Source organism: Nothoprocta perdicaria, unplaced genomic scaffold, assembly GCF_003342845.1.
Source record: "Nothoprocta perdicaria isolate Ctin4 unplaced genomic scaffold, notPer1 scaffold_89, whole genome shotgun sequence".
NCBI lineage: Eukaryota > Metazoa > Chordata > Aves > Tinamiformes > Tinamidae > Nothoprocta > Nothoprocta perdicaria.
In genome coordinates this window covers 2,885,045-3,135,508 of record NW_020456187.1, presented here as the reverse complement: position 1 = coordinate 3,135,508, position 250,464 = coordinate 2,885,045, and the positions used below count along the sequence as shown (strand labels likewise).

The window sequence follows — 250,464 nt, the reverse complement described above, 5'->3', positions numbered from 1 at the left end:
GGGGAAGGATTTATTTAGCCAAAATGAAAAAGAAATCGAATTGGAGACAGATACTCCGGCGATCGCCTGGGAATTCCTACTGTCTGAATGATATGTAAATGATATTCGGTTTTCTTTAAGTGTGGGCCTGCTTGGAAGAGGGCCTAGTCTAGACCAGCCCCCTTCTTCTGCGATGCATCTGCTGTGTGTGGAGTCAGCTCTGTTTCATGACTAGGACCGGTCACCAATTATCTTTCAAGTTGCTTTTTTTTTCGCGGGGATTAATTTTATTCTGCACGTTTCTGTTTGCATGCCTTTTCTCCCTGAAAAAGCTGATATTTTGCTGAAAACAAGCAAATGCCCACACCTGAAAACAGAAACATTGCTGCCAAGGGGAAATTTGCCCAATATGCCTCATTTTTCACTATAAGCCACGATTTTTCACTGTATTTTTCACTATTTTTCACTATATGCCACTATTTTTCACTAATACTCTGCGCTGAGCAGGGTACTCTAGATGCAGGACATGTCCCAGGACACGTGGGTCAGATCCTTCAAGGATGCTCCACAGTGGCCTGGCCAGGGGACAAATCGCAGCCTCAGAGGGGACCCAACTGCACCAGGGGCCCTCCTTGGCACAACGCACCACACCACCTCCATAACAGAATGGGAAAATGCTTGGAACAACTGCTTGTAGCTATTTGTAAAACTTCTTATATCTCTTTTTATTCCCCCCACCAAAAAGTCAATGTGTCCCCAAAAGTTTTAGCATCTCATCAACTCCACTGCTGAATGCAGAGAGGCTTTATCGTGTCCTCCAAGCCCTGAGGAATCAAAACRGGGGGCAGACAAAGCTGGGCTCTATTTTCTCTGATGCTCTGGCATGGGATTATTTTCCTTGGCCGAATGTACCCACCAAATCCAACCTGACTCAAAGGCAGTGCCAAGGAAACAATGCAGTGGTTTGTGAAACAGTGAAAACTTGGGTCAGGCTCCTCTGTTACTGGTCAAGATGGAAAACAGCAAAAGGATTCTGGAATTAACGTGCAAAGACCTGTGATTACAAAATACATATACATATGTATATACACACACACATACTGTTTTAAAATATGGGTTGTGCTGGATTATTAACTGTTTAGAAAGTACATTAAAAGGGAAAGTACAAATTACTCCATTATCATTTTACTCTACATTTTATCTTTGCACTTCTCAGTTGTTTGATCAAGAACAGTTTCCAGACTGGTCATTATTACTTTCAGGCAAAAAGCGTAACTACACCAGGAGTATCAGGAGTGCAATTTTTCTAAAAATTATTCATTATTCTTATTCACCAAGTCTACTATTCATGTTTTCTTCTTTAAATCTCCCTGTGCCTACAAGCCAAACAGAGAGCGCAAAATTCTTGGATATTTCCCTTTGAGTAGAAAGCTATGCTGAAAAGCAAGGCTAGTGCAAGCAGCAGTGGGACTGCTGTCTATGTCCATGGTCCCTCCAAGCACACTATGAACAACACTCCCAACTTCAGGGAATGTTTCTAGATATGTCATCTTTTGATGCCCTAAAAATCCAACTGTGTTTCAGGACCGGCAGGGATAGCATCTACCAACCTCTACCAAGAAAACACCTCTTGCCAACTTTGCGTGAAACTGTCTTAGCTTTGACATTTAAGTCTTGAATGACCACAAGCCTCCTCATGCTGTGATACTGCTACATACAAGGACAAAAAATCCSAACATATTTTAGCCCTCGTTTTTGGAGCTTCAAAATCACAATCCCAARCCAACCTTCAGCAGAAGACTTCAGCTATCCAGGGGAATGCAACCCAAYGMAAGTCATCCRTGGCAGGGTCAGGACATGGCTTGTGGCTCTCACCAKCTGGACCTCCAATTTCCCCATTTAACTAATTTCCCTATTTAACTAATACAGCCAAATCCATTCCTTGCTCCCGGGCTCATTACGWTCAGAGCCCAGCACTGCTAAGCATTGTCATTCTTCCTTTATTATATTCAGGTATATAAATGGCATCCCAGGGAGTGCTGCGATATTTTGATCATGAATCCTGTGCTCGAGCTGTGCTCGTCTGCCTGCCGAGAGGATGATCACCAACGCACCCTGTGCTCCTGCGGGACCCGTTATTTATCTTACTACGTTTTAGCGCGGGGAGTAAATAAATAGCATTAAAGTGCTAAATGTATTCATCAAAATGGCTTGCGTTCACATACCAGAGTCATTTCTTAAATCACAGAAAGGCTGCTAATAGGCACTCTATAAAGACACGGGAAACATTCCTTGTAATAGGGCTGTAATAAAGCCAGGCTGCTCTGTCACCAACGGAGATATTTCACATGTGCAGAAAAGGACAAGGACACTTTAAAAACACCCCCTCCTTGTCTCACTTCTGGCACCCGCAGCCCAATCATTATTTTGGTAGCGTTCCTGGAAAACTAATTTCAGTCATTATTTGAGGGCAGGTATGAAACAGTGATGAAAATGTCCTGGGATGTCTGGAATGTCCTAGGTCCTGGGATGCCTATTTACTCCCCAACAGTATTTGAGGGAATAAACCATATTTAGACCATAAATGCAGGATTTATCTGTTTTCTTTCCAACATCTCAAAGTTGAGGGTCTAAGCTTAAGTTGTCTCTCTGGAGCCAAAGGATGGGAACAGGTTGTTCCACAGCCATCCCATGGCCAATAGTAAAAGAGGCTGCCCTTCACAGAGAGATGTAGGATGCGCATTAGATGATTCCCACAGAAGGCAGATTTATATACACACACACACACACACACACATATATATTATATATATATATAAATAGTTTATAGAACTAACTTGTAATGCAAAGATGGGCAAATATAGATAGGATGAACGGGAAAGGGCTGGATGAGATGAGGACAGGAGGATTTGCAGCATGTCGGCAAGCAAAAGAGGATGGCATCACTCATGGGGTAGCGCTCCCATCCAGCTGAAACCACCTCTCCCCTGTGACACAGTGAAACCRAATTCATAAATGTTAATAAAATTTTTCAAAGGTCGGGTCAGTATTTCCTGTAACAGATGGCGGGGGGAACCCAATCCATCTCAGCACAAGGTCCCGGCGGGACAGCCCTGGCATTAAAGAGAGGAGGATCTGCAACTCTTCCAATGGCAAATTAGCTGAAAWGGGGGTTGTTTCTCCTCTCTTTTATCCTGGTCTCGCTGATGGGGCAGCAAATGAATTCTGAGCTTGGTGATGGACCATCAGTAGAGCTGGGTCATCACATTATACCTGCAAGGCCAGACAGGTAGGGAAAGAAGCAYAAGCAATGCCCTAAGTCTTGTGAAATGGTAGGGATTTACACAGGATGCACAAGGGCAGAGAAGCCAGTGGAAGAGAAGACTTATTATCCAAGCGTGTTTTAAGCCAGGGCTCAAACTGCCCTCTTCTTTGAAGCTCAGCTTTACAAAGGGACGAGTGGGAGGATTTCACCCGCACGTTGCCGAGTGACAGGCTCTGATTGCTGCCATCGCTGTCCTGAACCAGGGAGGGAGTTTTGTTGATCACTTAGCGATTGTTGCCGGGCCAAGATGATATATACTGTCAACAGAGGGTGTCCAAAATTGGTTAAACCTGCTAATCAGAGCTTGTAAAGCGGAAAATAGACGGAGCGGAGATCTCACGGGCGCCTCAAAGGCTTGAGGAGCTCAGTTCTTTGGGGGAGAGGACAGACGTAGGGTGATGCCATCATTTCAGCCCATTCTGACAATAGGTTAATCCTTTCAAAGCCTATGTCCTACCAGCCCGTTAATGGCTACGCACAATTTGATCTCAAACCTAAAATCCTTGTGCCCCAGCCCCTATTATCTCCTCTTGGAAGACTTCCAAGGGGTGGAACAACACAAAGACATGGCTCATCCAGACTGATTAATGCAAGAGAGTTGCTGGTGTCTCAGGTCTACAGGCTCCTCTTCCTACAGGAGCACCCTCTTCCACAGATCAGACAGATTTTTCTAAATTGTTGTGAAATGTGGCCAATGGAAATGAAAATTATCCACCCAACCTTAATATGCCACTTAAAATACATTTATTCAGGCATAAAAAATAATCAGAATTTGAAATCATTTAGTATTTCTGAATGCTCTAAACTTTGACTAGAGAAGTTGTAGAGACAGCTGAAAAGCAGCAATGCTATCGGTTCTATTGCCTTAAAGGAGAGAGATAAAAAAGCTTAAAAAGCTTAATTGAGATTTTTACCTTTTCTTCTTCTGCGCGTCTCAGTTCCCCTTGCTTCACAATCACATTTCTGTATAATTAAATGCTTTTTAAAAAACACAGTTGGTGACCTTGAAAACAGATCATGAGTTCCATTACAACTAGATATACAATGGCTAAATAAATAAATAAAAAGGAAGATAATAAATATAAAGTAAGCTCTTATTTTAAAGGGTACTGAATGCTGAAAGCACTATGATATAGTAAAACTAAGCTGAATGTCCATTTGCTTTCATGAGGTCTCCTGCACTAATCTTTTGAAGGGCTTATAAATATGCAATTCATTGCCCAAGAGCCAGATCTGGATAACCATTCCTCGTGCTCTATTCTGTACAGAATATACTGCACACACTGYAAGAAAATTCWCAATATCTCCAGATGATCCAAACGTTATTAGATTCATTAAAAGATTTTAGGTCCGCCACAAATTCTCAGACATTTCCAAAGCTCCTTTGCATACAATTAACATTTCAGTCTGCAGTACCMGGCCCTTTGCAGACAGGCCCATCAAAATGCTTTATTTTTTGCCCTTGAACTACAAGCTTCAACTTGGTGTKGAGGCAACAAAAGCAGCGCTGGGATGAGAAATKGAATTAGSAACTYGGAGGCAAAAGCTAAATAGCTGCTAATGTTTCAGAAGTTATGATTAGTCAACCCTGGGACTGACATAGTCTGAGGTTAACCRAAGTTTCCTTAGGGTTTATTGGTATCAGTGGAGCCCTGAGAATGGATCTTTGATTCTTTACCTAGGGGACATTATTTGCATGTCATTGTATAATTATGAGACACATACCTACTCCTTTGTCCTCTCCCGCCAAGACGGAAATTATGGAAATTCTAAGATGACTGACAAAATCATTAAAAAAGAAACAAAAACCCCACAAACCYGAAAGGCTTCATGTAGAGGGAGAAATGGAAATCAGATAATTAGGTCATGTCCTTTCTGACRTTAGTTTTAATAAGCAGAGAATCAGACGGTGCTCTCAGCTTTCTATGCAGTCGAGAAGCGAAGAAGCAGATTYGTGCTGTACTTACCAGCATATGGAATTGAACAGTTGGGAACTGATATTCCCAACTTTTGATATACAACGTAAGAGCAAATTTCTCACTGGAGTTATAAGTATGCTGAAGGAAAATGTACAAATTTCATTATCAATTGAGCTTTGAGCATCAAGGTTATTTATTAAGAACATGTTSGCTATAAAAGCTAATTAAAGCCAAGTTACAATAAGCTGTTTTCTTAGGCTGAACAAGGTTGTTCCGAGAATATTAAATAAAATTGTCCTTTCTGGTCACCTAAACTGTCCATTTGTCCAAGGGACACCGTGTGTCAACATTTTTGAAATTTTGCTGACTTGCCACAATATCTACAAGCAAAGCTCAACAGACTTGAAAGCTGATGAGAGACTGGGCAAGAAAACCCCAAAGCATCAATGATCAGACTGGTAACTAAAAAGAGGGGTGGTAACTAAAAAGAGGAAGACTCAGGAGTAGCTCAGGAAGAGAACCAGTAAAATCAAGAACAGGAATAGGGAAAACCAGCCCTTAGATCTATCTTTTCCATATAAATGTGAAATTTAGGCAAATTTAACCACAGACTTGTTCCAGATCTGCTACAGCAGGAAGAGACCAGATGAGGACCTCAGATCTCTCCATCTCCTGGGCAATGTTTTCTCTGAAACGATCCCTCTACTCTGCAGAGACTCGAACACTCCTTGAGGGTTGACGACACAGTCCAAAGGATCTTCTGCAATGCACATGTCATGGGATTGCTCCTTGAAGATTTTCGGATAAAGCTGGTTCGATTCTTGAACTTAGATAAGCTCAGTAGCTTCTAGTAGCCCATCAATGAAAAAAAATCCTCAACCATGAGAAGAATTCAAGATATGTGAAATTCATCCTGCTACAGATTCAGAAAAACAGAGCAAAAGGGCTATACCAGGACCTACTTACCACAACTACTAATAGAATAAAATGAATCATGAAACTGAAAGACCCTAGGTTTTGTTTCATGGATTTTCATGGATTCCAGTGGACAAGTGAGAAAACTCAGCAAGATATTACAAAAAAAAAAAAAAAAAAAAAAAGTGGCAGGGTTTTGAAAAAATATGGTCCCACGCAGCAAGTAGCTGACCTGGATAAACAAAAAATTACATATACAAGCCTGCCTTGAGATGGAAGCAGAGAGAATTGGGAATGGCAGGAGTTGTCCAGCTGCAGAACGCTGCCCAGCTCTGCTGTCCCCCAGGGAAGCGGTGGTAGGACGAAAGCCTGAGGTTGCCACCTGAGCACATCCCTGCCCTTGTGCACTGTTGAATCCAAGCACCAGCCAACACTACCTCCTGCCCCATCAGGCTGCCTTAAAGCATGTGGACTTTATCTATTTCCAAAAAACAGGCCTTTTCCACTCAAAGCAGAGTGACACCGAGGTCATGTCTCGCAAGCTGCTYCTGGGCCACRAGATGCGGCAGAGGTGACCCCTGAGCTTGAATCTTCATGTCTTTGCCCCTTGGCCTCCTGCGATCCCTCCTAGATGGATCTCTCCAGAGCTCCCCGCAGAGAAGAGACAGCCGTGCTACGCTTCGCCATGATGAACACTAATGGCCTGTGACAAAACTGCTCTCTCTGGGGTCGCTTGTCACACAAGGTGGGAATTTCCCCACAAATTGTAATGACATGGCTATCAAAGCTGTCAAAAGATGGACTGCAAAAGCAAGCACCTCCAGGCCAAGTCCAAGGCGATTTTTATGTTGTTTTCCCTTTTTTTCCCTCTCTTTTTTCTTCCTGTCCCTCAGTGAATCTGGACTCTACAGGACGATACTGTCCCTACTATTATAAAATCCAGTGTTTTTACAACAACAACAGTCTACATGGACCCAACTACCTGGGACACCTGCAACTGTATCACCTGTCTCCACTTCATTTGTTCAAGGGGATTCTTGGTTTTGTGTCTTTCAAAAAACTGGCATTGTATTGCTTGCTTAATTATTTTTAGTGTAAACTATATGTCAGTCTTCAAAATAAATAAATTAATTAATTAATAGGGCAGAAAGCCCCCCAAGTCACAGGAAGAAGAAGAAGAAATTAGACATGCTTTAAATATTGTGGACAGCAAAGATATGTACAGTAAAAGCCAGCAGAAACTGGCAACAAATGTACTATTACATAACCTAATTAGGCATTTAATTAGGATACCAAATTATTACTAAAATATTCTTTGGAGTTCGAGGACTCCATGTATATGAACTAAGCAGAAATCTTTCTATATCTGTATGACTACTTGCAAAAAAAATCATCTATAAAAATAACTTTATAATTTATAAAAATAATATGAACCATGGTTTCAACACCCTCAAGTAGTGGCAGCACCCTGAATCTGTTAATCCTGAAGCAACAGTTTAAATGAGGCTCCCAACATTCATCTCGGAGCAAGAGAAACAGAATATTTGTTTTATAGAGATATAAAAGAGCCTTTCAGGATTTGCTTCACTGGAAAGGTTGAGTATGTTGGAGAAGCAAATGTACCAACAAGGATAGAATTAGTTTTCCAGTGGAGCTTTAACGTGTTCCTTGAGCAGAAGACATGACAGAAGAAGGAGATCCATGGTGTTTGCCATGGATCTAATGGYGTTTTGCTAGAACAACTTTGTCACCTGGGGAAAGGGAGAAGCAAAAAGGGAGAAGGAAAATCCACTCGCTGAAATACACGTGCAGGAGATGCCTGTAAGGACAGGCCAAATCTTCACGCTGTAAAAGACAACGTGGAATTCAAGATTCCTGGAAAGCGCCAATTCGGTTAACTTTCAGCTTTTTCTGTACACCATCTGATTGTCCTGCTTCATTAAAGACGAAGAAAAACATCATTCCAAAGGGGAGACGCCAGTGTGAACGTCTATGAAGCGACAGGCACTAATGGCTTTTGACAATTTGACTTTTTTGTCCATGTTGARCTGCTGGGACTTGCCACCAGACGCAGGGAAATCTTTGCAGACGCCCGTTGGCAACGCTGACATCCTCCTCTCCCCGAGCCAGGCTCTTCGTGCCTGATGCTAATCTCATCCAGAGAGGGATTTACGCCTGTTAGGCTCTGTAAAAATCTACCGTTGGCCCTGGTTATCCCAGTTTGATTTTGTATGAAAAGGAGAGGAAAACAACATATTTAAAACTGCTTTTCGAATTCAGATGGCCAACTGAACAACACAAGATGTGTCTTAGACAAGACCTACATGAGCTTCAGGAATTTAAAGGAATCATTAAGAAAGATTTAATTTCAGCTTCCTTTCATATGAAGAAAGATCTCATCATCATCATACAACTGATATTCTTTTCTTATTTTTGGCAATTAAAAGAACGATCAACTCTTAAATGCCACGGAGGAGTGGAAAATCTGGGTCATAAKTTCACAGGTTTGCAATGGCATGAACCCTGTCGTAAGACTGCACATTAACACACAATTCCCTATGGAAAAAAAAAAGATGCTCACAGTTTTAATTAACTTCAATCCCTTAATCAAGAAGTATACTAAAATTATAGAATATACACATGTATGGTTGAATTCATCTTCCATTTAGTGCTTTGTTACYCRAATAGTAGATTTTATATCTGAATAAATGTGGAGTGTGACTAASCTAGAGGGACACTTCTATTTTATATTGAGAAAGAATCTGAAWAGGTGACATTTCACTCATGTTAATCCTTACAAATTTKCAGTGTGGCAATGAATTATAAACTGACTTCTGCAGAGSTTATGGGACCAYARAACACGATTTCATCAAAATTCARTTCTGTGGATCACACATTGTCTGGAATTTGGGTGTTCAACATCCAAATTGCAACAGGAGGTGAAGGTCACAAGAAASCATATGTCCTTCTGCTAGACTCCAGATTTCTTTTGCTCTCCTTTCTTTGTCAGACAAGGCTTAGAATCCAAGCAACAAYGTACATGAACTTGGTAGTTYAACCSCACGTGGYTGGTTTCCATCTGYTGGATGCAAGGATATGGTCAAGGCCAACKGGGACCTCTTCAAAAGCTTCACCCCAGTTACCAACTGCAGTGGGGCCATTTCTCAAGGCAAATTAGAGACAGTGCTCCCCAAAAGAGCTTTYGTCTCCTGGTTGATAGGACTGMACAGCTCAAATGAASAGCTGTCCCACTGGAATTAAACACAAAGAGGCTTTCTGGATGGCAAAGCRCTTTTCAGATTGGAGGYGTGCATGCAAAACTTCAAAACAGCTTTTATTTATCAGCCTTTCAGGCATTCTGCTTACTCTGCCAAGAGCTTGGGAAGGTTTAGGGGCAGAGAAAAAAAATTATGAAAGAAGGAAAAAAAAAAAAGGGAAAAAATCCCTTCATCTTGTTTACCTAACTGACTTGATTGATGTTTTTAAATGATATTGTACTCTCAATAGCTATTGCCTTCAATTCAAAGAACTTAGCTACGTTACTTCAAAGATCATGTTTTTACCATTGTAAAACGCTTGATGGTAGGTAATTACAACACGTTATCAGAATAACTCAAATACTGCATATACTGCATTGCACATGACAACCAGCAATTAAATCCATTACCGCCTTTCATCAAACTAACCAGAGAAAAACACTTAACTATTGGCCTGGGCGTATCTAAAACCGATAATAAGCACCCATTTTACTTCCTCCAACAATAGTCCTCAGCCCTTGACAACTTCTATTTATTTTTCAATAGGGAGAGGTGCCAAACATTTTCTTTGGGAGGCTCTTGAGAGATGCATGGGACAGATCTCTACCTGTCACATCCCCAAAACTGAGCATTTCACACARCATCTCCTGGGACCAGCCACAACTCTTCCTGTGGCAACAAGTCAGTTAAATCATGCRCTRAACAAATAGTTAAAGAAAAAAAGCTAYAGGACAGAGAAAGGATTGTCTGGCACTGCAGGAAAAGGSCAACTGAGTCTTTAAAGTTGGAATAATTATTTTATCAGCATGAACAGAGCACATGGGTGATGGGTTTGGCATCAAGAAWGATTGAGCACTAYGAAGGAAAAACAGAAAATAATCCCAAATACTCAAAGTATCTTGAGGATTTGGGCAGAATCTCTCTGGGAAGAAGATGAAGCAATAATTTAAGAGAGGCAGAAGAGTATTGCAGAAATGGGACATGTGTGAGTAAGAGAAAGAAACTATAGTAACTTACCATCTAGTTATTTGCCGCAATTAATTAATTCTTATCAAGGYATTACTTCTTAACAACAACTGCCTTTTGACCAAGATTAATGATTTCCACCCAGGCTGATGCTCGGAGCAAACTCCTTTCGTTAAAATCAGTCACGTGCTCCGCACTAAGAAGGATGACTTCTGCAACGAGGAATGAATCAAAGTGATAAACAGCATGTTCCCCAACAACAAAATGAGGAACAAAATGAAGAACCGAAGCCTTGAGTCCACCTTTAGAAAGTATGAACTGAAAGAGGATGGTTTTATCCCTCCCTTTTTTAATAGTAATGGGCAGAGAACTGAAACTTTCCTGCTCCACGTGGCAGGTTTGATTTTCTGTGCTGCGATCTATCTGCTGCCGGGGCATGGAGCAGGTCCTGGCTCTCCTCGACCACTATCATTTGTCTTCATCAGGAAGCAGGAAGGTGACTTTTCCTCCCGGGCTCTGCAGACCTACTAGAAAGAGCCACATTGGACACCTGGCTTAATCTTGCTCTGCTCTTGTCACATCTAGCGTTATTTCTAGACGGTCCCAACTTTCCATTCAGAACATGTAAGGAGGTGCTACAGGAGTAGTCATCCCCAAACCAAGTAACAGGCCATTTCTGGGGGAATTCTGTGCGTTTTAGCAATGTCACGAAGCCCTGTGGAGTATAGGAGTTTCCTTTTTTATATATTTTATAGATACACCTTGGAAACACTCTCCTCTTACTGCAGAGCTAAAGAGATTACTGGAAAAAGTCACCCAAAATGATCAGAGCCACTGAGAACCTCAGTCCATACCTGACCATCGTTGTGTTTCTCAGGGTAAGCAGCACTTCAAGGCCTGGTTTTCCTTGTCTTTTCACTCTGTCCAGAAGCCCTTGGAGGCAGCTGATATAAAAGCTTCATATAAAGATGTGCTTTCCCCTTCCCAGGCATCATGGCCCTGTTTAGGGGCCCTGGTGGCACCATTCCATTAGTTCTAAGTGTTATTATAGGCACTGGTTCTTAGGTCACTACGAATAGTGAAAAGCAAAGCTTTCAGTTTCCTCTGTTTTGTCACATTTGTTTCAGTGTTTCTGCAGGGATAAGAAAATATAAAAATAAAAAAAAATAGAAACCTGCTAAGCTGAAGCTACAAACAGAACCAAAACACTGACCTTAAGTGGTCCTATTTGGCTCCTGAAACCTCGTGTTGCTGCTGTTATGAGCAAAAAATGAATTTAAAGGTCCATTTCTCCCACAAATTAAATTCCAGGGATATTTTGCTGTGCAGATCTTTGCTGGGAACAGGACCGTTGAACAGTGCCCATATACTTAAATGGCGCTCAAAATACTTAAAGAATTAGGAGCAAGACTCAGAGACAGAGGGATGAAAATCATGAACTCACAAAGATCGAGACTTTGTTCAGGTTTACATTTTTAAGTCAGTAATAACAAGCAAAAAGGCAAGGAGAAAAACATAGAAAGTAAATGGCCAAACAAACGATGGTTACTCCAAACTGCAAATAAAACTGCTAGTTGTTGAGGAATAGTCAGAATTAAGTCATTATTACTATGTAAGTTTTAGTTCAGTGAACTACTGCTTTCCTCTTCGGTCCTTCCTAACATGCCGTTTCCTAGTTTAGGCTCTGTTTTAAATGCTAAAAATACAGAGGCAGAAAGTAGGAGCAGTAATTTCCTTTTAGGCTTGTTTGCTTAAATAATAAAATGGGAGAGGAGAAGGGACTCTGCTTTTCCCAGCTGCTGTTTAAAATTTGACATGACTTAATTTTGTGGGGTCACACTCCAAACAAACTACCTCAACCAGCTTCTTAAAGACAATAATATTGATAAATAATGATGAAATTATTATAATAATAGTAATAAAAATTCTAAAAATAGTAATCTTTAAATAATTCATTTAAACAAGACTGTGTTACCGCATCTGAAGCAAATGTGTTTTGCTGTGTTTTGCACAGTGCTATGTGAGCTGCTCAGAGTTTCCATGTTCAACCAGGGCCAGATGGTGACATTTATCTGTCCTTCGTGCCAACATTTGTCCAGTGTCCTTGAGATCATTCCCTGAGTGCCACAGTGCTCCAGGACCTCAGTCAAAAGGAGCTACAGAGGTTGTATTGCACACCATGTAATCTATGTAATTTCTGATAATCAAGATGATATTCTCAAAGTCTGGGATCCAAAATAACAAAAATAAATAAATAAATAAATAAATAAAGAGAAAGAATTTAAAGAGAATTAAAAAGCAACAGGGACAAAAGAGGGTTCACGTTGTGATCCTCATGGCAAAAGTCAGCAAAATGAAAAAATGCTGTTTAATGGTGAGGTTACTTCAAAAGCAGTATTTTTAGCTCTGTTCATCAAACTGAAAAGGCAGCAATGACTGAAATACCCACTTGAGCTTTTTTTACATCTCGCTCTTGAAAATCAAAGACGGAAATGGCACTTTGGAAATTCCACTTTTTCCTCTTACAGTCTCTTGGGGGGATCAAAACCCGCCTTGATGCTCTGTTGGGAGGACAGCTGCTAAACGCTGGACTTTCCCCTATATTGCCACATTTTAAATAGCCTATCAGAGGTTTCAAATAGCTCTGCAAAAATTAGACAAGAACCATCAAGCTACAACACAAAGCAGGGAGCTCCAGCTTGAGTGATCGAGGTTGCACGTGCTCTGGTTCCTTCCCAAAGGGAACCACTCATTAGATTCCTCTTTGAGGTTCCCTTGTTATATTTGGGATCTTAATACAGCCCTCACTACACTATTTTCTGGACAGGTTTCCATAAATCCATGAAGAACCCAATGCCATGACTCCCACATGGGAGAATCCTACCTTGTGCTTGGATAGTTTCATAGTGTCTCACTAGCAGAAGCAGCAAGAGCAGATCTTGGTGTTCACTCTCCAAAAAGCAGTCAGAGCTTTAGTCATTTTTGTACTTAAATTAAACAAACAGATCCACTATCCTCTTCTACTTTTGTTAAATACTTTCCCCCCGTCCAGTTTTCAAGTGGCAGAAGGATGGAAAAAAGGAAAGAATAAAGAAAATCTGAAAACCTGTATGCATACAACATGCATTTCGACCTTATTTAACTGCTAATTTCATGAATATAACACCTAGAAATTTCTGTAGAACGGTCTATAAAAAAGATAGAAACAAAACTGTGGGGGGGAAAGTGATGATTGTTGGTTCCTGCTTCTCCTTTACCACCTCTTTCACTTCCATCTCAGCCGCAATCTGCTAAAATGACCTTCCAATAACGAAGGAAGGTTACTCACCATCTCTAATCAAATTCTTGCACCTGTCCTGCTAACAAGGCACCACTGGGCGATTTATAATTTACAGCTGATCTGAGATAGGGAGCACATCCTAGCAAAATCCTACAATTAGCTAGACACCAGCTAATCCATGCAGTTTTACCTGAAAACAGCATTCAAAAAGTCAAGTTTCTGAAACAGTAAAATTCTCTTATGAAAAAAAACATATATTATATACCATTTTTATGAAAAAATATGTATTTTTAATGCACCATTTTAGGCTTGAAGTTGAGCTGTCTTTAGAGGTTTCAGTTGGCTGAATGGTTACAAGCTGGCTGATGGTTAAGAAAGCACTCTTAGTAAGAACATCTGGTCTAACAAATATCCAAGGCATTGAACAAATCCCTGTAATTCAAGGATTTCCCTCAGATTTCTCCTTTTCCTTCTCAAGACTGCTCCAAAGATTTGCTGGCACCTGTAAAACCCACACAAGGACAGATTCTACATCTCAGTCATCACCACCATCACCCACCAGCTACAAAAAACTGTAATCCTCATAAAACCAATTCTGTGTTTCCATCAGGTACTTGGGACAGACAGGTTTATAACTAGGAATATGGGACTTTGAACCTCAACTGTTAGCAAGAACTCATACTGAAAGATATGAATTTTGTGGCTAAGCATGGGAACCAAACAGGAGGAATTCCAGGGAGCTAACCTAGTATGGCGTCCAAGGACAGCCTATAGAGAGAAGAAGAACATGAAAGCTATATATCAGAAAAACTAAATTAGACCTAATTAAGTATCTATGAGGACTTAAAAGCCTCTAAAATCAACGTAGAAAAAAAATGGTAAAAAGAACTGCTTTCTGGGTACTACTGTAACTTAGCATGGAGTCATCATATCTCCTCCACTGAAGTTATATGGCATATCCTGTGGCATATGACATCTCAGATATTTTCTCAAAGCTTCTCAATTTTTTGGACGCTTGGGTAGCACAGGAAACATGGCATCATCATTGCTATTGCCAGCTCTCATATGAGCTTTAAAACAGCAGACTTTGTCATGCCTTGTCTTGGCCTGAGCTAACTTGAACAAAGTTGTCCAAGCACCAGATGAAAAACATCCAATCTGTTTTGAGCTGAAGCTTGGCTTTATGCAGTTGTGTTTTTTACAAAATTTATATGACAAATGGCACAGACCTAACAAAATTAAGTGACCTTTGCATAAAGAAACATCTGTGGACTGACACCAAGGAAGTGCTGGAAACAGTGTTTGACAGTGCATAAAAGTGACAAGCTGACTCAAGAACAAGGAACATCTACCATCAAAGTCCAACTCAGGCTCTGTTAAAACTGCGTCTAACACCTGGAATGATTCATTTTCTGCCATGGTAGCACGTCTCTTAGATCCCAGGTTTGTTGGTCTGATTAGATCTCCTACAGAGAGACAGATTGCAAGAGGGTACATTGCTGAAAACGCTCAACAAGACAGAGAAATCAAATGCAGCCCTCTTCTTCAACATAAGCTTCTCCAGGAAGAGGAAACCCTGCCACTACTCACTCCACAGCCTGATATCAGCAGGTTCTGCACATTTCTGAATTCAGATCTGCTGCTCCTCCTTGGGTTTGGGAAAGCAGAGTAGATTTGCACCGGGATGGCTGGTACCTCTTGAGACCTGTCAGTAGGTGACTCTTGAGTACAGCCATTCAAGTATGGCCTCTCCAAAGGCATAAACAAGTCCCCAAAAACCCACGCTAAACTGTCATAAATCTCTACGTACAATATAATAAACATAATAGTGTCCTGCAATGCATGGGACTTCAACTAAACTCCATGAGAACATGAGTGATGTCCTAGGACTTCCGTGATGCTCCTGTTAAGAAACTAACTAAAAGACCTTTCATTTTCTCTTCCTCAACAACCATAACACTGACCAGAAGCTATTACTATGGAACTGAACTAACCTCGTTCCCAGCCTTTTGGCACAAGCCCCTGCGAAGGTCCAAATAGATACGTCCCTTCCACTGACATCTTCTCTGATGGAAAGATGGAGCTGGAGAGATGTGAAATTTGGTACAGGCTCTTGATAACCCAAATGGATGAAGCACATTTCAAAATTCACGCTGTCACTGACTGGCTGCAGCGTTTGCTGCACACATGTTATATCTGCAATATAAAATCAGTGCACCCACGTTTGGAGGGGATGGTGGAAGAGGGGTTTGGCTTGCACGGGAGATGGGACAGACAGGGCTCTTGATTTTCCATCGTAGAAAATGAACAGCTTTACCTTCGGGTTCTTCTAACCTGTCATCTTTAATCAGGCACACGCGGGGACACTTGTCAGCTCTGATAAAACCCTTGAAAATAATAAAAACAGGCACAAAAGGCGAAGCTGTTCCCCATCGCCTCCCCGCCATGTCCTTCGTGGACAACAAGGGGCTCTTATTTATTTTTGAAACGTGTCTGGATGATTCAGCTAGCCAGACTTGTCAAAGCTTGTCAAAGGCAAGGAAAAAAGGAGGTATGGATTTACCCAGAAGAAACACTCCTTCCTGTTATTGACAGCTACAAAACACTCGTCAGCACCCGCAAGGGTCCTGTCAGCCAAGACTGTAAGACTCAAGAAACAGTATTGAAATACAGGTGGTTACTTATTTAAGGGGTTTGATTAATTTAAGGGTTTCTAATAATTTCTCTAAAATCAAACATTTCATTTCAAAGAGCTAAGAATCAACGTGTCTCATTTCCTAGAATTATTTGGGCCACGAGACGGTCTGACTTTTGTCTCTTCAATACTAATGTCTTGCCTTTTCACAGCTAAATTTGCACATGCTTTCCTTAGCACACTGGGTATCATTTAACACAACTTAACTACACTAAAGCATAAGTAACAAACTAATTGAATTTGCACATTCCTCCTGCTTCTAAAGCGGTATATTCTGTATATCATCTAACAATAATTTTATAGTACCCAACTACAAGATATTGCAGTGTCATTTAAGAACACACTAGTTATTAGAGCTGCCCAAATACTAATAAAAAGGTATATCAGGGATGCCCGAATACTAATAAAAAGGTGTATCAGGGATGCCCAAATACTAATAAAAAGGTGTATCAGGGAGGTACAGTTTCTTAGTTATCGTCCTCCCTCCCAGGATAGGTGGAAATTTGAGCTCTAGCAGCCTGGAAGGAATTGGGGAAGAGCCTGTAGGTATCAACAGACAGTCATGGAAAACTCCGAGACTATTCCCATAGGGGAGGATGCTGCCTTTATTTTATTAAATAACAGAGCAATCACTCTTTTATCCCCATTAATATAGGTGAAAGGAAAAGCAAAAATGATGATATCAGTAAAGAAAAGGAACTACTTTGGGATAGTGGTGAGCATCCAAAAGAGCAGAATTCAATTGTTCAACCCAACTATTAACCCAGCCAAACATTTAACTGATCTTTTCTGCTCCCTCCCACAGCCCTTTTAATTGCAGCTTGATCCTAACGAAGTGTGACCGGGGGAGCAAATGTGACCGCGGGTATCGCTCTGGACTTGGCACCAGCTGCAGATTCTTTCAGTAATTTCTATATCCAATGCTGCCCGTGATTTGGAATTCAGAGAAATCCTGTGTATTCCTCATGGGTTTGTAACCGCAGTTAGTTTTTGTAGCGATTCTCTCAGGAATATACCCCTTCTCTTTCTAAAATACCACTATCCACTTCCCACCTCTGCTGTGGCTGGGTGAATCCAGCCATGGAGCATCTCAATTATCCCTGTGGGAATTACGGAGCTGCATCCCAAAGGGTGCAACCCGCCACGCTGCTCTGCGTGAATCCCAGGAAAAGAAAGCTTAGAAAACCGCCTGTAGGAGATTATCCTGTGCTTTCCTATGGGTGTTGCTTTTGGAAAGAGAGCAGCAAAATACGCAGCAGCAAAATATTTTTTTTTTTAAAAAAAAAAGACGTATTAATTGCAGATTTAAATGCAGTTTTACTCTGAGAACTAACCAAGGAAAAATTACACTTTCCTGTTAAGCGGGTTACCCTTTGACAGCAGCACATTCACAACCGCAAATAAGGGGATACATTTTATAGATTTAATAATTAAATAAATGTATAAATAGATAAATTGGGACTGATATGTGCCAGTCTGACTCCGCATAGTGTCACTGTGCTGAATTAAATTGTGTGTATTCCCCCAAACCAGCCCTGCTCTAAGGCAGCACCGATTTGCAGCAGACACAGAAATGTTCAGGACTGTGCATTAAAACTATGACAGCCTGGACTCCTGCAGAACATTATACTGTTTATCATTAGGTAACATCATGTTTTTTGGCTTGTTTTCTTTTTTTATAATTAAAGTTTTCACTTGCATCCAAACCCACCTCACTCTACACAGAAAGAAGCATCACAAAGTAGCTTCTTTCTCTTCAAGCTGATATTGATGTACCGAAGTATTGACTAAGATGTTGCAGATAGTTGGTGGGAAAATTATATTGTACTCCGATACCTTCATCTTGATGCAATGATTTTTTTTTATGAAACACCTTATTTGCACTGTCTACCTTTCAAGTCGGTAATGAAACTCAAGTTGGTGAAAATCTTTATTTAAAACACAGTACCTGTGTTTGATGGCAACAGGAGAAGAGAAAAAAAAACACAGCAGGAAAGTGAACAGGGAGCGAGAAAAGAAGTATTTTCACCCATTCTTAAATGAATATAAAGCATCTTATCAATAAAAGTAACAGTATCCCAACAGCCCTATCCGTTTACACCTGCCTGAAAAGTCCTTAAAGGTGATCACAGTGGTGACCCTATCATAGTGATCCTCTTCTACAACATATAGCATCCTAACCACTGCCTCCCTTCTGATAATAAATCAGCAGAAATTTATCATTTATGCTCTAGCAAGTTATTTTTTTACAATTTTACTTGCAAAGTAATTATCATCACTAATTCACTAAATGAGCAGCATAGCTTCCTTCCAAAAAAAAACCCTGCAGCTTATACGTTTGTTGTCAACATTGCTCTCGTTTTAAGACAGATTGGGGGGAAAACAAAATGTGCTCAGAAAATTCTCCAATGTATTGCAGGCATCACGCAATAAATGGAGGGCGTATGGTGCACGTAGCCTTTTTGCAAGGAAGGAGCTCAAAGAACATAACAAGTCTTAATATGCCCCCACAACACATGCTCTTGTGAAGACTCCTCCGAAGTCTGGCGTCACCACATCAGAAAGTCAACCTGGGTTTCGCAGATGAACTAAGGTGCTTTTTGACCATGTCTTTTAATCCCGAGGAGTCACAAACAACCACAAGGAACAAGGGGTGACAGGTAGCAAAGAATTTTTGGGTCAATAATAAATTGCATTGTTTGTTGGTCAGGTAGGCAAGAGATCATACCTGGGCCGACGGTGAGTTCTGAAGGAGACATCAGCAACAACCTCATCTAACGATGGCTTTTTACACGTGAAGACCAGTTTTAGGTCAACCTCCCCAAAATACAGGTGTGCACACATGAACCTATTTCATATGCTATGAAATAGGTTGCTTCCAATTATTTACATTTATAGAAATAAGGAGGAAGCCTTACCTGAGCAGAGGATGAAAGATGATCGTAATGTTCCTGGCTCCCGGTTTGCAAACGAACTTGGATCCGCCACCTTCAATTAAATTATCATCTGGTCCTCCTTGAAAAGAATATAAAACAAATCGTGTCATAAAACCTGAACGTGCATTGATTTTTACATAATAAGCGATAATTAAACATTATGGTCTGTCTGTAAATGCTTCATTCCTGGTGAAAGACCAGTAATTAACCTGAAGATAAAAACGTTTCTCCTCTTGTATTCAGAAGAAGCTTTTCTAATGTAGTAGGAATAATATAGTTAATATTTATATGATGCATTAGGTTCTTCTTTCCAGTTAGCAACAGAAAGACTAACAGAAAGACTAAGCAGATTAAGTGAAGACTCCCTAGGGCACAGAACCCAGTTTGGGTTGGGGAAGAGTTTTCTAGCTGCATTAAACACTATTCTGGTTGGTCCGAGGTTCAATTTACTATCTACAAGGTGTCAACAAAACACCCACCTCACCAACGTGAGATGTTCAGATATCACTGTAAGATTTGAACTTCATACTTCTTCTGAGCATCACCCCATCAACAGATGGGAACATCCAGCATGACGCTAAAATGACTTTAACAGCCCTCAATGAGCCCAAATCTGAGCTGCATAGCTCTCAACTTTCACAGGCACATGCTTAAATCAAGCTCAAAAGCCCAAGAATACAACCCAAGCTGAAGGACAAGGTCCTGTCGATGTGGACAATACTTATTTTTAAGTACACGATGCTTGGGAAGAGTTTTAAGAGTATTCATGGAAGTTTGCTTGGCAGAAGATACTTGCACCTCTAATGGACAATGCTACCCTTTGCTTCCTTGGAAGTCAGGTTCTTTTTAATTGTCATTAAGCCCACGTGTTATCCTTCCACAAGAAAGTGTCCTTGCAAAGACAGTCTGCTCACTTCAGCAAGTATCAGAAAAAAACAATCTGATTTAGAAATCAGGAGCAATTTGGCCAGTAACACGCCTGTGTATTTGGCCATGCCCCTAGACACAAAGTGCAGAGCATCTTCCCGACAGTACCTGCCAAATTAACCTGGCAATTAACCATATCAATGGCTTTTGAGGGGGTTAAAAATAAATACATGAACTTGGGCAAGAGCAGTGTCTAAGTCATTTTTGTTTGGCACGTGAACTCTCCACTAATGATTGATTAATAATAAATACAGGACCTAATCACATTATTACAATAGCTTTATAGTCAGGGGAGAGGCAAAGAACTTGCAAGCAAAACACTACCAAGAGATCAATTTTTTGACCCTGACAACTAAGTACTTTAAAATAAGGAGAACGCCTTGAGTTGGAAAAAGTGAAGAGATGATCAGAAGCAACGAGCGACTCCAATCTTTTTTCCAAAGTGAAGTATATGGCCTTTGGCAATGACCAATAAATAAAAAAAAGCTCTTGCATGACTTCATCTCCTTGATCCTTCTGTTTGCAAGCCCAGAACAAAGCCTAAGGATTGACATAGAACAAAGCCTAAGGACACTGAATCTTGCACATCTGATGCTGTCCCTCCAGATATTTCCATACAGACACATTGGAAATATATTTCAGATGCAGTTCCCCCCTATCACAAGACCTTTCTGCATGTCTGGATTCAGAAGATGGTTAGAGAGGAACGACCCATATGAGCCACGGATGCTTGTACCTACACTATCCACCACATGTACAATCAGGACATGGAACTATTTCACACTTTTTATAGCAATAAAAGGATTGTCTAAGTGCCAAGAAACATCTGGGAATGAGTTTCTAAATCTTTGTCAAATGTAATGAGAAAGAGGTCACCCTTAAAAAATAATAGAAATTTGGGGTTCAGTTCAAGTTTAAAATGTCACAGTGTGACAAAATTCAAAGGTGGGGGAAAAAAATTAAAGACAACTAGTAGGAAAAGAAAATTATTCATTTCCCCTATTAATGTCAGTCCAATTTCCAGTGAGGTCTGTCGCTGACTGACTTATTGAAGAATTCATCCAAGCATGAACCACTGAGCACGAACTGGGAAATACAGGCTCAAATTAAGGACAGGGTGTTATTCTTGTTATACCAAGTCACCCTGCACTAATCAATATTATTGACTGGGATGAACTCCGGAGCAAGGAATGAAACAATCTGTCTTGCCTTCTCGACCACATTATGCAAGATTTGGGAAGAGGACGACACCAGCGCTATGAGAAAAACATGCTTTTTGCATCTTTTCTGTGCTTCGCTTTCAATTAATAATAATAAATGCTCTGCACAAGGCTAGAAACTACAAGGAAAAGTAATTTTGTTTGCAGCAAAATATCTTACTTTGAAAAATAAACTTCTTTCCCAGTGATCCTCTGTGTATAGCAACACAACATGATAACAGTTGTTTCTAATATCAGCCGCTGTGATCTATTGTCTTTAGGTCTCTCGGGTCCTCAGCTAAGCTGCTCTTGCCTGACATTAAGAATAACGCGGTCAAGCATTGCTGTCATTGACCAAAACACTCAGAGCAGAAGTTTGCAATGATACCGAGAGGAGAAAAGCTCAGGCTGGAGCAAGAGAGACCTACAATGGCTTTGCTTGTATAGAAACTTGACAACCTTGAGTGAAGACCTTGCTTGACCTTGCAAAGGTCTCAAATGTGTATCTCTGTTGGCCAACCTCATATGCAGGTGATACCTGAGATCAAGTTCTGTGCTTGGAGACCCAACAGGCATCTCCAAAATCAACAAAAAAAGGATGAGCATCCTTATTGATTCTTATCAAGAGCTCTTCTGGTAAGGTGACATGATTATTCATCCAGTCTGCAAAGAAGGAACCCAATGACTCCCTCCCAGCTCCAGAGAAGCAGAGGTAGGAGATGAAGGAAGAGGGAAAACCCTCTCTCTTCCCTTTCCCCTCAGTTTGCAGAGTCTCTGGACCAAACAAGCAGACATCAAATTGCTGCAAGTGTTGTGTCAGCACCACGCCATGAAAGCCTCAAAAAGTGGACAGAAAACTATCTCCACCATGAGAAATGGGAGCTGTAGGGCCTAATTCTCAGTGAGTCCTGAGGACTTTAACTCAACTTCACTGCCATGACAGCTAACTATAAGCACTGGATCTATGACCATCCTTACATCCTCTCCCATCTCATGTACACCCATACCAATGTCCAACACTGCCACATACACAGCCCTCCTCCAAGGACCACTTGGATCGAGTGGACACTGTTGCTTCAGCACCACCACACAACACAACTGTCTTGTTCAGCTTGATTTTTTTTTTAATTAAAGGCAAAACTTGCAATAGCCACATTTCATACCACTAGAAAGGGGGGAAAAAAAAACCCCAGCCTACGTGTTTCATGGCTCTCACAAAGGACTATTGTTGTAGCAGCTCCTTCTCAGCAGCTCCAGCTTGCTGATTTAATCGGACTAGTCATAAATTATGAGACAAAAAAAAAAAAAAAAAGAAAAACTTGAGGTGAAGAGACATTTGTCATTGCTAATGATATCCTCGTGCTGTGCTAGCAGAGAAGGGCGCCCGCCTCGATGCCACTGTGAGTGGGAGTCAATGATGGGTCCATTAGCAACGTTTAGCACATTTCTGAAATAGAGCCTGAAATGTCACACTGTGGTATGAAAAAAACATAAGACTACCAAGAAAGTGAGAATCCATGCACGAATTTCAAACCTAAACTAACAGCAACAGTGCTTCTATGTTTCCATTCTGTCTACTCCTATCTAGGGAGAAACTTTCACCACCGTCTCCCACGTTCACTGCTACCACCCTGGTCTCTACACACGGAGAAGTGGATGGGTCAAGGTGGTTGGGTTCACCTAGGACTGGCAAGTTGTCCTGTGCCAGAGAAACACAAGGGACCTTCTGAACCCTGCAGGGAAGGGAAAGACAACAAACAGTGTCTTGTTCCATGCAGCAAAAGTCATAAAGAAGGAAGAAATATATTTCTATTAAACAAAGAGCAAAGGAAGAAGATGGTAAATCATATTACAAACTCTTTGACAACACTCTGAAATTTCCTCTTGATCAAGTCATTCCATTCCATGGGCAGATTATGTTGTGCTGACCCACTAAGCAAACACAAATATTAAAAGCCAATCTGAATCGAAAAGATTTTGTTATTCTTACATTTTTATTATTTTTTTTTCAAGTGTTCAGAAACTCTTTCTGCAATGATAGAACTCAAGTTCGAAGTTGTCCACGCTTATTTCCAGCGTATCTGTACTCAGATAATGGAAAACATACTGAAACACATTACAGAAATGCTAAAGATAAGCAGAGTCTGTGTGTTTTGCAAATACATATTTTGTATACAGACACAGTAACAAAGACAGGCTTTAAGTTATTTACCTCTCATCACACAAGTCTTCTCTTCTCATTTAAGGACAAATCCTTGGGCAACACTGCAAGCTGAAGGACAGCCCCCCTAGCCCGTAGCTCTGTAATTAAGCTTATATTAGTTGTCTCTCCTTATCAGGGCTGCCAAGCCCATAGAAAAAAGTATGATCCTCATTTGTAACAAAGACCATCATACTGAGACATATGCCCCAATTTCCTCATTTGTAGAGACAGCTTCTCTACCACTAAAATAAGAAAAACCCATTGGGTGGGAAAAGCATCCAAAGAAGTTAACACTATTCTTCTCTAGTTAGTTTTTTGTTGAAATAACTTTCCCTATAAACGCCTGAGATTGATATGGAAGTTCTTCTCTTCAATATCATATTTGAAGAGGAACTGCACGCTCCTCACTCCCATCCATTCCTTGAAGGATGTGAAGAAGTCAGCAAGGAGGCAGTTCAGCATCCTGTAGGAGGCTCTTTTAAAATCAGTCCATTTTAAACTCAATCTTCTCATAGTAAGCAGTAAAGTGTTTTTTTTTAATACAAGAACAAAGCAGCGAAAGCTCTCAGGCTAATAAGAGTACTTTAAAAACATGACATTTCTTATACTCATTTTGTTTTCTACAGTGTCACTGCAGAGCACAGTACCACGCTACCTACTTAACTGCTTCAGTGCTGTACCTGTCTTAAAGCATTTGAGCTTCAACCCTGACACACCTAAAATCCCAGCGGAAACAAAGATTTTTCCCTGTGCTTGGTAGCAAATAAATCCATTTTGCAACCATGTAGGGAGTCATCATCACGTCTTGACAGAAACCACAACCACCCAAATAGACCAAGCACCATTAGCTACTGGAGGGGAACCCTCCTGATTTGCTCTGCTCCCCCATGTTAGCAAAGGACAAGTTCAGTTTTCCTTCTGTGACCCCAAACCCTTTACATTTCCAAGTTCCTTCCACTTTTTTTTTTCCTCAAACAAGCACCATCTTTGAAGCCTTCAGGTTTTATTAATGGCGATCAGTGGGAAGACAACATTGGCACTAGAAGAGATGAGAAATCAATGGGAATTAGGGGCTAACTACTTGTAAAATACTGGCTGATGGTCCTTGGGGCAAGTCCTTTGTGACACCAGGAAAAGAGCCCCGAGATGATTAATGTCACGAGGGCAGCTGAGTTCTTCTGCCTTCCAGTGTGTCCATCACTTGTCACAGGCACTAAGCTCTGCAGAAGAGACACCAACACTGTTGTGACCAAGCAGAATTGCTCTCTTAGTGTGTAAATACTTTTCTTCTTTAACAGAGGGGTGGAAATAAAGCGGAAAAATGAGGAGATGTCAGCAAAAGGCCGGCCGTCCTTCAGCGTTATGGAATCCATTTCCTTTCTGACATAGCTTCTTACCTGTGAAAAACCTTAGCAGCTCTCCCAGAAGCTACAAGTTGGGAGCTACAACGTGGCTTTGCAGGGCAGCTTTCCAACATAACAAGCTTTCACTGGACAACAACAAATATTTTGCAGAAAGTCAAGGTTCCTCGACATCAAGCTGAGTTTGTCTCATGGAACAAGGCTCGTCTGCCTGGGGGATTATGACAGAGCCAGAGACCAGAGCTCCCCAAACACACATCAACCTTCTGCTTCGTAGTTGGGAACAAGACAGTCAGGACCTGATAAGCTCCAGACAGCTTCAGTCAAAGACCTTAGCAAATTTTCAGAGCAGACAAGTCCCAGGGCATCACCATATTCTTCTCTGGCCCTCTTCTAAACCTGTCTTCTATAACCCTAAAACTAGGAAGGAAGGGATGAGTGCTGTAGCTCACGTTAATATTCAGAGAGCAAACCTGGCTTCACACCACAGTGAAGGAGAAGTGATTTCCAAAGGCAAGGGAGACGATGCTGTTGCATAAGGCCTCTCTCCACTCAAAGGGAGTTCACTCTCACAGACTATGATGACAACAGGAGAGTGACTTATTTGGTACAGGTGTAGAGTTGCCATCCATGAGGATATAGATGGCTATCAACACCTCCAAAACCAAGCCAGAAACCAATGGGCAGCTTATGAGCCTCATGCAATCGACACCTCATCCTGAGTTTAACAGCAGTGCTTAGCTGCAGACCTGGATTCCAGTCTTGACTCTATTATGGTCCTCACAGAGGTCTCCACAGTTCATTTGCTCAAGCTGAGGAGCGAAATAGAAATTTTAGCCTTCCCTTTTAAAGCAATTTGAGAAACCCTATGGGTGGAGCAAAAGGAACAGCAAAAGTCTTCTTCTTGCTTGGAAGCTCACTGCTTAGACTCATCTTCTGCATTACATGGAAAGTTGATGGGACTGACCTAAAACCCTGAGCACTAGCTCAAATTTTACTACAAGAAACGGGTTCTTGCAGTCACGTAGCTGCTGCACAGACATTGTTCTGCTGATGTTCCCATGCCCAATCCTTTTACTTTCTCCTATGCTCTCGTGTCTGAGATCCAACACCATATGCATTTAAATAAGTTGCTCTTTAATGTTTCAAAACCTGATTTATTAGTTGCTCACACTCCATCTGCCTTGAAAAACTGCAGCGTGCCTTCACTCTCACAGGCTGTACAAAAGGTTGAGGTTCAATTTAACTCTACTTTATCATTCGATCAGCGTGTCAGCCACATATGCAAAGCCTCCTTTCAGCTGCAAAATTCCCTTAAAACTCCAACTTTTCTTCCTCCTCCTTTTCTTACGCCAAGGCTCAGCAGCAGGCATTTTGATTAATGCATTTGTCAGCTTGCATATTTACAAATTTTGCCCGTTTCCCCAGAACTACGGCGTGCAGATGTAAGCTCTTCCAAAGCAGGGCTGCAGCATAAATCCTCAGCCCAAGCCGGTAAACATGCTCAAGCTAATGAACTGTGATTACTTACACACTGCCTTCAGTCTGCAGCTATTTCCTTCTCAGAGCTTTCATTCTTTATCTTATCTCCTGCAGCAGCAAACAGCCCCCGTCTGAATTTTTTATATTCCTGACATGTTTTCTATTCAGTTTTAGCGTCGGGAGGAAAAAAGAGAGCAAACAGAGAGAGCAAGTGAAATAAGACAAAGATCCGTGGCGACACATAGTCAGTTATTGTTTGATATTCTCACAAACTGCTTAAATCTCGTCTCGAAAGCCTCCCAAATTTCATTTTCCTTTTTAATACTTGAAACCTCATGGCCATTTTAGATGTAGGAACTAGGAGTTACAGTTACAGATCCCTGCCCAGGCCTTCAATGAACAGGATGACTTGGGACAAGGCTGCACCTTTGCTCACCCGCTTCTAAAGCAGGACCAAACTGTGGCTGTTACTAGATATAATGAGACTAAAAACAACATGAAGTGTTGCACAGTCTTCTGCAAGAAGATATTATACAAACAAACAAATGCAGAATACTTTAAAAATATATATGCATGTGCAACGAGGCCCAGCTATTCTTTACAGAAGAAAAAAAGGAAATTTGGAGGATGTGGAATCCATCCGTGACTGGAACTGATGCTTTAATGCTGGTAGCGCCGTACAAGAAAGCTGCCCTATCCTTTCTCCGCACTAACGATGTCTCAGCCCTAATGAAGATACATTTGCCAATCTTTTGACAAGTCTTGACAACGCTGCAAAGCCGTCAAGCGGAGACGCGGCCGAACAGACCCGACTCGGGTCTCCGCCACCGCGCCGTCCTCCTCCGTCGCGAATTAATTCGTTTTCCAGCAATATGCAGAAGGAGCCCCGCTAATGACGGGGGGGTTCCCCGGGGGAGCTCGAGCAGCTCGTCCACACCAGTGCACAAACCGCGCCGAGGACGCCCTGTCAGGCAGCATTTCTCAACCTGCTCATCCGTAATCTCCTTGCGACGGGGTCCGCTGCCTCCTCATCCTCCTCGCTTTGTTTCGCCTGAAATCCAATCAAAGATGAATTAGACTTTCAAAAGCATCCGATTCAGTGGGACTGGAATCCTGGGTTAGTTTTGCTCCTTTTCTTTTACTTCTTGCATTTTCATGGCACATGGTTTGGCTCTGGAGGCCGTCCCTGACATCAACAGGGCCCCGTGAGGAGCCGTCACCCAACTCAAGTGCCAGTGAAATGGAGGGCAACTCTAGACATCAGCAATGGCAGGAAAACAGCCAGCTCTTTAATCCAAACTCTTTCAAACGCAGCCAGGGGGTTGAAACTGCTGTTATTTGAGGATGTTACCCTAAAACTGTGCTTAATCAAGGCCAGTGCTAGCACTAAGATAACTGGGAAACTTTAATAATTTCATGAGAGTGAGGATGTCGGAATCATGCTGAATCTAATGCAAGTCCAAGGAGGAAGAATGACCAGTCCTGTCCATGGATGTTTCCATATGTTTTTGTAGACATGAAACTTAAGACTCTTTTCCTAGACACGCAACTTAAGACATGAAACTTAAGGCTCCATGTAGCAGTGAAGTGTGGAAGATCCACTGTCCGCTCTTTAAAAATAGATGTAAGTTGTTCTGCATCTGAAAGGAGCGCGAGAGTCTGGAGTTCAGAGGTGCCCCTCTGCTGTGGTCCTCACCTCTCCGCTTCAAAAAGCCAGACAAGTTACTTTGAAAGCTCCTCCTCGTCAAGAGGAATCCGCATCCGACGGCGGCAGTGTCTGGAGGGAGCCCAGGTTTTTCCACTGCAAGAGCTGCCAAGTTCCAGACTGCTGCATGGCTGAGGATCGGTTTTCCAGTGATTTTTTTTTATCCATGCAATGAAAATTGAAGATTTGGAATTGGAAGATCATGCCTCTCGCTGCAGGTGGCCCTGGATGCATTTGAAAACTATGTAGGAGTCCTGGAGTAGATGAAGTATTAGGAGCAACCAGATCATGTCTGGGAACCACTCGGTTTCAGCCTCTATCACCAAGGCTATGGATAGCCCTGGATTTACTCTCCCACCTCCACCAAAGGACTAYGAAGAACTAACTCCCCAGAAAAGGGGAAAATAGGTTTCCTGGCAAAACCAGGCTTCATAAAGCTGCATGCTATGGGCAAAACAGGTAAGGCTGAGCTTTACCTGCAGATCTGGGATTACTGGTACCTAATGACTTGAAACAAATGCAGCGCTGCAAATGCTGCCTGCTACTGGTCTCCAGCCAGAGGGGTCTTTTGCAGGAGCACCGTGGATGAAGGGGGAAATATCCAGCCTGCTCCTCACAAAGATACCTCGCAGGGCATGGGAAAGGGTGACTTGCCAAGGCACCTCTTGCCTCGAAGGCTGCAGAAAAAAGCAGGAGGGAAATGGCTGAAATCAGGGGGAAAAAAAATCATACAAACATCCATTATTCTTAAAATAATGGGCTACAGGAATAAAACGTGCTCAGCTCCTGCGTTTGACACGCTTAACACACCCTAAGCCAGAGTACTGAGAAACCTGTTCTTATTTCTTCATCTTTTTTTTGCTGTATAACTTGCTTTCCTAATGGCACTTTTAAAAGGCTCCATGTTTAAGGGACGTTTTTGTTATTATTACTTTTGCAATGGATCACGTCTCAGTGCTACACATTTAAGCGCTGCCGCGTTGCTGCCTTCACAGCCATCTGCTTGTTGAACTAACATTACCAGCTTTACCCTCCAGAAAAGGCATCCCGGGCTTCAAGGAGACAGTTACAATTTCACCAGGGAGCAAAAAAAGGAGGAAAAAAAAAAGCACAAAGAAACGAGTCTCACAATGAGAGAAATGTCAAGAAACAGAAATGTCAAATCCCTTAGRGTGGAGGGAGAAAAGAAGAAAAAAAAATAGACTAACTTCAGTTCATCTCCAAGCACTATATTTTGTAATGGAAYTAYACTCCATGGTCTTCCCCCAGGGAAAACCTGCTCCAACTAATCAGACTGWTGTTTTTTTAAAGTTCAAAACAAAAGCAGGACTGTCTGGGCAGCCTCATGCCTTTGCTGTCAGGGATTTCATTTAACTCTTTACGTGCTAATATCATCTTTTCTCTCCTGAATTTCATCAGAGAGATGCTTCAAGATATCTCAGCGCCTTCCACTGCTACCCACTTGTGCCACCTTTCCTGCCTCTTCTGTGGTAGGACCAGGTCGTTTCCCTGTGGTGTCACTGTCAGGTTCTCACTGATGAAACTCAGAGGTTGCTCGTGGATACCGAGTTCTCCTCCACAACTCCACCCTAAGCCACAACGCTATAAAAACAAGATATGAGAACTAGAAGCACGTGCAACTAGCCAGCACATTTGTATGAAACACTATGYTTTTCAGTCTGCTTGTGTAATAAAGCCCTTAAAAAAGGGCAAGCTCTTGCTGAAGCACTGGTTGAGGGGCTGAACATTATTTCTTCTGGACGGACAAGTTCATGCAGATGTCACCGGAGGCAGTGGGATATCAGCTCGGGTGCCAAGCTCTGCTGAGGTCTCCAGGCAGCTCAGAGCAGGGCAGACCATCAAAACCACCTGTTTCTACCCATGAAAACACAGCTTTTTCTCATGTAAACCCTTAGGAAAAGAAGCTTCAGAAACAAACGTTAGAATATATCTTTTTTTATCAGAGAAGTCTAGAGCTTGTATATTAAATTGGGCCCAACCTGAATGGTGACCTTAGAGTTTCTCAAGTTCAGCATTGTTCTTCCACGTCCAGTTGAGAAGAAGGATCTCATCCGTTGGACCTCTCCTGCCACCTGGCACCACTAGCAATGCCTCCATCAAAGGGAATTCAGGGAGGAGAACAATGTCGGCCTTCTGTGAGCACCATACATGCACATAACACAAAATGTGAATGGCAGGAGGGAAGCAAGGTCTTTCTTCCACCAAAAATAAAAAAAAAAATCAAGAACTAAAAATAAATCAAAAACCCTCCTGCTCTGGTTATTCTGCTTTCAAGGAATTGGTCTTCATTAGAGAGTCATTACAAATTGGAATTATTAGACAAGATAGCTGGAGGGGTTAGCTGGATAATTTRGAGCAACTGYWGTGTTTTACCATGTTGAKAYTTTTATTTCTTTCTTTAGAACTATTAACTAGCTGGAAATATTTATTCGTTGCCTATGATCTCGTACATTTATATATCACTTAAAACTTCAGTTTCCTTAATCTCAAGTCAAGAAGAAGGCTGTGGGTTAAGTTCTTTGAGGACACCAAAGCACACACATTGTCACAGCACAGAAGAACACATGACATGAGGACAACTGAAGCTGCTGAATGTCATCAGAAGAGGCCAAGAGTTGCAAGAAGCTGCAGCTGAACAGACTGGACCTGGTCACTGGAAGAGGTCACCTGCCACCAGGATCTGCCATGAGAGCCCATGGTCATGAAAGGACCATGCAGCTCTGGTTGGAGGTAGGAACCCACCTGGGATTTGAGCAGAAGTATCTGCAAGACTCCACTCACACCCTACCAGAGATCACACCCTACCAGAGATCACACCCTACAGGAGATCCCATCCAAAACCTTCAAGAAGTTCAACGTGTGACATCCCGAAAGCAAAAAGGCAGAGACTTTCCAACCTCCACTCTCTTTATTCTCTGTAAATAAAATTATTTACGGAAGTTCAGAGACTGAAAACCAGATTCTCAGTCTGCCATTAATATTTTAATTGATCACATGAATATTCATGATCGCGTAACTTCTTTAGAGGGCAAGATATGGTGATTAAATAACTTTAATATGTAAATGTGTTCCTGTCATGACACCTTGCCTTCATCTACATTACAAAACCAAGGCATTTTTAGCTCTTTCATTATTTATATAATCTTGGTTCTTTGGGTTTTTTTCTTCCTCCTTCCTTCCAGACTCACACTCTTGAATGTGAACAGCATTTTCCAAGTTACAGGCACAGCAATTACAGACTAGTTCAAAAAAATCTCCCTCTCTTGATTTTGGTGGTTTTGGAGAATGTTTTATTTGCTTTGGGTTTTGTTTTTGTTTTTGTTTTTGTTTTTTTTTTTTGGTATGATACATCTTCTGTTTCCAAGTTCACTTCAACAGCATCTCAAACACCTGCTACTTAGCACAAGCCCAGGAGAACTCAAGCAGGCACAAAGTTATTAAAGATTTCATCATTTCTCAGACTTTACAAATGTTCCAGTAACAACAAAAACATATTGGTTTCTGTGACAGACCACAGCATGAGCTGCTTGCGAAAGTTATGACCAACAAGTGARAACTTTGGGTTGTTCTTCCCAGGAACTGCTTTGAAGTGTCATTATTTAAATACAAACCACACTAAAAAACCTGACACATGCCAAATGAGGACAAAAAAAGCCTGAAAGGGACTTCCAAGATCATCAGRTTCACCCTTCAGCTGATAAATCTGAAAATCTCCTTCATAACTAGCTCAAGCTCAAATACTTCCTATCTCGAGTTCATATATGCAAATAGTTTCAGGTCTTCTCTATTGAAGACCTCATTTCTCTACTTGTTAAAACCCTCTTTCCAACTTCCAGATTAAATTTATTTTTAGCCAGCCTATTCCTATCTGTCCATATGGCAACACCGGACTTCAGCCAATTGCTCCCTCGGGTGCCTGATGCCTTTTGAAGCAGTTGGATCTCCTTGCAGGCAACTTCTGCTCAAGGGGAAATAGTCTTTTTCACTCCCCTCCTCAATATGGGTGGCCAGAAACCGCATCCAGGATTTCAGAGGACACCTAATCAGAGCTTGTACACTGCCATTAACACTTCCCAATCTCTGCTGGGTTGCATTTGCCTTTCTCGGAGCTGCAACACCTTGGCAGCTCGCAGTCGTTCTGTAATCAACCCATAGGAGCTCTTCTCTGTCATTTCCAATTGATTAGCTCGTTGTTGAAAGCTGAAATTTCTCTTATTAATCCCCAGGCACATGACCTTGCATTTAACGCTACTGAATTTCATCCTTTTTCTATTATGGTGGTGCCAAAGGTTACCCAGCTTCGTTATTTCCTCACCACCACCACGGTGGCCATCGCTATCACCCTAAAGAAAACCAATCATGAGAATATTTCTGAAGAACAACGTAACAAGAAAGTCTTGGAGGTCAGTGAAGGACATCACGATGCAGATGCCCAATTAAACATAAGCAATGTTTGACAAAAGTGGCAACCACAACTTCTCCTTTTGCTTAATATAATCCTGTACAGAATTGGAGATTCCAAGTGATGGGGAAGGACAATTTGTGATGGTAGATAGGAGCAGACAACTGCTGACAGAAGGCAACCTTTCCCCCTGACAAAAATCTATCAGCATTGCCAAAAAACTCAAGCAATGGTCGAAAACCACTTCTGCACTCAAAATCAAGCAAGTTCACTTATTAACAGATCATCTAGTGAAATTCAGGACTGCTGTGGAAAGGGAGCATCTGCTCCACACCAGTGGAGAGCTTGGAGGAAGGTTGACTTTAAAAGTACTTACACGCATGTTACCCCTTGACTCACCTGAATGTGACCTTCCAATGTAGAGTATTTTCTACAGAAAACCATTTTGCCACTAGATGCAAGTTTTAAAGCTGATGCAAATTGTTAAAAATCTGAAGCATTCTGTTTTTCAACCTCAGTTGGGTGTCACTTGACTTGTCAGAGGTGGGTTGAGCATGAGAGCCATTGGTGATGATGCCAGGGAAGCCAGATGAATATCTCCCTCTAAATTTCAAAAATTAATCAATGTCTCCAACTATCTTAAAGACAAAATGAGCAGAATATTGAAATGAAACAGCTATTGCTAGAAGCTTTGCTTTATGGCAGAGCCCATTAAGTCCCTAATCGATGATCCCAAGGAGCAGATCAAGTCATTTAGAGAAATAACAGTCACTTTGCAGAGCGGGATTGCAGTGGCCTTAACAGAGCTCTCAGATATACTCCAATCCAAAGATGCCTAAAAACGACACCGTGGAAAGAGGCCAACAGCCGTTGCGTTTCTGAGCGTTTCTTGCCAACGTCTGCACGAGCTACTGAAGTTGGCAGGCTCCAACATTTCCTGGGGAGCATCAGAAAGGCTGGTTTCGCTGTCCTAATTAGAGCTGCAATAGCAGCTCTCCCCCACAATGTCACTTCGACACCTGTAATGAGGTTTTTTTTTTCAAAATGGGTATTTTTATACACATCAGTTCCTCCCTTGAAGGCTAGTATTATCTTTGATAATCCTATCACATATGTGAGTCTTGCAGAAAGCAATGAAACTACTCAGCTGATTTACTCAGCATTTTATCTACAGAATCTGAGCAGAAGTGGCTTGGAGCACATCTACACTACCGTGCAGATGCACCAAAAGAAAGGTATCCCAAAAGGTACCGAGGAAGCTGCAGAAGAGGAGCACACAAATCCTCAGCTTTCCCACCTGCAGACTTACTTTAGCAAGTTCCAGGCTGGAACTAGACATGCTAAAGTAAGTCTGCAGGATCTGCAGTAGTTGCTGATTTAAGTATCCCATTTTGGATCCAAACGCTCATTTAAAAGCCATTTTGAAACCTAAGTCCTTCATTCACAAATATTAGCATCAAGCAAATAAAAAATAAAAACAAAAATATAGGGGAGAGATGGAGAAAAATGACTTCCACTTGACACAACAGTTTCTTACCAAATGAAAAAAAAAATTAAAAAAACTGCATCCTGGAAATCCCAAGCAAAGAATGTCCAGAAGCAACATTATTCATCTATAAAATCAGGTGGAGAGAGAGCTAAATGACTCTTAAAAAGACCCAAACTCCAAACACACACTCACAAACACGGATGATGAGTCAGAGAACAGCGAGAGCTGCCAGGGTGCCCTGGCCAGAGCTGTCTTCAGCTTTGAGGCCACCTCCATCTCTCACCTCACGATGGTCCCGACAGCGATAAACTCACCCATCCTCTGGCCTGCTCCCTGATGCACGACATAGTCCATCCATATCGAGTTATTCCTCCAAATTCCTACATCTGTTACAATTTTTTCCCCCCAATTAAGTCTAACGTACGACGCAACCGTAACAAGATGCTGATTAATTTTCTGATTTGATTTAAATGCATCCTAGCTGCGTCAATCCCCTCCCTCTAGATCTTCCAAACAACCTGCGCTCCTTTAAACGTGCCTGGTGGATGCAATCATCTCCCTCGCCTTCCCGCATCCGCAGACATGACAATTATGCAGACAGCCATCGGAATTGCTTGCAACAGCAAGACACTCATTTTAAGCCACTTTGCTGCATGCGTTAACTGAACGAACTCACCAATCTGATCCACGGTGAGGAAGTCGCTGGAGATTATTATAGCAACGCTTTGCAGAACAGAAATATCAGCAGTGGGAAAGATCTGCCCATCCTGCTCCCTGCTAGCTGGCTGGTGCTGCCACTGCCACCGCAGGGACTCTTTGCTAGAACCTGGATGTGTTTCTAAGATGCTCAGGGCCTCCTGACAAGCAGAAGGTACCTTATTTTATGGACATGCAGGAATGGTAGATGAATCTGGTTGTACATTGTGGGGAAACTTGACAACAAGGTCACCTCATTGATCTCACTGAAAGAAGAGGTGCGTGATGAAATCCTTACAAAACCATCAGAGCTCAAGAAGATGGTATTTTGCTTTCTGATTTTGTGGGATCGAGATGAGACCTGACAGAAATGTTGGATATTTCAAAGCACCTGTAAGAAAAAAAGATAGAAATAAGTGTCTAAGAGCGGGTATATCTCCGTTTAAGGTTGGTTTTATGAGTCTTGTAAAACATGATGCACTGCTCTGTAGCAGGAGACTGCCAAGTTTTCACTTTGAGTCAGCCAACCCACGTAAAACCAAGGTTTGTAGGCAGTTAGTGGTCCACAAAATTCAGAGTGGTCACATAAGCTGGCTTACCCTCTTCACAGCTACTAAACTGCATTAAAAGGATGTCATAAATAAATGGCTATTTTCCTGATGCCTCCTTTTTACAGCTCTAGAGTTGTCACAGGGCAGTGAGGGCTGAAGATCGTCACTTTGGAGGGGAAAAAAAATAAAAGAATTCTTCCCAGCAATAAAAATAAAGATGAAATTTATGACTAACTCAAATACTATTTCTTCTACGGCATTATCTGCCAGCCCTCACAATGTCTACAGACCCTAATATTTCCATTCTGGGCCATATGTGCCATTCCCAGGCAAAAATAAATTTGCTAGCAAGTCTGCAGGAGCAGTTGGCACTTACTTATGCCAGTCTGTACTAACATCTTGAGACTTTCTTTAAAAAGAAGAGAAAAAGAAAACCAAAAGAGAATGTTTCAGGAAAAGTACAAACTCAGAGACGCAGGCCTTAAGTGTCTGGGAAAAAATAGTATTCACAGAAATATTTTAAATTCTTCTCCTAATAGATGACAGGAATGTTGGCAAAGTTTGGTGCTCAGCAATCGAAGGATCATCCAGAGGTCCCGAACGCTTTAAACATTCAGCGTGACCATCTGTCATTGACATAGTCAATAGCTTGAGCAGAACGAGCAATTACTGAAGCCCTTCTCAGACATAATCTGTCAACTGCATCCAGGCTGGCTGCCAAGAGAAATCAAGCTGAGGAGGAGGAAAGCAGATTGTTTTTGGGAGCAATGGGACGGGTCCACTTGAGCAGGTGAGTGGTGGAGAGGTAGCAACTACCTGCTAAAATCTACTGGCCATCTCCCAGTGCTCCTCAAGGTGGGTGTCACATTTTATAGATGATCACAGATATGTTATTGTCCCATCCCCAGTTCTCTGCAGATTTTGAAGGTGGTGGCAATGAGAACTTGGGCTGAGCTGACAGCGCTTTTGGGAAGCCACTTGAGGAGCAGCAAAGCTGCTAAGTACTATGAGCCATTTCCATTAGAAATTCAGCGTGGACCTGCTGCAAGGACTTTGGAAACGCCGAGGGGTCTCACTGATGAGCTCCAAAAAGGGCATCAGTGATGGAGAACTGTCACATCTTCCCATGGGAAGAATGAAGAGTGCAGATATTCCCCGCTGCTTTTAAGTATCATCTCACTGCTCTGAGCTACTGTGTAGTGGAAGAAAAGAAAAATCACAGCACATGACAGAACGACTCTTAAATCAGTTACAAACCCCAACATCACAAACATCTCTGGCCCTTCCTAATGGAAATTCAGGAGGCTGAATGGATTCAGAGAGCTTAGGGCTGCAAGGGATCACTAGACCACTTAGTCTGGCCCCGTATTTACAAGAGATTGTTCAGTTTTACTCAATACCCTGTTTTTAGCTAAATATCTAGCTAGCCTCCAGGCACGATCCAAAAAAGCCTGCCTTTCCCTTAAAGCTTTGCTGTAGCTCTAACTCCGCTTACTGTTAAAGACACCATCTAGCTTGAATCTATCTCACTTTAGCTTCAAGCTACTGTTTTTTCGTACATCTTTGACACACACACACAAAAAGTCTTTCATATCCAGTATTTTTTCTATTTGAATGTCCTTCATCTTCTCCTTATTTCTTTTTCTGAAGACAGTAGAGAGATGGTGGTTTTAAAGCCTCTGTAAAGAGTATTTTCTGTCCTCTTCAACCATAACTACCTCTATGTTGATCCATCTTTTCATCATAATTTCAAGAGTGAAGGCAACAGACTAGGCATACAATCAGTATGACCAATTAGCCTTTAATATTAGATTTGATTTTGTCTTACACGTAACAAACCTGTAATAAAAAATCTCACCCAAAGTTGGAGTTCTCATTGATTATTTGGCAAAGGAACATATCCTGCTCTGGAGAAGGTATCAGCTCTGCTGAGAAGGGCAAAAACAACGGCTGAGGTTATGGTGATGGAGGGTCTGAGAAGGGGATCTGGGTAGAACAAAGGATCCAAACGTGAAGGAAGTCGAGCTTCATTATTCCTGTTCCTCAAATAATCATTTTTCTTAAAATATACTTTCAATGGAGTTGATGGATATAATAAAGCATGATAATAACACAGTCATCAGAGAAACTACCAAGGTGGAAAAGATGAACAGTGATAACAAGATTGCGGGGTGGATAATGAACTGAAGGGGAAACAATGGTCATTTATGCTAAAAGAAGAACTACTGGATTGGATAGAGGCTGTAAAGAACATTTCTTAAGGATCAGTTTAGCAACTCTTCTTACCTATTCGTTAAGCACAGCTACACAAAAGGTAACGTGCAAGAGCAGATGCTGATGAAGACCAGTTGCTGATGAAAGCAGAGGTGGAAGGTATTATGCTAACACACAGGAGAACTGGACAAAGCTCCCCTTGAAAACCAGAGGAGCAGAGTATAAGCTGATATTGGATACTGAAAATGCACTTAGGTACCAGCAGTTCTGGTCACCAGGTGGGGACTGAACAGCTTGAAATATCTAAGGACAAATGCAGGCCTATTGGTCCATCACAGAAGAACAAGGAGACACCCGGAGGACGCAGCCATAGAAGCAAATGTGAATAAAGAGGCAACAGAGGAACTAGCACCAGTAAGGATAGGAGGGGAACATGGAGATAATTTAAGTAACTTGTGAGACATCATCTGGAATAGTAATTCAAAGAGGAGGAGGAGGAACCAAACCCACACAGAAAGGCTGTCAGGATGCCAGGAGAAGGAACAGCACATCTTGCTTGAGAAAATGAGTAGTCTGCATAATTAAAGAAAAAAAAAACAGGGAAGCAAACACCAAGGAAGAGAAGAAATTACTTAATATTTAAAACATGAAATGTAACTTGACCACGATAAAAGCCAGATAGGAGATCACAGTAATGTCTGCAAATGTCAAAGCAGTGATGTTCTGGACCACTTCTCGTTGAAGGACAAATGCAAACCAACTGGATGAATATGTTCCTCCACTTGTGTGCTTCATCAACTGTAGTAACAGAGCACAAAACTGGGTAACATGAGCATCCCCTCCAGTCCCGTGTTTGTGTGTTTAGTATATTTTAATGGCAATTAATTGCAGTACTAAATCCTGTTCCTGCAGAACTTCATTACAACATCTTTCCAAGCCAGCAGGGATTTTTGATAACATGACTGGGTTTTCTTTGACAACTATTGTGACACGCCAGCTATGAACATCTGCTATCAAAATATTGTCAAATACTAAGGCAAATACTAAATGAGAAATAGAATGCTTTCTCATTAAGTAATTAAAAATGATAGTTGAGTAGCAGCAGAGCCTAGATGTTGACGGCAATGCCAGCGTGCTAGGCGCTGCATGACAAAAACACAGATGATTCCCACCAAGGCAAGTGTAATTTAAGACAAGAACAGATGGATCCAGACTAGAAAGGACAAACATGATAACTCTCCACTGGTTAGTAGGATTGCAGGGGGTGGATCTTGGAATAATGCAAGCCCAACCATTCCCAATGATTTTTTTGGTAGCAACTTCACAGGTTCATTTAGTAGGGGATTGACTTTTGAAACAAATTCCAAGCTCTAATTTCCAAAGAGCTTTGCCTTTTTCCAGTCTTCACCTGCCTTATGGAAGTTGGATTCTAAGGTGGAAGAACATCAGGAAACCAGAGGCCACCACAGAGAGCAGTCAAGAGCTTCACTCACTGCAAAACATGGCTCAAACAGCAATCAGTATTTGTGAAAACACTTCTGAAAATCCCTTAGTAGACTTTTTTGGGGCCAAAATACCCATTTAAACACCCTTTCATCGTGTTCATGCAACGGTTGACAGTCAGACTAGGAGTTTATTGGAGTCTGCACCACACAGCTGCACAAATAATTTCTTTTCATTAGTACACAACTATCCTGGTCTTCGTTACGCTGCTCTTGGCCATGAGGCTCCTTCTGCAGAGCTGCTTCCTGCAGCTCATGGCTCTCCCACCGCAGGCTCCCACGCTACATTCCTCCTATGAAAGAGTTAACAAATCTTCACCAAATAATATCTCTGCAGGTGCCGGTTCCTTGGAAGCAGACAGGTCCAAAGGGCAGGCACATCGTTATAATGAGAGAAAGATTAAGAGTGGGAAAGAAAAGGAGCCAGCAGGAGGCATAAGGAGTGCTTTGATGAATGATGGGGCCCGGCATTAATGAGATCTGGTAATTTTACATTTCCAGAAAGCGGTGGTCGTTAGGACTCCGAGGATCATCTTTTCATTCAAATGGAACAGAGAGACGGTGAGGACAAAGCGGGGCTCATCGAGGAACCGGCCTCCTCCTTTGAGTTAACGCTGCTGTGCCGGGCTACGCTTCCCAGCCCCTCCAGTACTCAGCAGAGTTGTTTGCTTCGCCCATAGAAATATTCACTCCAAACAATCCACTTTTTTGATGAATTTCAGCAATCTTGAACTTTTTTTTTCTTCCTTTTTTTTTTTTCCTAGCTGATAATCTGCTGATATTCCTCTTTCACTAGCGCCATTCCTACTGACACACATTTATACCCCAAATAATGGGATATTCACCATGCAGCACAGTATCCTCCCCACTTCAAGGCATCTGGAAGCTCCGCCAGGGATCCCGTCATCTCCCAGACCCTCAACCCCATGCTGTCCGGCCAGAAAGCAAACGCTACACTAAAAATAATTAAAAGAAATGCCACAAAAGCAGATACTTGTAGGAAATAAATCAGAGTTAAAACTTTTTTTTTCTTTTTCTGCAGCACGAAAACATTCAAAAATGACGTTTTCCATTTTGTCATGACAAGAAATTTAAAACCAAACCCAAGAAAATCTACTTATTGCTCAAGGATAACCTCAGTTTCTCTCTCTCTCACCAGCTGGCACACCTTCTTTCCCTCATTTCAGACTTTTGAATCAGGAGTTTCATTGGATTTCAGAAATCTGCAACATCTGATCACCAATGCTGGGCTCTCTCTCCTTTCTACATTTCCTTTTGCTAAGATTTCTTTCTCTCTCTTGACATCTGTTACACCACTCTCCTTTACTAAGGTAAAACCAAATCAAGCTCATGACCAAGATATGCACAAGAAGAGACCAAGACATAAACAGGAATTTCGCTCTTATTGATACAGCAGTTATTGCTGTCTCGATCAAAAGGCTGCATCTCCTTCACTGATACCACAGCATTCATGATTTATTCTCAAAACATATCTACAGACATCATCCACAACTTCTTTCATCTTTTTCTCTGCATCATTTTTATTCTCTTGACACCATCCCATAATCTCTTCCCATTTCCCTTTCAACCTTATTTCCTAAGCCCGGGGCTCACCACCGCCTCCTTTTACAAAAGACATTTCACCCCGACTTTTCTATGGTTTATGTTCCCATTAAAAGAAATGCATGGCCCATAAAGCAGTCAAACATCATTTCAGCCTTGGTATCCATCATCTTCCTCCTGTTTTCCAGCTCAAATTAAGGGTGGGCTTCCAGCATGGGCTGGGGAGGAATTTTTAAGAGATGAGAATCAACAGTAAATGTAGTGTTGCAGCTCTTTGGTGTGTCACTTCTATCCCACCTCATCAATAGTGACTGTTCAGGTCCATGGACTTTCAGGATGGTAGAGTCACCCAACCCAACCCAATTTATCGAGAGTTCAATAAATGGCAATAAATAAACAGTTAATCACAAACACGAATCAAGAATGGCTTTTGTGGGAGAAATAATAAAAAGAACAAGTTAGGTTGTTCAGGTGGGTTTTGTATCTCATCTGAACTCATAAATCTTCTGCAGTTAGTCACAGTTAGCTTTAGTCACACTTTGTGCCCTCTTACTGTCACCTAATGCTGCTACTCTTGCCAGTGGACAATCTTGAGGCCATTAAAAAGAAAAAAAAAAAAAACCCTACAAACAACTCATTCTTTTGCCTACATTTATTCTATGGGACTGGATGGTGTTAAAAAATACCACATACGGGCCATCACAGTCAGATCTCAGCCAGGCAAAAAGAAAGATTAGCTCCAAGTGGTTGGTTTTCTCCCTCTTGCTCTTCAAAGCCTTCTTCTCTCACCCAACCTTGCCTACCATCAACCCCTCTGAACAACCATCTCCCCTCTGAAACAACCCAAACCCTTCCCAACACCGTACAACACAAGAATCCAAAACAGGATAAACCAGTGTAAAACAAACAAATCCTAAAGGTTAAGACCACAGAAAATCCTCCACGCTCATCCTCCCCCTCGCAGCCAGCTGGAGCCCATCGACGCTCAACCATTAAGATGTTGCCAGCAGGAAGAAAGCGTCACCATCTAAGGCCACTTCAGGGCTTTTTGAAAGGGCTGTGTGTGCACGTGTGTTCTTATTTACTTTCTAACATGCCAAGAAACCGAGCGACACCGGGAAACCAGAGGGGAAAAAAGAAACGAGCTACTGAAGTGAAGGAAACAAAAAATCCCCCCTCCACCCTACAAGGAGAGCCAGCTGCAAGGCAATTAAGCTCAACAGTTTACAGATGTTTGCAGGAGAACACTCACTCATAATTTAACCAAATTGATGCGCTTTCTTGAAAACTCTTGGGACTTGGTGCACCAAGCTTGCGTTTCTTGCAGGCTCTCAAAATAAAGTTCAGAAGGCCCTTTCACTCCAATGAGTGCCAAGAAGAACTAATGTAATGTTTAACCCTTCCCTGTGGATGCTTCGGATCAATCTGGAAAATCTCCACCGAATTTGTACAGTATTTTCTTCCTTTGTTTTCCTGTCAGCCCCGACCATGCTCCCTCCCATCAGAACAACATACCTCATTAGCAATTCTTTCCATTATTAAATTTAATTAGGAAAGTATTTGCTTATGCCACGAGGGACCAGCAAGGGAAAAAGGGAGGAGTCGAGGAATGAAAGTTAGAAGTCCTTTTCAGAGCCAGAACAATTAATTCCAGCACACGACGCTTCCTACTGCTCAGGATTGCTTTAAGTTAGGCCAGTATGGGAACTGAGATGCATGATGATTTGCACTACCCTAAACACTATATATAAATATCGATCCCATGCCGAGGAGCATCCTCACGCCTCCAACGTGGGACTATTCCTGCTGTAACCTCAGAGGAAACAAGACAGTGATTAGGATTTAGCCACTGATGCATTTAAGGGTCATAGCAAGTAAAGATAATGGGGAGAAGAGAGGGAAATACAACAGACTAAAAGGAAATCATCATTTTGGCGTGGAAGAGAAAGAACATTTATGCTTCTGGTAACATATTTGAACATTGAATTCCTAACTGTAACTGTCCAGCTTTGGTTAAGCAGCACCTATAAACATTCCCCAAACTGTTTCATGTCATACATGGGCAAATTAATATGTTTTTATGTTTTACGTAAAAAAAACCCTTTGGGAAAGTGTGCGTGCGCGAATCAACTGGGATTTTAGGAAAATCACGTTAGATGGATTTCAGCCATACTGAACACTCCAAAACTACTTGATTGGAGTCTAGCAGAGCATGTTCAACACGTGAAAAAATCACCGAATCCCAGGATGGTTGAGGCTGGAAGGGACCCCCAGGGCTCCCCCAGTGCAGCCCCTGCTCCAGCAGGGACACCCAGAGCACGGGGCACCCGGGCGCATCCCGGCGCGCTGGCAGATCTGCAGAGCAGGAGCCTCCGCAGCCTCCCTGGGCAGCCTGGGCCAGGGCTTGGGCACCCTCCCACCAAACAAGCTCTTCCTCACGGCCACATGGAGCTGCCTGCGCTGCAGCTTGGCCCCAGGGCCCCTTGGCCTGCCACTGGCCACCACCCACAAGAGCTCGGCCCTTCCTCCCTCCATCCTCCCCTCGGCTGCTTGCACACACTGACCAGGTCCCCTCTCGGCCTCCTCTTCTCCAGCTCAACATGCCCCGCTCGCTCGGCCTTTCCTCACACCACAGCTGCTCCAGGCCCTTCCTCAGCCCTGTCGCTCTGCGCTGGCCCCTCTCCAGAAGCTCCACGTCCCTCTTGTCCTGAGGAGCCCAGAGCTGCCCCCAGTGCTCCAGGTGCTCCCCAGAAGCTCTGGGGAGTCACTGAAGCTCTGCATGCTCCACGGTGCAATACTTCAGGTCTCCCTCCATGCTCAGAATGGCCTGGCTCCATCCAGCCCCTTTCCCTGGCTTCCTCCTCCGTGCAGCTTCTGATTTTCATTGAATTTGTAGGACTTGCATCTCCTGCTTCTTTCTGATTTGGCTGATATCCATCACAACCACAGAGAGGGATGGACAGAACAATCATAAAGGACTCATTTCCTTTACGATAGGACTCATTTCCTAGAAAATCAAAGCTAACCCTGTAATATAGCTGCTATCAACTGAATTTCAGATCTACATTCCTCTCTTGGTATGATAACATTCATGGCGTTCCTTCTAAAAAGACAGGGTTATTTTTGCCCAAATCAAGAGGATATTGAAGAAGTTATCACAGATATGGTGGTGATCAAACACCCGGAAACAAAGCTATGATCAAGACAGCAGTTACTACCTTCTATTGGTCATCTTTTATGGAGCAGAAAAGCATCAGTCTAGCAGTGCTACAAGAGGGATGTGTATTTCTGAAAGTGCCTATGGGAAAACAGGTATTTAGGGAAAGAAAGCACTCGGGAATACAAAATTACAAAGAAGACGACTTGCATTTTTGGTCTCCCAAGTCTTAAAATAAGGGTGCTGTCCTTGGGTTTCTCACGTGATGGATGCATGTCCCACCACTTAGTGCTTTTTTGGATGTTCAGGCTCTACAGAGCCAAGCATTGTTTGAGGGTAAAAAATAATTAAAATATATATAGTCAAGCAGATCCAGAGGCAAACTACCCATGTGCTGATCTGCATTGCTCTGAGAAGAGTTTCCCTTTAATAATCCCCATTCCCTAATTTCATAAATATTGAAGACGTGCAAACTTCAGCACCGATATCACAGGGGCTGACAGCAGTAAAAATTTCTGTGTGCTCTGATTTACATGATGTAAAACTGCATTTAACTTTCATTGCTTTACTGTATATAGATACAGACCATCTTCACCCTTCCTTCCACGTCCCCCGCCGTGCACATATCCCTGCCTTACATAGAAACCATATAAATTAACCATGTGGCGAGTTCTCCTTACCTCCCCCGAAGCCTTAGACATTTGAAATTCATGCAAGATGAATGAATAAATTACCTGGAAAAAAAAAATCTTAACGAAGCTTCCTTTGCTCTTTTATGGCAAGCGAGGGGTGAGAGGGGCCTTTTATCATTTGACGTTTGTGTTGATGACCGAGGTCCATAAAGTGATGCAAATCCATTAGAAGCAGCTGAGCTGCCAGTAAGTTGGGTCTCTGAGCACATCCAAGTCTCTGCTTTAGTTTCCTGGACTTCTTCCTCCCTCCTCATTATTTATGTTAAACCAAAGCTTAAATTGCACACGCTGCAGAGCCAAGAGGTCTTGCAGGTGCAGGAAGCTCAAGAGAGTCTCCTGCTCTCCCTGTTTCATACCCTTCCTTTGGTGACATGGGGTCGAAACAGCAACATGAAGGAACAGCAAAAAAAAAAAGCAATTTTACACAGGACAAAAACAGTATGTGCCTTAATATATATATCATAAATATATGAATCTCTTAAAGGGGTCAGATTACAAGAGTTTCATTGGAATTAACAGGGAAAGAAGTATTGGTGCTCCAGAGCATGTTACTTTTTCTGTCAGATGTGAAGATTCACCAGGAGAAAAGAGATTTCTAAAGAATTTCCATGTTAATGCTCCCCGTTTTGTCAGACTATTGCATCTGACAAGAAACGTGGTGACGGCACCTGCAAAACACATAACCTGTCCTGAGAAACAAGGTGCCCTGAGAAGCCCAAGCGAGTGCCTCTTGGAACTGGGAAGAAACAGCTCCGGATCCGCCTGGAAATCCCATTTAGGATAAGCATGAGCGTCGGGAAGCAGCCGGGAGGGCCGATTTGCAGCGCGGCGCAGGCCATTAACTCGCGGCGAGCTCCCAGCGATCACCAATGCCGGCAACGGCCGCCTGCAGGTAATTAGTTTAGAGCCTATTTTAACATGAATATTTTATCGGGCAGCACAGAACTCGTTACGGCGAAGAACTAGAGAGCTGGGCTGTCTGTAAGTGCTGGAGAGCTGTTGTGTCAGGGCCCTGGATTTCATTAGAGCTACGTCGATCCATGAAGACCCTGTGTGGTGGGGAGCTCAGGAGCGCAGCTAATGGCCCAAATGGGTTTTAATGATTTAAGGATGGGCAATATTGCACACCCCAGTGCTTTCCACTGAGAAAAGGTGTTCATTTCCATCATGAGAGCTAAAACATCCTGCGGATTTAACCACTTGCTCCTTTGTTTTGCTGTGTGACCCGGCAGCACAAAGATCCGCTCTTGCATTAAAACGCGTTCTCTACATGCATGGGGAGGACATTGAACCACTTGTGAGCAGAGCACAGGAAAAGGGGGCCCAAAGGTTCATCTGGAAGACTGGTTGGAAAGAATGACAAGAAAATAAAGTGAGTTCTGTGAATTCACAATGTGAAAATAAAGTGAATCTCTTTACTGCTCAGTAGACTGCGTGTCCAGATAGCAAAGACTTAGGGAATGTCCAGCTGAAAAGAATGTCTTGATTAGCTGAAAACACCTTATCTGATCAGAAGGAAGAAGCACAGAAGATCACATCAAGCCAGGAGGCAACGTAAAGAAGTTCTACCAGGATCTACCTCCTGGGTTACTTACTAATGTGATTGCTCCTGTCTACAGCAGACCGAGCTGCTGACAGCACAGATTAAGGAAAACACCTATTTCCAGATTCCTTACATAAAAATGTCAAGCAAAACTTTACAGTTGTCATAGCTGCCCCGATGAGAACATTCAAGGTCCTAATCCCTCCTGTAGAGATCCTTGGAGCATCACTAGCATAACACACTCATCATCACTCAGAGACACCTGCTTTCATAAAATGCTCATCACCACCCAAAGACAATTTGGACGCTCTAAATACTAATGATTTCTTCTCTGTGTATAAGACGGGAAAGATACTTTTGGTAAGAGCACCAAAAGCCACTTAAAGCTCTCCCATTACGACAGCAAGTTGCTTGTCCTTAATACACGGGTCAAACTGAAACCAACTTTAAGACTGACACCCGAGGGGGCACTTATGGGCACGGGGGTGTTTTATCATTACTCTTTTCTCTCAGCATTCTTGCAGATACTCCACAATGTAAATACATGGCTTTACGCCATCCAAACACAACAGCTTCAAAGCACAGAAAGGATGAAGAATTCTGCAGAAGTATCTGTTTTTAAAGGCAGCTCCCTTGACAGAATAGTAATATTGCCAATCATCCATAGGATGCACTGCTGCTGCTTTCTTTGCTATTCAAAAATGTGTTGTTCCTTACTTCTCAACCATGAAGACACATCCAAGCCTGTTAGCATCACTGCTTTTAAAGCCATCCAAACCCACAGAAGCTCAGGCAAAACAGTCAGGATTTCATCTTTTCAGACACAAGCAGCCCACCTCACCCCTGCAAAGGTGCTGGAAACGCTCCTTCCCCAATCACTGACACTCACTAAACACCCTTGTTTATTCGTCCCTTCTTCTTGTAATTCCTGTGACAGCAGCAAGCCACATAAAACCTCGCTGCTTTTCCACTGCTATCCTATTTCCTTGCTTGGCTTTCACCTCTCGGGCGAACGCGGTGACAGAGAACCAGCCCGATACAGGTGGTGCAAAGGCAGAACGAGCCACCATATGGGGAGCCATATGGTCTGGCACCCTACGCGTGTGTGACAGAACACGGGCACGGGAGCTCCCAACAGCTCGGGGGCTCTGTATTTTCCTCCTCTCTCTGGCTGACCTCAAGCCTCTCAATTTTAAGCCCATGCCGTGTTTGTCATTGGAAATGCTGCGGAGACATGACGTGTGCAGGAGCCAATTTTGACTTTTCCGCTAACGTGAACGTTTTGGAGCTGGGCAGAGAGTGGGAGCAGCAAATTGCTGAGGATTTTAATACGTTGTTAACAGCAGGTACTCAGAGCCACCACGTGCCAAGAGACCTGGCGACCACAATGTCCCTCCACGTCCTGAAACGGGGTCAACACTGCAGGCTCTGCAGGCTCCCCCCGCGCTCCCTGGAGCAGGGAACTTTAGAGTTTAACTATGCATGAGGTTTGGCATCCTGCTTGCACAGAGATCCTGCACAAAGATTGGTACCTAAGCAGCATACAACACGTTGAAACTCAAAATAGGAGCTCAACTCACTTGTGTTTAGCACATCAATGGCTTTCATGCATCTCACTTTAATCTCAAATAGGCATTTGCACCGATAAAATAAAACACTTCCAGACAAAGCTCAGCCTCAGATCCCCTTGCTTTTATCACTGGTACAGGCAGAATAAGAAAGCCTGGAATGAAGGGCAAGATTTATCCTCCTAATAAGCCAAATCTGATCTCCATGTTCTTTCACAGCACTAAATGCAAAGATAACCAAGACACGCTCCTCCAGAAAAATAAACTGGGAAGATAACAGGACACTTTTCTAAAGACTTCAACCCAGCGGATCAATATCCTGTTGCTTAAGAAAAGGAAGGCAAAAGAAGATGGGGTTTTAATTTCCATTTCAAGAGCGGGGTTCAACTTCACCTACCATTCAGCAGCAACTAAAGTGCTTTTTAATTTAGTCCTAGCGCCAAAGCATTCAGCGAACAACAAGCGAAAGGACAAAGCCAAAGTTCAAAGATTAAAGACACAAAGCAGAGCTGAAGCTCTTGCACAGATGGGACACTGAGCTGTAACCTCATTTAATTTGTGGCAAGGAGATGTATTCAGAAATTCCTGCTAATGATGAAGAAAGAATGAAATGGGCACACACCAAAAATCAAGGTGTTGGAATGAGAGACTTTAGGGAAATGGCTCTTGCACAAAGTGGGTATTGAAGAAGCTGCCACAGGCCTCAAAATGAGTGGAACAGTTGGTAAATCCCATGTTGCTACCTGAGCAGTGTCATGGATTTCTCCTCAACTGTTCCTCCAGCCCCACATTCAGAGCAGTAGAGGAGAAATGAAGAAGAAAATGAAGAAGAAAACCCATCGTAACTTTTGACTTTTCCTACACAAGTATTTTAGTAACTCTATATAAGGTAGATCCTAGAAGAGCAATGGGTAGCAGTATTTGATTCCTTCCAGACAGCAATACCAAAAAATAGGCCATGCTGCTGCTGAATCCTTTGGGAAAGGATTCAAAGGGAATTCACAAAATGATGTGTTACACCAGGGCAGTCTGTTGTATTGCATCTGTTCATGGCCTGTTGCACCCAATACACCTGGGAAATGTCACCTGGTAGAGACGACAACGCTACAAGGTGGCTTGGACCACCCTACTCCTCTGCTGTTAAGCTGGGATGTGGGACCTGCAATTCCCACCCAGGAAACCTAGACCTGGAGCAGGGAATGCTCTAAGCTGTGGCTCGGTAAGAGGACGGAGACTCCTTTCCATTCCATCCTCTTCCAGCTGGGGCAAAAAGCCTACAAAGAAAACAGACCATATCCAACAAACCAGGGAAGCAGCTCAACCCACACAGGGACACTTGTGGATTTTGCCTGGTTCATCATGAACTCTCCAAAAGACCCTCAGGCAATGTGGATGGGTGAACACCCAAGAGAGAAAAATCCTTCCTCATCTCTTTCTTTTAATATTTTATAAAATGGACTTAATGCTAAGACACACTGCACATAGATTACAATAACTAATTAGTAATATTTATAAAATAGTTCAAGATATCCTACAGAAGGAAGCATTTTAAAGAAAAATGCTCTGTTAAGTTGTAGTTTTGTTAACTGATAAAGCTGGTGGAGGGAAAAAAGGGGGCAGTTAGCACAATATATTGGAACTCGGAGACCTAATGAGTTTAAGAGACATGAGAAAAATGGAGTATAACCAGGAGGATGAAAATACATTAACTAAATTGTGCCTTTGTTAAGGAGATTGAACTGCGTGCAAAAAGCCTTGGGAATTTTGGATAATAAACACAACTTCAACTCGGCAATTAAAAGAAGTATTTATAAAAATAAAACTGCTCTTAAACTTACGATGTTCCTTCAACACTTTCCTTAGGGAGTAGAGATGTAATTGTGTTTAAACAGCTGAAATTATTCTTGTTTGCAAACTGTGCCATTGCGCTCATCCCCATTGCGTGCTAAGAAATCTTCAGCAACAACTCAATGATTAATAATACCCCCAAAATCCATATTTTCCCCACCATATGAACATATAATAAGAAAAATGGAGCTTCAATTCTGACACAGCTTAATGAAAAGGAAACGTGTACCCAAACACTATTCTTTCATGAATGCAAAGACAGAAGATTATATGAGGAATCCAGTTCAACTGAAGTCTTATGCCAATTATTTCCCATCCAAAAGCAGTCACTCTTCGGTAGCAGCACCCTGCTATCAACTACAAGTCCCTAGCACCTCACAGCATGAAGAAGGCAGCAGATTCATCCTCATTTTTATGCTTTCCTGGCCATACAGAGCCTTAAAATTACTGGGGGTAACCAGTAAACTCAAAGCACAGCCAGTTTTAGAGTCAGACTCTACCTCTGCAGTTAAAAGCTGCCCTTGCATCCGCAGTGCTCCGGTGTGACGTCCTCATCTGCTCGAGTCTTTTGCAAGATGGGGCTGTGTGACAAAGTCCTTCTGGTTTCACCTGCAGCTTCTGCAGTTCATTTTTGTTGGGGATCTGGAGCCCAAATGCTTGTCAGACCGTGAGAAGTTTCAGAGTATAAACCATCCCTGTTCATGTCAGAGTCCAGGTCGCCTGTCCCTGCATTTAGCACTGCAGGTTCTCCAGTGACAGGTCTCTTCCCACCACCCTGCTCTTCGATTTCTTCCAAGGCCCTGCTGAGTTCATTAATACCCCAGTCTTTGCCATCTGCTTCCTCAGATACCTTCAGGAGAGCCTCAACTCTTCACAAGTAACTTGCTCTTGAATGGGATTTGGATACACTGCTACACATAAAGCAACATGAAGAAAAGCAATGGAAGAAAGGAAGGACTGAGCCAATTCCCAAGGAGATGTTGCTTTGAAAAAGAGACTTCACTAGCACTGGAAGCCCCCACAGCCATTCTGGTTTAAGGCTCCTTATTAAATACAGGACTATCTAACGAAGGCCACACACAGGAACCAGCCGTCACCAAAACACACGTGTGGTCCTGCTTTCTTGGTGGGACAGTGAGCGTGTACTTTCCTTCTGTATTTTCATACCATCTTTTGAGGGTGTAACCAAGAAATCAGGTGCTGGAGGTGACATTACCCTTAATCAGGTCCCAGGGCACCTGAAGGGGATGGAAGCACCTCGGAGCTGCCACTGGAGATGATTAAAGGTTAATACTAACTCTGATAGAGAAGATCTGCCCCAATGGTCTTCTTTCAGCCACTTTAGCAAGACTTGTACACTCAAATCATGAATTAAGTCTAATACAACAGAAGTCTACAGTGATGGTGACTGCTATAACATAGAGTTGGGCAAAACCCCTTCGGAAAGCACCACATGGTGACAGTGCAGGAGACATGGGGGAAAGAGCCAATTCTCCTTCAAAGGGAAGAGGGAAGCTGTAGGAGCAATGACCTAATGACACCTGGGCTGCTGATGGAGATGGACTCCAGGATAAACCAGGTGTTTGGGCTCTTGGCCCTGAGCACTAGTTCACAATCCCTACCTTGTTATTGATTGCCCACCTTCCCAATCTTCAAAAGGGATCTTTAAATATTTTGTCTCATTAACACTGAGGGCCTCAGCACTCAACGTGAGCACCGTGCTTTAGCCTAAACCCAGGTTTCTGATCAAGTTGTGATATCAATTATGTTAAAGAAAAATGGGCAATATGTGCACGTGTTCATGCAATTCAATGGTGCAAGGATAAAAACCAGTAGCAAAACCAGTAACAAGACCTTGATTAAGGCCTGCATTAAATGATCAGGCCCCATCAAAAGACCCAGTTGATGAGGAGCTATTTGGCCACACACAGAGCTCTGATTTCCATCCACTTTAATAATCAAGGAGTTCAGATTTGCTGTTAATGTGACATTGATGAGCAGGAATGACGCTAATGTGACATTGATGAACCGGAATGACAGTTCAGGCTTGATTAAAATTAGCCACGGCTCTTCGGCACAGGGCAAAACTGAGGAGCTCAAATCCTTCTGAAGCACAAAGAAACAAGAGGGTGAAGCGAAGGATAACATGGGGCGGGGGGAAAACAGTAAGGAAAGTTGAAACAGAGAGTTCTGAGACAAAATCCAGGGTATCCTTCAATGAGTCTCATTATCTCAAACCTTCTTCCCACTGCTCAATTCACCTACTTTTGTTTTGCTCCTTTGAAAATACAACCACTTATTTTCACTTTAAATCTGCTTTCTGGAAGTTCAAGGGAAATCTCTGAGGTTGGTCCCTACCTGCCAGATGCTCCTCTGTCCTCCTGTCCATGTTCCATTGACAGCCAGCAGGTCACCCATGTGCTGATGTCCAACAAGGTCATTAAATAGCAAGTTGCCTTCCACCCATCTGAAGGCCTGTCATCCTCTAAGTAAATCCATAAAACAGCAGATAAGAGACTGAGGCAAAACACATGCCCACAAGGCTGGACATGGGCACTGACACATATGACCCCATTCTCAGATTCACAGCTCCTAAGGACTTCATTGGATATCAGCATCTAGCTTGAGCACCTCAACTTTGAAACTACTGGGTAAAATGAGTCAAAAAAATAGAAAAGCTTCAGAGTAAGTCAATGCTGGATCTGGAAACCGAGCAGAGCAGTTCAGAGGCAAAGTTACCTCTTCAAATGTTGAAGTCTTCTGTTCAACCTTGTACTTCATGGGGAATACATTGTGGACCACCAAAAAGGCCTACAAGATATCACATGAATGCTTAGGAATAATTCAAGAAAAATAATTTCCAGAAACACAACCAGCTCAGAATTAGATCCTGGTCACAAAAACATCTCCATAGGTTCCCATTCAGCAAGGCTCTTCCTGAACTTTCCTCAAATACTTCAACTTTCTGCTCTCCTCAAACAATCTCATCCCTAGCAAAGTTTTGGGAACACCAAAGATACATATTCATAGGATAATAATCTTGTTAAAAGCCTAATGCTAACATCTCAGAACATATAGCGTGTATAGAGCAGTCCAAAGCAATCGCCAGATTTAGTTTCCAGCTGTGAATTAGTTGAAACGGCACTAACCTTCTGTAGTTACATTCCTTGTTCCCTTTATAAACAAAGTATTCCTTCATTCATGATATAATTTCCTAGATTATCCATTATTAAAATTCCCCTCTCAAAAATGAATTTACATCTGAATTATCTCATTACTTCTGAACAAGCCAATTATTGCCTCTAGTGAACAAAGTAATTAGACTTGTGCTCACCGCGTTCGAGATCTTCTCCAGCGGTCCCAGTGTAATCACAGCCACAGAACGACTTAATGCAAAAACCTACACACAGACATACGCTCACAGACCAAGCACAGCACTTTTTTTTCCTTCCTGAATATTGTTTTTCAAGTGAATAGGCTAATTTTTGGTGCCTATACGTCCTGAATGGCTCACGCAGCGAGAGCCCACGACGCGAAGCAAAAACGGGAGCTCTCCTCATCGCTCAGCATTGAGGCAGTGAAGAACCTGATCCAGTTTGTTCCTCCAAAACAGCAGCAGCCTCTACTGCTCTTCGGCACTTGGTCCATGCTCGGCTGTATTATTGCAAGCACTGCTAAAGGCTGCTAAAAGATGGGAGCTGTTTTCCAGAAGATGGTGAACAGATTCACTTTTAGCGCCTTTTATGGATTTTAAACTGTGTTTATTGCAGAGACCACAGAATTTGCAATATTTAAAGGTTCCCTCCACCAGCTCCATGCCATCCCTTTGTCGTGACGGGTGGCACTGCGAGCAAGGCTCTAAGCTTCTCTTTCCACCACGATATTAATAAATGTGCTTAAGCTCAGGATTAGTAATTTCAGGTTTTTCACCACAACGGAACCTAGCTGTAGCCTCCCCTGGCCCCAAACTCCTTTACGACTTCAGAACTTAATACTAAGCCAAGAGCAGCTGATCAAGGGAAGCTGCTCAAAGGGTGTTAATGGGGCTCCAAGTTCTAGAGTTCAACTCTTTTACACACTTTAGGGTTAATCAACAGGACAAGGGTGCAGGAGTTGGATGACAACTTGTCCTGAAGCCACACGTGAAGTCGGCACTGAGAGGAGCAAAGTCCGTCCTCAAGTCCCAAATCCAAAGCCTTCCCCAAGCACCCAACTTCTCCACCGCAGTAAAGGCCTTTGATTTATTTCTGTTTCAGGCTTTCAACCAAGCAAACACAAACTGGTTCAGCAGCTGAAGTATCTACCAGTTTTGTCAGATTCCAAAGATTTTTAAAGACCTGACAAACACGTCTTCCTTACAGCCTTGCATGGCTCTGATGACTTCTGCAGTCTCTTCGAACACAAGACAAGCCAAGCTACCGTGACTGTACAACCACCACACCAACACAAGTGTCTCTTACTCTTTCTCATTTTTTTGATTACTATTAGCTTTGAAAACTCATCAATAATCCCCCAAATTTCGCTGCTTGCAAATCAGTTGACACCCAAATGTGAAAACAGGATGGCTTTATCAGGCCAATTGCTTCTCACGTCCCTTCTCCTGCACGTGTCACTGCTGGCCTGCTTTTGGCAGCTAATATATCACGGATCTGGGGGTCAGAGGTTAACACCTTATAACAATCGAAAACAGGGTTTCCAGGCTGCTTTTGGGGGATATAAATCACCACGTCCAAGCTCTAGAGGTTCTTGCAGTAGTGGCTTCTAAAATCAGGCCAGAATGGATGTGGGGTGAACAGAGTCAAGATGGTAATTAGAGTGCTATGAATTGATGGAGCTGGTTCATCCGACCTACCTGGGACAGAAATCAATCTGCTTTAAAAACTGGGGCCACGTATAACACAAGAGTTTCCCTGCACTCAACACTGACAGTGGAAAAATAGAGCGTCCCAGCAAGGTCCCTCATGCATTCAGTGGAGAATATATTTCTAAACGTGTCCTTCAATAAGCTTGGACCTATGTAATTAATAAATCTTCTGATACCCATTTGATTCCAGCACTGGACTCCATGACTCCTACTTCACAAAGGAGCTGAAGTGGAACTAACATCTTTGCACTTGTCACAGTAAGTGGCATAAGAATAAAAGGGAAACATGTTTTGAAAGAGCAGAAGAGACGGCTAAAGTCATTACTGAGGGTTCAGCATCCCACCACCACGTGTTTTGGGAGTGCTGAAGCCATTCTTTCACCCCAAATAGGTCATGTTTTGCAACTCACATCAATATGTGCAGAGGTAAGCAAGGAAAACTAAAAGGCAGATACTCAGAGGTAGATGGCATGGGCCTTTGCCAATGGACAGCTCAGTATCCCTGTAAATTTACAGCAAAATAAGACACATCAGGTCAACATCACAGCAAGGCAGGGAGCAGGAGACTGGGAGTCACAACGGAGGTATTCAGTTGTTTTCTGCATGTGCATTATTTTATTTTGGTTTAAAAACAGTGTATGGCTACACTGCTGTGATCAGAGTGGTACTGAACTGGAGACCTATTCAAGCCTCTCTTCCAGCCAGCACTGATGGAGGAGGCTGCTGCAAGCTGAGAACTTCAGTGGGCTACAGAACTAATTTGGGAAGAGTCAAAGCAGTCTCTGCTTTACTCCTCTTTTTCAATACTCAAAGACTCTCAAGTGCCTACATTTAGGGGTGTTAACACCCCTAGAATGGTCAAGTGTGCTAGACTTACCTATTTTTGTCCATCTATCCAACAGGGATAATGTCACCTTCGCTTTGCAAATCTTCAGGATGCAATTTGTTGAAAACAATTATACGACCATTGTTTATAGGAGATAATTGACATATCAAGAGCAAAAGGAAGCAACAGTGTGGAAAGGGATGTGTTTGTGTGAACTGAGCTGTACTAGATCACTCAGAAGAGCAGCAGGGTCACCTACACAAGCAGGGAGGACACAGAAGATTAAGAAAGACATTACTTGGACCTTGCCATGAAAACCAAGGGTCCTCCATTGGGCTAAATTCTGGAAGCATGTAACACCTTTCTGTCTGCAAGAGAGTTGTTCTCCCAGAGGAGTGGAAGAGCCACCAAATTCCATGCTCTATTTCCTTGGAAGCAGTCTCGATGGTGTAAGAGGAGAGTCGCTGGCGCATCCCAGCTCCATTTCACTACCCATTGGCCAAGCCTCTCTCTGCCAGGTGTCTCAATGAATCCCCAGTTTTATCCTCCAAAATTTCTGAAGCAAAAAGATGCATTTTTACATTTCATACATAAGCGAACAAGCAGAGAAAATCAGATAGCTCACATCTGCTTCTAGGGGTCTCCTGGATACCTCAGTGGTTCCTGGCATTAGATTTGGATACCTCACTGATGCCCTGCATTAGATAGAGCAGAAATGTCTCCTGCCATGAAGCATTAACAGCACCATAGACAACACACTGGAGTATAACAAAAACAACACAACTCTCATTCATCTGCTGGATGAGAAGCTGTCAAGGCAATCAGGTGAGTTAGATGACCCATCAGGAAAGTCTGAGAAACAGAAGATGAAGAGGGCTGGGGATGTTTTTTCCTCCTCCAGTTTGAATTGATGCTATAGCAGAGATGGTTACAAGAGAAAGGAATAGGAAGGAAAGCTCCTCTTCCCTTTCCTTGCACCTCTCCTCAGCACTTTTTATGAAGAACATTTGACAAGACTTCTTAGTCTGGCTTTTCTGCTGTGAGAATTTTGAACTTCTTCCCTCACTCAGTTCTGCAGCGGCACTGTTCTCCTGTAAGGAATTCAGGATATACCGCAGATGCAGTCCAAAATCTTAGGTGTCTTTGTTTTATTAATTAATCAGCTATTTCAAATGGAAGATAAAAAAGCATGATACAATAATACTGACAGTACCAAATGGCGATCTCCTTAGAAAATGACCTGAAGTAAATGCAATCATAAGTGTCTGCAAAGTCAGATATAAACACCAAATAGAAGAAGTCCAAGCAAATCTGGTTATTGCCCCTTAGAAACTAGCCATGTTTGCTAGCATCATCAAAGAACAAAAATCCCCCCTTTTTTGATATACTGAAATTTCCAAGAAGTGATACAAACCTGAGGTGTCTTGGTCTCACCAGCGAAATAATTTTCTACAGCTGATCTGCTCTGTGAAAACATTAACCCAAGACCAGCAGCTGGCCTCCAAAAACCACAGACATCTCCGAAAGAGCCCAGCACTGACAATCCAGACAAGTTCTGCTGGAGAAGCCTATGAAACCAAAACTGCCATTTTGGTATGTGGAGAAAAGCAAAGCTCAAGGTCAACTCACGGATTCAAGGGTCCATTCTGAGGTACCTAATGGGAGCAGAAAACAGCACAGCCAAAGCACACACAGCTCCCCGGGGACTCGTTGAACAACCAGGCACTTGATGATCGAAGAAGTGAAAAAGGTAACAGAAAAAAAACCTTTGTCAGCCTAAACGCTTAAGGAAAGTTGCATTTTGTCATAATTCATGATGCTCTTGGAAGACGTGCTCCTTTTTCTCTGACTCTCAATATGTTGTGTGTCGCGTTGCTTAATATTTCTCCCCTGTCCATCTGCTCTGATGGATCTCAAGGGCCCCCTTTTCCGGGCTGGGATCCCAAAGCCGGCAAGGGCAGGAGCCAGGAGGTAACCGGGGCTAAGCGGCGATAACGGCAGCACCTGCACTGCTGCCAGCGGGGCAGCCTAAGCAGAAGGGACTGAATTAAAAGCTAGAAGCAAGTATTTATATTGGCATTATTGGAAGCATTGGTGCGTACTTTAAATTCTTGACAACCAGCAGTTTGCCTTATTTATTAAAAGCAGGGTTTTATTCTCTTTTCAAAGGAATGTCTTTGCAGCCAGTCATTAAAATGGCCCATTCTGTAATCGTGTTACAGGGGTTTACTCCCATCCGCTTATTTAACTTCCATTAAGTGACAAAAAATAAACCCGTTTTAAAATAATGCTTTCTGCCTGCATGGAGCACTAGTTGTGTTTTCATTTGTTCACACTGCAATTTGGGTATACAAAGATTATAGTTTCACCCAAGTCGTGGCCAACTGTGGCCAGCATCACGAGAAACAGTAAGTCTAAATCTATTTACCTTATTTTTGCTCCCAGCAACAGGAGTTGCATGGCAAAAGGAATAATACTGACAAATTACCAATAAAATATATCTGCATCAGTATTTAGAAAATTAAGATATTACGAACTGCATCTGTGATCGCTATTTATTTATGTCAGGGACAGGTATATTCACAAAGAAAATGCACTTAGGAACATTCACAATTGCATCTTGCTTGTTATACAAGCGAGGAAATAAAGCAAACCACAATCTATTGACATATGGCAATGGGAGATAATTAAAACTAGTAGGCAGGTTTATATAAGGTTAACTTTAAGGATACTTAAGGTTAGAAAAAACAGAAGCATCTTTTATAACAAAGAAATGGATTGGGATTCGACACTGTCAACCAGCCTAATAAGCGAAGGAAAACATGATGAGAAGATGACTTCTCATTAGCCCTGATCTCCAGGGAAAGTGGTTAGTGTCTGACACAGTGTTGCTCCATGTAGTATGACCGAAACTACCTGAAATGGGAAAAACATTTTCAATATTGAAGTACTCATGCAAAACCAGCAAAGGTTTAATAGTCCTGTTGCCCGTTGAACTCAGATTATTACTAATGTTGCCCAAGGAAATGATAGTCTTTGGTTTGGGCACTTAGCCATGCTGAATCAACAGAACTGAAGAGAAAATAAGATGATTTCTCTTCCTCTAAAAACCAAGAGAATCCCACCTTAATTCCCGATCTGTTTAACCTACAGTAGCAGAAGGCAACGGGCACCAACAGCTCGGCCAACAGGAAAGTTCCTGCTCGTCTCTGAAGCATCTCTGGGATAACAGATGTTCAAAAGTTCTGCGGGTGCAAACTCATAAAAACCATGTTAGAAAACTACAGGATAGTTTCAGCAGCAGAGCTCATTTCTGAGCAATTTATACCAGGAGCCAACTGAAGGTTCAAGGAAGGATCAACACAGCCTTGTTCTCCTGCTTTTAATCCTGGTGTGTGATACAGCAGACTGAGCATCATCCAGCTGGTTGTATCTGAGGATGCTGTGTGAGAAGGCCTAACATCTACCTAAAGCAAAACACAAGTCGCTCCACTGACTTTGTACTAGGCTTAAACATATTTCTGCAATACCCTGCTAGCTATAAATAAAAAGATAAGGATAGCATCCGTGTTTTGAGAAGAGGAAAAGAAACAGTGAAATTCAAATACTTCCATCTTTTTGCTTTCCGCATATGCAAAACCAGAAAGCATTAGGCGGGTTAAGCACATTAGCAAACTGTAATATTCTGCACTCGGGGCTCTGAGTAATGGAGTCTTGCAGCAAGGCCTGACATTAACCCGCTTAATTTCACCAGTTTCGAGCCCAGCGCATCCATCCCCTCTCACAGCTTCATATCCGCGTCATTAACTTCCTAGAGACAATCAAACCTATCACTCCTGCATGCCACATTTTCATCAAAATGTATTATAATTTGCTTATCCACTGCCATTTGCATCAACTGCACATTAAACTGGAGAGGAAGAGGTTTCAATCTTCCTTCCTTTAATTCAATTCTATGGCCTCACTTAGTTACGATGACTTTTCTTGGTGGGTAAGTCACGGCTCAGGCTCGTTTTGGACTGATTCAGAAGTTCCAACATTCAATAAAGAAATGGGACTGAAAAATAGACAGAATGGCATTAAAGAAAGCATTCTCCTCATGGAAAACCAAAATAAAACAAAAAAAAATCCCACCTGCTAAATCCATTGTGGATTTTGCTTAAAGATTGGTTCCATTTAGCCACCAGAGATGGGCTTTGCATTTCTTAATCAGACAGCAAAGAAAGCCTGGCATAGCTTATCAGAAATGAAAAGGAAATAAAACAAATGTCTCATGGTTACATCACACTAACGAAATATTCAGATTCCTTTTAAGTTAGTATGGCTTGTGGTACGATGGCAAATATCAGTTACTCCTCCCAAAAATTGCAATTAAAATCTCCAAGTTCTTTTTTTCCTGGGTCTTTTATTATAGGATTCATAGGGCTCTCAGAGTATCTCTAAAGGATCTAGATATTTAATAAGCAGTTCCTAAATTCAGGTTTTTCCAGCTTTGGATTCTGCTCTTCTACTTACACTAAGCCAGAGAACTCCACCCGTCCCAAGGTGACATAAAGCTTCTAAAGGTCCACTGAGATCATACCTAGGTTGTATATGCAACGTGTCACACACTTCTTCTGTGCAAGCTCCTAATTTAGGAACTGATCAGGTCTTCCACCTGCTCTTCTATAAGGAACCGTGAAAGGTAATTTTGCAATTAGTAGAGCAGAACCTCTGAATCTTGGCCATAAAGATACTTCTGGCTTTGGTGTGGTGATGCCCAAGGCCATCAGGAGCTTCACCTGATACCTCAGGTGAGTGTAACACCAGTGTACACCCAGGTGCTGTTAGCAAGAGAGTGCTGGCAAGGACTGAGTTAAAGCCTTAAATATATTATGGCAGATCACACTGGTGAGGTGACATGAGCACTCTGACCTTCTGCCTCTCCTTGAAGCCCAACATGTATCAGTATGGATGAGGTGAGCCCAACTCAAGAGCTATCACTTAGATGCAAGCCTGAGACTTTGCAATGTCAAAGCAGTCACCCAACAGCAACTCTTCCCCCCATGAAAAATCATTTCAGAATTTCTCAGTTATCCCATACTCCATGTGAAATATAAACTAAATGGCAGTTCTCTTACCTAGGCCTTTCAGGACCGTGTCCAAGTCGTGTTTTCCACGCTCTGCTAACCGTGAAAGTATCAGGCTTTGTCCCTAATGCAGGTAACCATTACCATACATCAAAAAGTGCCTGAAATGCACACATTCCTGTAAAAGCCAGCATATCACAAGAAGAGCACAGGTCTTAAAGGTATCGCACGGAGAGCATGCCTTAGTGGGAACATAAGAGAAACAGACTTGACTTACATAATAAACACCCAAATAACTCACTGTGTAACAGCCAGGCTCGAGCAGAACTTTATGTTGGCTTGGTCTGAAGAATGGAAACACAAAATGGAAACACCCAAAGGTGGGTGCCAATGTAAGTAACTCTACTGGGAGCTACATTATTAAAGCAGTAGAAGGCAATATTAAAGCTAACAGTTATTGCCTCATGTCTGTCTGACAGGAATAGTTGGGTGAAAAGTCAGAGAAGATGCATGAGAAAGGGTGGTTTGGGGAAGACCTTCAGAGCAGAACTTGTCTATCACGTTCTCCCACCACTCAGACCTACGTGAACAGACCAGGCAAAGGCACTGCTATAAATTCAAGGCCTTCACTTAATGTTCACCTTCTTCTTGCATCTAGAGCCAACATGACACCACAGCTCCTCCACAAGGACTCTAGGCTTCCAGAGTGGAGTAAAAGCATCAGCAGACGAGCTCAGGATTCAGACACGTGCCATTCTTGATCTTCTCCTTGAGCATCTTTTGGCTGAGCGCAGGATATCCACTCTTTCCGATGCTGCCTGATCTCCTACCTTAAACAGAGGCATTTGCTGTATTTCAAGTCTCTATTTCGCATTTTCTCCATGGGACAAAATAACATTTATTTTCTTTTTTCTCTGCAATCACAGCATCTGAAATTAGGCAGGTGTCTTTGTCATGTAAAGGTGAAGGCCAATTACAGAGGGCAATTGAAAGCTCTGCGAAAGGATCAAATTCGTGAAGATTATTAACCAGAAAGAATATAAAGCATTTAACTATAGTGCAAGCCAAGATAAAGCCCTAAAGCCATTATACGAACTTTTAAAAATGAGATAAGCCCCTAAAACATCAACACGAGAACATGCTGTAAATAATCTCAATACAAACCACCCTTGGCTTTTATCTTTAACACACTATTCTATATTCCAAACAGCCTCTGAGAGAATATAACAGTAATAAGACACTATATAATTGCCAGCACAATACAACAGGATAGATAAGTGCTCAATCCGGGATGGTTAATGTAATAACACTAAACTGGTCTATTGAAACTAAAAATTACAGCCAGGCATCTGTGTTTGCCAGAGCAATGCAGCAGGGTATTTGGATACAGCGCAGCACCTTATCACACCTCTGAATAAATATTTGACTTTCTTGGCTTATCTACGATGCCTGAAGAGTAAGGACTTTTGTGGAGGCTCTTTTTCCTCCCCCAGATGTGAGGAATACCCAGTGCAGCACTGAAGCCACCAGTTAGGGACAGTAGATGTGGGCTACCGTAACCAGAACCGGAGCAGATCCGTGACCAGAAGGGCATTGGGCAACGCGGCGCCCTTCTAATAGCACCAGTTATTAACACTAATAGAGTCCTAAGCACTTCTTCCCAGCACTAATTAGCAGCCAAGGGTTGCAGAATGCACGTTGGCATCTAGTTGCCAAGCTGCAGGCTGCACTTACAAGTATCTAATGGACAGAAATATCTAATGCCAGAGAGGGGAATAATATAACAAGCCACTGCTGGCGAATTGCTTCATTTATGCCCGCTGTAGCACAGTGCTCCACTTAGGAATTAATTTGGAAAATAAAAGAAATAAAGATGAAAACAACTAAGTGGATTCTGGCAACATAAGGCTGTTGCCCACACAATGTGTGAGGATTTATGATCGCAGGTTAATTTGCAATTTTGCAGATTTTTCTCCCCCAGCCCCCATATCTATAAATCTCACAAAAAAGATGTTTCTCTATTGCATATAAGCCCTGACCCTCCAAAAACCTTTAGGTATTTTAACATTACCAACACAGCCGTGAAAACCAAGCTCCAGGCACAATTACAAACTCAGTGCAGAGGCTCCTTATCAGACTTCCCATTCATACTCTATTATAAGCACAATTTTAGCACACCTCAAGCTTCTAGAAGACTCTTCAGAAAAGACGCATTGCCCAGACCCACCACAGACCCATCAAAGAGACACATGGATAATGCTAGGCCATTCAGAGGAGAATATTGAGCACTACATCCTTCCTAACTTAATCTTCCATAATAGTTTCTCCCCCTGTAAAGTTCCTCATCAAATTCTAAACAACATTTGCACAGCAAGGATGTTAAAAGTGATGGGTTTGCTCAAGTAAATCTCTATTTTAGGCTTCCGCAAGGTCACTGAGAAACTGCAGAGTCCCAGCAGGCTGAAATAACTATAAACACAGGAAAAAAATAGACATGTGTTGAAACAAAGCAGATTTTGCCTGTTTTGGGCATGTTACATTGGAAAAAGAAATCTTTATATTATAGTAACTGCCTCGTACACGAACGCACCACAGAATGATTCAACAGTGCAGCCCCTGAACTCCTATATGCTGCTGAGTTCACTTGCTTATGCTGCAGTCATTAGCTGAAAATAATTAACTTTTTTGCCAGTTAGGTTCTCACACTTTAGCAGGAATGAAAAAACCACTAATTCTTCTTTCACACGACTGGCAACTGACCCCTTCTTGCCGTGTTTTAAAACACACAGACCATGAGCTCCTTACTCAACCTTGGGTCAAGTTAAGCTGGCGCCTTACCTAGCAGAGGGACAAAGCACGAGTACATTATCAAGCAATTAATACTGGAATTAGGGCTTCTCCCCCATAATATCAACATATCTCCTGCTATCAAAGAAACAGTTACAGTTGAGGGAAGAGGCCGTTTGAAACCACTCGCATATTCATTAAGCGCACAAAGAAAGTGCCATTTGTTCCACTTGTTCACACATTTCTAGCAGCCATAGAGGTGCAATGAATAGGGCGCTTATGCGGGGCAGCCCCTCCGATTGCTGCTGCTAATAATTAAGGCCAATACAAGCACATGAGCTGCACAATTAAAATTCCCAAAGAGGAGAGCAGATGCGCTCCAAGGCCCCAATCACTTGGAGTATTTTTGATATCGCGCAAAAGAAACCAGCACCGGAGCATCAAGCCTTTGTTATTATACGATTAAGTAATTACAATGAAATCTGAAAACACTAATGAGTTCTTCAGAAAGCATTTGCCATACCCAATACTTAGAGGGAAAAAAAAAAGAAAAAAGAAAAAAAAATAGGCTGTATTTCTCCAGAAAATCTGAAACAAGAGTCTCTCAAGCAGCTGTAAATGTCTTATATGGAGACAACACACAGAAACATCTGCTTTCAACAGCTTCTCCAACAACAATTCTGCCCAAGGATCCCATTACAGACAACTCCAGTCATTTCATGGACTTGTGGACCCCTGACAAAAGGGGATACGATGTCATAAGCCAAAAAGGGTCTTGTCTTTGGAGGAGGAGGTTGAGTGAGGAACTTGGGAAAGTATCCACAGCCCAACAGAAAAGCCACATCAAGAGGGAGCAGCACAATGACTCTAAAATTTCAGTCAGAAATTTACAGAAAAACAGAAATTTACAGGCCAAAACGCTCCAGGGAAGTGAGGCAAAAAAATAACCTTCATTTTCTCTAAAAACACATATGGTTGGTGCTAGATAAAAACACAAAGACAAGAATTCTTTCAAAATATCTCTCTGCTTCACCATCTATCTTGCATGTTTAGATTATGCCGAGATTCCCAGAAATCCACAGGAAGCGAAGAAAAAGCTACCAGGAATTTTAAGGGGGTCAGCAATAACCTTTGCTATTGTGGACCTTGAATTGTAGACCTTGTAGTCAACTTATCCCTTTGTTTAAGATGGTGCCCTGGCCCAGGGCATGTCCAGAGGAAGAACCAGAGTGGTTGGCCACAACAGGCACTATCACGCAGCCCGTGAACATCAATCTTAGTGTCCACCTAAAGAGATCTTGATCCTGGCACAGTTTTGGAGGAACACACAATCTTCCCAGCATTAGACTGTTCATTCAATTGCTTCCCCATTAATGTGTCCCTTTAAAGATGTATCCAACATGCACATCATGTCCTCCTACTGTCTCCTCCCCTGATGGCCCTTGTAACGGAAGAAAAACAGGAATACTCCTCTATTAAACTGGAGAAATGCTACAACATCACGTCTTGCGACTTGAAAGAACACATAGGTCATGACAGAGAAGACGGAAAACAAGCCATTATCCCCTCTGATCAAAACCAACGTGGTGTTGGGGTAACGGTTCACCGGCCACGTTCTTATGGGTGATAATAGCTCTTGATCTGCTGAGCTGCTATGAAAAGGCAAGGAAAAAAAGGGAGGGAGAGCTGGGAAAGTGAAAAGGGAGCCGATTTTGAGTCAGCTAACAGCAGAACAAGCACAGCCTAAAGGCCAGGTCTGGGCTATCACGTGTCCAAAAGATGGTCACCCTGTTACCTCAAACCTTTTGCCGAGATGCACTCAAGCATCCTCACACAGCTTCATTCTTCTCAAGCTTCAAAAGAAGGGACAAATAAATAAAGTAATAAACAGATTTAAAAGCCTACAGATTTGAGACTTAAAAGTTCTGGGGTTTCTCACATGTATTTCTCTCTCTCCATCTCCAGCCTCCACAGAAACACTTTTGCCTAGCTGTATACTCACATTTATTACCGGATGCAAAACCTTCTGCTACGACACTCTCCATGCAGAAAAAATATCTTATTTCCAGGACTCTCAAATAATAAAATATTCTAATACCGTCCATGACACATTAAGTAAAAACCTCAACAATAATTTATGCACTTAGTCGTAACAGCACTTCAGAAACCGTTAGCCTCTGTGCCTTCGTAACTCTAAATCATGTTACTTTATTGATTAATGTTACATCTTAATTCTACAAAGGAAACTACCTTCTCAGCACACATTTACCCCTCTAGGAAAGGCAGGGTACAATGGATATATGATTGTTTTTGAAATAAATTCTGAAAACACCATACACAGATTTATGGGATTGTGACATTACACCTTAAATTCATATTTAAGGTGTAGATAGAATGGATAGCGGCTAGCATACAAATAAGTAATATTTTAATCCTTTAATTAAGTAAGAATGACTTTCTTCCCCCAACAGTTTGTCCTTATTAAGGAGAATTCAAGACATCTACAGATCCTCCAACTGTTATTCAAACTCTAAGCCATACGAGTCTTTCAAGCATCTGGTGTGTTTTATGCTCCGTGGCAGCTTCTCTAGCTTCGAATTGAATGATTTATTACCATATAACCTAAGCCTCTGATGAGATTATGCTGCCAATTTGTGCCTTCTCTGCAAAGAGAGGTCTCCTGGAACCCAGGTTTGGGGCTGAACGCGGTGAATCTCAATTAACGGGTGACCTTTGCGAGACAAGGGAAATGTTAATTCATGCTCACCTAAATGGCTTGAACCCTCCTTGAAAGCAGGGCTTTCCTGCCCACTCCTCTGGCACTGCAAAGTTTCATTTCGACATTATCAAGAGAAAAAACTCTTCGGTGTAAAAAACATATATGAAGTCAAAGCAAAAGGAAAAAAAAAAGAGAAAATCTAAATGCTAATAGAAGCTGTCTCAGGTATTTTATTACTATTATTATTATTATTATTATTATTATAAATAATGTTTTCACATTTTTAAGGGGCTTCAAATATTGAGCAGGGGCATGAGAATGATAGAGATGAAACCCATCTTGCCTCCAAGGCAGGGCAAGAGCAACAGCTTCTGCCTCTGCCCTCATCCTGGAGGCACTTGGTGCCATCCCTAAACCCCTGGGATATCTAATGAATTTCTTGAGGCATCTCAGCTTGGGAAACATAAAATTAGCAGAAACAGCAAGCTGTAGTAGTTCAGTCTCCACAGACAACTCTGACTTTTTTTTTTTTTAATTAGGATTAGCAAGTCTATCAAATAGGGGAAATAAAAGCAACGTTTCGGCAGAGTATTTACTGTTTTGCTAATTAACTTGGTGAAAATAAAGTTCCTGAAATCGCAGATGAGTAAATAAGAATTTGACTTGCATAAAGAATGAACCTGGGCAAATTTCAGGAGGATGCTGAAACTTGCCAAAAAAACACACGTAAGCAAAATTTCAACACAAAACGCCAGCACCTCGGAGCACCTCAGAACACAGGATTTAAGTAAAGGAGATATATAATGCAAAAATAACAACCTCAGAATGAATTGGATATTCAAATTAAAACAATCTCTCTAGAAGGAGATCTTATTACATAAATCTCTTTGAGGATATATACTGTAATTCTGGCCAATGTGGTCGCTAAGGGTCCCACAGGAATGGAATGACTGCTTAATATTCGCCGAGTCAAATTCCACAAGAGCTAATTATAAATTATTGCAGATCAGTGAGACAAATACCTAATGGACTGTATGGTAGATATTTTATTGCTGGGCATCCTGATGAAGAGTTTCAACCACCCTTTGGAAAACAAAAACATTATCTATAACATTTCAACCTAGGTTATACCTTCTAAGAAAAACATGTGCATTGGAGGATACAAAGAAAAAAGGAGGGAAGATATTCACCAAAGCAGATAAAGTCGATTCAGAGACAATCAGATAAAGGAAAACATATGGTATTTCTCTAACAGGTATTGGGAACTTAGGTAACTGCCTGAGTTAAATGGGGATGGTTCAGGACCTCAGCACGAGGAGCTGACGTGGGAGGAGTTGTGAAGACTGAAAATCAAAGCTGGGACAGGAACTGCTAGCTGATCCCATCAGCTTTGAGTTTCAGTCTTTGACAAGCTCATCTCCTGACGCAGGATCCTGACACCCTTGTATTTTTGTTTTTCATAGTAAAGAGCAAGGAAAGGAATAATGTGCTATCAAGGACACGTGCTATGTGACAGCCTGCACAGCCGAGTACTGGAAGTCGTTTGGTTCTGCTGTGAGCAGAGTTACTTACAAGGCCAAAGATTAAAGGAAGAAGAGCTTGAAGCCATGACTAAGGATGGCTTTAGAAGTCCTGAACGGGGATCCAAAACACAAAAGTGACGGAGCTGAAGATCAGATCGTACTGGGAAGGCCACATGAGGTGAGCACAGCACAACTTAGATCTGTATTGCTAGACCTGGATTTGGTCCAGCCTGGAAGGATAAATTGATGCTGCAAGCTCAGACTGAGCTTCCTTAACAATTTATCCCTTAATAATGCAGAAAAGGATGCGACAGCTTTGCCTGTTGCACAGGCCCCATCCTTGCTGTAAGGATGAGTAAACATCCTCATCTCCTTTGAGAGACAAAGCCGTGTGTCCATTAAGAGCATCACTCCTTCTCCTGCACGGTACAAATATGTAGAATACTTAACCCCCCCCCAAATGCAGCTATTTAAAGAGGCTAAGACCAACCACCCCATCGAAAGCTGCTGCTGCTGCTGCTGCAAACCCCAGGCCAGGCAGGTTTGTGTGGCCGCAGGCACGAGGGCAGCTCTTTGCACAGCAAGGAGGGCACCAGCGAAGCAGAGGGCTCCTCCTGCTTCCTCTTTTGGGCATCACCCTTGTCTTCCTCCTCCCGAATTCACCGCAGCTTTAATAACAATCTTGGAGGCAAAAGAAAAAAATAAAAATTAAGAAACAAATTATTTTCTTACACGTAATCCCCCTTTCGCTGTCAAGTGCCTGACCCCGGTTTGATAATCTCATTTCCTGAGAATCAAAACGCTGGAAATTTAAGCTTCCTAGAGTGTTAATTGCGGCCCTGCTCCATTGCTAATCAAAAAATTGGATGTTTTGCATGAAAATGCGGCTCTAATTAATTCTCAGTCATAAAGCACCCCAGTTTTAATAACCCCTTCTTGATTGGATAGCCTTTGAAGAGACAGTGCAGCTAATCCACTAAAGCAGAAAAAACACACGCGGGGGAAATAATAAGTGAGCTCACAGGGGCTGAACTAGGTGATCCCGTTAATACTGGCATAAAAAAGGGGAGCCCAAGTCTCCCCACTTGCCCCCGATGCCGCCGCGATCCTTTGCACGGCGGGGAGGAAGAGTAGCTGGGCAGCACACGGCTCCAGGCATCAAATGCTGTCCCCTCCTTCGCGTAAGTGACTCCCGGTGACTTCAAGGGCTTCTTCCCAAAGGGGTTTGGAAGCGGATCCGTCTCCGGGTCATGGTTGTCTCCTTCAATAAGGCGGGAATTGCCCCGCGGCTGCTGCTGCGCGGCGCCTTGGATGACAGCGCGTTACGGGCCGCATTTCCAGGAGGTGCTGAACTGAGCTGTGACTATCCAAAGCATCAAGGTTGGTTTCCGTCACGCGCCAGCCCAGCTGGATCCCTCCGAGAGCCCTTTGGTGAATCCAAATGGAACAAGGCACCGACAAAAAACCGCGTTTTCCCTGGATCTGCCCTTATACCTTGTCAGCTCGGGGACCATCTGCCACCACATTGTGCCTCAGCATCGGCAAATTCTCAATTAACAGAGCTCCTCTTGGATTGAAGTAATTACTTTAAGCCTTACGAGTGAGGAATTTCCAGCCTTGGACCAAGGATAGTCAAACAGCTCATGGACATGAAACCCAAAGCCCAAACTTTCCCCTGAACCACTCAGGCAAGGGCCAAACCTCCACCAAGATCCTCTGCAACTCAGAGATGGATGTGGTCAATGTTAAGAGACGCAGAGATAATAGAAGTGTTGCTACATGTCATAGCTGGCAAAAAAAAAATCTTACAGAAAACCAACATAGCTGAGCTGCTAGCCATTTTAAACATATTTGACTTTATATAATAGATGTAAGTTTATATAAATACTCAACTAAATACATCAAGGGGGAAGTTAAACTTTAGAAGTGTCTTCAAAATTTAAAAGCACCTCTGAGAAACTCAGACTTAAGGAAACTGAAGAAAAGGGAATTTACTCCCAATTTTCAGGAATTTAAACAGCAAGAAGCATACGCCTCCAGGAGCACGTTCTGGATGAAAACTGGATAAATAATAAAAGAAAGAAATGTGGAGGGCACAGTTTCTCAAACACTGAAGGCACGAGAAAGATAAGAGAAGGTTTCCAGGCCTTGGAAACACTATGGGAGTCTCCACAAGTGGTGATTTCTCACAGGGCATCGCGCTGTAGCCCACAGAGACCATGCGGCCAGTGGCAGGCCAAGGGGCCCTGGGGCCAAGCTGCAGCGCAGGCAGCTCCATGTGGCCGTGAGGAAGAGCTTGTTTGGTGGGAGGGTGCCCGAGTCCTGGCCCAGGCTGCCCAGGGAGGCTGCGGAGGCTCCTGCTCTGCAGATCTGCCAGCGCGCCGGGATGCGCCCGGGTGCCCCGTGCTCTGGGTGTCCCTGCTGGAGCAGGGGCTGCCCTGGGGGAGCCCTGGGGGTCCCTGCCAACCTCAACCATCCTGGGATTCTAGGATCTCACTCTTAGCCCTGTGCAGCGCGAGCAGTGCTGACCCCGATGTGAGCTCCAAGATCCTGCGCTCGTGCAGATAAGGCAGGTGCCGGATGCTATTTTCCATGCTGAGCGGCACCCCCAGGGCTCTCAGCACTTTCACGGTGTATAAAAAGCATCTTTTACCTTTGCTGCTGATAAGCCAGGCTGAGGCTATGGTTCCTGCTGGGATGTGAATTCCCTATGGCCGTGGGCCTCTTAAACACCACCAGATGAAGGAGGCCTCGCCTGGTGGCACCTCTGATGGAAGGAAAAGGAAGGACCACATGGAAAGATCAGATGAGCTTGGGTTTGGCTCCTTCTGCAACACAAGCTGTCACCCACAAAGACCGCATCTGGAGACTGTGTCCAGCTCTGGGCTCCCCAGGACAAGAGGGATGTGGAGCTGCTGGAGAGAGTCCAGCGCAGGGCTACGAGGATGATCAGAGGCCTGGAACATCTGCCCTAGGAGCAAAGGCTGAGAGAGCTGGGTCTGTTCAGCCTGGAGAAGAGGAGGCTGAGGGGGAACCTGATCAGCGTGTATAAATACCTCAAGGGAGGCAGTGAGGAGGAGGGGGCCGGCCTCTTTTCAGTGGTGGCCACGGACGGAACTAGAGGAAACAAACTGAAGCACCGAAAGTTCCACAGGAACTTAAGGAAAAATTTCTTACCAGTGAGAGTGACAGAGCCCTGGAACAGGCTGCCCAGAGAGGTTGTGGAGTCTCCTTCTCTGGAGATCTTCAAAATCCGCTTGGACGCAGCCTATGCCCTGTGCTCTAGGTGACCCTTCGTGTGCGGGGGTTGGACTAGGGGACCTCTAGGGGTCCCTTCCAAACTCAAGGATTCTATGATTCTATGAAAGCTTCCCATTTCCAAGTACTGTTTCATGGCTAATACAGGAGCAGCGTTAAGAGTCAACCAGGTTTCAGTCATTGCACTGTTGATGCGGAGAACTCGCTTCAAAAATATTACCCTATTGTTTAAGGCAATATCAAACTGCATTAATTAAGAGGTATTAAGAAAACCATATCAGAACAAATGGCAGGAGGGCTCTTAAGAAGGAAAATGTACATGTCCCAGGTAGAATATCACCAAGATGTGTCCTCTTGGAAAAAGAAAAAAAAAAAAGAGAAGTTCAACAGCAATTGCTTTGTTTTGCACAGAAGAAGCCGCCTCCGACACTGTCCTGCCGATCACAACCCGGGCATCGCACCGACGTTAGCCCAAAAGGAGACACAACTTGTGCGTCCAGCTTGGAGCGGAAAAACCACAAGCTATCAGTCATCCTCCACCAATTTCAGTAGAAAAGTCCCAAGAATTAATCCTTCCCCCTCTAAATGATCTGCAACAGGGCTCTTTTCCCCGTGGAGGGTAACGGGTGCCTTATGCACCACATTATTTCAGTCCAAAAGGAGGAGGTTAATGACAAAGCATCGCTTGATCTCCAGATGTTTTAAAGTTATTCAAATTAAATTCTGCTTTCAAGAAGCTGGCATGAGCCAAACTTTCAGGCTTTTTCTTTTAAAAAACACATATGTTTCTTTGAAGATCTTTTCAGGAAAAGATTCCCTAACAAGGCAGCCTCCCTCTGCTGCCACTGAAGAATCATCCCTGTGGACTGGGCTGTCGGGAAGCACAAGCGGACGAGCGCGCGGGTCTCGAGCTGCCTTCCGGGCGCCTCATGGAACAATTAAACTGCATTTTCCTTCAATAGGGGTTAAAAAAAGAAAAAAAAAAGCTCAAAATGCAGATCTTGCTGTGGCCTGGGATTCAGGAAGATTAATGAGCTACCTAAAAGGGAGCAGCCGCTCCTAACAGGAAGAGACTGCAGCCCATTTTTAACATAAAGTTCAAAGGGAAAATATTCTTGATAGCGAAACGGCAAAGATTTCTTTGCAAAGTCATCTCATCTATTGTCCCCATGGACTCCCTACATGGATTTTTTTTTTTTTGTTACTTATTGCATCACGTTTGAGCTCTTCCCATTCATCCCTAAAGGGTGATATTATCTTGTCCCTGTGCTCCCTAACTCCTCGTCTCGTCCTTCACTCCTTTGTGCCTCCTAGTCCTGGCTTTGGCACCGGCCTCCCATCTGTGAGGCCAAACTTGGCTCAGTAAGGAGCCAGTCTGGAGGGATATCCAGGTGTGCCCACTGGGAACAAGGTCTGGATCCAGAAAAGGGAGAGTTATTTTAAAATATACCCTCAATTCAGTGCAACAATAAGGGAAATGGCATCACTTTCCCCAGAAATGAGTGCAGTGAGTAGCACTGTTCTCTACCATGCACCTTCTAAAGCTACAAAGGCAACTGGGCAAATCCTGCTGTGGAGGCAGCTGCAAGCAACAGAAGCCAACTGGAGTAATCCCTTGCTAAGGCAGGTCTAGCAGGCTCCCCAACGGCCCCTTTGCTAGGCTGAACTTCTAAATGTCCTCAAGAGCTTCTCAGTTCTTGGCTTGGGATCCAGTCACCCTGTGTGGTTTGTGGAACAGAGCTACTGGTTGTGGGGAAGTGACTACTCAAGTCCTACAGCCTATTGGTATGAGAAAACGACTGTGGAAAATGTAAAAGATCCTCAATTAAAAGCTAGCACAAACTTATTATGAGAAAGATTTCGAAGAGAAGTTCTGCCCTTGCCCATCCCTCCAGTATTTGAAGAATCCTTATCTTTTTCCTTGTTTGACTGTTTGACTGACCCCAAAGGATTATATGGAAACAAAAGCATTACATAGGAAAGAATTATTCTTGCTAAACGTTACCATGAAACAACCACTATAAACCAGCAAGAGTCACCAACTTTTCAAATTCACCATTTTCAAACAATATATCCCTTCCTATTTCAGTTCTGCACAAAAATTTCATCATTCAATCCATGGAACAGACACTCAGATCTTCAAATGAGATGATTGAGCTGAGATGGCAAGACAATCCAGCAAAAGTACCACATGTGACATCCACACGTAAAAAGAAATTGCAAACAGATAGACAAGTGTCAGTTATAAGCACCCAAAAGCCATGCTGAAGGTGAGCTCGCTTTCATTTAACCCTTGCGAGTATCTTTTAAGATCTGGATCTTTATCTGGAAGTTCAGAGGGAATAGAAAGAAGTCAAGCTTCTCCACCATATAACAGGAATAAATGAACACAGGCTATATAATCTGTTGATATTTAGGCAGTCTGTGCAGCAATTTAGAAGGGTCTTTACACTTCAGCACAGCATGGACAGCATACGCAGCTTGTGCCCAACTAACCCACTGTCAGTTCCCCCACCTTGCAGCTCTCCGCTTCTGCTGTACAGCTCCCTTCTCTGCTCCCGCAAATAGGCGCTCATGCTAATAGCATGGGAGGAGGACTCAAACCTGTAAAGGAAAAAACACATTTTCAGTCAATTAGCTGTATGAGTGTCTTTCTTAGGAGCCCCAGCTACCTCTAAATGAGCAGAACTTCCCTGCATACTGGAGGCATTTCAGATTGTGGCTCATATTTCCTGTACAGCTCCATCATTGATGTGCCCTTTCTGTCACCTGGGACCAGGGCAGCCCTCCACACAGGCTCTTGAGCATCAGTGGCCCAAACCTGCTAAAATCCCACTCAAAAGCCATAAACTAAGGTTTTCTCAATGGTTAGCTGGCATATCAACGCAGCCACCGATGAAAAATTGATGTCTTCCTGGAGACTAAAGAGCGATAAAACATTGATTGCTTATTCTGTGGCTCCAGTCCTCCACGAGCAGTAACACAAGACAAATATTTTCCATCTACGTTAACGTAGTAAATATGATTTTGGGCATCGCTAGAAAAAGGTCCCAGGTTTTCAGTTCTACCAGGGTCTCTGGTTGCTCTGGGACAGCTGTGGCCAGAGCTGGTTGGAGCCATGACTGGGGAAAACCCATCATGGACATGACACCCATAGTGAGGACCTCAGGGTGCTGATGCTTTGCTAGACACCCTTTCCCCCCACCCTTCTGCTGAGGACTGACTCCTTTCAGCTTTGGCACCCACTCAGAGGGACACTGAGCATCAAAACAAAGAAAAGGATAGAGGCATTAGCAAGATTTCTTTTTTTTTTTTAAGGGTACTATTATTAATGAGGCTTTTCTGTATTAAGCTGGACTATGTGCATTAGTGTTATTGCAACTGGACTAATAACAATCTATCAAAACGCAACACACAGCTAACACTTTAATTAATCTAACAATAAATTCATGGCTCTGTGTTTATGAGGCGCTGCCTTTAGTCCACAGCAAGATGTTAAATGCAACGTTATCACCATGGCCCGAAGATCTCCAGGGATCTTCTCCATCTCTTCCCAGAGATCCAAAACAGAAATGTGAGGTCAAGGCAAAGCTCAACAATAACCCTAGGGCTCCTCCCACAGCCATCAATGTTATTTTAGTAGAGTGATTCCAACTATTCCTTGGATTCACTGTAGGGACGTTTTTCGCTGGATCTCCTCCCGTTCATCTCATTCCGCCAACCATCCACTTCACTCCTCCATCTTCCCCTCCTTTGCTCTTGCAGCAAGTTCCTATTTCCATTAATTCCTCTACTCATGTAATCCCTTCCTTTCCTTGTGCTGATCCCCTGACAAGAAGACCTATTTTTAACGTGTAACTACAATAATTAATGCCAAGAAGGAGACTAATGAGCTGAGTGTTCAGCATCTGCTCATACAATCCACTCCTTTTCCACTCAAGCCTGACTTCCACCTTGCAAACGCAACCTAAGCACACACGGCATGAACCAACTCAGTGCATCAGGTCTCTTTTCTTTTTTGAGAATTATACTCATTTTAAAGACAGAGAAATGACATTTCAACATCTCTTCCAAAATCCAGTCTCTTCCAAAGTCTTTCACTACTGATCTCTGGACAGACGGACACGATTAAGGGTCCTGACTCTTCCCGCTGCTCACACTCCTCCGTGCAAGCCCCAAACCAGCAGCAGTGCTTGGTATCTATAGAATTAGCTTCAAACAGGTTGCCCCAGGACAAGCACCTTCCATGAATCCAGGAGCAAAACAGCAGGTGCAGCCCTGCCCTAAGAGACCTCGGCAGCGAGGGGCCGAAATGCAGAGCGGCTGATGATAAGTGGATGGTGCCTCTGATCCGGGAGGCGCTAACGGAAAGGAAAGGAAAACCAGGCGAGAAAAACAGGGGAGATGGGAGAGGAGACAGGAATAACGCTCCATCAAACACGTACATCCCTCGGTGGACGGGAAAATTCCATTTCAACAGAGATTTGCCACGATATGGTGACAGCTGACAGAAGACAGATAACCGAGGGATCCCAATAAGTGCTGCTGTCACGGAGGTGGCGGCAACGAGTCGGTGACGAGGCCAGCAGTGGTTAAGGGACACGGTTTTCCCTACGAGGTGAGGCACCTTCGCTTTAAACAATTATACCTGTCTTGGCTGTCTGCTCACAAACTAATATACAGGCTGAAATTGCAGGGGGTGAAAGAGAACATCCCTGGGCCTCTGTTGGAAACAGCCCAAATACATGGGAAAAACAGACCCAGTGACAAAAGGTGAGCAGCCCTGCTTTGCTGCAGACATGTCGGAGCAAATTCATGGAGCGCAATTCCCAAGCCATGGGAGGGATAATAAAGGGGTGGGGGGAATAACCAGGGGAGCCAGGAGATACCTCGGGAATCCTCTCTATCACATTTAACCTTCTAATAACAGAGGGTGATAACAGGGAGTTAATCCATCGAGAGAGGGAAGCACAAGAGGTTTTGACAGCACTCAATGATGCTCCTCATCTTGCACGTTGGATTAGCTCCCCAAACCTCTGCCTTGCCCACCTGGCCTCATCCTTTCCCTTGCATCCCCCTCCCAACCACTTAATTCCTTCCACTTTGAACTCCGTTAGCACTCCAAATTAAAGGCACTGCTGATAGGATTAGCAGCTTAGTCTATCTGGCGATTATACAGTTATCTTAATTCTCTTTGTCCAGCCCTCTTTATCATCCTCTTTACTAGGACTTGATTTTAACTCGGACAAAGACAGGCATAAAGTATCACAGCATACATTATAGGAGCTGCTATAAGGGGATCCCAACCCTGAAAAGAGGCATGGAGAGAGCTACATGCTACAGAACATGGATAAATCCTTAATAGGGATCTTCCTGCGGCTTCAGCTTTGGGCATTACGTCTTCCTCTGAAAGTCTGTCCCATGCCCACACTGCAAAACTGCTGTTAGCAGCCAGTGTTGTCCAGTGCTCCAGGTTCCAGAGCCGACCTAAGCTTGGTTTTAGCACCATGTCAGCACTTACTTGAACAGGGAGTTCTTAGGCCTCTGTGGTTTCTTCTTTGCAAAGAAGGCTGCAAATTCCCTCCCGGAGCTGGCGTAGCTGAGCTGGGCGGACGGCTCCGAGGCCGCGCGCGTGTTCTTCATATCCAGGTATTCTGTCAGCAGCATCTGCAAACAGAAGGAGAGGAAGGCAAAGCTTGAAATAAAAGTGTCGTCACGCAGCGCAAACACCAAGATCTTCGTGTACTCCAGAGGGCTGAAGGCTGGTAAAGTAATAAAAGATCTTCCAGGTTTGTAATCAGCATCGAAGCCCAAGCTTCACTTTCAGAAATGAGATCCTAGTTGTCTGTATGTCACCAACGGGGTAAAAACACTTCTTATGTTAATAGACAGATTCAGGCTACCCCAAAACGCTGCTGGCCCCGAGAGCATCTTGCAAAGACTCCTCACTGCTCCCAAAGCTGCTCCTGCCCTCAACAGCAGCAGCAAGATAGCGGGTAGCTGGCCACCCTTTATAGCCTATAGATTACATACTGCAAGTCTTAAAAATCCAAAGGTTACCAAGCTTTCTAAGCTGAGGTGGCATAACTGATGCCTTTTAAACAACTCTGCAGTGCAGAAACAGACTCCAAGTCATTCATTTTTATCTTGAGAGACAATGAAATTAGAAAGAAACCCCTTAAAAATGACTTTTATTAATGCATTTAGAAATTCAACGTTTATTCTCATAAAATCTTACCCATGTGGAGGGTATTATTACTGTATTCAACTCTAACAACGAGTTAGAATTCATCAAGGCTGTGCCACAAACAAAGTACATGGGAATAAATATCCCAGTAAATGACCTAACGCCCCTAATCAGAAACAATTCAGGATGACTTGGAAAGAATACGAACAGAAAACAATGTGATTTCAACTCCTAAGAAGCCCTCAGTTAAAACTTTACCTGAGCCCAAGCTTCTTAAATGTGCCCTTATTGGCAAGGGCCAAAACAACCACCGTGCTGATTCTTAACAGTAATTTACCAATTATGTTCGTGTTCCCATATTGGCATTTTGTCTCACTTACTCGAATTAACAACCGTAAAATCAAAGATAGTGGAAACTGCACCAGCTCAGATCTTGCTCAGATCTGCTGTCCTACAGCACTTCTTCAGAACAAGGTCATTACCTACCTGAGCAGAAGTGACCCATGATGATGTATGACCAAGAGGGAGAAGTTAAGGGAGAGGTCCTCGATGTACAGCCCACTTGCCCTCCAACCACAGCAAAACCCTTAAGCTTCTTAAGGGACACTATTAAAATGTGAGACAGGCTTAAAATCTCACTAGCTACTTGCTTGAAAAAATACCTTGAAGTTTTAGTGTCTCTTTAGCTCCTGAGACTCCGTTTCTGGCAGCCAGTGTCACGGACTCCAAGCTATTTGGTCAAGATGCCCGTCTGCTCTGCTCTCAGTCCTTCCACTGGATTTTAATAAGCATCCTAATTCAGCAGTGGAAGCTGTGGCCTGGCCACATACTTATTAAAAGCCACAGCAACCTAGAACTTCAAAATCCACTTACAAGAAAAGACTAACCAGGCATTCTTCTGCCTACCGAGGCAAAAAGGACTTTTCCTTAACAGTAAACGTAGAGGATTTCATGATTTGGTCCCGTAACATTTTAGTGGGAGTTGCTCAGCCATCAATCAAACCTTGTTAGACATTAATCCCATGCACGAAGGGCAAGATTTATGAGTGACTGCAAAGTCTGCGCCATCCCATTCATCTCTAATGAGGCCTTTTGCCCTTCTGCTCAATGGTTGAATCCTGCCATCCATGTCGTACATTCACATCAACGTGAAGAGAAGCAAGCTGCACATCAAGCCCTCTTCACCTAATGGTTCTTTGGGAAGCAAAATTAAGATTAAATGTTTTATTAAAAAGGCAGTATTTATACATGTGGAGGCCTAACTAAATACTCAGGTTTTAAAAGGTCACATGAATATGTGCAGCGTGGCTCCCATGTTGACCAGCAAAGAGCTCTCCATACACTGTGGTAGCTCTGAACCACCATGAGTCAGGAGCAACTTGCACCCAACTTGCACGTCTCTCTGCTGCTCGCGCTTGATGCCACTCTCCAAACCACGGTTCTCATTTCTTGGCCGGGTTCCATGAGAAGTTGTGTGATTCACGTTGCCGTCTCCTGCTCAAGTCTGACCTATGATTGAAATGGGCACAATAAAACACGCCCGGCCACGGGGTGACAGCTCAATTCATTCTGCCTCTTCTGAGGTTTGGAGAGCGGAGGCCTGAGCTTGGAAAATGCTCCATGTCATCAGTTAAAAGATGTTTTGCATCTTCATGGATTCTCCGTTAAGATGGATGCTGTGGGGTGAATTACTTGCTGCACTAGAAAAATGAGACTGTTTCAAAATCTAGGATCTCTTTCTAAAATACTACCATTCTGCCATTAATTCTTTTTTGAGACAATTCTACCTCAAGGTGGCTGCCTTGAGCAACGATAGGACCTCAAGCAAAACAGATGTGTTAGCTAAGCAGGTCCCAAGACATTTATGGCAAAAACAACCATCTGAATTTTGATATGTTCTGGAAGATAATTCACAAAATTCTTCTTATATCCAACAACCGTGAAGTGACAACTGAATGCTTGAACACTGACGCATCCCAGTGAGAACTTGGGAAGCTACTGAGCAGCAGCTACAAACAACTCCAGAGCTACATGAAAAATATACATGCCTTTTTTTAAACCTGCCAAATAATTATCAATGTCATAATGTTGATTTTCAGTGAATGTTCAGAGTTTTGTGGGTTCCAAAACCTGGGAGAGGTTTTAAAGAGAGGTACTTGGGGAGGAACAACCCCAGGCATGAGTATGGGTTAGGGGATGACATGCAGCTCCATGAAGAGGGACCTGGGAGTCCTGGTTGACACCAAGTTGCCCATGAGGCAGCAGAGCCCTCGTGGCCAAGGAGGCCAATGGGCTCCTGGCTGCATCAGGAGGCCGTTGGCAGCAGGGCAGGGAGGGGATCCTGCCCCTCTGCTCAGCTCTGGGGAGGCCAAATCTGGAGCCTTGGGAGCAGCTCTGGGCTCCCCAGGACAAGAGGGACGTGGAGCTTCTGGAGAGGGGCCAGCGCAGAGCGACAGGGCTGAGGAAGGGCCTGGAGCAGCTGTGGTGTGAGGAGAGGCCGAGCGAGCGGGGCCTGTTGAGCTGGAGAAGAGGAGGCCGAGAGGGGACCTGGTCAGTGTGTGCAAGCAGCCGAGGGGAGGATGGAGGGAGGAAGGGCCAAGCTCTTGTGGGTGGTGGCCAGTGGCAGGCCAAGGGGCCCTGGGGCCAAGCTGCAGCGCAGGCAGCTCCACGTGCCCGTGAGGAAGAGCTTGTTTGGTGGGAGGGTGCCCGAGCCCTGGCCCAGGCTGCCCAGGGAGGCTGCGGAGGCTCCTGCTCTGCAGATCTGCCAGCGCGCCGGGATGCGCCCGGGTGCCCCGTGCTCTGGGTGTCCCTGCGGGAGCAGGGGCTGCCCTGGGGGGTCCCTGCCAACCTCAGCTACCCTGGGATTCTGTGAAGAGACGAAATGAAAAGTACCTCAGTACCCAGACTAGCACATGGGTAAATGGATGACCTAGGCAAATACTGGCCTCCCAACTTTGCATCGATCTGAGACAAGATAACAGATGATGGAAGAGTCTGTTACAAATGAATTAAAGAATAATAACACAATTTATGTCTATCAAGACGGATTTAGAGAAAACAGATCCTGGCTAACTGGCATTTTTATGAGATGACAAATTTAGTTTTAAATAAATTGAGAAAGACAGAGAGCTGTATTTCCACAAAGGATCTGAGAGTAAAACCAAAGCAAGAGTCACACAGCATCCACTGAAGCAAAATCAGGCTAGTGGAAAAATCTGTGATACCCAACTAGAAGGCAGGGAAGTCACCAATGCCATATTATGCAAAGTCCCAGATTTTTTTCTCCCTTTTGTCCTCTGTATTTCAAATGAAAGCCTAATCCAGAATTCTTCTCTTTTACTGGTTAGAGATCTTCTAATTTTCACCTTAACTTTGGTCCATCCTGTCTTTGAAACCATTAGTTACTAAAAACCGTTAATCAGAGAGAGCACATGCATGACTTGTTCCTGTCTCTATTTTGGGGGAGATAGGAGAAAAATGATAAATAATAAGAAAATAATAAAGAGAACAGACCATTAACATAGAAAAATATTAATTTGGGGGGTAAACTGTCATCGAGCACTTTCAGCATCACCAGAGGTAGATTTCTATGCTTAGAGGGAAAGAACAAAAGAGTCTTCAATATAAAACTATGGGTCTTAATTACAAATAAAGCAGCAGCTCCAAGAGATTGGGGCACATTCAAGGCAATTAATAGCAAAGAGTTTACCATTATGGCAAATAAAATGAATTAACTAATGAAATACTGGCTAAATCTGGCAGAAATGAAGTTTTCCGCCTTCCCACCCAGAAGGGTGGATGAAACCTGGCCCTCCTAAACCCAGAGAGAGGAGGCAAGAAGCAGCGTGGGAGTTATTAAAAGGCTGGAAGGCAGGACTTGGAGCACAACACCAAGAAGTCGGGAGCTTGGTCTTACTAGCTTAGCAAGGAGCAGGCTTGGAGGTTATCAGATCAGTCCGCAAGCCCATAACACAGCACAAGACTGATGAAAAAAGGCTTTGCTAATGAATTTATTAAAAAATCCCGAAGTCTGGGGAAAGCTGAAGCTGGGCAGGCTTTGACTAGCAGCTAGGCATGCATTTGGAGAGCGTAATTATCCTCTCAAATCAAAGGCTACGGTGATTTCCCCGTCACTGCCTTCCCCCGTCCCAGTCAAGGCTGGATGCCTGTCAGAAGGATGTGCTGTCATTCCAAGAGGAATTAATTCAAGAAATGACCACAGTTTGTTTCATGCAAGAGGTCAGTCAAGGAGATCACAACGGTTCCCCTTGGCCTTAGCATCCCTAAGCCCCTGGCACGCTGTGGTGGCTCTCAGGTTGCTGGGTGAAGGAACCTTGGATGTTCAAAGCGTTGTTGCTGGACATCTCCTTCCACTACCGCTTCCTCCAAAACATGGAGCTGAAATCAGTCATCATCGATGCTTGTGTTGGGTAGATGGCCTTGCACTGGAGGAGACCTCTTGTCCTGCCTTCCTGGAGCTCTTCCATAGCATATAAATTTTACTACAGCTTCCCTAATGCACAGGGAAGCACCTGGTGACAGCAAAGGGCAGTGCGGGCTTTGGGAAGGACACAACAGCTCCAAGAAAGGATGATATCCAACCACAGATGACTTTGGGACAATAAAGGCAACCGTAAATGAATCCTGAAAACACCTGGGATTCCAAGGAGGATGCACTACTGGGCCATGCACTTACTTCTTTATACACAAAATACAGAGAAAATGAGACATCCTTCTTCCGACTCTGGAGACTGGAGGTAACTACTATCAAAATCTCAAAACAAGGCAAGAAAAGCAGTGTAATTCAGTGGGAATCTAGTCTATAACCAACTACCCCGTAATTTTCAGTATCAAGTTTCTTATTAAGAGGCTGCAGTAAATGCAAAATTTAACAAAAAGTGGTTCAATTGCATTTTATGACCACCAAGCTTTCTGCAGGAGAGTGCTAATAAATGAACTTGAGAGAACAGGGCCCAAATGCACCTATAGCACACGTGACAAGGGACAAAGCAATACAAGGCTGAAAGAATAAAATATTTTTTTTTTAAATGCTGTACAAGCTGCTTTATCTAATCCTCATTGCCCATGAAATTAATTTAAGCAGAAGGCAATAATAAAATCCCTTTGAGAACTAATTCGCACAAGGCATTGCCCAATTTATTATTGTCAGAATATCATTATTGTTATTTTTGTTGCTTTTTTCATTTTGGGGGAAAAGTAAAAATACACAACAAAACCCCCAGCACTATTTAGCTAAAGCTGCCACTGCCACCACATTCATTACCAACGCTAATGAGCAATTAGTGCCACCAAGAGCGCAGCTCTGGGGCTGCTCTTCTACCTCCCGGGACGGAGGCGATGCAACAACCCCCCAAAGCGCTTTAGAAAACACAACTTCTTGAAAACTGCTTTAATTGACACTGCATTGGAGAGCTGCTCGGATCACTGGCCAGCCCTTGTTCTATTTTCCCTAGGCTTGATGCAACTTGCCTCCACAGTTTCTGTGTCCCATCAAGAGAGCTTCTCCAAACTTCTTCAATTGACTTGAACTCAAATTTCTTGTCTTCAATTTATTGACACAGAAAGTTTCATGATGCCTTTGCTGAAACTAAGTTATCTTCCCTTTGCAAAAGGGAGAAAATCTTTTTTTTTTTTTTTTCCCAGCCTTCCTCGTGGTCCAGCTGCTTTATTTATTTTAATGGAAAAGGGACAAACATAGATGGTAAATTTATTTAAGCTGTGAAGAGTCGACTCGAATAACTGGCTCATAAAACAAACAGGGGGCGTTTAATTTTCTCCTGATGTATCCCCGTTCTGCAAACAGATATTATGCTGAAAGCAGCGGCTGGAGCAAGAAGGCTGCTCCTGCTCTCGGCGTCAGCCCTCAGCACCAAAACAGAACCACGGGGGTTGTGGCACTGTTGGGGGGTCACTCAGGATTATTCACTTCCTTGGACAAAATGGAAAGTTCTTTGGTCTGTTTGCAGAGTGAAGCTGAGGTTGCCTCTGCAATAGGGCTACAGCACACGTTGAAATAGTTTAGGGCATCTGGGCTTAATATTACCCACGGCTTGGCCAAAAAAATGTATATTTTGGCAAGTGCATCCAATTGGATTCTGGACAATAACTTATATTTCCTAGGATCACTAACAAAGTATACCTAATACCTCTACCTAAACCAATATCTATAATATAAATATTTACATCCTTGGTACGTAGCTATACATCTAGCTGTATCTACACACCACATACAAACAAAACCCCATCATTTTGCAGCCTCAGGGTGCAAAGAGGCCGTTTTGGTGCAGGTGCCCAACACATTGAGCCAACCTCAACTCCCCCGAGCCGCTGCTCATCACGCATGGGCACCGACGCGGAGCAGCGTGACCAGAGGAGGAGGGAACACGTTGTTTAAATACCAGCCGTGTTAACTCCGGGATAGAACAGCACACTTCATGTATTTGGGGCCGTCAACTAATTGCTTAAGACATCCCGCCACGGCGCAGCCGGTAACAGGAGCATGCCCTCGGTCTTCATTAAATGCCAGCTCTTAATAACAGACTCCAAAAGGGCTTTAATTGCATTTACTCGCAGCTCCTGAACTTTAAAAAGTTGTTAATCAGATTTCTATGTAAATGGAACGACGATTAAAGGTTAAGTACAGGTTTCTGAAATTTCTGCAGTCGAAGACGGATTGCCCTTAACAGGAAAGAGAAACTACCAGACTTGACAGGAACTAAACATCTTAATTAAATACTCTAGAAGTACAGTACTTATTTTGGCGTGAAGTTCTATTTTCAAATGTCAAACTTAATCAGGCACTTGACAAAAAGGTGCAGTATCCCCACGGCGCCGGGCAGCGGAAAATACCTGAGGAAGAAATGCCCGGATGAACGAAACGGCTCCCAAAGCCTCTGCTAGCCCCAAACCTCCAAGTCCTCCAAGTCTAATGGTTCTAAAACTCACAGAATGGTTGAGGTTGGAAGGAACCTCTACAATTCATCTAGCCCAACCTCCTGCTCAGGCAGGGTTGGCCAAGCCCGGCTCAGGGGTAGGACATCTCAGTTGGTGACACGCTGACTTCCCACTTGCAGCGCTGCTCCAACCCAGCTCTGGGGCCTGCAGACCCATGGCAGCCTGTGCTGTGGTGAGGAACAGGCCTCAAGGGGCACCGAAAGACACTTGGTGATGCCAAAATTTCACAAAATAAGAAATATCTCCATGTAATTCTAAGTCTGGTGAGCAGCACCTGTGTGGGGATCATCTGAGAGGCTGAAGAAGGAGCTTCAGGACCTGAGGGCTTAAGCCCTACAGCGCTTAGTTGGACAGTGGGCGGTAAGGCCACCAGATGAGGTACCACAAGGAGGGATCTGTTTTTTTCCTGGACACAATAATCTGACCCCAGCACAAGCAAAATAACACGAATCTTCATACTCTTATCGTGCATGGCAATTCATGAAGGCTAAAGACTAGGAGGATCTGAATATCAGTATAAATACATGCCAAAGTACATTCATTTCTTACAGAATTAATCCTTAAAAGGAGAGATCAGGGTTGAAGCACTTTTCTAGCACCTACCCCAATCCTAGGAAGAAATATTTTTCCAGTAAGCTCTACAATAGTTAAAGTAACCACCAGTTCACTAAAGCAAAGCTTCATAGAATAGAAAACACAAAAACACAGACACAGGGGCAAAATAAAGAGAAATTTAGCAATGGAAGGTGCAGAGACAGACTCTGCCTTTATGCCCTATAAAACAGGTGGAAGGGGATAACGTGAGGAACAAAAAAAAGTTAATTAAAGTATGTAGCAGAGCTGTGCAGATACCAGTTGCTTCATCCTCTTACGGTCTCACTGAACACTTGGTCGCTGCCACTTGAGAAAAGGAGGGAGAGAAGGAAACTTCCACCCACCTCTGCCTAATGCACAGCTGGAGCAGGAGCTATTACGGTGATTTACCCGCTAGTGCTGCGAATCTGGAGGAGTAAAAGAGGATTAAGAGAAGTTTTAAAAGCAAATCTGCTATAGCTAAACCTAGTACTGTTGCTCTGCTATTTATAAATAGCTTAAACAGATGTAGCAAGAGCGGTTATGAGGCTGCATTCAGTATGAATCCACGAAACGTGTAAATCAGCAGCTTTCTCCAATCTTTGTCAAAATTAAGGTGAAGAAATTAAGCCCTTATCACTTTCACAGCCTCTTTTAGTAATAAGGTGGAGTATCAGACAGCTCTGCGTAAGAAGCACCACGCTGCCAAAAATCACTTCCCTGATGCCTTAAACAGAGGTGAGCGTTTTCTAATTGCTCAGCAACTGCAGGATCCACCTGTAGCCCAATCTCCACCCACAACCCAGAAGTGAAGCACCTGACAGGTGGCAGCAGCCCCTAAAATTAGTCGTGTGAAAGGTTTGCACAAAAGCACAGCTGAAGACCAGCGACAGCAAACAGAGGCTTGGGCAGGATCAGGTCTAGGGCCTCCATGACGGTGATGAAAGGGCACGTTCCCCTTTGACACGAGCCCAGCAGCCACCGTTTCACGCCCAGCCGCTGGCACCTTTGAAGGACATCAGAACCAGAGACCCTCTTTGTCGTCCTTACAATGAGCCCGGTTTTCTATCCCAGCTGCGTGCTGGGGTTTCCCTACTTTGGAGGCTTGATCACAAAGCGCCCCTCAACTTATTCTAGGAAAATATAGGGTTTTTTTTTTTTTTTTTTTTGTGAAGCTGTAGGGTCTTAGATGTTATTACTAATAGACTGATGCCAGAGGGGGGAGCTCATGGCATAGAGAAGATTCCCGTTTCTAAGGTTTGGGGGGAAAAATGATGGGGAAAGAGAAAGGAAATTGTACAAAGCTTTTGTGCATGAGCCTTTGCTTCCTTTTCAGGTACCCTTTGGGATCGCTCTCCCTCCTGCCTTGTCTGCTGCTCCACGCAAGGAGGGCGCCGGGCCACCAAAAACCAGTGTCCTACAGATGACAAAGCTCCTGAGTGTGTCCCAAGTGAGGAGATACCTGAATGTCCTTCTGCACGGGGGAACTGTTCCCTGCCCCTTGCAGGGGCAAACAGAGCTGAGCAGCAGCACCTGCATCTACAGATACCAGGGCCTGTGCAGCAGCACTAGGAAACACATCATTAGTTTCAAGGAGGGATGTGACCTTGCAGAGGTTTCTTACTCTGGACTTGGAGCATAATCACTGGGATCAGCAGCAAGAAGAGCAGGGTGATTACAAAAGGTAAAACCACGTGAGCTTCCATGCCCTCAAAAGGGAGCATCTGCCACTCAACTGCTCGTAAAAACACTACCAGCTATCGCCCATGGGGGCTCCTTTCTGCAACATCATCCCAGGCCTCCAAATTAGGACGTGCTGGACCCAAAGCTTCACTTACAAAGCACTTCTTGGCCCGGAACGTACCCTGCATCCTGTTGAAATGCATTTGATTGGGCAAGTGTTCACCCGAGATAAATTATTTTGGGTAAGCTTTCTACAGTAGACCTGCAACCCTGGCTTTCGTTCACTCGGAAAAGTCCAAGTGCTCCTGGAGCCCCTTGGTGGCATCGTTTCCATCAGGAAAAATCTCCCTGCAGGCTGTCAAAGGGAAGGATAAATGCAATAGCAGTAGGAATCCATTTCAAACCTAAAAGCTTAAGAAAAACCCAACCAACCAAACAAAGAAAACCCCACTGCATTCTTATATTCTCTAAAGCAAACAATAAACTGTTACTTTTGCTCAGACAAACCCTCCCACCTAAAGTCATCACGTCTTTGTCCAGCCTTTTTCTTACAGAAGCAGCTCTGCAAATGTCCTCTCATTTCTTGAGAGCCAGAGCAGGAGTCCACCCATCTTTTCCACAGCAGGAAGGCTGGACCTGGTCCTTGCTGCTGCAATTGCAGCTTTCACCGACATCCTAAGGGTAGTATCAGATCCTTATGCTTTAATGAACTTACTCTTTAGGGTGCAATTGTGCAACAGAGGCGAGGCATTTATTCATGTTGAAAACCAGAAGAAAAATCACTGCCACAAACCGAGGTCCAGAGGGCTGGATCGTTGCTTCTAGGACCCAGCTTGGGCTCTAGGAACATTCATTTTCCCGGTATATGGTGAGACTTGAGCATTGCATGATGAAGGGATTGGCACGGAGGAAATCAGATCCAAAGCTTCAACATCTGGGGCAAGGAAGGCAAAGAGGGTTTGTGGAGCATCTCAGTCCATAGAAAAGCCACCAGCATCGCTCTTGCCACCACCACGAACTCCTGCGGGAGCAGAAGTCACAGAAACATGCAAGAAACTGGCGGGTTAATGCCACAGGGTGGAGCCAGGAGAAAGCAGATGGCTGCGACAGCGACCTCACATCTCTGCCCGCATCTACCATTTCAGTCCCGGCTTTCTCACAAGAAAAGCTGCCCCTCTGCAGCAAATCCCACCTTCCTGAGCTTCCAAAGCACAATATAAATGTTGAATTCTGCTCTTGAAAGGACTACCTGCCATCGCAAGCTTCTTTGGGGTCACACGAAACTCCAACAGGTTCCAGCCGTCGCAGAGAACTAAGTCTGTGCGCCCAGTTGTGCTACAGCTCATTTCACATGCACATACATTATGAAAAAATAAAGCACTGACTGGCATCTAACCACGGACAAGGGTTGATAAGAAATGATGGCAGAAATGAACAGACAAACCCCATATTAGCTTGTCTGCATTTCAGATAACTACTTGTGAGGGTTTTATTTTTAAGACATTTGCGACTCACGAGGGAGCCGGAAAATTTACTGTCTGCTGCGATCTAATAATGTTGGCAGCTCTGAGAGTTACCTGGTTTTTGATGTGTGACACCAATCTGTCTTCAATGGCTAAGGATGCTGATGCTTAAAAGAGTTCTCCCTCCCCTTTTTCGTGCACACGGCTTCCAGGGAGCAGAATTTGTCAAATAAGTAAAAAAAAAATTAATAAAAATGGAAAAAAAAGCACAGGCCACAGAAACTGATGGAAATGAGAGAAAAAGGATGGAAGGAGAAAGCTGAAGAACTTGTTCGGGTGTTGCAGTGCTCAACTGGACTACGTGCCAAGGAGATGTGTCGCTTGTAATTGCAAGTGATAAAATGGGTGGCTTAGACGTCACCCAGGATGGAAACATGCTCCTAGATAAGGAATGAAGGAGACCAGAGCGTGTTTTTAGTTCAACCATCCCCCTTCCCTCCACCTCACTCTCCACCACTTCCTTTGCCTCAACCAAGAGCCAACAGAGAGAGGTGGTTTTGGCCAAGGAGATGTTTTGTGGTGAGACAGGAGGGGTTGGACCTTTGCTGGAGCCTCTCAGTACTACTGACAAGTATCAAAACCTACCTTGAGATGAGGAACCCCCTAACCATGGCCTTGAGAAAAGGCAAAAAGGGCCAGGATGAGCCTGGAGCAAGGAGGGTGCAGGAGAAGCAAGGAAGAGCAACAGGGACCTCTTCAAAATCCACCGTACACTTTAACAACCCGCAGCCCCACAAATCACTGTCACGGAGGAGCCAGCAGCTCCCAAGCGCTTCTTTATTCCCTTCCATTAGTCTGCTGCCTTTCCCCCCCGATCCTATCAGTCACAGACAGAAGACTAATATATACCTTTATTTTGCCAAAGTTTAAATGCATCACAGCCCAAGTGTAAATAATTTATAATCAAGAAGAGGCTGGTGCAGAGCTGCGAGGAGGATAAAGCTTTTAATGGCAGGAAGATGCAGCTCTGCTCATGCCCGTGTAAACAAAGTGTTTGCTGCTCTAAAAGGAGGATTTCACAAGGAAACAACCCCCCCTGCTTCAGCTTCCCTTGATTTTAATACTGGTCCTTCAAGCAAAAGCTCATTACTAATCCAATTTTAATGTCACTTGAAGCCTTACAAATAAGGAGACCACACAGGGAGCTGATGATTTTAATTCTGGCACTTAAATCACAAGTGCGAAGTTAAATGCACCGCGCGCCCTTCCCCCTTGCTTTAATTCTACATTCGATTTCAACGTCTTCTTCTTCCAGCTCCCAACGTGCGAGGCAGGGTTCAGAGCTCAAACAGGGGGGGCCCTGGCAACGCTTTGATATCCAGCTGGTGGATGGGGTCTCTAGCACGTCATCTATTGCTCTTGAGAGCAGGGCAGTAATCCCAGTGTCTTCTCTGGAACTGCGGAAAACAGCCTGGGGAGAGACCTCAGTCGCCTGCTCCATCCCCACACCCCAAAGAACCAGTTTTGTCCATGCCTGACAGATGCTTAGGAGTTGTTCGGCACTCTAAGTGACGTGTAATATTCCTAAATCATTCACTGCCTCACACAGTGGCCATTAGATTAGCCATTAACACAAGAAACATTTAAGTCTCCCTCGACACTCTTTAAGCCCAGGACTTCCTACCCTCTCATGTTCTGGAAAACAGATGATTCCCCTCCGCTTTTCAATGTTCTTGCATTTAAGAGCCATAGCTCTCTCCACGCCTTGAGTCTTCACATTTCTGCATAAAGGGGTTGTTCCATTTTCCCCTTTGGTCGTTTTTAACTCAGTCCTAGGTTGTTCTTGAATCCTCTCCCACTGCTTCAGACTGGTCCAAGACTGGACCAAACAGGACTTGGTCTGAACTCTTCTCAGCAATGACAAGAGCAGGATTTTTTTTGCAAATATTCATCCAGGCCCTGTTCCTCTCACACTCAACAGTGCAATACTTGGCTCTTAAGCAGTTGGTGACCCACTGAACCCCTTAAGTTCTTTTTTTGAAGATGACACATGGCCAACCATTCGCTTTGAACACCTGCAAATAAGCAAGTTTGCAACTGCATCCATTCTTTTAACTGTAATTTAGCAAGATGTTACAGATTAATCACATCTGATCACGTCTCCCAAAATACGGCCAAGCCCCTCCTGCCATCCTGACGTTTAATGATTCACTAGTGCAGTAAGCCATTAACAAAAATAACTGAAGATTATCAAAGCCCAGATAGAGCACTCAAAGAAGCCATGAGATGAATCCTGTAGTAATGGAGCCTCTATCACTCCTCACTTCCCAACCGGTTGTTCATCCCCCTCATTACAGTTCTATCTACGTCACCGTTCCCCAAGTTGGTTATGAGAAGAAGCCAACGAGAAGCCAGCAGGAGGCTTCCTGCCACCAGGACAGAGGCCACCCACAGCTTCTCCCTCCTCCTCTCGCAGCTTGCAGAAGGAAATTAAAGCAGCTGACAGCTTAGGCTTGACACTCTGCAAGAGCAACTCCCCCTCTCGTGGTAACATCTTATGTTATGATCAACCCGAAGTTGAAGAGAGAATGATGAAGGTGACCCAAGACGGAGGAAAACAGAAACAAATAAAAAAAAACAGAAATAAACAAACAACAACAACAAAAAAGACTCACAGAATGGTTAAGGTTGGAAAGGACTTTGAGAGATGATCTAGTCTTAATCCCTGCTCAAGTAGGGAGACCCAGAGCACATGGTGCTCCCCAGCTCCTCCAAATTCCAAACCCAGCACTCGTCCACACATTCCTATATAAATTCAACAGGGTTCTTAACGGAGATGGAAGATGGGAGAAGAGCTGGTGACAGAGCCCAGCAGGATCCTTGCGTAGACCTGGGGGATGCCACTGTTGCAGGAGATCCAGAGGTGCAGATAACGTGCAATTGAGAAAAAAATGAGGTGAAGAGAAGAAATGCATGTAGATATTGAAAAAAAATACATCAATGAACTTGGGCAGCAGCATTGCAGGTTTTCAAGCTATAAAACAACATCCACCATAAAGTACTGAACTACAGAAAAATCCGTCCCATAGCTGCTTTGATTTCTATCTGCGATTCTTGCAATTTGTATCTGAGGTACCTCATCTTCAGCCGTCAACAACCAAACGCCCTCTTATATTTCTAGGACAATACGGAATCCGCTGCCTTTTCTGCTACCTAGCAGATGGTGTGTGAGAAGCCCGGCTTACTACGGCACTGGCTCATCTCACAGTCGACTCATCTCCTGCATTTCCCAAAACACCAGCTCGGGCTGAAGCTCTCCCCATGCTGAGGTCATTCTCCACAGCCTCCTCCCTGTACATCATTACACATTCCTTACCAGACACGTCTTCTACTCAGAGGCAGCACTACCCGGCAAGGTATCTGCATCACAGATGCAGAAGGCTCCAAAGCTCAGCCTTTATCTGCCAGTCAAACTTAGGAAGGGGCTCACGCTTTTAGGGGCTGAAGCGCAGCACAAAAGCACAGCTCTCACTCACTTGGGCACTCAGGCTAGACAGCAAATCCAAACTATTTTTTTCTCAGCTTTTGCTACTATACACTGCATATTTCAGCGCTTTTTTTTTTCAGTCCTCTGCCTCCCTTTTTAATATTTGTTCTTTCTTTCTTCTTGTTCTGACAGTTCAGATTCATGCTGGCCACTTCTGTCAAACTTAATTCAGCATTAACCTTCCAGAATTAAGATTATGAAGAGTGCAATTCTCCCTCCTCCCTGCTGAAAATCAACTTATCTTTATTCAAGTCAAGTCTGTCAAGGGGCATTACAGAAGGCCTGTGCAAAACTAACATTAAAAATGATTCAGTCATTGAGTTACAGGTCTTGCAACATTGGGTTTCGCTGCATTTTCTTCAATAGATGTATCCAATTTTTCACTCCAGTATTGATTCCTCGAGACTCAAATGTATTTATGGTATTGAAGAAGGATGGATAGGAAGGAGAGAGATAATACACAGACTCACATGAAATCAGATGAAAGCAGAAAATGGAGCCCATGGAGAAGCATCTTAAATATACAGATGCAATTTTTTTTTTATTTTACTTTAGCAATTGTCAGGTAGAGGTTGATAACATTAATTTGCCTAATTTACCTTGCAAACAAGGTCTGTTGCAATGTATTTCATGATCCAAGCTCTATCCAAGTGCCCAAGTACCTCAGGACGTTTTTGAAGAGATAATGAATGATGATGATCATGGATCTTTGCAAAGTCAGCTCTGATTCAAGCAACAAATCCTCCGTTTAATTGTAGCTGCGTGTAAATCTTACTACTTTTTAACTATCTTTTATTCCCTGCCTCTTAACTGCATTAGACATCCCTGAAACCACAGCAAGAAAAAACAGGAGCTGCTGCCCACCCTTCCTATCCCCACCCACTATTTTATCTTGTTACTTCTTATTTATTTTCTCCCTAAGGTAAACAAACCTGTTTTTTTTTAATCTTTCTCCATCTAGAAATTTGTATGAGTGCTCTGATTCCCCCTGCCCTTCTCCTAATCCCTTCTAGTTCTGCAATATCCTTTAAGATGAACACAGACTATTCACGGCAGACCACTACTGAGGAGGCTTGCAGTATTGATTTCCACAAAGCCAATATCACATTTAATTTGATATGCCCTCCTTATGCACCCCAGCATCTCGTTAGTTTTGACCACAGTTTGCACATTACCAGTGCAAGCGAGTTCTCCAAAACAACACCCACTTTCCCGTCTGGCTCGTTTAAAGCCAAAGAAGCTGAACAAATAATTTTATTTTACCCTTCAATACGCATTGCTACCTTGTTTAGATGTCTTTCAAGTTCAGTTTCTGCTTAGCCCAACTAACCTGTAAGATTTGCTGTCTTCACACGCAGACCTCTTTGAAGGCCACTAACAAGCATGATAACCATGAGGCTTAGCAGAGAAACAGAGTTAACCTTTTTTCACGACGATCATTTCTCCCTGGTTGTTACTGCTCTTTTTTTTGCTGGCATCTCATCGACTTCATACTTTTCCTCCCTATGAAAAAAAGTCTCCAGATATCCTACCTTTGAACTCAAATTAGTTACAAACTTCCCTCTAAAGCCTCCGCATTGATTATCAGCAGATAGGTCCCTCTCCCGCCTTATTAAAAGCAATGACTAGTTTCAGAAAAATTGTTTTGTTTCTCAGTAATATTTCTTAAGTAATAGGATTATTCCACCGTTCAATGTCTAGTCTGACTCTTCCACTTAACCAATTAAAATATCAATAATCAGAGGATATCGGCTCCTATACATTTCTTAAAATGTTGCAGGTGTCTGATTTTTTTTTTCCAAGAAACACACTCTATTTCTGATCCTCAATCCACCAACTAGTAAAACACGCACTTAGGAAAATAGTTTTGTCTCTTTACGTGGTCCCTCTCTACTCTGAATTCTCATCTCACTAGACAGGGAAATTCTTTAAATAAAGTCCTGTTCCTCCACCTCCTACAAAAAGTCTGTCTCTCGTGGAGAGCCTGCAAACAGCTTTGCACATTTCCATTGACATTTGCTACTGCACCACCCTGGCACAATGCACCCTCTAACTTGCTTTTCTCTATCACAAGGAATCCAAGCACCTAATTTTTATTTAATTTAGTCTCACTCGGCACCTGCTTTTCATTCAGTTGCTTAGGCCTTATTTTTGTGTAATTTCATCCATCCTTCCTGCAATATGTTGTTGTTTGCGAGTGACTTGTACACTGATGGAGACTCTACAACAGCAAATATTTACTTTACTACTGAAGGCAAATATTTGACTTCTATTGCTACCCAATTTTCAAATGGATAAGAAAATACTTCTCCTTGAATTAGCTATGACAGTTAGATGCATCCACACAACATGCAGTTCATCTAATTCTGTGACTAAAGACTCATGACCTACTCTAGACACTCTAATTTATAAAAATACCAAAAAAAAAGAACATTAGAATTCACCATTTTTCCACTACCTTTTAGATTGTATATTTAATTTATATTTGCTGAAAGGGCTCGTTATTCATTTTTTCTTTAAATAAAAACCTCATTCTTTTCTCTCAAAAATTACAAGCACAGAAAATACCTTCAGTCTCTGCTCTTAATTTGCTAGGTCACCGAGTGGTCTCGTCTTAGATTTTCCTAGAAAGATGGTGTTTTATGCCTTCTTTAATTGCTAACTTCCATTCTGCAGCAACTTTTCTTCTGCAAAAATGTCTCATTTCAGTCAAGCTGCCACCACCTGTACCATGCTCCAAGTCTGCTTTTTAAGTTTAGAGCTTAAATGAGAAGAGCAATGAATGTCATAGAAACTCAATAACCTCTGGGCCAAAAAAGGTCTGCCATTATGGGGCGAGAACCCTCTAGTCTGGGGAGAGAGACTTTCTACTTTCATTATTATTTTTTAAGACTTTTTAACTTTTTTCCCCACTTTTTTTTTTTAATTGAATGCTTGTTGTTCAACAACTTGAGTGTTTCTCCTCCAACGCCTTGTCCGGTCTCCTTGGGCTTCAGGCTGCACTGTGATTTGGGGGGGATTTATTCAACGGAACAAGAGCTCAAATCCCTTGGGAATTTGGATGAGGGTAACGCGTGAACGCGCAGCACAACTTGGAGCAATGAGATGCCCCTGTCTTAGAAATCACCTCCCCATTTTCGCTGCATACTAATATCTGCAAAGCTGAAAAGCAAAGGAGAAAAGGATGTTATCCCCTCGCAGATGGGAACCACACAGCAGCGACACAGGTGTCTGGCTCCATCAGCATTCCCAACCTTTCGCTCCTACAAGGGTGACATTTTTAATCCCCAACATGACAGATTTTGTTAAATGGATAACGAACTGTTATCCACGGATCACACCGCCTAAGTCGGCAAACAGCAGAATATAAATGACAACCTTATTCGTTGTGCCCAAGTCCAGGCGAGTGACAGGGACATTCGAACACACAAAACTCCCTTGAGTCGTCCTGAATTTTGGAGATTCTGGGTGACTTCCCTATAAAAGGGCACAGAAATGTATTTCCATCATCTTCTGGAAGAGGTTCCCCTTTATTTTATTACAAAAAGGGTGACTTTGCCCTGCAAGGTGCCTGGCCTCAAGCCAGCAAAGCACTTAGGCCCCAGCGCGGCTGTAACCACGTGAGGAGTCCTGCTCAAGCCATAGGTTTAATTGCTTCTCTGGATTGGGGCCAAGCACTCAGCACACAGCGGATCAGGACCTCGCTGACGACACTGGCATCTCCATACGTGGAGCATCCTTGAAGGCTGCGCCCAACTGCTGCTCAATCAGTCTAAACACCAGATAATAACGGATAATTTCTTAATTATTAGCTCTGTGCCGTGAATGGTGCATTTAACCAGGACACAGTCAAGTTTTGATGGGAATTCTAGTGTGAATGCGTTCAAATTATGCCGTGGAATAGATTAATCGCTTAACAATTCAGACCTAGAAGATCAATATTCCTTAATAAATATCCATCCTCATCACCGTGTTCTCCCTAGAGTCTGTACAAGAAGGCTTTCACTGAGAAGACAATGACTAAATTATAACTAATGAGTTCTCTGAATCCTTTGCTTTTAGTGGAGGGTTGGTAGAGGACACCCACACCAGAAAATTAAATATATTTTATGATTTTTAAGAATTTTTCTAATTAATAAAAATCGCTTTTCATGCATTGCTGAAAACAAAAGGAGAAAGGAATGCACAAATTGACTTTAATAAACTGGCAACTCAGCAAACAAGAATATCAAACCTCTTCAAATCTGATTACAGGAAAGATTTTAAATGGCCCCCTAGATCTTTGGAATCACAAAACCTTCCCTGACCAAATTACTTTCAATTCTTCCTAACCATGTTCTGAAGAAAAACATCATCAACGCCATGGCAAATCAATAGGAAATGTTCCAGAAAACAATGCAGAAGCAAGGAAGATCAAAAGAGTAAGTCCCGGAAAGGCAGCAGTTTGGAAGATGAAGAAAACCAAACAATAAAATAGCTACTAAACAGGCTCGGCGTCCACCTGGCTCTCAAAATTAAAACAGCTATTTGTTTTATCAACCAGATCATAAGAGAATAATGATCTGAAAGGACATCGATTCTTCAAAATAAAACAAAGAGTCTACAAATTAAATACTGGTGAATGCAAATATTAAAAGCAATGGCCTTTATAGCCCTCAACTTGGCACATATCATTTTAAAGCAAACTATCCACCCTATTTCAAACAAGCAGCTTGTTCAAGGCTGCAGCTCCAACCGCTGCTGCATGTCAGACAAGAAGAGTCCAAAACCACCCATTAACCCCGTGGAACAACCAGGCGAGTTACAGAGCTTACGTTTGAGATGTAAATACAAGATATTCTCAGGTTGTGAGAGAACTACGCAAGCAAGCAGGCACATTGCCTGCCACTGTAGAGTTGTTTCCACCACAAAGATGTATTTTGGAAGGCATGGCAGCAATGCCATGAACTCAACCTTGGATGACACGCTGCATGTGGCAAGCAGAGACAAACCACTACAGCATGAACAGATTTTCGGCGTTGATCATGAAGGACAGACAGGTTTGGAAGTGGGGAAGAAGTGATGAGATGCAGAGGGGAGAAACCCTGAGGCAGAAGGCAGCAGGTGGGAAGAGAAGGGGTCTCGGCTCCTTGCAAGTCAACGCAACCAACTGGGGCAATGGGACCATCCTAATGAAGATCAAAAGCAGAGTCAGCTCAGCTGAGAAGAAACTAAAATCCTGGGCTTAGTTTCAGCTGTCAGAAGGGACGGTCAGGATACCATTAATTAATGAATCATTATCAAAACTGTAAAAAAGATACGATGAGCTTCACCACTGCTGAGGTTTAACAATACTTTGTGGAAATCTTTTCAGAATCATTAAGTGCATCAACTCGGCTTGATTCTGCTCACCCAGCACTTACCTAAGTGAGGTCTCCCAGGCAGTCTGGCCGGCCAAATTAGCTGCATAAATGCTGGTATCATCAAGATCTCTCTGAGGGGCTGCGATCACTCGTTTTTATTTTGCAAACACGGCCATCAGAACCAGAAGTTTTAGGAAGCCAGAAGAGGAATTCAGTTATAGGCCAAGACATGTAAGAAAAGGTTACACTTACCCATGATGATCAATCTTTTTCCTTTCCCCATCTTTCCCCCTCAACTGGCATCACACGGACACAATTCCCCAAAAATCCTGACACTGGCACCATGAATAAAAAGAACTAAGAGTCCTTCAGCTGCTCTTGGTGCAGCACAAGGTTCCCCTGGGCAGCTCTTGCAATCCCATGCAGGGCCCTTTCCAGAAAAACCTCCAAAAGCTTCAATTCTGCCCTCACAGCAGTATCTTTAAACATCCTATGCACCTTCAAGAAGTCTCATCTTTGCCAGGACAAGATAACGTTTCAGCAAGTGGAAAGCATGGACACAAGGTGAGAAGAAAGCTGATAGAGTGAAAAAAAAAAACCCTATTCATACTGCAAAAGTTCCCTCATCCATAAGATAGCAGCAATTTCATAACATTCTTAAAAAAAAAAAAAACCCTTGCTTTTCCACTCCCCTTTGAGTAGAGTTTCCCACTCGAAGTCAGGATTATAAATGTATTTCCATTAAATTGCCTCTCTGCATTTGAAGCTGGAAGGGTTACAACGGTACTGCATATACGTTAAACTGGGCTGTGATACAGAGGAGCAGCAGGTTATTCTAAGATTAAAAAATAACAAAGAGGCCCCACTTAAATATCACCCACTCCCCTGTGCTTGCCTTGCCAAACACACACAGTCGCACGCAACTTAAGCAGTTTATCCCAAATTTAAATGACGTCCACATATGAGGCTGCTGTGCAGATTAAAAATAAAAGTTATTCTGGTATTGGTAAATGAGGGCTACTTTCAACAACTAGCTGGAGCAATACCTCAATTTGCTCACCTAATGCTGGCTCTGGATTGTCTATTTTATAGTGTGGTTGATGCCGTAGGGATCCTTTAATGGTTCTTTATATTTAGCTTTTTTTTTGAGTTCTTGTTTTCTTGTTCCACAGGCAAGGAAAAAAAAAACATGAATTAGCATATAAAGAAGATAAGGCCAAGCTCTTGTGGGTGGTGGCCAGTGGCAGGCCAAGGGGCCAAGCTGCAGCTCCATGTGGCCGTGAGGAAGAGCTTGTTTGGTGGGAGGGTGCCCGAGCCCTGGCCCAGGCTGCCCAGGGAGGCTGCGGAGGCTCCTGCTCTGCAGATCTGCCAGCGCGCCGGGATGCGCCCGGGTGCCCCGTGCTCTGGGTGTCCCTGCGGGAGCAGGGGCTGCCCTGGGGGAGCACTGGGGTCCCTTCCAACCTCAACCACTCTGGGATCTTACCTGTACCTCAGGTACAATCTGGATGGCTGCAGTTGAGAGAAGCTAAAGGGGTTTGATTCATCCTACTTTTAGGCTGAGATCCTAAAGAAAATTAGTACAGGATACCGCTGTGCATCCAGAAGGATGTATCCCAGACAGATCAGTCTTGTATAGACCATGAATAGCTCTTACAACTTGTCCAGGAGACGGTGCTTTTATACCATCAATTAACACACGAACCTTTCATTTGATCTTCAAGAAGCTGTTAATTACACAGCTCCCTGCAAAAACCAAAGGCAGGAGAGAGGAATGTCTAACATGGCCTTCAACCTGAACCTGTGGCCTCCAAAAGACCCTGTGGCAGACAGAATAGGTCAACAGCAGCAGAACGCAGGTTTCTAACCTTGCAGATAAGTCTCACTATCCCATCCGCATCTGCACCTGCAGATCCCTTCCCTCGGGTATTTGATGTTTGGATTTTTATTGAAATGACTTTGCAGAGAACATCAATACACGTTTGGGTGGCCGGTAAGAACGAGGAAGTCGCTCTGCTTCTGCTGGTGTTACAGAAGACATTTAAGCCTGTCAAGACAAACTTTCAGATTAATATCTACCTAGTTTTCAGTAAGTGTCAAGTATATAAGTACCAGGAATACAGGTGTAATGGTAAATATGAAGCGTAAGCAACAGAGGAGGTTTTTCAAACTCAATCTCTGAAGAATATGAAGCCAAAGGATGTTTTGCCATGAGAATTGTTGCTAAGAAAGGAGGGTGGGAAAAAAGAATCAGCCTCCAACATCCCCTATGCAACTACAACAACATGGAATTTAAAGGAATCACATTGGTGGTTATAATTAAGGAAAGATTCGCTTGTAAGGCACAGTACAAATTTCTACAAATCACATCTCTCAGCCTAAGTTTACTAAGATGCAGTAAAGTAACACTTGACTAGAGATGTGGAAGCTTTATTCACCCTTCCAAATATCTCCAAGACTTTAAGATTTAAAAGTCATATATTAGTAATTAAAAGCACAAAGAAAATCAGAGGGGATTTTTTTAATTGATGTGTGCTAACTAGCTGTTGATCTTACAGCCATTTCTCAACCCACATCAAGCACAATGTTAGCCAGGGAAGTTTTTCCCTTCAAAACTGTTCCCCAAAACAAAGCTGAACCAGAGGAACTATAAAATTCAGACTGCAACATAATGTTTTCCAGGCCCTTCCCAGCAGGAATATCAAAATCCAGCCCTGTAAAGAAGATTATTTTCATAATGTAACTGTTAATGAATGAGTACCATCCCCCTTAATACTTATTTTGTTAGTTAAAGAGCATGATTGCACAGAAACCAAATGAGGGGATGACCTGAAATGTATTTATGAACTTACTGCCTCATAATGACAGATGTTAAGTGACAGAGAATTGAAAGGTAGGAGGAAATGGGAAGATCCCAGCCTGGATCATGTGGAATCGAATGCTTAAGACAATACTTTAAAATCCTGCCAGTCCTCTTGGAAAAAGGGATATCCTGTACAAAAGCATCCAACTGAACTCACCTCGCAGCAGAGAGGAAAAAGTGAGTGCTTCTGAAGTGAAAATACGGCTAGCTTGAAAATAAAATACAAAAACTATAGGACCGTTGGTGTTTGCAAAATATTGGAAGCAACGTAGGTTTAAGGAGCACGTGCCACGTTCATGAACCTACACTACTGCCTTCCAGGGATGCAACTGGAGAGTTCAGATACAGCTCAGACTTCACGCTGCCGACAACCTCGAGCACAACCTGGTTAAATCACTAGTTAAACCCAAGTATCCACACATAGTAACGGGGAGCAGTTGGAGCACTTTGACTTATATTACAGTTTTCCCCGCAGTGTCAAGCACAGAGTCCTCACCTCCACAGATCTTTAGTAACATCTTAATTCTTCCACCACGGGGATGAAGGTGGGCTCGAAAGGAAAGACATCACCGTGAATTAAGGCACTTTATCCAAAGAGGTCAGCAGGGGGGAGCGCCTCAGAGGCCCCATCGTTTATCACTCCGGCAGGGACCGCTGCTGGGAAAGGCCGTTTCTCCAGCCAGGCGTCAGACACGTGGGACACTGATAAAGCTGCTCGGGAGGGTAGCAGCAACTCGCTGCAATAAGGTGAGATCAGCCATTTTTGTGTGCTAGCTAATCAGGTGTAAATCTACTTGTCCATTTCATTGCCCTTTGTGAGCCAAATGGGAAACATGTGGGATATTATGCTGAAGGGATCCTCTGATTTAATCTATTTACCATCCTGCTCGGATGTTTAACCCATTTGGATTATTCTGCTTTTCACACATGACAACTTCTGACTGCCTCAATCCAGGAGAGAAAATGAGTATCACGATTAACCTCTCTACAGCTGGAATGTGTGCCCTCGTGGCCAAGGAGGCCAACGGGCTCCTGGCTGCATCAGGAGGACGTTACCAGCAGGGCAGGGAGGGGATCCTGCCCCTCTGCTCAGCTCTGGGGAGGCCAAACCTGGAGCACTGGGGGCAGCTCTGGGCTCCCCAGGACAAGAGGGACGTGGAGCTTCTGGAGAGGGGCCAGTGCAGAGCGACAGGGCTGAGGAAGGGCCTGGAGCAGCTGTGGTGTGAGGAGAGGCCGAGCGAGCGGGGCCTGTTGAGCTGGAGAAGAGGAGGCCGAGAGGGGACCTGGTCAGTGTGTGCAAGCAGCCGAGGGGAGGATGGAGGGAGGAAGGGCCAAGCTCTTGTGGGTGGTGGCCAGTGGCAGGCCAAGGGGCCCTGGGGCCAAGCTGCAGCGCAGGCAGCTCCACGTGGCCGTGAGGAAGAGCTTGTTTGGTGGGAGGGTGCCCGAGCCCTGGCCCAGGCTGCCCAGGGAGGCTGCGGAGGCTCCTGCTCTGCAGATCTGCCAGCGCGCCGGGATGCGCCCGGGTGCCCTGTGCTCTGGGTGTCCCTGCGGGAGCAGGGGCTGCCCTGGGGGAGCCCTGGGGGTCCCTTCCAACCTCAACCACTCTGGGATTCTGTGAATGGTCTTCTACAGTCCTGCTCTTGCTTTTGTCTTGGTTTTTGCCCCAAGGCCACAGGATGGCCATCACCAAAGACAAAAAAGAGTCACCCTCCCCACCAAGAGCGCCCTCCTCTTCCTTCATGCTTCCACCTGGCCTCCTATAAACCCCCCTTCCAACCAACCCTCCTTCGTCCTTCCTACCAACCACCTCTTAAGGCAGCTGGACACAAGGGACTCGGCTATCAACACAGCCAGGCAAGCTGCTCCTCTGTCCAGTAAAGAAAAATAGAGTTACACGATATGTTATTTTTCTGGAAGGTTCCCCCCACACACCTCTAAAATCATGTTATTATAATACAAAATTAGATCTGGGATTTTCAATAGAATCTAAAGCAATTAGATGCCAAAGCCCCACGGGATTGCCAAGAAAGTTAGATCCTAAATGCCTTTGGCTCCTGTGGAAAACCTTGTCCATCGCAGAAAGACACAGGGTGGCTCCATAAAACCTACAGAAGAAATTACTACTGAGCTGCACATAGTTTCAAAGTTATTTTTATAGAAATGAACTGGGCTCCTCAGCCACGACTACACAGCAAGGAATAATATGGCCACCACTGAGGTTCCCATTTAAAAAATATGCCCTGGGAAACAACATTTCACCCACAACAACCACGCTAAAAAGAAATCAGTGACACTAAGTCTCACTTTTGTGTTGAAAATAAAAGGCAATGCCCAAGCAAACAAAGCCACCAAAGCCACATCACTTAAAGCCACAGCATTGGAGCTGAGCACACATCTATTTTTCATTCTCTTCTCCTGCTGCTGCTCTTTGATGTTTTTTTCAAGTCTCGGCTATAAATGGAAAGCAGAGGGACTCCGGCTTTTATTACTGGAAAGAATGAATTATTTTTTATTTTTATTTTATTTTTTATTATTATTTTAATCGAGTTCCAGCTTGCAGCCTCATTGAGAGTGCACCCTCAATTGCACGTTTCTTAGTCCTCTTCCAGTAAATGTGGACCCCAAAGAGCTTTACGAGGCATTTAATTACATACTCAGAGTAGAACAACTGTATACAGGCCACATTTAATTAACTATTCCCTCATCTCCCTCTTTATCAGGTGAAAATGGGTTTCCACAGTTCCTAGCATGGACATGGCTAATATATTTTCTAGTCACTTGCTTAAGAATAGCAGTTAACATGTGGATTCTGAGACAAATACCGTTACTTATATATGTATTGTGTATTTTTATAGATGGGGGGGTCTTTTCTGTTCTTCAAATGAGTCTTCAGTGTTGCAAAATTTGACATACGGGGCACAACTGAAGACCCAAAGAAGAGAAAAGCAAAGGGCACGTCCATGGGCTACTGCCAACGCTCCAGAGGGTCACCCCCACCTGCAGCTCCCCCATGAAATGGGAGACTTCAACAGCTCTACAGTTCTGAGGTATAACTGACCATTGATGAATACAACAAGCTGATTTTATAATACCAATCTGAAGTTCTGTGTTGCCATCAGTCAAGCCTGGCAGGTTGGATCTCCACAAGCCAACCTGCATGTTCAACTGATGTGAGAGATGTCACTGTCTCAATGTGCACAGACCACAACAGGAATAAACATGGAACTGCAACACACAAGGTGGACAAGACAGGCAGATCTAGTGGAGACAGACACTTTGGAGCTGCTCCTTCTCAAGGAGGCAAGAGATTTTCTGTGGATAGAAGATGGTGACTCTAAAAAGAAAGTGCCACCAATACTATTACACTGAGGGGTAACTGGGTGGTTACAGAAGATTCTCAGCTGTCCTCTTGAGAACACAGTAGTCTTCTAGGGATCCAATTCTGAAGAACAGTTTTCAAGTTGTGAATATAAAAAACCATGAAATCTAAGGAAAATTAAAGAAAAAAGCTAATTTTTCTCTAAGAGCTTCAGACTTTGTGCCCTGATCCGTTTGTGGCTGCTTAACAACAAGACTTGAACATTTTGCCAGAAGCAAAGCCCAAGTGCAAACAGAGGGAGGGCATACTCAATAACTGAAATTATTTCAATTTTCACAACCACTTTTTCTTGTCCTACCAAGTCTGCAGGGACACTGACACCAAGAAACCACCAGGATTACTTGTCCCCTTTTGCATTCACTCTGCTGTAGCAGCCAGGCCAACATAGAGTGAATTCACAGTTACAATAATAATTTACTCCAAGCTAAGCAGTCCTGAGCAAATCAATCCCCTTTCCCTGTTCCCACAAGTCCAGGATTTGAGTTCTTCTGTCACCATCCAGCTTAATTTCTTTCTTGATCCCTGTAAATCCCGCCTTGGTAGCCACGCTTGGTGTAGGCATAAGGGTTGGAATTCCCAAAGAGTGCAATCTATTGGAAAAAAGGTGCTTGAATTAACACTGTAAAGCTGGATCAATTTTATGCAAATCCCTACCTGAAATTCTATTAGCTACTGCTGCTTCTTGGCCAGTCAAAATACCTAGATTTACATGTTGTCTGCTTAGAGAAATAACCATTAAATTATCATGCAAATCAGTACTCCATAAAGCAGAGAAGTACACCACCAAAAATCCAGTTTAAATCACACCAGAGTTAAATCAACAGGTCCATTCACCCTTATGTACCAGGAGCTTAAACAGAGTTATTGATTAGTAAACCCATCATCTTCTCCAAACAGGCTTAAAGCACTTAAAACCAACCAAAAACATTTGGTTCATAAAGTGAACAGTCTGCAAAAAGCAATTTTAACTTATTTTCTAAATAGTATTTTTTCTGTTCTTTTAAAAAATAATATCAGGACATGTTTGATAGAGAACTGGGTGTTTTGGAGCCTGTGTCATATTGACATTTCATCAGTACTAAACCAGCACTTCCCACAAAGAAAACAAGTGAAAAAAAGGTATGAAAAAAGTAGTTCCAATTTCTTTCTCACTTCACCTACTGGAGTATGGACATAGAACAGTTTCTCCCATGCTGATTTCCTACAAAGACAGATTTTTTATTTAATTATTTATTTATTTTTACAAATACACGTTCAGGTGTCCAAAAATGCAGACCTGCAATGCCCTGACCAGAATATCTGAGTGTTAGGAAAGGATGTGGGGGAGCTGTGTGTTTGGTCTCACAGGGGGTGTCATTTATCATGAAAGTTACAGGCTTCAAGTTCTGCAGCTTCTCTCAGGCCACGAATCCCTAGCAGCTCCTCGACCACTTGCTGGTGGGTTGTACTTAAACATTTGCACAGTATCTACAGACAGAGGGAGACTCTATTCTCTTGCTGCTTGGTGTTTCTTACTAACTCAGTAAAATCTTTGAACAGCAGAAGTTGCTTGAGCCAAAGAATAAACACGAATAATGGTAATTAAAAAGAAACACGCAGGCTGATGTTGTGTTTAAAAGCTTTCTAACCAAGTCCTCCCCTCCCAGTTACATACTCTAAACAGAGTAGCAGTCCAACCACTCGAGACTCAAGTCTTCACTATCTCTAATCAGAGTTGGTACGACCCATTAAAAAGCTTATGCATACATAAACCTGATGACATATTATTCAAAAATCCCTGAAAGCCATTTGCCAAGTTCCTCAATAAAGCCACTCCGATAGACAGATGGTCAGCAAAGCCACAAACTAATGTACAAGATAAATAAAATATCAGAGCTCAAGACTTTCAGCATAACAATCATGATCAAATTCTTAAGTGCCAGGAGCTCTGCAAAATCATATCCTGATTTTCAGCAGGACTGATATCAGTAACATCAGAAACACTTACTAGAAAAGCCCACACAACATCCTCTGTCCCCGTTTCTGGCCTCAAACTGGGCACCAGAAAGACGAGGTGCTTGCAACCATTTCAACTTCCTCATCCACACATCAGCTTCTGAATGCGGAGAGTAGCATCACCCCGCAGAGCTTGGAGGACGAAGGCTCTTTGATGATGAGAAGCCTGCTGTGAAGCAGATGTTCCTAAAGTGTTTTATGAGTACTACAGTGATACACGACCTGTTTGAAAGTGTCACCTGTGTGTCCAGGGCTGCAGCAATGACAGCTCGTCTCTCTGTGGGCTCACACTTGCCTTCCCAGGTTGACAAGGAGCTGCTCTTGTCCCACCTGCACACACAGGTTGGTCCTTGCAGGATTCTGCACCTTCCCTGCTGACCCTGGAGCAAGGCTGAGAGGAGAAAGGGACGTCTGCGTGAGCAGCATGAGGCATAAATACACAGCTTGCAGAACGGAAAGGGAGGAAAAGAACAAAGTTATGTTCATATAGGCCCTTCTGAACATAATGCACATAATTGTGGCAGTTGATAACTAAGCTTGTTGTCTCCAGGGGACTCACTCCAATGAGTTCCTTGCTAGGACCTCCCATGTACCATGCCTGGCTATGAGCACAAAGTGAGGCAGAAGAGTTAAATGTCCATCTTGATTTTCTGCTGTCCATTAACTAAAGCAATTCAGCAGTTTCCTACATTGCAAATAATTGCTGTGGAAGAGAAAAAAATCCAAAAATACCCCAGCCGTAAGAAGATCTTTCACTTTCATGCCAGGAAAGAAACAGCAAGAGCTGGGGAAACTTAAGCGGGAAAATATCCAAGGCTCTACCTCCCTGTTCTGCAAGTGCCACACATGTTAAACATGACAAGCACACGACCCAGGAGCAGAAAGGCTTTTAGGCAGAACAGCCTCCAAACGTTTCCCTGGGATAGCAGCAACTCTCCGGCGTTAGCAGGAACTTGCCTGCGTGAGTCCCACGCGCGCTGCTGTCGGATGAGGCTTCCTGCAGGGAGGACACGATGAGCGCTTGGCCTTTTCCCATTCACAGCATTTTCATGATGCTGGGACGAGTCCGTCTCACTGACTTGAAAGCTACTCACATGGGGCCTATGTGTGAATAAGCTCCGCACATGAAAGGCGCCGGGGTTTTAGAGGCCTATAAAACACGGCTACAAATGCTCATGAATTACTCGCAGTCACTCCTAATTCAAGCTGACAGCGTGAATAAAGAGCAGTGGACATTGATAGTCACCAAAAAAAGCACATCAGACCTAACAAGTACCTCTTCAAGAATGCAGGAAAATGGCTCAGGTTCAGCCCACATCTGCAGCTCTGTCTTCATTTCTACACTGTCTCATTAATTAAAGCTGGAAGATGAAGCCTAAGCAGTACCTTACAAGTTGGAAATTTTATACATTGATGTAAAATAGCCATATTCCTGCTGGCAATCTGAAACACAGACATCACATCAAGGACAACTTCCCCATCTTCCTCGTCATTCTCTGTGATCTTTCAGCACGTCAAAGTCGGCCTTCCAGGTGACGCAGCTGTAAAAAGGGCTGAAAAGAAGAAATCCAGGGCTCTCAGACTATATAAATTAGAAAGCATTTGATCAGTGGGCAAGGATTCAAAAGATACGGGTTTCACTCAAGCTGTCAAATATCCAAGTAGGGAGTAAGTCATTACCCTGTTCTGCATTCTCCGTGTTTTCTACAGACAAGGCTTTTCTCTCAACCTAGCAACTGAGAGAGATGGCTTTGAAATTACCTAATGATGGGGCTCTTTGCAAGTATTTCTCACCTTTTCCCTCCATTAGAACACAGTCTCTCAGGCAAAAAACACAAACATGCTTTTAACTCACTTATGTGAATTTAGCTACTTAAATATTTAGGCAAAAACTCCAAAAGAAGCAACGTTAAAACCGTATCTTGATGAGCTTGTTCAGCTATTTAAAGAGAAAAAAAAAGTCCATCTGAAAGGAAAAGCCCTTTGAGTGCAGAGCACCTTGAGGCTCTACAGCATGAGCAGAAGAGGGTAACGTGTTTTTTTTCCCCTTCTTGTTCACATACCTGCAAATATTTCATTAAACAAGCTAATCTTCTGTAAATCTCCCAAACAGTAAGCCCAGTGACCTCCTCTGCAAGGGACCGTGCGTTATTCAAACGTTATTCAAAAATTCATTTTTATGCAGGACTTTATCGCTTTGAACTTTAAAGTAAATGTTAGTGTGTATGAAACACTCTGGATCAACTGCTCATGGATTTAAAAAAAAATAAAATAGAAGTCACTCTGGAAATAAAAGGTGGAACATAGGAGCAGTCGTGCAAACTTCTGCTGTGGCACCTTGCTCAAACAGGACAGTTTCCCAAGGAAGGGATCAAATTATTTCCTATGCAATGTGCAAGGAGGACTTGAAACAAGCTGGTACGAGTCTATAAAGCATTTTAAAGCCAAGGGGAAGCAGGACATTGCATCCCTTCCTCAAGTATGTTTAGCAAGACCACTATTTAAAGAAGTGCCTTCCTGCAAAATTACCTTGTCCGTTCCTCGATTCAAAAAAGATAACATTCGTCTCGGCCCATAAACCCCACCTGAAAGCTTCATGCTCTTAGTAGCAGCAATTTCCACAACATATAAATTCTGTAGCACTAGCTGTGCTGGAAACGGTACATGCACTGAGTGCATCTCAAGGAAGAAATGGGGAAGAAGTGCTAAGTGGCACGGTGTGTAATTATTTAAATTCCAGTTTTCAATATCGGCATCCTGGAGAGTCTCGTGTCATCTCTCTCTCTCTTTCTCACACACCCCAGATGGACTGAAATTGTATTTTTCAAATGCTGCAGGGAAAACATCTCCACATCATCCTCCCACCTAAATGAGAGGACATCAATGAGACGAAGCAGCCACGATCCCAAGAGTTCCCATTCCACATGTTAAATACCATTTCGCAGGTATCAAAAAGGTTGTCAGAAACATTATTTTGAGGGTAACCACAAAACTATTAATTTCTGTAAAGGGGCTTTCTGAAAAACAGCACTACCTTTGGCTCAGAACATTCCTTATTGAATTTTGCACATGCTGTAACAGTTGCCCATTCTGCACTGACATTTCAGCCAATATTTATGGCACGTTAACACCAACGCTGCATATCCAAGAACCTTATTCTACTTTATAAATACTAGCAGTGTCTCACAGTAGTTGATTCATCCTTCAAATAGAATCACAGAATGGTTGAGGTTGGAGGGGACCTCCAGAGATCATCTAGTCCAACCACCTGCACATGCAGGGTCACCTAGAACACAGGGCACAGGCTGCGTCGAAGCAGGTTTCAAAGATCTCCAGAGAAGGAGACTCCACAACCTCTCCAGGCAGCCTGTGCCAGGGCTTTGGCACCCTCGCTCTTCTTGGTTTGGCAACGGGACTACAGCAGATGCTGGCTCTGCTACTAGCAGATACAAATAACTGTGAACTGTGTCTTACTGAACAACCCTGCTGGAGCACTGTGACAAATTCATCTTTTTGGGGGGGACACCTTTTTGTTTCTAGCACCCAACTCTAAAAGGTCACTCTGTTTTTCTTCTGATGAGTTCAGTGTTCTTGCATGCTCGCAGAATGTCAAAATGTAATGGATCTGTATGTTCAACACCTTACCACTGCACAACTCCGTGCTACCTAATACTGCCTCACAGTGCTTCACGCTATCACTAGGAAATATCCCCAAATCCAGGAAAAAAAATGCTGCTCCAAACAACCTTCTCACATTTTCCACAAAGGCTGATCTACAACCCACCGTGAGTGCACGTTATTATTTATGTATGAAAGTATAAAGAGATAAACTAGCTATAACATATTACACATGCAGAGCTGCACAATATACATGTGAAAGAGCTTATCCATGGGAATCAGAGGCAGGAGATACTGTAGCAGCATGAATAAATTTCATTCTTTACAATCTGCATACACTGCAGCATTTTCTGATGCAGTCTGCCACTATGCCATGTCCTCAGAAATTTCATCATTCCCCAACATCAGGCAGATTTAAACAAATACCTTTAAAATTGAGGGTCTGCTCCCCCTGCAACAAACGTAAGGTCCCTTCTCCAAAAAAATAAAAATAAAATAAAAAGTCTTATTCCAGAAACAGGATAGAAGTGATTTAACCCTGAACTCAAAGGCTTTCCTGTACTGAAAACTCAGAAATTTGAAATCCATTCTTCGGAAACTAAAATGGAAAACGCACAAGATTTTGAAGAGAGAAGGGGAAAATCGTCTCTTTTCTGTGGCAGTCAATGCTCATCTCCTTACCCTAAACCAGCATGAGATTATAGAGTTCAAAGTGCTGCTTTTTGTGCATTGAAAGAGCTATCTGTGACTCTTCTTTGGAAGCTTTTATAACTGACATCCTTGCTGTCAGACAAATAGCAATGAACTCTTTACAGACAGGTGAGTTGCCACATTTTGTTTGTATGCTCTTTTTTGTACAAAAAAAAAGAAACTTGGTCAAATACTTTCTTCCTAGTGCAGAAAGCACATTTAGTGTCTATATGTACACAGTCACACATGCTTCTGGTACAGAGTTTTATCAGTGTCTGGAAGAGCTGGCATAATTCACTCCTGACTTCCCCACTCGTGAGGAATGAGACCATCACAAACTCTTACTGATAAGGGGAAATTACTTGCCTTGTGCTTCTGCCTTGCCGAAGATAACGTCTTGGAGGATTTCTTACTCCCAGGCCTCCTCGTCCTAGAACAAGATTTGCAGAACTCCCCAAGGCCTTCAAGGTTTCCTGGATCTCGCGGATGGCGATAACATGGTTGCAGTAAGAAGCAGTATTTTATGCCAAGCCCCTTCCTCATGTCCCTAAGTTTAATTCTTACCTTTAATAGAGCTGGTCAGCTTCAATCCTATTTCTTTGTTTAGAAACATCATTATCCTCTGTCTGTAGAGGCCCAATCTTGCTTTTTTTTTTTTTTTTGCAATATCAAGCAGAAAATGCATGCCAGGGAGGAGACTGATCAAGAATAAGTAACTTTAAAAAGGCAGATTTGTGGGTAAAGAGACAGGGGGCGTATTCAAAGGATACATTTACCAGGTAATATTTGTCATGTCCAAGTACCACCTAAATACACTGCATGCACAAAAGTGGCCATATCCATTTACGTAAAAGAGACACACACAGGTGCAGCACTGTGCAGTCAGAGAAGTCTTTAGAGAAAAAACAAAGCAGACCTGGACTAGAGAATGAAAAGTAAGTTAGTGTAGGAGCCAGAGAGCGTATTTCAGGAACAGGCCAGAGGTGAAATGGCCATCATAAATCTTGTCTCGTCTTGTAAATAATGCCAAGCTCGTTTCTTTGACCTCCTCCATCACACACTGGGTGAGATGTATGTCTGTGCACTGTATACTAAGGTAAGTCAAAATAAATAAACAAACATCTCCTTCCTCCCTCAAAAAACACATAAAAATAATTTTAAAAACCCCACCACGTTAATATATATGTCTCCAAAAGAGAACGTGCGACTCTGCTCATGACCCTCTGCTTGCAAGAGACTCTGACACTATGGTGATAGGCCAGGTAACAGAATACACCCTAAGCAGTGCACAGCTTTAGCACCTGGCAATTTAGGTTAAGAATCAAACAAGACTTCCCTGAAAACCCACTGGCAGCAGCCTCAGAGCAATCGTCTCAACCGACTATAGCTAAGGCTTGATGACAGGAGACACCAGGCGATTAGAGCTGTGACACTTTATAGACAGGCATGACATGGTAGCACAGAACAAAAATGTCATTGTTTGAAAGTTTCCAAATAATCTGCTTGGTAGAAAACAGGAACCACCCTTCCATGCACCGTAAGGATGAAATCACAGAAAGTTTCTTAATGGTGTCTGGGGTTTGTCAGTAGTAGTAACACAGGATAATTTACCATCAATAAAGTCTAATTCCAGCACAGCTCTCACCTGAGTACGACAACATTGTTTTCCCTGGTTATAAAAGCTGTCACAAGTTGAAAGTTTGGCCACTTGAAGGGTCCTTACCTGCAAGACGTCTTGTATCTTCACCCACACGTCAACCATGTCATAAAGCTTGGTATCACCGTCGCACTGGCCGGAAGGCGACGCCACCGTCTGCTGAAGGTGCATGAGGACGACGGCGTGAGCAGCAGCCACGGCGTTGAACTTGTCAAAGAGAAGCTCGAGCAGCTCCAGAAGTAATCTATAAAGCATCAAGACAATCTTCACTCAGTTATCTAAGCACATGGAGCACATCTGAGCAGTGGGCCACGTTCACAAAATTTTCATTTTATGTTTCATTTTATATCCTGTTTTCAGATGGACACTGGGTACAACACAGCAAGTCTGTAGTGTTTTGGTGACCTCTTTCACCTGAAACCAGCTAATATTTAGTTCCTAAATATTTCTGAAGCTTCTCCTTTTTTACTGCGTATGTGTGTTTTGGACTTTTAGTGGGTTCCACTTGAGAGGATAGGAAAAATAAAGGACAGGTAGTCGCATTAGCAACTACCCAGCAATGTGATATCACGATATCTGAGGACCTGCCAAATTCCCAGATGGAGCAACAAACAGAGCAAAGTTACCCGTTTTTCCCCAGAAGAAAGTAAGAATCATGGAATCACACGTACAAACCACATATAAGATACTGATTCTGTGATTATGAAATGATCAATGTGAAAGGATTTAAATATCATGAAGGATCAGAAACCTAAGACATCTAGGTGCCTCAATTGTCAATTACTGAGACTTTCATTATTATATACAATGACCTGGAGTAATTCCCAAATTGTGTCTCTTCCCATTGGAGGCTGCCACCTGCAGCAGAATGGACAACCTGTAGGAGAAGCAGAGCTGGACCCAACTCCTTAACCACCACCGTAGAGCCTGCACTTACCAACCAAGGCAACTGCATGGCTCAGGTGGTCAGAAGGATGTTATATTAAAAATAAAAATGTGTTTAGGACTCATTGCACTCATAAGATACAAAGGAACATTAATATTACTGTATCTTAAGTGGCTACAGAACTAAGAGGAACCTGAGAGGAACTACTATATGTATCAATATCCTTCCTATTTAACATCAGCAACAGATGCCGACAGAAAAGCCTTCTGGGCACTATCGAAGAAGATGCTGCTTTCTACAGGTCTTTACTTAAACAAGACCCTGGTAGAGGGTAAGGCCTAAGTGCATAAGATATGTTGATATAGACAGCATCAGAAAAGACTGTTATCAATATTAACAGTGTTTAACTTCAATATATGAAGTCCAGTATGGAAGAAAAAACATTTTTTGCTGCCTTTTTAAAAAATAAATTCCAATAACTAACCTGTTCAAAAGGCAAGCCAAGACATTACTCCTGTGGAAAGAGTTTCCCTGTGGAAAGAGTTTCCCTGTTCCCTGAATTATGTTGTCCCTTTACTAATGCTGACTGATACTGTAAGTTATAGAAGGAGATGGGCCAAGAGGCAGCCAAAGCTGCCCGAGAACCTGGCTTCACTGCAGCTGAGCATCTTCTCCAGCCTATTCAAGGATGCAGGAGAAGCAACTTTTGCTCTGACAGTCTCTATGTGAATGGTAGAGAAGCAGCTAAGACATGAGGCTGGTCACACAGAAGCCAGAAAACCAAAGAAGGAAACCAGATGTACAAGAATTGGAAAAAATGGTAAGCTCCAGGTTGAATAACTGTATTTAGCTTTGGGTGGGCCACTAGAAGACAGCCTTAATTATAAACAAGTCTTATGTCATCAAATTAAGTATATGCCATTGAGAAAATTCATCAGTGCAGACACTACTTCCACTGACACCCCATGCTACTAATGCAAATTTAGCAGTCCCAGGAATGTATGATTTTGCAAAACTGAACTAGCTGCATAGTTTGAAGACTCTGGCTTCTTATCCTTAAGTAAACTTCACTGTGTGTTACCACTACTAAAATATTACACTAACAAGTTATCTGTTCTCAGTTTCTAATGTTTTCCTGTTCTCCTGTTGCAGATGAGCAGAAGGAAAATCTATCCGCAAAGCCTCCTTCACTGCACCTAACTACATCACATTCCTCATCCTAAATCAACACCTTTTTCCACTTAGCAAAATTCCCCAGTGCCTCCTATCTTTTCTTCACTCCCTTTTCTCTAAACATCTTCTGAACCTGGTAGGTCATTTATGAAACAAGGTGACCCAGCAGACACACAGACGTGGAATGTGACTCACGGCCTTGATGACAAAGCAGCACGAAAGGGACATGGATTTTACGCATACAGGTTGTGGCACCGAGTGACCCAGGCAGGACACAAATGCAGAATGACAGGAGCCTGGTGGAGACAATTTGTCAGAGCAGTCTCATAATCCCTTCCACACAAAATCTGGCAGATACACTGAGATCCTCAGAAGTAGTTCATGTTGTTCTAAGGCATTTACGTGTGATTAAGGCCAACTTAAAAACAGTTTACTTGCCAAATACTGAGGTGAAGGAAGTGTCGTGGCTAACAACAGTTAAGCAGTTTCTGGGAGCTGCATCAGGCTCATATCTGCGGTATTGCAGTTTTCTTGCACAGAAGGAGACCTTATTTTGGTTTGTTTTGGAGATTAAGAAAAAGTCACTTAGTTGGGACTTAAAATTGTAGCTAATTCAAGGGGCGGCTTACGTTGCCAAACTGTAAATCATTCTTCTCAATATAAATGAATTCACCTGCTTACTGCAACTTCATAAGCAATTCTGGTTTCGAAACAGTTCTAATTATCTCCTTACTCGCCAAGAATTCAAAACACTTTCCATGGGGCTCATGGAAGCCCTATTAATCACACGTCAAACCCTGTTACAGGCTTCCCACACTTCACCCAGCCCTCTGGGGCAGGCTAACATCATTAAAAAGTGACCTGATCCAATTTATCTATTTTAACGTGCAACCTATAACCACGTGGCCTCTCAGCACTGATTCACAGAACAGGGATCAAATACAAGTTAGGCTCCATCTTGGCACTGGGGACTAAAATTCTGTCTTCAGACCCACTCAAAAAGCCTGCTCTAATTTCACCAAGATATCAGTACCATAACTCTATAAACAACACTCAAAATGTGACTTTTTTCCACAGCAATGACAGAAATTGAAAAAAAAAGTGCTCATCCAACTAAAGTTTTCCTTGGGAGAAATTTTTCCACTGCTAGATTTCCATACAGTGAAAAAGAACATTTTTTTGTTTGAGGATTTTCTTTTCCATCATTCATTTCTGGACACTGCTCATTACAACATGCAGTATCATAACTTAAGATTTCTGATTAAAGAGATAGCTAAATCTTAAGAGTATTATTTCCAGCAAAATAACTCTAGAAAATCCCAAAGACTATAGTTAACAAAAGAGCAGAAACTTAGTTCTCAGGCTTCCTCACCTTACAACTAATGTAGACGTGGCTGCAAATCAACTATAAGCTCAGCCATATCTTTACCAATATAACTGGTTACATATATGATTTCAAAACCCTGTAACAGCTGAACTTGACTCTGCTACACTTCAGATAACTGAACTGAATCTTCTCTTTCCAAGTCACCTTGCATATGAGCTTTAAACTCCTCTGCCATCACCACCAGTGTGAAGTCACGATTAAGTGCAACGCAAGGCAGCAGTTAGTATTTGTTTTGGCACCAAGCTTTTTTTAAATATTATTTACTTCTTATAATAAAGCTATGCTGGCTTCTTCTGCGCTTCTACCTTCAATGAGCATTTTAAATCCATCTGCTCAGCCACAAGATTCTCCTCCAGGGTCAAAGTACAGAAAGAAATGACCTCCCTTTCCCGCATTGTTAGCTCAGAAGGAGCAACACCGCCCCTTTCTGGAGGCACTTCCTTAATCCCCACGCATTTCAGGTGCTCAAGGAACATCAGTCTTTTCCAGAAGCCTTTCTGATAACGTTACAGAGATGTTAGAGAATCATTATGCTTGGAAAAGACCTTCAAGATCATTGAGTCCAACCATAAACCTATCCCCATCCTGCCTGCTAAACCATGTCCCTAAGTACCTCATCCACATGGCTCTTGAGCACTGCCAGATGGTGACTCCACCACTTCCCTGGGCAACCCGTTCCAAAGCTCCACCACTCTTTCCATGGAGGATTTTTTTCCAACCAGAACCGCTCCTGTCCCAAAGTCTTTGGTAATTTCTCCAGCAGCAGCAGCAGGGCACTGCATTGACAGCAGGCAGAGACAAGGTCATCATCCTGCCCCTGGAAAGGTGACACTCCTGAGCTACCACTTTCAGCTTCTGCTATTCAAAGATTACAGGCCCTCCTTTACATGGCAATCAACGGACACGACACCTTCCCCAAGACTTAATTTTGCAGTAAGTTTCACTGCTGGAGACACCCTTACCTGGGCTGATTTTCCTGTGAAAGATTCTCCCCTCTCTGGTAACCATTGTCTGCCACCTGTGTCGTGGACCTCTTGACAATCTGCTTGAGCTCTTTCTCTAGGCGTTCCTGGATGGCTTTCACCGTTTCGGGGATTTTTTTCAGTTTGGCCAGCCCTTTGATGAGGATGCCCATGAAGGCGGTGCTGTTCTCCTCTGGATCCAGTTCTGCATCTTCCTTAATTTCCAGAAGGCTTGTTTCCCGCACTGCAATACATTTTAATCATAATGCAAGGTTTAAATTCAACAAAACTATACTTTATACCACATAGAAGCAGTATGTAAAACCCTTCTGTGTTCATCGGACACCTGTTCCTTTGAGTGACCTCGGAGTAAAGGAAGAAGCCATCAGCAACTGGATTTTTGGGTTTGCTTGGGCTTGGGGCTTCATCTCTATTCCACCTAGATGCCACCTCACACCACGTGCTCTGGTGTCCCTGCTGGAGCAGGGAGGTTGGACTGCATGATCTCTGGAGGTCCCTTCCAAACTCAACCATTCTGGGATTCTGTGAATGCAACAACCTGTAAATTTGACCTATTCAAAATTCAGCGGGCAACCTGTGGCAGTCTGTAGCAATTAAGACATCCGGGATTACGAGGGTACAATGTCACGACACATCCACGGGCTGCACATCAACAGGGCTCCAAGCCCTGAATCTCCCAGCCAGCCCTTTTTCTTCGCAGCACTCTTCCCAAGACAGGGCTTTTCATTAAGAACACTATCTAGCTCAACAGACTGCTGATGAATTCGGCCAAGTTCAGCCTGCCAAAGTGAAGGATGGCTTGATGTTATCCTCTTCTGCTTTATTACGTCTGTCAAGGGGTTGATGAAGTTACTCAAATCTGTGAGCAAGGCTTCTAGAAAGGAAAAGCTAGAAGAATTAGAAAGGATATTGTGGCCAGGGCCCTGCTGGAGTAACTGGGACTGCATAAAGAGAAAGTCTGTTGCTAGGTGACTAGGAATAGAAAGACAACAGGGACTACGATTGTTTTAAGTTCATTAATCAGCATTTCTTAATTTACAGATAACATCCAGCAGCAACAAAAGGCTGTCCCTGGTGAGGACTGGGCGAAACATCTAATAGATGTACTGAAACCCTATCAGGAAGTCAAGGCCTTCAAGACAAACCCAACCCAAGCATCTTGAAAGACAAGCAGTGATGTGGCTTGGGGACAGCAGGATATGGATAACCCGCACACAAAGCCTAACATTGAGCACTGCCACCCACTAGAGATTCAAATCCACCGGTTGTTTCACCCTGGTGGCATCCAACTCCCATGAGGGCTGCTGGGTGGCAGATGACTCGCATGGCTCCTACTGCTCAACAGATTTCCCTTTTAAACTTAAATCAAAACATACAAAGTCATCCAAGAAGCTGAACAAACATCAAGTGATCCACCAGAAGGATTTAAATGACAGGGCAGGAATGAAAAACAGGAGCACGCAGTCCCATAGCTGCCTAAAGATCCGACGCTCAGAACCAAAGAGCAAAAGTCAACATGGGAGTAGAGGACACAATGTCCCAAAGAGTCCATATGCATCAACAGGTACTGCTCGCTTCTGTGGGAGGTCATGCCAACCTCTCCAGCAGATATTTGGTTCCCTTGGGCATTCTAAGCCCAAAGGTGGCATCCTCAGCTAAAATCGCGTGGCCTGCTGGCATGTGTTGCAACCAAGAGCAGCAGCAGCGTGGTAAGGTAGGGACAAACTTCACGAGCAATCTATTTAAACACATGATTTTGGCTATTTTGTGCGTTAGTTTAGATAAGCATCTAGAAACACCCAGAAGGCTCTGATTAAGCAAAAGCAACAATAATATAAGTGATGCTTAGATGGCATATGAACCTTCATAGGTCTAGAACATGACAACGGGCTGAACACACATCCCTCTCCCCTCATCTCCTGCCCACCTTTGGGCCCCGCAGGCTGCAGAGCCCTTTGTGCACAGCGGTTTGCATGCCCTTAATGCTGCTTGCCCTTCTCCAAACACCACAGCACACAGACGAGGAGCTCTTTGCAAGGAGAGCTGCTGAAAAGGGGCCACTGCAAATGCTAGAGGAAGAAAAGCTTTAAATTACTGATTCCTTCCCCCAAAATAATCTTGTGGTTATGAGTCTGACGCACTGAACCTTGACCAAGCAACCTTTCAGATACCAGCTCCCCAGCATTACGTTGACCACCAAGGGGGGGCCAAGGGGGCCACCAATTATTATTATCACACAATGAAAAGCAGAGAGGGAAGGAGCAGCACTGGACCCAAATGTCAGGACTGCATTTGAGGGGACTGAAGGCAGCAATTTTGGATGAAAACCTGTGTTTGCAAAGACTGCAAGTCAATTTTTACCTCCCTTAGCAAGTCAGGACCTTGATTCCCATCTCCCACAAACAAGCACAGCAAATACTTCTGTATCCAGCAGCAATACACTCACCTATAAACTCTCTTCTATATCATCTTTTGATAAAAGAGTAGGGACCTGGTTCCTGTCCTGCTTATTAGGCATCCTAGAGAGCTCGGAGGTCCCGTTTATCTTTAGGGCCTTCAAGATCTCAACCTGTGCAACTGGAAATGCTCCTCTTACCCTGTTTTTTCCCCACTGCAGGCAACCCCTTCAAGCATTTAATGTCTTCAAGGAGTTATCTGACCACAAGGCTCCCCTCTTCCCCTACCTGATAGGCATCACGTAGACACCTGTTTACACAGAAGTTCATATTTAAAATTGCAATCCCACAAATTATTCTGCACCACAGATGAAGGATGAAGCCCCTGCACTTGGGCTTTCAGGACTGAAAGTTTCAGCTACATTTATGCTGAAAGAGAGAATGAAATTTTGTAGCGCATTTGTATCCAGCCGCAAGACTGTCAAGACTCTATTCCCACCTTTCTACCTTCATCAGTTGCTACCCATAAAATAGACGTTCCTTTAAAGAGGTAGGATCATTGTTCATTCTGTAAGCATGCTTTACCTAGAGAAGTCATGAAAAATTAATAAAAATAATCATGGTAAACATTCAAAGAATAATTTAATTACTCTAAATTGTGGGTTTGCTATTAGATTTGATTAACCTCTTCTCCTTTCTGGTTCATCAAAGAGTAGAAGGGGAAAAATATCCTGCTTTTAATTAAAAACAGCTTCGTATTATCCACAAAATAATAAACCTGGAAAATGCCAAGGGGGTGGAAAAAAAAGCAGGACTTCTTCCAGTAACACCAATTTTTCTATCCCTCTGTAAGAATATAATAAACAAAATGTGATGTTGATCATTTAAAGTGTAAATTATTAATATTTCCTTCCTCTTCTCCCCCATACTCATGCCTACTCTTAAACTTAGAATCTAAGTTCTATGTCAAAAAGCACAGTCTCAACATGCTGCTTTACTGACACATCCTAGCTATAAATCCTTGTACCATGTAAGCTCTTCGCCCACACAAACCAGTAGAAGGATTAGCCTGTCCAAGGTCTAGTCATTTGACTGAGGCTTTTGAGGATCAGCACGATATATAACTTCAATGTTTATAGCTAAACTGTGCTCCTTGGACAACCAGTTTCCAGCATCACTTCATGATCTGAAGGTTTCTTATGGCTTAATTCTATCCAAAAATGATATCAAGCCACCTTGAAAACCATTCAAATGACCTCAAAAACCATTCAAGCTAAAGCTTCAAACATGGTTCCTCAGTAGCTTCAAGGCAATGACCTAAAGCTCTGTGCTCTTTGCAACATCCTCTCCAATGAAATACGCAGCCTTTTCCAGAACTTTTTATTACTGGAATTGTGCATCTGAAAACACACAGCGGCGTTTAAGCAATCAAACCCCACATTAAATGTAAATCACTAGAAAGCTGAATCACGTTCATCATTGATTCATCACCTCCACTAACCTCCACAGTTGCGAAGACGGAAACTTCCCCGACGGCTCCTGGTTTGACGATGCTCTATAAAAACGTCTGCTCCAATTGATGATGCCCTAATTTGTGTGACTGCCATTCCGCAAGAAAGAGCCCTGCTGCAAGAGGCATTTTAACAGCTCCAGCCTGATCCCCACAAAAGCCACTGTTGATAACTCATTTAAGCAGAGCTACTGAGGTGGCTCTTGGGTCTTGTTTTTCATTCTATTGAATGGCCAAAATTTGCTGCTACTTATTACAGAAGATTTCATTAGCTCGGCGCTTTTATGGGCAACTAGTAAAATTTTATGTACTATTTTTTCATGATTTATGTCTTTCCAGATTACACCCTTCCTTCTTTCAATCCTTTTAGAGAACAGGATGCAAGTTCATAGCATCCCAAAGGCGTAATCAGAGATTTGAGGGAACTTCAGCTGCTGATTTCCGGTGCCGAACACTTGGTTTGTTGCCTGCTGCAGAGACAAGAAATGGGCAGCTATTTAAGAATTAAGTCCTTTAAAAGATTTCAGCCATTTTATCAGCTTTAATGGTAAGTCCAAAAGAAAATGGGTCTCAGAGATCAATATCCTCCCAGTCAAAGGCCGATTTTGTCTTTCAAGAACTGCTGTTCCCACAGGTCCACCTACGATTTTAAGGATGTTAGCTCTCTAAAAGCAGAGACATTTTAATCGGACACGGCTACTCTCCCAACTCCACCATAACATTTCTTGGGAGGAAATTACAAGCCGACTTTATGAGCCACGTTCAACTTCCTTCCAATACAGGCTAGCATGAAAACTGAGTCTCCAAACAAAAAACACATGCAAGTCCCATAGCCTCTTTGGTGACTGCATTTGAGAATATCTAAAGAAATTCTATAGGAAGACATACCTAAGGATGGTTTTAAGTTTTCCTCACATGGACAGGCTCCTAGATTTGCCCTTCCCAAAAAAAAATATGAATCTTCACTTACCATCTAGCTAGAACATGATCTGTTGGTGAGGACCAGTGAGAGAAAGCAAGGCTTTCTTCATGCTGCACCAAAAGCACTTCTGCTTATTGTGCTATTGAAAAAAATCCTCTTAAACTACACTACAGGTTGCTTCTTCAATAGCCTCTGCATGAAAATACACCTCAAGGCAATCAGAAAAAAAATACTCACTTTTTTATGCAGCTTTGCAATGATGGAGGAGGGAAGGAATTAGACTCACTGTGGGATTCCCATCACCTGCCAGTTAAGTTCTCAGTTGGGTTTATGCAAATGCAAAGTGGCTAACAGGACAACTGGGGTTTAGTGAGGGGCTCATTTAACTTTTAGTACGAATGATGATGGAGAAAGTCACCCAGCTGGTCTATCAGATCCCCAGGTGAGGTTAATAGGAACAAAGAAGCTTAAAAAGCGGCATTTATGACAATAAACAGAGAATTCTACACTGGCATTCTCACAACCACCTTGAAAATGAGCTCTTAAGCCTCCGATTCTGGTAGGTATTTCACAGTTAACTTCATAGGGCTTTGTGATTTTTGGCCAACACACGTATACTTATGTTATTAATGAAACAGAGCCTGGAAGAGTAACTGGACTTCACTTTAGAAATCACCACCCAGACCTGCAAGTTACATTTTCCTCTAATAGCTGAGATGCACAGGTGACTGAATATACCATCTACTCTATATAGGACAAAATTTACTTACCCTGTCAATAGCAATATTCACTGTTACCCCCTCAGCTTGGGCTTCGTTGAGTTTCTGTGAAGAATCAACCCAACCTTTTCATGCAACAGAGCTCTTGGCCATGCTGGTACACTGGGTGAGCACACTGAGCACATTTTAGGCTTCTAGGAAGGTCCTGGCAACACAGGAACCTTCATAAATACTCCTCAGAGTACAAAAAGTTCAAGTGGAAAAATAAAACTCAGAAGTGAATTTATTACTCCAAACTGGCAGGAAGGGAAAAATTGTTCCCAGCGAATCGCCGCTGTACCTACAATCCTCAGATGATCATTACCAAAGGTTTTGTTTATCTTAAGTGCAGCATGATCTGCTTTAAATTCCTTATAAAGATTCTACAGCACAGGGTAGCATCTCCCTTGGGAAGTGAAGGCAGAAAGGGACTCCAAATCTTGGCATCTTCTTGGCTCAGATGGGTCGAATGAGTCAGTGCTTTATAATGACAAGCATTAATATGCATGGCCACTTTTGGTTTCATCAATAAGAAGCCAAAGAACTTAAATGACTAAAAGGCAGAAACAGCTTTTGTTATGCATACGCATAAGTTTTAAATTTTCTGCTAGTTCGATAATCCTGGAAAAGGTTACTTTTAAATAAAATTATCCAGAAAAAAATATACATAAGTACATTGTGCACTTGACGCAAGCCCATGTGCATATTTTATACTAATCAGATGTTATCTGTTACATCCTGCATCTTTCCCAGTCTGAGGGACACCTGCCCAGTACTTTATTGAATGGTAGAAAAGAGGAGGGAGGTAAGAGATTGCTCTGGTGCTTTGGCCATGGACAACAAGGGCAGATCTGCAGAAACAGGAGTTTGATGATGGATCCTCACCTGACCTATATCAATTTACAGTGACTGAGGATGAGGCCATCAGAGTCTTTATTTCCAGTGCAATTTATTTCCTGTGCAATTTTACACTCAGAGACAGCCCAGCTCTTAGGCATCACTGCTGTGGTCTTGCTTGCTGCGTGTCCCCTGGAAGCTTCATTCAAACACGGTTTAAGTTTCCCTGATTTATTGTTAATTAAAGACAGGTGATCTGTAACACCATCAATACTGCTTCAAGCACATAAAGCCAGAATCTGCAGATTTAGAGAAGTCTCAAATGAGTCACAAAACACAGAACTAGCTCTGTACTAGCAGGGCTACTTCCACTTCTTGCTCTGCTATTACAAGCTCTTAAGAACAGTCTTCTCTTGCAACACATAAACAGTGTCTAGCATGTTGCAAAGGGAACCACCAAAATGAAAAGAACGAAAACTCCTTTCTATCTGAAAACACAGTTTGTGTAAGAACAGATACCTGAATGTCCCAGGACAAACAAATCCCAAACCTCCCTGCTCTGAATTGAGATTATACATTAATTAGGGGCCCCAAATCCTCCTGTAAATAGGAGATAGTAGAAAGAAGTCTTGTGCTCTTCTCTAGCAGAAAAAGAAAAGAAAAAAAGGGAAAAGAGAATCTAATGAGGTTACTTTGAACTTTATACTGACTTTCCTGTCTCAAAAACCCTCGTGATTTAGAGAAAGTATCTTAGAAAGAGCTGTAAATATGGATAGTCCAGGCTTATTTTCAACTCATTTTGGACAAGTTTTAGGAAGAAATTGGGAATTAATTTGGTTCCAACTCCAGCAACCGAAGAAGTTCTGTTACTTCAAAACTGAAGCTGAACGTTTTTGGTTCTGCTTCCTTGAAGACTTCTGTAATCAATGGACAAAAGACCTATAGATAAAAAGGGAAGGAAAGATTGTCTCCATCTGAAGAAGAGGGAAAGGGCAATAATTTTTGGAATTTTTTGATATTTATATATGTAGGTCACTTCTAGGTCTCTTTTATTCCTCTGTTAAACAAAACCCCACTTTTTAATCCCTTAAAACAATAAAAGGTTTAATTCCCCATCTGTGCAGTATTTTCAAATCCTCATACCAAAGAGGTAAAGCTCAGCATTTCACCTATTAAGATCCACAGTAGTAACAGACATACAAAGATCAGCACAAGGATAATCTTGTGTTTAGACAGACCTTTCATCAGGTTTACCAAGTTTCCACAAGGAAAAACATAGATCTTTTGGCACTAACACAACAAAATGCTTCAGGGTTCCTACTCCTGGCCATATAATTCCCATGTTTTATGGGGAAATCACTTTGTATCTTTTCCATCTCAGGACCTCTCATCATCTCCCATTCACAAAGAAGGGATCAATGCATACTAATCTATGCAAGAACATCTGGAAATGTAAAGAATTACATATAGTAGGAATGCATATGATTGAATACTCACTGCTGCAGCTTCCAGGAGTACCAAACTGGGAGGTGTCAAGGAACTTTCGAGGTGTAGACAAGTTAGTGACATCCATGAGTGGTACAGAAGAGGCATCTTTCACAAGCGAACTGTGCAAGAGCAAAAACAGCACAGCAAACCATGTATTATTATTTGCAATCTTGGAGCATTAGAAGAGCATTTATTTCTCAAACTTGTGAGCCTAAGCAGTAAAGGCAGACATATAAATAGCAGACAGTTTAAATGCAAGAGATTTACCCAACCTAAATTAAAGCACAAGGCCACAGATGGGTATATGCACGTGGGTGTACATATCTACATTTGAGGGGGAAGGGGGAAGCTCATAAAGCAACAATGAAGCAACACTGACAGATTAAAGACAAAATCTGGAAGCTCAGGGACTCTCAAATTTAACAGGAGGAGAAACCACACACTGAGTGGGAGGGATGCTTCCCTTTCCATGGCTTCCATCAACCACTTAATCCTTCACTGAAAACCTTCATCCTTTCTCTGCCCTTCAAACTCCTGGTCTGCACACATACCTTTCTGAAGGAATGGTCCTACTCCGAAAGGAAACACTTCTTTCTTGGTTGTTTCCATAATGAATTCACACAGTATTATTTCATAGAATCATAGAATCCTTAAGGTTGGAAGGGACCTCTGGAGATCACCCAGTCCAACTGCTGCCTCGTGGTCAACTTCTCCACCATGATGCCCAGGTCCCTCTCTGCAGAGCTGCTCTCCAGAAGATCAGTCCCCAGCCTGTACTGATGCACGGGGTTATTCATCCCCAAATGCAGGACCTTGCACCTGCCCTTATTGAATTATTTGCCACAAAAGTGTTGTGCTGCCCCAGCCAGACATGAAGCTGAACGTGGCAGCAGAACACAAATAAGAAATCATTTTCCTGATAAAGTGGAAAATACTCCAACAGTGAGTTTGATCAGTTCCCTCAGAGGTCAGAACTCCTCCCAACACCTGCACAGTCGAGAGCTAATCTCACTGGCCTGCAGAACAACCAGGTGTACTCTCTACACATCCACAATCCCAAGCGGAAAGGGATTATCTGGGCCTTCTGACTCAGCAATAGTAAATACAACACACTTAGAAAGGATATAATAAATAATTTCCATCGTAACTGCATCCTGGTCCCCAGGCAGCCTAGGACAGCAGACTAAAATGAAGCAACGAGACTGTCCTTGATCCAAGGGTTCAGATTATAAAAATATCAATGGTGCACAACAGGGCATGTGGAAAAAACAAAGATAGAAAACTAGGAAAAAAGATAAGGGTCCCTGTAGCAGGCATACAAATCTGCAAGTTAATTAGCAAATACACAGTTTAGGTACAGCAAAGTTTTTTGCCTTTTTTTAATTAACAGGATGAGTAAGGAAAGAGACTGAGGACTTGCTAACGACTCTCCTTCCCAGAAATTGTAACTTCAATCAGTGCTTTATTTCCTGAACTTATTTAACGCAACTTATTATCTCTCCTGTTATTTTGGTTTAGCACTTTATAACTCCTCATAATAAAATGTTAATTTATCATTTCTCTGCATCTCTATCATATGATAATGTCTCCCCTTCTGCTTCGTGCCCTTATTACCTTTCCCACTCTGTAAAGGTTACCGTCCTAAGCTTTTTTTTTGAAGACTTTCTTCCCAGCAACTTTTCTATTGCCTTCAAATTTAGAATTTGCCAGATGAGCCCCAACAAAACCCCAGATTTCTATACATGAGCTGAACTTGTACTGATCAGAGGCACCAACCAGATAAGGCGTCTCAACACCTTAAAAACACTCCCCATAGAGCCAAGACTGTCCAGATGCTTGGAAAGAGCAGACTCTGACTAGTAACCTTGTGCTTAGCTGCAAGTCTTTTAGATCCGGGCAATTTGCTAGGTAAAATGAGCAATTCTTCCCCATGTTCTTCCCTTTGCTTCACCTCAGCCATCCTGATCAGGGCATTCATAGGGAAAGTGAATGCAACACAGGAAAAGCCTGCTAAGAGGAACCAACCTGGCTGTAATTCTGCGGGAAGCAGCAAAAATACCCCACAGAATCACTAAGCAAAGGCAGCACTAGAACAGAATGTTCACAAGCTCAAAAGTCCATCAACATATTTTGGGTTTTTTTATGTTCTTCACAGCCATGAGTGCTAGGAAGCTGCCTGCCAATCTACCCCAGAAATGAAAGGGTGAGGCATAAAGTCAGTGAAGGAGGAAGTGTTGCCCTCTTCCCTTCTTAGGATGCTTCCTAGAAGCATCACACAAAACCAACCTTATCCTCCCTTTCTCCTTGGTGCGTTGTCCCACTCGGTTAGTTGACTTGATGTAAAGATGACGGTGCAACTCATCTATGAGGACCAAGTGCATGTTCATCTTCTTGCTGTGCAGCTCCAGTCTCAGGTCGCTCAGCCCCTCCACCTGAAGGAGGGGACCCTCCAAGGAGTCCACTGCTGACACCTGGAAGTTAAAAGACACATGATAATTTTTAAAGGTCACTTATTTCATCTTTGATCATTGCTCCACTCTTCTGGTCTTCCCAAAAACTTTCAGATTTTTTTCCTCTTTAAAGGACTGTCTGAACACCATGATGACTCCATCCAAACACCATTTTAGGGTAGAAAAAGTTTAATTATTTGTTTATATTCCCACAATAGAAAGTATCAGAGATCCAAACAACTCATTTAATGAGCATTCTTCAAACATTTTGAATATTAGTGTAAAACAAGCTATTTTAAACACTCAGGTAAATATCAAAGCACACAAAACAAGAAAGATCATCAAGTGGAAAAGTGTTGGAAAAAGAGACGACTCAAAATGTCTAATTATCCTTATTCTTCTCATTAGCAAAACATTACCCACCTTTCCAGAAATGAGGGGAAATGGCTTAAGTTTTATTTGCCTGAAGGGATATCATGTCACACCTGGAGAAGTTTAGGATTCCTCAGATTCTGGCCTTCAAAAGTGCTGGATCACACAACTTAAATCATCTCAGTCAGCAGATTAATGAAAGTTCCTGCTAGTTCAAAGTACTACTGCTATTTGAAAGTCCTTTCCAAATCTAAAGAGCTTTTATTTTATTTTTAATTGTTTGATTATTAAGTCTCAAATCAAAAGGCAAAAATTTAACACAAATTACATATCAATAGGCAGGAATCTGGGCACGTAATAATAAAATGGCCATAGTTAATGTGCCAACATATTTTAAGGTTAACCAGTTGACATCTAGTTGGCACTAGAATGACAGACCTAATTAATTTCAATTTACACCTTAAAAATGAACGCAGTCACTGTAGTAAATGCTGGTTGGTTTTACTGACCAGCATCCTTTACCCAGACAGAAATAGAGATTTAAAGGGTTATTTTGAAAATTCATTCCCTCATAATCTAAGATATTATTACTGCAACAAGACATTTGCTTACACATCAGGATTTAAGTTGCTAGTAAACCTGACAGCTAAGCACAGAAACGCAAAGCAAGTAGACACAGGCAGCAGACAGCCAAGCTAGGGTCTGCTCCCTTAGGAGCAGTAAATATTAAGGATAGTGGAAGAACACAGATCAACACTGAGTCACTTTGCTTGCGTGGGAGTCAAGACTGACCCTGAAAATAGCTCTGGGTCAGCCAAGGTTTTTTTTTTTTTTAATGCAAATAGTAGTTTCTAAGAGGGAAGTGTACTGCCTTCTGCCTGAAATTAGCCCCTGCTAATTGCAAAACTCACTTCTCTTCATGGACGACCATTTGTTAGAGGTAGGAAGGAGTAATAATTTTATGTTCTTGCTCCAGCAAGTGGAAGTGAACCCCAAAGTCCTGGTTGTGAAGGTGCTTCATGGGCTCTGTGGCTGGAGATCCCGCTAGCATTTCCCCCAAAGCACCCCCAAAACCAGCATTCATATTTACCAAACTGGGAAGCTGAGACATGAAAACACATCAAGGAAAGAAGAACAGAAAAAGAAGAAAAATGTGTGAAATAAAGGTTCCAAAACATATAGGAAACACAGCATCTAAAACACAGAGTGAAAAGGTAAGGTTCCATCGCCAGCTCAGTTCACTCCGCTGTTTTAATTCCCAGTTTGAGTTAGGTATTCTCCAAACTGATCATTAAAACCAAGAGACAGCTCTTAAAGAGGCCTTCTGAAAAACAAACAAAAGGGCAACCACTTCCCACGCTAATTAACAGGATATCTACTGAATTTTCTTCCAGGAAACAACAACAGTTTCAGGGGTTTGGGTTGCCTTTCTTAATAGCCTTTGGGATACTTGGCATTCAGTGCTGGAAAAGCTGGAAGCTTCCGAAGGGCCAGGGATGCTCCTTAACGCAGCCCCACTCCGACAAGCCCCCATTTAACCACTATTTTCCGTTCCCATATTTTATTTCCCGATACCACCAATTTTTGAGAGGGAGCTCAAGAGAAAAGCTCTTAGGTTCAGAACAGTTTGGGGCTGGGAAGTAACCAGAGGCTCAGGCCAAGTTTATGGAAGTGAAGGCAGGGGCTCCAACCAGCCCAAGTGCCAACTAGACACTGTGTGACATCGGGTTTCCCTTATGGAATTTCACTTGTATAACGATGTTTTAAGCACTAGCAAGAAGCAAGCTATAAAAGAGCATCCTACATTATATTTCAGACACAAAAAAGACACACACACACACAAGATCGACATTTTTTCTTCTTTGAGTGCTGTTTAACTTAGAGTGGGAGCCTAAGCAACTCAAAACGATACAGAGATGTCTACAAAGCGGGCACAAAATTAAAAACAGTCTTAAGATAGATGTGAAAATGCAAGTGCTCTGAGAAAACCAGATTTGTGTTTCAGGCCAGCACGCTGGCAAGGGGCCGTTCTTGCAACTCTGCTACTGGTTTTCAGCCAATAATCAAGTTATCACTAATGTGCTCTGATCCAAAGAGCTTCACCATCCAGAAGTGGAGAGAAAAAGAGTTAACACAGGTGGATGAACGTGAAGAGGAAGAGCAAGGGCAATAATAATATTGGCTCTATTCAACGCATAGAAACGGCAGAGGAGACTATATGGTTTGATTTAAAGTCTAGGAGTACCTGACAGTGACTCACCATAGCCAAGAGGAGCTAGTTGTCCTCATTGTTTCTCACCTCAAGCTTAAGTAAGAAGATAGATGAGTGAGAAACCACTTACAGCACAGACCAGAACGAAGCAACAACCTGTGGCAGCACGACACAAATATCCCTCAAAAACGCACTGCTGTTCTGCAAGCCAGCTGTGGTTTCTCTAATTAACCAGATTTTTTTATTTCTGCAACAAACCTCTTATTTCTGGGTCTTATTTTTCATAGATACTGCTGCAAATAAGGCTGAACCTCTTGCCTCGTATCTGAGTACAGACACTAAGAGAGTATCTGAGCCATGAAGTTCAGTGGCAATAACAACTATGTGCAACGGAGACAGACGCTGCAGAACAGCCTCAAATTTAATTCACTTTTCCTTTGCAGACTGCAGGAGCAGGCCTGGAGTTGGATAATGAAGATTAAGGATGTCACAGACCATGAAACTATCACATTTAATTAGACTTTTTCCCCTTCTCATCCTCAGCTTAGACTACATTTTTAAAGTCATTTCCTAAGTTGTTTTTTTTTCCATTGCTCCTATTATATATTATGCATTATTCACGCTAACAAAAGCACTAATAGATATAGAACTGTTTATAGAAGGGGAGCATTTTCTCGTCACTATTGGATTCCTGTTAGGACTTATAATGAAATAGCAGATTTTTTTTGAGAATCTGAAAATCAGACACGCAGGAGAAGCTATAGAGGGGCTGAGGGCCCAGCCAAAGTGCTTGAGGATCCTTAAGGCTCTCTTGCATCTCTTTAAATCCATCTCTTCCTCTTAAATGAAAACCAAAGGGTGATGGGGAAGGGGTGCTTGCACCGTGGCTGGCACCTGCACACAGAGACTACTTGAGGTAACAGATCTCCCCAGCATTTTTATTTTGCTAGGAATAGAGAGAAGAAGAGACAGAAACAAGGGGAAAGAGCTGGAAGGGGAAGGCAACCAACAGCTCCGAGCTCTTCTTCATCAAAAGCCATTTCCTGAGGGCAAATGGTGCTTTGGAGGAAGGGGTAGGTATCCCTCCCCTCCTGTTTTTCTTATTCAATCTTAAATAAGTCCAAATCTCTCCCTGAAAACCCTACTTGGACAAATAATAAAAATATTGCCTCTGCTACCACAGGCCGTGGGTCAGCTGAAGCAGTAGCCACTTCTGAAGCTAAAATTTGCTTATCTGTAGTAATATAGAGTAATAATAACTGTAATAATCTGCAATAATAAGCAGAGGCCTGAAGATATATAAGGATCAATAAAAATAACTTGAAAAAATACCACCTAAAAAGCATAAGTTTCTGGGAAAATAACTGTGGCACAGAACCATTCTGCAGCTTGCTTAAAAGGGGAACACATAGAGTTTAATTGCTTTAAAAAGTAGTTAAACATTTGTCCGCCATCCAGTTTGGAGGGGCTTAATTTAGCATTCCAGACTATATTATACACCAAGTACTAGCAACGTACTTGTGAAAATTCTTCTTTCTTCCAATTTTGGCCAAAGTTTCCCCAATCTGCTCGCAATTTAAGCTACATGTTTCCTTAAAAGCCTTTTCGAGAATATTTTAGGCTTCAGCACAGCATTGTTGGGTAAGTGTGAAGAAAGGAAATGCATTTTTAATTTTAGACCTCTACAATTCCTGGAAGTCTCCGAGCAGAAATAAAATGAACTCCCTCAACCAGCTCCTTCTTCAGGAAAGAAAATAAAATAAAAATAATAAATAATTTTTAGAATGGGAAAAAGGGAATAATGACTGCTTGGATTAGAAAATAGGATGATCTCCCATCTGGGATACCAGCCTGTTCTCTGCACAGATAAGAAAACACAGAGAACACAAAACTGAGAAAGGTTAAAAGATAACAATGTGAGAGGTCACAATTTGAAAAAAAAAAAAAAAAAAAGATATATATATATATAGTCATATACAAACACAGTATAACAAAAGGAAAAAAAAACACTCAGATTAAAACTGCAAATAAATAGCAGCAGCCTAGAGGATTTCAGCTACCCAGCTGGACGGATGAAGACCACGTTGACATTTAAGAGGGAGAGAATCGATCTACTGCGTTTACAAGGAACTCGCTCTCAAAAGGTACAGGAAAGGAAAAAGTCCAAAAGATGCTTTATAGGTGCCTGGCCAGACCACAGCAAGTAGCTGCACTGAGTTCAATGTCCACCTGACCTGCAGGAGAGGTTGCTTCCAATAAGGAACTGTTGGGTACTTGGAAAGCCCTTGCTGGGATTTTGCAGCTGGCAAAAAGGCAGAGTGGCTAAAAATGATGGTGTCTATTCAAATAATAGAATGGGTGATAATTTTAAGAGAAGGAAGAAGAAAAGTGTTTGAGCTGATTTTTGATTATGTCTTTTTTGCCCTCCTCTATATCCGCACCAGGGATCAGAAGTTTGTATTAAATAGCAAAAAAATAAGCACAAATTCCCCAGGTCGAGGATATTTTGCCAAAAATCCCCTGCACTTTCCACAGAACGTGGAGAGAAGGGGACAACATCCATAAAGCAGGAGGTTGCGGAGGTTTTGAATCTCTCATGCTAGAGATAATTAACAAATAACTGATTAAGCCTACTCTGAAACTGCACTCATATTTTTTAATTAAAGGCTTGACGTAAGTCTCTATCAAGTGAGCCTGTACTCCATCTGTGAATTTGTTCAATATTCTGGTGGCAGGGTGAGTTAGGATGAAGCTGAGTGGCTGCTGCCTCTGAAGACAGTGCAGGCATCCAAATAACCCACTGGCACTCAAGATGTATTTCAGAAATCTGGGATTTGGGAATTCCCTGCTACCAAGTCGCTTTGGGACAGGGCAGTTTACACCTATCATCACTGAAACGTGGCCATTCTAGGGCAGTTGGTAGAGAGCAGAGCACCCAATCCTGAGAAAAACCATGTATATGAAGACTAAGAAATGACACAATTCACAATGTTATAAAATATAGACGAGGTCTCCTAGATGATGTAGCGCTTTTGCTATCTCCAACCATCGCTTTAATTATTTCATACATCTTACTTGGATACCTTTTATTAACAAAAGTACTGCTCCTCATGTATGCAAACATAGAAACAATCCTGTTTTAAACACTTGGAGGGAAAGTACAACCATTCTCTATTTTCCTAAGCACTTATGTAAATAGCAATGACCCACCTTAACTTACTTTCCTCCACAAACTTCAAAATATTTATAGAATTATGCTCCTCGCTTGCTGCTCTTTGTGCCAGCTACATAAATTCAGTTCAAGTCTTCCCTTGTCCTGTCACCCATCAATCTCCTTCCTCCTCCTCTTGCTACCCTTCAGCAGAGCCTTTCTAGCAAGGAAGCGACACCCCAAGCGCTGCACGAGGAGCAGAGCGGTTAGAAGCCACCAGAGAGGATTCCCCAATTCGCTTGCTTGGGCTCAAATGAAAAATTAGGACAATCTTAACAGAAATGCAGTTAAATGGGTTCCACAAAACCTAAAAGTCAGTGTATCCATCAGCACAGACTTGCCTGAGCTGTTTTCCATGCATCATTTCCATTGCCAAGGGACGCTGCTAAAGCCAAATGTCCAGATCGTGGCAAAAAGCAACAGGGCAAATTTGAGGGCAAATTTCTTTCCACTTTTCATTTCCATACCTTGTCTCTGATTTACTTCATCCTTATTTAGCCTCAATTGACACCAGGAAAGTGTATTTTTCCAAGATTCAGACTGCTTCTGTCCCAAAGGTCTTCTCTCTACCTGAACGACATCTCGAACAAGAGGGTCCTAATGTACTAAAGTAGAACAGAGGAACCTTTTGTTTTCTTTCAATGCGAGCCTTTAGTTGACCAAATTGATTCTCTGAAGTTTTCAAGATGCTATTTGAAGTCCTTCAAACCCCCTGTGCCCCAGGTCTCTGCTGTGACAGGATTTTTTAACTTCTTTTCATTGGCTCTGCCTGTTAATTTACTAACACGTGTCAGGTCATTCATGAACTGTTCAGCACAAATCCTCCTCTCTGTCCATATAATGCTTTTTCTTTTATCAAGACAACTCTCAGAGGCATTTGGTAGCATTATGCCAATTTACCAGCCATAACATCAGTCAGCTTCAGGGCAAAACTTCTGGGCTAAAAGGACCCCAAGTGTTTCAAATGCTTTACTAAAAGCTAAATATATTCCACCTCTTAACCCACCATTCACTAGCTTTAAAGTTGCATTTAAAAAATGCAGCCAAGTTCACCTGGGGAGATTTAAGTTCTATTTTGTTCCATTATGCACGAGATCTTCAGTAGTTTCTCTCTGCATGTGCTTCACTAGTTTACTATGGGCAGAACTAGGTCTGTACATCCAGAGTTCAAGGAAGAATTCATGGGAAGTCTAGTGATCACTGGAAAACCCATGAGCTGTATTCAAACACAAACTTAAAGCGATTTTAAAAATAATAAGATATTTATTTCAAAGAGCAATGTCTTTAAAATACCTTTATTATAAAGATAACCATGTGTGAATTTTGCCATCTGAATGGCAAAAGAAATATTAACCTGAAGCTGTGTAACAGTGGTAGGTCCATCAATTGAAGAGGAAACAAGTTGAAACTAAACCACCAAATCCCAGAGGTGCCTGGAGGGCCCCCCAAGGAAGGGTCCATCCCAAAACAGCAACTGCCTCCAGCAAAGAGCTGAAACATTTAATTTAACATGCAAAAATGCTTGTACTGCACAGTACAAGCCTCACTTTTTAAGACTTACATTAAGAACAGTGTCCACAGTGCAGCTGCAGCTCACTCCCATCCTCATGGGATGCTGGATACCTCGAGTCCCCCTTCGTTACAGCATGTTTTCTTATTTAATAAAGATTTAACATGCAGAAATGCTCATTCTGGACAGTACAAGCCTCATTTTTGCAGATTTACATTAAAAATAGCATCCACGGTGCAGCTGCAGCTCCCTGCCATCCTCACGAGATACTGGATGCCTCGAGTCCCCCCTTCATTACAGCATGTTTTCTTATTTAATAAACTTTCATCAGCTTAAACGAATGGTTGTTATTAGTTGAGCAAAGAGCCACCCGTTAATACTCCCGAGAGGTATCAGTGCTTGCTGGTGCATTAACTAAGAGCGGAGGGGCTGGGGTCAAGCACGTGGCAATGCAAATGAGGCAGTATCAGGCACTAGCAGTTTAATGCAATGTGCTGCCTTGGATAATGGAAATTACACTAAAAAAAGAATGAGACAGAGTTATTGATAACTCTATTAAGGGAGAAAAGAGCGAAGATGTTTAAAAACGGGAAGAAATTCTCCACTTTTGAATGGTTTTAAACCCAGCCCGGTAAGTTTACTCAAAAAGAAAGATCAGAAAAGAATTAAGGAAAATAAAAGACAAATTAGGTGAAAAATGTTCTAGCAATACAAAGCGCCAATGCTTTTCATGCAAGGAGCTGTAATCACCCACCAAAATCAATTCTTCAAGTTTTCCAATGCTTCTCTGAGGCAAAAGTTGACATTAATCAACTGAGCTGATGCTGGGTTCTCTGAAGAAAGACTTCAGGGAAAAATACTACTGTTTTTGTAATGCAAAAGAAATAGATGTTAAAGTAAGGCCAAAATTTAATTTTTATTTTAAACCATATCTGCAGAATCCCAAGCCAGGCAAGAATCTCCTATTTTCACTTAAGACATTAATTCCAAGATGTGCCCGTCTGAAGCAGTACCTGCCTCCCACTACTGCAGGAAGTGCAAAAACAAAAGGCAAGTTTGTTCTTATTGATTTTCACTGTTCAAGCAGAAAGGCAACAGTAAATAAAATGTGTACTGAGAATTGGGTGGTGATTTTATTTTAAATGTCATATTCCAGACTACTTATCCTGCAAGAAATACACTACATGGTATTTTTGAATTGAAAGACTCTTTGAATACCACACTGAGGAAAGCAACAGGTCACAATCTCCCATAAAGAAAACCAAATTTGTCTCAATAACCACGTCCAGGTTAATAAATATGCAGTGTTACCTGGAAAAGTGTTAATCGCTTGTAGAAGCTTAGCATAAAACACATAGAAAGGTGGGGAATGTTACTGAGTTGAAGGGCTAGGTGGTGGAATGGGAAAGGAGAAGGCAGACACATGTGCATGGGTACCTGCACGGTGATTTTTGCTCCTGGGGAAACTTCTCAACCCTCTAACCTGCTTCTCTGAATCCAAGTCCAATGCTATGATTCTCTATTAGGGAGCAGAAAGGGAGAAGTGGCATGTTCTGAAAAGAGAAGTCCTTAACATTGGGGAAAAAAAACCATAAAGAAAGGTGGGTGTTGGAGGGTTTCTTGGCCAACTTTTGTGAGAAACAAATTTCTGCCATTTCAACTATTTCTTAGGCCAAAGACATGCACAGGCTAAAGCAGAAGGATGCACCCATGAGAAAGAGATGCAAACCAGTCCCTCACTCTGTAACACGACTAAATGTGATGTTAAGCTAAAGTGAACACGACATAGAGGGGTCTATACTAGTGATTTTTTACTTCATACTCTCCTTCTAACAAAAACAAAAAACAAAAAACAACAACAAAAAGTAACTGGCTATGGAAGTCATCCTCACTCCTTACTGATACCCTGCTGCAGCTTTGCTCTGTTTTGTTACCTGATGTAACAAGTCCCATCCTCATTGGAATTTCCTTCACAGTCTCTTAGATTTAAAAGATTTAAAAAGGAATAAGAAAAAGCCTCTGTATATTTTGCCAGAGTAATACCAGTTCATTAAAATTGCAGAACTAGACACTTAAAAGCCAGGAAATGCAAAGAAAGTAGCCTAAGCAATTTTCGTGTAGTTGTATTATGACATGACCTTTAATTACTTGATTAAACAACGCTTCTTCCTTCCACTGTTTTTAGCATTTAATCTCTTAGTTTATTTAAACAAATGGAAAATATTAATTCCTCCCTATGGGTACCTCGTGGGTCAACAGCAGAGCCCGAACAGCTAGATCAACACCACAGACCTCTACACTAGTGGAGTTAATTGACTTACTGCTTGTTCCAGGGTACTGCCCCTCAAAACGCAACCCAATAGTGGCGGAAATCGGACACGAAACTGCAATAATGATTTTTCCAGATGTCTGCTGAAATGAGAAGACTTGGAACTGACTTCAAGACGTGCTTTTGGGGGAGTACGGCCATTACCTATCTGTCTTCTCCATGGGGGACCCCTTCTGGCCCCATGCACCTTCTTCCTGCAGCACGTTCTCCTCCAGCCTCAATGAAAGTTAGTCCAACCCTTGATTTCAAAGTTGAAATTCATGGAGAATTATTTGGCCTTAACAGGGGCTGGATATGTTCTGGATCCTCGTCACTTCTCTGAGGATTCACATTTCAAATAAGATTTGAACTACATTCTTTTAATCACAGGCTCCATAAGCTGCAATTATAGCAACACTGATCCTATTGGCCCTACTTAGTGGCAATGCATACTATAAAGATGCCAGGACTTGGACAGATGATATTCAAAGCACATTTGTGTTACTCCTGGTGCATACTGAATCAGAAATAAAATAAATAATAATAAAAAAAAGGCTTTTTTTTTTTAAACTTCATACAAATAGAAGCTGTCACAAAATACCTCTGCATCTTGTTCAGAGCACTGGGAAAAGCTGCCATTCTTATATTAATAATTCTTTGCAGCATTACCCAGTCATTGCACATTAGAACCAGCAGCTGGAGTGTTTTGAGTGATAATGAAACCTGTAACAAGCCATCTTCAGCTGTCTTCTCCAAACAATAAGGGAATTAAAATTTCAATTTAAATGCAGAGGTTTGAAACACGCTTCAGTGGCAAAATTACTTCAATTAATGTGAGTGGAATACAAAGAACAGGCTGCAGAAAGGCGATGCAGCAACCAGAAATTACGCCATTAGTGGGCTTGCATCAACCCAACACGACGACTGCAAAGGTCTAATTTTGCCTGTACGTATCACAGAGCTACAGGCAACGTTATTAATCAGCGCTCCAATTTCAACGCAAGGGAGACAAGCTCCTTGTCAGATCACTTCGGGCTTTTTCTAAGCCACGAGCAGCTGTTTACCTTGAGGAAGGAAACAAAAGGACAAAGAGAGCTATAAACACCCTGCAGCCCTGACAGTTTAAGAATTATTTTACACAATGTTCAGAGCAGAGAGAAGGAGAGGGGAATTATCCGGCAGCGAGTGAGTGATTACAGCAATGCAGCATTGCCAAGGCAGTGCTAGCAGAAGATGGCAAAAGCCCATGAGCCCACAGCAAATCTTGACCATTAAAAAGCTCCAAATGCAACTAAGTTACTGCTACACTTGACATTTAACAGCAATATTCTATAATCTGGACATAAAATGAATTATTTCTCTAGATTTTTCATTATGACCTATTTCCCCCCCCAAAAAAATGCTGCCAAATCTGAGCACTTGGCCTTCTAAAACTATTCTTTAGAGAAGGACAAATTAGCTTTTTAGCACGTGCTCTTGATTAGGAAAAGGCAGCACCAGTTGGATTATACATGGATTGTGATTGCTGTTAATCCTTACAATTAAGTGGGAAAGATGCAAGACAATAATTCGAAGGAAAGGGAGAACTTAAGAATAAGATTGAGAGGGTTCCTGGAAGATGATTTTAGAAAGGAAGAAAGGGAATATTGTGACTAAAGTAGAGAAATATGATTGCACTAGATGTGGCATGAAAAATAAAAGCAGATGAACAACAGAAGAGAACAGGAAGGTGAAGAATGGCTGAAGTCAGGCAAGAGATTACACCAACAACAAAAAAATCCACATGCAGTTACTTAAGCCATCATGAAAATGGATATTAACTGTTGAAGACGTTTCAAAGAATATTTGGAAAAATCAGGTTTTAGAAAGTCACATTTAAGGTAAAATGAGTGAAGCCAGAAAGAAGGGAATTAAGGGAGATTTTTTTACCCTAGGAATGACAACACCAGGATTACCAGCTCTTGATGCTGCTCAATAACGACTTGTTAAAAAGAAGCAAACAGGCATAGAAATACAAAGGACAGTAAAGATGACCACAATAAAAGTAAATAAATGGCAATGAAAAGATTTCCTTTAAGGGGATTATCTGGAAAAAAAATACAGAATATGAAACATATCCCTTTTTCCCTAACTTTGACTTCAAAAGACTTTAGTTACTGGTATAAGGCAGTTTTTAGAAAGAAAAATCCAAAGCCTGGCAAGGGAACATGTTTAGCAAGTTTAGAGAGAACAGAAGAAAGAAAAGGACAATTTAGGAGTTTTAGGAAACTTCTTCCTTCAACACAAGACTGAAATTGAAAGGTATGCAGTGAAAGGAATGGAAATGACAAGAACAAGAGAAATCCCTTGAAGAGGCGGAGTAAGATGAGAGAACGAGCTGGAGATATCAAGAAAGGATCAAGAAGTCTGATAAACAGAGCAAAAGGAGGTGAATGTACCTGAATGGTGGAAAATGGGAAAAAATGATCTCTGAATAGCTGACCAAAGTTGTGAAGATATTTTTGGGAGATGAAATAGGAAAAAAATGGGATAGTTCTTCCAGAAAGTGGGTTAGTTTTGAGGCAATTACTAAGATATGGAGAAAGATGATGATAAAAGCAGGTGTCCTGGAAAGTCATTTTAAATAAAGGACAGTAAGTTTAGGTGATGGAGCATAAAAACGCACTCAAGAGGATGTTTTAAAAGGGGTAGAGAGATCAGAGAAAGTCAGAAGAGAACAAAACACCAGGTTGCAAAAGCAGGAAAAAATCCTATGCACAGGTCAGATGGGTGGAGAACCATCTAGTTATGGAAAGAATCAGGATCAGGACAAAGCAAACAAGCGAGGATCATTTGGAAAGAAGAAGATACTCCATTCAATTATTTCTTGTTTGTAAGAGAGTGACTCCAAATTCATTGCAGAAAGGAGCAAGTTAAAGCAAAGGCATAAATGGAAATTCCAGGACAGGAAAGCAACGAGTGATAGAACAAGACATAGAAGAAAATCCAAGGAAAAAAAGTAAACGACTAAACGTCACAAGCAACACATGTGAATGACCAGAGAGATAAGGAGCGTGTTTCTGGTGAGCAGGTGCCTAGCACAAGGTAGCCCATCTTACCAGCATGTCCGTTGCATTGAGGTAGTGCTTGCTGGCCATGCACTGCTCCAGCTTCTGGGGCACCTGCTTGATGTTTTCTATCTCGTCCAGCAGATTCAGGACGTGCTTGTGCTCGATGCCTTCGATCCACAGCTTGCGCAGCTCGTCCCGCTTGCAGTGCAGCAGCATCTTGCATGAGAGCAGATTCTCCTTCACCTACGAGGGGCACATCAGAAGAACAAAGTAATCTGTTCCTTGTACTGGAATCTAGAACAAGCAAGTCCACTCCAACACTCAATTTAAGGAATTATAAAACCAGTACAAGGCAATAATCAAATTCACATGCACTGACTGGCTATTCCTTGATATAGGGGCAGTCGTACAGTGCATACAAGGAGGAATGGCTTTTGAAAGGGAATGCATTTTAGCTCAACTTTTTACTGCCAGTGAAAATTGAACTGAAGTATCACAATATGAAAAAATGTATGTTCCTACTAACATGACCAAAGACTTATCTGCAGCTTTTCCAGCTGTCAACTCAGTATTTAGGTATCCACAACGATCTCGTTCAGCAAAAACAAATAAGCCATTGCTATCTTCCCTTGTGTAAAGGTTTTCCATCTGCCTGTTCCAAACTGGGCTGTGTCTCCTAGTCCTTTCTCCAAGTTTTATGTTCATTTTAACAAAACCTGACTACCCAACAGTGTAACCATTTTCTTAGTAGCTCAGACAATGCCAGTTTTGTTGGCATGAAACCAGGATTCACCAAAACAAACAGCAGTTACAATATAGGTCATCTCAGCAACAGAGGCAGAGTCCCTACTGTCCATCCCACCCTAAGGAAAAGCATCGAGGGCTTTGCTTTGCCATTCTCTCAGACCAGATCTTCGTTGTCTGCCCTCAATATCTCCAAAGGTCCTACAAGATGGTCAGTACAACCTAGCTTTTCTTGCATAATGCAAATCACGAATTAAAATATGGAAGCAAATAACACAGCTTCACACATTGCTTTCACATGGCTCTTGTTTCCATGATAAGCCAGGAATACTTAGGGTCTAACCTTCTGTCAGGCTGAACTCTCACTGAATTACACATGAAGAGAGACTCAAAGTAGACCCTTCAATTTAGTTTTGAATATTGAGCCTTTAAAATGCTTCAAAAACCCTTCTCTGGCTGCATGTTCTCCCACCTTGTTCATCTAAAGGCATTTTGCAAAGTGCCGAAACACAGACGGACCAAAACACAGGTAACTGCTGATTAAAACCAGCCACATAAGCCAGACTCCATCATGAGTTGCAAGTGACCAAGATTACAGTTTAACAACATGATGTTCTGCAATGCCTTTCCCAAAAGAAACCATGAAATTTGGCAAGTTCCCAGGCAAGAGAAGAGCCAATGTGAGAGTGGCAGAACTTGCTACAAAAGCAGAAGCAAACTAAAAAAATCACAGAGCGCATTTCAGACTTAAGCTCTATTCTTAAAAGCTCTATCTTAAGCTCTGTCTTAAAATATTTCATTGACTCGGCACACATCATCACCACTGGACTGCTCTTGCACAGTGCAAAATCTGTTCTGCAAGACATTCAAGGCCATCCCTGCAGAAAAATGAAAGGATCCCCTGCCACAAAACAGAGGGGTGACCCAAAGGTTTGTTTTGACTCATGCAGTATTTTTTCATTTCTACCTGTTGATAATTGAATAAATAAACAGTATTTTTCTTCAGGTTAGAGACACTAACATTGCCTGAAGTATTTTTGTTTCAAGCAGAACAAGCAAAAAATCCCACACAATCACAGAGCCAGAAGGAGCCTCACACCATTACTTCTGACTTTGTGATCAGATCAACTATATCAGCATTAGGGAGTTGGGGCAAGGACTGAATTGTAAATATATAGAACTTGGCAGGTCTGGTTGCTTTTCCTTAATATTAAAGTTTTGCAGGGCCTCAGCAAAGCTTTCCCCACAAGAATTCATAGAAGAACTGAATGCAAGGAAAAGGCAGATCCATGAAGGAATCTGAACTATCTACCACATCTGCAAGTGATTTCTAATCCAGGTTGATGCCTATGTGATCATCCAACGCCTGCAACATGGGAACATCAAAAGGGACTCGATACTGTAATACAGATTGGTGACAAGCCACACCTGGTGCCTCCCGTGACATTAGGTCAAAGTTACTTCCATGTAGGTGGATCAAATCTAATAAGAAAATTTAAATATCAAAAGGTCCTTCACCCTTACAGTCATTCTCCTAGGTGAGACCAAGAGGTCTTCACTAAGCTTTGCAGAGGTCAAAACCAACATGCACAGGCGAGGCCAAAGGTCTGTGCATGTTGATGTTGACGTCTGCAAAGCTTAGTATATAGGATGAAAACAGGTTACAGGCTAGTTTACTTCAAATTTAGTGCAATTGATCTTTGCTTTCAAAGAGCTGAGCTTTGTACATAAATCCTAAAAGGAACTCTTACCCTGGGTAAGCATCAGAATGCTCTCACTCCCTTTTGAAATTGCTAAATGAATTTCAAAAGCCAGCAGGGTCAGTACCACCGCAGAGCAGTGGCAGCCTATTGCTCCTAATGCACAGAGCCAGGAAAAACAAAAATATATTTTTATTTTTTTGTACCCCGTTTGCAAAGTTTAGGTACACCAAGCCACAGATGAAGCAAATGATAAACAGGAGACAAAAGATTCATTTATTGCTGCTGTTCTCAGAGCTGCGGAGAGCAAGCAGATGGAGCAGGACCACAACAAAGAGGGCCCGAGTTATTTATTGGCACAGGCCTCAAGTGCGAGCACTCAGAACGCACCAAGACCCAGGGGCACAGAGTTCACGCAGACTCGCAACAGGGCTGCACATGGAAATGGCACTGAAATTCATGTTCTCTGTGGAAAAATAAAACTCAGGCTGATGAGTCACTCAACTATGAATTTAGGAGTTAGCTGGAGGCCACTGTGTAAAGACCTCAGCAGATTAAATTCACAGGTGTTAGGTTAGCAGCCCCTAGACTTCAGAAACCCAACAGCAATGTGCCCAGAAAATAAACAAACAGAAGGAAAGATAAAGCTTTGCTCTTTGTATCCAACTCTCATCTTACTTATTAACTGCGTTCTCAAACAGCAGAGAGACCCTATAAAAAAAAAAATGAGACACAGCCTGGGGCCACTGTTTTAGGACCACATGGCCTACTTGTAGCCACCTCACAGACAGAGGCAAAAAGCAGCTCTGTTTCATATCTGGTGGCCAAGAGCGTTTGCTCAATTCAATTTTTAGTTCAGTTCACGTTGATTACAAGCAGTGGGAAAACGAAGAGAGAAAGACAGCTTAAAATGGGAAATCACATCATCATACTACCAGTAGAAGAAAAATAAACATGGAAAAGCAGCAAGAACTGTGCAGTTTGGTACCTGCTCACCCTACGAGGCTGGAAGGGTGAGGAGCCCCCAAGCTGCCAAGGGAGGATGAGAGCCCCCAGCTGCCCAGGGAGCCAAGGTCAGGGGGTACCTGCTTGATCTTGTTGCGCGAGTTGGTGATGCGCTCTGTGATGCTCTGGTAGGTGCGGATGGCGGTGGTGAGCTCGGTGTAGTGCTGCACGATGAGCTCGTCCAGGTCCCGGTCGCACTTCTCGTAAGCTTCTTCCAGGCGGCCCTTCTCCGTCTCGCGGTCCTCAACATCGTCGCTCGTTGAGAGGGTCCTGAGGACAAAAGAATTACGAAAATTGGAGTATTGTCGAGTTGTCCACAAGTCACTGTTTTTGATCTTCACTGAGGGAAGGTTATTTCTAGCAAATGTGTCTGCTTATTAGTTAGTAGAGAACAACACACGTGGAAAAAGCAGCCCCAAAATCAGCTTTTTAATGAATTTTTGGTTATTCAAATATTTCAGAGATCTTTTACTACACCACAGATTTATGACAAGTTATCAATTAGCTACTCTTTTTCCAGACACCTTTCAATATGGGCTAATGTAACACCTGAAACAAACCCATTGATTCAGAATTTCTTCTTTAAAATTCCTAATATTTCAGACTGAGAGACCATTGTGACTACTAGAAGCTCTGTAGTTGCTACCACTCACCAGGAATAATAAAGGTACACAAAAAATGCAATAAAAACCTGCTTGTTCCTTCCAACACTCAATTTGCTTTCCAAAATGCCTCCAGGACAGGGAAGCATCAGCATGTGCCCCCTCACACTTCTTTTCTTATGCTCCAAGTAAGGAGATCTAATGCAAGTGGTATAGGGTGTTTTTGTTTTGAATCGATAGGGTTGGAGATTTCAACAAGGCATAGTTGAAAATTCAGCAAATCAAGAACAGCTTCCTGCAACTACTGCAGATTTCTCAGATTTACCTACGGATCAAGGCCAAGTTCCTCTTTCCTGCTCCCTCTCCCTTCAGCCCCCCTTGCCTTGGCCTTCATTCTGGACTTGTTAAAGCAACACACTCCAGTGAAGCTAAAACCAGCATCTCCAGAAGTCAAGGAAGCAAGAAAATGTCACGTTTCCTTGGAGTGACTGTGACTTGTCATCTACAATAATGATCGGAAAGATACAATTACTTGCACATCAGTGAAAATTAAATCACCAAAGGCCAAATATGTGTTTTCTTATGGTTTTAGCTAAGATTATCTGCTTTGACAATCAGCAGGGCATCAAGGAAGGCTGCTATTTTTATAGAGTTTATTGAATTCTGAAGTACTACAGGGAAAGAAGCAAGAACTCAAGTGCAAACGAACTCAAATAAACGAAAACCTCACATTTGCACACAAGAAAGGCAAGAGACACGTAACTGAAATTTCCAGTTCACAGCTATTCCTCCCTTCCAAGGGAAACAGCAGGCTGTGCCACCTACTCAAGGGCCCCAGCTTCAAAACAAAACAAAAAAAAAAAGCGCCATTTCTCAGAGGATCGTGATCCTAAAAAGAACAGCTAAGAACGCTCAAGTGAGCAGGGAAATCTGTCCTGCCATATGGAACATGGCAACATGGGAGGACACTTGTCCTACTCAACTGCGAAGGAGGACTGAGGAGCTGAAGTCACAAGACACCCCGACCAGGACGAAGCAGCCACGTGTTGCATGTCCTGGGTGACCTGCTTGAGCAGTGGGGTGGGAACAGATGATCTCAAGAGATGGAGGCCAACACTGATTACTCCCTAGCTCTGTGTTACGTTAGGCAATTTTCACACTCCCTTTCACTCCCGTATAGCAGTGGCAGGAGGCCTCAGCAGATACCACATGGAGATGAGAAGGGATCCTCGCTCTTCTGCTGTGCATTAGACTATCAGCACAGGCTCCTCACTTTGGCCTCCCCTCTCCCAAATACTACATGTTTTACAGGGCTTGTCTTCTTGCATGAAGAAGACATGGTAGCAAGACCAGGCCTCTGAGGCTGGTCCTGCATCTTCCCCTGGGGCATAAAACTTAGCTTAATATTTTAAGTGCCATGTTCCATGGTAGCTACAGAAGTGAGATTGCTTTCTACTGTCATTATGGCTTTTTACGCCTCCAAAAGTCTAAGTTGTGCCTTAATTCAGGCTCCCATAAAAAGGGGTATTTTTCTTATTATGTACTTACATGGTAAGAAGCTTAATACCATGCAAGGAGGGTCCGTAAAGCGAGAGCAGTGGCACAGCACTTAGAAAACATGCCAGGCACTAAGAGATCTGCATTAAAGCCTCTGCTGGACCGCAGACTTCCGACTTATCCCTTAGAGCTCTCCCACACTGCAAACTGCTACCTGGAGACTACAGCATGAATTACCCAGTGCTGACTGCAGCCCTAGGTTCTGCTTAAGCTAATGTAAAGAGCTCTGCATTTCAAGAGAATAGGCTGAGGAGACAGATCTGTGTCCTTCTGCCCCAGTTTCTCTTTCTCACCTGGGATATAAGCAGCACTGGCTCAAACAAGCAGGCTGTGATTGCACACAGTGCTACTGAAATGCTCCACACTGTGTTGGCAGAGGTCACGCAAACACTTCCAAAATAACGTCTGAAGATGTGTTACAAAGCAAATTTAAGCACAGAGTTAACATGACGGTATTAAATCTGCAGTACTTGTGAGACACAGTAAAGTCTGGGTTCATTCTATGACAGATTAATACAGTAAAATTATTTGTTCACTAGCAAATCTTCCTTTATTAGGAGTTCCTGCAGGTGAACATGCTGTATTTGTGCACAACTGCTTATCTTTGCTTGAGGAATTTTCTCTGACATGGTTACACGCTAGACGTCAATGCATTTCTTTAAGGAAGCCACATGTTGTTTGGCTTTGAAAATGAAGGACATTGCTTGTTTTAGTAATTACAGAAAACATTGATTCTCTCTAACCTGAGTTACGGATCGCAGGAGAATCATGGGTTGGTGCAGACAACACAGAAGCTGAATAAAATTGGCCAATTTCATGGATTCAAAAATTTTAGTTCAATTAAAAAATGTAAGTTCAAAAATCTTAGTCTACCAAACCCATTCAAGACCAACTTACTTGCCTGCAATGGCAGGACAAAACAAAAGCTAAACGTTTTTTTTTTTCTGGAAGACTAAGATCCCATAGTGTCAGAGACATTGCAAACATTCTTAAAGCTCCTCTCCAATTTAGGCTTCCGAGCAAATTCCTGATACGCTCCTATTTTTAAGCAAGTTCAAACTGTGCTGCCCAGTTGTTTTTGACCTTGCAATTGAATTAAAGGGGGAAAAATGGGAAAATAAAAAGTTTAAAGTCACTAGACACTTGACAGCCAGCAATTAGAAATTACAACTGGCCCTTCAGAACCCAACTAACATTCATTTCAGTTGTCACTTCGTTATTTTTCTGCTTAGATGCACAGTAAGCATTTGGCATCATCTCCAAGAGAATCGAGAAGCTTTAGAGGAAATAGCCTATTTTGGTGAGCATATAAAACCATAATCTGGCCAGCAGCAAGAAAACATTACTGATGCATATTAAAGAATAGTAACAGAAACACAGAGGGATCAAAGTCCAGCTCCATCCAGCTACATCCGTCGCAGTACGTTGGCTGCACGTTGGCTGCCATGGACTTGCTCTACGTTTACAGTTCTCCGAGAACTTCAAGTAACGTGCAGAGGTAGCCCGGGATCCCCCAAAATGCTGGTTGTCATCGGAAAGGATGCTGTGAATGAGAGGAAGGAACCACTTTCTGCTCTGTAAAGCTTCCTATGCCCATATTCTGGGTAACGTGCACAGTTCTGGTCTCCTTTAGAAAGGCATCTAAAAACGACCAAGGAGAGGAAGGCATCGTTGTCTGAGAAGACACCAAGACGACTGACACTCAACATTGTAAGAAAAAGCTACCAGGAAAAACACCTCTTCCATAAAGCACAGAGGAGATTAATATTAATGCCATCCAGTTCTTTGCTCAATCACGCAGCATTAGGACTAGTGGCACTTGTGAAAATTAATAGATCAGTTTAAGGTGTAACTTCCTCAGAAGAGTTGCAGAGTGTGATGAGAAACTGCTTCATGCACCCTAGGGACTTCCACTCCCCAAGGACAAGAGCATTAACAGACTCCTAAATGTTTTTTTACAGGTGATTATCCCAGCCTGCTGCTTAACTGGAATCCAGTGGAAGCTCCAGACCAAGTGGGCTGCTCTGCTCCAAGATTTCCAGCTGGCTCTATTGGATGGAGCAGCTGGGAAAGCTTCCTAGACTTAATGCCTGCAGTGGGAATCTGTAGTTTTCTGCAATTACCTGTTTGGGAAAAAATATTGTGGAAATAAGTAACACTAAAAATATCATACTTATTTTTTCCCCAGAAAATCTAGCTAAGCTTAGTCTCTTTTACTTGGCATTATGGGACCACTTACTATGCCAAAAGATCTAACTAATTCTTTGTGTAACAAAGAATGCAAGCCAAAAAAATTCCCCACACAAGCCCCTGCACGAGTGTGCCTTAAACATCTGTAGATGATTCCTTTATAGATACAATAAAAGTCACATCCAAGAGCTTAGGGAAAAAAAGAATCAACATCAGAGGCCACTTTTTATTTCCTCCCTTTACTGAAAAAAACACGGTGTTTCAGAAGGATATGTTTTTCATTTGAGGACTTGGTTATTTCCAGTTATTACAGGAAGGGGCATTAATGGTTCGGGAGCAGAAGAGGAGCACACAGGTGATGCACCCCACGCTCCCAGACCTAAGAGCTGGCAAAGAGCCCTTAGAGAAAGGCTTTGAATGGTTATAAATGGCAATACACAAATAAGATGAAGTGAAGCTGTTTCAAGCCCAAATGCCAAAAAATTAGCACGCCGGAAAACTGAGAATGCCTTTTCTAATTTTTAATTAGTTTTTTTTTAAATCTATTATTTGGGGAAAAGATTAAAACTTTTGCCTCTGTTTCCACCACATCTGTAACACACCCATTTATCTGCAAGAACTACGAATACTTACAACTGTTCACAGCTACTACTAGGCCCATTCTGCTCCTGCTCTTCCCAAGTTGCTGCTTTCATCAGCTACACCTTCACTTTTACCTGCTTAAACCAAACCTAACAGACTGCATTCTCTCTACTCCAATAATTCCAATATTCTCCTTCTTCAAGACGACACGAAATCATTGAAAACTAGGAGCATCTGTAACTCCCCAGCCCAGCAATGTCACTTTGAATTTGAAGCCTTAGCTTGTACACCTGAATTCCCCCTCTACGCCCCTTGGTGCGGGAGCTGTTCCTTCCTAGCTCTGCACAGCAAAAAGCGAGGCAAGGAATACTTAATAGGCTGGAGATTATATATGTTCTTGCTAACACTGCAGAAAAGTAAGCCAAGGGCATCTTTGCTTGTTTCAGTTCTATTCAAACGTGTGGCGAGGAAGAAAAGTCAACACACTGTTTGCCAAGTAGAAACGATGAAAATTGGGAAAGGAACTTTGCAGCGAGAACTTTGAAGGGGGAGTTGCAAAGCGGGAGCCGATTATGAAACAACGATAAATATACATTAGTTTTAAAGCTTCCTGCAGAGCAAAGGCATTTAAAATACACGACAAAAATAAGATGCAGCAACCTGGGTACTATGTCTGTGTAGAGTGTGAACTCGGTGAGGATCTTCAGTCAGGTTCCCGGCTCAGCTCGCTTGATTTTTCATTTTCCTTTTCCCAAACGAGATTCCGCCCCTTCTGTGAGATACCTGTAATTTATACTTGGCAGCTGGATGGCTGCAGATGTCTCTCTCATTAGCAAGAGCTCAATAGGATTATTCTAATTCCAACTGGATGTTAGTCTGTTAAGAGACGTTTTTATGCTACGGTAGAACAGAAATTCATTGAGCCAGATCTCATTGACTTTTGATTTGACATAGTTAAAAATACAGATTACATACAAATGCAAAACGTTTAATTCTCCAGAGTTCCTTCCACATAAGGAAGATGGGATGGAAGATGATCAGACACGATCTCTGAAATGTATTTATCACGGGATGTACAACGTATTTCGTACAAGAAGAAACCAAACCTTGTTTACTTCCCTCGACGTCTGTGAAGCTACACTGGAATTAGATTAATAAAAAAGTCCATCAGGATTATTCATTTCAGTAGAACTTGATCTTTCTATCAGAGACATTTTTCATCTCTGCTTTTCAGCACACAAGTCAAATAACTAGCACAGGGAGTAGGTAGAGAGACTTTAAGGGAGGCCTCAAGTACCATCATTCAGCAAGATGCTTAAAACCTTAATCTACTCACTGCAACAGCTCCTCGAGGAAAGAAATATTTGTTTACCAAAGGTAAATATATATTTTTTGTGATTAAATACAACTGCCATCTCTAGCATTTCTGTAACTTCCTGGAATGTTGGAAGAATATCCAGCTCCAGAAGAGTCCTCCTACCCCAGCACTATAAATGAAGAAATGGGGCACTTCAGACACACCAGCACCCAAAATTTTCTGCCTCGTCATCTATACAAAGTCCAACATGGTATTTGGAAGCAGCTACTGGAGTCACCAAAATGCTTTTTTTTTCCTCCTACGAGTTCAGAGAGTCTGTTTTTCTCTTGGCCACAAAAGGAGACACTTCTGCTACTAGAACATTAAACAGCTTCAAGAAAGTCACACCAAGTCTCATTCTGCAGCCCAGAAAACGCTGCAGCCCAAAGGGATATTCGTGGTAGTAAGAATTTACAGTGCTTTGAACATGCAACACATTAAGCAGGGAGAGAGGAAACTACATTAATCAGCGCCAACAGCAGCTAACAAGCACCAACCAACTCCCTAAACTATAATCCTAGTTCTTCACACACAAGGAACAGTGTTGGTCATTTCTTTTTGCTTTGACAAGTCTGTGATTTTAACAGACCTGACCAGGAGTCACAGTGCTGGACTTCAGAGCTGCTACACAAGCGCCTGGCTTCCATAGGCTCTGTCCTGCCGTGCGCTGCAGCCACTGTCTATTGTAGGGTGGGTGAGAAAGAAAGAAGAGAAAAGAAAGAGGGTTGTCAACTCTTCAGCACTGAAACCATGCAGGAAAAAAAAAAAAGAAAAAAGAAAAAAGAGGCATAAACAGGGATGATTTAGAAGAAAACAGCCCATAACACACAATAATAAATTTCTTTCATTGCTGTAAACTGAAGGAACAAAATGTTTACCAAGCTATTCAGCAGCAGAAGAAAATAGAGCCATTGTGCTCCACATCATGCGGCACAACAGGCAGCTACGGGAGTAAAGCAGTGATGTACAGAGACCATGAGCTGCAGAGCTATGAGGAAACACACCTGCCTTAGAAACGTGGCCTTTCTGAGCTTTGGGGGTTCTCCAAACCCAAAACAGGTTTAATATCATAGTTCCCAGCTGTAAGGAACTCGAGTGAGTATTCGGTGTAACATCCACGCTGTCCCATGTGTGCATAGCTCACCTACACCCACCAAATACTACAAAATAAGCCAAAACGTGAATCAAATATACAATTTTGGTCGGTCCCTGTATGACTGAGCTTAGGGCAAACTGAGATCTGCACGGGCAGCTTCTAAGTGCTGCCTATATTAGGACATCCTGGGAGGCCTGGTGCAACAAAAGCCTTTGGGACGGCAGCCCGAGCACCGCTATAGTTGGTCATCATGTTTCAATGCATATTTTATATTTTACAACAAGGAAAAAAATGATAGTGAGCCTGCAAATATTGACTTCAGAAAATTAAAGTTAATTTAGCACCTGCAAGACGTCAGACAGTTCTTGCGGGGACACAAGGCCCAGTTTGCAGCTGAGGAGCATGTAGACCCTGCTGCTTTTCACTGCTGCTGTGGGTTTGCAGCATCAGAAGGCCCCTGTAGAGCCCTACGTGTTCCACCTCCCAAAATCAGAGCAAAGAACATAACACAATGAATAGGTAGAGCCCAAAAATTCAGGAGGAATCTTCCATTATTTCTGCATGAGGTTTCTTTAAGTATTCACCTGTCTTCACTGAGGATCCTGCTCAACGTTGTTTTTTCAAATAAAAACACTCATTATAGATGGTGAGAAACACTACCAAAGAAAAGGGGGGGGGGGGGGGGAATCAAGCAAATCAACTTTAAATATTTTTCACCTGATGAAGATGAGCACTTAAGTGTAATTGAACCATGTGCTGAAGCACTGAGGTGAGAAGGTAAATCTCCAATTTTCACAGCACTTTCCAGTAAAATTTGTGCCACCTGCTTCTGTATTGTTCTACACTGCATCATATGCCTTGTTGAACCCACCAGCGTCTTGCTTCTAAACAGATCTGAAGCTATGGTGATCCAGACGGTTTGTGGTATCATTGACACACACACAACACAGCTTGGCCTAACGCTTCTTTGCTGAGAGCGAAGTACAATTTGCAAGTGTGGCCAACTTGGGAGACCCTCTTGGGTTGTTTTAAATGAGGAGAAAGATTGCAGGGTCAGAAACTGGGCTGCATAAAGAAACCTTTGAGCTACAGACTGCAGCCTTAAAATTAAGTTAGTCTTACTGTCAGTCTTTGAAATCTGCAGATAAAAATACTCAGTACTACGTATGGGACTACAAAAACTATCCTGAATATTTTCATGGGGTAGCACATATGTCTGCATTGCTGGGAACAATAATTGCAATGCTGCACTACTTGTTTTATCAAAATCATCTACCAGGAAGGAAGCTTAGAGCAGGTGATTGTATTCCCCTCTCCCATTTACACTATACCAATGACCTAAAATACACATCAGAACATGAAAAGACTCTGTAAGATAAAGAAAAAAATTTAAAAAAATAAAAATATAGAGCACAGTCTTGGCCAGCCCAAGCAACTAATTTGTGACCAACAAAAGATTCCAGGAGAAAAAGAAAGGAGTTGCTAGAAGGAGCACAAGTCATCTCAGCGGAGCGCTGTGGATGCCTGGCAAGACCAGGCTCATCTATGCAGGAAACAGCTGCAATGTTCCTAGGAGGCTTCTGGGTTTAAAAAGAAAAGAAAAACACCATTAGAATCGAGCTGTTTTTCAAAAGGCATCCACTGGATGACCATGGCAACAACCAATTCCAGGGTTTGCTTGGCTATTCCAGGTTAAACCTTACTGGGCACTTGAGGTGCACTGGCATCTAGAGCGCGACCACTGGGCAGCCCGTGGAGACCCAGATGAGGAACACAAAATTCCTGGGGGTAGGAAACCTCAACACCTAAGGCCAGCTACCCATTCTGATCATCTTTACCAGCAACACTTCACTCAGTATCTTCCTTTATCTATCTTTTCTTTAGACGGTGAGCTAATTAGAATAAAATTCAATATCAAGAGAGGAAGTACATTAAAGTAGCTGAAATTGCCCTCTTTCCCCCACTCCCTCAAGAAAACTCCTTATTGTGTGGACTTCAAAGTGTATGCAGAAAAATACTGTCTGTAGCAGTTAAGTGTCTTTTCTTCCATCCAACACTGCACCCTGGCCCACGTGCGAGCAGGCAATAACCCACAAACAGTTGCACTTCAACAGGGCACTAGGAACAAGTTTTGTGCAGCCTCCTGGGAGCAGAACAGCTGTATTCCAGCCCACTGTCTATCCCGATCTATAATTTCCCAGAACTTCATTAAACTAAACAGACTTATTTGAAAATTTATAATTGAAAACGGTTGTCTCAAGTGCAAGTCCCAAGTGGGGTGATCTACAGCTTGCAGCACTATTTAACCTCAAAACACAATCTGATAATCCATGTTTTGAAAACTCCCCAGTCTCATTGAAATCAAATAAAGTCGCTTTCTTATGAAATAAAAAACAGCCTGATACCTTTTCAATTTTTTTCTTCTTCCTAGAGTGTATTTAACATTTTATGTCAGTAGAGACATGCTAAACATTCCGTCATTATTTCTAGGGGTTTCTTGATTGCTTCCACTAAATTTTTGATTTGAGGAAGTCGATCAAAATATTCGGGAGAGAACCGGGCAATTCAGGGAGACAATGAAATGCTAGACAAGAGGTTGCCATAATAATCACCCGGTACAACTCCATAGACAAGAAAAACAAACCATTAAGCTACCATATGTGAAGAGACTATAAAATTATAAAAGACCTTCCATTTTAAAAAAGTGGGATGAAATCCGGAGGTCGGTGCTCTCCATCCTCATCAAGGGGATCACAGGGTACCCAGCTTCCAGAGCAGCAGCTCAAGTTTGCAAATGAAAATAAATAATATCCTCTTTCACCACAAGAAACAGAACTGACTCCTCCAACTGTTGTTAAACATACAAAACAAACATTGCATTTTAAAATACTTCCCTCCTCTGATTACATTCTATTAATCTTTCATGCTGCTTACACAGTTGCTCAGAACATTTTCAACAGAAATTGATGATCTTTTCATTATGGAGGATTTGCAGATTTGCACACAATAGCTTTAGTGAAAAGGCAGAGCAGCCTTCAGCTGTTTAAATAAATATCATCAGAACTTTCTTTGTTTTGCCAAATTAAGCAGCCTTTAATCAAATTTCCCCATGCCAGCACAGAGGATGCATCCGACTTCTTCAGCTGCAATAGTCACATGCTAAGATGAGAGAACCACCTCTCTGCACATGCAATACTCAAATCCCACAACCGTAAATTACTTTCCATCTTGAAAAGTTGTGCCAGACAGTGGAGAGATGCATAAAATTCCAGTTATGCTGCCAGTCATAAGCAACTCAAGCACTGTCTTGCAGAAAAACCCTAATGGACACAGGTAGTGATTCAGTACCTTTTTTTTTTTTTTTTTTTTAAATAACCTTAGATGCAAAGAACCACCTTTGCTCTTGCATGAATTCCCACACCCCCAAGAGAAAGTTTAAGCCCTAAATATCAATATTTCTCAGAGAATTAGAAGATGAGCAGCCTTCAGGAGCCCCCATGCCAGCAGCGCACCCTTCAGCATCATCCGCGGCAGAACTGCAGCTCTCCACAAAGTAAGAAATGACTTTGGAAATTTTATTATTAACTCAAAGGTTTTAGCATCGCACTGGAGCAAACTGCTGCGGGCAGCTCTTTGGAAGAGCGAAAGCTGCAGAACATGCAACTGCTTATTAATAAAAATGACTATTTTTGCTTCCTTGTTTTACAAGAGGCGGCTACACTCCATCTCTGTACACTCCATTCTACAGAGCTAAAATGAAAGGTGAAAAATAAAGTACCCAGAGTTTTAACAAGACAGTCTCGTTCTAATCCTTCACATATTGTTGCTATTTAACAATAAACAAGTGCCTGTATCTGAACTACAACGCGACACTTAACAAATATGCATACACTCTACACAAGTGGCCCGACATCATTTCAGGAAAAGTAATAGCTTAAAACCACAGTATTCCATATAAACCTCGTTCTCGGTGAATTTCCAAGCTACTTGTCTTGGAGAAGAACTGCTACTTTTAGAGCATTGCAAAACACCATTAGCAATAAAAGTGGTTTTAAGAGACCATTACAGTGCATACGGATCAGAATAACTCGACTTTATTTCTTGCAGCAGCTATTTCCCAAACGTAACAGTGAGGGCAACAGCTATATATCTGTCTTGCTCGTTATACATTACAAAGTGGGACATCAGCTCTATTGCTTTAGACAGAAAGAGAAGATCAAATGCTAGGTCATTAGTAAGAATCCATTTAACAAAGTTCACCGTAAATGTAATGAAAATAACAGTCAAAAACCATTACAAGGAAAAAGAAAAATTCCACATGTGAAAACGAAATAAAATATGTTCAGGTTTTTGCCTGTAATTTGAACTTCTGCAGACATGAAAGTGGGTAATGCACTGTATATCTTGCCTCACTTTTAGTTCTCCTTGACATCTGTCTTGTGTGTGTTTGCCTCTGTGAAAGCTTGGCACAAAGATTTCAATAAGGTCTTACGGAGTCACTGCTAAAGTTTGTTTTCTCCCAATTAAAGCAGCTATTTCTCCCAATTATAGCAGCCTTTAATTGGAAAGAAAAATGCCTAACGATAAATAAAAGGCAGACACATCCACCAATTAAAAATGTGACAAGATCTCTCAAAAAAAAACCCAGCATTTGCTAAATGCCAGATCGCTTGTTTCAGAGCACAAAAGCTGCTTCAATGGGCTACCAGCAAAACAAAAGGTTGAGAAAAATCAATATACATACACGTGCTGTTCTCGGAAAGATAAAAATATTCACCGAGTTGTCCTCCAGCAGACAACCAGAATTTTCTCCAGGGTCTGCACTACTTTTGAAAAGATGGTATCGAGGCCCACACGGTATTGGACTTCTACAACAAAGGCTCCTGGTAGCATCACCACCTGACAAACCATCTTGTATTTAGGGAACCTTCAAGGAACCTTGAAGTACTTGGAGGAATTAGTACAAGTTTGGAAAGCGGGAATGTAAAGAAATAAGTGCAATCAGTACAAAAAGGAGGTTCTCCCACAGGAAACACATTTCAAAGAATAGATATATCCCCAACACAACAGGATAAGCTGGTAATTCACAGGGATCAAAAGGGGCACCGCCTTTCCTGTTGGGTCTTCCTTCATTTCAGAGTTATCTGCATCCCAAGCTGCTGAAAGATTGTAAATACTTCAGAGATCAAGGATGACGCAGGATTTCCAAGCTGTATGAGAAAAGTTTTGGAGTATTATGGTGGGTTTGGTGAGCTCAGAAACTCTCTAAAGCTCCTTTCTGAAACAGTGTGGCCAGCTGGTGTGACATCCGATACTGCAGTGTCGGACACACAACTGTACTGACACATGTGCCACAGGCTTTCCTAGTGGAAAAGGCATTCCTATTTTAGGCCAGAGCCTCAACTTGTACAAAAATATCATTCCTCCACTGATTTGCAAGGATCTATCCCCAAATAAAATTATTGCTGTAATAATTACCTGTGAAACTGTTCCTCGAAAGTCCTAGAAAGGTTAGGAGAGCTGCAATTCCCTAAATCTAATATGCAAGGAAATTATTTAGTCCTATGGAAAAAGAAAACTAGTTAGCAAGAGTAAATATCAAAATTTATCCCTTTGTTATTAATAAAACTATATCTAAAATGCAGTCTGTCATCACTTTTTAAAGCAGTTTACAGACAAATATGCTGCCTGGATATTGTTGACCTAAACAGTGTTTGTTTTTGAAAATATCCCATCTTTGCTATAACTGAGTAAAAATATTGTAATACTTGAAGAAATCCCTTTGATTTTGTCTGTTTACAGCAGTTATGGAATCGAACTAGTCTCACACATTGTTCCTTTTCATGCATCTTTCACACAGCAACAAAAGGCAAATAAATAGTCTTTTAAATAAACAGGAAAACGCAAGTATAATGCAAGTATAAATGCAATTATGTTTATAAAAACATAATAATTGGCAGAATTGGCAGGAGAATTGATGCACAAATGCTATGCAAGGAAAGTTGTCAAAAAACAAGATGAAATCTTGCTGAATTTCAAGCTGATAGCAAAGAGATAAGACTGACGATACCATTCTAAAGTTAGCATTCAAGTAAAGTTACCAGTAAGATAAATTTTGCACACACAGATCTAAGTTTAGGGTTGCTTCCATTATAGCCTACACTGGTATTTTTACAAGCATACAAAACAGCAAAATAAAAATCAACCTGTTGGTTAATATAGAAACAACATACAGAAGAAAGATTAAATTTCCTTTCCATACTGCAAGCTTTTCGTAGTGAACTAACTCAAAGAAATGCACTAAAAAACATAGTTCTTCCTCCTTTTGAAATAAGTTAATACTTCCAAATTTTCACAGTCTAGCTCAACACTACACTTCAAACACCACAGAAAAAAAAGTCAGATCCAAGCCAAGCTGTAATTACATTCTGTGTTTTTAGTTATCAAGCTGTTCTATTGAATAATTTTCATTTCATGAAGTTGATAAGTTCAACAATATATCAAAATTTTGGAACTTAAATCACCCGAGGTATCAGTGCCTGTAAGCCAAAGATAATTAGACAAACACAGTATTATATTTGGAGAACACTATAATATTAATTCACTCCCATTTTATATTATAAATGTAATTATAAGTTTAGATTTGTTAAACTAGAGATCTAGAGTCACAAAAATGCCCCTATAATGCTACAAGTTCTGCTAAAAATTACAGAAAAATATGCAAAAATAAATAAGCCAGTCTCTGAAATATGGAAATCACAAGCCTGAGGGTTTCAGAAACAAAAGAGAAATTGCTAAAAGAAGAAAGTAAAACTGGCACCTGCTTTCATTATCCTTACTTATTGATATCAAAAACTGACCTCGCTGATACCAACGGCATCATTAGTACCACTCAAAAATTACAGCAAGTTAAGAAAAACACGCCAGTGATCCTTTCAGTTTTTCCCAAAACTTAATTTAAGCATTGTTTCTTTCTACTTTTTCATTCCTATGAATTTCTACAGTCACCCTTTACACTCCAGGAAAGTTCCACGCTGCAACAATGCCTATGCATTGCTCACCTTGTCACTAACTTAGTGCAGGTTTTATAAATTAACATCACCCAGCAACAGCTCTCCAAATTATGCCGACTCGCGGATGATAAAGTAATACTAAGCACAACACATTTTAAACCTGCACCATTTAATATTTGCCCCAAAATAAACTGTTCAGGAAAAGCAAAGGATCCTGCTTATAAAACTAAATTACTTGTTTAAAAATTGTAATCGTTATGTGAAATCATATTGCCATGTGAAATCATATCCCTGCAAATTCATGAACAGTTACACCCCAGCACAGGCAGGCCCAGGCACAGGGTTTTAGAAGACAATGGTCCATTTTAGCAGTCACACATTTGGGCACAGTCCATTAATTTCCCATCTCTTTCTTTCATCATTTGCTATTTAAAAATATAAATACTTATATTGGTCATACCAACTTCATACCTGTCCCTTCACCTGCAAAAGAGTTTGCCTGAACAAGATAAGGCCAAACTTGTTTAGTTTTGGTGTTATTACCATTTTTGTTATAAAACTAATGAGCTACGCATACTTGAAATGGAAAAGACAAAGTCACAACCTGTGCATCACCTGGCTTCTCTTTTCTCGGTGTGATTCTTTGCTACCTCTTGTGACCAACTTATTCAAGTTGGAAGCAGGGAAACACAAAGTCAACACCAAGTCTGCCTGTGAAACAGCAGCTTTTCTCAGAGTTGCTCCCTACTTCAAGCTTTTCAAGACCAGAAGGACTCTCCAAAACAACAATGAACTGGGTTTTAAACTAAATATTATCAATTACAAATAACTTTGATATCTGCTTGTAACACATGCTAGATGTACAATTATTTCATATGTCCCTGGAGGAGCACAGGGACTACAGATCCTAGGAAAGACATGGAAGCTGCAATGGATGCTTTTAAGGTATGGTGGCAATATGGCCTTGGGCAGCAAGCGAGCAGAGGGAGCCCAGGGGCTGCAATTCAAAGCCCTGGTGTGGGAAAGCAGCCCTCTCACTGGTTATGAGCAGCAGAGAGGAGACTTAGAAGGAGTTTTAGACTAAGGCTAAGTCTAGTCTAAGTCTAAGTCTAGTCTGAGCAGCAGAGAGGAGACTTAGAAAACCAGGAAAGAGGTCCATTGCCAGGACCATTGCCAGGGTCCAATGCCCATCACAGTATTACCCTCTAAAGGAGGGTGAGGACAAGCCTAAATGAATGTCAGCAGCTCTGACATGACCAGACACAACTTTCTCGACCTTTCAATCCCCTACAAGGCCATAAGGCACCTTTGAGGCGGCGCTTTTCCCCCCATCACACTCTCCAAAGGTGAAACAGCTGCACAGAGGGGCTCCGGGGCGCTTTGCAGTGCGGCTGGTGCGTGGGCAGAGCTGGAGCAGAGGCCGGTGCCCGGGGTGACCCCGCAGCCACGGGCAGGCCTCGCTCCTGCGCCCCCGGGGCCACCTCGGGGAAGGGCCCGGGGAAGGCCCAGGCGCTGCGGTCCCGTCCCGCGGCGGAGGCGGGCGGGGAGGCTGCGCAGCGGGGCCGCCCCTACCTGATCACAGAGATGAGCAGCCCCGAGGGGTCCTTGCTCCTGCCCATGGAGCTCCGGTAGCGCCCAGCCGCCTCGCCCGCCGCCATCTTGCAAACCCCCCCACTCCCGACCGCCAGCGGGGAGAACACCCCTGCTGGCTGCAGTGCGACCAATCAGGAGGGAGAACCGCTCCGCGCCGCCGCCGCCATCCAATAGAAGGGCGGCGCAGGGGCGGCATGAGGAGTTAGCATGCTGCTGTGCGGTGCGCGGGGGCGCCGCGGGGCCTTGTGGGAGTTGTAGTCCCCGAGGCGGCGGGGCGGTCGCCATGGAGACGTCTCCTTTTCCCTCAATTTATCACCCGGGATTTTTTTTTTTTTTTTTTTTAACCTCTATAACCTCGTGCTTTCGTGCCATGCCAACCCTGCTCACCTCTCCAGAGCTCGCACTCCAGTGAGCACCTGGAATTAAAACAAAACGCCCCCAAAATGGAGCCCTCGCTTCACCTGCCTCCCCAAAGACAAGGCCTGGGTGTCCTGTGCTTGGTGCAAGCCAGTGCTGCTGCGAGGCCCCCACAAAACATGGCAAAATTGGGCGATTTTTAGAGGAAAAAAAAAACATTTTTAGCAGAATGTGGAGAAAAAATCTTTATGTGTGTATATATATATCCCTATTTCAGTGGATAGACACCATAACATCTCCCCATGACAGCAGCAACGTGCAGTCATCACGTGCCAAGACGTTCAGCCTCCACCATAGGCCCCTCAAGCTCCAATTTCCCCCTGTTTCTTCTCCACTGTAGCTCTACCCCCCTGTGTGGATTCTCCAGTATCTAACATGTCTCGAGCTCGTTGGGTTGCGTCTCTCCCAGTTTAATCACTCACCAAATGTTTCTCATCAACCCAGCAACTTCATTTCATAAAACATGCAGAAAGACCTGTCTCTGATGACATAATTGCCCACTCAAGGGCAGTTTAAATTCTTTAATGGATCAATAAATTATCAGAAGGACCAACCAAGTTCTACACGGTTGTAGTTGGAGTACGGGGACAGGCTTCCTCCTCTGGTGTCCCCGAGAAAGACCTGGAAGGGCCAACATCAGCCCAACAGAAACAGGGCAGATATGAGATGGGCTCAGCTAACCATGTTCTTGCCCTTCTCCAAATTTAATGTGGCAGTTACAATTGTATGCAGACTATTAAATGAACCAAAAAAAAAATCATTTATCACCTATAAAAACTTACAGTATAAGAGTACTATACAAATAGAATATTAGCTGGTTCATACTAGCTCAATGCTAACTGCACTGGAGTCTTGAAAAGCTTCTGATTAGCAATTAGGCCTGCAAGTACTTATTAAACCCTAACTTAGCTTAATTTCCCTAAGTGAGAGTGTTTTTTAAAGATTGATTTCCCCTCGTTGCCCCAGGAAAGCTGTGGCAGGAGGTGGGCTGAAACGTTGCAAGTGGTGTTTGAATTCCTTCCTATTCATGCCCATGGAAAGCTGGTTCTGAAAGAAAACCAGGACCTTCTCTGAGTAGCATATCCCCCTCTTTGAAGAGGGGTGACATGATAAATATGACAAATGATGTGACAAATCCGACCGTCAGTTCACAAACTTTCTGGGAAGCAAAAGATCTTCTAAATGTATTTCCTAAGTTCAGTCAATGTACTTGCCTGCAGGCAAGTTTGTCTTGCTGTATTCCCCAAGTCTTGCTACAGGAATCATCCTTCTTTTATGGGTGTTTTTCACTAGTTCGCTGGGAGACACCAAGCAAGTTTTTGTTACAGCTCTCACCTCCCTTCTTTCCCATTTGTAAATGAAGGGTAATGATACCTTCCCTGCAAAGTGTTTGAGAGCTTGTGCCGGAAAAAACCCTGCAGGACCAAAGTTTGTCATTTTAAAGGCAGGAATTCCTCACCAGGTGTAAGATATTCAGACACTAATAGCTGCTAGGTGTTGCCTAAACCAAGTTTGCTCAGTCATGTCACAGCCACTACTATGTGCTGCTGTTTCGGAACTGCTTCCTCAGCCCAAAGCTCCACTTGAATGATTTTAATTGCAGGGAAATTGCTGAAATCTTCAGGGAAGTTAACAGTATATTTAAACTCATTGCTACACTTGAAATATAAGGCAATTGCAAGCATCATACTCCTAGGGCTTATTTACAAGGAGGAGAATTCCACAATAGCTATTGCAGAAAGAAAAATGTATATTTTATCAGTCTGTATCTATTATCATTAGCAGAATGGCAGAAAAAGTTCAAGCGTGGACTCTTTTATTCGGAAATAAAAGACTTTCTGTTTCTGAATAACTGGTGTGCTTTTAGAGTAGAATAATTTTCCAGCGTAAAGTGATTTTTACCTCAAGATAGGGTGTCCACATGAAGCGTGCCCCTGCATAGCCATTCTGCTGCATTTCCCCATGCAGAGAGGCTCCGAGCTCTACAATTTGCCGTTGACCTACTCCAAAATAGCTCATCTTCGTTGACTTTCTGGGCAGGTTTGCTAATGCCTTTGCTTGAGAATGATGATTTAAATGGCAGGAGTTTTATGCAGTGGCCGGAGGGAGGATTTTTCCCGTTCGGAGTGCTGACTTGCCAATATTGCTTTTTTGTTAATTGGCCATTCCTATTGACTGCTCCGCGTGAGCACGTTCAAGAGGTTGCGGTGGGCATGGGATCAATGTGTCCTACCTTTTCATCCCTGACAGCTACAATAATCACCTCACTTAGGAGGAACTTCATCAGGACAAACAACTGCAAATCTCCCCCAGACCTGTAACCTTCCTGACCGAAAATGCCTGCATCTAATGGCTAAACCACTGCCTTTTTCCACTTACAAGCTATTTCCCTTCGCTCCCAAAGGAAGCAGAACTATAGGTGTGAATTTATGTTTTCTTTAAGTGAAATGTGAAAAATCAAAGCAGTGGGAGGCTGATGCAGCACACGAACAGCAGAGTCTTTCTGCATGAATAATATATGATACGACAACGACAAAAGGCTACAAGAAGCAGCATTTTCTCTTTATGCAGTTTGCCAGAAATGATCTCAACCTGAGATCCAATGAGTTGGGGACAGAAATGTACATTTTCTTCCCTATTTCCATAATATTTTAGTACCATGGGGTGTATCTGCTACATTGACTGGCTCCATTACTACTCAAATCAACCAAAGTACAAAGTGACCCCCCAATTTCCTTCATAATGAATTAATTAGTGACTTAAAGTGTCTGTAAAAATTAGAGGGGTTCAGCAGAGGATTCTCCTGGCCAGCAATAATAGCAAATAGCTATTTGTGAATTTTAACAGATTTACCAAACTGTGCATGTGCCTTTTATCCACAAGATTAACATTTAAAAAAAAAATCACATTTTGCATTGTTATTTCATTTCCAACATGAGTAGAAATGTCACAGAGAAGGGTTCTGCTCTCGTGCCGGTATCTTACAGGTGTAATTGCCTCGTCTGTAATGCAGTTATATTATTTATAATGAAATTACCTTTGGCTTACGTCAGTGTAAATGGGAGCAGACTGAAGGCCAGAGTTGCCATTTAAGACTGTAGGAGCAATTTTACTGGTAGAAAGCAAGTGTAATTTAGTTGGCATATAGCAGTTGGTTTAATAAAATATATTACCTCCTCTTATGAAGCTTGTCACCGACATCGGCCACATTCTGCTGCAGTTGGCCCATGGTCAAAGAATGAGGTCCCAAACTCCCACTTTTTGCAGTAAACTGACTTCTGTTTTTCTTTAAAGAGTTTCAGAGGCCCTTGCAAATCTGCCCAAATAAGATCTGAGTAGAAATGTGCAGAGACATGAGGATTTGGCCGTGTACAACCCATTTCTCTGGATAACCTTGTTATTCCTATTTACCGTTATATAAATCTGGGTGAAAGGTGTTTGGGGGTTGTTTTTATTTTGGATTCCCTGCGTGACAACAGTCGGGATCTCCTCCCAGCACGAAGCTGCCATCCGTTCTTTCCGTTCCAGTTTATGAATACGAAGCCAGCAGCCCATGGGGCAGGAGAAGCAGAAGTCACCAGGCTTAATGCTGGGAATCGAGGCGGAGATAGGATTCAAACGCACTTATTGTTGGGTTATTTTTTTGCCTCCTGACATTTCCCAAGTTGTCCTGTGCACTGCTGCCGCAGAAAAAAATAGGAGTTAAGATTAAGCTAAGTGGAAAAGTACTGCTGCTTTCCCAATGTCAAAGCAACAGAACCTATGGTAATGCAATTCCTGAAGGAAATCACATCAGAAGGGTGAGGTGTTTCTCTTCAGAAGCTGATAAAATGCCGTGAAAAAAAGACGAGCCCTTCTTCTATAAGCTGTTAAAACAAAAAAGAAGATTCTTTTTATTATTTTACTAATCTGATCCTTTCCTAAGGAAATTCCCTATTTGGGGGATTGTGGAATCTATAGCAATCCAGAGAGGCCGCGCTGAATCAGATATTTATTCATGCAGTTGGTAGCCTGTTTCAGGCCTGGTGAGAATGATATGTGTCAGAAAAGGGACAGAAAACTCATAATTGATTCTATAAAGCAATGTTTCATCATGAATTGTTTTATTAATTGACCTTATTCCCTCGGCAGGCTGCTGTCTCCTTATTTTCAAGCTATCTTCCCATCTAGTGATGCCCTATTACAGCTAGAGGACAGAGTGGACCTTGAACCCCTTTAGCATTGGCTTTGCAGGAGCTTGCCTGCACTCCATGGCCTTCTCCGCAAAGCCCATCTGGACAAGCTCTGCGTGAGGATTTTTTCTAAATTGAGATTTTTCTGGCATTTGCAATAAACGGAGGGGGGAAATGAGGTTTCCCAACACTACTGGTTATTGTAGACACGTGCACCAAACCTGGGGCTTGGGAGGTCTAGATGGGACCTACCAAAGCTCTCCTCCATCTGATGACAAAGACAGACCTCCCATTTGATGTCCAGCATTCACCTGTCCTCAGATGTCTTTGAGATTAAAACTGCTCAGCCTGTCTTGCCTCATCTTGCTGAGCTGAATGGCTGTAGGCTGCATGAGGGCTAGCAGAAATTAAAATGTTTAGGCCTTTTCTCCATTTAAAACTTGTCGTCTTTGTGTTAGGGAAGCTGAGGTTCATAAGTAACATAAACTAGACTCTCTTTCAGGCTTTGTCACACTTAATTACTGCATTTGTTTCCAGTCCTTCCTTAGGGAGTTCTGAAATCCTGCCCACAAACTCTATATTTTGACCTAGCCCTACATTCCCCATGCCCTGCCGACTATCAGTCTCCATGTAATGACTTATGAACCTGTTGGGCAATGTCAACCACTCTGCTGGTCTCGGGTGATATCTGAGCTATTAAACTCCCACAGTTTGAGGGGAAAGAGGTGGCTGGATGGAAAAGAGAGATCCAAATTACTGCCTGTATCAAGGGAGTGGGGAGCTGTGAGCTGAGGGAGCTGGAATTCAAAGGGGAGGGAGATGTGACCAGTGCCTCAACCTCAGTAAAACACCCTCTGATTGGAGCTCCACCTGATGAAACACTAGACAGCCAACCATGACATAGAAACCCATCGGAGATAAGAATTCATAAATTCCACTGCTCGGAGAAATACTCTGCCCTGCTCAATACAACTTTAGATGTTTTCTGGTTTGAGTAACTCACAGCTTCAGGCTGAAACAGCAGAAATAACAACGATTTGAACTATGGGAAGTGTAACTCCCAGTTACACCAGCAGCTGCTCTTGCATTTGCGAGAAAAGCGACAACGATGTCAGTCCTTCAGAAACAAAACATCAGACATCCAATTTCAAGGCTTCCTTTGCAGAAAATGGGCATAAATATCAGCGGTTCTAACTGATAAACAGTCCTTTTAGTCTCAGATTTAATTTATTACTGTTGGACTTTTACAAGACATTTCAGAAAGTCAGTACTGCCTCTGAGAGCACTTTCAAGTGTCCTCTGTTGGAAATCAGAGTGTCCCCACAGTCTGACTGGCACCTTCTTGTTCTGCATTTTCACAGACAAAACATTGGAGAGAAACGGTCTCTTTAGGGGAGTTTCTTTAATAAGATCTGCAGACTTTCTGCAATGCAATACTGCGATACCACAGCAGCAGCATGGCCCAAATGTGCAGGATACTGCTGGTACTAAATGTATTGGGTGTTTCCACTGGATGTTGCCGCTCTGCTTGTGGCATCATTTGCTCCGTGCTGTATTGAACAGCTACAGCCAGTTCCTTTGGGCTCAGCAAGGTCCAACAAAGCAGTAAGTGAATGAAGAGGCTCTGCCAGAGAGAGGACAACAGGTACCGATTTGTATGGTACACAGAATCCCAGAGGACTGGAAGGGACCTCTAGGTTGAGGTTGGAAGGGACCCCCAGGGCTCCCCCAGGGCAGCCCCTGCTCCCGCAGGGACACCCAGAGCACGGGGCACCCGGGCGCATCCCGGCGCGCTGGCAGATTTGCAGAGCAGGAGCCTCCGCAGCCTCCCTGGGCAGCCTGGGCCAGGGCTCGGGCACCCTCCCACCAAACAAGCTCTTCCTCACGGCCATGTGGAGCTGCCTGCGCTGCAGCTTGGCCCCAGGGCCCCTTGGCCTGCCACTGGCCACCACCCACAAGAGCTTGCCCCTTCCTCCCTCCATCCTCCCCTCGGCTGCTTGCACACACTGACCAGGTCCCCTCTCGGCCTCCTCTTCTCCAGCTCAACAGGCCCCGTTCGCTCAGTCTCCTCACACCACAGATACCCCAGGCCCTTCCTCAGCCCTGTCGCTCTGCACTGGCCTCTCTGGAGAAGCTCCACGTCCCTCTTGTCCTGGGGAGCCCCGAGCTGCTCCCAATGCTCCCAGTGCAGCCTCTATTCACAAGCTTGGGGCAGAGTGGGCTTTGGGGGTACTTTTGGTGTTCCTACAAAACACCCACAGCAGATTCAGACTAGACAAAACTGAAATGTCTGGGCACAACCATGAACCATCCTCCAAGTTCAGAGAAGAAACTCTTCATTTGTAACCAATCTGTAAGACGGCATTGGAGGTGACTCCCAAATACCTCACGTCTTGAAGGGTGCTGGTGGGTAACAAACGAGTGAGGATGCTCAGAGAGCAGCAGTCAATTTTATTCTTTGCAAGCATTGTGATAAAGAGCTAAGCGCCAGATCTACGGAACCAGAATTAAATCAACTTTATGGCACAGCAGCATTATGTGGGCACTGAATAAGGCTGAAGATGGATGGCTTTAATTTTTGCTCTTATTGTCAGCAAGAAGGACAAATCAGAAAGACAGATACTTGTAGATGAACCCCACAACTCCATCACCACTACTGCAAGCTTAGGACAGGCCTATTAGAATTTTGAGACCACTGCATTTTGTACTGTTTCATCAGTGATCTCGTGGTAACTGAAAGACCAGTGGATAAAGAGATGCCAGTTGGGTACAACCATCACAGAACTACAACTAGAAGCCCATCATAAGAACCCTTGCAGAAGCTTGGCCCAGATGGCCTTTGAAACATGAGGAGACCTGGTCTCTTGGAGATCTGCTGTATGACATTGCAGGAATTGAAGCTACCCGTGCAATAGAAAAGCTTTTAAGAAATACTTATGTAACTAAGGACTTTTCCAACAATGCAGCAAAGTGTTTGCAGTTCCCATGTCAAGGTTGGTAAGGCAATATTAAATGCTCAGTAAAAAAAAAAAAAAGAAGTGTAATCTATCGTACATCTATGAAATGAAGTGGAATGTAATCTTTTTTTTTTAGAAAAATCTTAATCTTGTCTAGTTAAAAGATGGCACCGGTGGGAATTCTGCTGTTTTCTTTAGTAATTTCCCTTCGAGAAGTACAACTCCTACCATCCATGTGATACTATTTTTCCCCTGTTCCTTATGGATTTGAAGAATGAAAACATTTCAAGGAGTAGCTCAGTTGATCTGTATCTGCTGCAACAAGTGCTGAAGAGACTTGTTTGAAGACACAGCTGCTTCTTTTGCTCTTACTTCATCTCTTCACCACTACCCTCCACTGACCTGCTCTTCCTCAGCACATCTCCTGCCTTGGCCTTGGCTCCTCTCTTCCTTAATCTTTACATTTCACTAATCCTTTCTACTGAACATCACCAATATATTTAAAAATACAGTGGCATAGTTTTAATTTTGCAAGCCATCACACTGCTGGTTTCTGTGTTAGAGACCTTCTCTCCTTAAACTTTTATGTGTCATCTCTTCAGATTTTAAAGTCATCAGGGCAGAGGCCACATTTCAACCTTAGATTAATGGGGATTTATGTAGTATAATTAAGTCAGATTATAAAATCCACCTCGGTGAAGGTTGAAATGTAAGTTATAGAATTTACAGTGGATTCTTTGGACATTTTGGAAAAATATAGACTTGTGCATGAAACACAAGCCTGACTTTGGAGGAACAGGATCAGGAGGCAAAGAGTAAATGCCGTAGCCAGTGCATGTGACTAGACAAATCTGTCTATGAATCTCTCCAAACGTTATCCAAACGTCCAGAACCTTCATGTTATGCTGTGAACCATGATGATGAGAAATAAACACCCGTGTTAGGTTTGTGCTCCTCTGCCGTCAGTCTAGAGCGGGAGGTCTTCAAATATCCAACTGGTTTTGGTCAGTTGAGTGATATTATAGAAGTTCCTGCTGGATCCTGTCAAGAGCTGCAAAGTGCATGACAGGGCATCTGAGCCCACCATCATGAGCTTCAGAGGTTGCCTTTGCACCAAGGCTGTTATAGATGACTTTGCTGTTTTGATGTGTAGATAGGAGGACCTAGTCAGGCTAGAACATAAAGAGAATGGCTTGCTGAAGGAAATTCTCCTTTTTGGTTTTTTTTTTCTCCTAGCAAAGAAAGGAAAAAAACTCTCCTGTTTTTCCTTCCCAGTCCCGTTGGTTGGTGTTCCAAACCTGATCTGGAACACTATTGTAGGGAGCAATGTGGCCAGGCTGCAACCATGTCTGGCAGTGCAAAGCAGCCCTAGTCTGGGAAGTCAAACATGCAGTAAGAGAACAGTTGAAAAGAACAGTGAACATCATTTTATTGGTGCACTTTTATCATTGAGGTAAAAGGAAAGTGGAGGAAGTATAATATAACACATATTGACTTTAATTTTTCCACAGAAAAAAAGCAATAAGTGCCTAGCCTTGGGCTATGAACATCTTGATCACTCTATCGCAGTCTCAGCAACTGGCTGTGGTCATTACAGGCTCAGTAAATTTTGGAACCTTTGGAGAACTGCTGCTGTATTTTCAATGAGAAATTATTTGTCTGAAGTGTGTTGGGCTCAGTGGTCCAGAAGTCCCTGGGATGTGATGGCAGGAAGAAAGAATGAGGATGCAACATAGGGCTGGAATAGCTACAATCCTTTTGTACTCACTTCATCGTGAAATATAAAACAACCTTCTGCAGCCATGGAAACGAAAAGCCAGAGTTACTTTTCCTTTGTTTGTGTTCTCTTGCTTGCCCGCGTTCCCAAGCGATTCCCAGATGCTCAGCTCTTCCCAAACTGAAGAACATCAGTGAATACAGGAGGTGGCCTGGAGTCAGCACCTGATCATGGAAAATGGGACAGGTTGGCCACGTTACACACCTGAAACCTGGGGATTTGGGTGCAGGTGTCACCTCTCTGGTCTCCCAATGGGACCTTGGGCAGGGTGCCAGTCTGCAGGGATGTGGGAGGACCCCCCTTCCCCACATGCAGTCCCAAATCACAGAACAGAATCACAGAATATTTAAGGTTGGAAGGGACCTCTAGAGATCATCTAGTCCAACCTTCCAGCTCAAGCAGGCACACCTACAGCATGTGGCACAGGGTGGCATCCAGGCGGGTTTTGAAGACCTCCAGAGAAGGAGACTCCACAACCTCCCTGGGCAGCCTGTTCCACTGCTCTGTCACCCTCACAGTAAAGAAGTTGCTCCTCACCTGCAGACAGAACTTCCTGTGCTCCAGCTTGTGGCCATTACCCCTCGTCTTGTCGCTGGCCACCAGTGAAAACAGCCTGTCCCCTTCCTCCCTGCATTCTACCTTCCTGAACTTATACATATTAATCATATCCCCTCTGAGCCGTCTCTTCTCCAGAGAAAACAGGCCCAGCTCACTCAGCCTCTCTTCATACAAGAGATGTTCCATTCCCTTAATCATCCTGGTTGCCCTTCTCTGGACCCTCTCGAGAAGCTCCACGTCCCTCCTATACTGGGGAGCCCAGAACTGCACACAGTACTCCAGGTGCGGCCTCACCAGAGCTGAGTAGAGGGGCAGAATCACCTCCCTTGACCTGCTGGCAACAACCTCCTGATACAGGCCGGGATCCCATTGGCCTTCCTGCATGCCCTAGGGGAATCCTGTGTTTGTCACCAGTGACTGCCCCTCTGTATGGAAGGTTTCAACTCTGCAGTTCAGAAGCCTGTTTTTCATAGCACAGACCTTCTCAGCCCGTGTTCTCAGCTAGAACAGAACATTTTTCTGTCTGTCACTTAAAAAATCAGATGCCAAGTTATCGTTTGTCCACCCGGGGCACATCTGGGTGGTCACAGGTGTTGTCTATGGTCTGCTTGAACCCAAGCCGAAGGAAGAAGGGAGCTCCCGTGGCAGCACAGGCTTAGAGCCCTCACCCCTGCCCTGCCTGAGCAGTGGCTCAAATCTGTTTGCCCGGGGAAACAGCCCCAGCTTCAACCCTGCAGAGGCTGAGGGAAGTTAAAGGTGCTGCCCTCACTCCCTGCTGAAGCTCTTTGCTTCATAAATTAATTCAAGTATTGTTTATCTGGAAAAAAAAAAGACAAGCGACGGTCAAGGGGGGATCAACTCTTCATATGTATAAATATATGAAGGAGGAATGTAGGGAGGAAGGGCCAAGCTCTTGTGGGTGGTGGCCAGTGGCAGGCCAAGGGGCCCTGGGGCCAAGCTGCAGCGCAGGCAGCTCCATGTGGCCGTGAGGAAGAGCTTGTTTGGTGGGAGGGTGCCCGAGCCCTGGCCCAGGCTGCCCAGGGAGGCTGCGGAGGCTCCTGCTCTGCAGATCTGCCAGCGCGCCGGGATGCGCCCGGGTGCCCCGTGCTCTGGGTGTCCCTGCGGGAGCAGGGGCTGCCCTGGGGGATTCCTGGGGGTCCCTTCCAGCCTCAACCACCCTGGGATTCTGTGATCTCTATAACCTCACCTATAACCTAGGGTCATGGTCAACAGAGACAGTGTCTTCAGCTGCAAATCCCGTTTCCAGCATCATTTATCGATACTACCTTGGGCTGCAGGACTGGATCCGTCCCAGCTAGATGCCAAGGCAGAGTGGGGCTCCCTCCTGGGAATTGCCTCTGCAGCAGAGCTCCCTCACTTAAAGCTGCCTTGGAAGTGCCTGCATGGCTAGGACTGGAGCTTTGGGATGCAAGCAGGGAATTCAGCAGCCAGATGGAGCAGAGGCTGCGGAGCGATGCTGCAAGTTGTGCCGCGTGTGTGAGCAAGGCACAGCAGGCAGAGGACATGAGCAGTCCTTGCTATGCAGCTGAACCTCTCTCTTGCATTGGCTCTTTACTATTTAACTTAGCTATTTTAAAACAAGAAAAGTTTTTTTTCTCCTCTGGAGTGGATTGTGCCACATGGACATTGCTGGTGGTGAAGATCCCACACTATCTGTGTTGCTTGGAGAAGCAGGAAGCAAGCAGCCTTTGTCAGGCTCCTGCATCAAAACAAGCAAAACAAATAGAGAGGAGAAAACAAGCAAGATGTTGCATGTAAAATTCCAACGCTCCCAACTCAAGCAAGTTTCAAAGAGGAAAAGAAGAAATTTGGCTGAGAAAGAGGGATGAGGAAAGCCTTGATTAGGAAAGATGCACTGGGGGCCCAAAGAAGGAATGGGAACATTCCAAAGCATGAGAGCACTATGAGTTAAACAGCAAGAAATGACTCAAAATACAGGCAGGTGAAATTATAAAATGATGAAACCCAAGCACGGAGAGATATTCTGCTGGGGATTGTTTTACTGTACTGCACGGAGCGCATTTCAGATTGTTCCTGCTTGAAAATCCTTTACACAAAGAAGACCTTTGACAGCTTGGCTCTGGATTTGGCATTACAAAACAACTTTAATCCTCCAGGATTGCAAAGCACTTTTTCGGCTAACCTGCTCCTGCCACATGGAAACAGGCAGGAGGACAAGAAAGGGGTTTGAAATATGTTTCCAAGGCTTGTAATATAATGAATACATTTACACAGCCCATGTCGATATGCCTGAGAGCTTTGAACTAGTTAGCGTGGGGACACGGAATAGGGCAGCATCCATAATGTGGAGCTCAGTGCTGGATGCAAAATCTGCCTGAAAAATAGCGTAATTGCTGGTGTTTTTAGCATATGCAGCATCCCTTCAATTAGTGCTAATGATGCTGGGCCATATAGGTTAAAACAGGAGCGTGGCAGGCCGGTTTCTTTGTGGATCTTGACCAAGGTGACTCCAGACATCAGTAGGCAGGGAACAGCGGGGCCCTTCGATGGATGCCCTTGTGTGTGGCTGCACTGCGAGGACAGACGAGGCCTGCGTGGCCCCTTGGAGCTGCAGCAAGTGGCCAGCAGCGTGGAAACCTTCAAAACTGCAGAACCAAGTTTGGGAAGGGAGGGTAGCTGCTTAGCTCATTTTACAAGAAAGAAGATAGATTGCAAGACGAGGGAAGACCCAATATCTGGACGTGGTTTTGGTTCACTCCCTGCCGTGCTGAAGGCAGGAGCCAGCAGGTCATGAAGATGACTGGCTCCTTTGCTTAGGAATTTGGCCCACATTTCCTCTTGGTGACTGGCCAAATGCCAGTGGGACCAGGGCAGGAGCTCCATGGGGGCATGAATGCAAGTTGCACAGTGAGATTTTGGGTGGACTTTGTCATTTAGGAGCATCCCAGATGCTGGTGCATGGTCAAGGTCTCCCACCTCTCTTCCAGCCCTTTCCAGGCCATTCCGTGACAGTTCAGAGAATTCCTATGTATGCCTCACTGAAGCACTATCAACATTGGATGCTGAAGCAGGAATGTCTCTGGAGAATTTACCTGGCTATTCCCAGCATGTTGGTTCCAAAATGAAGTGTGTCCAGAAAACAGAATACAAGATGATGAGGAAATTAAAGCTACCTGGGCCCTGCGGGAGTGCTGCTAGCGTCAAATAATCCACACTAACCCCTTCCATGGTGCAGGAAGGATCTTCCTCAAGGGAGATGAAGGCTCAGGGCCAACACGCTGCTTTCTTCCACTGCAGGAGAGGAGGATGGTCCTGCTGGGAGTAATGAAGCACCAGAGCCAAATCACGGCCAGATGGTCTCAATCAGCTGTGGTTTATACCAAGACCTGGGAGAGCAGGTCAATCAATCCCTCTGACCCTAATATTGTCTGTTGAAAAATAATCAATTTACAAGGCCGGGACGACTGACCTGTTCGCCCTGTGTGTTGATCCAAGACATAATGGCTCAATAGCTTTAATTATTAAAGCCAGTGTAGGCAACCATTGATCCTCCCACTTAGTGCCAGCTCTCCAGCCTAGACCCTGGGGGCTTAGAGCAAGAGCATTCACAGGCAAAGCAAAAGAACAAACCACCTCCAATGGCCAATCCACTGGGATCTCCAAGGCTTTGGATACAAAAAATGAAAAGCTGTTGGTGCATCCGGAGGGAAAAGCTGGCACCAAAGCTTCTCTGTCCCAGGTTGCACCAGGGAAAACAGGGTCTTGTCTTGGCCACCGAGTAGGCTTTTAGCAAAGCCCAACTCCCTCCCATCCACCCATTGCACCTCCTCAGAGCAAGCAGGTGATGCCATTTCCCTGAAAACACAAGTCCCTGCATTCCAGCTAACCAGACACAGAAAAGTCTATTTATGGAGCTGACCTAGATCATCTTTTCTCTCCAACAGTTCAAAAAGCAATCGGCGTAAAGGACATTAATCGAGTCGGCGCCAAGAGGTAATTGAAGACAGTAATTACTCAGTTTTTATAGAGCTGGAAATGTAATAAGGATTTTAAGAAAGTAATAACTGAAGCTTTCTGCAGAGAGATCCCCTGGTGCATGCAGTTTAGCTAAGGGCCTATCTTTGTGAAAATACATTTTCTTGTAGTTATTACATCACTGTCTTGCTGGGACATCTCTCCCAAGCCTTTGGAGCTATAATGAGCTTTGCAAAACCTGAATATGCTGTTTATACATTGCCGTATACATCGAATATGCCATATTCGTTGACACTTATAATGCAGGAATAAGGCAGGAAACGGACAGCAGGCCCATCTTCGTGCTTCATCCCATCCCAGCTCCTTTGCCTTGTGCAAAGCCCACACATTTCTAGCAGTTGCCTGGTTTTGCTTTGGAAGCCAAGACAAAAACGATCTGCTTCAGTCTCTCAAAGGCAAATTCATCTCACATGGCAACACCTGGGCTTGGTGGTCCAACATTTGATGCAAATTTTCCCTGTAGCTCCAAGGGCATTTCATCCTGCTGTGTGTTTGCTTGCTTAACTCACCAGATCCTGCAACTGAAGGCAGAATTCTGTTAAAATATCAAATTTAGCTTCACTAGAAGCTAGTGAGACTGGGCAAGAGGTTTTCCTTCTATGCAGAGCATCCCGAGCCTTCAACTGAGAGGCTTCTCCCGTCACCTCCTGCTTCCAAAGCACGTCTTCAGGGTCCACTCCACGTTGTCCCAAATGCAGGACTCCTGCATCCCTTCCTCACCTGGGTTCTGGTGCCTCCTGGGCTGTGGAGCATCATCCTGTACCTCTCCATTTCCTTGTACTTTCTTCCAAATTACTACTTAGGTTTCTGGGATAACCATAAGCTCTTCAAGGCCAGTAACAACCGTGTTCTGAGTTTGTACAGTGCTTTGTGCAATGGTGCTGGCACAGCTAAGTACTGCCGTAGGAGAAAGATGCAACTATCTTGGGTGGATTTTCTGGAGCTGAAGGGTGCAGGTAGGGAAAGGTGGTGAAAAGATGGTATCCCAGGCCCACACGTCCCACGTTGTCTTCCCTACGAACATATCATGGAAACGCTGGTGGTTGTGCTAGTGGCAGTCACTATGTCCAGCTCATCTGGGCACGTGGAGAGCTAAGAGCAGAGGGCTGCACTGCCAAGATCTCACCACCAAACGCAAATTGCTGTAAGCTGAGAGGTCTCCAAGGACTGTTGTGGGACTTGCTGGTGCCTGGATGTAAAGGCATGAGAAATAAATGCATCGGACAGACATTGGGCACTGCTCCCTTGTCTGCTTCCCAGGGATGTGTCTGAAACACCCATTGCATTTGCCCAGTGAGGACTCACACAAAGGCCCAACTCCCACCTCAGAATGACAGTTTTTTTTTCATATCTGCTATTGAGACTCTGCTGTTGATAAGAGCAAGTACCTTGCTATTGATAAGAGGAAGTACCTTGCTTCTTGAAAAATATTTTTGCATACTCCAAGTCCATCTGCATTCAACCTTCCTTTGAGCTGGGAGGACACACTCCATCACACCAGGAGCAAGCTGCAAGGGGAAGCAGAGTCTGACAACGTGCGCATTACTCCTTGTGCTGGCTCTCCTCCTCGTGCAGACAGCTCATTACCAGCAGAGGACTTCTGTCCTGCAGGGTTTAGTGGCTTTCTGGCTCAGATCTTGCATGAAAACTTTATTTGATAGTAGGCTTATCTCCCACTATCTTCTTCCCAGCCAGAGTCATTCCCTCTGGAGAAAGAAGTTCTTTATGTCCTTAGCTGGGATGAGATCCACCTGGACCACTTCTTAAATGGCTCTACTTTAACCTTTTCCTTGCCACCTAACAGGCAAAGATCTGCAGACCTTCAAGAAGAGACAACTGCATTTGAATTACCTGGGTGTAGTTCTAGATGTGGCTCTTTCCATCATTCTCTGCATTAACCGACTCATCTTCATTCACTTGTTAATCTCATTAATTTGATTCAAATATGGTGGGGGATTCTAAAGACCTTCTCTTGACCCATTCCAGTATGTGCTGGAAATTTATTCAGGTCAATTAGACATCTGCCAGTTTCATATACAAAGGCCATGACATATGTTTGCTCAACAGGGTATGGCAACAAGGAGGATCTGAATTTGCATCCTGAGCAAGGTGGCACAACGGTGTGTATCAATATCATTTTTAATGAGATTTGCTGGCTTTAAAAAAAGTGTAAAATTATGCTAAAATGTCAACAAATGCCAGTCAAACAAAGTTCTGCACTATGCTTGAATGCAAAAAACACAGAGGGATGTGGTGAGTCACTGCCACCAGCCTGCAGCTCCAAGGGTGGCAGTCACTTGTATTTGGCCTCATGTACATAAGCTAAAAGCTTCATTCTGCCCCTTCATCAACACTTTTTTGTCCAATTTGGAGGGAAATGCTTTCCCTTCAGGAAACCTGCTTCTCCCATTTACATCATACTCACGTAGGTCCTTGTTTTTTGAAGTTGTGAGCTTAGAGAACCATGTAAAATCTGCAAGATATTGGTGGAAAATGTGGGTGCCTGGCATATACAACACCAGGGACGTGGTTTAGCAGGCAGGGTGATGATGGTCTTATGGTTGGACTTGATGATCTTGAAGGCCTTTTCCAACCATAATGATTCTATGATCCTATTTGTATAACAGCCATACCTATATATCATTCTTGAGCTGTTGGGTGAGCTATAGATATCTATATGTCACCGTGTGCAGGTATGCAGGCCTTAGCTCTAAACTGCCTTTTATTTTCCTACCTAATTAGTCTTAGCAGGTGGCTGGGCTGAACTAATACAGTTGTTCTTGCATTGGACATCCCTGGGGATGTCCCTAAGCCTGGCTCTAAACTGCTCAGCATCCAAATAGAAAAGAGGGGCTCCAGGGGAGGCAGAAGCACAAAGCACCCAAATGACCCAAATATGGGGGTATTTGGACCACAGGGTAGTGGCAGAGTAGGGAAGAGAACCCAGAGGTCCTGAGCACCCCATGGTGCTACATTAACAGGGACTGGGCCTTTTATTTATGCATGTGTATGCAAATATATACCTATAGCTATGCATGTTACTGATACAAAAAGATGTAAGATATTAATTCATCTCTCTCAAAAACGCATGGCATTGATCTTTCATTTATTAAGACATTAGACACCAGTGTCTGATCTATACCAGCAATGTTCCAGCATTAATTCATTTGTCTCCAAAATTTCCCTGGCCAGTTTAGCTGCGTAGCCCTTCCTTGTTGATACCTCCTGTCACAAAAGGAGAATATTGTGTGTGTTTTACATAATTAGCTAATTTAACTAGCTAATTTAACATTAATAGCAGATCTGTGAGTTGAATATCAGCAAATGGGCACATTAAAGAGAAAAGGGCTGGTGCTTCCTCTGTTTCCCCTCCCACCTCCTTTATTTCTGTGCTCTTAGCAAGATGCTCTGGGGAAATCAGGATTTCAGGGAAATTCAGATGATCAAATATTGATTGATTGATGGATGTATTCAAAAGGGTGCATCAAAATGTTAAAAAATCCCTCTCCAGGTAAAACCTAACCCCACTTGTGCTGTGTAGGAAGAACTCAAGGCTAGAGGACCCAACACAGCCCTTCTTAAGACCTATTTTCACTGGTGCTGGGGAACTCTCCTAATCTGCTGAGGTGCCAAAGTGACTCCTGCAGGCCTGGAGCGTGCTGTGAATGTTGAGTATTCGAGGGACAGGACATCAGCACGACAAGGCATCGGCTGGTTTATCTCCTCACTCCTGCTTCGCCCTTGTTATCAGCAGAACAACTCGCAGCGTTCCCGGATTCCTGCCGGGAGTGAGCGGCTCTTCTCCTTCACCTTCCCTGCTCCATGAAAAGTCCTCCATGTCCTTGCAAGTCTCCCTTTCTCACACACTCTGATTCTTTCAAGTCCCAGCTCACGTTTTTTCCACCCCTCTAGTCTTGCAATCCCCATTTCCCACCATTAAAACCTGCTTCACCCTCACAACTCACTTCCCCCCACAGCTACCACATTCACTTCACTAACCAAATTTGCAATTTTATCCTTTTTTGTGCGTTTGGAAGAGGGAGTATATGAGAAGCTCTACTGTGAGAGCCAAGTTAAATAATGGTATGTGGAAGGAGAGGGATGGAGAGCAACATTTGGGGGGCCTAACAACACAAGGACATTCCTTGGGGACCCTCGGGACAGAATGGGGTGGACAACCTTCATTTGGATGCCATAATTCTTCATGAGGAAGTCCTTTTTGCAACAGAGCTGTGCATCATTTTCAATGCCCTCGCTCTAGTGCAACTAAGGACATGTAGCGAGGCCATGGAGCATGCAAAATTACTTATCATCTCTGGATAGAAACTCTGCACCTGAATCCAGGTCTGCATGGACACACTGGGGTCGTATCTACGTTGGTGTGAAGATGGGACTGAGAGAGCTCTTGAGATGGCCTCAGAGGAGAAACCAATGCAAAAGGTTTGGAACTCCTGGGAGGAGACATATACATGGAGAGCGGGAAGAAGGGACCTGTCCTCTCTCCCATTCCATCGCTGCAGTCTTTGCCTTCATCAAAACCAACCCTCATCATCCTCTGCTACTTCAGCAGGCGATTCCTCCGCTGCTCAGAATAACACAGGACTATCCTTGAAGCTAAATGAATCCCGGGCTCCGTGTGCGTGCATGAATAATAGATTTACCCTGCTAAAACTATCAGAGGCTCTGGCAGGCGGTCGCTTGTCACCCTCGGGCACATATCCCAGCCCCGAGCTGCAGCACTGGAGCAGATTTGCATGTGTGATGCATCACTGTGTCATGCTTTAAAAGGAGGAGAGCTCTTGGGTCTTGGTTCATTGCATGCCCCGTGAAGCCAAGGCGCTTGGCTGCAGCACGGTACCAATGGGATTTTTTTTTTTTCCAGGAATGGAGAGATTTTTCCTCTCCCAGGAAAAATTGACTCATCAGAAGGAGTTCTGGGATTCTATGCTGCATGTCGGTGTGGAGGGGTGTTTTTTGAAAAGTTCACGTAATGGCAAAGCAGAAAGAGGGCACCTGCTAGAACCCGTTTCCTACTAGCAACGCAGCTCTGCTGTAGGCAGATGCTGCGCCTCAGTGGAGCAGAGACAATTTCAGGTAATTAATGTTCTTCCTTTACCAGCACTGGGAAAACCACAGACTTTAGCAGGAGATTTATATCACTTTCTGTCAGAGCTGAAAGCAGCTCTGGAATGGGGGTGATTCATAAGGAAAGTTTAGAATCCGTGTGCAGGAGCTGAGCCCCAAGTCAAGGAAGCTGAGTTGTTGCTGATGAGCATTAAGCCATTTTCCTCCAAAGGATGGGAGTTGTCCCAGTCATTTTTCTTATTCTGCCTCAGATACCTTCCTAACAAATCCATGTATGGCAAATAGATGCAGTAAATCTCTCATATACCCAAACAGCATGGAGGACAACCCTACTTCTTGACTCCAAAACAATACTTCCTATCACCAGTGCAAGTAACATTTTTTTTTTTTTTGTCGTCTCCATGGACACCTTGATCAGCCAAAGAAACTTCATCTTGGAGGTCAGAAAGTGAGAAGTGCCAGAAGTTGAGCTTGGGTAGACTTGCTCGTGGAATTAAAACCCAATATTACCAAGTCCCAATGCAGTGGAATTGCAGTGATGTAAGGAAAAGGATTCAGACTCAAAACAAACTAGATCCCCGAGCTGGTCCAGATTCTGTCCCCGGCACATGCACAGTAATGAAGAGAATCCTTTGCCCTAGAAAAACAGTTTTTATCCCAATAGCAAAAGAAGGGAAGTGGGAAAGTGAGTTGGAAATCTGCACTGCTGCAAGACATTTCTGCTCAAGGCACTCCAAGGATATAGAGAGACCAAATAACCCCATATCCATCCTGAACATAGGAAAGCACAACAATATAGTGTGAAAACAACTAAAAATGGATCTAATCAGCTTTTGTGGGTATTGATCTAATTTGTTTTCTTCCTAATTTCTCCCCCAGGCACACAACCGCATCATACACCCAATGATATGGCTGCATTTATCTACAGGGCAGACTGGACTTGCATCTTTTTGCTGATTTTCACCCTAACGTCCCTGGTTGTGCAAGGGATGGTCTAGAGAGGACCTGCAGAAAGGACACGCTGGTGTCCTCTGCTTTCCATCTCTGCTGTTAGCCGATGAAGCAACTAGGATGATTTGGCAACACTGTGGAAAAGTTTCCATTTTTATTTGTGCAAATCCATTATTCTTGACTAGAACAGTGAACATTTGAGGAGCATTTCTCATGCTGTGTGTGAAAACAGAAATAATCTTTTTATGAATTTTTATACTGGACCTGAAGAAGAGGTAAGCGTACTATCTATCTGCTCTAGTGTCACATATCACTAACATGGTGACACTGTTGGTGATTCCTTCCATTTTTACAGACACAAAGCTTACAAAAATCTTTAAAAAATAGAATTGTATTTACCATTAACAGGAGGAGAAAAATATTTACTTCTGTAGTTTGTGCAGTATCATTAACTGAAAGACTATGAAGGGTCTATTGATGTTCACAGGTTGCTTCCCTTCCTATTAAAAGCTTCACTGCTCTGTACGTGACAAACTTCTGCTAGACTAAAACTCCACTTCAAACCTGCCTGACCTTTATAGCTGCAGTCTGATGAGTTAAATCAGTGTCACAGCCCACAGAGTTGCGAGGCTACATTGACAGAAACAGAGAGCTCTGGTTTTCATGCCTGAATCACAGAATATTCAAGGTTGGAAGGGACCTCTAGAGATCATCTAGTCCAACCTTCCTGCTCAAGCAGGCACACCTACAGCATGGGGCACAGGGTGGCATCCAGGCGGGTTTTGAAGACCTCCAGAGTAGGAGACTCCACAGTCTCCCTGGGCAGCCTGTTCCACTGCTCTGTCACCCTAACAGTAAAGAAGTTGCTCCTCACCTGGAGACGGAACTTCTTGTGCTTCAGCTTGTGGCCATTACCCCTTGTCCTGTCGCTGGTCACCACTGAGAAGAGCTGGCCCTTTCCTCCCTGCATTTTCCCTTCCTGAACTTATACACATTAATCATATCCCCTCTGAGCCTTCTCTTCTCCAGAGAAAACAGGCCCAGCTCACTCAGCCTCTCCTCACACGAGAGATGTTCCATTCCCTTAATCATCCTGGTTGCCCTTCTCTGGACCCTCTCGAGAAGCTCCACATCCCTCCTATACTGGGGTGCCCAGAACTGCACACAGTACTCCAGGTGCGGCCTCCCCAGAGCTGAGTGGAGGGGCAGCATCACCTCCCTTGACCTGCTGGCAACATCCTCCTGGTGCAGGCCAGGATCCCATTGGCCTTCTTGGCCATGAGGGCACACTGCTCACTCATGGTTAACTTKGTGTCAACCAGGACTCCCAGGTCCCTCTCCATGGAGGTGCTTTCCAGCAGGTCCACCCCTAATCTGTACTGGTGCCTGGGGTTATTCCTCCCCAGGTGCAGGACCCTGCACTTGTCCTTATTGAACCTCATGAGGTTCCTCTCTGCCCAACTCTCCAGCCTGTCCAGGTCCCTCTGGATGGCAGCACAGCCCTCCGGAGTGTCAGCCACTCCACCCAGCTTGGTGTCATCTGCAAACCTGCTCAGGGTGCATTCCGTGCCCTCGTCCAGGTCATTGATGAGCAGGTTGAACAGCACTGGGCCCAGTACTGACCCCTGGGGGACACCACTGGCCACAGGCCTCCAACTGGACTCGGCCCCATTTATCACCACCCTCTGAGCTCTGCCATCCAGCCAGTTCTCAATCCACCTGAAGATCTCACTGCCCCTATGAGATGCAACCTGCACCTCCTTGTTCCCTACAAGGTGCAGTCTATGGGTGGAAGAGAGATGAGACGAAATGACCAAATTTCCTTTCACCTCTCCTGCCTCTTTATGAAGCCAGTGTTGGGAGCATCTATCAAAACCAAAATTAGTCCCAAGGGCCCTCCAAAGAAAAGAGTAATTTAATTTAAAATTGGCTTGCCCTCTTAGTACCAGCCACTTGGCTTGCTAGAGGACTAGTGTAAAAATAAAAAGAGCCTTTAACGCTGATTAACATCTGAGTCATACATTGCTGGGGTACTTTCCACCTGCTGAATTTGGCTATTCAACTGGCACAGTAACTCCTCAGTGATATTAAACTTTCTTGGCATAATTTAAAACTCCTTCATTCATTTGTGCATATGCTCAGCACATGGTCCCAAGGCTTGCGTGATGATTTTGCCATATAGAAGAGACAGACTGACTTTTCGTCAATAAGATTTGTATTGTTATTTGACAAGAACAATGTGCTCCAGGAACGGGCTCACAATAGCTTCTATCAATCAAGCACTCGCTGGAAAATCAAAAATGACAATGAAACCTACAGCATTAAATAACCCGTGGTGCTGGAAATTAATCAGGAATCTGGTGTGCTTGAAAAACAAATGTGTTTTTAATAAATTGGATTTGAGTATCACTTACAAGGCATGGATTACAAGCCGAGTGGAGCCTGCTTTGATTTGTGCTGATAAACTCGGGGGGAGCTTGCCAATATATACAATATATTGCATAAATACATCCAAAGCGTTGACGTCACCGCAGGCCTGCTGGCTTCGTGTGGATGATATCCATTTTAATAGGCATCGGATTCATGCTTATTAAAGCAAATAGGTCTCTGATCCTGCTCCCAGCCATCCCCAAACAATCCAAGGGTTAATGGGAACCCTTGGAGAGAGAAATACTTCCCAACACATCCAGTTGGCTCCCTGAAAGGAAAGGATGAAAGCGAGTGAGTAGCATGTGACATAAATTAGTGGTGTCGCCGAACGTCTGGCTGGAAGAGACTCGGGTGTGACATGAAAAGGGAGGGATAAAATCCAGCCAGAAATAGCACAAAAGATAAATGACTCTCCAATTTTTTAAGTGCTCCCGCAACACTGCCGATAATTCCCTCCTCCTAGGACGTGAAGGATTAGCTGTTGTTTCAGGAGTGGTTCCTTATTGCTTTGAAATTATGCAGGAGAAGGATTTCCAAAATGAGAACTTGTTCTCCTCCTATTAATTTGCAGCGTGTATTTGCTGTCTACCTGTGGCTCTGCCTCCCCTCTCCTCCCGTCCTTCCATTCCAATAAAAATGCCAAATTTCAAAGGATCCCGTGGTACCAGAAAACGATTGACCCCCAGATCACTCCCCAAATTTTCACTTAAACAAGACTCTCACTGAAGGAAAAAAAAAAAAATGAGGAACATTCCTGGGATTAGGCTTTAGAAACTAACACCTGCAAGAAGAATTTCAGCCAGCGAGGGCTGTAATTCACATAGCGCAAAATATAAGAAGTTGGCTTTGTATGTGCTAAGTCCTGAGCTTTAAATCTGCTCTATTGAGTTAAATCTCTTCTTAAGTGATGGAAAATGCTCAGTGGAAGACTGTGCCGGGAATTACAGAGTAAATCTATTTAATGAGGACAGAAATACATGAACAAACAAAGAGCCCACAGAAGACAATGAGACATCCAGTTCTTTCCCGTCGCACAACAACAGAGGGACAAAATCCAGAGGTGATAAATTCAAAGTTGAAGAAAAACCTTTCTCAGAGATTTTTTTCTTAGCTAATCAGTGAATCCCAAGGCCACGAGACGGTACCAAGGCCAGAAGACTGTGAGCGCTCATATCAACAGTTGGGGTACTTTTGTGTCAGATTAAAAAAAAAAAAGCACTTGCAATAAATACATATTTGCCAAAGAACATGGAGAGGAGTCTATGCGTTCATGCTTCAAAGTAATTCTTTCAAAACCTAATTCTTTTTTTTTTCCAGGATGATTTCCTCCAGCATTATTATATGCAAAACTGGCTCCATTATACAGGTCATTCTTGTCTTTAACCAAACTCCCATTGAGTTGGGGGGAAATACCACTGTATTCCACATAGGATTAGCAAACTCCAAGCAAACTGCACAAACGAGAGTGTTTGATTCCCACTGATCTCAGCCAGAGCTGTGAACATATCTACAGGGATAAGAGTCAGATCTGTAGCTTCCATGGGTTCTTGTCCAGCCCAGCCAGGCTCATGCATCCTGAGCTTCTTTGTTCTCCACAATTAGCCTGATAATTAAGAAATAACAGCATAATATAAATGGAGAGCTGCTGGCCAGCACCGTTAGCATCAGGGATAAATTGAGCAGTAATCTGCAAAGGATGTTTTTGCTATTATAAAAATAAAGATCTGCCTCCCCAGCCAATCAATCCAGCAGATATATACCAACAATCAAATTGTTAAAAATGACTTCTATAAATTACCCAGTCTTCCATCTAATGGAGCTAGAAACAGCTGTGAGACAATTTAGAGCTGATATAACCATACGTCGGGAGCGCTTTTTCATCCTGATGCCTTTCCATTCTCTTCAAAGCTGTTGTACTGTAGCACGCATCTTTGTTTAATGCACCCATGTGAAAACAGACTGTATTTCACACCATGGGTTAGCAAAGTAATTTTGGCAGAAATACTCAAGACTGTATGCATTTAATATGGGTGGAATAATTCAATTTCCTCCCTATTATTTCAGCTATGCAGTTACAATCTCCTTAATTCTTCATTAAGCCCTTTGGGTTTGGAGGATGTTATTGTGTTTTATGATCTGCCATACTTCTTTCAAATGAACATGCAAAGACACACAAAGGAGCAGTTATAATCATGTATTTTTTAGTCAGCTCTACCAGTGATTTCAGCTGAATCTGAGCTATTTAGCACCTCGCTTTGGTCATGGCTGCGCCGATTGCATTCACGTTGCTGATTGCTGGCACTTAGGCCTAATCACAGACCATGTAATATGATTTATTGGTGGCATCCTCCAGCCTGGCTGTGCCCCAGCATAGATCATTCCAGCTGGAAATCACCAAGCAGGAGGACTTGGCCTGTAAGTTACTATCAGTGTGTTCATTTTGGGAATGAGTTGGGTAAAATGAATGGTGTTTGTGCTGGCTGGGATGTAAGTTACTGAAACTAAGCAGGAAAATCCAGGCTGAGGAGACCTTTCCATCATCAAGATTAGCATCTTGAGTTGATTGATGAGTCAAGGCTCATCAATCCACTCCTACGATGAGCAGGGGAATGAACTGGGGGCAACTCAGTTGACTTTTTCCAGGCCCTGCAAAGCTCCTTGCCTGTTGGCCTCCAGAAGGTCCTTGGTGTACCCTGCTCTCCACCATGCACTAAGTCCACACCTGGAGTTTGGTTCCTCGCTCAGCCACCACACTGCTGAGCTATTGCTGCCCAGCTTCCAGAGGAGAGCTAGTTATTTCCATCTGGACACATATGATAATCCAGGTTGAACAGATAAAACCTGGACTACATTTGAAGCATGTAGGGATTTAGAAAGACCTATTGCCATCAGCAAGTGAACACCACCACGGGGAGTTTATTGTAGAATGGAGAACAGGTGGGAATAAAACCAAAAATGGTCTAGTCTGAAAAACCTATCTTCTATGGAGAATATGGGGCCTTTTGTAATTTTTTTGGAGAGGACAGGTGCCCAAATGCAGTATGCTCTTTCTGAAGCTCTGTAGCTCTCATGTTGGTTTGAATCAACAGAGCATGCTCCTCATTTTCACATCTTTAATTTAGCTCCAAATTACTTGTCTTTAGCTTGCTCCATGAACATTTTCTTCTCCCTCGCCTACTTCCATTCCACTTTCAAGGACACTTTAGCCTCCACGAGGAACCGCCTCCGAGACTTCACCAGTCCTTCCTGCTATTGTTCCATCTCCTTGGCTTCCTTTTGTCTCAGTTTGTCTCCTGCATTCATTTGTGTCCCGCCCATTCACCCACTTCCATCCTTTATCCTCTGTCTCCATGGAAACCACTCTGGAATATATCTACCTGGCTGAGTGTCCAAAACTTTCCTGCATTTTCATCCCCTCTTTGGGGCGTTGTCTTGGCCTCTGTGACTTGCTGTAGCCTCTCTGGGTGTTCTCTGAGCATTTATCTGGCTATCCCTTTCTTCCTCCCACTCCTCCTTATATTTGGGAATCCTTTTCCTTTCTTTTTGTAACCCTACCAACCAATAGTTTCAGTCTAAGGCAGCATCAAAACTGGCCTGTATGTCAGTGGCTTGTAGGCCTCATTCTGCTCCCCAGTCCAGAGCTTCTGACTCCAACCATCTTTTGGGGTCCTCCATGGGATATTATTGCATCTAGGGAGCACACATTAGGTGGCTTATTTATCTGCTTGGGCAGGTCTCACGTGAGCCAGGGCTGTGTTTATTCTGCTGTTCGTTTTCCCCTTTCACTCGCTGGCAGCTGTTTACAGGTTCATTTGAATTTCTACTGGGACCCTTCAGAAACAGCAGAATTCAGATCAAGCTTCCCAAAGGACTCACTTTCCTCTAAACTCCTTCTATTACCTCTCTTAACTAGTACACTTAATAACACCACTCTTGTTCTCACAGTCTGGCTGATTAAACTGAAGATGATGTTTGACTTTTTTCTCCCCTACTCCATATAATGCTGTAAAAACCCACCCTTTCCTTATTTGCCCTGACAGCTAAATTACCTTCCCACCTTTCCTAAATCAGCATGCCATGCTCTAGCTTTGCTTCATCAATCCTTAAAAATTTGCTGTTGTAGCACTGATAACAGGGCACATGCTTCTCTTGGGACTAAGTATGTTGAGGCTTGCAACCCATGGGGAGCAATTGATCACTCATCAGCTTCTTGATCTGTGTCCCTTATTGCCCAGACCTTCCAGACATGCTGAAATTCCTCACTTGCTTTTCATGCTTTCTGAGGTGGTCAAAGGCTCCATAGCAGGTTACCAGGTGCTCAGTTTTATTACAGAGGTTCTGCTTGGTATTAATTGATTGCTGGTTTCACTGCAAGCGTCCCAAGTGCATCTCTTTTGGGTAAGGTACATCTCTTTTCCACAAACACCTTATAACTCGTTTTATGACTAAAAGAGTGACAAATAATGGTAATAATTTTGAATGCAACTTAGCAGAAAGCAGTAGCTCTTGCACGCACTCAGTCCAGAGGCAGGAAGGTGTCTCAGAGTATAAGGACCTGCCAAATAATAAACTTTTAGATGTTTTATATTTAATCCAGCTGCACCACAATTCCTACCTCTGTGCAGTCTACACAGGCATGCTTGACATTCAGCAAACCAACAGGTGCTCTGTACATGGTCACGGCTTGAACTTTTGGTGGAAACCAAACAGTCAAGATACCTAGAGTAATGTTGCCCTCACCAATTATAGAAAATGAGGAGAGGGATGGGGAAGACCCATAATATTGAGGCTCAGTGCATTGATACTGAGCCAAGATAATACTGCTTTAGTATTTAGTATTTTGTGATATTTCCGAATATCACAGAGGCCAGTGGGTGGGTGTTCATATTGGCTTTCCAATCTGCTTAACTTGCCTCTATAGACATTGAAGAGAGACTTCTCCAAGGGTGCTCTGAGTTATACAGCAAAGAAACTTCTCTCTTTCCAAAGCCAAACAGAAAGACTAGTTCTCAGCTCATGTGGTTTAGCACAGAGGTGCAAACCCCTTACAAGAAGTACCTGTTATTAACACAGTTGCCATAAGAGTGGTTGCTCTGCTCGAAATGGAGATGTGGACACAAACATCACCCAGTGTATAACCAAGTGCTCTGCGTCATAGCAAGTCATGTTAGATGTCACTAGGAGCCCAGGCTGATGGGATCCAACTTAACAGACTGTGTTGCACTAATGCTGCATGCTGGGAACACACAGCAATATGTCAGTACACTGAGTCAGACAGAATAATTTAAGAAAAATTTAAAAAGTAATAAAAATATTAAAATGGCTCATCTTAGGTCTTTTCTTAGCAACTGTTTTCATTTGCAATTGGAAGATAATTCATTTAGTCAGAACAAAGTGGCCATCTCCAGAATAGATTTTAAATCTCATAAATTTTGGATAAAATGGATAAATTTTATGTCGTGGCTTCATTTGCTTTCAGAACCCAAGACAAAAACACCAGTTTGGGGAGTAAGAGACAAATGGAACATTCCATAGAAGGAGCAACATGTTACATCAAGAAATTGAGGTGTGCATCAAATGCATTGTGATGAGCCCCTGTGAGATGTCTGGTAGCTCCTGTTACTCCAGGTTACACCGAGTTGTGCCTCAATCATTTAATATGAAATGCATCTCAATTGCCAGATGTCTGTCAAACATGAGACATAAGAGAACTGGGAAAGTTGGATTGTTTCACTGCAAAACATGGTTGGATTGACCTGTTTATGCTCATGCAAGGATTTGAGTTTTCCAAGTCTGTAGCAAGGACCCTAAGAACAAAAGAACAGTTAATTAAACTCAAGCTAAATGCCAACCTTGTCCAACATCCTGCTGCCAAGAGCAAACACAACTGCAGATGTCCTTGCTGGGTTCACCCAGCCTGTAGAACGTTCCAGATAACGATCTCTGTGGGCCATAATTGACATCTTTGATGGGCTCTTTCTCTAATCCTGACGCTCCAAAAAATCTCAGCACCCACATTCTGCAGCAATGAGCTCTGTACTTTGACCGTGCATTGTGTGAAGTCTTGGCTTTTAACTAGCCACCCTCTCACTTCACTGAAAACCCCTCACTCCTGGATTAAGAGTCAGCAAAAGACTATTTCCTTTTCACTTTATGCCCTTCATCTTGTCAAGGATTTCCACTAGGCTTCCTCTCTATCTTTATTTTTCCCCGTATATTCCTGATGTGCAAACCATTCCACTACTTTTCATCCTTCTCTTGATCTTTATCCTGCCTAAAGATGGGAGATCTGGGGCAGGTGAAGTCCTGCATGCTGGACTATGGCCAGGCCCAGTTGATCTGGAGACTTGCAGTAGCAACGCAATCAGAAAGCTTAAGTTCATAGCAAAGAGCACATAGTAACAACTAGGAAACATAAGCAATTGGTAACAGAATTTTAAGATATCAACAAATCTGTGGCTGGGAGGGCCTATAAGAAGATATCATAATAGCAACAATAAGGTAAAATTATGAAAAATACTTTTTTTGGATATTCATGATATTAAGATTAAAAGTTAGCAACTGCAATGCAGAAAAAAAAAAAAAAGAGAAGTCTCAAAGATACTCTTTTTTAAGAGAAAAAAAAAAGCCTGATGCTTTAGCCATATCTTACTGTAATGAGGGAATACTTTCTATTTTAAGAGTAACTTGAAAAGATATTAGATAGCAACTATTAAAATTAAACATACTTATACAGACAGCACTGGGGAAGCTCTGGAGAAACTGGGAAACATCAGTGTGACACTAATATATTACAAGAGAGTACTGGATGGCCTAGAAAGCTTCTGCTGAGCCTGACTTCAGCCAGGGATGAAATTATAGACAGGATGGTAGGGACTGCAATCAGCACAGGCTTTTAAGGGGCAGGATAATTAGAGCAATCAGTAGGCCTGGGTGAAAGTAGATTTCATCAAGTAAGCTGCTCTTTGCAAAGGTTACTGCTCCCCAGAGCAGAGCTGATAAGGGCTATGTGAGTACAGTGTGCTGCACCTTTTCCCCATCATAGTCTCATGGGTGCTTTGAGTTGGACACCAAGGTTTTGCTGGACAGAGACTGATTGGGACAACTATTTCTTCTCAAGTGTTCAGGGGAGGACACCCCTTCTCCAGCAGAAGGGCAGCTCCTAGGGTCATGGGTTCTACTGACTTGAGCTGCCGCACCAAGGTTTTGCCATTCGTTGGCCAAATGTTAAGGCTTTGTTGAATTACATGAAGTTCTGGTTGAAAGAAAGAGTGGAAGAACACAGCAGCATGCAAAATAACTGCAGCCTTTCTTAAAAGTGTTAAAAACTACTTGACAGAGTACAAGAAGAGTTTGTACCTCAGGAGTTGCTGTTCTGGGGAGATGTTTCCACTGGAGTTGCAGACCCAACTTTCTGGATGTATCATAGTTTGGTCTCCTTATGAGGAATTGGGTGGAAAAAGTAGAATAATTCCTGGTCAGAGCTGCAGATAAGTCGGAAACTGGAGAAGTAAATAATGATAGAGCTGGAAAGAACCAGTGAAGTGGCCTTATCTGAGATTGTTTATAACAGAGCCAGTGCCAGGTCATGCGTCCAGGTCTGGAGAGTGTAGGTCACACTGACAAGATGGGAAATGTCATCTGAAATTGCCATGAGGCTGAAGCAGGCGTGGGGACAATGACAGGGAACCACCTCAAGGTGAATGAATGGAGTGATTTTGTAGTTCAGAGAGAGAATGCGATCCCCAGGAGCACAAATTAGGGAACTGGGACCAAGGAAAGGTAGTTTTTTTTCTCTACAGAAAGCCTGGCAAGAACATTACTGAAGTTCTGCACATGGTTCTGATGTGCACACTTTGCAAAAGGTGCTAAAAAGTGATAAAGTTAGAGAGAAGAACAAGAACGATGCAAAAAAACCTGCCTCACAGTGAGACATTTTAGAAGCTCATTTTAATTCCTGTCTTCAAGATCTTTAAAAAACGGTGTCTTTGCATGAATTCCCTGCTAGTTTTGTAAATGTTACCTTACATTTTGACTTCAGGTGGGATCTGGGAACCCAGTGGAGTCACAGTCTCCCCCCTCCTTCCCATTTCTTTGTTCCATTTTGTTAATATTAACTTTAACTTAGTTAGGAGCCTTGAAATGATTTGAGGAGCTTCAGGCTTTAAAATTTTCGGTGAGGCCACATGGCTAGAGAAGAGCTCCCAGTGGAGGATTTAATGTATAGCTGGTGAAATGTAGCTCTAAAAGACCCCTGGTACTTGATCCGAGAAGCCAAATACTATCTCATATATTCTAAGATGTTGTGCTTTACTGTATTGTCAATAATCCACGTTTGGAAAACCAAGACAGCAAAATTATTCCCCTGCTTGGCTCTGTTCCACTAAGACAGTGTATTTCACAAAAGTGGCTTTTGATTCTGAGTGTTTCTTCGCTCAAAGGACCTCAGAGCTGGGACTAAGGACATATCAGAAGCCAGTTTATCATAGGGACACCTTAAGTCAATAAGACTAGCTTTGTGTGGGAAACTATGGGAAAGTGGGGAGAAAATAGATGAGAAGTGTTTAGTCTCACTTCAAGACCATGGTAAGTTCATGAGATGGTGCCAACCCTGAGGAGGCTGTGCAAGACAGCTGGTTGTGGAACTACACTTCTGTGCTTTGAGAAGACTGAACTATGGCTGATTAAGAACCTACTTTTCCAAGTCTCTTTTTTCTTCCTTTACTCACCTGTTGCCCATGAAGGATGAAACAAGAAAAAAACAGATGTTTCAGGTAGAGGTGTGGAGAATTTGGATGAAGCAGCCAGATGGTGCAACCAGGAGGGACCTTAGACAAACGTTCAGCCCAGGGTTCTGTTTCCTAAACCAAAACAGTGATAATTCCCTACCTGGAGCCAAAGGGTATCAGGATGTACTAGAAGCACGTTGGAATCAATGGCCATTTGCATCACAACAAAACAAGGCTCAATCAGTAAGTAACTTCAGTAATTACTCAATAAATTATTACTTACTTACTCCATAAGTTACTACTTAATAAGTATTTTCAGATCCCACCTTAGAGTAGTTGCTGAAGCTGGCCTGACTGCTTAAGTCCTACCCCAAATCCTGCTCTATACAATTACATAGGTGGTTTTCTACCAATCTTGGGAAAAGGATTCTGATGTTTTATGAATTAGATAGTCCTGGACAGTAAGTTCCACTGCAGATTCACATGCAGTCATTCTTGGAGCATGAGGAGATTTACCTCTTGGTTTGGGCCGCTCACTAAACGTGAAGAAATAATTTGATCCTACAGCAGCTTCCATTCCTACAGCATAAACCTCCTGCAGAAGCTTCAGAGATGCATGTAGTAGGTGCAGTGCAGCTGCTGTGATGGTCTAATGATGTGAAGGATGTGAGAGGGAGCGATGATAACTTTTATCAGGCAAACTAAGAAAGCTGGAAAAAATAGTCCATAGCCTGCCATTCCCATCTCCCATGGAGATCATGTGAAGTCCTAAAGGAAAACCTCTGTGTCCAAAAGTTTATCTGTTTTCTCCAACTCAATTGCTTGCTCTGATTGAGGATACCACCTCGTCTTGCTTCACACCGTGCTTCATTACACATTTGGTGTAAACTGGGCTGATTCCAGTGATACTGGTAAAGGTATGAAGACTTGGAGCAGCTGAGGATCTGGCTCATGCATTTGCCAAATGTTCAGGGATTATTAGAGGTTAAACATACTCTGTAAATGTCAGATGTCGACAGCATTACGCTCCAAGATAATAAACTTGAAGCAGAAGAAAGTTCCCTTAAAATATCAACCTTTCACCCAACAGCGCTCATTTAAGAGTTTAAAAGATGCTGCGCACTGCTGGCCCATAAATAATAGTAATGAAAAGGTCAAGCAACCTGTTAGGAAAATCTTACTGTTCAGGGAAGGAGCTTGCTGAATTAGAGCCAGTATGAAAGCCCAGCATTAGAGCTTTGTGTTTCGTTTATGGCCAACCTGCCCCAATTCACGCTGCTAAACACGGTACTTAGTGCAATCAAAAATGGTCTTGAAGCCAAGGCAGCTGCACAGGGTGTCCGAGCTGGGCTAGGCAAAACTTCTCAATCATTTTTATTGGTGATGCTAGACGCTCCTTCCGTGGGGGTGCTTGGCTCTTTGATAAAGCACACCCGTGCTTTTGTGTGAAACTTTGCAAAATAAATGCATTCTTGGAGGGAAAATCAGTGGAGAAAGGCAAAACCTACAGCACAGGTTACCATACAGAGCTGTTCCTCCCCACTCACCAAATTAGATGAAAACTGGTGGAAAAATGCTAGGTTAAAATGGAAATGGAAAATATTAGATTGTTTTTTATCGTTATTTTATTTTCAGCAAAACACAATTAAAAAAGAATCAAGTTATATGAAACATTTTCTGACAGACTCTGGCTACCCTAGGCATTTCTGAATGCTCAACAGATGTTGAAACAAAGCTATTTCCAACCAAAAGCTCAACTAAACTGAAGAAAATTACAGCTTTTATTTGGAAAATATTGAAATGAATTATCTGCTAAGATTTGTTGGGCTTAAGCAAACAATTCAGTGTAATTCATATGAATTCACAAATCACTTCAGGATTGCAAAATATGTGTCTTTTTCCTTTTTTTTTTTTTTTTTTTTTTTTTTTTTTTTTTTTTTTTTGGTAAGAGTTTCTTCAGTTCCACTTTGAGCAGAAGCTTGTGAAGGTTGGGCCAGATTAATAAAAACATATTAGATCATAGAGATGATCCAAGATATTTTTATTTCCAGACTGCCAGAGATCTCTTTTTGTTGTTGTTGTTTCTGAAAGCTGAGTATATATGGAAAATAAAAAGTGAGTAAGAATTCACAGGCATTTTTTTATTTTCCCTGATACATTTCCATAAAGATTAGCTAGGTCAGTGCTGCGCTGCTCAAAAGTTTATTTACTTCACACTGTGGTTTCTCCTTGAAGGAGCAAGGGCAAAGTAACCTTTAGATCTTCAAAAGCTCCGGCACTGCTGTGATTGCTCCAAGAGGAATTTGTGTGTCGTTAGGCTGGCAGCGAGATGCTCCATCTTGCAAGAGATGCAGCTACAAGCCGAGGTGAGCGCAGAAGCGCTGTGGTTACGTGGACGTTTCCATCCTGCACATCATTAATTAATCTACTACATCCAGCTCTTGTGGAACCGTTGCATATTCCCTGCTTATACAATCTTATCGACCTGACCCTGGGGAAAATCAATTCTTGTAATCTCTCCTATTATGTTTAAATATATGTACCGACCTGGATATAGTACAGCAGCGGTGGGGCTTGAAGACCCAAGGAAAAACATGCAGAGGGCAGAAGGAAAAGGAGGGAATGCAAATGCTGTTCAGATACAGCAGGGTGAGACCCACGAATCTCGTGTAAGTGAATTTTTCCAAAGGCAGACACTAGGGTTAGCATTATAAGCTGTGAACGGGATCTGATGGTCCAAGGAGAAAGGACCACGTGCATGTCACGCACGAGTCTAACTCGGGTCATGTGTGTGTGTGTGTGTGTGTGTGTGTGTGTGTGAAACCCATGGCACATAAAAGCCTATTATAGCCTCAACTGAGGATGCTTAATTCTTACAAAAGATCTTGAAGTTGATAATTTCAACTCTTGAAGTCCTTGCGGTGTTGGTCAATATACATAGTCTTTAAAGCAGATCTTTGTTTCCTTATTAGTCCAGTAATTAACCACATGGTTACCCTACAGTTGTTATTGAGATCTGTTATATATAACTTATATATAAATGGGACTTATATATAAACTTATATAAACTTAACTTATATATAAATGGGACTTGATAGGGTACATGGAGTGATTTCTCTCGGAGATTGGGTTGGCAGAAAAGAGAAAAAAGCGGTCAAAGGACTATCTGGAGAACTCAGGCCACTCAGGCTCACTATGTTGCCTGGGAAAATCATGGAGTGATTCTTCTTGGAACATGTTTATAGGCACAGGAAGGAGAATAAAGCGACTGGGAGCAGTCATCATGGATTTGGGAAGCACGAATCGCAGAGGGTCAAGCTGACCACCATCTATGATCAGCTGAAGGGAAACAAGAGGGTGTCCTTTACCTTGACTTTAGGAGGGCTTTCAACACTGTTCCCAGTTCCTGAATCCAAGTTAGGACATTTCTGTGTGGAGGGTTGGACAGCTAGGGGGGGAAAATTGGTTGTATGGTTGGAGTGAAAGGGCCATGGCAAAGTGGGGAGACCCAGTCAATACTTCTGCCATTCAAAGGGACTTAGGCAGGCTGGAGAAATGAGCCAATAGGAACCTCGGGGATATATGGAAAAACTTGTCCACCATGAGTACAATGAAATGTTGGAACAGGTTGTTGGGGTTGTCCAGTGATATTGTGCAGCCTCCCTCCTAGGAGGCTTTCAAGACCAGATTGGATAAAGTCTGGAGCAACCTAATCTGTCTTAGAGCTGACCTGTTCTGAGCAGGAGCTTGAACTAGAGACCTCCTGCAGCCTGTAGCTCCTGTGAGATGGTAGGAGCAGCTAAGGAGCAGAACTTGCCATTCAGAAGATGGCAAAAAGCTCCGTTTAAACTGGCTTCACTGGGTTCACCGAGTTGGGCTATCACCCTGCTCTGACTCAAGGGCTTGGGTTTGGGAAGTGACATGGCAGCAGCCACAGGTCACTGATGTGCGAGTGGGCCCCAGATGGGGCAACGCTACCTTGCAAAGTAGAGGACAATTTTGCAGAAGTTTGCAGCGTGCAGTTTGCTGATGGTAAATCTGTGCCCACGCACGTGTGGGAGATCTGCAACCAGAAACGACCTTCTACCTGAAAGGGAGATCATTGATCTCCATTTGGCTTTTATTAAGTAACGAAACAGACCCATCAAAACAACAAGACGTCAGTGTGAGGACGCTGGAAAAAAATCCCTGAAGACAGAGGGTGGACCTGAGGAGGCTGCTTTTGTAGAACAGATGGGACCGTTGACAAGAGCAGGTGTTTTTTGTTGTTGTTTAAAGGCTGTGAGTTGCTTAAAAGTGGCCGGTAAAAGCCCTTAGGACTTGCCATCGAAGCAAAGGTAGCACAAAGCTCTCGTATCTGGTGTTGTCCCGTTTTCAGCGATGTCTTTATTGTTACAGAAAAAGCGCGAGGCTGCTGTAGCACGTTGAATCCCCCAAAGCTTGAAGATATATAGAACAAGCCAGTGTTTGTTAGCCCTTCAGGCAGGAGCCTTTTGCCCTTTTCTAACAGCTTTGCCCCTCGCTTTTGTTTTTTCTTCAGAAGGCAACTTTAGAGAAAAAGGATAGGAAGATCTTAGAGCCCCGGCGTTGGCTTCTTTCCCTCCAACAACAGAGGCAATGACAAATCCGAGGTGCTCCCAGCCCTCCTTCAAGGGCTGGATTGATGTCCCTGCCTCGTGCTTAGACCCAGCTGGGAGAAGGGGAATTAGGCCTTGTCTTTCAATTACTGCTGTTTTGCTCAGGGCCGCACATTGAAGCCTCCCAGCGGAGAAGTCCTTCTTACCACTTATAATCTCTGAATTGTATTTGAAAATAAAGCTTTTAATTAAAACTGGCATTTCTCAGCTTCCCACTGGCAGCCGACATCTGCCTGCAAAGAACTATCCTTTGTGACACTTGCAGTACAGAAGCCCCGCGTTCAAGAGAGTAAACTAATTCCCGGCTCTGCTTCCATCAGACGAGATGTGAAAGACAAGCTCCTCGGCACTTACCCCCATTAAAGATCCCATTTTGCAACGGCAAGGGGGTTCACCCCGATGACCTGGCCAAATTCCAGCTCGAGTTATCTCCATGGGAAATCCTCCCCGTGCTCTTCACCGTCATTGAGTGCTGGGGATGCAAAGGGTTAAGCAGCCGCTCCGTTGGCTCCTGAGTGACACCACTTCTTTCGTGGATACTTCCACACAGGCCTGGGGATAATGCGATGCCATCTTCTTTCCACCTCCAACTTGGTGCCCCTGAAAATGCTCCTTTGGTGAAAAATGTCATGCCCAAAGCAGCGTCTGGGCGGTCTCAGGCAGCTGTAAGGAGCCATTTCAAGCAGAAATCGTGGTATAATCTAACCACTGCCATAAGGCTGTCAGCTTTATCTCCCTTAATTAACATTAAGGGTTGCAATGAGTCTTAGCAATGCTGGCAAAGTTCTCCAAGGGCTTCAAATGCGCAACAACTGAGTTCTCCTGCAGCATCTTTTAAAGCTGATGGGAGTCTTTTTCTATTTTAAGCAAGGATTTGGACATGTAAAGTAATTGCATTATGCCTATTTCTCCAGGGGTCTTAAGGGCAAGGCTTTTTCTCTGTCTGCTCACAGGCATGTCTTCTGATGTGGGCTTCTCTGCCTTGGAGCAGGCTGTAGTTCAGGCATTTTATATCCCAAATCTGTCATGTGCAGCATAATCCTGGTGAAAGAAAACGGGCAGAGGGCAGAGTAAAATGCGCTATGGATAATATGTCTGGCAGTTACGTTGGAGGACCATGTTGTCATTCTACAATGGTGGAGATGTCCTGCTCATTTTACAAAGCTCCAGAATTCCATCAAGCAAAAAATCAGGTACAAAGTGCTAAGCATTCAACACCAGAAGATAAAATATAAAATCTCTTATCCTCCAGCACTGACGATCCTAAAGTGCCATTAAAGTCCACTAAAAGCAATAGATGTAAAACAAATGTGGCCCTAGGAGTTTGTTCATAAATTTATATGGCAATTGCACTGCATGTTCTCAAAAAGGAAACAGCCTCAAATAAGATATTAAAGCTCAGAATCATCTTTGCTAATATAACATTTCTCTCTGATACAATTGAGATTACGCTGTAGATATTTTATGTTTTTAGCAGTTATATCCCCTCCCATCATTAAATATTTAGTACTTCTAATTTATCACTTTAATATTGAGTTGTTTTGGCTCAGACGCTTGGGCTATGAACTGAATTGCACAGACGAGAGAGGAATATTGGTGCACGCTTATCAGAGACATGTGCTGAGGAAGGACACTGGGAGCTTATGCCTCCAGTGCCTTTTAATAGACATTCAAGGGAAAACACATGCAGCAACCCCTCTGTGAACTGGTACCATTTCACACCAGCTCAGCCCATTATTAATACTTGTATTCTGCAAGTGTTTAAAAATGTGCTGAGAGATCAAGGCCTCAGCATGTCAGGCACGCTGCAGACACAAGGAATTGGTAACATGGCATGGAAAACATGGCACATTGCACCTGGGGAGAAATAACCGCAGGCATCAGGACAGATGAGGGGTTGACCTGCTGGAGAGCAGCTCCACAGAGAGGGACCTGGGAGTCCTGGTGGACACCAAGTTGCCCATGAGGCAGCAGAGCCCTCGTGGCCAAGGAGGCCAACGGGCTCCTGGCTGCATCAGGAGGACGTTGCCAGCAGGGCAGGGAGGGGATCCTGCCCCTCTGCTCAGCTCTGGGGAGGCCAAACCTGGAGCACTGGGGGCAGCTCTGGGCTCCCCAGGACAAAAGGGACGTGGAGCTTCTGGAGAGGGGCCAGCGCAGAGCGACAGGGCTGAGGAAGGGCCTGGAGCAGCTGTGGTGTGAGGAGAGGCCGAGCGAGCGGGGCCTGTTGAGCTGGAGAAGAGGAGGCCAAGAGGGGACCTGGTCAGTGTGTGCAAGCAGCCGAGGGGAGGATGGAGGGAGGAAGGGCCAAGCTCTTGTGGGTGGTGGCCAGTGGCAGGCCAAGGGGCCCTGGGGCCAAGCTGCAGCGCAGGCAGCTCCATGTGGCCGTGAGGAAGAGCTTGTTTGGTGGGAGGGTGCCCGAGCCCTGGCCCAGGCTGCCCAGGGAGGCTGCGGAGGCTCCTGCTCTGCGGATCTGCCAGCGCGCCGGGATGCGCCCGGGTGCCCCGTGCTCTGGGTGTCCCTGCGGGAGCAGGGGCTGCCCTGGGGGAGCCCTGGGGGTCCCTTCCAACCTCAACCACTCTGGGATTCTGTGAAAACAGAAACATGGTGAAAAGGGGACAGCCCTGACCTCTCACATGTTATTTGGTATCCTACCTGTTGTTCTACAAAGCTAAAACATGATACAGGGAATAAAGGCCAATGATTACCTTGTGGTGGGAGTTATCTGCCTTGGTTTAGGTATCCACGTCAGATGTGTGCATCTAAGCTCATCGTCCTGAGCTCTCCTTTCAGTCAGTGGTGACAAACAGGCCCATCCAGATAATGAAGCACAAAAAAACAACCACATTGTGGTGCTGTTTCGCAAACTAGCACATAGCTGAGACCAGAAACTACTTTCATGTTTATCCTCAGAACCCCATAAATACGTATGGACTTCACCTGGCTGCAAGTGCTAATGCTAAAAACTGTCTCAGTAGGAGACTGAGTTGCTGATGAGATCTAGGTGACCATGGCCACCATGGAGAAGCCTGAAATATGTTGATGGAGAATTACTACCTTGTTGAAATGGGGACAGTTGCTGACCTAAGGTGCTCCAGACTTGTGAAGAGAGGCCCTTGATGGCATATGGATCATCAGATGTGCTGGCCTCCATCCTGGTGCATTTTGGATCACAAATTGGCTTCTTCAAGTAGCCCTTTGCAGCCAAAACCCATTAATTGAGAGAGAATGTTTCAAGGGTGAAGCCATCTTGTACTTTCTACTGTCTTTCTTGAGTCTCTTCAAGTCAAGAAGTTCAAACAAATAAAAGCATGTAAATAACGTCATTTTTTGAGTGATGTTATGAAAGGGGAAAGACCATGTCTTTCAATGATACCTGTGTATTGGATGGATGTATCTGAAAATAAAAAATGTTCTTCACATTCAACTGTAAAAAATATTGTTTGTGGTCTATTCTGGGCCTAATCTTGGCAAGATTTTTTTGCATTCAGACCAGGGATCTGACACGAACTCCATGCATATTCTTGGGAGCTATAATAAGTAAGTGTGATCCAAATTTGCACAAAGACCTGAGCAGAAAGGACCTAAGTTGCATTTTAAAAGTGAAGGAAAATAAGTGTTTGCACTAAAAAAAGGTAGTTGTGAGTTCTAGATCTCTTCCTAGTTGCTGTTTTCAGACTGTCGGTGCACTGACATCCATTTCTGCAAGTCCCTTGGATTTTCTGGTAGTAAAACTCAGGGACAAGGACTGTCTTTAAGCTGCTATGTGAGATATAGAATGGGTGTTTGACTACTAGAAGTGAAATACTTTGGTTCCAAGTGAGTGTAAATACACAGGTCTCATATTTCTTCCCATTTACTTGCACGAAAATTGAAAACTGGGCAGGAGGAATCCCTGTTGTGGACATCACCTTCATCCCAGCAAGGACCTCAGGTTGGTGACAACTCTTCATAACCCTCTCCCTGATTCTGTATGAGGAAAACTGAAGTTATCAACCTTGGGAAACAAAGGGATGCTGGCAGACTGAGCATCACACCAGAGAAAAGGGGTAGAGCCTAGAAGGGTTGTTTTGGGGACAAGAATTTAAATTGTGCTTGGATGAGGCTTTTGAATTACTAATGGGGTAATCTGGACTGTTAGGCTTTCAAAATATTAATTGGACTAACAAATTCTTGGCTCCCTCTCTATAGCATCTTCCATTTGTTTTTGCCCATAGCAAGATGTTGTAAGGAGAATCGGCCATTCTGGATTTTTTTCTTTGATTACCATAGGGCTGGGATCTCTTGAAGCTAGTTCTGCCTTGCCTTGGAGCATCATTTCAGCCCCTGCCTTAGCTTTGAGGTCAGCCAGGTGCAGATCCAAAACCATCTTAAAGTGGTTTTGACTTGGGTTAATCCCTAATATCAGCACTTCATCCTGCTGAGCAAAATTATCTGTTGCAAAAAAATAACAGGAATATATTCACTATATGAGTTTTCAAAGGAAATGAAGCACCTCTTTTACCTCTTCCACGTAAAACAGCACCTAGGGCTGAAGAGATGCGGGGATTTTACTGCCCCTGAGAACAGTTTCACTGAAGCAAACCTCCACAAACTGTAATTTGGCTGCCAATGTCATATCCAGCATAATTAAGTATTGACTTAATTAAAAATCCTCTTAAGTGATGCATAGGGAGAAAAACACATTTTTTAAAAAAGTATTCCTCATTTGTAATTATTATTTCACTGGTGTATCTTCCACACTCCAGTGAAAATGCCATATGGAAAACAAATTAGTTTGCCATAGTGACTAATGTTTGCTGCCTCTTCTGCTCTGAAGTTTTGGGCCAAGCTTTGAAATTATCAATCCTTACTCAGGCAAAAACCACCAATGAAGTCGGGCTGCATGATCAAAGGCTGGATACAAGTCAAAGAACTTTTGTAAGAAATGGCAATATGCTCGGTCACTAAGAGTAATCCGGTAATTAAAGAGCAGGCGGTTACTTATGTGGCACGTGCAAGGTATGATAGAGCTTAAATTATGCTGCTTTGATGGGGAGAAGATAATGTGTATTAATTGTGTCTTGTGACTGATTTTGGAGAGGTTCCTAACCTGACTTTCAGAGCCTTGCAAAGATCATTTGTACCTTTCTTTACCCCAGTCTCTTCACTTGCAATATTACACTTAGTCCCTGAAATGCCATTTCCTTAATTATATTTGCCCATGTAGCACACACTGCTCCTGTTCCATGTATTTTCACCACACTTGGTTGTTGCCTTGTCCTCGAGGACGATGCCAGTTGTTTTCTTGCTGCATTTTCCCCCTATTTCATTGTGTATAGGAGTCACGTGTAGAAAATCGTGACTTTTAGGGTTAATCTCTCTCCTGTTTTGAAGACCGGCCTTAGGTTGGATGTTTTCCCACCTTCTGCCACTTTCTCAGTGATCATTTGCTGGGAGGGCTTGGCCTTCCATCTCCCACATTTGCTCAGGTAGAAACCATCGACTTGCCTTCCAACCACGTGCAGAAGGTTATTGCAATAACCATAACGGGTGGAATTTCACTTTTAATTTCAAATGAGCACATGGGTACTGTGGAGTTGGAAGAGGCCATCTGGATATGAATGCCTGACACAAGCAAGAGTTTTTGGCTCCCCTGCTCTAGGAATTTAATAGAAGTTTTGATTAAAGTTTCTGTGACTGAGTCCTGCATGAGCAAATTCTGTTTCTAATCACCGCAGAGAATTCCCATTCTGAGAGCGTATGTGGAGGATGTCATGAGGACTCGTATTAAAAAAGAAGGGATTGGTAATGCAGATCAGAAAGCGGGACTTGGCTCTTTGCAGTCAAACACTCATCCCAAGACACAAGCGCTAAGTCCTGAAGCCTGTGGGAGCTGCTCAGGACTAAGAACATTAGGGTTTGAAATGTTTATATCATTATTAAGCATTATTTATTATTAATAATAAAACTAATCGCTACTTGGAGGACAGGACAGTTGTCAACAGCAACTCTATTAGCTAAAATTAGGGCTGTTTCAAAACACCATCTGCTGATGGTTACCTCTAAGCAGTGAAAACAGAATCCAAAGTCACATATTGGTTGGCTGTGGAGTCTCTCCAGGGCTCACACTGAGGGCATGGTCCTGGGCATGGATTTTATGGCTGAAGCAACAATTGCTTCTTCCTGTTCCTGCTCCTTTCTGTTTGGGCCTCTTGCTTTTTGGGCAGCGGTTAAAAAAGGACCCAATGTTCTGGTTTGCTACCCTCGTAGTGATCATTTGTTTACTAACCCTTTGTAGGACTACCAGGCAGAAACATCCTTCTGCATCGCTGGATGTGGCCACCAGTTAGCCCAGGCAGCCACATCATATAGAATGGAAAGTAGCCTACTACTACTGCTCCTTCAGCAGTCTCTGAAATTGAAGAAAATACATACATTTAAGTTTCCCAGTCGGCGCTAAAAGCTAGTATTAAAAATCTAGGGCACAACACAACACTTTAAAAGAAAACAACGTTAATGTTGCGAAGTAAAGCACTCGAAAATTAGGGAATGCCAGATTGATTGTTGCCATGGAGAAGTCCTTGAGAGCATTAATCAGTGCCTTGAGATCTGGGCTTGCACAGCGAGCAGAAAATAAAGCGCGGGGCCACACAGGCAACCTCAATGTGAAGACAAAACACCGCGTAGCTGCTCGTTAAATGTGCCCCGTTACGTGGAGCCCAAACGTAGGAGTCCTGTGGAAAGCAGCAGTGTGGGAGCGTGTAATTGATGTTCTACTGTGATGCATATGCAGGGTGGGACGAGTCTCGCTGGCATTTCTTAATTTTCGAGGGCTTGGCTACGTAGTGATGTTCTCTTTATGCAGTGTTGTCTGCATGGAAAATGTGTATTTGGCGTTCCTAGAAATAAAAGGGTGCTGATAGAAGATATAGTTTGCGCTGTTTTATTTCAACCTTGGTTTGGGTCCTTGCCAGCTCTTGTCTGAGCTATAAGAAAAGGTGACCTCTGATGTGGACCTCTCGTTGTTTAAACAAAGAATCACAGAATGGTTAGGGTTGGAAGGGACCACTAGAGATCATCTAGTCCAAACCGCTGCTCCATCAGGGACACTCAGAGCACGGGGCACAGGGTGGCATCCAATTGGGCTTGAAGACCTCCAGAGAAGGAGACTCCACAACCGCCTCAATGTAGCCTGTTACAGGGTGGCTCTGTCACCCTTACAGGGAAGTTCTTCCTCATATGGAGATGGAACTGCCTGCGTTCAGAAGCTGCCCCCAGTGCTCCAGATGCGACCTCCCCAGAGCTGAGTGGAGGGGCAGGATCCCCTCCCTGCCCTGCTGGCAACACAGGGCTGGAGTTTAGAGGCTGAAGGTGGTTTAGGGTTGGAGCTCGAGTGGAGCACACAACAGAGCTGGAAACAAAGGCACCTGGGGTTGGAGTAGGGCCAGGATGAAGGTTCTAGATAGCTAGATGTTCAGGATGCTGCCAAGAGAGTATCTGCCCTCTGTGCTGATGCCGAGGTCTTCTCATCTCTGCCCTGAACGCACTGCTTGCCTCAGTCACAGATTCACAGATTCACAGAATATTTAAGGTTAGAAGGGACCTCTACAGATCATCTAGTCCAACCTTCCTGCTCAAGCAGGCACACCTACAGCATGTGRCACAGGGTGGCATCCAGGCRGGTTTTGAAGACCTCCAGAGTAGGAGACTCCACAACCYCCCTGGGCAGCCTGTTCCACTGCTCTGTCACCCTAACAGTAAAGAAGTTCCTCCTCACCTGGAGACGGAACTTCTTGTGCTTCAGCTTGTGGCCATTACCCCTCGTCCTGTCGCTGGCCACCAGTGAAAACAGCTTCCCTTCCTCCCTGCATTCTCCCTTCCTGAACTTACACATATTAATCATATCCCCTCTGAGCCTTCTCTTCTCCAGAGAAAACAGGCCCAGCTCACTCAGCCTCTCTTCATACGAGAGATGTTCCATTCCCTTAATCATCCTGGTTGCCCTTCTCTGGATCCTCTCCAGAAGCTCCACGTCCCTCCTATACTGGGGTGCCCAGAACTGCACACAGTACTCCAGGTGCGGCCTCACCAGAGCTGAGTAGAGGGGCAGAATCACCTCCCTTGACCTGCTGGCAACACTCCTCCTGATGCAGGCCAGGATCCCATTGGCCTTCTTGGCCACGAGGGCACACTGCTCACTCATGGTTAACTTGGTGTCAACCAGGACTCCCAGGTCCCTCTCCGTGGAGGTGCTTTCCAGCAGGTCGACCCCTAATCTGTACTGATGCCTGGGGTTATTCCTCCCCAGGTGCAGGACCCTGCCCTTGTCCTTATTGAACCTCATGAGGTTCCTCTCTGCCCAACTCTCCAGCCTGTCCAGGTCCCTCTGGATGGCAGCACAGCCCTCCGGAGTGTCGGCCACTCCACCCAGCTTGGTGTCATCTGCAATGACACCTGCAATGACACCTGGTGTCATCTGCAAAGACACCAGTCTTTCTACCTGTAAATAAGAGGTGAGGGTGTCAAACCTTTCCATCTGCTTTGAGAGCAGTGAGTAAAAGGATATTTAAGCTCAATGCATTTTACCTGTATATATTTATGAACTAATGGAGGCTTTTTCAGATTATAAACTGAGTTCTTAATGACTATCTTTGTTTCTCTCCCTGCTTTTTTACCTCTGTTACTTCCCACTTCAACTGAGGGGAAAAAAATGTTTATCTTTTACCACATTTTATGTATTTTCTGCCCGTTATTCATCAGTCAGCTGTTACACTCCCAGATTTTATTAACCTGTTATTTACAAACTGCCAAATCAAACAGATTAACAAGCGAGACTCAGAATAAAACAAAAGATCTTGTACCAGTCTTACTGAGTAAATAATCTGCTTGGGCCATGTATAATTAATCAATCTGCGATTTCACAGGGGATTCGATGCTTCTTGTCCATCCCAACAAATAATGCAGCCGCCTTTATTTTTCCATCATTGTCTCTGTAAACAGTTAACTGCACACTCTCCTCCAGATACAAAACAGATAAATTTAACAGAATTACTCTCTGCAGAAGCTGTCTGCACAACCCTGAGACCCCTGGATGCATAAGTGGTACATTGCAGACAGAGGATTTCCCCGAAGGGGATCAAACCTCTGCAGAAACATGACACAATCACGAATTCCCCAGCACATGGCCACAACATCCCCCATGTACAGAGTGTTCATTTAGGCTGGTTTAATGCATCTTAAGAAGAATCTGATTCAAAGAAGCATTTAAGCTCGTGCCTAGCTCTAGGCATGTGAATAGATCCATTGATGTAGGGTGTAGTACGACCACCAAATGCAAATTGGCCTTCTAAAGATTGCGCCTAAAAAAGGGACTATCAAAGCTGTCATTCTCACATCCTTTTCCTAAGTTCTTTATTTTTAAGATCATCATGTAAGGGCCAGTGTGTGACCAATACTCTCCCTTGATTAGATCGAGCCAATGTCAGTAATGGACTGGAGATGCTGTAGTGGTAATAGCTAATATGGAGTGTCCTGGTCTCTGGTGGAAGGCAACCTGTTTGACAGAAATTGGTGTGACAGGTTGCTTTGGGGCATGTGAGGCTCAGTCAGCTTGAATTTCTGGAAATCACAATTTCAGCACAGATTGGCTGAGATGTTTAATACAGGTAGTAATACAATTAACACACCTCTCATTACGCTACGTTGTTTGCACAGAAAACCTGAAATCATCTCTGAACAGATGTTCTGACTCTTGAAAGCAGTGTGAGAGTCTGTCCCCTGCCTTGGTCTTCCTTGGCCCACAACATACAGAGAAGCTGATGAATGTGAAGTCCTAGGCAGGTACAGGTGGAGTTTTTGTTTACCACCATAGGAAGTCATTAGCTCACCTACTGCGACCTCCTGCCATGGAGCTTCATTTGCCTGACAATAAATTTTATCTGTCTAAAGCAGGCAGCTAGTCAGAAGAGAGAGGATCTACCAGTTTCTTTGGATCTTTTCCAATGCCTTGCTGCTTTTTGAAATAATTTTACTCTCAATTCAACAGCCATCCTCTGCTATGTCTTCTTCTATTAGGCTGAAAAGCTCCAATATCTCCTCCTTGTGAAAGTGCTTAAGAACTATAATCAAATCACTTACGTGTCTTCTTTTTGTCAAGACAGCATCACTGAAGTCTCTGACTCACTGTCAAGCTTTGTTTTAGCTGTTGAATCATCTCCCAGTTCTTCTTTGCATTGCATCTATTTTTTTAATATTCTATAACAGAAAGAAAGAAAAGAAAGAAAGAAAGAAAGAAAGAAAGAAAGAAAAAGAAAGAAAGAAAGAAAGAAAGAAAGAAAGGAAGGAAGGAAGGAAGGAAGGAAGGAAGGAAGGAAGGAAGGAAGGAAGGAAGGAAGGAAGGAAGGAAGGAAGGAAGGAAGAAAGGAAGAAAGGAAGGAAGGAAGGAAGGAAGGAAGGAAGGAAGGAAGGAAGGAAAAAGGAGCCCAGAATTCCATTACTGGTGTCACTTATGCTATATTCAGAGGCAAATTTCACCTCCTTAAATTAGTTGCTGCTCTCCTGGATAGTTTAATCTCCTGTTTAATTACTATGGCACATTAGTAACTTCGATAGCTGACAGCCTCTTTGAAAATTTACTATTGGAAAAGTAAACAGCACAAATGGAATACCCTAGATGGCAAAGAGAAGAATTTTCTGCATTGATTCCCACTGACTGTGTCTTTCTTAAAGCTACTTTAATGAGATAGAAGAAATACAGGTACATTTCAATTAAAGAACTACAATATCTCCGGGGGAAACTCTTCAAGAAAATGGTACATAGAAACAACCTGATTGCTGCTTCATGCTCTGCCTGGATACATGAAATTAAGATCTCTTGAAAAAATGAAGTATTTCTTGCTTCGGATACCCTATAACAAAATGATGTTGATCTTTTCCTCTCCAATAAAGCTCAGTCCATTAGACTTAACCAAAGGTTTACCTTTCTCCCAAATTTAAGTATAAAATTCAGACTTGGCATGAATCTCCTTGATGAAATCACTGTAGGCTGCATTTTGGTGAAGTGAACATCCAGGATTACTATTTCCTTCTCTTTAAAATCAAACCAGGAATAACAGCCTTCCAACCTGGAAGAGTTTTGCACGTATCCTACACTATTTTTACGTTTCCTAGTTTTGTTATTAAAATGCTACGTTGAACAACGCTCAATTAGAATTGAAAAGGAAAGAAACTGGAAAGTAAGGAACAAAGTCCCTTTTAGTAGCAGTGGATGTGATGACTCCAAACACGTGATGACTCTGTTCATACTGGGGATGGGACACAAGCAATAGGAGGAGGGGAGTAGAAGGATCTCCACAGCTTCCAGTAGGCCCCAGGAAGCCTTCATTGGAGCAAAAGGAGATAAATTGTTTGTATTTGTATTTAAATACTCTATATTTTTCTCACCTCCTTTCCTAGATTGCTGGGAGACAGGTCTTTCCCGTATGACCTCTGAGTTCCTCTCCACGTGCTCCCACATGGAGGTCCTTGATTGCATTATAAAAAGAATTGTTTATTTTCTAATCTGTCCTCTCTCTTTTTCCTTTCTGGTGCCTCTTCCATGATGTCTGGACTATTTCTAGGCCAGGGGTGATTTTCTCAGCAATAAAGGATTTAAATGTCGCTTGCGATATAACCTTATAGCTCTCCAGATTACCATGCACAGTGTATCCCCTTAGCCTGCAACTTTTCCGAGTTCCTATGAAGCTTTCCGGAGAGGAATTATATATTTCAGCCAAATAAGTTTGGACAGGGGGCTGTCTAACGATGTGATGGAAGGAGAAGCAAATATTAACAGAGATTACTTCAAATCCCTCTGTTCAGACAGAGCAGAGAGGCCAGATAATGATCAAACCTTGGCTTCTGAGGAAGCAGCTCCCAGTGCTTGTGACTCAGGCCCCGGCGGAGCCGCTCCAGACTATCAATGCCGAGTCCCCGCGGCCTTGATGCTCTCCACGGGAGGCACTTGAATGTGCCCGAGATGATGCTACAGCCCAGCCAGGTTTTCTGATGAATAACTCGGCAGGGGGCAGGGGCCCCTTGAAGGTCATGAAACGCTGCTGCTGGCATTGATGTTAAATACCAGATTTTCCTGCTTTTCTATCGAGACAGCTGGAGCCTGGATAGACGCAGCAGTCCCAGCGGCCGGGGTATTTAGGAAGGCAACTGCCCTGAGTGGGCAGAGGAGCCCATCTCAGGCAGGCAACCCCTGTCTTCAGTGATCATCAGAATCCACAGATCACCAGTGGCTTCCAGTCCGAACTGTTGTGAACCTCCTCTAGGAAGCAACTGATTTTTACAGGCTCTTTTTTTTCCTCTTATTTTGTAGACTTGTATTTCTGATGATATAATTTTCCATCCTGCAGAGCTTGTCATGCTTATATTGTAGCCTGTATGATCTTTGATACAAGCAGTATAAGGCCACGGACTCTGCGCTGACCTAACCGGCTCTCTGGCTGTTCTGGTCTGGCCGTGGCTCGAGCTGGTTGTCACTGTGGTCACCAGGGTCTGGTGGGTCTCTTGCCCACCCAGCCTGATGAGTGATGAGCGACAACTCATCGTATCAGCCCTGCGATGCAGAGGGACGCTGGCGAGGTGAGCATCACGCTAGAGAAAAGGGGAAGAGATTAGGAAGGCTTTTTTGAACAACAATTTAAACTGTGCTAAGCATGAGACCTTACAAATATTAATTAATTGGGGGCATTAGACTGTAACAGTATTATTGGACTAATAAAAAATTCTCAGCTCCATCCGTAATGAGAGGTTACAAACAAAACCCTGAGCCTCTCAGAGATGACCAACCTCTAGATGGAGATGTGAGCTCTGTTTGGACATGGAAAGAGGCTTCTTGTAAAGCAGAAGCAACATTCAAAACACAGGGAGCCTCCTGCCCGCTTCAGTACAATTTTTGTAATGTTCTCATGCCCAGATGGCCTGCGAGGTTTGAACACTAACACTGTGCTGGGCTTTACCAGAGACGTCCCTCGCTTGAGCTAGAAGAGCCATTACCTGTAAACGGGAGTAGGTTGTTGTTGCAAACGGGATGAACCACGTAGGAGAGGCTTTGTACCATCTGTCTCTTTTAAAATAATTTGAAAATTCTGTTTGTATGAGATACGCCGGACAGTTTCAAACGTTCTTGGATAGTCTCCAAATGGGAAAGGTATTTACCTGGCCTGTAAAGCTGGGAATGTAACCTTGGCACAGAAACCCTTTCACATCCCTTATCTAACTAATCAGAGTGGAAAGAATGAATGTGCAGAGTTTTATTTGTTCCTTGGCTACTGTTTTCGCTCTGGTTTACCAGCACTATAGGTAGCTTGTCCCTTTGAAAACCAAGGTTGAATTCTTGTCAATATTCAGCAATGGGCTTTACATGCATAAATTTTTCCAACTTTGATAAAACCCCTTTTTTTTTTTTTTTTCCACAGGATACAGTTACCCCCTTTTAGTTTGGGATTGCACCTATTTCTTCTGCTTTACCAGTGCTTTGCACCACACTTCTGGTTTTCAGCTTTATACATCATTGTATGCAGAATGCCAAGAAAATATTTATTTTTGCTCTGCCTTTGTGCTCCCAGGTCTTTTTGCGGTGCTTACAAATGTTAGAATTATTCACATAGTCATGGCTCGGTATTGCACAAATCATGTTCTTTTTTTTTCATCCAGTCAGTAAGGAAGGAAGGCTGAGTTCATCAGTTCAATAGGCAGCCCCGATAAGACAGGATTGGGAGAATTTTTATTGTTCTGAAGATTTAGTATTCAGACATTATAAACTTGAGCAAATTCTAATTGTGTTTTGAGGTCTACATTTAATAAATGGACCGTGGAGAAGGAAAAAAAGGCTGTGAGCAGTGGGGGGAAAAACAGGAAATGAGACCATGAATCAAGGCTGGTCTTGGAAATGACAGTCGGGCTGGCTACAAATTCTGCCGCTTACTTGCAATTGATGTGAACCACAGCAGTCAGATAAAAGTATATCAACATAAATAATCACATATTAATATGATATAATAGGAATATATTAAGCTTTGAGGTCCACAGTCAATTCTGAGGGTCTTGAACCATAGGATATGCAATGAGTAAATGAAATTTGTAGAGGCCTGTGGTAGCTAATGCTGCAAAGCATGGGATCCAGGCTGCCCTCTACGGAAAGTGTAGAGATCTCTTACAGGATAATATACAGCACATAGCAGCCAATCAAGAAATAATTAGCAATAAAACATCAAAGATTTTCAAAAGGGGTATCCAGAAGTGCTGGTTTTCTGTGGTAAGACACATCACTTGGAGACACCTCAGGCACCAACTAGAAATCCATCCTCTAAGGTGCAGTGAATACGAGGGATTGAACTTACCCCTTCTGCTCAGAGAGAGAAGAATCATTCATCTTTAATCGCTGATCAGTGTTAACCTTGAGGACTCAGGAAACCAAACCACGCAGAGGTGTCTTTCCCTGTGATATCCACTGGTACCTGTTGCTGCTAGGCAGCAAAATTCTAGCACTAATGAGAATAAAATACTGAATGTGAAAAGCAAAACAGTCTTAGCACTGAGTCTTAGGTAAGACACAAACTTCCAGCTTCTGCAGCAGCTGAATTGGAATTGAAGGGGAATGTGTTTGTATAACTAGCCCTTTAAATATATTTGCAAACCTCATAAAAAGAAGCTGATGATTTCGGTTAATTTGCCCTGCAGTCATTATGGATACCAAAAATCATGCCAGCAGCATCAAGGGCAGCAGGATTTGGCACACTGGGAATGTGCTGGAGGTGCATTACTTACTCTTGAAACCTCATCTTATGGAAAAGGCAGGAGGGACTGTCACATCCTTATTAAAAAGAAAGCGTAATTTCCAATTTCAGAGAACTTGCAGATTTTAGTGTTACTGCTAAGGATGCAATAAGGTCATTGCTGCTAAGGATGAACCTGAGTACTCCTGAAGTCTCTCCATGCTGAATGTTTCTAAGGAGTAGATCACCATCGAGGGATAAGCATGTGAAGACATAAGGTCGGACATGCTCACCATGGCAGTGACTGAGCAGGATGATCCTCTGCAGAAGAATAAAAGCTCACACCAGCTGTGCAATGAGCCTTTATATGTCTCCTTGCCTATCAAGCGTTAATTTTCATGGCATTTTTTTTGTCCTGAGTCCTGAGAGCAGAGTTTGAATAAGCAATAACTTGTTCCCAGGCTCATTAGGATTTATTTGTTGGTGAATGTCTGGCTGCACTGTCCTTCTCCACTCTTTGGCCTCACCTTTTAAGTAACAATTCGAGTGGTAAGTGGTACAAGAAATATTTCTGCCACCAAGGGAATATGCCCAGACAAGGACAAATCGAGAGAGGACAGCAAACAGCAACATTGCTTTTTTTAACGAAGGATCAAGAGTTTAAAATCTGGCCATAAAAATGTGCTGGGTATGTGGAAAAGCACAGAGCCCTGCAAAAAGTAAAGGTTTTTAACCTAATAACATTCTGCTTGTGCTTTTCAGCTGTGCTGAAATATTTGAAGTTTACCAATTTGAGATGGATTTTCCGTTTGTGCAATTCAGGAATGAGTTGAGATGAAGCAAGAACCAAACATTGAATGGATTTGTATTGATTGTCACATCTTTTTTTGACATCCTGCTTTTGCATTATCTTTTTTCCCTGGTAGGAAGGATGTTTTGTCTGATAACCAAAGAGAACTGACACAGGAGACCAACGTTCTGCTTCTTTGACACCCATATACTGCAAAACTTTGGGCACATCCCTTCATCACACGTATCTTAGGATGGTTTTATCTTGGCTGAGGAGTGGGATGCTGGTATTTAAGGTAACTCACCTATCAAAGGAAGGCTGGCTTGGCTGCATACACCTCCTGTAGACTGATTAAAACTGCCGAGCAGTAACATAAATTATTCTGTGCTGAGCTCTGTTTTGATAAGCTTTGATTACTGCTGCTGCCTGCACTAGTTAGGCTGAACCAAGTCATTTATTTATTTTTTTCTAGGTGACACAGCATTCAAATCTTTGTACTGATATGTATATTGATATACTACTCTTTAAAATAAGCATGTTATTCATGAGAACATTTAAACCATTTGAAGAATAAATGCTATACACAGAATATAACTTTATTTCTGTATTTGCAAATTGCTTGTGAGAATTGTATAAAAAACTTAAGTTTATTTGCTGGCCGTTAATGAACAGTTTTCGTCTGCAAATTTGCTGTATTTTTTTTTAACATTAATTTGTAATTTTTTCATAGAGTATTGTCCTTGAAAAAGCCTCCAGATATATCTGACAGTCCACAGAGAAAAGCTTTTGATGTAAAGACATATATATATATATATAAAATCACACACACAGATATGGCCTGTGGCAAATAGTCTTTCATTTCTGTTTATTATAAGGGAGCCATAAATTCCGGGGGACCACAGTCCTGCTTTTCCACAGCTCCTGGACCTTATGGACATTGCAAAATGACCCAGGGCAATTTTGGGGTATAATTCTGCCCATTTGTTCTTCAGGAATAGCATTTTTTTCCTCCCCGAATCTATAATCTATGCTTGCCTCACGGCATTCTGCAACTCCAGGTCATACAGAACAGTCAGAGAAACCCATAGTAGAAAACAGCAGATGAAATGTCAGCCGATAGGCACCTTCCATCCAAATAAAAATGGAAAAAAAAATCAGAAAGTGGAGGAGTTTGGTGCTACTTGGGCAAGAGAAGTTCGAAGATGTCCAAAATATGACACAAATTTATAATGTTGTCCCCTACACAAGTTTTATTTTACTTTATTTTCCCTCCAGATGCCACCTGCGCCATCCTGGGGTGTCGGGCACGCCTTGGCGTAAGGGGCACGAGGCAGTTACCTGTGCGGCGGCCTCTGCCTCGGAGGCCACTCGAGGACTACATTACCCAGCGTGCCCTGCGAGCGCGCACTGCCCCCCGCCGCCGAGGCGCGGCGCGAAGCACGTTGGGACTTGTAGGCTTCACCCTCCGCAATGTCTCCTCGGGAAGTTGAAACCCGAAAAAGTTTGCGGACCCAGGGTACCTTGCCGGCGGGGCCTGCGCGGTCGCCATGGCTACCGCCCTGCAGCCAACGGGGAGCGGCGTTGTAGGCTCGGGGGGCGGTGCCTTGCGGGCGGCGGGCCAATGAGGGGCGGCGTTGTTGCGAGGCGAGCTGGCAGCGGGCACGGCGAGTCTCCTTGGCGGCGTCCGCGGCCCGGCGGCGGCAGCGGGTGGCGATGGGCGGCGGGAGCAGCACCCGGCGCGTCACCTTCGAGGCGGATGAGAACGAGAACATCACGGTGGTGAAGGGCGTGCGGGTGAGAGCGGCGGCCCCTCTGCCGCCTCCTGCCCCGCGGGCCACGGCCCTCCCTGGCGCGCCCCTTCCCCACATCCCGCTCCGCTCTTCCTCTGTTTTCCGTATTTCTGTTTTTTAAATATTTTTAATTCCAAGGCCAGGGCGCTTGGGTGCAGGGAAGGGCGAGTCTTGGCAAGCAGCCTTGATCGAGAAGCTCATGGCCCCCATATCTCCATATCTCCGTTATAGGAGATGCCTTTCTCTGACCTCTTCTTCCCCTATGCCCCACATTTAGTGTATGATCCTCTGTGAACCTAAAGAAACGCTCTATTTTTCTCCCTACTGACAGCGTCTTTGGGCCAGAAGGCAGATACCTTGTGGCACAGCACATTTTGACAAGTCTTTTGGTATTAAAAAAAAAAAAAAAAAACTTTAAGTGAAACGCTCTCTGTATTTAATAACAAGAAGAGCCAAACTTTATTGCTGCTCTTAGAAAAGTGTAGTATAGCCGGAGCAAGTATAACAGTTGTGGTCTATTTTGGTCCGCTTTTTCTGTTCTGGCCACTTAATGTTTTCATCCAAGTATCTCGTGATAACGTAAGTGTTCACGGAAGGGACTCCATCCACTTCAAAGCACACCAAGTGCAGGAACAAAAAAATTAGGTGTTTGGTACTTGGTCCAGCTGCTCCAGTACTGCAGAGCAGTGTGAACATTTCAAATATCCTGGAGCTTGGGGAATGGGGAATAAAAAACAAACGGTATCATGGACACTAGGAAGATATTGTTTTGTTTAAAAAGTATTAGTGAATAGATCTAGAATGGGTCTGTGTAGAACTAGGTGATGTTCAGAGCTGTAGGACTGGGTTGCAAAAGGGTTTTTGCCACTGAAATGCCCTATCCTCTAAGTTTAGTAATATTTTAAGATAAATTGCAAACTAAAACAAGTTTTCCCTGTGTGGTCAAAACAGTCTTATTAAGGATTAGGTGTGTGAGGAAACTGATAATTTGAAAATAGAAAATGGAACTTTTGTGTTATTACTGCTTTAACTTATGTTAGATATTCCTGTGGACGGGTTTAGGTTAGAAACTGGGCCTTACTTTTCTCAGTTTGGGTCCACGTGATTTATAACAATGTTTTATATGTGCAAAAGTCAGTGTTAGGTTGGACTTAGTAGTTGGCAGGACTTGCTGTTACCACTTGTGTTACATGGGTGTCTACAGGACTTCAAAAAGATGAAGTTTTCCCTGTGATGAATACTGTACAATGTACACTGTGGTATTTAGCTGTAATAACTTGAGAAAGGCAAAAAGGCTGATGAATTACAAGCATCCTGGCAAAGGGCCGTGTAAAGTTTCCTTTACGCTCTCTGTTATCTTTTACTTTTTTGTATTAATTCCTTGAGCAGAGGGGTTGGACTAGATGACCTCTGAGGTCCCTTCCAACCTTAAGCATTCTATGATTCTTTCACCTTCAGCCCGTTTTTTGGGAGGTTTGGGGGAGGGGAAATACAGTTGAAACAGAACATTTATGTTGTTGATAATTTCTTAACCTGCAGTCAAGTCTAAGTCTGTGAGTTTTCTCTCTTTATAGTTTTACTTAGTTTTCTTTTAGGAGAGGAATAATAGGAAGATGCTGTCTGACTATTTTTGGGGTGGCGGATTATCTTTTTTCAGCTGTCCGACAATGTCATTGATCGTATGAAGGAGCCTTCTTCACCCTCTGGAAGAGCCCATCCTCAACAGCGATCGACTTCTGGTGCAGGTATGTTCATCTCCTCCGTGCTTCACTAAGGAAGAAAATTGAACGTGTCTTTCAGATCATTGTAGAGAACTTGTTGTCATTTCTTAGAGATGATTTTTTATGTTAATGTTTTGTCTTTTTTCTTGACTTCAAAGATAGTTTGAGGGTTGAGTTGCATCTCTCTCAGTTTAAATTCATATTTGCAATGTGAGGAACTGCCCTCTAGGAACACTTGGGTGCAGAGTGCATCTCTAAGCTTCTAAAGATGTTGGTAGAATCCAGTCCCATTTGTTTTACAAATACTGGGGCTCCCAGGCATCACTATTCTAAGGGATTTGTTATTCTGTCTTATAAGTGGGAAGAATCTGGCAGTGAAGACTAGTAACAATGTAAGCTATCACCTCACTTATGAAGAATGTAGCTTTATACTCCTTAAAGCTGGTTAGAAACTTAATGTTCGCTTACATATATTTTTGGATGGAGTTGAGCTGTAGTTTTCTTCATGTACTGCCAGACTCTGCCTCTCTTTTTACCAGTTATGGCCTTCTCCTGGTATGTGTGTATCTTGTTGTGATGAAGAAACATACAGGAAGTAAGTTGTATGTCTTTCCTCTGAAACAATATGTGTAAGTTCTGGCTGTTTTCTCTTAGGTTGCTTCTTGTCTTTTCATTACAAACATGGGTTATGGAAGTAGCCTTGTGATTAAGGGACTGTAATTTTTGAGATGCAGTGGCTAGAGATGAAGACTAAAAGATTTAGGAATTATTTACAGCTTCACAGTTTGCATATATCTTGTCGTTTAATTTTGTTTCTACATATTGGAAATAGCTATTTTTTTTTCCTGTTTTTTACTGAAAGGTTTAATGAATTGCTTGGCCCTTCGTAAGCTTTGGGGAACCTTATGCTGATTTCTACGTTAAGAACCAGTCATTTAGGCAAAGTGTTTATAATTTCCCAGGAAAGTGCAGTCAAGGTTATTCCTCAGTTTTATTGCTAAAATGATTTGTATTTAAGAGCATTAAATTATACTTAGGTGCATATTTCCACACCATTCATTTTCACTATAATTTTTTTGAGGTTGAATTACAGACTATAGAATTTCTTTGATGCTGTAAGACCAGTCAACCTTTTTTTTTTTTTTTTTTTTTTTTTCCTCCCCTGTAGATAAATCAAACTTATCTGTATTTGTCTGCTAGACTGATACTACAGGGAGAGCACTCCCATCGCAGCTAGTTCTCTAGTGGCTTCAAATGAAGATACTGTGTGTCAGTGACTCTGTGGTCCCAGATTTGGGGACCTCCCATGTAAGGTGTTGAGTTGCAGTAGAGCGGAGTCTGCGTTTCTCGGTTAGGCCTCCGGTCCTGACAACAGAGATATGACTTTAGAGAGCCCTAACAGTGTCACTGACTGCATAACAAGAGAGTTTTCCAGGATACTGCTGTACTGGTGTCTGGTCTGGCCTTTGCACTATCAGCTGCACAGCTAAGGCTCGTCATTTTGGTAGCCTGCATTTATATCTTAATATATTCTAGACAAATGGCACTTTTCTACAGAAATTAAAACAAAAAATGTCTAGAGGGAAAATCATTAAAGCTGCTAAAAACAACCCTTTCTGCTTCTGCTTGAGGAATTATGTATTACATTACTTGCAATCTAGTGTCTAGTTGCTTGCCACTTTAGGACGAATTTATTGACTTTAGTTTGGGGAGGGAAAATGAAATTATGTACACTTACAATGAAGTCTGACATCTAAATACCATGTCTTAAAACATCCTTGCTTGCTTGGATCATTTTCTGACTTTTCAGTAATATTAAATGCACTAAAATATTTAACAAGTGTAAAATCTTTAAAGTGTATCTATAATTCCTAAAGCAATATTGATGAAAAGTAATTTGGCCAGACTATGAATGCTTTTTGTGAGTGTGTATGATACCTAACGGCTTTAGTCATAACAGACAAAGGGAATGGTTTAATTCATTTTAGCTTAGTGGATATCTGGAAAACTAATATTCCATTATAGAGAGAAAAAAAAAAAAAAAACACAACAAGTGCTTAAATTATCAGTCTCTGCATCTCTGACAGCCATTTTTTTTCCTTTGCAGACAGCAGATTACACTGTTTTTTTTCCAGAGTATTTTTCCTTTTTTATGTCTTATTTATTACTCTTACTACAGTATATCCTTGAAAGAAAAGGACTCCGAATTCTGTGGTAATTACTCAAAGTGTGTAATAGGTGAGCATTGCTGCTCTCTGCTCAGAAAGTGGGTTAGACATAGGATATTTCCATTGGAGAAATGTACAATTTAACCTTGTTTATTTGTGTGGAATGACATCTTTTGATTGTGGGCTTTATTTTGGTGTCCCTGTCTGAAGGAGGAGCTCAGGGAAGCACCTTTAAGCTTATCCTTAAGGACAACCTTTTCCAAATGCAAGAACAGGCTACTCCAGTAATCATGAAAACAAGCAGATGTATCAAGGAAACTGGTTTGGCTGAACATGAAGTTCATGAAAGTTCCAGTGGAAAAATAGGGTGCTTTGGAGATGGAAGCAGGGACAGGCTATATATAAAGGAGAAATTTAGAAATCTTACTGGAGTATGCTGGGTGTTAAGGAAGACAGATTTGCACCTGGAGTTGCTTCTTAGAAGGAATATCAAAATGTCTTTTTCTCTGTCCTCATCAAGAAGATATCCCATACCTCTGTAGGTAGAGGAGAAAAACTACAAAGAAGGGGCAAGGTTTGAGACAGGGATTACTTGGGAGAATTTGACCCAAAAAAGTCTATGGGACCCAAGCAAGGATGCGGAGAGACCTGGCCAGTGTCATAGCAATAGAAGTGTTGAGGACAGGGGGCAAGTTTGAGTGAAGAAAGGAATCTGTCGTACTCATTTGCAACTAAGGTCACAAGGATGATTTGAGGAGGACAGGCTTATCTGCCTCCCTTAGACTTTTGTCCCTGAGGAAATCGTGGTGCAATAATTCTTGTAGAGTGCTCTGTTTTGAACAGGAAGTTTGACAAAGTGACCTCTTGCAGTTCCTTTCAGTGTGAATGATTCTGCAGTTTTGTGATTTGGGAGTAGGTTACAAAAATAAGGAAATGTGTAAGGAAACACTTTTAACATTTGCAAGTGGTTTTAGTCCTCCTTACAGTGTGAGAAAGAATCGCTGTGACCCCCCTGAAAAACGAATCTCAAGTAAATGTAGCTGAGAAGTTCTTTACCTGTGCCGTTGCATTTATTCTTTACATTCTTAGCAAGTGTGTTTTTGTTTATTTGTTTACAAGAGCATACTTCTGGCTATTTCTGCTGGTGATACTGGTACCTGTAGAGAGTGAGATAGCTCTGAGAAAAGTAAAACTAGAATATATTATGGCAAACTTTCTTTGAATATCTGCAAGTATAAAGATAGTTTTTTTCCAGTAAATTTATTCTAGTTAAGCAAAAATCCATTACAAATATTATAATTCTTTACCCATTAACAAATTAATTACTTTCCTGTAACTTTTTGTGATATTACTACTCCTTCTCTGTATAAAATAAAAGATGAAGTGAACTGACATTTCTATAATGTTTCTATATATAAAGGGAATCCAAGCAAGATTCCTGTTGATTCTAGGAGAGGACAGTGGGAGCTTTAACAAGACCTTTTGGTGCCTGCATTGGCTGCCTGCTGTTTATCTTGCTGTGAGGCATCTGTAAATCTGACAGCTCCTTTTAGACCCTAAGAGGGATTTGCAACCTTCTTCCTCTAGCCTCAGCCAGGAGAGCTTAGCCTTTTCTCCATTGGTAATGTGCATCTTGCTTGTTTATCTATCTCTGGATGCTCTGTAGTACTCAGAAGTTTTAAGCTAAACAGGTACTGAAAACATTTGTAAAATAAATAGTGATTTCCAATAAACAGACTGAGCTCTCTGTGCATCTTTGATTCCCCAGCTGATAGAGGAATATTGGAGTATTTGTGATAGTGTGATTTTGATTTCATTTCCCTGTGAACTCTGCAAAAAAAATATTTTTTTTTTCTTCATAGAAGTGGAGAGATTTGTGAGACATGCTGAAGGCTGGTTAATAGGCTTGTGGCCTGAGATTCCTGGAGATTCCTAATCTCACCATTATCGAGTAATATATTCCAAAGAATTTGTCTGTTTAGCTGAGTAAGATTGGTCCTACTTTGCTTACACCCTATAACTATTTCCTTGGGTGATATAGTGTCGTGCAGATGATGGGTGGTGTCATCAGAACGTCATTGATTATGGTACCCATGTGATAACCTGTTTTTGATGTATGATCTGAATCTGAGTAAATCTTGAGGTTTCTTACGCATGCGGCTCTGCAGTGCTCACTTCTGCTCTCGTGTGGCTTGCTGTGCTGCCGCTTGGTTGTCACTGAGTTTCTTGGAAATAGCTTTATTTTCAGTGATGTATATTGATGTTCTTTGGGTGAAAGGTTCAATATTGATGGAAGTATTTTATTATCAAAAGGTGAAACGTCTTGTAACTCACTAGACTGCTAAAGATGCCTAACTTCTAATGCTGTCATTGTAACAGCAAATCTTTAGTTGAGCCTGACATTCGTGTCACTGGATTGCAGAAGTCTAGGGAAGAAAAAATTATGCATGGAGATGAAATAAGTCCTGCATAAATTAAAGTTCTCACTTTCTGTGTGACATGTGAGGCGTTCTGTGAACACTTTCAGATGGCTGACTATATCTTTGTAAAACAGGCCTAAAATTAGAAGCAAAACTACCAAATAATGGAACTTCTGTTTTTGTTTTCTCTCATAGTAATTAGTGATAACTGTAAAAGGGCTTCCACATCCTAAAAAAAAAAAAAAAAAAATTAATGATGGGTTGAGTAGACATGATGAAACTGTTGGAGGATGAGGGAAAACTCCTTTAACTTAAGTCTTTAATTATTTTAGTTTAAGACTTGGCTTGTTGACTGTGGAAGGGCGCACAAGTGTCTAAGGGGAGTATTTAGAACTGTATGAAGATCTGTCTTGGTTTATGAGCAGAAACTTAAGGTGGGAATACAAAGACCTGGGTATGTCTAGGTCTTTAATTTGTTCGACAGGTGTTGGGAATACAGTGTAATGCAGAAGTGATATTTTGATTCTTCACTGAAATGCTGTCTCTGAGGTGTCATCAAGCCTGCAGTTTTGGGCTGCCCACTTAATTGCGTTTCAGCTGCTCATACATCCGCTGGAGCAGCAGACTTTATTTTTAGACAGATGCCCACTGGTAGAACAAGAGTGAGTGGCAGAGGTGCTGGAGCTTCTCACACAAATGTCATGTATATAGGGCTGTGGTTTGATGTTACAACCAACCCGATCTAAAGGTCTCATTTAGTCCTGGCCACATATTTCTGACTCTGGTGCTCGTCTGATCCTATAATGAACTGGTGTCCAGAGACTACCCTTATAAGAAGAGTTTTTGTGCCACTTTAGCTCCCTTAATTGGACCTTGTGGATTCAAGCAGTGTCTGTGCAAGGGAAGCAGAAGCAATAATGTCACTGGGCTTTCTGGTGGCAGCTTTTGGAGCATCTTTGCAAATGATGTCCAGCTGTATCGTTAGAGTGTGTTTCTCCAGCTGCCTGCAGTTGTTAGTTCAGATTGTCTTCCCTATCCTGCTTATAACTTCCTGCAAAAAGAAAAAACCCACAAACATTTCATTATATATATATATATATATATATTATTTTCTTCCTATAGCGACTACCCAAGTAACTTCACCAGTGGATTTCAAAGTGCCCATAGGGAATAAACAGGAACATGTGGATGGTGGAAGTAAAGGGTGCAGGAGTGGCTCAAACAGGCTGAACTGCAGGGTTGAAAGGAGGGTGCTCTGCAATATTTTATTGTAACAACAAAAGAAGAAATACTGGTAAATTCATTTTAAAAAAAGAAAACCCTCTGGAAACTGTTACTTGTTCTATGAATAATTAGTAGACTGCGTAAAAAAACATGTGCTTGAATATGCTCTAACAAATGATATTTGCATTAATGTCAACCCAGAGTTTGGTGTGATGGAAATTTGGCTTAAGCTTCGTTCTGCACTTGGGATGATGAGCCAAATGTAAAAGAGGTTGTCTGCTCTGTCTCCCTGTTTCTTTGTATCTGTCTCCCATGTTGTAATGGGATCATCATGTTTATTATATTTGCTTGGAGGGGAAAAAGAAAAAGTTAAGGCTGAAATAATTGATTCCCTTCCCTCCTTTTCTCCCGATTTTGCTTTATTTGTTGTTATTGAGGGATGTAAAGACTTGAGGCTTCCAGGGAATGGATGAACTGAGTTTTTGGGAGCTTATGGAACTGAGGTTTTCCTTTTTTATTTCCTACTTTCAGGCCAGGGAAGGAAAACAGGTGTAACCCATGAATCCCATCAACTATTAAGTAGATGTCTAATTCATTTAGTGGCTGTTGTTTTAGGACCAATAGAAAACTTGTGATATTTAAATTTCTGATATTTCTGAGATTTAAAGAAAGAGTTGGAGTTAGTTCCTGTCCAATAGACAGAGTTAAGGTGTTAAGACCTCTATCTGGGTCTTAGACTGAGGTAGATTCCTTGCTATGATAGTTGACTTCCTTTATAATACACATATGTTAAAAATGTATATTTATTCTTTATAAATAATGAGCTGTATGTGGCTTTTTGTGGATAGGCTAAATTTCTCTTTCAATAGGTATTCATTTAGAGGTGGGCTTTTTCCTTAGGATTTTTTGAAATAGGATTTCCTTAGGATTTTTTGTGTACCACATACTGTTTGCCTTTTGGTCTCAAGTGAATTTCTCAAAATTAAATTTCATGCTATTCTGCTTAAGGCTGCATGTGCTCCATTAAGGTTTACTGATTTGCAGGTGTTTGCTCTTAAAAAAAAAAAAAAAAAACCCTTCTGAATAGTTGTGTGTGTATATATAAAAACAATTTTGGTTCTTAATATAATGAGCTTACACAAAGTTTTTGCTTTAGGAAAAACTTAAGAGTTATGGTTAAAATCACAATGTGCTTTTTTTGATGTGCAAGCACGAGATTCATGTTTGCTAAAAACAGACTTTTTCAATACTTCAGGGCAAAATTATGCTGTAAAGCAACTGGTAGTGGCTAATGTACGATTTTTGTATTTTAGCTTCTAGTACTGCAGTAAACTTAGTTCGGAAAGCTGGCAAAACTATATCTAAAAATGTGGAAAAAATTAAGCTAGAGAAACAAGATTGTGCACAGTTCATGGATTCCACTGCAAAATAGCATGCAAAAGTGAGTTTTAAGGACTAAATTGCTATGTATTTATGTTCAGGGATGGGTATCATTGCATTTTACTAGTTCTGATGGATTCAGTTAAATTCTGACAAAATTTTAGACCTTTAACCATACGCAATCCGAGCCAATCTTTAGGCTGAACTATATGGCCAGAACTTGAGATGATTATGAAGCTGATTTTAGAAAATACAGTGTGTGTGTCTGTATATATGTGTGTATGCATATATGTGTGTATATATATATATATTTTTTCCATGTTAGAACTAAAATATCTGTCTAGCGACTTTTTTTTCTCCTCCCCTACTTTTTTGCTCATTTGGTAATACTTAAAATCAGCCCTTTTAGAAGACAGATTTTTGCCATCACAATTAAAGATTTCCCCATGCATGTTCAAATTATAAATCTTGGAGAAACTGCAGTTCACGCGTGCTCAAATTCTCTGCTCCTTTTGAGAGTTTAATGTGCTGGAGACTCTCAGTAGTTGACTTGTTTCAGAACTAGTTAAGATTTCCTCTGGAAGTTCAGTCTTGGTCTTCTGTGGGCCGTGCTGTGTCTAGAACAAAAACGCTCCATTTCTCCTCTCTCTTCCCAGACCTGCTAGGATTGTAGGTCAAAAAGCCTAGATAGCCAGCTGAGATAAAATAGTGAGAAGGTTTGTTAGAACAGAAGTCACTTGAAGCAGCTTGAATGGATTTCCGATCTTACTCTTTATATATATATATATAAATCTTTATTTGCAACGAATCAAATTTTGATAAAGTTTTCTGAACTGTTTGATTTAGCTGGTATTATACTTGATAACACTGTACATGGAAATCTTTAGTCTTCTGCATAACATGCTCTCCTTGTGTACTAAAATGTATTCATATCCACCTATTTCTCCAGTGACCGCAGCAGTCCGTAAAATGAAAATAAACTGAGGACTGTTATAGAGGGAGAATGCATCAAAATATTTCTAAAGTACGTCTGCCACGAACTGTTCTAAGTGCATTTATTTCTTTGTAATATCTAAAGCCATCATTTTTTCGGTGTAATGTCACTCAGAGGTCTGCTTATTCCGCTGCGGCAATGAAACCTTGTAGTTTTACCAGTAAATGCTGCTTTTCTTCCAGGCATGATTTATGTATGGGTTAGCAAATCTTCGATGCAATATTAAAGAATACTTTAGATGCACGCTTTATGGCATTAAGCTGAAAAGAAAAGCTTTGCTCTATTCTTTCATCTGCAGGTTGCAACCAGGTGTTACTAAAACTCTTCCTCAGCTGTCAGATCAGACAGATTAAATGTATTTTCTAGTGCTGCTTCTTGAAAGCTTTCTACTTAGTTGTTTTTCTGTTAAACGGGATAACCACTTAGAGACTTCTTTTCTCCTACCTCAGGGGAAAAGTAATCAGTTTCAGCAATGGTTATGATATAAATATCCATATGTGTGTGTGTGTGTATATATATATTTTTTTCTCCAAGACTGGTTTATATATATATACTGAACTCTTTGATTTTAAATGATTTCATGATCAGAAAAAATTACTGAAATAAAATCTAAATTTAAAAAAGAGAAGGAAGTGTCTTTCTTCTCTAGAATCTTTCTTCTCTTTGCCCTTTTAAGTTTGTTTGTTTTTATCTGTGAATGCTTCATGAGACCAGTTTATCTATTTCTTTTCTTTTTTTCATTTCATTATCTCTTTTTTCACTTCACCTACTCTTAGTTATCCAAAAATGAGCAGCTGGTCCAAGCATGTCATTTAGACTCCTTTATACTCGGCTGATACAGAGTAATTTCTTCAATCCTGTAAAAGGCATCTAAGGTATCTAGTCCTCTGTTATCAGGAGTCTTATCTGGAAAGAGTGGAGACAAATAGTTAATTGAAGATACCTATGTGATTTTTAATTAATTTATTTATTTCTCTCTGACCTTTAATACTTTTTTCTTTTTTTTCCCCTTTCTGTGCCTTTTATTAAATTCCTACATTTACTTTTAGTATTTGAGATGCTATTTGCCTTTGCATTAGCTCTTTGTTGCTGGGCTAACTTGCTACTTTGGCTACAAGAAACAATTTATTCCTGGCGTGGAATTAGGCCTGCATTTCTCTGCGATATTGCTACTCAGGGCATCCTTCTGCAGTATCTGCTTTCTCCTTTTTTTTTACTGCTAACAATTTATAGACTTAAAGCACCTTCCCTACTGATAACTTTTAGTATTGTAAGCACTGCATCAATTTAGAGAGCAGTCATTTGAATAATTTTTAATACATCTTATTATCTGTTATTAAAAATGTAGGTGTTACATTATTGTAGTTATAATAATTTAAAGCATCTAATTTACTTTTCAGCATCCGTCTTTTTTTATCACTTTTGAATGAGGAAAACAGTTATAGCTTTCAGTTTCATGTTGTTTATAAATCAATTTTCATTTATTATTGCAAACAGTAATGCAGCACTATATGTTGGGTTGAAAATACTCCAGTTAGCACATTGCAAAGATGACGATCCTGTAATTATCTGCTGATTTCAGAATATTTATTTCAGAATAAATAGTTAAATATAAAGCCAGTTTAGCTGAACTTAAGATGCTTTGCAAGTCGCTCCCACTTCCCTCAGCAGAAACGAATCCTTCCTCCTCTTCACGCACTAAGTTCCCATGATGAATATATTCCCATGGTAAATATATTGACAAATATTTTTTGTATATGCTTCGGTCTGAATTCCAGTGCCTTGCCATTGATATTACATGAAGTATTTTGTCACTCTGTTGCTGAAATTTATCTTTCAGATTATTCTTTAGAATAAACATGCTGCTGTGAGGGATGTAGGCAACAGGAAAACTTGCCCTGCTTTAAAAACTGGAAAGTACTTGCAGATTCTTCCCTACTTCTATAAATAATTAATTCTGTTTTACAAGAGCATAAGACAAATATTGTTTAAAGGCCACTGTACTTTTGATTTGGGTTTAATTTTTCTTCCTGTTATATTAATTCAGTCAGCAATGATGAGACTGAATGTGCTGTAGCTTGCACCTGAGCCAGGTAAACAAACCTTGGAATTAGTGTTTTCTCTAATACGAAACATCCACATATGTCTGTTGTTATAAACTTGGAGATTTAAAAACAAATTGGAGATTAGATTTGAGAGAGCTGCAATAACTGTTAAGGAGCCACTCATTTTTCTTTGCAGGCTTCTTTTTTTACCTAATTTCAAATAAAGTGATTGCTTTTGGGCTCTCCGCTCGGTTGCAGTGCCCCTGTGATCAAATAAAATCCTGACTTGATGCGGAGGTGGTTATGCTGCTTTGTGCTGAATAATCAAAACCCAATGGAAAAAAATGATACTCTGAAAAGTTAAAGGAGAAGTTGTTAGGTAGCTTTAAATAAGTGAGGTGCAAGCTTGGTGTATTTGTTTACTTTTCTGTGCAGCTCCAGACACTGGCAAGTTTTATTAATATCATCAACAGATGTAATGATGAATAGTGTCTTTATGTAAAACACTTCTTTCCTTAATCTTTACCTTAAAGATGCATTTTTCACTGCCTGTTTTTTCACAATACGAATACATTGTGTCTCCTATTTAATTTGTCTCTACCCTCCTCTTCCTCACAATTGCTTTTGAAGTTCTGAAACAGTTTTATCCAAACTTGACAGAAAAGATTGCTCAAGGATAATCGATCTAGGTACATTTTCCAATAAGTTACAGGTGTATTAGTAACAGATGGTACCACTGGGGCATTTCCTTCTATGAATCCCGACACTTTATACAGATATACTTATATATAAGCTATGTATGTTATATTTACTTATAATTTATAACAGATTATGCTGTTGAACTGATTAGCAAAGTGGAATAACTGCTGCTATATTCTGTCATGGCATGTTGCAGCTCTGCTTTGAACGTTAAAATCTTTTATAGGCTTCCTAGGAATTTGCCCAAGAGGATGTGTTTGGGGAAGATGGGGGCAGTTTTCTCCGGAGTGATGCTCCATCTGTGTGGATCTGCTCCAGAACAGTTACAGAGCAAGTCTTTGCCCAACCATCACCTGTACTCTATGCAGAAAGTCCCTTCCCTTCAGAAAGGTCCTGTCTCCTCAGCAGAGTGGGTAATGGTAACTTTTGCTTTCTCTGCCTATGTGAAAACCTACTTGGAAAGATTTTTAGAGCCTTTCTGGAGAGAAAGGAAAGGGGATTTGATGATAGGATTGGCCCTGGAGAGGAGGCCCCAGTCCAGAGCTAATGATCCATTAAGATCTTCCGTGGGAGCATCTGCAACCACAGCTGACGTGAAGTGGATGTTGCCTTAGGGGAATCCTGGAGGGCTCCAAGGCTCCAGAAGAGCGTGTAGCACCATGAGGGGATTGGGCAGAGCTTGGATGAATACCAAGGTGTTTTAAGGAGATGAATGCAGGGAGGCTGCACCTGGTTTTGGGAAGCGCTGGAGCAGGCATGGTGCTGCTGCCTGCTTGGAGCCTGGCAGCTGCAGAGAAGGAAGCGAGTGCAGGAAGGCACCTTTCCCTACAAACATCACTGCAATAGCACAAAGCAGCTGTTGCCCCTCTCCTGAGCAAAACTCAAAGCTGCCTTTTTCAAAATATGATGCCTTAGAAGGTAGCTTTAAGTAATGAAGTAGCTGCAAGTTAGCGATGGTGCCGGTATCAGTGTGCGTTATCAATACAAGATTTGTATCCTGTATTGAAGCAGAATTTTACAGCATTGCTTGGTCTGTGACCCCTCAGGAGGCTGGGACGTCTGTGGATTGTGCCCTGCTATTGCCAAGGTAAGCAGAACTTTCCCCATGAGGGCACTGATGGGCAGTCACTACGTGCATAGCTCTGAGTTAGCCAAAAAATCCCTTTCTCCATTCAAATATTAATGCAAACGTGGGAGAATATAGGGTTATTTTGCATATAAGAGGAACAGAACCTAAATCCACATAAGCGAGCGTATTGTTGGTTGAATTGCTTAATGAAAATACTGGTTTTTAATTTTGGAAATTGGAGAGAATTTATTTCAGCATTGAGTTTATAGCCAGCTTTGGAAATAGCATAAGCAACAGAGAAGGGGTTGAATGTCAGGATGCTGATGAAACTCAATTACCAGCAAATACCAGATTCAGATTATGTTTTAATTGTGTTTGTTTACCTTGCCCTTCCTCCTGTCCCCCCACTGATTATTCTGGTTGCTTTTTCTTTGGATTCTTTTCATGTCTGCTGCAAAGGACAGACTCTGTTATAGTCCTAGATAAGCTCATTTATTGTTACTAATATGTGAGTCTGGATGGAATAAAAAAAAAAAAAAGGTTGAAAAAATACGTGAATACAAATTTATATCTTGTGATCATTGAGTTGAAAAAAATGAGTTTTATTCATTAGAAATATGTACCATCATTTGAACAAGATGCATAATAACAGAATGTGCCATTAATCTTTCTTCCTTTATCCCAGTACCTATTAATGCGAACTCATCCCATTCAGTTACTGCCTATGAGATTTAATTTATCTTTTTATTTATTTGTTTATTTTGGTAGCAGTGTCCATTCTCCAAGCTTTGAAGCACACTTGTATAAAATCAGGACCTCCTGCCCCAGGCGCAGTTGGTATAAGGAGAATGATGATAAAATTCAATGTCTGCTTTGACACCAGATACTTGGAGCTGGTGTTTGCACCAACAGGAAAATAGGAGACTGTCCTCAGCAGGAGCTTTCAGCTCAAAATGAAGAGCAGCTTTGCAAGTCTTGTTCCTGTCCAAAGCTACTGTAATTCAGAGCTGTAATTGGGTAAAATTGACTTTTCCTGTGTCATTAATAGTGTGCATTTGCAGCTGGAGAATCCTCTTTAAAGATAATGGTAGCAGATGAACTAAACATGAAATTTTTGCTATTTATGTAGCCTTGACAGTACAAAGAGTCTCATTTGGGAATGCTGGCCTGTGCAATAATGATTTGTAAATCTTTGCAATTAGTAATGACTTCTAAATGTAAAATTAAAGAGATCTTTCAGTTTACGAACCTTTTTGCCCAGCTATTATGTGTAGAAATACTTGATTATTGCACTGTCCCCTAAGTGGTAGTAGAGGTTCACTGAAATATCTTTGGCAAAAGAATTTTTTAATTTAAGTCTTTCACTGCCTCATCCTCCCCAAGTGAAAACTCAAATGAAGTTGAATTATCGCATCTTCCATATAATGTACTTGATTGCACCTTATTACTTGTATGAGGTATGTCCCATAATAAGATATTTTGTGAAAATTTCTTTCATATTCTGTAGATTTGGTAGTACTTAAACATCTATCATCTAGTTTATTATTTACATGTTAAAAGTTGTGGGCTTGATAGTGAGCTTTGTTGCATTAAAATATATTCTGTGTCAGAAAATATTCAAGTGCTGTATTCAGAATGATCTGAATCTCTTTGGATTTCATCTTGTTCTTTGTATGCAGACTTAAATAATATTGCAAAGGCCTGAGAAAATAAAAGGGATACCTGTAAATTCCCCATACTGTCAGATAAAATAACTTTACAACAGATTTATTAACCAAGACGATCTGAAACTGGAAAGCTCAAATTGTCTTGAAAGAAAACTGTGTGCTTAATCCTATTGAAAGCACAGCAATATATCTTTCATATCACCATTTACAATGTGATTATTTTTAAATGTTGAATTATGGGATCCTCATGCATTTATCTGTTGTATTCAGGAACAAAAGCTGTGTAGTGTTTAGTAGGAAGCACTAGCACAGGCAGCTTAAATATCCAGTCTGTCATATGTAGATTTAAATGTAAGGAGGATTTTGCCAGTAATATTCTAGTAAAGATAAATGTTTCCGTTTGCACATTTGTTTTAAAAAAGAGCATGAAAGCAAATTGCCTTATGGATAAATATTTGCTGAAGCAAAAATATATATGCACGCACAAAAAGTATATATTCACGCACTATGTATATTTATACTTTTAAAGAATACATGTTTTTTGCAAAGGTGGATGAGAAGGCTGGGTTATTAAGAAGATTCACAACTTAGTAAGGGAACTGAGAACGTTTTTAAAAGGTGCTATAAAGCTTCACGGAGTCAGGGTACCATTGCAAAGCATGGTTTCCTAGGACACACAGAAAATAAAAATCAGTTCAGTTTTTCTCTTAACTGGCCCATCTAGCTCAGTTCAGTTCTTGATGGCATATCTAGAAACACGATGGATATTAAGATAAATTGCTCATATGTCATGCTTTTTTCTCTTATACTGCTTCCCTGTGTTTGTCACCTACCTTACGTGTAGCTTAAGCTAAGGCTGTAGATTTTCTCTGTCAAGGGTATATATTCTATGCAAACTATATAGTGCTATATCTGTAAGGTTCTATCTTTATAGATAAAAACTGTATCAAAGAAATTCAATGCAAAAAACTAGTCCAGCTTTCTACGCTGTTCTGTTCCACTAACCTCCCCACTTAGTCTGTGTTGATTCACTGTTGGGGTTATTAACAAGGTCACAATAATAATGGGAAACTAAAAAGAGAATATTCAAATATAACATACCACAAACTTGCTATTTTCAATCTGTCTTATTCTAACATAATTTGATGGTTTGGTCCTCATATTTTCACTGTAAAATAGATAATGTGATATCTCTAGTTATGTGCAGTCCCAATTGCATTGTTTTTGTGTTTATTTGCCCTAGGAGCTTGCTGAGATAGGATAGCAGCTGGCAGCAGTAATGCCACATCTTGCTGATATTCAACAGTTAAGGCAAAATTCTGAGTGTGGGGACAGGCTTTTATGTTGTATTTATGGTTGGTAAAAGTGGCTGTAATTCTGAATTTCAAGAGAAAAGAATTGCTACATGTGTTGGTAGTTAAACTCACGTAAGTCCATGAATAAACTGTTATTTATTTATTTGTCTTTAAATGGTGACCATACCCTGATCTCTGGCTAATAACACATGCCATTGGGAAGTGTCTAATAAGATCACTGCTGAAAGTATCTGTTCTGGCTAAGTTTCCATAGAAATATCAGAAAGGAAGCTCTCTTCTCCAGTCATCATGAAGCTTTCTGAGACCCTCTAAGGGCTTCCTTTTTTTGCTCAAGGAGAAACCTTGAGCAAACCTTGTCTTTGAGGCAAATAACTTATTTCCAGTACCCTAATTCTGGTGCATGATGAGCTGGTTGATATATATGTGTATATATATATGTGTGTGTGTATATATATACACATATATATTTTATTCCATGGAATGTAAGGCATTTTTGATCATATAGTGTTAAAGACTGGGTGGGATATTGTTTGAAAACCACTGAATTTTTTAAAAATAACTGCATAGGAAGGCAATACTGCTTCGCCCCTAGTTGCTAGTATTTGCTCAAATTTCTAGCTTTCTCTTTTATGCTGTTACAGCATATTCAAGCTCCTGAGGAGAGGAAAATACACTGGAAAAATATGTGTAATGATGTCACTGATATTTCTGGTACCATCAAATTTATTGACACAATATATTTGATGACAGGTTAGCACGCAGTGCAATCGTATGGCTTATCTTTTTTAAACCAACAGTCTTACTATTTTTGTCAGTATGCAGTGACTATTTATATGCCATTTTCTTTTAAGAAACATGTTTTTAGGAGTCCAGGATAAGCAGTGACAGTGTTGCTGATACCTAAAACAAACAAACATACGAAATTCTGCCAGGAGATTTTACGCTCGCGAGAGGTACCCGATTGACAGCTCTGACAGGCAGAGGCTTCTGCTTCTCCGCGGTCAACGTGCAGCAGGGCTGGGCGCAGATGGAGCTTCTTGGCACTCATTTAGCAGTGAGGTTAACCTTGACCTGTTTTGGGGTGGGAAAACCTTGTCACATGGTTAGTTGCTTTAGAGACAACTTTGAGAATGCAGGACAGAGATTTTCTTGTCATTTAATTGACCAAGAAATAAACTGAGAGTGTGCGTGTATATGCATATATATTTATATATGTACACACACACACACACGCACCCATATATTTAGCTGAGTGAAATCAATAGCATGTCACTTGAGCACATACTATTTATACAGTTGGCTATATAAGTTGTGGATTTAATACTTTTATCTTTGCGATTCGACTTAGTTACTGTTGGTGTTTGTATTTGGTGCGATATATGGAATTTACGTGTGGTCAAACTGGAGTGTTATTGAATGGCAAAGAATAAACCAAAGGTATTTGCCTGTTTTAATATATGCTTATTATGTGCCTTAGACCAGCATGCAGAGACAAAGGTAGTTGAGTTGGGGAAGAGCTGTTACATATCACACACTTGGAGCTCGATGCTGTGCATGTTCCAGGTGTTAAACCTGGTTGTAATGCTGTGTTTTCCAATTCCATATTTAAGATTGCCAGTGTGCAGCAGGAATCCTCCTTCCGACACCTTCATTCATGTCAATGTCTGCAGGGTGGTGTTTGCTCTGCTGGCTGCTGAGGCAGGTGATGGGTTTGAAGACGGCCCTAAGGAGCACTGGTTAGAGCAGCACTTTGTGTTTGTGCAGCCAGGAGACCTGCCTTGCTGGTCTGAACGGCCTGATGAGACCCAGCCATCGATACGAGATGTTTGAGGTGAATACAAGAAACTCTGCAATGTTCAATTGTGGAATAGTTTTCCTAGTGAAAAAGAAGACAAGCCAGTGAGAAACAGACTTCTGTAGGTTCACCTGGTCAAAAACCTCATGTTTTCTATGCTTTGCTTCAAGGATTAAATGATGCTGTGTCATTTTGGCCTCAAAAAGAGAAATATTAATATCAGCTACTGCATGAAACAGGTTAGGAATTTTCAGTGTGGTTGTGTTGAGCCCCTCATTCTTGGCTGAGCTGAAATAGACGGCAAGAAAAAGGGTCTTTGATTTGAGCTCCTCTTCCTTCTGCAAATGGGATGGCTGCTAAAACACTTTGCTAAGAGAGGTGCTACTTCTGTTGTCATCTATCTGTTTTTACCTATTTTTCCTTTTGCATTCTTTCTATATTCTAGACTCATGCTGGACTTTACCCTTACAGTCTTGTGTCCCTCCACCCCACTACTGTTTGGCCACTGAAGAAGCTTCCTTGGTGGCAAGGACTGAAATATGGTTATGATTGATTTAAAGACCAAGTAAAACATATGATGAAATCACATTATGCTTTCCAGTGTATGCGACTGTTCGTTTCCCAAAGCTGAATTTGTACATCAGTCGTTTCCCACAGACTTACCCAGTCTCCATAAAATTATTACTCACGTGCAGACTTTACAGTGTCTGTGTTCCCTTTGCTTGTGCTTTCTCATCTCCCTTTATTCTTAACCTGTTTCTAATTCATGACTGCAATTTACCACTCGCTTTATAACTACATGCTTTTCTTAACAGCCTTCCTGAGTTCCTGTGTGAAAGATGAACTGAATCACCATGTTTTTCACCCACTATCTTGCTGATGCACTCGGCAATGTGCTAATTTGAAAACTGTCGCTGATGTTTTTTCTAGCTCCGTTTAAATGATTTGTTTCCTATGGAAATGAGACTTTCTGTTTTTATGTATTTCTTCCACTTCACTCTTCTGCATTTGCATCCAAGTTACTTGACTATAACGATTTGAGTTTTCCTTCGTTGTGCCCATTTATTTCAGGGCAGAAGTAACTGGTACAGCCTCAAATGTATTGCTGAGCTCCTTGAGTGGAGGGACAGTGTGACTGTTGGTCAGACTGTTCAGAAGCTCCTTCATTAGTTGGTGTGTAGTAGTTTGATGGATTTATCTTTACCCTAGTGCTTGCTAAAGCTTTGCAATTAAGTGAAATCCGGAGCATAGCAGTTGGAAAACCCAGTGTCTGGATTAGCAGCATGTAAGAGCCTTGTCCCCATCCCTGCTAACCACCCAGAGAATCAACGTGGTGGTCTGAAAGCTGAAAAGGAGGCTGAGGGAGCTGGACTTGCTCCACATGGGAGATGTGGCTTCAAGGGCATCTACCAGCAGCTCTCCAGGACCTACCATGAAGCTGTCGAGAAGATAGAGCCAGAATCTGCACAGTAGTGCATAGCTGGAGGCTAAGAAGCAGTGGGCATAAACAGGAGCAAGAGAGTCCTGACTTCCTTTAAGAGGGGAAAAAAGATTTCACCAAGAGGATAGTGAAGCCCAGGAGTAGTTTCTCTAGAGGGATTGTGAGTTTTTATGTGTTAGGAAGTGTTATTTTTTTTTGTAACAGCAAATGCTTATCCCCTTATGCATGGAGGAAGCTGGTGGTGTTGTGGCCTTCCAAGAATTTGCTCTTTGAAGGTCATCTCGTTCATAGCTGTTAGCAAAGTGGAATGAAAAGGGAGAGTGGGACTGGTTCATTTTCCTTTCTTGTAAATCCACTCTCTGAATATTGTTCAGCTAAGTATTTTCTAAAACATGTTTGATTGTATCAAACGTAAGTGCCTTTTCATTAATAACTTAATGCACCTGCCCTTTCAAGAGGTTTTAGTTAAGATAGCTGGTAATAAATGTGCTTTCCGTTAATGAATTTTTTGAAATTGCAGGACTACTAGACAGATTGCTAGCTGTGCAAGCTAAAGGTTATTTCACTAATTTTTACCTAATGTGTGATGTTTGCAGCTTTGGGGGCTGCCTTCTTGCTATAATTTTAGTGTCGTGCTTATTTTTTTTCCTAGAAAACAGCTGCTTCAGAGTGAAGAAAATGTTGTGCATTTAGATGTTGTGACTAGTGTGGCCAGCAAGGGTAGGAAAAAGTGGAGGAAGGTCCTACGGGAGGCCACCAAATTGGATGTATCCTTACTCATCCACTGGTAGTGAAAGGGCTGGCTGCTTGCAATAAGAGTTGCAATCAGTGGAGAAGAATAAGCAGCTTTATGAGAATGTGGGGCAAATGTTTGCTGTCCTTGCGTGGGCAAAATAATGTGAAGAATACAAGCAGATATTTAATTTGTAAAAACTCTATGGGAAAGTTTCTACATTAGCAAGGAAGTAGCTTGTAAAATGGCAAATATGACACACACATAACCACGTGAATGGGAAAATTAAATACTGACTGCACTGCTTTTCTTTGTTACTAATTATGAAAAGCTTTTTTCCCCCTAATCCTTTATTAGGGATCAGAGTTCACCTAGGAGATAAGATTGCTATCTACTTCTCAAGAATTGTGGTCGTCTTATGAAACGATTGGCTTGGCCCTCATCCTGCTGGTGGATGGCTATTCAGCATCACAAGGAAAAACATGGATTATAGGTCTGCACCCTCAGTAACAGTCAGGAGGATGTGTAAGCTCTGGGTACCCTTCTCGCCTCAGTCCTCATCGATTTGTCCTCATAATTATTCAAAGCCTTTGGGGCTCTGGGAAAGTCATCAAGTGTATGTTTTCTTAATCATCTGATTTTGAAGCACAAGTGGAGAATCAATACTAAGGGTTAAACAAATGGCTTTGTGCAATGTGGGTTTTATTGTCATTGAAACCAGTGCTTTTTGCTGTGTTCTGTAGTCCAGAGGAAGGCTGTGTCTGTGAGAATGGTTCCCAAAACCTGCTTCCTAGAGCTTGCACCTGAATAAAAATGTTGGAGTATTTTGTGTTTGTATGGGAAAGGATCAGTGGAAAAGTGTTGTGATATGGCAAAGGGGATCATGCTGTTAGGCTTTCATAACTGCCAATTTAATTTGCATTCTTAAAACAAAACAAATTTATACTGCAAGGTACCTTCAGATCCAGTCCCTCCCTTTGCCTCTCGTGCGCCCATCTGAAAGACGTGTGGTTGCCTGAAATGATTTGATAGCAAAGTGGAGAAAATGCTCTGCAGTTTTATAATTTTTATTCTTTTGGAAGTTGCCTGTCATCTTTCCAATGGGAATGGCTGTTAAAAGGTAGTTTTTGGCCAGTGGATGTGCACTGGATCTAACTTAAGGCTTTGTGTTCTTGCCTTGTTTTTGCCCTTCTTGTCCTGTTCCAACGTTGCTCTAATGCTTTGCTTTAAAGGTAAAAGAAGCTCCCCTACCCCATCTGACTGAACATATGTATTATCTTGTCCTTCAAGTGCATGGAAATGTCTCCTAAAGAGTCTGATTAGACTAAATACCATTTGGTGAATTTTTCTTAAAAATGCTTTCTGTTCGTGGGGGCAGGAAACGCACGATGCATTTGCACTGTAATACTGGACATAAACGACTATCTTTCAAACCTTCCCAAAGGAGTGGGCAGAAATATATATTTGTGCATGAAAAGAGATGCATAAAAATATATATTGAGTGTGCAGCGCTGTTTCCTGCAGCACTTCGGTCACTTTAATCCCTTTGCCCCTGCTGCTAGATCCGGCCTGTGCTGCTGCTCGTGTTCTTGTTTCCATTATCTGGAGGAGAATAACGCTCATCAGACGCCCATCAGGATCCCCACTTCACATGCTAAGAAAGCAGAGTGATTTCTGGTTATTGCACGGTGGCTTTTTCAGGAGAGTTCCCATTACTGGCCATCTATCTAAATTGTCTTGCAATATGAACAGTGCATTAGGCTGTTCACACTGAGGAAGCAGGAAAGTGGCCTTCACTTTAGGCCCTTTTAGAGGGAACGTATTGAAGACCTGGGATGTGAGGGTGATCTTCTTAAATAATAATAATTACCAAAAAATCTTTCAAGTTTGTATGCCCTGGCACACACTTAAAATGAGGTTTGCACAGATTTAAGAATCTTGAAGTTCTGGGCTCCCCAGGACAAGAGGGACGTGGAGCTTCTGGAGAGGGGCCAGCGCAGAGCGACAGGGCTGAGGAAGGGCCTGGAGCAGCTGTGGTGTGAGGAGAGGCCGAGCGAGCGGGGCCTGTTGAGCTGGAGAAGAGGAGGCCGAGAGGGGAGCTGGTCAGTGTGTGCAAGCAGCCGAGGGGAGGATGGAGGGAGGAAGGGCCAAGCTCTTGTGGGTGGTGGCCAGTGGCAGGCCAAGGGGCCCTGGGGCCAAGCTGCAGCGCAGGCAGCTCCACGTGGCCGTGAGGAAGAGCTTGTTTGGTGGGAGGGTGCCCGAGCCCTGGCCCAGGCTGCCCAGGGAGGCTGCGGAGGCTCCTGCTCTGCAGATCTGCCAGCGCGCCGGGATGCGCCCGGGTGCCCCGTGCTCTGGGTGTCCCTGCTGGAGCAGGGGCTGCCCTGGGGGAGCCCTGGGGGTCCCTTCCAGCCTCAGCCATCCTGGGATGGGGCGAAGAGGTTAAAATAGTGTGTGTTTGTGGGGGGAGGGGGGGTTGGGGGGGGTGGAGGTAGGTAAATAATTTCGGTGACTGCTGTATATTTACTGCCTCCAGATCCTGATAATTTGAATAGTCCTGTGCCTGTCTTATTCTAACATTCACTAATAACTGTTGTTAGGTGTCTGTTTTTAGTATCATGCAGTCTGACTTAAAATCCTATCACAGGGGATTTTTATTGCCTTTCGCCTAGAATCAATTCTGATTTTTCTAATAAATTAACTTTTCTTTAAATGTCTTTTCTCCTAGAACAATTCCCCTGTGCTTGTACAATTGCAGTTTTTACTGAAACCTCATAAATTTCTCATTTGGGAGCTACCCAATTATATCTTACAATAATTCTATTGGATAATCTATAGCTCTGCTTTTATTCCCTATTAGTACTGGGCTGATCAATGTGTAACCTAATTGATTGTTAAGGTCAAATGGTCTATGTCTTTATTGGCTGATGCCTGAATTTTACATCTTATTACATCTTAAAGGGTCACGCTATGGTCTGCTGAACTTTTTTTACTCATTTTTGCACATCAGAACAATAAAGTTCACGACATAAATGCTAGCGAGCAATGTACTGAAGCAGCATTTCATGTATTCTCAAGCGCAGCATTGAAAGGATATGAAATATTGAAGTATCTGGCTTGAATGGAATTGCAGCCTCTGATGCTGCTTTTTCACGTTGTTCTGTAAGGTAGTTGCCATCTGAAATAAATTCTATGGCTTTGTGACAGCTTAATTATTTCAAAGTGTGCAAATGCAGAACCTGAACTGCTCTGATTTTGTCCTGTGACATTTGCTGACGTGTAGGGGGAGTTTGATAAGAGCTGCCCGATATAAACACGTTCCTCTTCTGGAGACCGAGCTGATGTTGCACTTCACTGGAATACTGGTTGGGCAGAGAGGAACCTCATGAGGTTCAATAAGGACAAGTGCAGGGTCCTGCACCTGGGGAGGAATAACCCCAGGCATCAGTACAGATTAGGGGTCGACCTGCTGGAAAGCAGCTCCACGGGGAGGGACCTGGGAGTCCTGGTTGGCACCAAGTTAACCATGAGTGAGCAGTGTGCCCTCGTGGCCAAGAAGGCCAATGGGATTCAGGCCTGCATCAGGAGGAGTGTTGCCAGCAGGTCAAGGGAGGTGATTCTGCCCCTCTACTCAGCTCTGGTGAGGCCGCACCTGGAGTACTGTGTGCAGTTCTGGGCACCCCAGTATAGGAGGGACGTGGAGCTTCTGGAGAGGGTCCAGAGAAGGGCAACCAGGATGATTAAGGGAATGGAACATCTCTCGTATGAAGAGAGGCTGAGTGAGCTGGGCCTGTTTTCTCTGGAGAAGAGACGGCTCAGAGGGGATATGATTAATATGTCTAAGTTCAGGAAGGGAGAATGCAGGGAGGAAGGGGACAGGCTGTTCTCACTGGTGGCCAGCGACAGGACGAGGGGTAATGGCCACAAGCTGAAGCACAAGAAGTTCCGTCTCCAGGTGAGGAGCAACTTCTTTACTGTGAGGGTGACAGAGCAGTGGAACAGGCTGCCCAGGGAGGTTGTGGAGTCTCCTACTCTGGAGGTTTTCCAAACCCGCCTGGATGCTACCCTGTGTCACGTGCTCTAGGTGTGCCTGCTTGAGCAGGAAGGTTGGACTAGAAGATCTCTAGAGGTCCCTTCCAACCTTAAATATTCTGTGAATCTGTGAATACATGGACATACATGGACTCAAATCCTGCAGTCCTTCCATCCAAGGAGGGTATAAATGCCAGAGGTCCCACTCTTTGGCCTAACAATTTAAGCATTTTGGCTCTGGGAACGGAGGCTCACAGTGCTGCTCCAGGGCCTCCACGAGCATCTGGCTACTGACAGTTGTTTAATGCTCCCTCCGTGCACAAATACCTAGCACAAATGGGAGGGCTGAGGCGACTGCTTATTTTTAATTGCTTGTTGTCTTACATTGCCTCAAAATGTAGTTTTTGAGTTGTTTTAGTTACCTGAACAAGTGTTTTTGTTCATGTTTCTGAATGCAAAGCAGGGAGTTGCTTCACCTGTGTGCATTTAATGTCTGTTTTCTGCTTAAGTGATGCCCATTAATGATTTGGAAGCTTGACTACGTGCCTTTATAGCCCTATATAGTAGAATTTGTGAAAGGTGTTAAAGTCAAATGCTGTATCCAAAGAAGATATCCCTCTGGCACTGGAGTACTAGAATACCCCAGAGTTAGTGTGGTCCAGCTTGGCTAGTGTGAGCTGGAGCTAAACTGAAGTTTATACTGGTAAGAAACGTGGCTATAATTACTTGCTTTTAATCTCATTCTCTGTGCACTTCAGGAGGTGTCTTTTCCTCCTAAACCAAACTCCCCATTGCTGACTGCTGCAAATCAACACTTGGTGCAAAGCTCCAGCTCTTCCACCAACATTGCATAATTTTGGATAATGTTTTTTTCCCAAATGGAAAGTAGGGCTGTTATATACTGGATTTCTCCCTCTTTTTGATTTCTGTTGTGTAGATGTCAAGTTGCATGTAGATGGATGTAGAAATAGGCGAAAGTGTTTTTTCAGGTTGAAACAACCTTTCAATGTGGTTTCTTAGGGAAATGATTAATAGAAGTTACAGCAATAAAATACGCTTCAAAGGAAGCAATAGCTGGGTTTCTCATCTGCTTGAGTCAGATTCTTTCAAAAACAGCTACCTGTAAATGAAGAGAATTACGCCGATCCCACTCGACATTAAGTATTAGTAAGTTGCCTGACTAACTGCTTGAATGTCAAAATGAGTTGGGAATGGACCTTTTATGTGTGTTTGAAAATCTTATTAAATGAGTTTTTGCAGTCGCAGTTGTGTCTTTCAAACTTGTAGAATTAGCAGGTCTCCGGCTTTCCTGCACTTGTGTGGAAAAGTTTAATTCCTCGTTTGGAAGAGAATTTCTTTGCTTCTCTCCTTTCTCTGCTCCTAGCCAGACTTTGGGCTCATTCATTTAAAATAGCCTCAATGAAGAAAAGACTTTTTCCCCGTCTGCTTATTCGAACGAAATTAGAAGCAATTAAGGCAAACGAGTTTTCTCTAAGCAGTAGAAGCTGAAAGTATTGCTATCTGCAGTGTTGTAAATGCTCTGTTGTGAGGACCAAAATGTGCATATGAAAATACTTGAAGAAATACATGAGAACATATTTCCATCAATTCCATATGAATAAGAAGTAGTAGTTTGAGACCTCATTAATGAGGTTCCAGGTTTCCTCCAGATTTTCATTTATAAAGGTATGTTTATTATGTGGAGGATATATTTAATTTGATATATTTTGTGTTTTTTTTCCATATTTGAAAGAAACTTTGAAAAATTTAATAGTAATTTCTGAAAGTTTTATAGTGCTGTATATCAACATTTGAAAGGTGTTTAAATCACAGAAAGGTGCTTGGCTGTCTTATAGAAATAAGAACATTGATGTAATAGAACACAATTCTGTGATTCTTTTTCTTGTAATTAGAAATATGTTGTGTTCTATTAACCTTCCCTATAATTTTATTTTAATTGCAGTTAATGAAGAAGAGCTAAAGAAAAGAATAGCTGAAGAGTTGGCGCTAGAACGAGCAAGGAGGGATTCAGAAGCCCAAAAGAGAAGGTTTGTTTGTGTGTGTTGATAATATTTAAAACACAAATATAGCTTTATACTTTTATTACTCTTTATCTGCCCGTTGTAAGCAGTTGAAACACTTGCCTCAGGAAGAAATGGGAAGTAAGACCTTTTTGTTATCATGCGAATACTCGTGTTGAATACATGTTAAAACCACAAATTAACTGAAATTCCCTTGTACGAGCTGACATAAAATTTTGGTCTAAATCCCTTTTGACCTTATGAGTTTGACTTTTTGTAATCTTTTAAGCTGTATCTCAGTTGATTTCTCTTGAGTCCAAAAAAAATCCCTTTCCTGTGTAGAGATAGATATAGCTGGGGAGCAAAATGGAGGTGGGTTATTTATAACCCCTCTGTTTGATCAAAAGGTAAATTTTACCAGCTGTAGAAATGCTGGATGTTTCTGTGTGCTGCAGTATGTTCTGAACTGCTTTACTAGTTAGTACAGCAGAGTTCTTTGAAGATAAACTACTGTATTAAGCAGCTTACTAGTAAAAATCCCTTTTGATATCCTTTTTGAATAATGAAACATTCCTTTTTTATATGCATCTTTTTAAAAGATTGTAGTTACTGTAAAAATGCAGTAGTGAGTAATAAGGAATGCAGTTGGATGCAGCTTTTCTAGAATATTTCTGCAGTTTTAATTAGGATATTGTAGAATTATTAGAACATAAAATACTCCAGTTTAAACTTAAAATCAAGCTTGGCTGTATGCTGAGTTTTCTACTTGTGTTTTAATTCATACTCAATGATTTCCTCTATAAAGATAGTATGACACACAATATAAATATTAACCTACATACTGTCCTCCCTTCTGAGAATGGAAATAAAGGCTCATTATGATGGATTATAAAAATTAGAATATAATTAGTACTACTAAAATTGTCTGCATATATCTCAGTTGTTTCTTACACATGATTATATTATTATTTAATTGAATTAGGTTGATGGACTATATAATTAGATAGTACTGTATAAATGTCCCAGAAAAAAAGAATCGGGACTTCTTTGAATTAGCAGTAATGGAAATCGATACGGAATAGTGAAATCCCTTCTTTGAACTGGGTTTTCACAGGAAACCTTGCATTATATTTCAGCTTAATCTTGACTGCTCGTGAGTTCATTTAAAGGTGCTTACGGCATGGAAATGTGCTGTGTGACTTCATTATTTTTTTCCAGTTGACACTCTTCGGTAATTATCGTTAAGCATTTCATAATTCAGCTTGCCCTGTTTGTGCCTTGCTCTGCAAAAGGTGGAGAGCAGGTTTGCTTTGTCACATACGTGAATTTATATTTTGCAAAGACTTGTCCTGGCAGTCTTTCCATTATTTGGCTGAGGACCAGTGAGGAAGATGTTCTATATTAAATGGATGACATGAGGTCTTTTTGTTGTCTCTAATTTGAAGAATCTGTGCGTTTGGAATTTAAAATATCAAAATAAAAAGAAAAAAATCAATTACAAGCAACAAAATGCAAATATTAAATCTTACTAGCAACTTTTAACCTTTTTTTTAAACAGTGAACATAAAGATTTCTCATTATACTTTCTACACAGGATATGAGAGAAACAAGTTTTTAAGGATAGTACTGGAGTCAACTTTAAAAGATGCAGATGTTTCCTAGCTCTTAATTCAGTTTTTGTCATTTTCATTCCAGTTGAAGGTCTGCATTTTAAAAACACTCCAGGAACACTGCAGCAAATCTGAAGCATGGGATTTTCAGCAGTTCTAGTCCACATTTTTGATGGATGAAATGAGCACTGCTCTAGGAGTGGATTATTGTTGCTCAGGTTCGACGTAGTTACCCCTTTTCTTTTATTCTAGCTAAGAATAATTTATATATATATATATACACACACACAATAATAATAATAATAATAATAATAATTTCCTCGTGGTGCAGGGACATGAGAATGTCCATGCAGTATCATCTTTGTGAGTCTGAATCCATCCTTTTTGCCAGAGAAAAATGCAGTCCTGCCATACAACCCCCTATATCAGTCTTCCAGCCCCCCATGCATTTCCAGCATTAATATAACTTGATCATTACTGGACATCAGCTTTGGAGTGAGCGCTTGTTGAAGTGCTACGTGTATCTTGTTAGCTTAAATATTTCAGCAGTCTTGCAGGTCTATCCAATGCGAGGAATCCTTTGGTAAGATAAACAAGGGAAAAAAGTACTCTTGACTATGGTTATTTGAACTCGGATTATCCTTTAACATTTTAATTTGATAACCTACTTTTCCTTGTTGGCATTTCAGTAAGACACATACTAATGAGACATCCAGACTCTTTAAGATGTCATGTTTCTGAATAAGCTTAATGACATTTTTACAAAGATGGTGTATTTTGCATGTCTACATTTTCATTCCTTTTTTTGCAAGAATTTTCCCAATCTTAAATTAACAGAGAAAAGACTTTCAAACATGTAAATCTCTAAAGCTTGCAGAAGTTGGTTGTGTCTGATCTCAACTACCTAATGTCTAATTTTGATAATGTTTCTATATGACCACGCGCTGTCATCCGATTGCAGCTGATATTTTGCTCATTTCTGACTTGTGTTTGAATGATTTTTTAGTTTTAATGTGATGTATGATTTATTCACACATACCCAGTAGAGGTGGGCTACTTTTCCTATATAAAGTTAGGATCTGTGCTTATTAATGGGATTAGAGTTAAAGACTGACTCTTCAGCTTGTGCTCTAATACTGTTAAGCCGTTCCTAATGCTTGGATCATCCAGCTTTTGTTTGAAAGATTGTCGACAGTTATACATAAAATAATGCTTTAGACCCAGCCTTAGTCTACAGTGATATATACCAGATTTCTAAATTTATTTCAGTATGCTTCCTCCTGTACAATAATCTCTTTTTTTTCTGTATGTATAGTTGGATATTTGAATATGGTTAGAAACCTGTATGCCCCTTTGCTAAGAAGATGATGCTTTCTTGTGCTTTGGGCTCTTTGGTAATCAACTGGAAAACAGGAGGTCCTTGAGAGCTTAAATTTTCTCACAAATAGTAGTAAGTTCTTTTATACAGAATTTTCTTTCTCCAGAAAGTCTGTGGAATTTATCAAAACATGGGAAGTTGATATGTGAGTAAATAGCTGCTCTTCTGAGTCTTAACTTGTTCTCTCACTTAGCCCAGCAATTGTTTCTGTCTTTTTCTTTTTTGAACACTTTAAACATTTCATCTTAAAAGTATTTTCATTTAGGGAAATTAATCTGATTGTTATTAGATTGCAACAGAATTTGGAGTGACAGTGTTAGACACTGACCAGATGATATTTTGGAGCTATAGTCTTGGGATAATACTCTGGGAAATTTACACTCTGTAATACCATCAGTATTATGGAAGTATTAATAATATTATTATCATTGGTAATATTAGAAAGCTTTCTCATGTTCTAAACAAATGTAACGGAAAGGAATTACACATTTTTTCCACCTTGAGGGAAAAATAGCCTTAATATTTCCACAATATGTTTTGCAGTTTGATATGATGGTATTTATTATTCCTCTAATATAACCGAGAAACTCTACTTTATTGCTATAAGATTCGTCCTTACTGGAATCAGAGAGTTTAGTTAATGAAGTGTACAGCTTATTAAGAGATTCCTTTGGGGATCTTTCCAGGGCTTTCTGGGTGTGTTTTCTTTACTGCATCTAGTGTGCATGGTCCTGTGGTTCTACTGTAGAAGATAAACTTTTGCCTCCTCTGAAGTACATCCCCAAATGGCTTCTGTAAAATTCTGCAGAAAAAGGAGCCTTAAAAATGAGAGATCAGACATAAAGACCTTGAGTAGGAAAAAGAATGGAAAGCAAGGAAACAATAGTTCTTGTTACAGCTTTTTGTCACTAAGTTCTTTGTTATTATATAGGATAAAAATAGAATAAGTCATGAAGCTAGTTACTTGCCATAATGTGTGATTTTTCTTTTTCTTTTTTTGCAAAGTAAGTAAATACCTGAACTTATTAGCTGTTCACATTTCTTCCTGAGGTGTAGTTCTGCAAATATACATCCTTATTTTGGTTTTTGCCACAGCTGTTGAACTTCAGTCCTTTTGTTTGCTGTGGCAGGAAGAGCTAGTCTGAAATTATTGCTGCTAGTATTTTCCAGGTAATATCTTTAAAGTAACGAGGAGCATTTGTCTTGATAGCACAGGAGGTGGCCTGCACCATGCCAGATGGTGCCGTGGCTCATGAACTTCAGCGGCGAGAATCTGCTTCTAGTCAGCAAGATGGATCTGCTCCATTGAAAGCAGCACAGCTCAGTGGACCAGCATGTATGTCCCGGGACAGTATGGCAGGAGTAAGTTAGCACTAGGGATCACTAAGTAGCAAAATGCACATTTACAATGCAGAAAAAATGGAATTAAATTGACGGGGTTTATTGCTAAGCGATCGACTTTATGAATCATGAAATTTTCAGGTTTTCCAGTTTTTGGTGCCGTGTCTCCATCTCTGTTGGGCTTGATCTAATCCACCTCTTGCTGCAAGAACGTGGTGCCTGGAACTGCTGCTCTGTTCCTGTCACACTAACTTTGTTGTTGGAAATAAAATAGTTTATTTATCTGAGTGCACAGTACGATAGCACTGGTGCTTAACAACTCCCTTTGTTTTGAGGAGTTAACATTGTTGTGAAAGGCTGATACAGAAAAGATCTGTTTTGGGGAAGCAAAAGTGAGCAGGATCCGACACCATCAGCATGAGGATAGAATTTTAGCTGCTATTAACCTCTTTGGAATACCAGATCCCTCCCCTTAAATATTCCCCCCAAAATCTCTGAATGAGGCAAAAAGTGGAAAATCTGAAGTGGAACGAAGATGTGAAGATTAAGATTTTTAATTTTGGAAATAATTTTGGAAATCATTTAGCTTAAGTTAATTATTTTGGAATTTTACTTCTCCTCCTCCCAACCTCACTTTTTAATGTGTTTTTCTGGTTCTTCTCCCTCCATCCATCCCCCATATGATTTGGCACATGGCAAATATTAATTATAATTGGATTGAGATGTTTTTGCAGAATGTTAGTGCATAACAGTCACAACTATATTGCAGGAAGTTTATTTAAGTCTGCAATATACACACAATTCAAGCCTTCCATAAACAAATAGCACGTCAAGCGCATGTTCCTGTGCACGTTGCTGGGGTCTGGCTGTTCCAGGAGACCGGAATGGTTGTTTCCCGTGTGCTCAGTTGTACTTGGATATATTAAATCTCCTGTGATGGCAAAACTTGTTTCTTAGAGAAGTGCTCTCGTGAATAGGAATTTTAAAGCATGGAGAGGCTTCAAGTCAGTAGTATTTTGGTTTTCTAGTCTGCCTTAAGATGCTACAGACATGATAAAGGTAGACATGTACTTTCATAGGGAGCAACAATGAGTTTTGAAATGTTGCTCAATCTTTTTAATAAGAATTCTGAAATATGCAGACTTTTTAATAATAAAAAAACCCTTAAGCCTAAAAAACTTAAAGATCCTCTTAAGACTGTTAAGAGGTTCTCTTAAGAAGAGACCTGATCAATGTGTGCAAGCAGCCGAGGGGAGGATGGAGGGAGGAAGGGCCAAGCTCTTGTGGGTGGTGGCCAGTGGCAGGCCAAGGGGCCCTGGGGCCAAGCTGCAGCGCAGGCAGCTCCACGTGGCCCTGAGGAAGAGCTTGTTTGGCAGGAGGGTGCCCGAGCCCTGGCCCAGGCTGCCCAGGGAGGCTGCGGAGGCTCCTGCTCTGCAGATCTGCCAGCGCGCCGGGATGCGCCCGGGTGCCCCGTGCTCTGGGTGTCCCTGCTGGAGCAGGGGCTGCCCTGGGGGAGCCCTGGGGGTCCCTTCCAACCTCAACCACTCTGGGATTCTGTGGAGTTGTTGGGATCCCATACCCTATATTGGCTGCTGCTTGTTCTTGTGTATACCCCATCACTAGAAACACCCATTACTTTGTGATGCCTTTTGATAATTCCCAGATTTTGCCAAGCTTTACTGCCCTGGTCTCCCGTGACTTCTTTGCTAAACTCTTTTGTTTTGAGAGCCACATGAAAAATGCTATTCTTGAATAATACAGATGATGGATTTTCAAGGGTTCCCCGGTAATGAATTGCCGAGGTCCGTTCTGCTCGGTGAGCCGGGCTCCATATGGTGTGGTCTTTATCTATCATTAGCTGCATAACGTACTGCAACCTCTGTATCCTAAACATCCTCATCCATTTAGAGAAAGATCTTCCCAAACTGTAAATCAGCTTTTAAAAATATGTACACAGTGGTGCGCGAAGGTGGCTCTCGGTGGTAGGTTATTAGATTGCAGCCATTAGTTTCTTGCTCTTTTTTTCCTGTGCTTAGTGCAGGGTCCCTGCGTAACCGCAATGAGCTCCTCAGTTTAATTGATGCTCTGATGTGTCTGAGTGCCTCTCTGTGACCTGCTTTTGTCCTGTCTCAGCAGTACATTGCACAGACGACAGCGTCTTCAGAAAACTTCTCGGAGGGGACAACCCTTTGCAGGAGAGTTCAGCTAATTCACGAATGAAATATAATGTGGAAGAGGAGTATTGGAAAAGAACCCTTTGGGAAGCTACGCAGGAAAAAAAATGCTATATTAAAATCAATATTTGGGCTTGACCCCTCTTGTGGCACTGTATATTTTAAAGCTTTCTATTGATTTCTCTTTTAATAATATGTTTATTTTAGTTACTGGCATAAGTCTGTAAAGTGGAAAGAATGAAATGATTTATGTACAATATTCGTGTTACATTTTACTACGTTATTTTAATTTACGCAGGCTGTATTAATCTTTCTTCAGTTCACATGGCTAGTGCATTGAAAGTGGAGAAAACTTTGGAAGTAGATCTCCTTTTGTTAAATGATTATATTTTCCCCGGTAATTACCGATGTTAAATTGGAAGACCTGCTTTTTCTTGCCATGTTCCTCTCATGGGGGACAAAAAGCTGCTTTTATTAGTCAGAAAAATAGTTTATAGTCTAGTATTTTTTGACAGGGACTCCTTGATGATACTTTGATTAAGTGTAAAACCAGGTAAGAATACATGATCACTATTGCTTACTTACAGGTTGGAAAACTGAATACAATTATTTCTTTTTTTTTTTCCTGAAAACTAAAAAAAAAAAAAAAAAAAAGTTTAGTATTTTCTGGCACCATGGACCTTTCTGCCCTTAAAAAGCAAATACCTGATCAGTATTTACATTTACAAATATGAGGAACTGTCACTCCAGACTTGCACCAGAGGTGCATCTGCTCCCTTGCTTGGGCAAGGGTTTCACAAATTGAGTATTTTACGAAGAGATTGGAAATATTTTTTAAAATATAGAAAATTAAAACTATTTCTATGGCAAAAAAAGATTAAAAAATGGCAGCTTGGTACCTGTAAAAAAGATGGAAAAAGTGATCAAAGTTTGGCATCTCTTCCCCTTAATGCCTTAATCCCACCCCCGTCCTAGTCATACCTTCCCTGCAAGCAATATTACTGAGATCTGGAGAATTACAAGATAATACTTCCCTGACACAGGAAAAGGAGGGAATAATCAGAGTCAGCCTGGGTCAACGCTATCCCATTACAGGCAAGGGAAGAAAGCAAGAGAAAATACGAAGACATTTGAGGCTATTTCGCACATTTGAGTGCAGACTCAGCTACAGAGCAAGTAGGATGGTCAGGTGAGATAGTGCAACGGACCCCTCTTTGCACAGAACGGCTTCGTCGTGGAAGCTTAAGTGGCTTTTTGCATGGCAATTGGCTGTTTCTTTTCATAACCTTAAAAGTTTAGGATCAAGGAAGCATAAAAAAGTCTCAAGTCATGTAGATTATGAAGCTGAGCAGGTTTGGAAATCAGGCTCAGAGAAGCCTCTTTCATTTTCTTACTGCTTTCTGGGAAGAAAAAGCAGCATTTGGCAATGGCAGAGTTACTCCCCAGGATTTCTGTTATTGGTCTCTATTAATACCATTATGTCTGGTTCAATACCATTATGTCTGGTTCAAAGTGTATACAGAGATGAATCTCAGAGACAGGAAGTAAAAATAGTAGAAAGCACTGTTATAATTCACTGCTACCTATATGTCACGGAATGAGTGGTGGCAGGGGTGAGTGACAAATGCACTTCACTCGTATGAAAGAAATAATAACAGGATCTATTAATATGGACAATGATTTCACAAGATTCTATGGCAAGGTCACTNCGCCGGGATGCGCCCGGGTGCCCCGTGCTCTGGGTGTCCCTGCTGGAGCAGGGGCTGCCCTGGGGGAGCCCTGGGGGTCCCTTCCAACCTCAACCACTCTGGGATTCTGTGGAGTTGTTGGGATCCCATACCCTATATTGGCTGCTGCTTGTTCTTGTGTATACCCCATCACTAGAAACACCCATTACTTTGTGATGCCTTTTGATAATTCCCAGATTTTGCCAAGCTTTACTGCCCTGGTCTCCCGTGACTTCTTTGCTAAACTCTTTTGTTTTGAGAGCCACATGAAAAATGCTATTCTTGAATAATACAGATGATGGATTTTCAAGGGTTCCCCGGTAATGAATTGCCGAGGTCCGTTCTGCTCGGTGAGCCGGGCTCCATATGGTGTGGTCTTTATCTATCATTAGCTGCATAACGTACTGCAACCTCTGTATCCTAAACATCCTCATCCATTTAGAGAAAGATCTTCCCAAACTGTAAATCAGCTTTTAAAAATATGTACACAGTGGTGCGCGAAGGTGGCTCTCGGTGGTAGGTTATTAGATTGCAGCCATTAGTTTCTTGCTCTTTTTTTCCTGTGCTTAGTGCAGGGTCCCTGCGTAACCGCAATGAGCTCCTCAGTTTAATTGATGCTCTGATGTGTCTGAGTGCCTCTCTGTGACCTGCTTTTGTCCTGTCTCAGCAGTACATTGCACAGACGACAGCGTCTTCAGAAAACTTCTCGGAGGGGACAACCCTTTGCAGGAGAGTTCAGCTAATTCACGAATGAAATATAATGTGGAAGAGGAGTATTGGAAAAGAACCCTTTGGGAAGCTACGCAGGAAAAAAAATGCTATATTAAAATCAATATTTGGGCTTGACCCCTCTTGTGGCACTGTATATTTTAAAGCTTTCTATTGATTTCTCTTTTAATAATATGTTTATTTTAGTTACTGGCATAAGTCTGTAAAGTGGAAAGAATGAAATGATTTATGTACAATATTCGTGTTACATTTTACTACGTTATTTTAATTTACGCAGGCTGTATTAATCTTTCTTCAGTTCACATGGCTAGTGCATTGAAAGTGGAGAAAACTTTGGAAGTAGATCTCCTTTTGTTAAATGATTATATTTTCCCCGGTAATTACCGATGTTAAATTGGAAGACCTGCTTTTTCTTGCCATGTTCCTCTCATGGGGGACAAAAAGCTGCTTTTATTAGTCAGAAAAATAGTTTATAGTCTAGTATTTTTTGACAGGGACTCCTTGATGATACTTTGATTAAGTGTAAAACCAGGTAAGAATACATGATCACTATTGCTTACTTACAGGTTGGAAAACTGAATACAATTATTTCTTTTTTTTTTTCCTGAAAACTAAAAAAAAAAAAAAAAAAAAGTTTAGTATTTTCTGGCACCATGGACCTTTCTGCCCTTAAAAAGCAAATACCTGATCAGTATTTACATTTACAAATATGAGGAACTGTCACTCCAGACTTGCACCAGAGGTGCATCTGCTCCCTTGCTTGGGCAAGGGTTTCACAAATTGAGTATTTTACGAAGAGATTGGAAATATTTTTTAAAATATAGAAAATTAAAACTATTTCTATGGCAAAAAAAGATTAAAAAATGGCAGCTTGGTACCTGTAAAAAAGATGGAAAAAGTGATCAAAGTTTGGCATCTCTTCCCCTTAATGCCTTAATCCCACCCCCGTCCTAGTCATACCTTCCCTGCAAGCAATATTACTGAGATCTGGAGAATTACAAGATAATACTTCCCTGACACAGGAAAAGGAGGGAATAATCAGAGTCAGCCTGGGTCAACGCTATCCCATTACAGGCAAGGGAAGAAAGCAAGAGAAAATACGAAGACATTTGAGGCTATTTCGCACATTTGAGTGCAGACTCAGCTACAGAGCAAGTAGGATGGTCAGGTGAGATAGTGCAACGGACCCCTCTTTGCACAGAACGGCTTCGTCGTGGAAGCTTAAGTGGCTTTTTGCATGGCAATTGGCTGTTTCTTTTCATAACCTTAAAAGTTTAGGATCAAGGAAGCATAAAAAAGTCTCAAGTCATGTAGATTATGAAGCTGAGCAGGTTTGGAAATCAGGCTCAGAGAAGCCTCTTTCATTTTCTTACTGCTTTCTGGGAAGAAAAAGCAGCATTTGGCAATGGCAGAGTTACTCCCCAGGATTTCTGTTATTGGTCTCTATTAATACCATTATGTCTGGTTCAATACCATTATGTCTGGTTCAAAGTGTATACAGAGATGAATCTCAGAGACAGGAAGTAAAAATAGTAGAAAGCACTGTTATAATTCACTGCTACCTATATGTCACGGAATGAGTGGTGGCAGGGGTGAGTGACAAATGCACTTCACTCGTATGAAAGAAATAATAACAGGATTTATTAATATGGACAATGATTTCACAAGATTCTATGGCAAGGCCACTTATTATTCACTGCATGGAGGCTCAAGATAATACACAATTATCTTGGGATACCCTCCCGTTGGGTCACGAGGTTCAGATTGGACCCCCTTGCTTTCCAGGCTCCTTCGGAGAGGAGTCTGGGTGCGGCTGGATCCAGTCCTAGTCCCAGACCTGGTCAACGGTTCATGACTAAGGGTTCTTGTGCACAGTTACAAAGTAAAGTTAAAGAGAGAGAGCGCGCTATGTTCACTTACCACAAATTTGTTGTGGGAAGGGGGGTCTCTCAACCTCGAGGAGTAACCTTGAGAGGCGTCCCTGCYCMAGGGGAGATCCTGSTGTGCAGGCCGCAGCCGTGTCAGGAGAGCTCAAAGGGCTCTCGGGCTGTCCRCATATTTATAGGATAAGATGATTGACTTATAGTCATTCTTTCATTTCAGAGGCCCATTGGCTAGTGCACTAGCCTTACCTCCCCTTTTGGATGCAGCCTGTGTTATGATTAAGTTTTTGGTAATCAATTGTCATTCTCCACTTGCCATCCGGCTTCTTGACAGGCCACACAGAATCATTTAATCCCTAATGATTCTGCTTGCAGCTTGTTCAAAACACTAATCTGTGCTCCAGTATCAATCAAAAATTCTAGACTAAATCTTTTTGGACCAACAGGAATTGATATATAGGGTTCTTTGGTTTTGGACCACTGGAAAACATGTATCATGCGGGTTGGGCGGCCCGCATGATCCCAATCCGCATTGTTTGTTTTTTTGACCTCCTCAACTCTTCTCTTAGAGGCGCAAAGGGATTGTTTGTTCTTTCAGAGGCGGGGGGAGAGGGGGAGTTGTGCTGTCCACCTGAAGGAGGAGATTCAGTTACTTTACGTTCCAAGATTTCTACCAATTTTCTGATGCAGCTAGGGGATTGCCCCTGCAGCATAGCGCAGGGCACCCCTAAGGCTAGTGCTTGTCGCCATAAATCGTTGCGCAGAGGGCTGTTCATTTGATTTACTGGTGTCGGCAGACCCTGAAAGGGTCCCGGCTCATGTTTTGGATATGACTGACCCTCCAATTTGCTTGTGTGAAATACCTTCCTACCTCTCCCTAATTGTTCTGACTGAGTCTCAAAGTGGGACCACGCCATCTCTCGTCCATAACTCACCATGTCATGTAACAGATCTGCCCAAGTAGGGACGTGTATGGGGGGTGTGTGAATGTTGTGATCGTTATGCTCTTGGGCCCTAATGACCCTTTCCTTCAAATTTTGCATATATATCTTTGCCGTGTCAGGCAGACCCTTAATAAGGGGCCTTAGATGGACTGGGTTTACTGGAGCCATTAACGGAACATCAGAATGTCCTCGGTCATACATTGCCTGAATGCAAACAGCTTTCTGCATTGCTTCTGATAATCCAGACAATCCCCTAAATTTGATAACTAGTGGCTCACCTCTTTCTCTGGGGTCTATTCCCCCTGCCCAGTAAGCAACTTGAGCGGTAATAGATCGATTATCATCTGGGAACCCCTCCTCTAGAAACACTCCTGGTCCCCAGAAGCCTAAAGATTCTTCTCTAACAATATCCTGTCACCACCTGAAAGAGAAACTCTCCACAAATATTCAGTTTTGGTTTCCCCAGGTTTTCTTGAAAATTTGGTCTGCAGTTTTCCTAATTCTGAACCTGAAAAAGGAGTGGTCCAAACTGTGGTGCGGGGATTCCGACCTTGGGGTCCTTCAGATGTTTCGGTCTTTATCAGCGGTCGAACAGCCACTAGATGTGAGGATTCTTCTTCTATCTCTTTATCTGGATCTCCCCATATGTCTCCATCCCAGTCTTCAGGCTCCGTGTTAGTGATTAATTTTCTGATTTGCTGCATATTAGGGGGTCGAGGTGCCTGCATCAACATTGTTTCAATTCGCTGTTCCAATAATTGGGTACGTCTCTTTTCCTTCTCTAATTCATACTGCAAGTGTTGAATTTCCAATTTTTTACTTTGATAGTCTAATTTCAATTTCTCACTTACTTTATAGTCCTTCTGTGCCTGAATTAAGCAACCACCCAGAATGGCACAAATAACACCCTTGCCTTTGCCATCCTTAAACTTAGCATGGCATTCCTCCATTCTTTGCAAAACCTTTTCAGGATCTGACCAATTATCTCTGGCGGAATTTTCCCCACCTTCTGAGGGGCCACATTTCTGTCTCCGTAGGAATTCCTTTATCGACATCCTACCGACTATGTCAGAGCCTCTGGAGATTGCTTAGGGATGCCATGGGGCTTCATCACCCCAGAGCTAAGGGGCCCCCTTGTAAAGGCCTTGATGGGCTCTTGTGGGCTCGTGAGGGCTCATAGCAGCATTTAGGGCTTCTGCAATCTCCTAACGACTTGCACGGGTCCATTCAAACTTGCAGGGCCTCAACAGGCTCCTGTGCGCTAGTACGTGCATGTTAGAAACCTCGAGGGCCTCCCGCAGGGATGTGTGGGCTTGTAGGGGCCTCGGCAGGCTGGTGTGGGCTCTCATGGGCCCCTACAAGCTTATAAAGGCCCCTGTAGGCTCCTGTTGCACGCAAGGGAGTCGTCTCCAGAGGCTVCKGAYGCTCCSGGAGATACTTTGGWTCTGCGTCAGGAAGGGGGACACACGGATGCGCAGGAAGGAGCAGAGCTGCTTATGGGTTTTCTCCTGTCTTTGTCTCCACACTGTCCCATGCAGGACAGGAGGGGCAGGGCAGGAGAGGGCAGTGGGTCCTGGCCTTTCCTGGAGGGCCTGCGGAG

The 250,464-nt window shown here is 42.6% G+C and overlaps 2 protein-coding genes across 2 annotated transcripts in view; one reads left to right on the top strand and one right to left on the bottom strand.

Annotated features, from left to right (window-relative positions):
* Nucleotides 1-19,254: 19,254 nt before the first annotated feature.
* On the bottom strand, nt 19,255-157,367 carry EXOC4 (exocyst complex component 4; the record flags this gene model as incomplete). The annotated part of the gene is made up of 10 exons (XM_026052457.1): nt 157,282-157,367; nt 141,393-141,582; nt 137,912-138,106; nt 125,037-125,221; nt 122,760-122,869; nt 114,819-115,062; nt 110,477-110,654; nt 75,963-76,108; nt 72,957-73,045; nt 19,255-19,351 (listed from the first exon to the last, which is right to left on the bottom strand). Coding segments are annotated over exons 1-10 (1,520 nt in total), but the record flags the coding sequence as incomplete, so codon positions are not given.
* Nucleotides 157,368-210,279: 52,912 nt separating this feature from the next.
* The window catches only part of CHCHD3 (coiled-coil-helix-coiled-coil-helix domain containing 3), a 66,417-nt gene continuing 26,232 nt past the window's right edge, over nt 210,280-250,464 (top strand). The window contains exons 1-3 of the mRNA XM_026052456.1: nt 210,280-210,360; nt 212,014-212,101; nt 237,021-237,105. Of these exons, the coding sequence (XP_025908241.1) occupies nt 210,280-210,360; nt 212,014-212,101; nt 237,021-237,105 (254 nt within the window). The remainder of the gene's footprint in view (nt 210,361-212,013; nt 212,102-237,020; nt 237,106-250,464) is intronic.